The 251,849-nt window shown below is 47.1% G+C and overlaps 7 protein-coding genes, 2 long non-coding RNA genes, 2 other non-coding genes and 1 pseudogene across 22 annotated transcripts; 7 read left to right on the top strand and 5 right to left on the bottom strand.

Annotated features, from left to right (window-relative positions):
• The first annotated feature begins 31,350 nt into the window (after positions 1–31,350).
• On the top strand, positions 31,351–31,469 carry LOC143685432 (small nucleolar RNA SNORA70; annotated as a pseudogene).
• Positions 31,470–32,593: 1,124 nt separating this feature from the next.
• Positions 32,594–32,698, top strand: LOC143685403 (U6 spliceosomal RNA). Its single transcript, XR_013176638.1, has one exon. It is a non-coding gene; the product is annotated as a U6 spliceosomal RNA (small nuclear RNA).
• An 8,782-nt stretch (positions 32,699–41,480) lies between these two features.
• On the top strand, positions 41,481–127,171 carry MED15 (mediator complex subunit 15). Of its 3 annotated transcripts, none has more exons than XM_077160314.1 (18): positions 41,481–41,635; positions 89,883–89,970; positions 97,100–97,151; positions 98,845–98,874; positions 100,326–100,538; positions 106,226–106,431; positions 106,806–107,135; positions 108,276–108,392; positions 116,433–116,552; positions 122,149–122,285; positions 122,367–122,494; positions 122,591–122,725; positions 122,796–122,859; positions 123,722–123,788; positions 124,056–124,216; positions 124,289–124,455; positions 124,837–124,935; positions 125,493–127,171. In XM_077160314.1, the coding sequence occupies exons 1-18, from the start codon at positions 41,568–41,570 to the stop codon at positions 125,627–125,629; spliced, it is 2,319 nt and encodes a 772-aa protein (XP_077016429.1). In that variant the 5' UTR covers positions 41,481–41,567; the 3' UTR covers positions 125,630–127,171. The 3 variants fall into 3 exon arrangements, with proteins under 3 accessions (XP_077016429.1, XP_077016430.1, XP_077016431.1); XM_077160315.1 differs by having other exon boundaries at positions 124,837–124,939; XM_077160316.1 differs by lacking the exon at positions 108,276–108,392.
• On the top strand, positions 101,292–101,425 carry LOC143685447 (small nucleolar RNA SNORA40). Its single transcript, XR_013176671.1, has one exon. It is a non-coding gene; the product is annotated as a small nucleolar RNA SNORA40 (small nucleolar RNA).
• Positions 127,052–131,444, bottom strand: LOC143683881 (coiled-coil domain-containing protein 74B-like). The gene is made up of 8 exons (XM_077160317.1): positions 131,165–131,444; positions 130,316–130,360; positions 129,474–129,533; positions 128,512–128,671; positions 127,779–127,944; positions 127,632–127,711; positions 127,499–127,555; positions 127,052–127,417 (listed from the first exon to the last, which is right to left on the bottom strand). The coding sequence occupies exons 1-8, from the start codon at positions 131,442–131,444 to the stop codon at positions 127,279–127,281; spliced, it is 987 nt and encodes a 328-aa protein (XP_077016432.1). The 3' UTR covers positions 127,052–127,278.
• Positions 131,445–155,246: 23,802 nt separating this feature from the next.
• On the top strand, positions 155,247–158,451 carry LOC143683879 (uncharacterized). Its single transcript, XR_013175694.1, has 2 exons — positions 155,247–157,646; positions 158,195–158,451. It is a non-coding gene; the product is annotated as an uncharacterized LOC143683879 (long non-coding RNA).
• LOC143683877 (sphingomyelin phosphodiesterase 4) lies at positions 155,286–180,098 on the bottom strand. Of its 6 annotated transcripts, XR_013175693.1 has the most exons (22): positions 179,628–180,092; positions 177,465–177,548; positions 176,138–176,224; positions 172,493–172,635; positions 170,876–170,951; positions 170,214–170,322; positions 170,058–170,110; positions 169,229–169,380; positions 167,844–167,973; positions 167,448–167,519; positions 165,019–165,105; positions 163,187–163,332; positions 162,529–162,619; positions 162,105–162,205; positions 161,583–161,746; positions 161,071–161,276; positions 160,611–160,844; positions 160,317–160,448; positions 160,100–160,228; positions 159,575–160,018; positions 159,036–159,109; positions 155,286–155,897 (listed from the first exon to the last, which is right to left on the bottom strand). XR_013175693.1 is itself a non-coding variant. In XM_077160310.1 (20 exons), exons 1-20 carry the CDS (start codon positions 179,685–179,687, stop codon positions 159,689–159,691), a joined length of 2,586 nt encoding a protein of 861 aa, XP_077016425.1. In that variant the 5' UTR covers positions 179,688–180,092; the 3' UTR covers positions 158,994–159,688. The 6 variants fall into 6 exon arrangements, 4 of the variants coding, with proteins under 4 accessions (XP_077016425.1, XP_077016428.1, XP_077016427.1 ...); XR_013175692.1 differs by lacking the exon at positions 155,286–155,897 and having other exon boundaries at positions 158,994–159,109; XM_077160310.1 differs by lacking the exon at positions 155,286–155,897 and having other exon boundaries at positions 158,994–160,018.
• A 131-nt stretch (positions 180,099–180,229) lies between these two features.
• On the top strand, positions 180,230–188,459 carry LOC143683876 (uncharacterized). Of its 4 annotated transcripts, none has more exons than XR_013175688.1 (5): positions 180,230–180,373; positions 180,577–180,725; positions 184,220–186,168; positions 187,036–187,226; positions 187,621–188,459. It is a non-coding gene; the product is annotated as an uncharacterized LOC143683876 (long non-coding RNA). The 4 variants fall into 4 exon arrangements; XR_013175689.1 differs by having other exon boundaries at positions 184,220–185,240; positions 187,621–188,456; XR_013175690.1 differs by lacking the exons at positions 187,036–187,226; positions 187,621–188,459 and having other exon boundaries at positions 184,220–184,447; positions 185,109–186,983.
• An 822-nt stretch (positions 188,460–189,281) lies between these two features.
• LOC143683875 (tubulin alpha-3 chain) lies at positions 189,282–198,933 on the bottom strand. Of its 2 annotated transcripts, none has more exons than XM_077160309.1 (5): positions 198,804–198,933; positions 194,891–195,113; positions 193,703–193,851; positions 192,710–193,390; positions 189,282–189,687 (listed from the first exon to the last, which is right to left on the bottom strand). In XM_077160309.1, exons 1-5 carry the CDS (start codon positions 198,804–198,806, stop codon positions 189,391–189,393), a joined length of 1,353 nt encoding a protein of 450 aa, XP_077016424.1. In that variant the 5' UTR covers positions 198,807–198,933; the 3' UTR covers positions 189,282–189,390. The 2 variants fall into 2 exon arrangements, with proteins under 2 accessions (XP_077016424.1, XP_077016423.1); XM_077160308.1 differs by lacking the exon at positions 198,804–198,933 and adding an exon at positions 196,016–196,129.
• Positions 198,934–206,129: 7,196 nt separating this feature from the next.
• LOC143683002 (uncharacterized) lies at positions 206,130–218,524 on the bottom strand. The gene is given in 8 exon segments (XM_077159334.1): positions 206,130–206,264; positions 209,367–209,445; positions 211,598–211,713; positions 212,603–212,712; positions 216,207–216,413; positions 217,400–217,532; positions 217,848–218,056; positions 218,374–218,524. Coding segments are annotated over 8 exon segments (1,140 nt in total).
• Positions 218,525–219,133: 609 nt separating this feature from the next.
• On the top strand, positions 219,134–228,385 carry LOC143683874 (P2X purinoceptor 6-like). The gene is made up of 12 exons (XM_077160307.1): positions 219,134–219,553; positions 220,274–220,424; positions 221,922–221,993; positions 223,977–224,052; positions 224,138–224,231; positions 224,332–224,412; positions 224,528–224,669; positions 224,785–224,894; positions 226,071–226,164; positions 226,254–226,319; positions 226,410–226,487; positions 226,574–228,385. The coding sequence occupies exons 1-12, from the start codon at positions 219,171–219,173 to the stop codon at positions 226,655–226,657; spliced, it is 1,431 nt and encodes a 476-aa protein (XP_077016422.1). The 5' UTR covers positions 219,134–219,170; the 3' UTR covers positions 226,658–228,385.
• A 38-nt stretch (positions 228,386–228,423) lies between these two features.
• On the bottom strand, positions 228,424–231,654 carry LOC143683873 (cationic amino acid transporter 4-like). The gene is given in 6 exon segments (XM_077160306.1): positions 228,424–228,713; positions 228,807–228,915; positions 229,111–229,694; positions 229,991–230,539; positions 230,542–231,004; positions 231,611–231,654. Coding segments are annotated over 5 exon segments (1,851 nt in total). The 5' UTR covers positions 230,972–231,004; positions 231,611–231,654; the 3' UTR covers positions 228,424–228,534.
• Positions 231,655–251,849: the final 20,195 nt, after the last annotated feature.

Raw genomic sequence — 251,849 nt, 5'->3', positions numbered from 1 at the left:
AAGAGAAAACTCATATATGCCATACCCTGTCCATACCCTGGATAAAAGGAGCATCAGACACAAGGTTTTCACAATCATACAGTCACATTGTAAAAGCCTTATTATTATACAGCATCTTCAAGAAACATGGCTACTGGAACTCAGCTCTACAGTTTCAGGTACTTTGCTCCAGCCACTCAAATACACCATAAACTGAAAAGGGAATATCTATATAATGCGTAAGAATAACCTCCAGGATAACCTCTTGACTCTGTTTGAAATCTCTCAGGCAGATTTTAAATAAAATGTAAAATGCCTCTGCAAACCAACAATTCCACTTCTGCATAATATTCCATCTTATGTAAATGTCACAGTTTGTTTAGCCAACTGTCTGTTGATGGACATTTTGGCTGTTTCCATCTCTTGGTAATTGTTAATAATCCTGCTATAAACATTGGTGTGTAAATGTCTATTTGTGTCCTTGGCCTCATGTCCTTTGAGTAGAGACGGCATATAGATGGGTCCTGTTTTTAATCCTTTCTGCCAGACTATGTCTTTTGATTGGAGGGTTTAATCCATTAACATTCAGTGTTATTACTGCATGGGTAGTACTTTCTTCTACTATTTTGCCTTCTGGATTTTATATGTCCTATCTAATTTTCCTTCTTTTTACCTTTACTCATAGTCTTCCTTTCTACACTCTTCTCCACACCTCGCTCTTCTGTCTTCGTATCTGTCTCTAGTGTTCCCTTTAGTATTTCTTGCAGAACTGGTCTCTTGGTCACAAATTCAGTGATTTTTTTGTCTGAAAATGTTTTAATTTCTCCCTCATTTTTGAAGGACAATTTTGCTGGATATAGAATTCTTGGTTGGCAGTTTTCTCTTTTAATAATTTAAATATATTATCCCACTGTCTTCTGCCTCCATGGTTTCTGCTGAGAGATCTGCACACAGTCTTACTGGGCTTCCCTTGTATGTGATGGATTGCTTTTCTCTTGCTGCTTTCAAGATCCTCTCTTTCTCTTTGACCTCTGACATTCTGATTATTAAATGTCTTGGAGTATGTCTATTTGGATCTATTCTCTTTGGGGTACGCTGCACTTCTTGGATCTGTAATTTTAAGTCTTTCATATGAGTTGGGAAATTTTCAGTGATAATTTCCTCCATTAGTTTTTCTCCTCCTTTTCCCTTCTCTTCTCCTTCTGGGACACCCAGAACACGTATATTCGTGTGCTTCATATTGTCTTTCAATTCCCTGAGTCCCTGCTCATATTTTTCCATTTTTTTCCCTATAGTTTCTGACAAATTCTTGTCGGATTTCAGATGTTCCCTCCTCCAGTTCAGAAATCCTATGTTCTGTCTCTCGAAATCTGCCATTGTAGGTTTCCATTGTTTTTTTCATCTGTTCTCCTGTGTCTTTCATTCCCATAAGTTCTGTGATTTGTTTTTTCAGACTTTCAGTTTCTTCTTTTTGTTCTTTCCTTGCCTTCTTTATATCCTCCCTCAATTCATTGATTTGGTTTTTGATGAGGTTTTCCATGTCTGTTCGTACATTCTGAATTAATTATTTCAGCTCCTGTATGTCATTTGAATTGTTGGTTTGTTCCTTTGACTGGGCCATATCTTCAATTTTCCTAGTGTGATTTGTTATTTTTTGCTGGTGTCTAGGCATTTAATTACCTTAATTAGTTTATTCTGGAGATTGCTTTCACTTCTTTTATCTCGGGTTTTCTTGCTGGATGAATTTGTTGTCTATCTGTTCTTTGACATTCCGTTCAGCTTTATCTGGACCTTTAGCTTAAGTTTTGTTTAACAGAGGAGAATTATTCAGTTCTTGTTTTCTTGTTTCTTGCCCTGCTTGTATGGTGCCTTTCCCCACACACACACACTTAGGAGGGTCTACTTAGATATTAAAGACCCCAGCCAGATTTTCCCAGACCAAACTGGCCTCCTATCAGGAGGAAAGAGTCACCTGCGTCAGTTTTCCCTGAGGGTGAGACCCAGCAGGTTGAAAGACTTTCCTGTGAAGTCTCTGGACTCTGTTTTTCTTATCCTGCCCAGTATGTGGCGCTTGTCTGACTGCAGGTCCCACCAGCATAAGATGATACGGTACCTTTAACTTTGGCAGACTCTCCCTGCTGGGGGCGTGGTGGAGACAGAGGAGAGGTTGTAGGCTGGTTTTAATGGCTTCGAAATACCAAGCCCTGGTGTCTGAATTCCTTGATGGAGGGATTCCACCTGGGTGGGGCTTCACCCATCCCCTGGGGAAGGCACAGGCTCCAGATAAGCCCCCAAAAGAGCTCACTTCTGCCTATGCCTGGGGTAGTTGCAGCCTGAAAAGTCCTGCCGCTGTATCCAGAGGCAGTCAAGCCTTTGTAGATACACAGCGACAAAAACCTCTGTTTCCTTCTTTTTTTTTTATTTCCCCTTTTTTCTGTCAGTCCTGCCCCCTTGGCGCCAGGGCAAAAATGAGCAACCTCCGCTTTGATCAGGTTCACCTAAGCTGGGGGCCTATTTTTAGTAGTCAGAATTTGTAATTAGTTCCACAATTGGCGTTTGATTGTGCCCAGTCCCTGCTGCTGGTAAAGTCCTTTCCTTTTCCCTCTGGGACGCGGCCTGTGGGGGAGGGGTGCTGGCCGCTGCAGCTTTGGAAACTCATGGTTCTGGGGGGTTCTCACAGCCGGTCCAGCTGGTCCAGACTGGGGTACACTGTGTGTCCGGTCACTATCGTGGCTCCGTAGCTGTTCTGTACTGTTTCTGGTTAATAGTTGTTCTGGAGGACAAACTAAAATGCACACGGTGTTAAGCCGCCATCTTGACCTGGAATGCAATTCCACTTCTGGATATCTATATTGGAGATATACACCCAGAGGGAAGCTAGGCATAAGTGGATATGTATTGTGGCATATTTTTTAAAAACATTTTTATTATGAAATATAACATATAAACAAAAAGCAGTAAATTTCAGAGTACATTAACAAGTAGTTACAGAACAGATTTCAGAATTTGGTGTGGGGTACAATTCCACCATTTCAGGTTTTTCCTTCTAGCTGCTCCAAGACATTGGAGACTAAAAGAAATATCAATGTAATGATTCAGCAGTCATACTAATTTGTTAAATCCTATCTTCTCTGTTATAACTCCTTCTTCTCCTTTGATCCATCTCCCAATCCTTAGGCATATTTACGCTCTGCCCATTCTAACTTTTTCACGTTGGAAAGCGCTATTGATAATATGTGCATTAGCTAGGGTTCTCTAGAGAAACAGAATCAGCAAGAAATATCTATAAATATAAAATTTATAAAAGTGTCTCATGTAACCGTGGGAACATACAGTCCAAAATCCGTAGGGCAGGCTGTGAAGCTGATGACTCCAGTGGAGGGTCTAGATGAACTCTGCAGGAGCGGCTCACTGGCCAACGTAAGAAGAGAGCCTGTCTCTTCTGAATCCTCCTTAAAAGGCTTCTGGTGACCAGAGACCATCAGAAGATAGAAATAGGGTAAGATATTGCATAATTTGACCTGAAGGGATAGAGACTGTGCAACAGGATTGTTCTAGTTTGCTAGCTGCCGGAATGCAACACACCAGAGACGGATTGGCTTTTAATAAAAGGGGATTTATTTTGTTGGTTCTTCAGAGGAAAGTCAGCTAACTTTCCACTGAGGTTCTTTCTTACGTGGAAGGCACAGGATGGTCTCTGCTGGTCTTCTCTCCAGGCCCCTGGGTTCCGACAACTTTCCCCGGGGTGACTTTTTTCTGCATCTCCAAAGGCCTGGGCTGAGCTGCAAGTGCTGAGATGAGGAATGCCGAGCTGCTTAGCTGTGTAACATTGCATTCTCTCATTTAAGCACCAGCCAATTAAGTCAAACGTCACTCATTGCAGCAGACACGCCTCCTAGCTGACTGCAGATATAATTAGCAACAGATGAGGTTCACGTACCATTGGCTTATGTCTGCAGCAACAGAATTAGGTATGCCTACCTGGCCAAGTTGGCAACTGAATCTAACTAACACATGTCCACCCCTTGTCAACTTGGCAACTTCAAGCATCACTTTAAACGGGTGCAAAAACTTCTCTTCTTGCTGTGGGCCTGTGAATCTCAAAACAAATTATCTGATGCCAATATGCAAAGGAGGATAAACACAGAATCCATAGGGAGAAACTAGAAGGAAAACCTGCAGGCAAACACCATTGGATTTCAAAGTCTGAAAGTCATTTATCCTTTGGCTATAGAAAGTGGCAATCTCACCCCTTCCAAGGGCCTATGCAGTGGCCGGCCTCTTTCCAAATCGACCTCGGGGAACATCGAGGAGACCACCTCTGGGCTGCACTCTCTCCAGGCATCAGGGCCACCCCTGGGCTCTCTGCCATTTCTGGGGCACACGCTCAACCCCTCCACATGCTGGCAGCCAGGCTCTCCCAGTCCCCCAAGGAGCATGCTATGCCTTTTCCAAGGCCCGAGGCTCCACAACTCTTCCACTGCAATGAGAGGGGAGACTCATCCTCGCCCTTCAGGGTAAACTCACCCTCTCCATGTATATGGGTGGGTCCACTCTCTTGGCCGAGGTTTCTTGGCTTCAGACCCAAGCTTCCATGGTTCTCACTCTGCAAACTCCAATCTCTCCCTTTTGTGTCCTCCTTTGTCAAGATTGGTTGTAGTTCCATTTACACCAACAGTCTCTTCAAACCCTCCAGGACTTCTCCATCATTCTCTTCACAGTTCCTCCAAAATCTTCCCTTTAGCCATCGAAAAACTGTTCCAACATATCTGGTATTTGCAAACCGCAGCAGCACCCCACTCTCCAGTACCAAATCTGTTCTCGTTTGCTAGCTGCTAGAATGCAACACACCAGAGACAGATTGGCTTTTAATAAAAGGGGATTTATTTTGTTGGTTCTTCAGAGGAAAGGCAGCTAACTTTCCACTGAGGTTCTTTCTTACGTGGAAGGCACAGGATGGTCTCTGCTGGTCTTCTCTCCAGGCCCCTGGGTTCCAAAAACTTTCCCCAGGGTGACTTCTTTCTGCATCTCCAAAGGCCTGGACTGAGCTGCAAGTGCTGAGATGAGGAATGCTGAGCTGCTTAGCTGTGCTACCTTGCATTCTCTCATTTAAGCACCAGCCAATTAAGTCAAACGTCACTCATTGCAGCAGACACGCCTCCTAGCTGACTGCAGATATAATCAGCAACAGATGAGGTTCACGTATCATTGGCTTATGTCCGCAGCAACAGAACTAAGTATGCTCACCTGGCCAAGTTGGCAACTGAATCTAACTAACACGAATACTGAATACAAAAACTCAGAAATGGACAGCACAATACTACCTAACTGTAATACAATTATGTTAAAACACTAAATGAAGCTGAATGTGAGAATGATAGAGGGAGGAGGACTGGGGACATAAACGAAATCAGAAAGAAAGATAGATGTTAAAGATTGAGATGGTATAATCTAGGAATGCCTAGAGTGTATAATAATAGTGACTAAATGTACAAATTTTAAAAATGTTTTTGCATGAGGGGGAACAAAGGAGTGTCATTATTGCAGGGTGCTGAAAATAGATGGTAATTAATATTTTTAAATGTCGGCCTATGTGTGAAACTGAAGCAAAAAATATTTGTTACAAAATTTATATTTTGACTAGTGCATTCCCTAATATAACTTATGTAGATAGTTTGACTGAACACCATAAGTACTTGGAATCTCAGGTAGGACGTGAGATTTTGTTGGTTTGTCCAGAGTGGTGACCCAATGAATCCCAGAGTGATTTGATCAGTGAGTGGAAAAGTATTTGCAAAGCCCCCTACGGGGATGTTGAGAAGGGGGAGAAATGCAATTTCCCCAAGTTGAATTCTTGATATTCTCACAAGCAGTGTGGACAACCAAAGCTACATCCTGAGCCCCCAGTCTTGGGGTTTGTTCATATGAAACTTAACCCCACAAAGGACAGGTCAAGCCTACTTAAAATTTAGGCATGAGGATCAATAAAGAAATAGAGAATCTGAATATTACTATAAAGGAGCTAGACTTAACAGACATTTATAGGACATTAAATCCCACAACAGCAGGATACACCTTTTTTTCAAGTGCTCATGGATCATTCTCAAAGATAGACCATATGCTGGGTCACAAAGCAAGTCTTAACAAATTTAAAAAGATTGAAATCATACACAACACTTTCTCGGATCATAAAGGAATGAAGTTGGAAATCAATAATAGGCGGAGTGCCAGAAAATTCACAAATACATGGAGGCTCAACAACACACTCTTAAACAACAAGTGGGTCAAAGAAGAAATTGCAAGAGAAATTAGTAAATACCTAGAGGCGAATGAAAATGAAAACACAACATATCAAAACTTATGGGATGCAGCAAAGGCAGTGCTAAGAGGGAAATTTATTGCCCTAAATGCCTATATCAGAAAAGAAGAAAAGGCAAAAATGCAGGAATTAACTGTCCACTTGGAAGAACTGGAGAAACAACAGCAAACTAATCCCAAAGCAAGCAAAAGGAAAGAAATAACAAAGATCAGAGCAGAAATAAATGAAATTGAAAACATGAAAACAATAGAGAAAATCAATAAGACCAGAAGTTGGTTCTATGAGAAAATCAATAAGATTGATGGGCCCTTAGCAAGATTGACAAAAAGAAGAAGAGCGAGGATGCAAACAAATAAGATCAGAAATGGAAGAGGAGACATAACTACTGACCTCAGAAAAAAAGGAGGTAATAACAGGATACTATGAACAACTTTACGCTAATAAATACAACAATTTAGATGAAATGGACGGGTTCCTGGAAAGACATGAACAACCAACTTTGACTCAAGAAGAAATAGATGACCTCAACAAACCAATCATAAGTAAAGAGATTGAATTAGTCATTCAAAAGCTCCCTAAAAAGAAAAGTCCAGGACCAGACGGCTTCACATGTGAATTCTATCAAACATTCCAGAAAGAATTAGTACCAACTCTCCTCAAACTCTTCAAAATAATCGAAGTGGAGGGAAAACTACCTAATTCATTCTATGAAGCCAACATCACCCTCATACCAAAACCAGGCAAAGATATTACAAAAAAAGAAAACTACAGACCAATATCTCTGATGAATATGGATGCAAAAATCCTCAATAAAATTCTAGCAAATCGTATCCAACAACATATTAAAAGAATTATACATCATGACCAAGTAGGATTCATCCCAGGTATGCAAGGATGGTTCAACATAAGAAAATCAATTAATGTAGTACACCACATCAACAAATCAAAGCAGAAAAATCACATGATCATCTCAATTGATGCAGAGAAGGCATTTGACAAGATTCAACATCCTTTCCTGTTGAAAACACTTCAAAAGATAGGAATACAAGGGAACTTCCTTAAAATGATAGAGGGAATATATGAAAAACCCACAGCTAATATCATCCTCAATGGGGAAAAATTGAAAACTTTCCCCCTAAGATCAGGAACAAGACAAGGATGTCCACTATCACCACTATTATTCAACATTGTGTTGGAAGTTCTAGCCAAAGCAATTAGACAAGAAAAAGAAATACAAGGCATCAAAATTGGAAAGGAAGAAGTAAAACTATCACTGTTTGCAGACGATATGCTACTATACGTCGAAAACCCGGAAAAATCCACAACAAAACTACTAGAGCTAATAAATGAGTACAGCAAAGTAGCAGGCTACAAGATCAACATTCAAAAATCTGTAGCTTTTCTATACACTATTAATGAACAAGCTGAGGGGGAAATCAAGAAACGAATCCCATTTACAATTGCAACTAAAAGAATAAAATACCTAGGAATAAATTTAACTAAAGAGACAAAAGACCTATACAAAGAAAACTACAAAAAAAACTGTTAAAAGAAATCACAGAAGACCTAAATAGATGGAAGGGCATACCGTGTTCATTGACTGGAAGACTAAATATAGTTAAGATGTCAGTTCTGCCTAAATTGATTTACAGATTCAACGCAATACCAATCAAAATCCCAACAACTTATTTTTCAGAAATAGAAAAACCAATAAGCAAATTTATCTGGAAGGGCAGGGTGCCCCGAATCGCTAAAAGTATCTTGAGGAAAAAAAACGAAGCTGGAGGTCTCACGCTGCCTGACTTTAAGGCATATTATGAAGCCACAGTGGTCAAAACAGCATGGTATTGGCATAAAGATAGATATATCGACCAATGGAATTGAATAGAGTGCTCAGATATAGACCCTCTTATCTATGGACATTTGATCTTTGATAAGGCAGTCAAGCCAACTCACCTGGGACAGAACAGTCTCTTCAATAAATGGTGCCTAGAGAACTGGATATCCATATGCAAAAGAATGAAAGAGGACCCGTATCTCACACCCTACACAAAAGTTAACTCAAAATGGATCAAAGATCTAAACATTAGGTCTAAGACCATAAAACAGTTAGAGGAAAATGTAGGGAGATATCTTATGAATTTTACAATTGGAGGCGGTTTTATGGACCTTAAACCTAAAGCAGGAGCACTGAAGAAATAAATAAATAAATGGGAGCTCCTCAAAATTAAACACTTTTGTGCATCAAAGAACTTCATCAAGAAAGTAGAAAGACAGCCTACACAATGGGAGACAATATTTGGAAACGACATATCAGATAAAGGTCTAGTATCCAGAATTTATAAAGAGATTGTTCAACTCAACAACAAAAAGACAGCCAACCCAATTACAAAATGGGAAAAAGACTTGAACAGACACCTCTCAGAAGAGGAAACACAAATGGCCAAAAGGCACATGAAGAGATGCTCAATGTCCCTGGCCATTAGAGAAATGCAAATCAAAACCACAATGAGATATCACCTCACACCCACCAGAATGGCCATTATCAACCAAACAGAAAATGACAAGTGCTGGAGAGGATGCGGAGAAAGAGGCACACTTATCCACTGTTGGTGGGAATGTCAAATGGTGCAACCACTGTGGAAGGCAGTTTGGCGGTTCCTCAAAAAGCTGAATATAGAATTGCCATACGACCCAGCAATACCATTGCTAGGTATCTACTCAGAGGACTTAAGGGCAAAGACACAAACGGACATTTGCACACCAATGTTTATAGCAGCGTTATTTACAATTGCAAAGAGATGGAAACAGCCGAAATCTCCATCGACAGAAGAATGGCTAAATAAACTGTGGTATATACATACAATGGAATATTATGCAGTTTTAAGACAAGATAAACTTATGAAGCATGTAATAACATGGATGGACCCAGAGAACTTTATGCTGAGTGAGTCCAGCCAAAAACTAAAGGACAAATACTGTATGGTCCCACTGATGTGAACGGACATTCGAGAATAAACTTGAAATATGTCATTGGTAACAGAGTCCAGCATGAGTTAGAAACAGGGTAAGATAATGGGTAATTGGAGTTGAAGGGATACAGACTGTGCAACAGGACTAGATACAAAAACTCAAAAATGGACAGCACAATAATACCTAATTGTAAAGTAATCATGTTAAAACACTGAATGAAGCTGCATCTGAGCTATAGGGGTTTTTTTTGTTGTTGTTTTTTACTACTATTACTACTTTTATTTCTTTTCTCTATATTAACATTTTATATCTTTTTCTGTTCGGTTGCTAGTTCCTCTAAATCGATGCAAATGTACTAAGAAACGATGATCATGCATCTATGTGATGATGTTAAGAATTACTGAGTGCATATGTAGAACGGTATGATTTCTAAATGTTGTGTTAATTTCTTTTTTTCCGTTAATAAAAAAAAAAAATTTAGGCCTAAGAGTCACCCCCAAGAGAGCCTCTTTTGTTGCTCAGATGTGGCCTCTCTCTCCAGCCAACACAACAAGCAATCTCAACACCCTCCCCTTGTCTACGTGGGACATGACTCCCAGGGGTGTGGACCTTCCTGGCAACGTGGGACAGAAATCCTGGAATGAGCTGAGACTCAGCATCAAGGGATTGAGAAAAACCCTAGAATGAGCTGAGATTTAGCATCAAGGGATTGAGAAAACCTTCTCGACCAAAATGGGAAAGAGTGAAATGAGACAAAGTCTCAATGGCTGAGAGATTCCAAACAGAGTCGAGAGGTTGTCCTGGAGGTTATTCTTATGCATTAAGTAGATATCATCTTGTTATTCAAGATGTAATGGAGAGGCTGGAGGGAATTGCCTGAAAATGTAGAGCTGTGTTCCAATAGCTATGTTTCTTGAGGATGATTGAAAATGATATAGCTGTCACAATGTGACTGTGTGATTGTGAAAACCTTGTGTCTGATGCTCCTTTTATCTACCTTGTCAAGAAATGAGTAGAACAAATGGAATAAAAATAAATAATGGGGGAACAAATGTTAACATAAATTTAGTTTGAAATGCTAGTGATAAATGAAAGTGAGGGGTAGGGGGTATGGTATGTATAATCTTTTTTTTCTGTTATTGTTTATTGTTTTATTTATTTTTCTGTTGTCTTTTTATTTCGTTTTCTGAATTGATGCAAATGTTCTAAGAAATGATGAATATGCAACTATGTGATGATATTGAGAATTACTGAATATATATGTAGAATGGAATTATATGTTAATGTTTTTGTTTGTTCTTAATTTGTTTAAATTAATAAATAAATTTTTTTAAAAGGCTTCTTGTGGTTAGATTAAGCATTAAACATTGCAGAAAACACTCCCCTTGGTTGATTACAAATGGAATCAGCTATGGATGCAGCTGACGTGATCATGATCTAATTCTATGAAATGTCCTCATAGTAACAGACAGGCCAGCACTTGCCCAACCAGACAAACGAGTACCACCGCCTGGCCAAGTTCACACATTAACCTGACCATAACAGTCCACTCCTTGTCAACTTGGCAGCTATATGCATTACCTTAAACCATACTTAGTTACTAAATAGAAAACAATAAAAGACACATTTTTTCCTCACCCAACAATACTCAACTGTCCTGCATACAGCTGAAAACACATTAAATCTCCCCAGAATAGGGTGCAAGTCCTTGGGTAATATTCATTCTTAAACTTGATATCTTATAACTTAAATACTATAACATGAACAAAAAGCAGCATTACAGTCCTCATTTCTTAAACTGATCATGTGGTCGTAGTTCATATTTATCACTACCTTCTTCCACTACCCATTCCATGTACCCTTTACCCTCAGCAAGTACTTCAGCTGGCCGTGGTTCTTTTCCCGGTGGGGTGACCTAAACCTTCATTCCTGAAGTTTCAGAGCCATTGGTAGTTCTGCCTGGATTGAGTTGTTGCAGTTTTCCATTGATTTTAATCACAGGACGTGGTAGTACTAAAAGATGCCTTAGGGGGTCTCCTATATTCCAGGAAAACTCTTCTTTACCTCCATTGTGTAGTTGCAGTCCTATTTACCCCAACAGTCAGGGTCGATCACCCCAACCAGTAATATAATCCCCTTCTTGGCTTGTTGATCCAGGGGCATGAGTAGCCCAAAGTGACCAGGTAGCAGTCTTAGATTCCAGTTCAATGGAATCATTGTTTCTCCTGATGGAAGCACTCCTGCTTTTGGAACTAAAACCTGTAGACCAGCAGAGCTCAAGGTCGCAGGGACAGGAAGCAAAAATTTTCCTAGTGGATCACTAGGGGTAATAGTGGTATCATTCCCATTCCCACCCCTTGGTTCCTGGACCCATGGATCCTGGCTATGGGAGAAACAGCTTCATACGGTGGATGTTGATTCAGAGCATACACAGCTTCCTGGAGAACATTACCCCAGCCCTTTAAGGTATTGCCACCTAGTTGGCACCATAATTGAGTTTTCAAAAGGGCATTCCATCATTCTGTTAATCCGGCTGCCTCTGGATGATGGGGAACATGATAAGACCAGAGAATTCCATGAGCATGTGCCCATTCCCGCACTTCATTTGCTGTGAAGTGTGTTCCTTAATCAGAAGCAATGCTGTGTGAAATACCATGACGATGGATAAGGCATTCTGTAAGTTCACAGACAGTGGTTTTGGCAGAAGCGTTGCATGAAGGGAAAGCAAACCTGTATCCAGAGTGTGTCTATTCAAATTAGAACAAATTGCTGCCCTTTCCATGAAGGGAGTGGTCCAATGTAATCAACCTGCCACCCTGAAGCAGGTTGGTCACCTCAGGAAGTGTTGCCATATCGGGGGCTGAGTGTGGGTCTCTGCTGCTGGCAGATTGGGCACTCAGCAGTGGCTATAGCCAGGTCAGCCTCGGTGAATGGAAATCCATGTTGTTGAGCCCATGCATAACCTCCATCCCTACCACCATAGCCACTTTGCTCATGAGCCCACTGGGCAATGACAGGAATTGCTGGTGAAAGAGGCTGACTGTGGGAACTGCTGTCACTGAGCTGGAATCCTTAAACACAATGGGGATAACCAGATCCTGAGTTGGCAGAAGCCAGGTGGAAGCACTTAATCACCAAAGACAAGGTGGATGTGGCTATCATAATAGATGACAGACTCAAAGCAGGAGTCAAGATAATCGGACTCACAGAGACTTGTGGCATTGGCTAGTAAATCATGGGGTACCTTGAAGTACAATAAAGGGACAGTCTATTAAATACTTGTTTGAGCTGTATAAACAAAAGAGTTCTAGGTCAAGTGAACAGAAGTCTAACTTGAATTACAAAATGTAGAGTCATGGCCTTTTTTTTTCTTTTTTTTTTTATTAATTAAAAAAAGAATTAACAAAACAATTAGAAATCATTCCATTCTACTTGTACAATCAGTAATTCTTAACATCATCACGTAGTTGCATGTTCATCATTTCTTAGTACATTTGCATCGATTTAGAAAAAGAAATAAAAAGACAACAGGATAAGAATTAAAACGATAATAGAAAGAGAAAAAAAAAAACCTATACCTCACATGCAGCTTCATTCAGTGTTTTAACATAATTGCATTACAATTAGGTAGTATCGTGCTGTCCATTTCTGAGTTTTTATATCCAGTCCCGTTGTACAGTCTGTATCCCTTCAGCTCCAATTACCCCTTCTCTTTTTTTTTTTTTTAATTAACGGAAAAAAAGAAATTAACCCAACATTTAGAAATCATACCATTCTATATATGCAATCAGTAATTCTTAACATCATCACATAGATGCATGATCATCATTTCTTAGTACATTTGCTTCGGTTTAGAAGAACTAGCAACATAACCGAAAAAGATATAGAATGGTAATATAGAGAAAAAAATAAAAGTAATAATAGTAAAATCAAAACAAAACAAAACAAAAACCTATAGCTCAGATGCAGCTTCATTCAGTGTTTTAACATGATTACTTTACAATTAGGTATTATTGTGCTGTCCATTTTTGAGTTTTTGTATCTAGTCCTGTTACACCGTCTGTATCCCTTCAACTCCAATTGCCCATTATCTTACCCTGTTTCTACCTCCTGCTGGACTCTGTTACCAATGACATATTCCAAATTTATTCTCGAATGTCTGTTCACATCAGTGGGACCATACAGTATTTGTCCTTTAGTTTTTGGCTAGACTCACTCAGCATAATGTTCTCTAGGTCCATCCATGTTATTACATGCTTCATAAGTTTATCCTGTCTTAAAGCTGCATAGTATTCCATCGTATGTATATACCACAGTTTGTTTAGCCACTCTTCTGTTGATAGAGATTTCGGCTGTTTCCATCTCTTTGCAATTGTAAATAACGCTGCTATAAACATTGGTGTGCAAATGTCCATTTGTGTCTTTGCCCTTAAGTCCTTTGAGTATATTCCCAGCAATGGTATTGCTGGGTCGTATGGCAATTCTATATTCAGCTTTTTGAGGAACCGCCAAACTGCCTTCCACAGTGGTTGCACCATTTGACATTCCCACCAACAGTGGATAAGTGTGCCTCTTTCTCCGCATCCTCTCCAGCACTTGTCATTTTCTGTTTTGTTGATAATGGCCATTCTGGTGGGAGTGAGATGATATCTCATTGTGGTTTTGGTTTGCATTTCTCTAATGGCCAGGGACATTGAGCATCTCTTCATGTGCCTTTTGGCCATTTGTGTTTCCTCTTCTGAGAGGTGTCTGTTCAAGTCTTTTTCCCATTTTGTAATTGGGTTGGCTGTCTTTTTGTTGTTGAGATGAACAATCTCTTTATAAATTCTGGATACTAGACCTTTATCTGATATATCATTTCCAAATATTGTTTCCCATTGTGTAGGCTGTCTTTCTACTTTCTTGATGAAGTTCTTTGATGCACAAAAGTGTTTAATTTTGAGGAGCTCCCATTTATTTATTTCCTTCTTCAGTGTTCTTGATTTAGGTTTAAGGTCCATAAAACCGCCTCCAGTTGTAAGATCCATAAGATATCTCCCTACATTTTCCTCTAACTGTTTTATGGTCTTAGACCTAATGTTTAGATCTTTGATCCATTTTGAGTTAACTTTTGTATAGGGTGTGAGAGATGGGTCTTCTTTCATTCTTTTGCATATGGATATTCAGTTCTCTAGGCACCATTTATTGAAGAGACTGTTCTTTCCCAGGTGAGTTGGCTTGACTGCCTTATCAAAGATCAAATGTCTATAGATGAGAGGGTCTATATCTGAGCACTCTATTCAATTCCATTGGTTGATATATCTATCTTTATGCCAATACCATGCTGTTTTGACCACTGTGGCTTCATAATATGCCTTAAAGTCAGGCAGCGCGAGACCTCCAGCTTTGTTTTTTTTCCTCAAGATGTTTTTAGCAATTTGGGGCACCCTGCCCTTCCAGATAAATTTGCTTATTGGTTTTTCTATTTCTGAAAAATACGTTGTTGGGATTTTGATTGGTATTGCATTGAGTCTGTAAATCAATTTAGGTAGGATTGACATCTTAACTATATTTAGTCTTCCAATCCATGAACACGGTATGCCCTTCCATCTATTTAGGTCTTCTATGATTTCTTTTAACAGTTTTTTGTAGTTTTCTTTATATAGGTTTTTTGTCTCTTTAGTTAAATTTATTCCTAGGTATTTTATTCTTTTAGTTGCAATTGTAAATGGGATTCGTTTCTTGATTTCCCCCTCAGCTTGTTCATTACTAGTGTATAGAAATGCTACAGATTTTTGAATGTTGATCTTGTAACCTGCTACTTTGCTGTACTCATTTATTAGCTCTAGTAGTTTTGTTGTGGATTTTTCTGGGTTTTCGACGTATAGTATCATATCGTCTGCAAACAGTGATAGTTTTACTTCTTCCTTTCCAATTTTGATGCCTTGTATTTCTTTTTCTTGTCTAATTGCTCTGGCTAGAACCTCCAACACAATGTTGAATAATAGTGGTGATAATGGACATCCTTGTCTTGTTCCTGATCTTAGGGGGAAAGTTTTCAATTTTTCCCCATTGAGGATGATATTAGCTGTGGGTTTTTCATATATTCCCTCTATCATTTTAAGGAAGTTCCCTTGTATTCCTATCTTTTGAAGTGTTTTCAACAGGAAAGGATGTTGAATCTTGTCAAATGCCTTCTCTGCATCAATTGAGATGATCATGTGATTTTTCTGCTTTGATTTGTTGATATGATGTATTACATTAATTGATTTTGTTATGTTGAACCATCCTTGCATACCTGGGATGAATCCTACTTGGTCATGATGTATAATTCTTTTAATGTGTTGTTGGATACGATTTGCTAGAATTTTATTGAGGGTTTTTGCATCTATATTCATTAGAGAGATTGGTCTGTAGTTTTCTTTTTTCGTAATATCTTTGCCTGGTTTTGGTATGAGGGTGATGTTGGCTTCATAGAATGAATTAGGTAGTTTTCCCTCCACTTCGATTTTTTTGAAGAGTTTGAGGAGAATTGGTACTAATTCTTTCTGGAACGTTTGGTAGAATTCACATGTGAAGCCATCTGGTCCTGGACTTTTCTTTTTAGGAAGATTTTGAATGACTAATTCAATTTCTTTACTTGTGATTGGTTTGTTGAGGTCATCTATGTCTTCTTGAGTCAAAGTTGGTTGTTCATGTCTTTCCAGGAACCCGTCCATTTCATCTAAATTGTTGTATTTATTAGCGTAAAGTTGTTCATAGTATCCTGTTATTACCTCCTTTATTTCTGTGAGGTCAGTAGTTATATCTCCTCTTCCATTTCTGATCTTATTTATTTGCATCCTCTCTCTTCTTCTTTTTGTCAATCTTGCTAAGGGTCCATCAAAATTATTGATTTTCTCATAGAACCAACTTCTGGTCTTATTGATTTTCTCTATTGTTTTCATGTTTTCAATTTCATTTATTTCTGCTCTGATCTTTGTTATTTCTTTCCTTTTGCTTGCTTTGGGATTAGTTTGCTGTTGTTTCTCCCGTTCTTCCAAGTGAACAGTTAATTCCTGCATTTTTGCCTTTTCTTCTTTTCTGAGATAGGCATTTAGGGCAATAAATTTCCCTCTTAGCACTGCCTTTGCTGCATCCCATAAGTTTTGATATGTTGTGTTTTCATTTTCATTCGCCTCGAGGTATTTACTAATTTCTCTTGCAATTTCTTCTTTGACTCACTCGTTGTTTAAGAGTGTGTTGTTGAGCCTCCACGTATTTGTGAATTTTCTGGCATTCCGCCTATTATTGATTTCCAACTTCATTCCTTTATGATCCGAGAAAGTGTTGTGTATGATTTCAATCTTTTTAAATTTGTTAAGACTTGCTTTGTGACCCAGCATATGGTCTATCTTTGAGAATGATCCATGAGCCCTTGAGAAAAAGGTGTATCCTGCTGTTGTGGGATGTAATGTCCTATAAATGTCTGTTAAGTCTAGCTCATTTATAGTAATATTCAGATTCTCTATTTCTTTATTGATCCTCTGTCTAGATGTTCTGTCCATTGATGAGAGTGGTGAATTGAAGTCTCCAACTATTATGGTATATGTGTCTATTTCCCTTTTCAGTGTTTGCAGTGTATTCCTCACGTATTTTGGGGCATTCTGGTTCGGTGCGTAAATATTTATGATTGTTATGTCTTCTTGTTTAATTGTTCCTTTTATTAGTAGATAGTGTCCTTCTTTGTCTCTTTTAACTGTTTTACATTTGAAGTCTAACTTGTTGGATATTAGTATAGCCACTCCTGCTCTTTTCTGGTTGTTATTTGCATGAAATATCTTTTCCCAACCTTTCACTTTCAACCTATGTTTATCTTTGGGTCTAAGATGTGTTTCCTGTAGACAGCATATAGAAGGATCCTGTTTTTTAATCCATTCTGCCAGTCTATGTGTTTTGATTGGGGAATTCAGTCCATTAACATTTAGTGTTATTACTGTTTGGATAATATTTTCCTCTACCATTTTGCCTTTTGTATTATATATATCATATCTGACTTTCCTTCTTTCTACACTCTTCTCCATACCTCTCTCTTCTGCCTTTTCAGTTCTGACTGTAGTGCTCCCTTTAGTATTTCTTGCAGAGCTGGTCTCTTGGTCACAAATTCTCTCAGTGACTTTTTGTCTGAGAATGTTTTAATTTCTCCCTCATTTTTGAAGGACAATTTTGCTGGATATAGGAGTCTTGGTTGGCAGTTTTTCTATTTTAGTAATTTAAGTATATCATCCCACTGTCTTCTAGCCTCCATGGTTTCTGCTGAGAAATCTACACATAGTCTTATTGGGTTTCCCTTGTATGTGATGGATTGTTTTTCTCTTGCTGCTTTCAAGATCCTCTCTTTCTCTCTGACCTCTGACATTCTCACTAGTAAGTGTCTTGGAGAATGCCTATTTGGGTCTAATCTCTTTGGGGTGCGCTGCACTCTTGGATCTGTAATTTTAGGTCTTTCATAAGAGTTGGGAAATTTTCAGTGATAATTTCTTCCATTAGTTTTTCTCCTCCTTTTCCCTTCTCTTCTCCTTCTGGGACACCCACAACACGTATATTTGTGCGCTTCATATTGTCCTTGAGTTCCCTGATACCCTGTTCAAATTTTTCCATTCTTTTCCCGATAGTTTCTGTTTGTTTTTGGAATTCAGATGTTCCATCCTCCAAATCACTAATTCTATCTTCTGTCTCTTTGACTCTATCATTGTAGGTATCCATTGTTTTTTCTATCTTTTCTACTTTGTCCTCCACTTCCATAAGTTCTGTGATTTGTTTTTTCAGTTTTTCTATTTCTTCTTTATGTTCAGCCCATGTCTTCTTCATGTCCTCCCTCAATTTATCGATTTCGTTTTTGAAGAGGTTTTCCATTTCTGTTCGTATATTCAGCATTAGTTGTCTCAGCTCCTGTATCTCATTTGAACTATTGGTTTGTTCCTTTGACTGGGCCATAGTTTCAATTATTTGAGCGTGATCCATTATCTTCTGTTGGCGTCTGCGCATTTAGACAGATTTCCCTGGGTATTTGGATCCAAAAGTTTGGAAGATTTTTCTGTGAAATCTCTGGGTTCTGTTTTTCTTATCCTGCCCAGTAGGTGGCGCTTGTGGCACACGTTTGTCTGCGGGCCCCACCATTAAAAGGTGCTGTGGGACCTTTAACTTTGGAAAACTCTCGCTGTCCGGGAGGTTCGCTAGCCGAAGCGGCTTGGAAGAGTGCGAGCCAGCCCGGGGTCCGAACGCGGGGAGGGTCGCTGGCCGCCGCAGCCCGGGAAAGCGCCCGTCCGAATTTCCTAGTCGGCCCAGGGCGACAAGTGTGGCGGGAGGGCACCAGCAGCAGCGGCCCGCCCGGGAGAGTGCACGTTCCCGGGGAGTCACGGGTTTGGAAGGGGCCTCCCCCACCCGTCACCGTTCTCCGCGGCCTGGGGATTTCCGATCCAATTCTCTCAGTTGGTCTGGGGGCCGTGCGTGGTGTGGGTGCCAGCCGCCGCGGTTTGAGGGGACCGCCTGTCCAATTCTCCCAGCTGGCCCGGTAAGGGGGAAGGGAGTGACTCCGGCCGCTTGCCACCCCGCCCAGTGAAGCCCGCGCCCCTGGGTGATCTCACCTGAGCAGCTTCTCTCAGCCAGCCAGCCGTTCCAGGATGGGGTACGCTGTCTTTTTTATCTCTGTTGTGGCTTTGGGAGCTGTTCTGTATCGTTTCTACTCCCCTAGTAGCTGTCCTGGAGAAGAAACTAAGATCCGCGCGTCTTACTAAGCCGCCATATTCTCCAGAAGTCCGAGTCATGGCCTTTTAACCAATTTCCAGACTTGAGACAGTTTACAGATCCAGAGCCCTTTGAATGAAGGAGAGGCCAGGTCCCTTTGGGGGAGGACTCTGTTACACTACCACAAATTTATACTGTTACTCTTCCTCTGAGCCTTCCCCAAGGAGACCAATGGCCTTTTACCAGGGTTACTGTGCACTGGGGAAAACGAAATGATCAGATATTTGGGGGATTATTAGACACTGGTTCAGAAGTGGCATTAATTCTAGGGGACCCAAAACGTCACTCTGGTCCACCAGTCAGAATGGGGGCATATGGAGGTCAGGTGATCGATAGAGTTTTCAGGTGCATCAGATTCCTGGAGGGGTTGCAGAGACTACTACCACTCTTAAAGGACTTGAAAGATGCGGGGGTGGTGATTCCCACCACATCCCCCATTCAACTCTCCTATTTGGCCTGTGCAGAAAGCAGATGGGTCTTGGAGGATGACAGTGGATTATTGTAAGCTCAACCAGGTGGTAACTCCAATTGCAGCTGCTGTTCAGGATGTGGTATCATTGCTTGAGCAAATCAATACATTAATTCCATCACAATATCAGAAATCCTTAATCCATTTCAGTAGCAATACAAGTGAAATACAAAGTTAGAAACAGTACAAACTCCTATCAAAGTTAGTTACAGGCATGGTCTGTTCTAAGAAAAAATTCTCCTCTGGCTCTGCACCTGTAGAAACTCAAAACAAGTTATTTGCTGTCAACATAAAAAGGAGAGACAGTCATAGGATACCTATGCCTATTTCCATAGGGAGGCAGGAACGCAGGGGTCACAGGACCCATACAGTTTCTAAAACCTACAGGGCAAAGTCCATGAGATTTCAATGTCTGAGAGTCATTTATCTTCAGGGCTTCAGGAACAGCAGTCCCACCCTTTCCAAGGGCCTATGCAGAGGCCTGCCTCTCTCTGAACACAACCTTGGGGGATGGTGGGGAGACCACCTTTTTCTCAGCTCCACCCTCTCCAAGGATTGGGGCTGCACCCAGGCTCTCTGCCATCTCCAGGGAACACGCTCAACCCTACCATGTGGTGGCAGCCAGGCTCTCTCCAAACCCCAAGGAATATGCTTTACCTCTCCAAGGCCTGAGGTGGAGGTGGCATGACTCTGCAGTGAGGTGGAAGGCCCATCCTCTGCCTTCAAGGCAAACTCACCCTTTCCACATGCTTGGGTTGGTCCACTCTCCTGGCCCAAGCCTTCTTGACTTTAGACCCCAGTCTCCTTGGCTTTGCCTCTGAAGTTATTTTTCCTCCAATTTGTCCCTTCTCTGTCCCTCTCAGTCCCGACTGGAAGTGGTTGTTTTTATACAGATCCTGCAACACTCTCATTGGCTTTCTATGCAGTAGCCTCAGATCATGCCCATCAGACATAAGGAGTTTCCACAAATCCTTCCTGGATAACTCCATGTCCAATCCTTGCTTTCTCTGAAATGGCTGACTGGTTTCACATTTGGCCAAAACCCCATGTGGGGCACCACTCTCTGGGGTCTCCCCCTCCTGGAAGCCCAGAATTTTCCAGAACATCAGTTTCTGGTTTCTTTGTACCCAAGAGTTCAGTTCTCAGCTTACCTCTTTCCTGTCGCATTTCACTATAAACTGCGAGGTGAAACCAGGATGCACCTTCCACATTTAATTTGGAAATCTCTTTTGCTAACTATCCTAGTCCATGGCTTTTAAAATCTGCTTTCCAGCCAAAGTTTTTAGTCAATTTTGCCAGGTTAGCTGCTATTTTTAAACAAGGATCACCTACCTTCCAGTTTTCAAAAACACATGCCTCATTTCTGTCTAGAGCTTCATCACAAGTATCTTTAGAGCCCACATTTCTACCTACAATCTCTTCAGAGCATTCCGAGACTTCTCCATCAAGCTCCTCACAACTCCTCCAAAATCTTCCCCTTATCCATTTAAAAAGCTGTTCCAACATATACGATATTTGCGAGCCATAGCAGCATCCACTCTTGGTCCCAAAATCTGTTTTACTTTGCTAGCTACCAGAATGCAATATACCAGAAACAACGGCTTTTAGAAAGGGGGATTTGATAAGTTGCAAGTTAACAGTTTTTAGGCCATGGAAATATCCCAGTTGAAGCAAGTCTATAGAAATGTCCAATCTAAATCATCCAGAGAAAGATACCTTGATTCAAGAAGGCTGATGAAGTTCAGGGTTTCTCTCTCAAGCGGAAAGACCCATGGCAAACATGGTCAGGGTTTCTCTCTCAGCTGGAAGGGCATGTGGCAAGCACAGTGTCATCAGTTAGCTTCTTCACCAGCTCCCCTTGAGACGTTTTCGTTCATTTCCAAAAGTCACTGGCCAATTGACTTTCTGCTTTGTGATTCTGGGGCATTCTGTTATCCTTCTCTGCTCTCTCTGAATCTCTCTTTTATAGGATTCCAGTAAAGCAATCAAGACCCACCTAGAATGGGTGGAGACATGTCTCCACCTAATCCATCTTAACAACCACTCTTGATTGAGTCACATCTCCAGGGAGATAATCTAACTAAAGTTTCAAACATACAGTACTGAAGAGGGATTATAAGAAATGGCTGCCTTTACAAAATGGGATTAGAATTTGTTCTAGTTTGCTAGCTGCAGAATATGATATACCAGAAATGGAGTGGCTTTTAAAAAGGGGAGTTTAATAAGTTGCTAGTTTACAGTTGTAAGGCCGAGAAAATGTCCCAATTTAAACAAGTCTATAGAAATGTCTAAATGAAGGCATCCAGGTAAAGATACCTTGGTTCAAGAAGGCCGATAAGGTTCAGTGTTTCTCTCTCAAGTGAGAAGGCACATGGAAAACACAATCAGGGCTTCTCTCTCATCTGGAAGGGCATATGGCGAACACAGCGTCATCTAATAGCTTTCTCTCCTGGCTTCCTGTTTCATGAAGCTCCCCAGGAGATGTCTTCCTTCTTCATCTCTAAAGCACTTGCTGATGGACTCTCTGCTTAATGGTGCTGCAGCATTCTCTGCTTTCTCTGAATCTCCTTCATCCTCCAAAATGTTTCCTCTTTTATAGGACTCCAGAAATTTATCAAGACCCACCCAAATGGGTGGAGACATGTCATCGCCTAATCCAATTTAACAACCACTCATCATTAAATCACATCTCCAGGGAGATGATCTGATTACAGTTTCAAACATACAGTATTGAACAGGGATTTTTTGCCATTATGAAATGGGATTTAGATTAAAATGTGGCTTTTTCTAGGGGACATACATCCTTTCAAACTGGCATAATATGGAATGTTGAATGGAACTGTTTGATATTCTAGAGAGACTGGCCCCTCTGGCTTTCAAAATTTATCTGGTCCAGGAATCCATCTGGATATTGTAGGTTTCTGAAAAGTAATCAGTGCATGAAACTTTTGTAGAATCTCAGATAAAGCCCTAGATGTTCTTTAGGGTTAACAGGAAAGGTTTTGCCTGGGGTTTGGCAAACCATGGTAATTAGCAATATCTAGCTGAAGCATGTGTAAGAATAACCTCCAGAATAGCCTTTTGACTCTATTTGACCTCTCTCATCCACTGGCACCTTATTTTGTTACAATTCCTCCCCCCACCCCCATTTTGATCAGGAAGGCTTTGTTGATCCCACGGTGCCAGGGCTGGGCTCTTTCCTTGGATGTCATGTTCACATAGTGGGGTGGGTGATGATTATGGCAGATTTTAAATCATGCAAAAGTGGGGCCAAAGTGAATATATAAAAGTGTCCATAAACTATCTATGATGCTTTAGTCCTTTGGAATGACCTGCAGCTGGCAGATCTGTGGACTCTGATGTAGAAATAACTCGACAAAATACAAAGTGGAAAGAACAAATTTATGTTTAGAAGACAACAACAAGAGCTTTGAAGAGTGAAGCCATCATAGCTTTCAACTCACCAGAGTCTCCATGGAGATGAAATCATTATTTCAAGCTGTGTGAACAGGACTCGACTATTATGGAAAGATAAAGTTGCAAATAATTGTATTGCGTATGTGTAGGTTTTTTTAGGGAACTTCCTGCAAATCCATTTAACTGAACAACAGGCTATTCAACCATCCCTTATCAGGGAGAATAGTCCCATCCTCAGAACAATGATGGTTCAGCTGGCCCCTCCAAAAACTATTTACTCTTCAGGGTTTTTTCAAAATCCTCCTCCAGCTGTGTCCACCACTCCTGAACTTCTCATGCAAGTCCATCCTCACACAAGATAATTTCTTTTTATCTTGAAATACTTTCAAATTTGCAAGACAATTTTAAAAGAATACGAACCCATACAGAGAACTCCAATATACCCTATCCCCCCCAGATACTCAGCTACACCAATTTTCACACCACCTTTCCATAGCATTTTAGCTATCTATCCATGATTCTATCAATCCATCTGTCCATCTGTCTGTGTATTATCAGTCCATTTTCTGAACACTTAAGTGTAAAGTAATTTCTTAATCTTGTCAAATACTCAGTGATCACATTGTACAAATATCCCATACATGTCTTTCCTTATATTTGCTTTTCCTAAAAAACTTCATTTTTAGAGCAATTTAAGTTTCTCTGACTCAAGATCCACTGAGGTTCTCACAATGGGACACTTGGGATCCCTCTTAAATCTCTTTCAATCTTTAGATTCCTCTCTAATAAAAGAAAAACTTCATACCATTCAGGATCTCACAGCATTATTGAGCAATTCATGAATGGGGCAACATCCATTCAGAAATAGAAAGGAGTTCCACCAAGAAAGTGGAAAGGGGAAGTTCACAGAAGACAAATGCAGAAGCAAGGGAGGAAATGTTTTGATAGGCTGACGTTGTTTCCATTTTATTTAGGGGGCTCTGAGAAAGTGGGGAGCACATATTCCTTGATTAGTATGGCATGCTTGTCCACTCTGATGAAGCCCTCTCTACTGGACAGAAATTAGTTTTATCACCTGTAATTGCCTATCAGCAACCCTGTAGGGCATGTTCCCTTTTCTCAGAAAACTCCCACAGGTCAATTGTTTTTGTCTTCTGGAAAAGTCTCAGAAAGAGAGCTTGTCCCAGCAATGCCCTATATAATGCCCAAAATAATTTATTTTGTATCGAAGAAACTGGCCTCTCTGTTGAGCAGTGCTGCCCAGGGCCTTGTGAGACCACTGTGTGCCATACCACTGGTGGGTATGCAAAAGCAACCCTCTTGAAAAAGAAACTAAAATTTTCATAAAATTTTTGCATAGTAGAACTTACGTCATTTATAACATACACCTAGGGAAAACTTTGTGCTTCAGTGGAGAACTATTCATTGCCCAGAATGTACTTTGCTGACTTAGAAGATTCTAAGCTTTCATTGCCCTTGAGTTAGTCAACAAATCTGTAAACTGTCATAATTAATGGCAATACAAAATAATTATTGTCTACGGAGAAGTGAACTAACTCTCTGAAGTGGAGATTCTACTGACTTCCCTCCACAACTGTGAAAGAGGCCAATTAGTCTCCATTTGCATATTAATTTCAATGTTCCTGAGTACTGGAAATCTGGTAAGACATTACCAGTTTGCTCATTAATGAGTCATCTGTAGGCATTTTATACCTGTATGAGAGTTACTATTTTACCCATTTTTGAAAATTATACTTTAATATACATAATGTAAGAACTTATGTAAAATATAAGAGCCTTTTAAATGTTTGTCCCTGAAATCCAGCTCCATTTCTAGAGCCTAGGCTGATAAAATTTCTGAAAACTAACCCCAGAGATCAGTATGTGAAGATGTTTGTGCCAGTTTGAAAGGATTTATGTACCCTAGAAAAGCCAGGTTTTAATCTTAATCAATCTTGTGGGAGCAATGGTTTCTTCTAATTGTTCTTCAGTACTATAGTTTGGAAACTTGATTAGGTTATCTCCACGGAGAAATGACTCTATCAATTATGGGTATTAAACTTGATTACATGGAGATGTGTCTCCACCCATTCTACATGAGTCTTGATTATTTCACTGGGATCCTATATAGAAAAGACTTTTTTTTTTGAGAGAATGCCTTTTGAGAACAATGAGCAAGCCACAGCAGTGCCAAGCAGAGTCACAAGGTTGAGAGAACTGCAGGGTCCACCAGCCAGCGACCTTTGGAGATGAAGGAGAATGCCTCTGGGGGAGCTTCATGAAGCGAGAGGCCTGGAGAGGAAGCTAGCAGATGACACCATGTGCCGCTCCACTTCAGAGAGAAACCCTGAACTTCATCGGCCTTCTTGAATCAAGATACCTTTACCTGGATGTCTTAGATCGGCCATTTCTATAGCCTTGCTTTATTTGGGACATTTTCATGGTCTTAGAACTGTAAACTTGTTACTTATTAAATTCCCCTTTTTAGAAAGCCTTTCCATTTCTGGTAGATTGCATTCCGGCAGCTAGCAAACTAGAACAATGTTCATCACCTATTTTTTCAAATAGGAAAAAAAAAAACAATGACCATTTAAACTTTCAAGAGGAGGATTATGAATGAGACATGACAACAGATCTGGAAAATGCAGTAGGAAATTACTATTCAAATGACATTTTACAAGGATTGTTGGATGAGTCAGAGCACGCAGCTCTGGGAATTGGTTCCTCCACTGAAACAACTGTTGAGCTGACAACAACTGTCTGAATCAACTATTTTGGAACTCTGGCATGTGGTGGAACACCTGCAGCATCCAGGGAAGGGTTGGATGAAGTAGTTGCTAAACTGTGGTAAGTACCAATGCATTTCATCCTCTCTGCAGTGGCTACCACACACACCCCATCTTCCAACTCCATGACAGCTGGGGGGCTGCAGGTTGCATTCCTAGCCATGGTGGTCTATAAGGACCTGGTCCTCCAATATCAGGGTGGGGGTGTGGTCTAATGGCTAACCACTGTTTTTGATCAGCTACTTCAGATCACTGAGGGGTCAGCACTGAGGGCAGCCAAGACAGGCTAAAGCAGGAGGAGAGTCTTAAAGAGGAAGTACATTTTTTTTAACTTCTCATTTCTCTTCCCATTCCCTGTATGGAAACAAAAATGGTTTGGAAAAATGAAAAAATAGATGCCTCTAGCCACAAACAAGAATCTCAAGAAGAAGGAGAGCTACATTTGCAGAGTTATGACAAGATAATACTCAAAATGTCCAATTGTGAAGTAAAAAACTACCAAACACCCAAGAGATAGGAAAGTATGACCCATTCATAGAAGAAAAGAATTTACCAGAAACCATTCCTGAGGAATGTCATACATTGGAACTATCAGTCAAAGACTTTGTCATGACAAATACATTGTTTTAAATATATTCAATGAGCTAAAGGAATTCATATCCAAAGACCTAGGGGAAATTTGTCTGGACAAAATGAAGAGATAGAAAATTATAAAAAGGAATCAAATGTTGACACTGTAAAATAGAGTCATTAAAGTGAAAAATAAACCAGAGAGATCCAAAAGCAAATTTGAACAGGCAGAAGAAAGACCCAGCAAACATGAAGATAAGAAAACTAAAATTATCCAGCATGAGGAACACAAGAAAAAAAGAATGAAGAAAAATGAGGGACTTGTGGGACACATCAAGTGTACCAACACACACTTCACTGGAGTCCCAGGAGGACAAGAGAGAGAAAAGGGGGGGGGAAGTACTTAAAGAAATAGTGGCTAAAAACTTCCCATGTCTTAGGAAAGACATAAATATACACATGGAGGAAGCTCAATCAAGTTCAAGCAGGAGCGACTCAAAGAGATATACACCCAAACACATTATAGTAAAGCTGTGAAAATCCAAATACAAAGAATTTTGGAGGCAGTGAGAGAAACAACTTGTCACATACAAGTTTAATTTAAAAATTAAGTGTTTTTGTCTGCTCCACAAGTTTAACGATAGGTTATTAGAAATCAAATTTAACAGTCTATACAGTGATCCAAAATTCATATTTATAACTAATCAACTTTAACTGCATGATTTACAAAAGTTAGTGATTTGGGCTTTTTATTTCAAGTTTTGCAGAAAGTATGTGAGTGAGTGTGTGTATGAGTGGGGGGGCAGGGTAAGGAGGAAGAAAGCAAATAGAAGGAACCCCTGGGACATTTTCACTGGAATAATTTCTTATCCTCTTTTTAATTGTTTTCCAATGTTAGATGTAAAAATAGTGAAAAAAATTTTCAAGAAACAGAAACCAGAACATACAATACAACAATTTGGCAGCTGCCCCTGTATATTTTGAAAATGTCAATTTTCTCTTTGTGTGTACAGATTATTCTAATACTTGGAATTTTATGCTCAGACTTTCAGAATAGAACATTCTTTGGAGCATGAAAGTTGACTTGAAGGGAGGAAAGTCATGGTGGTTTGAAACTTCATGTACCCCCAGAAAATCATGTTTTCAAAGCTATTCCATTCCTGTGTGTAAACCCAATTGTAAGAAGGACCTTTTAAGAAGGCTACTTCAGTTAAGGTATGACCCACCCCATTCAGGATGGACCTTAATCCTCTTATTGGAGAATTACATGGGACATTCTCCAGGAAAAAAACACATATTAGGCCACAATGAAATGTTAATACATTTTAAAATATTGAGATCACACACAGTATCTTCTCACCACAATGGAATAAATAGAAATCAATAACAAAAGGGAAACTGGAAAATTTACGAACATGTGGAAGTTAAACTACACACTGTTAGACAACCAATGCATCAAACAAGAAATCATAATGGAAATTAGCAAATTATTCAGGCAAATAATGAAAACACAACACACCAAATCCTATGGGATGCAGCAATGGCAGTGCTCAGAGGTAAACTTATTACTTGAAATGCCTACATTAAAAAAAGAACAAGTGTCTCAAATCAGTAACCTAACTTCATACTTAAGGAAACAAGAACAAAAAAAAGCAAACTAAACCTGGAATTCTTATAGGAAGCTACAGAATATATTACAGAAAAGATAGATGAAAGAGAGAATATAAAAAGAATAGAACCAACAAAACAAAAGTTGTTTTTTTAAAAAAAAGATCAATAAGATGACAAACCTCTGAACAAACTGACAAAGAAAAAGAGAGTGGAGGCAAATAACTAAAATCAGGAACATAAGTGGACATTTTATTTCTGACCTTACAGAAATAAAATGGATTTTAAGAGGGAAGTACAAATAATTATATGCCAACAAATTAGAAAACATGGGTTTAATTGACAAATTCCTAGAGACATTTAAATTAACTAATCTGATGCAAGAAGAAATAGAATATCTCAAAAGACCTATGACAAGTAAAGAGATTGAATCAGTATCAAAAAACCTCCCAACAAAGAAGAGTCTATGATCACTTGCTTCATTGTTGTTCTACCAAACATTTAAAATTAAAACCACTCTTTTTCAAACTCTTCCAAGCAACAGAAGAGAAGACCCTTCCTTAGCTCATTCTATGAGGCCAGCATTACCCTGATACCAAAGCCAAAATATCAAGATAACACACACACACACACACACACACACACACACACACAAGACCACTATCCCCCTATGAATATAGATATAGGAATCCTCAACAAAATACTGGCAAACCAAATTCAACAGCACATTAAAAGTACTTTACAGCATAATTGAGAGGAATTTATCTCAGGAGTGCAAGGATGGTTCAACATAAGGAAGTCAAGTAATATGATACACCATATTAATAGAACACAGGACAAAAAAACACATAATGGGTGATGCAATGGTGATTGCATGGCAGATTTCTTGCCTGCCATGCTGGAGACCTGGGTTCGATTAAGATGCCCATGTTAAAAACAAAAACAAAAACAAAAACACATAATCATCTCCTTTGATGTGGAGGACATTTTACAAAATCCAGCACCCCTTCTTTTTTTTCTTAACATTTTTGCTTGTGAAATAGAACATATATGCCCCAAAAAAGTAATAAATTTCAAACTACATTTTAACAAGTAGTTATAGAACTGATTTCAAGGTTTGGTGTGGGTTACAGTTCCACAATTTCAGGTTTTCCTTCTAGCTACTCCAAGACATTGGAGGCTAAAATTATTCAGTAGTTTTCCCCACTTATTAAATCCTAATCTCTCTGTTATAACTCCTCCCTTTCCTTTGATCCTTCTCCCAATCTTCAGGGGTATTTAGGTTATGCCCATTCTAATTTTTTTTCATGTTGAAAAGGGGCAGCACCCCTTCGTGATAAAAATACTCAGAAAACTAGGAACAGAAGGAAACGTCCTCAATATAATAAAAAGCATATTATGAAAAAAAGAACAGGTAACATCATGCTCAATGGTGAAAGACTGAAAGCTTTCCCCCTATGATGAGGAACAAAATAAGGATGTCTGCTGTTATCAGTATTTCAGTATTGTACTGGAAGTACTAGTTAGAGCAAATAGACAAGAGAAAGAAATAACAGGCATCCAAATTGGAAAAGAACAAGTAAAACATTCCCTATTTGCAGATGACATGATCTTATATGAAGAAAATCCTGGAAATTCAACAAAAAAGCTACTAGAGCTGATAAACAAATTCAGCAAAGTGGTATGACACAAGATGAACACACAAAAATTATTGGTGTTTCTATATCCTAGTAATCAACAATCTGAAGAGGAAATCAAGAAAAAAATTGCAGTTATAAAACTAAGGGAATCAAATATATAGGAATAAACTTAACCAAGAATGTAAAGGACTTGTCTGTAAAACATTGCTGAAAGAAATGAGAGAAGCCCTAAATAAATTGAAGGGCATCCTCGGTTCATGGATTGGAAGACTAAATATTGTCAAGATGCCAATTCTACACAGAGCAATTTACAGATTCAGTGCAATCTCCCAATCAAAATTCCAAAGGCTTTCTTTGCAGAAATGAAAAAGCCAGTCATCAAATTCATTTGGAAGAGTGAGGGATCCCAAATAACCAAAATCATCATAAATAAGAAGCATAAAGTTGGAGGACTCACAGTTTCTGACTTTAATACTTATTACAAAGCTATGGTAATAAAAAACAGCATGGTACTGGCACATAGACAAGTCCAATCATCATCACTGGGGCTCATCCTTATGGAACTTATTCCTGCAAAGGAGAAGGTAAGCCTGCTTATAATTATGTCTAAGAGTCACCTGCAGAGGATCTCTTTTGGGCTTGGATGTGGCCTCTCTCTCTCTCTAAGCCAATTTGGCAAGTAAACTCACTGCCCTCCCCCCCACCCCCAACTATGTGGGATATGACTTCCAGGGTGTAAATCTCCCTGGCATTGTGGGACCCGACTCCTGGGGATGAGTCAGGGACCTGGCATCAAGAGATAGAGAAAGACTTCTCGACCAAAAGGGAGAACAGAGAAATGAGACAGAATAAAGTTTCAGCAGGTGAGAGATTTCAAACAGAGTCGAGAGGTTATCCTGGAGGTTATTCTTACACATTTTATAGGTATCTCTTTTTAGTTTACAGTGTATTGGAGTGGCTGGTGGGAAGTAACTCAAACTGTTGAACTGTATTCCAGAAGCTTTGATTCTTGAAGATGATTGTATAACTATTTAGCTTTTACAATGTGACTGTGTGACTATGCAAACCTTGGGTTTGATGTTCCTTTTATCCAGGATATGGACAGATGAATAAAAAATAGGGACAAAAAATAAATAATGGGGGGATAAGGGGTTAAAAAATTGGGTAGATTGCAATACTAGTGGTCAATGAGAGGTAGGGTCAAGGGTATGGGATGAATGGGTTTTTTCTTTTATCTTTCCATTTCTTTTCCTGGAGTGATGCAAATGTGCTAAAAATGATCATGATGATGAATAGACAACTATGTGATGATATTATGAGACATTGATTGTATACTTTTGATGGACTGTATGGTGCATGAAGATATCTCAGTGAAAAAAAATATATATATATATTTTTAAAAAGACCATATTCTGAAACTGTTCCTTTCATGTAGCAATGACGGCTGAAATAAAAGAAGCTCCACTGAACAGAGGAGAGCATTCTGTGTTTGGACATTTTTCATGGCCTCGGAACTATATACCTGTATGTTAATAAATCTCTGTTGTATAAGCCAAAAAAAAAAAAAAAAGCATCAACAGATGATATCTGGACTCCTCTGAAGCATGTCGAGGCACATCATGGTGTCTGCTGGTCCTTGTCTCTGGGGGTTTGTTGCTTTCAGCTTTTGGCTGCTCCATCTGTGACTTTCTTTCACAGCTTCTGTGTCTTTTTCACTCTGTCCTGTCTGGATTTTCTCTCCCAGCTTCTCTGTGTCTGTCTGAATTGCATTTCTTATAAATCCAGTAAGAAGATTGAGACACACCTGAATGATGCGGGCCACATGTGAAGTTAAGTCCCTACTCACCAGCCTGGTGTGCAGTGGCTGCAGACAGCAGCCTCCCCGGTACTATTACACAGCCTGCTGCTTGTACAGGTTGCCCTAAAGGACGTTGGAGACAGCCCTTTCCTGTTCGTATCATGTCTGACCTGGTGCCATACTCAACCTAGGTTCTAGGCAGGTAAGCACAGTGCCTTTGGAAAGCCTCAGGCTGCGGCAGTCAGAGTCCACATCAGCCAAGGCATCATGTGCATCTGCACCAAGCTTCAAAACAAGGAACATGTGATCGAGGAGATGCACAGGGTCAAGTTTAAGTTCCCTGGTCACTGTAAAATCCACATCTCCAAGAAGTGGGGTTCTACCAAGTTCAATGCTGATGAATTTGAAGACATGGTGGCTGAGAAGCTCCTCATCCCAGATGGTTATGAGGTCAAATATACCCCAGATCATGGTTCCTTGGACAAGTTGGCGAGTCCTGCATTCATGAAGGCTTTGCCAGCAATGGCCTCACTCAATCTGTGCTCACCAATGAACTACTTCCTGAAAGGAAAAAAAAAAAAAAGGATCCTACTCACCAAAAGATACTACTTAACTGGGTCTACACCCACAGGAATGGGTTAACTTTAAGAACATGACCTTTTCTGGAGTACACAACAACTTCAAGCTATCATTGGTGCCAGATCGACTCAGTGGGGCAAAGAATAATCTCTTTCTTCAGCAATTGGTGCTGGAAGAATTGGGTCGTCATTTTCAAAAAAGTGAAGATGGATCCCTACCTCACAACATATTCAAAAGTTAATTAAAACTGGATCAAATATAAGAACTCAAACCATTAAAATTCTAGAAGAAAATAGAGGCAGACATCTTCAGGAGCTTGTGTTAGACAATGGTTTCTTAGATGTTACACCAAAGTACAAGCAACCAAAGGAAAAAAAATAGATAAATGGAACTTAATCAAAATTAAAAGCCTCTGTACATCAACCAACTTTGTAAAGAAAATAAAAACACAACCCACAGAATGGGAGAAAATGTTTGGAAACCATGTAGTTGATTAGAGTATAACAACCAGAATATATAAAGAACGCCTACAACTCAACAACAGAAGGAGAAACAATCCAATTAGAATGAGAAAAAAATACTTGCACAGACAGTTCTTCAAAGAAGATTTGCAAATGTCCAATAAACACATGAAAAGATGTTCAAGGTCATTAGCCATGAACGAAATGCAAATCAAAACCACAGTGAGGCATTTGCTTCAGCCGCATATATACTAAAATTAAAGTGATCCAGAGGGGATTAGCATCGCCTCTGCACAAGTATGACATGCAAATTTTTAAAGCATTCCACATTTTTGTGCATTGTGGGTGATTGGGTTAGTTTTCAAAAAATACAATACCCAAAACCTCAGTGTTGATCTCACTTATGATATTCAGTCTTTCACAGATACAGTGTATGGGTAAGCAATAAGCAGGAAGATGTTCAAGGTGGAAATGAAAATTGCAGCAAGGCGTGCAACAAGAAAACAACTCCATCAACCATTACCATTCATGTGCTTTCAGGAAAAGAAAAAGCATTCAACAGAAGGTGTCAGTTTGACAACCCTGAATGACAGCAGCTATGGGCAATGATAGTTTCCTGAAGATAAGTCCATTGCATAGTTCTGGCTGCTCTCAGGGCAGAAACAGTCCTGCCCTAGCAATAACAGCAGCATCTGTTTCCAACATACAGGCCGCTGACATTTCCGTGTTACAAGTAAATTCCAGTGAAAGTTCAAAGGGTACATTGAGTGAAAGCATTTCCCAAACTGCCACCCAAGCAGCCATTTCTCCACCACCAAAGCCCATGGTCCCCAGTATTGTTTCTTCAACCCATCTGGTAAAAGAAGTATTTGAATTCTTTAGAGAAACAGAACCGACAGGAGAAATCTGTAAATATGAGATTTATAAAGATGTCTCATGTAACCGTGGGAATGGAAGACTCCAAAATCTGCAGGGCAGACTGTGAAGCTAGCAGCTCCAGTGAAGGGTCTGGATGAACTTCACAGGAGAGGCTTGCTGTATGAAAAGGCAGTGAAAAGTCTCTTTTCTCCCTTAAAAGTCTTCAACTGATTGGAGTGTTTCGTTGGTGGGAGACACACCTTAGTTGAGCGCAGATGTGATCAGCCACAGATGCAATCAACTGACTGATGATTTAATTCATCAGCAGATGAATGGGACAAACAAAATTAGATTTATGCCTACAATGGAATATTATTCAAAAAAAAGGAAATGAGTTGCTGGTGCATGTCATGATGGAAGAAGCTTAAAGACATCATGTTGAGTGAAATAAGTCAGGCCCCAAAGCACAAATAATGTATGACTTTTTTTTCTCATATGAAATAGAATTCAGGGAGATAGAAGGCAGAATAGTGGTTACCAGGTGTGCCAATTTGAAAGGATTTATGTACCCTAGAAAGGCCATGTTTTAATCCTAATCAATATTGTGGGAGCAACTGTTTCCTTTAATCTCTATTCAATAATATGGGTTGGAAACTTGATTAGGTTATCTCCATGGAGATGTGACTCACCCACTTGTGGGTATTAAATGTGATTAGATGGAGATGTGACTCCACCCATTCCAGGTGGGTCTTGGTTACTTTACTAGAATCCTCTAAAAGAGGAAGAATTTCGGAAAAGTTTTGAGATTCTGAGAGAACAGAGAATGACAATACAGTGATGAGATAGCCAAGAAGCAGAGAACCTACGCTGCCAGAAACCTTTGGCATGAAGGAGGAATATGCCCCTGGGGGAGCTTCATGAAACAAGAAGCCTGGAGAGAAAGCTAGCAGACATCCCCAGGTTCCTCACGTGCCTTTCCAGTTGAGAGAGAAACCCTGAATTTCTTCAGCTTTTCTTGAGTGAAGGTGACCTCTTGTTGGTTCCTTACTTTGAACATTTTTATAGACTTGCTTTAATTGGGACATTTTCTTGGCCTTAGAACTGTAAGCTAGCAACTTATTAAATTCCCCCTTTTAAAAGTCATTCTGTTTCTGGCATACTGCATTCCGCCCGCTGCCAAACTAGAACACCAGGAGAGAGGAGTTACTGATTGATGTATATGAACTTTGGTTTGGGTTGATGAAAATTGTTTAGAAATAGATAGTAGTTAAAGTTACACAATATTGTCAATGTACTAATGTTACAGAGCTGAACACTTAAAAATGGTTAACATGACTTTTGTGTGATGTATATTTTACCACAATAAAAAATTTAATAGTTGTTTTATTGTAAAAGTTGTTACATCTTTTACAGTTGATTGTGTATAGATTTGCCCTTGATATAATTCTATAATCAATATTATAATTAGATTATAAATAACATTTCAGTTAATGAAGAATCATTACTACTTGGGAAAATGCTGATGCTATAATGCTAGATTTACAAAACAGGAGCCAAATGGCATGCTTATTGCATGACTCCGTTATACTTTTTAACTAAGAGAGAGAGAGGGAAGAGAAATTTCCAAAATACGAACAAGGGCTGGCTCTGCACGATGGGATTTATTACGTCTGGTCCTTTGTCAAGTTTCTTGGATGTATTGCTTTAGAGGCAGTGAACACCCACTGTTCAGAAGGAATTGCAGGCTCCAAGCAAACCCAGCAGAAAGGTCACGACTGGTAGGTGCTGGGATGGAAGGCAGGCAGGGCAGCACCTTCCAGAGAGTGGGCAAGGAGGGGTAATGAAGTGGTCCCCAGGTGAGGCTGGCCGGGAGTTCACTGCCTCAAGGGACATGTGCAAGTCACTCCAGCAGGAAGTTCCCTCCCTCTGGGAAGCTTCCAGCCCCTGTAGGGTCCAGGGTGCCTCCATGAGATATGTGGCCTGCAGGCACCAGCAGTGGAGACTTGGCCACCCAGTGGGCCCACCTCAGACAGAGGTCCTTAGGGCAGGTCTGTCTTCTGCACAGCTTGGAGTCCTCCATCATTTCCTCCTTCAGGGGCTAAACCAATAGCTTTCAAACTGGGGATCCCTGGAAGGTCTCCAGGTATCTGCAATGCAGGTACATTTCCAGATCCACCTTCTCATGATCTTTCTCACTCCCTGGGGCCTGGAGTGCATGTGTGTGTGTGTGTGTGTGTGTGTGTGTGTGTGTGTGTGTGTGTGTGTTCTGTGCCCATCACCACTTTTCTCCTTCCCCTAGTCACCCATCTACACTCCAACCAGGGATCACCACCCTGGCATTACCACTCTTGGGCTCCAAACACAGGAACAACTAGGAATAGAGCCCAGAACAAATATTGAAGGGAGAAGCACTTAACGTATCTCCATGACCAACTCCTGCCCAAACTCTGGGTCTCTCTGTCTGTCTGCCTGACTACAAGTCTATTTGTCTATGGCCCTAGGAGCCTAGAATCAGAGTGCAGAAGGGGGAGGGTTATCCTCTGGACCCTATTAACCTACTCACTTGAATTGAAGGTGAAGTCCACCTTTTTCTTCTAGGAGCACCAAGGGGGAATCTCATTTCCACATGGGTTTGGCAGTGAGGACTGGCTTTGCCAATGAGGTTAGGAAGCCAGTTTCCTCCCATACATCAAGGAACAGGATCTTCAGGGCAAGGGATCTAACAAAACACCCTTGGAAGTCAAATACACAAGATGATATGCCGGCAATCTCACCCTTCTGATGATTTACAGGAAAAAAGAATTTAAATGTCACCTTCAAAAGATGCAAGAGAGGGGCAGTGGCTGCCAATCTTATGAACTTGGGAATATACCAAAAAACACTGAATCAGACACTTTTTAAAAAAGTGTGACATATGGTATGCAGATTATATCTCCAAAACTATATATGTACATGAGGGGCACAGAATGAGTGACCAACTGTTCTAGTTTGCTAGCTGCTGGAATGCAACACACCAGAGACAGATTGGCTTTTAATACAAGGGGATTTATTTTGTTGGTTCTTCAGAGGAAAGGCAGCTAACTTTCCACTGAGGTTCTTTCTTACGTGGAAGGCACAAGATGGTCTCTGCTGGTCTTCTCTCCAGGCCCCTGGGTTCCAACAACTTTCCCCGGGGTGAGTTCTTTCTGCATCTCCAAAGGCCTGGGCTGAGCTGCTAGTGCTGAGATGAGGAATGCCAAGCTGCTAGGCTGTGCTACATTGCGTTCTCTCATTTAAGTACCAGCCAATTAAGTCAAACGTCACCTATTGCAGCAGACACGCCTCTTAGCCGACTGCAGATGTAATTAGCAACAGACGAGGTTCACGTACCATTGGCTTGTGTCCACAGCAACAGAACTAGGTATGCTCACCTGGCCAAGTTGACAACTGAATCTAACTAACACACCAACCATTTTGGTCTACCTGGGACTGAGGGGACACTGGACGTTCAGTGCTAAACCTGGGAAAGTATGGGGCAAATCAGGACAAATTAGTCACAGAATTAAAAATATATATATTTTTTCAGGAGAATGAGCTAGTCTGAAATGTTTTCACATGGACACAGGGACTGAAACTCTGCCCACAGGAGGGCCACCTTTGGGGAATCTGCTTATTCCCTTAGCTCCCAGCACCTAACCCTACCCCAAACTTCTGCGTGGGGCACAGAAACAAGGGGTGTACAAGGGCCTGGCACTCAGTAAGCATCGGAAGACGTCAGTCTACTCTCTGAGGCCTGTGTCAGAAGTTGTCCACCTTTTGCTTGTGGATTTCTTGGGCTCAGGGATTTAAATATATATATATTTTTATTGATAAATCTTAACACACAAACATTCCATACATGCTATACAATCAATGGCTCACAATATCATCACATGGTTGTGTATTCATCACCATAATCATTTTTTAGAACATTTGCATCACTCCAGAAAAAGAAATAAAAAGAAAAAAGAAAAAAAACTCATATATACCATACCCCTTATCCCTCCCTCTCATTGACCACTAGTATTTCCATCTACCCAATTTCATTTTAACCTTTGTGCCTCCTATTATTTATCTTTTTATCCACATTTTTTACTCATCTGTTCATACCCTGGATAAAAGGAGTATCAGATGCAGGGTTTTCACAAACATACACTCTGTAAAAGCTTTAACATTACACAATCATGTTCAAAAAGCAAGGCTATTGGAACACAGCTCTACACTTCAGGTACTTCCCTCCAGCCACTCCAATACACCATAAAAAGCAATATCTATATGATGCATAAGACTAACCTCTAGGATATCTCGACTCTGTTTGGAATCTCTCAGCCACTGACACTTTATTTTGTCTCATTTCTCTCTTCCCCCTTTTGGTCAAGAAGGTTTTCTCAATTCTTTGATACCAGGTCCCGGCTCATCCAGGAGTTCTGTCCCATGTTGTCAGGGAGATTTACACTCCTGGGAGTCATGTCCTACGTATGGGGTGAGGGTGATTGAGTTCACTTGCCAAGTTGGCTTAGAGAGAGAGGTCTCATCTGAACAACCAAAGAGGTTCTCTGGGGGTGACTCTTAGGCATAATTTTAAGTAGGCTTAGCCTATCCTTTTCAGGAATAAATTTGATGGGTGCTGTGCTGGTTTGAAGGATGTATGCCCCCTAGAAAAGCCATGTTTTAATCTAAATCCCATTTTGTAAAGGTAGAATAATCCCTATTCAATGCTGTATGTTTGAATCTGTAATTAGATCATCTCCCTGGAGATGTAACCCAATCAAGAGTGGTTGTTAAGCTAGATTAGGTGACTACATGTCTCCACCCATTTGGGTGGGTCTTGATAAGTTTCTGGGGTCCTATAAAAGAGGAAACATTTTGTAGAAAAAAAAAAAACAGATTCAGAGAGAGCAGAGCAGAACGACATAGCCACAAGAAGCAGAGTCCACCAGCCAAGGACCTTTGGAGATGAAGAAGGAAAATGCCTCCCAGGGAGCTTCATGAAACAGGAAGCCAAGAGAAGAAGCTAGCAGATGACACTGTGTTCGCCATGTGCCCTTCCAGATAAGAGAGGAACCCTGACCATGTTCATCATGTGCCTTTCCAGATGAGAAAGAAAAACTGTGACTGTGTTCGTCATGTGCCTTCTCACTAGAGAGAAAATTTGAACCTCCTCGGCCTTCTTGAACCAAGGTATCTTTCCCTGGATGCCTTTGATTGGACATGTCTATAGACTTGTTTGGGACATTTTCTTGGCCTTAGAACTGTAAATTAGAAACTTATTAAATTTCCCTTTAGAAAAGTCATTCTGTTTCTGGTATATTGCATTCTGGCAGGTAGCAAACTAGAATAGGCACAAACCCCAAGATTGAGGGCTTAGCCTATTGATTTGGCTGCCCCCACTGCTTGTGAGAATATCAAAAATTCTCCAAATGGGGAAGTTGAATATTTCCTCCTTTCTCCCCACCCCTCCAAGGGGACCTTGCAAATACTTCTTTATTCACAGTCCAAACTATTCTGGGATATATTAGGACATCACACTAACCTGAACAAGACAACAAAGTCTTACACCCTATTCAAGATTCCATGTAATTGTGGTGTTCAACTAAACTGACCAGAAGTTAAATTAGGAAATGTACAGCCGCAAATATAAATTTTGCACCAAATAAACATCTCTCCCTTTGATCTCACACAGAAGTTGAAGTTTTAAAATGTGGATGATATCATCCTTTACTCTGTATTCTGATTTACCTTAGTCCTATCCAGATCAGCTTCATTCATATCTCTACTTGAAGTCAGATCCCTTTTTCAACTTTTTAAACCGTTCCTGTATGGGGTACTGCTGACTTTCATAGCTTCAGAGCTCTAATTCTGAGTCTCAGGTGTTATATAAATAACTGAAGTTTCTGGGAACTACCAGGTAACAATCAAACAGCTCAGTATCTGAGAATTTAGAATTAACATTTACACCTCCTGAAAATATTTGACCGCTGTAAGAGCTTATAATCTAGGACCCTTTACAATAGGCCCCAACCTGATAACCCATGCTCTCGGGTTCAATTCTCAGCATTTGCACTTTATAGTTAGTCCATATTAGTGAAGCATGATAATACTTGTCTTTCTGTTTCTGACATTTCATTCAACATACAGTCCTTAAGATTCATTGAGCTAGTTGCATGCCTCACAACTTCATTCACTCTTGTGGCCACTCAATAGTCTACTGCATGTATACACCGCAGTCCCCCCTTCCATTCCTCAGTCATTGTACCCTTAGGCCACTTCCATTCGTTGTGGATCACAAACATTGCCACCGGAGACACGAGTGTGCACATGTCCATTCGTGTCCCCATACTCAGTTCCTCCAGGTATATACTCTGTGCTTAGGGATTTTGTCACCTGCCTGCCCTCCCTACCTAGGGGCACAGGAAAGGGTCACACAGGTTCAAGCAGCAAATCTTTCACCCTCCTTCAGGGGGCTTCTCTGGTCTTGTTTGTCTCAATCCAGCAGTCTGCATCTGTTATCAAGCTTCTTGGGACAATCTGGGCTGTGACCTCTTTGAAGGAAATATGGCTGTCGACCAAAAAAGAAAGCCCGTGTTTAAAAATTAATAAACGTGGTTTAGTTTCACACATCCCCAACATCTACCAAAATACAGCCACTGGTGGGATATGAGATGCCAAAAGTCTAACCAAGGGAAGCAGCGGTGGAAGTGATACTTTCCAACTACATTAAATTTAGGATCTCACAGCTTGATGGAGCCATTTACAAATCCTAGGGGCATCCCATTCAAAAAGGAGGAAGCTCTACAGATGGGGTGGAAAGGGGAAGCCCACAGTGGGTCAAGTTGGGAGCAAGTGAAAAAATGTTCTAGTTGGCAGATACTAAGTTTCCATTTTACACAGAGAAGGGGGTGTCTTACAAAGCGGGGAGCACATATTCATGTATGTGCCCATATTCAAGAATGCTTGTCCATTCTGATAAGCTACTTGTCCTTGACCAAAACTAATGTCTCACCAGGTGTTGCTTATCTGCAGGTGTGTAGGATTTGTTCTCCATCAACGCCCCCATACGGAAATTGCTTTTGCCTTCTCGGAAAGCCCTTCTGGAGAAGGGGTCCCCTCCCAGCACCCCCCAGTACTGCAACCATTTTATTTTACCTGGCAAAAGTCTACCCGGCCACCCTCTGGCAACGTGGGACAGAAATCCTAGAATGAGCTGGGACTCAGAATCAAGGGATTGAGAAAACCTTCTTGACCAAAAGGGGAAGAGAGAAACGAGACAAAATAATGTGTCAGTGATTGAGAGATTTCAGAGTCGAGAGTTTATCCTGGAGGTTATTCTTATGCGTTCTATAGATATCCCTTTTTAGTTTAAGGTGTATTAGACAGGCTAAAGGGAAGTGCCTGAAACTGTAGAGCTGTGTTCCAATAGCCATGTTTCTTGAAGATGATTGTATAATGATAAAGCTTTCGCAATGTGACCGTGTGATTGTGAAAACCTTGTGTCTGATGCTCCTTTTATCTATGGTATGGACAGATGAGTAAAAAATATGGACAAGAAATAAACAAACAGTAGGGGAACAAAGGTTAAAATAAATTGAGTAGATTGAAATACTAGTGGTCAATGAAAGGGAGGGGTAAGGGGTATGGTATGTATGAGTTTTTACTTTTTTCTTTGTTTTGCTGGAGTGATGCAAATGTTCAAAAAAATGATCACGGTGATGAATACACAACTATGTGATAGTATTGTGAGCCATTGATTGTAACCATGCCAAGAATATTCGCATGTCAAGAATGTTTGTTCGTTGTTTATAATTTAAAAAAAAAGTCTTCCCTACTCGACTTTGTGAGGCACCTGCAGGAAGGCAGGTCTCTTATACTGCGCTGGCACACAGTAGGTGCTTATACATATCTGACAACCTCTCCATAGCATCCTCTGTCTGCAGTTTGCAGCTTCTCCCAGGGACCCTGAAAGGGGCGAAATCTCCCGGACTGGGCGCGGTCTGCACACAAGTAGGGTCGCAGCAAGCCAGAGGCGGACCTAGCGCGAGTCCCAGGAGCGTGGCTCCCCAGCAAGCATCTGGGGGCTCCGGGGACCCGGTGGCTCCCAGAAAGAGCCAAGCGCCAGGCCGGGGTCGGGGACTCGATTTCCCACAGGCCCGCGCGCGCGCCTCTATTTCCCACAGGCCCCCCGCGCGCCTCCATTTCCCACAATGCCGCACCACTTCCGGCGCGGCTGCGGCGCTGCCGAGGACTGAGGTTTGAGGGCTTGGGCCTGTCGCTGCGGTTGAGGCGGCGGCCGCCGAGCTGGGCGCGGGCGGCGGGCGCGGGGGGTTGGCATGGACGTTTCCGGGCAGGAGACCGACTGGCGGAGCACCGCCTTCAGGCAGAAGCTGGTCAGTCAAATGTGAGTCGGGGCCGGGGGTTTGGGGTGGGATCGCTGGACTTCCCCCCTCCCCCCGCAGCCCTCGGTCGCGCAGGCGGGTGAGGCCGGGGCCGCAGCCGTGAGACCCAGGGCGCCTGGAGACCCAGGTCGCGGGGGTGCCCGAGAGACCTAAGGCGGCGAGGACCCGCGTGGGTCTTAGGACTCGGCGGTCCCCCGGCTCCCGCCCGTGTCCTCGGCGGACCCAGACTGCTCGTTAGCGTTCCTGGGGCCCAAAGCTGCAAACCGACGAGCACTGGCTTATGAGTCATCGTCCTGAGCTTTCTGAGTCGTCATTTGTGGGCTTCGGATGCAGTCTTCCCCCCGTTTTGAATCACACTGAATAGAAGAAGGGAGGGGGGCAAGCCCATAGTGGGTTTAGCAGGGTGAGAGTGCTTCGTGGGTCCTCTCTTCCAGAAAAGCGCGTCACGGGGAAGAAGGGGAGCTTAGGGGAGGCTGGATGGAGGATGCGATGGGGAGGGTAGGTGTTGGAGATGTGGGCGGTGGGGACGGAGAATCGTAAGGGTGATCCCGCGACCAGGTGTGGACTTCGCCGAGGGGTGGCAGGAAGCGGCTGTGGGTTCTGGAGAAGGGAGTGAGCAGCTGGGGTTAGAGCCTCCTCCGCACAACCGGAGCGAAACTCCGGAGCCCCTTAGCACCGACTGCTTGTCTCGTTTAGCAGACTTTATTGAGCTCACCGGGCTTCTGTGCTGTCGGCATATTTGCCAGAGACACAGCCTCTGTCTTCAGGGAATACACAGCCGGTAAAGGAACAATTGCAGTGTTGTCTTACCGATGCACCATGAGGCTGTGGGTACTGCGGGCGCTTCCCAGGAAGACGTGGCAGTTAGCTTGGGCAGGCCAAGAGCAGCCTTGTGGAGTAGGTGATGACTAAACTGAATCTTAGAAAGAGGAGCAGGAGTATGAAGGGCCATTAGTGTAAGCTGAGCCGCTGGGAAGAGGGTGTGCTCACTGCCTGGAGGAGTTGTGTGTAGACTGAGTGCTGGGGTTTGAGAAGTAAGGACAGGAGATGATAAGGGAGTGAGGATTAATAGACGCTGGCACTGCTGGCCATCGGGGTGCCCTGATGTGGAGTCCGGCCTGTTTTTGGCATGTGGCCTACTTTGAGAAAATGAAACACCAGATTTGGGAAGATCTTGGAAAGATCCCCAAGTCCCTGGACATAGATCCAGGACACAGGAAAAGAGATGCTTCTGGGAGATCAATTAGGAAGATGTTCTGAGTTTTGAGCTCTTGGGGGGCTGGGAGCTGATTTTTCCCTTCTAGGATTCCCCAGTCTTAGATCAGTACCTGTCACATTGCTTCATACAACGATCCTGAAATGACCTAGTTAGGTGAGAATTGATAAAGGCCTGCGGGAGACAATGCTAGAAACTGAAAGAGGAAGATTCCAGAAAGAGGGGAGAACATCCACCGTCTTTGATGACTAAATGAATGGGGGGAGGTGCAGCAGTGTGGAAGGAAGGAAGTGGGGCTGAATGCTGGGAAACCAATTGAAACAGTGAAAGGAGCATGGACTGAGAGTGACTCCAGGCACTACTGTGGAACAGTGTTTGGGTGACTCTGCACATCTTGCAGAGTCAGCAGGCATAGTTCTCTTGCTGCGCTCAAAGTAGGGTGTGTTGGTTGGGAAGTTGTCTGTAGGTGGAATCAGGAAGGATGGCTCACTTCACCTTTCCCTCAAGAGAAGCTCCCAGGGCAAGGATTCCTCTTTGGAAAAGCCCAGAACAGGAAGTTTACATCATAGGAAACTGGATTGAAAGGTTGGGAGGGTGAATGAAGAGTTTCTGGGTGTTGAGGCTGACTGGATACTTCTTAATCCAGCTTCCTTTTGCCTCCAGGAGAATTGTTTTTGCTAGATCACTGCTTGCATATTAGTGTTCTGTTGTCACTGCAACAAATTACCACAACACTGGCAGTTTAGAAAACACAGATTTATCATCTGACTGTGACTGTTGGCCAGAGATCCAGTAGGCTCAACTGAGCCCTTGGCTTGAGGTCTCAGGAGCCCAAAATCAAGGTGTTGGCCAGGCAGCTTTGCTTACTGGAGGCTGTGGAAGAGTCTACTTGTAGGCTCTTTCTGGTTGGCCCAATTCAGTTCCTTACAGTTGTAGGACTGAAGTCCCCTGTCCTTACTAGCTGTCAGCGAGCAGTCAGTCTTTGTCCTTTGAGATGCTGGCATTCCTTCTCCTTGAGATGGGTACCCTCCGGCAAGGGGGGTGGAGTCCCTCCCAGGCTTCTGCTGTCACATCTCTCTCACTCCAGCCAGAGAAAATCCTCTGTTTTTAAGAGCACATATGATTAGATTGGGCTCACCCAGATAATCCAGGATAATCTCCCTGTTTTAAAGTCCATCACCTTAATTGTAAAGTCCCTTTGCATTGTAGCATTGTCGGAGGTCCCAGGGTGCAGGGCATGGACATCTTTGGGAGGTCATTATGCCCACTGTATGGACAAACAGTATGACTTCCTAAAGCTGTTTGGGTATTTGACTCAAGATTTGTCTCTTTTCTCTCGGGTTTACTTTAAAAGAACATCATACTTCTTAGTGACTTACTTTATGCTATTCATGGGGTTAAAAAAGAGGATTTACATTAGGGTACTTGACATATCTTTAATTCTAACTCCCTCTGGTGCTTTGTGCTGTTTTTCAAATTAGCCAACTTGGGAAATGTTTTGAACCCAGGTGATTTATGGTTGAGAAAAGGAAGTGTAAGAAAGAATAACTGAAACACTCAGGTGGAGGGAAAGCATCAGTTTTAGCTAGGGTTTTCTAGAGAAGAAGAATCAACAGGAGATATCTGTAAACATAGGTTTATAAAGTGTCTCACACAACCATGGGATGTTAGAATCCAAGATCTTAGGGCAGGCTGCGAGCTGGCAGCTCCAATGAAGGTCCTCAATGAACTCTCAGAGGCTGGCTGGATGAAGCAGGAAGAGTGAGTGTTTCTTCTGAATCCTCCTTAAAAACCTTCTGGTGATTAGATTAAGTGTCACTCATTGCAGAGGACTCTCCCCTTAACTGATTGCAATCAGCTGTGGATGCAGCCAAAGTGATCATGATTTAAGTCCATGAAATGTCTTCACAGCAACAGACGGGCCAGTGCTTGCCTGACCAGACAACCAGGCACCAGTACCTGGCCAAGTTGACACATGAACCTATCACAGCATCTGACAGCTCACTGCCTCCACCAGCATCTTGCGAATCTTCCCAGAGCCTATATACTGCTTCAGAGCACAGACACAGCTGTCTCCCAGTTCCCAAAGAGAAAAAACGAGTTGGGGTTGGTTAGCAGAGTTGTGATAGGACAGCCAATGTGGGGACGCTCTTGTCCAGCCTCTTCTTAGCCCTCCACTGTCTCCCCTTTTTCCTGGTCTGTTCTGGACTGTTGCCTCCCATCTCCTTCCTGTCCTCCTCCCCCAGCAGCACAGTGTGAGTGGCTCACACCACTGCCCAGCTGAAAAGTTCATCCGTGAGTTCCTTAGCACTTAGAATGAAACTCCAGCTGTCCCACCCTCCCAGCCGCCCACCTCTTCTGGACCTCTGCCTTATCTAGCATCTCTGCTCTTTTGGTGTCTTGCATATTTCCAGCTCTTATGCTGTTCCCTCTGGCAGGATTGCTCTTTCTTTTTAAAGAGATTCTCAGAAGGTCCTTCTCTACTCTCTGATATGCTGTTATCGCCACCTGTTCTGGGTCCCTCCTTAGGACCCCAGACTTCATGGCATCCCACACATCAAAACTCTCATAAGGACCTCTCGCAGTCGTGGAAATCCCACTTTCTCCACTTGTTAGCTGAGTGACCTTGGACAGGATACTTAACCTTTCTTAATTGGATCCCTCATCCGGAAACTGGACAGACAGTCCAATCTCTCACAGGGATTGTGGGAGGAAAAATAGAGGGACCTCTGTACAGTTCCTTGACCCCTCTGTACCCCTGCAGGAGCTGGAGCTTCAGTAGCCTTGGAAAGTGAAGTTGAGACCCTGCGCCTTATTAGGGAAGTTGTCAACACTTGGAACAGGTTTGCGGGGAAGGCAGTTAGATTTGGTAGGTTCAGATTAGATGCCTTTGGGGACCCCAGGAGAAGCCACCTTTAGAGCCCCCTGAGCTGATCTTTGTGGGCCTTGGGCCTTCCTCGGGTGATTGTTGATCAATGCTGAGCATCTATAGGCTCCCGAGTGCAAGTGTGGGTTTGTAGTGACTGGCTCTGTGCCTGACATAGTCAAGGCACACAGGAAATATTTTATCAGGAATGAATGAAGGGACTTGATCTATCATTTATTCCCAGTTGTTTTAAACTTTTCTGCCACCTTGTTCTTGAGACTTTTATCCTTCCTACCCCTCATTACAGCAGATTGCATGTGTAGTCGTGCCATAAAATGTCTCTTGGGCCAAACAGTGCAGAGGGGAAGGTCCCAGGTGGGGAAGGGCAGCTCCGAGTTGGGGTTCTGGTGAAGTGCCAGGAGCATAGTGGGGAGTGGGCAGCAGACAGGTTCAGCATCTTCTTTGGTGAAGCTCCAGAGGGAGATGTGAGTTCCAGGTCACGATCTCAGGAGACGCAGTGAGTTCGGCCTAGACTGGAAGGCGAAAGCAGAGTGCTTATTTAGCCAGAAACAAAATAAAACAAAACCAAAAATATAAGAAAAGAAAGAACAGACAGAAAAACCATAAACTAAAACAACTTTGCAAAGTCTAGAGAGGCCTCTAGAAGGGCAGGTATGCCCTCACCTTGTAGTCCAGGGCCTCCCTTGGGTGCTGTGCCCTCCCACAGGCACAGGTCAGCCTGTCTCTCCCCGAGTCCTTTCTCAGGACCCCTCTTTTAGGTTGCTGTTGAGGATAACAGGAGAAGAGAGCTCCTCCTGTGCCGGGCTCATGGCTTGTCCCGTTCAGGCCTCGCTCCAGCCTCTGCTCTTTGGGTGCTCTTCTGGCCCTGTTTTTCTGGCGGGGTAGCTGTCAAGCCCTGCTGCTTTTGTCATGGCCAGCCACTGTCTCAGACCACTACACCCACTGGATGTAACCCATTGCTAGACCATCCACTCCCTGAGCAGGAGCCCTGTCCCCAGGTGCCTGTCCTGACAGGTGGCCAGGGGTGCTTGTCGACCCACCGACTTCACCGTCCCAACCCTCGGCCCTGCTGCCTGTAGACTTGTAGTGACCATGACTGAGGGGGCATGAGCCTTCAACCATCTGCCCAGGAGCTTGGGGCCTTCTCAGCAGCAGCAGCTGCCATGGAGTGAGCTTATGCTCGCACTAAGCCCTGTGGCAGGAGTTGGCTTCACATTTGCCCTGTCAGTAGGTGTGCTTGTTACTCCCATTTTTTTTTTCCAAGAAGTTTTACTGAAATATATTCACATACCATACACTCCATCAGAACTGTACAATCAGTGGTTCGCAGTATCACCACAAGGTTGTGTATTCATCACAATCAATCAATTTTAGAACATTTTCATTATTTCACACACAGGAAATAAACATCAAAACATCCCACATCTCTTATCCCCCACTATTATTAACCCTTAGCATTAGTGTGGTACATTTTTTACTGTTTAGGAAAGAATATTAAACTATTACTGTCCATAGTTGGCAGTAGGTACATTTTTTCCCATGTCCCACACTATTGCTAACTTTCTGTAACAGTGATGTACATTTGTTCTAATTTATGAAAGAACACTTTTATATTTGTACTATGAATCACCATCATCGTCCACCACAGGGTTCACTCTGTTATACAGTTCCATGTTTTATCCTCTTTCTTTCTAATGACATACATGACTCTAAACTTCCCCTTTCTACCACAATCACACTCATAATTCAGTGCTGTTAATTAGACTCACCGTGCGCTACCATCATCTCTATCCATTTCCAAACATTAAAGTCCAGCCTAGTTAAACATTCTGCACACATGAAGCCTCAGCTCCCCATTCTCTACCCTCATCCTATCTAGTGGTAACTATGTTCTAGATTTTAATTCTGAGCTTACTTATCACTAACCTGTATTAGTGAGATCATACAATGTTTGTCCTTTTGCATCTGACTTATTTCACTCAATGTAATGTCCTCAGGGTTTGTCCGTGTTGTTGCATGCTTCATGACTTCATTCTTTCTTACTGCTAGATAATATTCCATCGTATGCATATATCATATTTTGTTAATCCATTCATCAGTTGATGGATACTTGGGTTGTTTCCATCTTTTGGCAATTGTGAATAATGCAGCAATGAACATTGGTGTGCAAATGTCTGTGTCCCTGCTTTCAGTTCTGAGTACACACCTAGTAGCAGGATTGCCTTATCATATGGCAATTCTATACTTCGCTTCCTGAGGAAGTGCGAAATTGTTTTCCATGGAGGCTGTGCCATTTTACATTCCTACGAATGGTGAATAAGTGTTCCTATTTCTCCACATCCTCTCCACCACCTGTAATTTTCTATTTAATAGTGGTCATTCTGGTAGGTGTGAAATTATATTTCATTGTGGTTTTGATTTGTGTCTCACTGATAGCTAGTGATGTTGAGCATCTTGTCATGTGCTTTTTAACCGTTTGCATTTCCTCATTGGAGAAATATCTATTCATGTCTTTTGCCCATTTTTTAATTGGGTTGTCTTTTTATGGTTGAGTTGTTGAATTTCTTTATATATACTGGATATTAAACTCTTATCTGTGGTTTTGAAATATTTTCTCCCATTGAGTAGGTTGCCTTTTCACTTTTGATGCACAGAAGTATTCAGTTTTGAGGAGGTCCCATTTATCCTTTTTTGTGGTTGTTTTTGGATTAAAAAAGATCATGTTTTATTATATAAATGCTGATATTCATGAGACTATCATGTTTATATCCAGAAGACAGCCAAGCTATCAAATTAGAAATTCCAAAATTGCAAGATAAGGTAGGAGGCTTCTATTACATTTATTTTTCCTGACGAAAAAATAAATGAATGGATGTATCAGATATAAACATGCTTTTTTTATGGTTCTCAGTAACGAAAATAATAAAAGCACCTATCATTTTAAGTTTTAATGTTTTCTCTTTCTCTTCCATGAACTCTTCATTCTTACAATATTTTTTTCTATTTGTTACAGCTACAAATTTGACTGTAATTTGCTCAAATTTAATGCCAGGAATGTAACTACTAAAAACTTTGGAAATTTGAAATTGGATATAATATTTCAATGTGAACATATAAACTCTGGTTATCTTCAGTGATTTTAATTGAAACTGTTTTGGTACAGAATTGATACAGGCTTGAGGGAAAGACAAGCAAACCTAAACAATATAGAAAATATAGAATTAAAAGCAAATGTGTAGCCCTTCAGTCTCCTTGACAAAATGTTATTACTTATTTTCTGACTTTTTTTTGTTCTGCTTAACAAAAAATGACATATACAAGACATCATGATCTGTATTACAACTTTTTTGTTCATTAGTATTTTTATGGAAATATCCATTTTTTCTCTGATTGCTTGTGCTTTGGGGGTTAAGTCTAAGAAACTTCTTCCCACAAGATCTTTTTTTTTTTGCATATCTTCACACACATACAGTCCATACATGGTAAACAATCAGTGGCTCACGGTATCATCACATAGTTCTATATTCATCACCATGATCATTTTTAGAACATTTGCATCACTCCAGAAAAATAAATAAAAAGAAAAAACTCATACATCCCATTTCCCTTACCCCTCCCTCTCATTGACCACTAGTATTTCAGTCTCCATAATTTATTTTACCCCTTATCCCCCCTATTATTTATTTAATTTTTAACTATATATTTTTTATTCATCTATGCATACCTTGGATAAAATGTTTTCACATAGTCATGTTGTAAAAGCTGTATCATTATACAGTCATCTTTAAGAATCAAGGCTATGGGAACACAGCTCAACAGTTCCAGGTACTTCCTTCCCTCCAGCCACTCCAATATACCATAAACTAAAAAAGGATATCTATATAATGTGTAAGAATAACATCCAGGATAACCTCTAGACTCTGTTTGAAGTGTCTCAGCCGCTGACACTTTATTTTGTCTCATTTCTCTCTTCTCCCTTTTGATCAAGAAGGCTTTCTCAATCTCATGATACTGGGTCGGGTTCCTCCCAGGAGTTCTGTCCCACATTGCCAGGGAGATTTATACTCCTGGGAGTCATGTCCCATGTAGTGGGGAGGACAGTGAGTTCACCTGCTGAGTTGACTTAGGCCACATCTGAACAACAAAAAAGGACTCTGGGGTTGATTCTTAGGCAGAATTATAAGTAAGCTTAGCCTGTCCTTTGCAGGAATAAGTTTCATAGGGGTAAACCCCAAGATGAGGGCTCAGCCTATTGATTTGGTTGCCCCCATTGCTTGTGAGAATATCAGAAATTCTCCAAATGGGGAAGTTGAATATTTCCTCTTTTCTCTCCAGTCCTCAAGGGGATTTTGCAAATATTTCCTTATTCACTGTCCAAATAATTCTGGGATTTATTGGGGCATCACACTAATCTGGACAAACCAAGATCTTATGTCCTATTCAAGATTCCATGTACTTATGCTGTTCAAGTAAACTGACCATACAAGTTAAATTAGGTAATGAATTACCCAAAATATAAACTTTGGACCAAATAGATATCTCCCCCTTTGGTCTCAAACAGAAGTTGAAGTTTTAAAATATGGACAATAACATCCTTTACCCTATATTCTGATCTACCCCTGTCCTATCCAGATCAGCTTCATTTATATCTCTAGTCGAAGTCAGATCCCTTTTTCAACTTTTTAAACAGTTTCTGTATGGGGTGGTGCTGAGTTTCATAGCTTCAGAGCTCTTAACTGTTGTGTCTCAGGTGTCACAAAATACCCGAAGTTTCTGGGAACAACCAAGTTATATAGCTTAGTATCTCAGAATTTAGAAATAACAGTTAGAACTCCTGAATACATATGACTGCTGTAAGAGCTTACAATCTAGGACCCTTTACATAGGCCCCAACCTGATAACCCATGCTCTTGACTTCAGTTCATCAATTTTTTATATTATGGTTAGTCTGTATGTGTGAGGCATGATAATATTTGTCTTTTTGTTTCTGACATTTCAGTCAGCATCCAGTCTTTAAGGTTTATTCAGCTAGTTGCATACCTCATGCCCACAAGATCTTGAAGATGCTCCTCTACATTTTCTTCTAGGAGATTTGTGGTCCTTTCTCTTATATTTAGGTCCTTTGATCCATTTGAGTTAATTTTTGTATAAGGTTTGAGAAAGGGGTCCTTTTTCATTCTTTTGGATATGAGTATCCAGTTCTCCCAGCACCATTTGTTGAAGAGATTATTCTTACCCAGTTGAGTGGATTAGGCTGCCTTGTCAACAATCCATGGACTATAAATGTGTGGGATCAATTCATTTCCATTGATCAATATGTCTATCTTTATGTCAGTGCCAGGCTATTTTAACCACTGTAGCTTTGTAATATGCATTAAAGTCAGGAAGTATGAGTCTTCCAACTTTGTTCTTCTTTTTCAAGATGTTTTTGACTATCGGGTTCCTCTTGCCCATCCAAATAAATTTGGTAATTGGCTTTTCTGTTTCTTCAAAGTAGGCCTTTGGAATTTTGATTGTGATTGCGTTGAATCTGTAAGTCAATTTGGGTAGAATTGACATGTTAATGATATTTATTTAGTCTTCCAATCCATGAACATGGACTGTCCTTTCATGTATTATTTAGGTCTTCTTTGATTTCTTTTAGAAATGTTTTATAGTTTTCTGAATACAGGTTCTTCACATTCTTGGTTAAATTTATTTCTGGATATCTCATTCTTTTGGTTGCTTTTGTAAATGAAATTTTTTTTCTTGTTTACCTCCTCAGATTGCTCTTTACCAGTGTATGGAAACAGTACTGATTTTTGCATGTTAATCTTATATCCTGTTACTTTGCTGAACTTGGTTATTAGCTTTAGCTTTGTGGTAGATTTTTCAGGATTTTCTAAGTATAGGATCATGTCATCTGCAAATAGTGAAAATTTTACTTCTTCCTTTCCTATTTGGATGTCTTTTCTTTCTTTTTCTTGCCTAATTGCTCTGGCTAGAACTTTCAGTATAGTGTAGAATAACAGTGGTTACAGTGGGCATCTTTGTTTTCGATCTTAGAGGAAAAGCTTTCATTCTTTCACCGTTAAGACTGATGTTAGCTGTGGGTTTTTCATATGTGCCCTTTATCATGTTGAGGAAATTTCCTTCTGTTCCTATTTTTTAAGTATATTTATGAAGGAAAGATGCTGGATTTTGTTAATTGCCTTTTTCTTTGTGTCAGTTGCGATGATCATGTGATTTTTTTCCTGTTAGATTTGTTAATATGGTATATTACATTGATTTTCTTGTCTTGAACCACCCTTACATACCTGGAATGAAACTCACTTAATCATGATGTATGATTCTTTTAATGTGCTGTTGGATTTGTTTGCAAGTATTTTGTTGAAAATTTTTACATCTTTATTCATCAGAGAGTTTGGTCTATAATTGTTTTTTCATGTAGCATCTTTACCTAGCTTTGATATTAGAGTGATTCATGTTGGCCTTAGAGAATGAGTTAGGTATCATTCCCTCCTCTTCAATTTTTTTGGAAGAGTTTGAGCAGGATTGGTATTAATTCTTCCTGGAAGTTTTGGTATAAATATCTGTGAAGCCGTTTGGTCCCATGCTTTTCTTTTTGGGGAGGTTTTTTTTTTTCTTTTTTTATTAATTAAAAAAATTAACAACAAACAAAAACATTAACATACCATTCCATTCTACATATATAATCAGTAATTCTTATTATCATCACATAGTTGCATATGCATCGATTTAGTAAAAGAAATAAAACGATAACAGAAAAAAAAAGATTATACATACCATACCCCTTACCCCTCGCTTTCATTTATCACTAGCATTTCAAACTAAATTTATTTTAACATTTGTTCCCCCTATTATTTATTTTTATTCCATATGTTCTACTCGTCTGTTGATATGGTAGATAAAAGGAGCATCAGACACAAGGTTTTCACAATCACAGAGTCACATTGTGGAAGCTATATCATTGTTCAATCATCCTCAAGAAACATGGCTACTGGAACACAGCTCTAAATTTTCAAGCAGTTCCCTCCAGCCTCTCCACTACATCTTGAACAACAAGGTGGTATCTATTTAATGTGTAAGAATAACCTCCAGGATAACCTCTCGACTCTGTTTGGAATCTCTCAGCCATTGACACTTTATTTTGTCTCATTTCACTCTCCCCCCGTTGGTTGAGAAGGTTCTCTCAATCCCTTGATGTTAAGTCTCAGCTCATTCTAGGGTTTTTCTAAAACCCTCGATGCTGAGTCTCAGCTCATTCCAGGATCTCTGTCCCACATTGCCAGGAAGGTCCACACCCCTGGGAGTCATGTCCCACGCAGAGAGGGGAAGGGTGGTGAGACTGCTCATTGTGTTGGCTGGAGAGAGAGGCCATATCTGAGCAACAAAAGAGGCTCTCTTGGGGGTGACTCTTAGGCCTAAATTTTAAGTAGACTTGACCTGTCATTTGTGGGGTAAAGTTTCAAATGAACAAACCCCAAGACTGGGGGCTCAGCCTATAGCTTTGGTTGTCCACAGTGTGAGAATATCAAGAATTCAACTTGGGGAAGTTGAATTTCTCCCCATTCTCACCATTTGGGGAGGTTTTTTTTTTTTTTTTTTTTTAGGGAGGAAGGAAAGGAAAGACAGAAAGAAGGAAGGATGGAAGTGAGGAAGAAAGGGAAACATTTTTAAACATTTTTTCTTGTTTTATTATATTTTGTTTGTTTGTTTGTTTTTTACATGGGCTGGGGCCGGGAATCGAACCGGGGTCCTCCGGCACGGCAGGCAAGCACTCTTGCCCGCTGAGCCACCGCGGCCCGCCCTTTGGGGAGGTTTTTGATGACTAATTCAATCTCTTCTAATTGGCTTCTTGAGGTCTGTTTCTTCTAAAGACATTGTAGGTTGTTTAAGTGTTTCTAGGAAGTTGTCCATTTCATCTAAGTCGTCGAATTTGCTGACATACAGTTGTTTATGTTATCTTCTTAATATCTTTTTTTATTTTGGTGGGGTCAGTAGTAATGTTCCCTCCTCTCATTTCCGATTTTATTTGTGTATACTCTTCATCAGTCTAGCTAAGGATTTGTCAATTTTATTGATCGTCTTGAAGCTTTTGGTTTTGTTGGCTCTCTATTTTTTTGTTCTTGATTTCATGTATTTCTCCTGTAATCTTTCTTTCTTTCCTTCTGCTTGTTTTGGGGTTCGTTTTTGTTCTTTTTCTAGATCCTCTAGATGTACAGTTAGGTCTTTGATTTTAGCTCTTTCTTCCTTGATATTCCCTTTTTTTTTTTTTTTTTTTTTTTAAAGAGAGAGGGAGGAAGGGAAGGAAAGACAGAGAGAAGGAAGGAAGGATGGAAGGAAGGAAGGGAGGAAGAAAGGGAAACATCTTTAAACATTTTCTTGTTTTATTATATTTTGTTTGTTTATTTGTTTTTTACATGGGCTGGGGCCGGGAATCGAACCGGGGTCCTCCGGCATGGCAGGCAAGCACTCTTGCCCGCTGAGCCACCGCGGCCCGCCCGATATTCCCATTTTTAAGATGTAGAAACTGAGGCATAGAGGAGGAATCCCTGTTGCTTAGAGTTATTTTTCATGTTACAAATGAACTGCAGCAGGGCCAGAGAAGCAAACCACTTTTTCAGTGTTTGAAAGAGAAGTAGCACCTTTGTTTTGGGGGGAAGGGAGTGGTTTGAAGTTACTCCAAGCCTTGTGCCCTGGGAGACCCACTTAGAGGAGCCTGCTGTTAGTGGGCATCTTGTTTGCAAATTTAGTAAGTCCCTCTGGGTCGTCATTCTCCAAACAGTGGTGGATGAGACACCTAGCAAGTCCCAGATTACCCTCTGGCCTCCTCTACAAGTGCACAGCAGCCAACCCGCACGCCGCTCAGCTTTTTTGTTTTGTTTTAGGCTCCACCATCACAGAGCTGTCAATGTGGATTCTCTTATTCTGATTCCTGATCAGTAGTCTTTGCACTGTTCTCATCATTTGTGACAGTCTGGCTGTGGCTAGTCAAGGGCCCGCCTCAGGCGTTCCCTGGTTTACCTTTCCTGATACCTGTCAAGGCAGGGCCAGGGAGTACCTGGGTTTGAAGCATTCCTTGAGTCAGTAATTATAGCTAAATACCCACAGGGTAAATTTCCTAAGGAGTTCTGGTGAACTTTTAAAAACGCAGGTGGAAAGTATAAATCGTAAAGCCACGTGGGCCATGTCCCCATCTCTCAGCGTCACCACCTATCAACTTTTGTTTCACCTGGCATTCCCCCGCCCCAATGATTTTGATTGCTCAGAATATCTTAGTTGTCTCCTTCTGGTGTGGGTTCCACTCTGAGCCTTGGTCCCTCCTCTGGGGGCTGCCTGCCTCCCGTCGAGCTCCAGCCTCTGTCCCTTACATGCTGCGTGGTCCTCGGCCTGAAAGGCCGTCCAGTTTTCCTCCCGCAAAGTTCCCAGCTGCCCTCCTAGGTGCTGGGCCTCCTGCCCACTCCCCCTGAGTGAACACCTCTCGGTGTGCCCGTGAACACGTGAGCAGGTCGCACCCAGCTTGTTTGGGTGCCTGTCTCCCCCAGTCTGGACTTCTCAGGGCAGGAGCACCACGAACTCGGGCATGTTTTACATCTTTTAGAGCAGGTGAACGCTTACAAAAAACTCTGGCAGGGAGTGCACCGTCCCCATATACTGCTCCCATACATGGTTTCCTCTATCAATAACATTTTGCATTAGTTACAGTTGATAAACGATATTATTACAGTTTTCTAATTAACTGTAGTCCATTGTTTACATTAGCGTTCATACTTTTTTTTTCGGTAGAGAAGTTGTAGGTTTACAGAAAAATCATACGTATACCACCGTATTTTAACACTTTGAGTTAGTGTGGTACGTTTGTTACAGTTTTTTTTATGATTGTACTATGAACTGTAGTCCATCATTTACAATAGGGCTCACTGTATTGTATAGTCCTGTGTTTAAAAAATTTTAATTCTGGTTACATATATACACCCCAAAATTGCCCTTTTTAACCATATTCAAATATATAATTCGGTGCCGTTAATTGCATTGACAGTGTTGTGTTCCTGTCAGAAACCATCCATTACCAAAACTTTTCCATCACCCCATACAGAAACTGTGTACCCCCTGTTAAGCAGTAACTCCCCATCCCCTACCTGACCCCTGAATTCTGATTTCTGACTCTGAATTTACATGTTCTCATTATTTCATGTAAGTGGCAGTATACAATATTTATATTTATTCTTTTGTGTCTGGCTCCTTCACTCATGATGTCTTCAGGGTTAATTCATGTTATAGCATGTGTGAGAATTTCATTCCTTTTTTATGGCTGAATAATCTACTGTGTGCAAATACCATATTTGTTTATCCATTCCTTGTTGAATACTTGGGTTCCTTACTCCTTTTGGCTTTTGTGAATAATGTTGCCTTGTACATTGGTGTGCAAATATCTGTTCGAGTCCCTGCTTTTAGTTCCTTGGATAAATGCCTAGAAGTATGATTGTGGGACATGGTAATTTTATATATAACTATTTGAAGCCACTAGGCTGTTTCTACTGTGGCTGCACCATTGGACAGTCCCACCTACAATGTATGGGGTTCCTATTTCTTCATTTCCTCTCCAAGCTTATTACTTTCCATTTTGTTACTAATAGACATTTCTACAGGATTTAAAGTGGTGTTAAGCGGTTGTTTTTTTTTTTTTAAAGCAGTTTTATTGAGATGTGGTCACATAACCATGAAGTTCATTCATAGTGTACGATCAGTGACTTTAGTATAATCACAGGAGTTATGCAGTCATTACCAATCAGTTTTAATGCATTTTCATTACTCAAAACAAAACAAAACATACCACCTAGCAGTCACCTCTTGATCCCTCTGTCCTTCCCTAGTCTTATATAGCCATGAATCTACTTCTGTCTCCATAGATTTGTTTATATTTACATTTTACACAAATGGAACCATACCATATATAGTACTGTCTGGTTTCTTTCATTTAGTGTAATTTAAAAAAATATGTTGCTATTTTTTTATCAGAGAAGTTGTAGGTTTACATAAAAGTCATGTAGAAACTGCAACTTTCCCATATACCCCCTACTGTTGACACTTTGCATTGGTATGATACCTTTATTACAGTTGCTGAAAGCATATTAAAATATTACTGCTAACTGTAGTCCATAATTTGCATTAGGTGTATTTTTTCCCTGTATACCACCCTGTTATTAACACGTTGAAATAATGACGTTCATTTGTTATAATTCATGAAAGGACATTCTTTTATTTGTACAATTAACCACAGTCATGTCCACAACAGGGTTTACTGTGTTATACCAACCCCTGTTTTATCTTCTAGCTTTCCTTGTAGTGGCATACATGACCCAAAGCTTTCAAACTTCATTCACAAGCAGAATTCAGGTCTTTAATTAACTCTACAGTAATGTGCTGCTATCACCACTATCCATTTCCAGACATTTACAGTCAGCCTATCGTGGTTTTGATTTTCATTTCCTTAATAGCTAATGATAAGCATCTTTTCTTTTCATGTGGTTATTGGCCAGTTGTATATCTTCTTTGGAGAAAAGTCTGTTCAAGTCCTTTGCCTTGACTGTCATTTTGTTACTGAGTTGTAGTAGTTCTGGATATGTACTGGTTTTATAAACCCTTAACAGATAGATGGCTTCCAAACATTTTTTCCCATTTTGTAGCTTGTCTTTTCAGTTTCTTTGTAACCACAAGTTTTGTTAGAGCTGTTGTAGGTTTATAGATAAGCCATGCAGAAAGTATAGAGTTCCCACATATGCCCCTACGCGCACACAAAGTTTTCACCCTTACTAACATTTTGCATTAGCATGGTACCTTGTCATGGTTGATGATATTATTGTAATTGTACTATTAACTGTAGCCCATGTTATATTAGGGTTCACTGTATTGTACTGTTTTTTTGTTTGTTTGTTTACTTTTAAATTTTGGTGACACCACAAGTGTTTTTGAATCAGAGTCAGGCCTTACCTGGTTGGGGGGGACCTGTGGCATGCAGGACTCACTGATCTATGGGGGTGCAGGCTCCTAGCTTCAGCTGTGCACCCTACCAGCTGATATGGGGTCAGCCTGAAAGGGCGTTCACCTCAGTCAGAAGAAGTAGTAACCCCCACAATGCCACAGGGAATCTTTCATCTTCACCAGCCACTGCTAGTTTTTGGGAAAACAATTGGCAATACTATTTATCCCAGTGGCTTTAAAATGGCCACTTTGTTTGACTCTTAATTCCACTCTAGGAGTTTACTCCAAGGATATAATCAGAGTGCTGAAAGGCTTCTGATGGTGAGACTGCTCATTGCCACATCATCTCGGTAGCAGGAACTTGGAAACCAGCCAGCTCTAGGGGCTTGGTGAGGTTTTTTACCGTAGCTGCAGGTGCCTGGGAACTGTGTGCCGTTGAAAGTGCCACCGCATAGATGTCGATATCGAGAAGAGCACGTGACGAGCAGGATGTATGGTGGGGGCCGAGTTTTGTTAAGTTGATGTTTTTGGTGATCTGAGTGATTGTAGTTTTCTTTGTACTTTTAAAATAAAGGCAGGTTTAACTTTTATATTTCTCACAGTTCCTCATCCACCACTCAGTTTCTCCCATTCCATGGATGTTTTTCTTTTCCCGGGTTACTAATACATCCCCAGTCAGACACAGGGATTTTTGTTTTGTATTTTTAATGATTAAAACAATATATTTCTAAAACCGCAGCTTCTGGAAGAACCACTTGCATTGCTTATATTGTACCTTTCCTCACACTTGACCTTGGCCTCATGTCGGACCTTGCGTTTAAGAGCAGGGCTGCTGAAGACATTCTGTTGATGACAATTTTGTCCGCCAAGTGCCTTGTGGACATGAAACGATTGTTGGCGTACACTTTCACAGAAAACTTGCTCTTTGACCCACTGGCGATTTGATTCTTGCCCCTGGCAGTATCACTTTGCGGGACTAGCAAGCCACTTCAGCCAGTGGTCCCTGGCGCCGTCACCCCAGCATCCCTGTTCTTCCCGGTGAGAGCTTTGTGTCCCAGGTAGCGTCTGGCCATGACCCACACCACCTTCCCTGTTTTCATGAACTTGTACATTTCACCAGCAGCCCCTGGGGCCTACAGCAGAAAGCTCTTTGTCCTTTTCAGTACCTGAGTGTGTATTTTATTAAATAATGAATACCTTGTTCTCTTGTAATCAGAAATCTTTTGAAGAGGTGGGCCCTGTCTGCAGGTGTGGTTTGGCAGTGGCCATCAGGTGGAATGGGCAGTCACCACGTGCCCCAAATTCAGAGCGGACTTCCTCATCTGGGCCCTCCAGGAGGCCCTCACCTTATTACACTGCAGTAGCTGAGCAACCTTCCTAAAATGACTCTGTCCCTTACCTCCTGCTAGGACTCTTGAGGCCCTTTCTCTTTCCACTTGAAACTGTCCTTCCAGGTCACTTCCCTCTCTGCCTCCGCCTTGCCCTCTCTGACCTGTCATGTTGACTCTCCCTCCTCCTCCAGTGGCCATCCTCCCTCGTCCCTGACTGTTGAAGGTTCTCCCATGACTTCATCTCCTCCTGATGCCTCCACCCACGGTGCTTCCTTCTTGCTCGAAGTCCAGAGAGCCATCTTGGCATGAATTGTACAGATGAACTGGTTTTGCTGTTTTTACATTTCCCATTATTATTGTCATTGTCATTGGCCTCCCCAACAGTGTGACTAATTCCTTGGATGTAGGGCCTGGTCTTATCAACCTGGCATATCGTTGACTCCTAGCACAGTGCCATGGCGTAGGCAGGGTGCATGGTAATCGCAGGCAGGCTGTGGGTAATGGTGCTGGCTTCTCACAGCTTAGCAGGGCTTTTTCCAGCAGTGCTTCTTAAACACTGAACCACTTATTTATTATTTTGAGCTTTTTAATTTGAGAATATTTCAAACATACAGAGAAGCTGCAAGGCTACTGGGAAGCCTGTGACCTGTGAGCCCTGGCTTTCCCTTGGCATCCTTGATAGCTAACACTGCCCACTTTGGGGTTTGCACACCTTCCGGGTTGCCATCCTCTGGATCCAGTTTCCTTTTAACCCTTGGCTCCTCCTCTCTTAGCTTTCAGCTTGGGAAGCCAATGGAAGTGTGGGTGGGAAGAGGAGTGAGGTGCTGCTTAGGGCCCAATTGGGGAGAGAGGAACAGTGAGGAGCATCTGGGCTGAGGATGCAGGACCAGGACAGGTCCCTGAGCCTTGGGGGAGGAAGTTTTTTCCAACTGATGCATCCCTGTGCCTTCCTGTGCCTGCCGGCTTGGGGGGAGGGGGAATGGGACGTGCTTGTTGGCTAAGAACTGGCTCATCCCACCTTCCCATCACTGCTCTGCTCTCCCCTCTCGCTGTTGCAACATCCTCCTCACCAGCCTTGATACTAGGGGAAGGTGATCTGGCCACTGAGTGTGGGATGGAAACCCTGTTGCATAGTTGAAAGAGCAGCCCTGGGTAGATAATTGTGCACCCTCCAACGCTGTCTGCACTGACTCATGCTGTGGAGGAATCACACCTATGTGCGTGCAGAGTGAAGCACTGCTGAGCACTCTGTAGGGAATTTGGGCAGGAGGCCTCCGAATCTGAACCAAGGGTGGGGCAGGGTGCTGTTCAGGAACGCTCCCTTATGTCTCTTAGTATTTATGTTGCGGCATAACATAGCAGTAAGTGACCCAGAGCTTCATGTAAACACCACTGTTGCCATGGCCCAGCCCCCAGCAGCCTTCCTGTGTGCCAGCTGTGCAGACTGCTGCGCCCATGGAGACATTTCACCTGTTGCACCATTGGAATCACACACACGAGTCTTGTCTGGCTTCTTGCATTCAACATCAGGCTGTGAAGTTCATCTTCACGGGTGCATTTATGCTATGTATTATTCCACTGTGTGACTCAGGCAGAGACTACTTTTCTGCCTTATGCTTGATGGGCATTTGGGTTAGTCTCAGGTGTTGTCTCTCTGAATACAGTGGCTAGGACTGTCCTGGTGGAAATGTGCACTTACTCTTGGGTGTGTACCCGGGAGAGAAGGGTCTTATGCTTGACGGACATTTGGGTTAGTCTCAGGTGTTGTCTCTCTGAATACAGTGGCTAGGACTGTCCTGGTGGAAATGTGCACTTACTCTGGGGTGTGTACCCGGGAGAGAAGGGGATTGCTGGGTGGGGGGGTGTGGTGGCAGCTTGGGGACATCCTGCCTGTTTCCCTCAGTCAGTGTGCCAGATTACATTCCCACCAGCAGTGTGGAAGCGTTCCACTTGCTGGACACACTTTCCCACACTTGGCACTGTCAAGAACCTGTAGTTACAACAAGCCCCTTTAGTGATTTTGAGACCCACTGAGTGCAGTGACAATTGGAATGGAAAGTCCAATTTCTATGGGAGAGGCCCTGTAGGGAAGGAGGCTGTGTGTGTATGTGTGTGTATACGCATGTTCATGTGCATCCAGACACACACAAGAGGGTGCCAGGGAGTAGAGAGACACAGGTAGGTGAGCCCTCCTCTGGGCTGTCTCTAAGGGTGGGGTGCGAGGTGGGGATGGGTGGGGTTTGTGGGGGTGACAGGGCACCCAAGACAAACATCCAGCAGCCAGGGGAGTTGTGGGAAATGCATTGAAAGGGCCGACAGCTGCACAGGGGAAGTGGGCCCAACCTGGGCACAGGTCAAGGTACAGGCTGTTTCCACTTCCCTGCGGGTGTGAGGGTGAGAGGAGGCAGTGTAGGGGGCCCCAGGGGAGTGCTTTGCAGGGTTGCGGAGCACAGTGGGGCCAAGCTATCCCACAAAGGCAGGCCCTTGTCTCTGGTTCCTACTGTTGCTGTGGATTCAGTGCTCCTGGGTGTAGTACTTCATTCCTTCCCAGGTGACATTGAATAAATTTGAAAACAGGAAAGTGTTTTCCATCATCTCTTTGCCCAGGAATGGCCATTACTGACATTTTGATGTATTTCTTCCAGGCCTATTTCTTTGTGCATATAACTTTCTGTGTACATATGTGTGTGCGAGTTGTTAGAATACAAATATTTATGCATACTATATTCTTAAGTGGAATTAGGCTGTTTAACTATGAGTTCAGTTTTGAATTCTGCATTTCTCATGCTCATTTGTGTTCATCTTCCAGGTGGGCTCTGGCCTCCCCAGGGGCATGTGTCCCTTCCCCAGGTTTGGGTGAGGGGTGGCCTGTACCAGCAGTGTTTGCTGATGAGCCTCTTCAGGATAGCTGGGCCCTGAGTAGCTGTGATCTTGCTGTGAGGGACTGGACCCACTCTGGTTGTGGGAATAGATTTTTCTAAGACTTCTACCAGTTGCTCTCTTCCAGAGGCCAGGTCTCTCCAGCTTTCCCTGTTCTTTCAAAGTCCAGCCGACAGACTGCAGTCCATAACAGAAGCCTGTGTGGTCATCTGCAGTAGCTCAGATGGCAGCATGCCGTTGTAAAGGCAGCACCATTTTCTTTAGGCAGTGTTCTTTCATTGATTTAATTTACTGGGACTTGAGAGATCTTGATCAAACAAATTGAGAGAAATGTGAAGACAGTGTTTTAAGTTTCTTGTGTTTGCTTAAATTTCTTGCAGGAAAAAATAAAAACAGACTGTTACATGTTTCTGGATGGTCAAACTGAAATACTTCTTTAAAATCCTTTTTCATTTCTTTAAAAACTCAGAGAACTGGAATGCAGGAGCTAGCTAACAAAGGCTAGGGAAGATAGCAGTCTGTTTCATTCAGTTTGGCAAAATGTGCTCCCAGCTAGCTACCTGTGAGATTGTGGTGGTCCCCTTTTCAGGTGTTTGCTTTGGCTACTGTTGGTGACTCACCACGCCATTCATTTCATGTCTCAGAGCTGAAGGGACCTGAGGAGGAAGGGCAGGCACTGCTGCTCTCTGAAGCCCCGTAAAGGGCAGAAGACTAAATCGGAAGGCTGGAGCAGAGCTAGTTCTGCTGTTCTAGTTTGCTAAGGCTGCCGGAGTGCAATACACCTGGGATGGATTGGTTTTTATACAGGGGATATATTTAGTTACAAATTTACTAACCTGGGAAGGCAGACAGCGATGGCGACATCTGTTGGACTTCCCTCTGGCTTCTGAGTTCAGACAGCTTTCCCAGGGGTGGTTCTTTTCTGCATCTCCAAATGCCTGTGTCTCGGCTGGCTCTGAGCTCCTCTTTTAGGCCTCACTCATCGTGGAAGGCACTGTGGATATAATCAACCATAGATGAATTTCACATGTGATGAGTTAAGTCCACAGCAGCAGAATAGTGGAGCATCATCACCTGGGCAAGGTGACACCTGAACCTAATCACCACACCTGTGCTGTTGGAGGACAGCCTCCAGGGCAGTGGTTAGTCCTGCTGTGGTGTGGTGGGACAGGGCAGCTCTCTCCGACGTGCCCTGAGGGACTACTCTGCCTCCTGCCCTATACAACCCTGAGAACTAGAATGGGCAGAAGCTATGGACCCCTGGGATCACAACTGCTGAGAAGCTGACGCTCTCTGTTTTCGCCTTAGAAAGGTGAGCGAGTGCTTACTTAATTGTAGCGAGCATTTGAGTATTTCTTTGTGGCAGATTCTGTGGCATGCACTATGCACGCTGTCATTTAACTTTTAATTACTTTTAACTTTATTAGCACAATGCATGTGCATAATTTTTTTTAAATGGTTATTTCAAAAAATTTTTTTATTAATTAAAAAAAATTACAAGAAACACAAACATTCCCAACACATACACTCAGCAGTTCACAATATCATCACATAGTTGCATATTCATCATCATGATCATTTCCCAGAACATTTACATCAATTCAGAAAAAGGAATAAAAAGACAACAGAAAAATAACACAAAAACAGAAAAAAAATTTTACATACCATACACCTTACTCCTCGCTTTCATTGATCACTAGCATTTCAAACTGAATTTATTTTAGCATTTGTTCCCCCTATTATTTATTTTTATTCCATATGTTCTACTCGTTTGTTGACAAGGTAGATAAAAGGAGCATCAGACACAAGGTTTTCACAATTACACAGTCACATTGTGAAAGCTATATCATTATACAATCATCATCAAGAAACATGGCTACTGGAACACAGCTCTACATTTTCAGGCAGTTCCCTCCAGCTTCTCCATTACATCTTGGTTAACAAGGTGATATCTACTTAATGCGTAAGAATAACCTCCAAAATAACCTCTCGACTCTGTTTGGAATCTCTCAGCCATTGACGCTTTGTCTCATTTCACTCGTCCCCCTTTTGGTTGAGAAGGTTTTCTCACTCCCTTGATGCTGGATCTCTGCTCATTCTAGGGCTTTTCTCAATCCCTTGATGCTGAATCTCAGCTCATTCTGGGATTTCTGTCCCACGTTGCCAGGAAGATCCACACCCCTGGGAGTCATGTCCCACATAGACAGGGGGAGGGTGGTGAGTTTGCTTGTTGTATTGGCTGGATTGAGAGGCCACATCTGAGCAACAAAAGAGGTTCTCTTGGGGGTGACTCTTAGGCTTAATTTTAAGCAGGCTTGACCTATCCCCTGTGGGGTTAAGTTTCATATGAACAAACCCCAAGACTGGGGGCTCAGCCTATAGCTTTGGTTGTCCACACTGCTTGTGAGAATATCAAGAATTCAACTTGGGGAAGTTGAGTTTTCCCCCGTTCTCACCATTCAAGACTTTGCAAATACTTTTCCACTCACTGATCAAATCAGTCTGGGATTCATTGGGACATCACCTGAACAAACCAACAAAATATCATGTCCTATACAAAGTTCCATGTACTTAAGGTATTCAACCAACTGTCTACATAAGTTATATTAGGAGATGCACTAGTCAAAGTATAAATTTGTACCAAATAAACATTTTTTTATTTAGTCTCACACATAAGTTGAAATTGTAAAATATTAATTACCATCTATTTTCAGCACACTGCAGTAATGACATTCTTTTGTTCTTCATCATGCATAAATGTTTTTTAAATTTGTACATTTAGTCACTATCATTATATACTCTAGGCATTCCTAGATTATACCATCTCAATCTTTATTGTCTATCTTTCTTTGTGATTTCATTTATGCCCCAGCCCTCCTTCCTCTATCATTCTCATATGCAGCTTCATTCAAGGTTTTAACATAATTGTATTACAGATAGGTAATATTGTGCTGTCCATTTCTGAGTTTTTATATTCAGTCCTGTTGCACAATCTGTATCCCTTCAGCTCCAATTACCCAATATCTTACCCTATTTCTATCTCCTGATGGTCTCTGTTACCAAGGAAATATTCCAAGTTTATTCACTAATGTCAGTTCATATCAGTGATACCATACAGTATTTGTCCTTTTGTTTCTGGCTAATCACACTCAGCATAAAGTCCTTAAGGTCCATTCATGTTGTTACATACTTCATAACTTTATTATGTCTTACAGCTGCATAATATTCCATCTTATGTAAATGTCACAGTTTGTTTAGCCAACTGTCTGTTGATGGACATTTTGGCTGTTTCCATCTCTTGGTAATTGTAAATAATGCTGCTATAAACATTCGTGTGTAAATGTCCATTTGTGTCCTTGGCCTCGTGTCCTTTGAGTAGAGACAGCATATAGATGGGTCCTGTTTTTTAATCCATTCTGCCAGACTATGTCTTTTGATTGGAGAGTTTAATCCATTAACATTCAGTGTTATTACTGCATAGGTAGTACTTTCTTCTATTATTTTGCCTTCTGGATTTTATATGTCATATCTAATTTTCCTTCTTTTTATCTTTACTCATAGTCTTCCTTTCTACACTCTTCTCCACACCTCTCTCTTCTGTCTTCATATCTGTCTCTAGTGCTCCCTTTAGTATTTCTTGCAGAGCTGGTCTCTTGGTCACAAATTCTCTCAGTGATTTTTTTGTCTGAAAATGTTTTAATTTCTCCCTCATTTTTGAAGGATAGTTTTGCTGGATATAGAATTCTTGGTGGACAGTTTTTCTCTTTTAATACTTTAAATATATTATCCCACTGTCTTCTGCCTCCATGGTTTCTGCTGAGAGATCTGCGCATAGTCTTATGGGGCTTCCCTTGAATGTGATGGATTGCTTTTCTCTTGCTCCTTTCAAGATTCTCTCTTTCTCTTTGACCTCTGACATTCTGATTAGTAAATGTCTTGGAGTACATCTATTTGGATCTATTCTCTTTGGGGTACGCTGTACTTCTTGGATCTGTAATTTTAAGTCTTTCCTAAGAGTTGGGAAATTTTCAGTGATAATTTCCTCCATTAGTTTTTCTCCTCCTTTTCCCTTCTCTTCTCCTTCTGGGATACCCACAACACATATATTCGTGCACTTCATATTATCTTTCAGTTCCCTGAGTCCCTGCTCATAATTTTCCATTTTTTCCCTATATTTTCTTTTTTTTTGCTGGATTTCAGATGTTCCATTCTCCAGTTCACTAATCCTATGTTGTGTCTCTCGAAATCTGCCATTGTAGGTTTCCATTGTTTTTTTCATCTCTTCTACCTTGCCTTTCATTCCCATAAGTTCTGTGATTTTTTTCACTTTCGATTTCTTCTTTTTGTTCATTCCTTGCCTTCTTTATATCCTCCCTCAATTCATTGATTTGGTTTTTGATGAGCTTTTCCATGTTTGTTCGTATATTCTGAATTAATTGTTTCAGTTCCTGTATGTCATTTGAATTGTTGGTTTGTTCCTTTGACTGGGCCATATCTTCAATTTTCCTAGTGTGATTTGTTATTTTTTGCTGGCATCTAGGCATTTAATTACCTTAATTAGTTTATTCTGGAGATTGCTTTCACTTCTTTTACCTAGGGTTTTCTTGCTGGATGAAGTTGTTGTCTGTCTGTTCTTTGACATTCAGTTCAGCTTTATCTGGACCTCTAGCTTAAGTTTTCTTTAACAGAGGAGAATTTTTCAGTTCTTGTTTCTTCCCCTGCTTGTATGGTGCCTTCCCCCCCACACACACACTTAGGAGGGTCTATTTAGGTATTATAGACCCCAGCCGGATTTTCACAGACCAAACTGGCCTCCAATCAGGAGCAAAGAGACACCTCAATTGGTTTTCCCTGAGGGCGAGACCCAACAGGTTGAAAGACTTTCCTGTGAAGTCTCTGGACTCGGTTTTTCTTATCCTGCCCAGTATGTGGCGCTTGCCTGCCTGCAGGTCCCACCAGCATAAGATGATGTGGTACCTTTAACTTTGGCAGACTCTCCCTGCTGGGGGCCTGGTGGAGACAGAGGAGAGGTTGTAGGCTGGTTTTAATGGCTTCAAATTACCAAGCCCTGGTGTCTGAATTCCTTGAGGGAGGGATTCCACCTGTGTTGGGCTTCACCCCTCCCCTGGGGAAGGCACAGGTTCCAGACAGGCGCCCAAAAGAGCTTACTTCTGCCTATGCCTGGGACAGTTGCAGCCTGAGAAGTCCTGTCGCTATATCCAAAGGCAGTCAAGTCTTTGTAGAAACACAGCCACAAAAACCTCTATTTACTTTTTGTTTTCCCCCTTTTTCTGTCAGCCCTGCCCCCTTGGAGCCAGGGCAAAAATGAGCAACCTCCACTTTGACCAGGTTCACCTAAGCTGGGGGCCTATTTTTAGTAGTCAGAATCTGTTAATTTATTCCACAATTGGTATTTGATTGTGCTCAGTCCCTGCTGCTGGTAAAGTCTCTTTCCTTTCCCCTCTGGGAAGCAACCTGTGGGGGAGGGGCGCTGGCCGCCGCAGCTTTGGGAACTCACAGTTCTGGGGGGGGTTCCCAGCCGTTCCAGCTGGTCCAGATTGGGGTACGCTGTGTGTTTGGTCACTGACGTGGCCCCAGGAGCTGTTCTGTACTGTTTCTGGTTATTTAGTGGTTGTTCTCATGTGCATAATTTTAAAAGTTAGTCATAGAAGACTTACAAGGAAACAATGATTCCTTGTTCTTCCATCCTCCCGTAGGTGACCATCAGCTACTGCTTCTGCCTGTCCCCACAGCTCTGGCTCCTGTGCACATGCTGCCCTCTCGACTCATCAACTATGAATTACGTGGTGTCTCTGTGGCCCCCTCACACTGCCATCTTCTCTGCTTCTCCTTCCCCATCCCTCCTAGGATCTTACATTTAGGATAGATAGGGAATGAATGTTTTAAGTTTTATACCTCTGCAGATGACGTGCACAGCTGAGCATAGTGGTGTGCTGCCAGTCTTGCCCTTTTTTTTCCTTAGAAGTTAAATGGTTGCTTTTTAAAAAATGTGCTGAGTTTTCTATTTAGCAGTACTAGTTCCTCCCGCATCTGCCTGCCACCTCCCGGCACAGTTAGCCCAGCTCAGAGCTCTCTGGCTGCCTGTCAGTTCCAGTTTCCCCTGGATCTGTCCATCCAGGCTTTCCCAGTACAGTAGCCAAAGCCTGGTGACAACCACTAGGCCCACCTCTCCTGTTCTGCCTGCCCGCTTCCATTCACCCATGTCTCATTCTTTCTGGTTGACTCCCTCCTTCCACTGACTTCCTGAGAAAGGCCTCAAGGGAGTTAAATTTTTGGAGAACAGGCCAACTTGGCTGTGTAATTCTAGGTTAGAAATACTTTCCTTGCAGATTTTGAAGGTGTGCCCCCTGCTTTCTTGGGCCCAGTGTTGTTTTTGTATGGATCCGTGGTGCTTAGCCCACGCAGACAGGCCCCTGCAAGAGCTTCTCCTGCCCACATACAAGTCCTCTGGTCCTCCAGCATTCCTTTGAGTAACTGCCAGTAACCTCGTTCCCTTCCCTTTCTGTGCTCACCCTCTGAAATTCTGATGTCTGTGGGTTGGCCCCTTGGGCCCGCTCCTAACTCTGTCTTTTATCTCCTGTCTTTTAACTCTGCTCTCTGTGAGAGTTCCTCAGTTTCAGTGCTAACAACATGTTTTTGCGTCTGAGAATGCTGTGTGTATGTGCATGTGTGTGCATGTAATCTGACTTTTCATTTTTATAGCATTGGGTTCTGTTAAATGGCTGCAGTGTCTTGTCTCTGGATAATGGTAGTTTTACTTTTTTTTTTTTTTTTAAGTATTCTTCCTTCTGCTTATTTTCTCTTACTCCAGGTTTCTTTTTCCTGTTTGCTTCACCTGGTCTTTACCTTCCATATGAAAGGTATATGGTAACCCTTGGTTCCCACCCTTGGGAGGACCGAAGTGGTATGTGAGATGACAGCTCAACGTGCCACAGGAGGGTGGTCTGGCTCCAGTTTCTTGGAGATTCTCCTCAGAGCATGGGGTTTTGAGTCCCTGCCTATTGGGCACAGGGCAGGGGATTGTAGGAGGTCAGGAGGGTGGACGCAGAGCCCTCAGTGTGGGTGCAGTCCCTTGGGCTTTTCCTGAGAATGAATCTCCAGCCTGTCCTGGTGCAGGGGAGAGGCGAGTGCAGGGATGCCTTTCACCCAGGAACCCTTCCCTTCACCCTCAGCCCAGAAGAACCTTGTGCCATCCTGAGCCTGGTTGGGTCTTCTCCACTGGGTCCCGCTGAGGACGCTGCGTCCTTGGTCCCATTGCTGTCTTAACCACCACTAGGCCCACCTCTCCTGTTCTGCCTGCCTTGGGAGTTTGTCTTCAAGAAAACAAAAACCCTCTTTTCTGTACTATTTTAGCGGGTTTGGGGATGGACTAAATGAGATGTGCAGGCTTGTTCCCTCATTCTAACCTGGAGCTTCAAATCTCTTTTAAAAATGAAGTTGTTGGGGAATAGATTTATTTGAATTACAGTTTAGCCTGGCTTAGTCTAGTCTTTTATCCATTGCACGTCTTTGTTGTTCCTGAATTGGGATTTTCTCTTCAGAGGTGGAGATGCCTCTCTCCGTGTGCAGGGTGCAGGCCCAGCCATGGGTATTAGGGGTGCATGGAGTCAGGGCAGTTCCATTCTGCTGGATGAGCTGTACTGTGTTGATCTGTGCCACCAACACCAAGGGCCCTGGCCCCCCAAACACAAAAGCTGGGCTGACAGAGTCTCGTCCTCATATCAGGGTGGGCTCGCTGGTGGCACAGAACATCAGTGACACCTTTTCCTTACCTTTCTGATAGATGGCTGGTGTTCTAGTTTGCTAGCTGCCGGACTGAGATATACCAGAAATGGAAGGGCTTTTAAAAAGGGGAATTTAGTAAGTTGCTAGTTTATAGTTTTAAGGCCAAGAAAATGTCCCAATTAAAACAAATCAATAGAAATGTCCAATCTAAGGCATCCAGGAAAAGATACCTTGTTTCAAAAAAGGCAGATGGTGTTTAGCATTTCTCTCTTAGCTGGAAGGGCACATGGTGAACATGGTGGCATCTGCTGGCTTTCTTTCTAGGCCTCTTGCTTCAGGAAGCTCCCTAGGATGCGTTTTCCTTCTTCATCTCCAAAAGTCACTGGCTGGTGGACTCTTGCTTCGTGGTTCTGCAGCATTCTGAAGCTTTCTCCAAAATACTTCTTTTATAGGATTCCAGTAAACTAATCAAGACCCACGTAGAATGGGTGGAGACAATCTCCATCTAGTCACAATTAATACCCACTGTTGATCGACTCACATCTCCGTGACGATAACCTAATGAAGTTTCCAGCCTATAGTGCTGAAAAGGGATTAAAAGAAACTGTTGCTCTCACAAGACTGATTAGAATCAAAATATGGCTTTTCTAGGATACATAATCCTAGAGAAATCCATTCAGACTGGCACAGCTGGTAAAAACCTTTTTTTAATCAGGCCCAGTTTCCTCCCCTTTATTGGGTATATTCTTTTTTTAATAAAATTTTTCATTGTATATATGTATTTATTTAAATGTAGGTTTATTCACACACCATTCAGTGCATCCAATGTGTACAGTCAGTGGCATTCAGTATAATCAGTTATACTTTCATCACGACAACCAAGTTTAAAACGTATTCATTAGTCCAAAAAAAGAAAAACCGTACCCCTATATAACCACCTTACCACCACCATTATTGACACTTAGCATTGGTGTGGTACCTTTGTTGTAGTTGTTGGAAGAATATTATAATATTTTTGTTAACTGTAGTCCATGGTTTGCATTAAATATATTTTCCCCCCATATACCACCCTATAATTAACACCTTGTAGTGGTGACATACATTTTTTCTAGTTCATGGAAGAACAACCTTATATTTGTGCTTTCCATCACCTTCATCGTCTTTTAGCAATGTTTTGTAGTTTTCTGAATACAGGTCCTAATTATTCCTAGATATTTGATTCTTTCTGATTTGGATGCCTTTGTTTCTTTTTCTTACCTGATTGCTCTAGCTAGAGCTTCCAGTACAGTGTTGAATAACAGTGGTGACAGTGGGCATCCTTATCTTGTTCCAGATCTTAGCAGAAAATTTTCAGTCTTTCACCACTGAGTCTGATAGTAGCTCTGGGTTTTTTCATAGATGCCTGTTTATTAAACTGCTCAAAACAGATACTATGAAAATGCATTGGTTTTAATTATGGGAATTTATTAACTTACAAGCTTACGGTTTTGAGGCTGAGAAAAATGCCCAAATCAAAGCATCATCGAGGCAATGCTGTCTTCCCAAAGACTGGCTGCCAGTGACCCTGGGCTCCTCTGTCACGGGGCACACAATAGTGTCTGCTGATCTCTCCCTTCTCTTCCAGGTTTTGTTACTTTCAGCTTCTTGCTTCCATGGCTTCCTTTCTTCTTCTGAATTTCATTCTGATAACGGTCTCCAGTAAGAGGATTAAGACTCACCCTGCATGAGGTGGACTGCATCTTAAATTCAAATCCTACTCACCAAAAGATCCTAGTTAAAATACTTCACACCTATAAGAATGGATTAACTTCAAGAACATATTTTTCTGTGATACATACAGCTTCAAGCTACCACACTGCCTTTTTTAGTATTGAGAAAGTTTCCTTCTATTCCTATTTTTCTAAGTGTTTCTATCTAGAAAGGATGCTGAATTTTGTCAGATGTCTTTTCTTTGTCATTGAGATGATCATGTGTTTTTTCCCCTTCATTTTGTTGATGTGGTATATTGCATTAATTGATTTTCTTAGGTTGATCCACCCTTGCATACCTAGAATAAAAACCACTTGGTCATGCTGTATGATTCTTTGATGCACTGTTGGGTCTGGGTTGCAAATTTTTGGGGTTTTTTTTTTTTTTTTTTTTTTTTAAAGGAAAGACAGAGAGAAGGAAGGAAGGATAGAAGGAAGGAAGGAAGGAAGAAAGGGAAACATTTTTAAACATTTTCTTGTTTTATTGTATTCTGTTTCTCCGTTTTTGTTACATGGGCTGGGGCCGGGAATCGAACCGAGGTCCTCCGGCATAGCAGGCAAGCACTTTGCCCGCTGAGCCACCGTGGCCCGCCCTTTTGGGGTTTTTTTGACATGAGCAGGCACTGGGAATCGAATGCGCATTCTGCCGCTGAGCTTCGCACTGCCCAGGTTGCAAGTATTTCGTTGAGGACTTTTGTGTCTATATTCATTCATGTGCTAGTTTGAAAGGATGTCTGTACCCTAGAAAAGCCATGTTTTAATCCTAATCCCATTTTATAAATCCAGCTGTTTCTTCTAATCCCTTTTCAGCACTGTATGCTTGAAACTATAATTAGATTGTCTCCCAGGAGATGTAATTCAGTTGAGAGTGGTTGTTAAACTGTATTAAGTGGAGACGTGTCTCCGCCCATTCGGGTGAATCTTGATTAGTTTACTGAAATACTATAAAAGAGGAAACATTTTGGAGAAAGCTGGAGATTCAGAGAGAGCAGAGAATGCTGCAGCACCACGAAGCAGAGAGTCCACCAGCCAGCGCTTTGAAGATGAAGAAGGAAAACGCCTCCTGGGGAGCTTCATGAAACAGAAAGCCAGGAGAGAAAGCTAGCAGATGATTCCTTGTTCGCCAAGTGCTCTTCCAGCCGAGAGAGAAACCCTGACCATGTTCACCTTGTACCTTTCTACTTGAGAGAGAAACCATGAAGTTCATTGGCCTTCTTGAACCAAGGTATCTTTCCCTGGATGCCTTAGATTGGGCATTTCTATAGACTTGTTTTAATGGGAACATTTTCTCAGCCTTAGAACTGTCAATGAGCAATTTATTAAATCCCCCCTTTTAAAAGCCATTCTATTTCTGGTATATTGCATTCCTGCAGGTAGCAAACCAGAACAATTCATAAGAGAAATTGGTCTGTAATTTTCTTTTCTTGTATTATCTTTATCTGTCTTTGATATTAGAGTGATGTTGGCCTCACAGAATGAGTTAGATAACATTCCCTTTTCAATTTTTTGAAAGCGTTTGATCAGGATTGGTATTAATTCCTCTTGGAATGAAGCCTTCTGGTTCTGGGCTTTCTTCCCTTTGTTGGGAGTTCTTGTTTATTTATTTGTTTTTTAAACAGTTTTATTCACACAGCATGCAGTCCATTCTAAATGTACAATCAGTGGTTCTTGGTATAATCATATAGTTTGCATTCATTACTGCAGTTAATATAAGAACATCCTCAGTTCTTCCAAAGAAAAAAATCCTATGTCCCTTTAATCCCCCCATTATTGACATTTAGCTTTGGTATAGTGCCCTTGTTACCAGTGATGCTAGAATATTGCAAAGTTACTTTTTACTATAGACCTTAGTTTACATTAATTGTTTTTTTCCTCATATGTCACCCTATTATTAACACATTGTACGTGTGTTCTAGTTCATGTAAGAACTTTCTTGTATTTATACAATTTACCACCATCATTGTCTACTCTAGGTTTCGTTAAGTCATACAGTCCCTTTTTTTTTATCCTTTAGCATGCCTTCTGGTGACATACACTACTCTAGTCTTTGTTGGGAAGTTTTTGATGACTTTCAAACTCTGCTTATAATTGGTTTATTGAGATCTTCTATTTCTTCTGGAGTCATGGTAGGTTGTTCGTGTATTTCTAGGAAATTGTCCATTTCATCTGTGCTGTCTAATTTGTTGGCATACATTTGTTCATAATATTCCCTTACATATTTTATTTCTGTGGGGTCAGTAGTAATGTCACCCCTCTCATTTCTGATTTTATTTGTTTGCATTATTATTTTTTTGATAGCTTAAATACCATTCTGTGGGATTATTTTATTTTGTTATTGAGGATTATCAGAACTAGCATAGCAAAGGGTAAGTGGTCTGTAAAGGTGGAGGAACTCTATATTCAGTAGAAAAATAAATTGGTATACTTTAAAAATATATTTCAAAAGATCCTATTCTCTCTTCTGTACAGGGACAAAACCTATCTCCAAACCTATACAATATACACAATTTACCAACATGATAACATCAAAACTTTTATGTAAATAGCACATAAAGCCTTTTGGCTTTAACCTTTAATAAAATCAACATGCTAAATATAAGAGAAGGTAGGTTGAGGAAATAAGACGTAAAAACAAATATCTTCACACAATTTGTACACAGGTATGCACCAATCTTTTTCAAAACTGTACAAAATTAGGATCCTTACCTTGAGTTAAAAATACAATTTACCAGATAATGCATCTGAATATTAAGCTAATATGTAATATAAACACTGAAATAAGGAAGTATTTTAAGATATACCTGATAATCTGATTGCAAAATGATTTTTAAGTGGAATATGATAACTTTTAATCTAATATTGTGGATAAAAAAACATATTTTTCCCAAAACTTTCATAAGGTGGAAATGGCTATTATGTAGAAATCCTATAGTTGAGGCATCTTTTCTTACAGTTTTAATGGAGAGCAGTTTGTCCAAAATAGATATATTAGCATCATTAATATTCTTTTGAGATAAAACATAAATGAAAAAAATACAAGAAAAATGTACAAGATAAATGATTTGAGTTGGCATAATATATAAGCTATCATATGTATGGTTGCTAAAAAATATTTATGAAACTATAATTCATAATCTTGTTTTCACTTTGTAGACATCTGGTGATTCAGTGATAAATTATGCTGGAGGAATGTGATATTGACAAGATCTTACTTTTTGAAAAATGAAGCATAATTTCCTTAGCTAGTTTACTTAAGTATTACTTATTTAATTTTGTATTTTACATTGTATAAACGTAAAAAGATTACCATCTAGGTGATTCATATTTGCAATTTAACAGAGCACTGATAGTTGTTTGGAGGGGGTGAATTAAGGTTAAGAGGAAATGGGAAGATTATAGATTAGTTTAATATTAAAACAGCTAAAAAATATTTTACTGAACTCTATGTTCTAGAAACAGCTCACTCACATATAAAAATATACCAGGAAAGCTATATCAATTTTAAAAACTTAAAAACCCACAATCATATTTACAACTTGTAAATTGTTACAAGTTACAGTTGTAACTCAGTTTTTTTCATTTTAAATATTTGCACAATAAAAAATATACAAATAGTGGGGGGCCAAGATGGCAGCTTAGTAAGGTACGCACGTCTTAGTAAGGTACGCGTGTCTTAGTTCCTCCTCCAGAGCAACTACTAGGTGACCAGAAACAGTGTAGAACAGCTCCCGGGGCCACGGCAGGGAACGGACACAAGGCGTACCCCAGTCTGGACTGGCTAGATCGACTGCGAGACTCTGCTGCAGTGAGATCCCCGAGCAGCGTGCATTTCCCCGGGCCATGGCGGCTGGGGGCCGGAGCTCCTCCCTCCCTCCTTCCCGGGCCGGCTGAGAGTCTCGGAGAGGCAAGTTTCCCAAGCCGCGGCGGCCGGCGCCCCTCTTTTGCGGGCGGCTTCCCGGACCGGCTACGAGTCTCGGATCAGCGAGCTCCCCAGGCCGCGGCGGCCAGCGACCGGTGCCCCTCCCCCACAGGCGGCTTCCCGGTCCGGTGGCGAGTTCCCCGGGCCGCGGCAGCTGGCGACCGGCACCCCTCCCCCATAGGCGGCTGCCCGGAGGGAGAGGAGGGAGTTTCCGACAGTGGCAGGGACTGGATCCAACCAAACACCAATAGTGGCATTAATAAAGAAGCCACAGCATCTTTTGCTGGTGGGACCCACAGACAGACAAGCACCACCTACTGGGCAGGATAAAAAAAACAAAGTCCAGAGACTTCACAGGAAAATCTTTCAACCTGCTGGGTCTCACACTCAGGGAAATCTGATTAAATGTCCAGACGCCAGCAAAAAATAACAAATCACACCAGGCAAATTGAAGATATGGCCCAGTCAAAGGAACAAACCAATAGTTCAAATGAGATACAGGAGCTGAGACAACTAATTCGGAATATACGAACAGAAATGGAAAACCTCTTCAAAAACCAAATCAATAAATTGAGGGAGGACATGAAGAAGGCAAGGGATGAACGAAAAGAAGAAATGAAAAGTCTGAAAAAACAAATCACAGAACTTATGGGAATGAAAGATACAGTACAAGAGATGAAAAAAACAATGGAAACCTACAATGGTAGATTTCAAGAGACAGAGGTTAGAATTAGTGAACTGGAGGATGGAACATCTGAAATCCAAAAAGAAACAGAAAATATCCGGAAAAGAATGGAAAAATTTGAGCAGGGGCTCAGGGAATTGAATGATAATATGAAGCGCACAAATGTACGTGTTGTGGGTGTCCCAGAAGGAGAAGAGAAAGGAAAAGGAGGAGAAAAACTAATGAAGGAAATTATCACTGAACATTTCCCAACTCTTATGAAAGACCTAAAATTACAGATCCAAGAAGTGCAGCGCACCCCAAAGAGAATAGATCCAAATAGGTGTTCTCCAAGACACTTACTAGTTAGACTGTCAGAGGTCAAAGAGAAAGAGAGGATCTTGAAAGCAGCAAGAGAAAAACAATCCATCACATACAAGGGAAACCCAATAAGACTATGCGCAGATCTCTCAGCAGAAACCGTGGAGGCAAGAAGACAGTGGGATGATATATTTAAATTACTAAATGAGAAAAACTGGCAACCAAGACTTCTATATCCAGCAAAATTGTCCTTCAAAAATGAGGGAGAAATTAAAACATTTTCAGACAAAAAGTCACTGAGAGAATTTGTGACCAAGAGACCAGCTCTGCAAGAAATACTAAAGGGAGCACTAGAGTTAGATACAAAAAGACAGAAGAGAGAGGTGTGGAGAAGAGTGGAGAAAGAAGGAAAATTAGATATGATATATATAATACAAAAGGCAAAATGGTAGAGGAAAGTATTATCCAAACAGTAATAACACTAAATGTTAATGGACTGAATTCCCCAATCAAACACATAGACTGGCAGAATGGATTAAAAAACAGGATCCTTCTATATGCTGTCTACAGGAAACACATCTTAGACCCAAAGATAAACATAGGTTGAAAGTGAAAGGTTGGGAAAAGATATTTCATGCAAATAACAACCAGAAAAGAGCAGGAGTAGCTATACTAATATCCAACAAGTTAGACTTCAAATGTAAAACAGTTAAAAGAGACAAAGAAGGATACTATCTACTAATAAAAGGAACAATTAAACAAGAAAACATAACAATCATAAATATCTACGCACCGAATCAGAATGCCCCAAAATACGTGAAGAATACACTACAAATACTGAAAAGGGAAATAGACACATCTACCATTGTAGAAGCCAAGAGTTTAAAGCAAGACCTACAGAATTTGTTGCAAGCTGCTGGCCTCGGGATGGCAGCGGTAAACTGTGGAGATTGTTATGTAGAGCAGTCTGGGAGGAAGAGAATGTTTACCCAAAACAGTTATGTTAAGTATGAAGAACACTGAGATAAGAATCTTGCTCCCTCAGGAAATGCCTGCATATCTATTGACATCCTGTGGTATATAACAAGGATCTGGTTGAGAATAAAGGTGTCTGAAGTCTGTCTGAAGTAAACTCAAGCTTCAGACCCCCTGAGCCCGTCTGTGTCTTTCTTTCTCTCCTTCTTCCTTTCTTTCTTTCTCATCATTCCTTAATATCCTTTGAGGTCCATTTCAACAGGAAGCAACATACCATAATAGTTGGAGACTTCAATTCACCACTCTCATCAATGGACAGAACATCTAGACAGAGGATCATTAAGAAACAGAGAATTTAAATATTACAATAAATGAGCTAGACTTAACAGACATTTATAGGACATTACACCCCACAACAGCAGGATACACCTTTTTCTCAAGTGCTCATGGATCATTCTCAAAGATAGACCATATGCTGTGTCACAAAGCAAGTCTTACCAATTTAAAAAGATTGAAATCATACACAACACTTTCTCAGATCATAAAGGAACGAAGTTGTAAATCAACAATAGGCAGAGTGCCAGAAAATTCACAAATACGTGGAGGCTCAACAACACACTCTTAAACAACCGGTGGGTCAAGGAAGAAATTACAAGAGAAATTAGTAAATATCTCGAGGCGAATGAAAATGAAAACACAACATATCAAAACTTATGGGATGCAGCAAAGGCAGTGCTAAGAGGGAAATTTATTGCCCTAAATGCCTATATCAAAAAAGAAGAAAGGGCACAAATTCGGGAATTAACTGTCCACTTGGAAGAACTGGAGAAAGAACAGCAGACTAACCCCAAAGCAAGCAAAAGGGAAGAAATAACAAAGATTAGAGCAGAAATAAATGAAATTGAGAACATGAAAACAATAGAGAAAATCAATAAGACTGAAAGTTGGTTCTATGAGAAAATCAATAAGATTGATAGGCCCTTAGCAAGACTGACAAAAAGAAGAAGAGAGGACGCAAATAAATAGGATCAGAAATGGAAGAGGAGACATAACCACTGACCTCACAGAAATAAAGGAGGTAATAACAGGATACTGTGAACAACTCTATGCTAATAAATACAACAATGTAGATGAAATGGACAAGTTCCTAGAAAGGCATGAACAACCAACTTTGACTCGAGAAGAAATAGATGACCTCAACAAACCAATCACAAGTAAAGAAATTGAATCAGTCATTCAAAAGCTTCCCAAAAAGAAAAGTCCAGGACCAAACGGCTTCACATGTGATTTCTACCAAACATTTCGGAAAGAATTAGTACCAGCCCTGCTCAAACTCTTCAAAAAAATTGAAGTGGAGAGAAAGCTACCTAATTCATTCTTTGAAGCCAACATGACCCTCATACCAAAACCAGGCAAAGATGTTACAAAAAAAGAAAACTACAGACCAATCTCTCTAATGAATATAGATGCAAAAATCCTCAACAAAATTCTAGCAAATCGTATCCAACAACACATTAAAAGAATTATACATCATGACCAAGTAGGATTCATACCAGGTATGCAAGGATGGTTCAACATAAGAAAATCAATTAATGTAATACACCACATCAACAAATCAAAGCAGAAAAATCACATGATCATCTCAATTGATGCAGAGAAGGCATTTGACAAGATTCAACATCCTTTCCTGTTGAAAACACTTCAAAAGATAGGAATACAAGGGAACTTCCTTAAAATGGTAGAGGGAATATATGAAAAACCCACAGCTAATATCATCCTCAATGGGGAAAAATTGAAAACTTTCCCCCTAAGATCAGGAACAAGACAAGGATGTCCATTATCACCACTATTATTCAACATCGTGTTGGAGGTTCTAGCCAGAGCAATTAGACAAGAAAAAGAAATACAAGGCATCAAAATTGGAAAGGAAGAAGTAAAACTATCACTGTTTGCAGATGATATGATACTATGTGTCAAAAACCCTGAAAAATCCACAGCAAAACTACTAGAGCCAATAAATGAGTACAGCAGAGTAGCAGGTTACAAGATCAACATTCAAAAATCTGTAGTGCCTCTATACACTAGCAATGAACAAGCTGAGGGGGAAATCAAGAAACGGATTCCATTTACAATTGCAACTAAAAGAATAAAATACTTAGGAATAAATTTAACTAAAGAGTCAAAAGACCTATACAAAGAAAACTACAAAAAAACTGTTAAAAGAAATCACAGAAGACCTAAATAGATGGAAGGGCATACCGTGTTCATTGACTGGAAGACTAAATATAGTTAAGATGTCAGTTCTACCTAAATTGATTTACAGATTCAACGCAATACCAATCAAAATCCCAACAACTTATTTTTCAGAAATAGAAAAACCAATAAGCAAATTTATCTGGAAGGGCAGGGTGCCCCGAATCGCTAAAAGTATCTTGAGGAAAAAAAACGAAGCTGGAGGTCTCACGTTGCCTGACTTTAAGGCATATTATGAAGCCACAGTGGTCAAAACAGCATGGTACTGGCATAAAGATAGATATATCGAGCAATGGAATTGAATAGAGTGCTCAGATATAGACCCTCTCATCTATGGACATTTGATCTTTGATAAGGCAGTCAAGCCAACTCACCTGGGACAGAACAGTCTCTTCAAGAAATGGTGCCTAGAGAACTGGATATCCATATGCAAAAGAATGAAAGAAGACCCATCTCTCACACCCTATACAAAAGTTAACTCAAAATGGATCAAAGATCTAAACATTACGTCTAAGACCATAAAACAGTTAGAGGAAAATGTAGGGAGATATCTTATGAATCTTACAATTGGAGGCAGTTTTATGGACCTTAAACCTAAAGCAGGAGCACTGAAGAAAGAAAGAAAGAAATCGGAGCTCCTCAAAATTAAACACTTTTGTGCATCAAAGAACTTCATCAAGAAAGTAGAAAGACAGCCTACACAATGGGAGACAATATTTGGAAATGACATATCAGATAAAGGTCTAGTATCCAGAATTTATAAAGAGATTGTTCAACTCAACAACAAAAAGACAGCCAACCCAATTACAAAATGGAAAAAAGACTTGAACAGACACCTCTCAGAAGAGGAAACACAAATGGCCAAAAGGCACATGAAGAGATGCTCAATGTCCCTGGCCATTAGAGAAATGCAAATCAAAACCACAATGAGATATCACCTCACACCCACCAGAATGGCCATTATCAACCAAACAGAAAATGACAAGTGCTGGAGAGGATGCAGAGAAAGAGGCACACTTATCCACTGTTGGTGGGAATGTCAAATGGTGCAACCACTGTGGAAGGCAGTTTGGCGGTTCCTCAAAAAGCTGAATATAGAATTGCCATACGACCCAGCAATACCATTGCTAGGTATCATCTACTCAGAGGACTTAAGGGCAAAGACACAAACGGACATTAGCACACCAATGTTTATAGCAGCATTATTTACAATTGCAAAGAGATGGAAACAGCCAAAATGTCCATCAACAGATGAGTGGCTAAACAAACTGTGGTATATACATACGATGGAATATTATGCAGCTTTAAGACAGAATAAACTTATGAAGCATGTAATAACATGGATGGACCTAGAGAACTTTATGCTGAGTGAGACTAGCCAAAAACTAAAGGACAAATACTGTATGGTCCCACTGATGTGAACTGACATTAGAGAATAAACTCGGAATATGTCATTGGTAACAGAGACTATCAGGAGATAGAAATAGGGTAAGATAATGGGTAATTGGAGCTGAAGGGATACAGACTGTGCAACAAGACTGGATACAAAAACTCAGAAATGGACAGCACAGTACTACCTAATTGTAATGTAATTAGGTTAAAACACTGAATGAAGCTGCATCTGAGGTATAGTTTTTTTTTTCTTCTTTTTTCTTTTTTATATTTTTTTCTATCTATTATCGTTTTATTTCTTTTTCTGTTGTCTTTCTATTTCTTTTTCTAAATCGATGCAAATGTACTAGGAAACAATGAATATGCATCTATGTGATGATATTAAGAATTACTGATTGTATATGTAGAATGGAATGATTTCTAAATGTTGTGTTAGTTAATTTTTTATTAATAAAAAAATAAAAATAAATAAAAAAATAAAAAATATATATACACAAATAATCTATTTAAAATATACATTAAAGAAAAACAGACTTTTTCGTGAAAATCAACATAATATAAAAAAGCATATTGAGGACCACATAATCTGTACAAATTATTGTTAATGTGGAATATTAAGGGAAGTCAGCTGCCACAGTATTCAGTCTCTTTTGCAATGTCAAGGATGAAGTCCTTCAAACAGGAACCTTGCCGAGGCCGCAACCCTGGTTACTATAGGCAAAAAAAAAGTACAGGAACCTTCTTTTACTTTTTCCTTGTTCTTTTAGCTTCTCAGTCCTAATCTTCTCAGTCGAAGAACTTGCCAAATCTTCCTCTCAGTCAAAGATTTGGCAAGTACTCAGTTATACTAGCTTATCTATTACTTATATTCAGAAGAGATTGACTAGAAAATGCACTTTTAACAAATACTATCCTGTTCCGTGCATTATCTGAATAAGCCGCTGATTGACTGAAGTATACGTTCTTGTGCTGTTGTGAAACACAAAAAGTAAGATTTTTGGCTGGATCTCTTCCCAGTTTCTTGCAGGAATTCAAGGTTTCCCATGCTTTTGAAATAGAAGAAGAAGATCTAGTAGCTAAGAGCTTCTGCAACTGCGTTCAATTCTCCAGAGCTTGAGAATGCCATCTGTCACTACTAGCAAGACTAAACTTATCACAGAGTCCGTTTTTAACCTTTCCATTTGTCCAACCAAAGTCATTTTTACCAAATTCCTTTTGTTTGCTTACATCAAGTTATAAGGGTATCTAAGAAGGAAATGTTAGTGATCAGTGATCTCAGTGAGTGAAGTTAAACAATGACAAACAGGGGCAGAACATTTGTTTTTCTGCTAGCATTTTAGGACGAGCAATAGAATCAAAGTTAGACTCTAAGCATTTGTTTGGTTTCTTTGTCTGTGGTTTGCCCTCTTTGTCTCTGACTTTGCTTTCTTCTGAACTTGAAGAAGTGGGGATTAGGCTAATAAATATAATTAATATCATCAGAAAAGTCCAATCTGGTGTGAAATAAATCACTATCATCTAGTATTTCTTTTTCTGTTGCTTCTTTTTTGTGTGTGATGTTTTCAATCATTGCTTTAGAATGGTTCCTAACAAGATATATCATACTTTTCATTGCTGGATAGGCACTCACAGTTACTGATAAGCTACAAAGGTCTTTTGTTTCTGGAATGATGTCAACTGGTAATGGTAGAACGAACTCAGGATTACTATATAAGAAATCTATGTTCCGTGTTTGGAATTCTGTAAAAAGCTGGATGAGTTTATGCCATTCCTCCTTTGTTGTGGTTTTGTGCTTTAAAAATGAAAATAAATCTGCAGATATGTTCTTAAGACCAAACGAGATCTCGGCACAGCCGGTGTCACATTTTGGAAGGTCTACAGAATTTTTTATAATGTTTTTTTGTATCAGGGCAATCTTTAGAGAAAAATAGTTGATCATTTCTGCTATTTCCTCCTGTTGAAATGTAAAATGTAAGTTCCAGGAAGATGGCAGAGTAGGATAGGTCGAGTTCACCCCTGCTCCAAGGAACAGCTAGAGAACGGACAGGAAGGTGACTGGGATAGTGATTCCAGGGTGTGAGTGACCTGGGAGGGTCTTCTGCACCACATAGGGAGGCTCTGGTTGCAGAAGCTGAAGAATTGAGACACAGGGAACCGGAGACTGTCTACCTAGTGCAAACAGCCTTACATGCCCCTTTCCAAATGGAAGCCTGGAGCCCTCAGGAATCCACGGTCAGGGAGACAGGGACAAGGAAGTAAGCCAAGCAGTGTTCCTAGAACCTTCTACCCTCACCCGTGCCGCCCTGGCCTGCCACTCCCCCCCACCCACCCCCACCTGAACCCCAATTGATTTCTGCTCTAATCTTTCTTTCTTTCCTCTTGCTTGCTTTTGGATTAGTTTTGTTGTTCTTTTTCTAGTTCCTCCAGGTGTGCAGTTCCTTTTCTGAATGTAGACCTTTAGGGCTATAAATTTCTCTCTCAACACTGACTTCACTGCATCCCATAAATTTTGATATGCTGTGTGCTTGTTTTCATTTATCTCGAGATACTTACTGATTTCTCTTGCAAATTTTTCTTTGGACCCACGGACTTAAGAGTGTGTTGTTTAATCTCCATATATTTGTGCATTTTCCAATTCTCTAGTTACTGATTTCTAGCTTCATTCCATTATGATCAGAGAAAGTGCTTTGTATGATTTCATTCCTTTTGAATTTGAGACCTGTTTTGTGACCCAACATTTGCTCTGCCCTTGAGAATGACCCCTGAGCACTTGAGAAGAATCTGTATCCTGCTGTTTTGGAGTACAGTGTTCTGTATATATCTGTTAGGTCTCGTTCATTTATCATATTATTCAAGTTCTCTGTTTTTTTATTGATCCTCTGTCTAGATGTTCCATCTATTGATGAGAGTGGTGTATTCATGCCTCCAGCTGTTGTTGTAGAAATGTCTGTTACTTCCTTCAGTTTTGCTCGTGTTTGCCTCATGGATTTTGGGGTACCCTCGTTAGATATATAAATATTTATGATTGTTATTTCTTCTTGGTGGATTTCCTGTGGGGTCTACTCTTAATGACATGTTGGGAAAACCATCTCATCCTGCCATTGTATCACTGTCCTGTTGTCTTCTGGAACTTTATGATTCGCATTTTACACAGATGAGATGCAGGGTCCCAGGTACAAGTTGTGTGCTCCTGCTGCAGGCAGACGAGTGGCCTCTGTCTGCATGAGGGAGGAGTTCAGCTGGAGTTTCTCCATGAGATGGGGTGGGTCTGACAGAAATGCCTTCAGGTGGTATTTTTTTGGGGGGTGGTAGTGGTGCATGGTCCGGAAATCGAACCTGGGTCTCCTGCCTGGAAGGCAGGTGTTCTAACCACTGAACTACCTGGTCTTCAGGTGATTGATAGTGTTGTGGTTCTTGGAATTACAGGAAGAAAGCCACAGAGGGTGCCTTTGGGCAAATGTCAGACTGTCGCAAATAGATGGGAGGGAGGCATCCCTTCCTTCCCCCATGGTCAGGAGGGTGAGTCTGATCCTGAGTTTGAGGGTGGGGGTGGGTGCTTCCTGCCTTAGACACCAGGAGAGACCGGAGGAGACCACGATCCCAGGGAGATGTATGCCTATTCAGCAATGCAAAGGAAGAAGTTAGACTGGGTGGGTCATGTTAGGAGAGGCTCAGGAGGGGTGATAGGGCACCGGGGGCTGAGCCAGGAGGTTTTAGCATGGAAGGAAGGGTCAGGAAGTTTGGAGGATGAGGAAGGTGGTGAATGCTCATTGTCTGCAGACCCAGGTGGTGTGCTTTCTGCTGGGAGCCTACAGCTTGCTGCATGATGGAGCTGGAGAGGTGGAGACTAGATCCCTTCCCAGTAGGAGTACAGCTCTATCTGAGGGGCTGTATGTGCTCCCTGATGTTGTCTCCTCGGAAGGGGCAACACTAGCGGCCAAGCCCAGTGAAAGTATTTGGGGGTGCTGTCTCACCATGAGCTAGGCAGATGCCTCTGTGATTTTTGGGTGCCACGTGCTTTATAATGTGGACTTATGGAATCCTCAGAACAGCCTCCCTTTGTGGATGAAGGCATGGAGGCCCTGCAAGGTGTAACTTGGGGCTACGGATCGCAGCCTATCTCAGGGTCCCCAGTTCAGCCACTATGGGCCTCCCCTGCAGTAGCACACCTGGAGCTCACGTCTGTGTAAGTTGCCAAGGCCACACATTTTGCAGTTTATGCTTTATCCCGTGCTGTCCAGAGTCCTGGACCTGGACCCTGGTGACAGGCTGTTTCCCCATTTGGCAGGCCCAGGGAGGAGAGGAGGAAGAATACTGGGTGCAGAGCCCATCCCCCTCACCTGGCTCCAGCCTCGGGCACCTCCACGCAGGGGCTGCCCTGGGCCTGCTATTAGCATCTCGCTTCCTGCTGCTACCACTCTTTCAGTCTGAAAGGCCTCTTTAGGGAGAGGACAGCCTCTCCCGAGACCAGTACTGGACAGGAGCCAAATTGGAATTCAAACCCCAGCTTGTGTGGTTCAGAAGCCCAGGCCCTTCTCTGTCATACTTGCTGCCAGGGCAGCCGCCCCAGGGCCTCCATCCAGCCTCAGCCCATGCCTGTCCCTGTCACCCTGGCCGCCACTGCCTGGACACTCATTCGAGGCTGGGTTTTCCCTTGGTGCCCACTGCACCAACTCTCAGTTCTGCCCATCATGCCCAACCAAAAATGCCTGATGTTACCTCTCCTGGTGCTAGAACTATGCAGTGGTTTTATTCAATGCCAGTGGTGGCCTGCTGCGTACGGCAGTGGGGTACACAGTGTCTGTTCTCCATGTTCACTGTTTGCAGAGTCGAGGGAGAGAACCCGGCACTTGGCACCTGAGGGGTGGGGTGCTGGGGTGTGGTGGGGGTGGCCAGAGGCTAGCAGACAGGTGGGGCTGCAGGATGGTTGGCAGGGTGCCAGGCAGCAGGTTACCAGCCACCAGACCACCAAGGCCCTGGGGTGGCAATGCGTCCAGGTGCAGGTTCCTGCTGTCAACCAGCCTCACCATCAGTTCACCCAGTTCAACTGGGGTTGGGCACCTGGACACAGGCTGTGACAAGGGACTGTGCCATTGCTATGAGAGGTGGGCTGAGGACTGGAACTTTAGGGGATAGAAGTGCAAATGGGGGTGGGGTTTGCTGACCAGGCCCTACTGCATGGGGACAGAGCTAAGATTGCAGGGAGAGGACAGGAAGATGCTTTCTTGGTGGGTGGCCTGAGCCTGTTGGGCAGGGGTGGCAGTGTACCGCCTTCCATGATCTGGGTTGGGTTCGTCCTCATACCCCTGGTGGGTAAGCTCAGAGACCTGCATGGATGAGTGGTCTGCAGCCTGCACCTGTGCCTTCCCGTGGGGCCCTGGTCACCCATGGCTGGGATCCTGATGGCCCGCTGCCAGGCGTGTCCATGGCTACCAGGAAGAAGCTTGTAGGCACAGTGCCCAGCGTGGGGCTGCGTCTCCCAGGTCTCTCTTCACACGCCTCGTAGTGCCCATCCTTCTGTGGGTGCTTTGCTGATCTGGGAGCTGGGACAGGAGGGTGTTTCAGGCTCACACCAGTAGTCGACATCGGGCAGGCCTGCCCTTCCCTGCACGTGCTCCTGGGGTGACCTGCATGGGGCAGAGCCCCGGGTGCATCGCCAGAGGTCTCCACTGTTCTTGGCCTCCTCAGTCTGTGCTGTCTCCTTGTGCAGGTAGACAGCCCCAGTTGAGTGACAGTTGTTGGAAAGTCTTGTTTTCAGCAGATGGAGCTCAGGGCCTCTGCTGCTTGCTTGGAGGTGTCTGGGGAAGGTGAGCAGTGCTCTACTCAGAGGAGTGTGGAGTGGCAGCTTTGGGATGCAGTGGCCCCCCACGTCTGATGCTGGCTCACCCTGTGGCAGGGGCGGTTCTGAGGGGGTCCGTGGCTGTCTCCTTCACTCTAACGGCAGCCTCACCTAGCAGGATGGGCCCAGTCCCAGGGTGTGGGCGCAGGAGACCCTGACCAAGCTCCTGGGAGGGCTGCTCTGGCAGGGAGCATAAGTGCCTGAACTTCCAGAAAGACGCCCCAGAGGACAGTGCAGGGCCTCTCCCTTTCTGGGGCAGAATGTAGGCTGGTTTCTTTTTCCCTCTTCTATTTTGTGGAACATGATCTTCAGACTAGAAACAGGAGAAAAACGTTTTTAAAAATAGGTTTGCAGAGCTGAAAATGACATTCAGGATGGTTTATTCACTGCGTGGGCTGGGAGGAAACGTGAGGAAGCTGGTACATGCTGTCCTCGCAGCTGGATGCCTGGCCATATGGGTGCACCCCTGTTCTGTCTCTGCTGTGGACGCAGAGCTCAGGACAGCTAAACATCACCCAGTTCTGTTGCCTGAGGCTGTCAAGATCCACCCGTTTCAGCCCCCAATGTGCTGGTGCCCCCGCAGGCTTCGAGGCCGCATGCTGGCGTAGTCCACCTTGCCATGGACTCACCAGGCACTTTCTTTGTCTTGCCTCTGTGGCTGTGCCAGGATTCCTGCTCCTATCACGGTGCTTTGGGCTATTTGGACCCTGTAAGCATGGTAACTCCGTCTACATGGCTGCCATCAGCTTGGGGTGACCACCATCCCCGAGCCCCATTTAGCCTTGGACATGGCCGCCTCTGGTCTGTCTGCATGTGCAGAGCCCGTTGGTGCCTCAGAGCCTTGGCCTCCTTCATTCCTCTTCCTTGCCTCCACACTGGGGCCCCTGTCTCCACCCATAGCCTTCTGCTTCCCTCCCAGCCAATCTTCCGGCTGTCGCATTGGTAAGTGCCCCCCCCCCCCCCGCCCAGCCCAAATGGCACTGTGGCCCTCGGCCCCTGGCAGGTCTCCCTGAATTGTGGGGTTTGCTTCATGGGCCCCTTTTCATACTGCTCTCAGAAAGGAAGAGGGGCAGGTATGGTCCTAGGTGGGGTGGGGGTAGAAGGCTGCGGGGGAGGTAGGCTTCTGAAAACAGGTCTGCTTGGTCACTTCTAAGTGACATCTGTCTTTTGATGTGGTTCAGCTCTGTCCTGCTTGCTCATGCTTCACTCTGCTGCTCATCTGCTGGCTCCCAAGCTGTCTTGCATCATTCCTCCCATGTCTCTGTGTCCCTGGTCACATTTCCCATGTATATCTTCCCTACCCTGTAGCTACGACCTCACCTTAACACCCAGATTTGGAGGAGACAGGGAAGCCGGAACTCCAGATGTACTCGTCAAATGAATCACTTCACATTTTGTTGGCCAGCAATGCCGTTTTACTTTTTTTTTTTTTAACTTCTTTTATTGTATAGTATAACATATATACAAAGCAAAGAAATAAAAAAGCAGTAGGTTTCAAATCACTCTTCAAAAAGTGGTTACAGGACAGATCCCAGAGTTTGTCATGGGCTACCATACCACCATCTCATATTTTCCCTTCTAGCTGCTCCAGAATATAGGAGGCTAGAGGGCTTAAATACCTTTTCATCATCACGATTGACTTTTTTCCTTCTTTTTTTTGTGAAAAATAATATATATACAAAAAAGCTATAAATTTCCAAGCACAGCACTACAATTAGTTGTAGAACATATTTCAGACTTTGACATGGGTTACAGTTTCTCAGTTTTAGGGTTTTTACTTCTATCTGCTCTAAGATACTGGAGACTAAAAGAGATATCAATTTAATGATTCAGCATTCATATTCATTTGTTCAGTCCTATCTTCTATGTGTAATTCCACCATCACCTTTGATCTTTCTATACCTCTCATTGGGGTTGTTTGGGCTATGGCAATTCTCAATTTTTTATACTGAAAGGGTCTGTCACTGATATGGGGTAGGAGATAAAACTATCTGATGTTCTGGAGAGGCTGGGCTAGATTTCAGGACTTATCTGAACCAGGGACCCATCTGGAGGTTTTAGGTTTCTGGCAAGTTACTCTAGTGCATGGAACCCTTGTGGAATCTTGTAAATTGCCCTAGGTGTTCTTTAGGATTGAAATGCCGTCTTACTTTTATGTTAATACAGATGTGTACCTCTCTGGCTGAAAGTCTGCGTTTTGTGGCTTCTTTAAAGATGACAGAGGTGATTCAGCAGCACCATGTGTGCATTCTTTCAGGGCTCTAGGAGTCCCTTGCTTGAGTTTGGTGTGGTCAGAGTGTTCTGAGCAGCTGTGGGCTTTCCCTCGTGCACTAGCTGGAACGAGTCTATTGACATCACTCAGACGCTGGGTGGCAGAGCCACTTCTCACTGCTCACCTGCTTATTGACCTATAGTAAGGCTGTGAGCAGCCTAAGCAGTGCAGTCCACTCGGAGAGGCGAGGCCAGAGCTGGTGGCCAGGAGCCTTTCTTACAGACACTCGTGCTTGAGGGTAGGGGTACTGGGGAGGGCGGTTACAGTTCACATGACTGTTTATTACTGTGGACTTCAGGGCGATGCAGAACCTTTAGTGGGATCCCACTTCTTCTTGCCCGTGTGTTTATTGCTGGGTGACTGTGTTTTCAGCGGCGTATTGTCTGTCTCCTATTCCCCAGCTAGAAGTCATCGAAGCCCCTTCATTCTCAGGTGAAGAGCCTGCCTGTCCCATATAGGGCTGTCTCGGGGAGAGGCTGAGAGAGAACTTCATGTCACATGGCCCTGTCCTTCTGTGGCAGAGCTTTTTGGGACCCAGCCATTCAGAGGGCAGGAAATAGAAGTGCCTTTACCCAGTGCTCTGGTGCACATGCTGATCTTGTGAAGGCTGTGAGCAGCCCCCAGGCCTGGGCCTCTGCCCTCTCCTGCCAGGGACTCCCTTTTGGCACCATTGTCGTGACCTTCCCTCCCTGCTTTCTCATTCCCTGTGGCTGCCTTCGTCACCGCCTCCCACTCTCAGCCAGGTTGGTGCCAGGGACACGGGGATCCCTGCAGGAGGGAGCTCCCTGGGTTGCAAACACCCTTCTTCTTTTGTGTTTCAGCGAGGATGCCATGAGGAAAGCTGGCGTGGCCCACAGTAAATCCAGCAAAGACATGGAGAGCCACGTGTTCCTGAAGGCCAAGACTCGGGTAAGGCCCTGGAGACTGGGCCCCATGGGGGAGGGGCAGGGGTGCCTCCACCTGCAGTACACAGTCTTCTCCAGAGGCCCCGGTGCTGGGTGAGCACCCAGGACACAGGCCTGGCCTGAGAGCTCATGGTTCGGACCCCTCATCTCTCAGGCACTTGGCCAGCCATGAAAAGGCCGCATGTTCTGAGGGCTGGCATTTCACACGGTAAGAACTGGGTCTGTCTTCTGTCTCAGCCCTCTGGGGGCATTTTGTACCTAACCCCACACCACCCTGGGCACAGGCTGAGAAAGGTTCGTGGCCCTGTTATTAAGTGACAGGACGATGCCTGTTGTGGTGGAGGCCTGGGTGAGGATCCGGGGTGGAAGTCAGAGGTGGGTGGAGGGAGATGTTCTACTTCCCAGCTCGCTGCACCCCAGGATCCACAGGCCTGCACTCCACCTGGGACCGAGCCCATTTTACTGAGGTTGACCCAGCTGGTAAGAGGAGTGCTGACCTTTGGCCTCTTGTTCTGCATCTTCTGCCCTCCGCTGCATTACCTCCTTCCTGAGTGCAGCTGAGGCCTTGAGACCTGCTGTGTGTCAGGAGCAGGTCAACAGGATGATGGTCCTAGATCACATACTGGTTTGGACAGACCAGCTGTCAGGACATGCCAGGTCATTCGGGAATTTACTCTGGGTGTTTAAATGAGATGAGCATTTTTGAAGTGGAAAGGGAGAGTTCATTGGCTGAAGAAAGCAGGTGACGAAACAGAAAACTGTCAATGCAGTCTGGTCTTGGTGAGGGCACATGTGTGCATGTTTGTGAGCACACAGGTATGCAAGGCTGTGCCTCCGGACACACACACTGCAGCGGTGCGGTGGGTTCTGTGCCATGCAGGGGGTGGGAGTGGCATTTCATGAAATGGATATGTGTTGTAATTCTCTTTCTTGTAGACATCTTTATTGAGAGGCAATTCACATACAGTTCAGTGGGGTTTAGTACATGCTCATCACCACGATCTAATTTCAGAACATTTCATCTCCCCTAAATGAAGTCCCATCCCCAGTAGTAGCCACTCTCCTTTCCTCTCAGCCACAGGCAAACTCTGCTCTACTTGCTCTGATTTGCTTGATCTGACCTTTCAGACACCTGCAGTTGTGCCTGGTTTCTTTCACTTAGCCTGTTTCCACGGTTTGTCCTTGGTGCATGCTGTGGCCCGTAGCAGAGCTCCCCTCCTTTTAATGGCTGCGTACTGTTCGCCCATGTGGGGGAGCGCAGTTGATTTGTCCTCAGCAACGCTTTGCTATTGTACAGCCAGCAGCAGTCAGCAGGCCCTGGGCCTTTGTTTCCTCCCCTGCGTGTGAGTGTTCATCAGTGTCACTTGCTTCACTGAGCCCAGCAGGAAGAGGCTTTTACGCCATAGAAAACTTTTGATAGCCAGGTGTGGGCTCTTGTGGCTGGGGGCAGTGGAGGTGGGCAGTGACTGGGGCTGCCTTGTGCCAGAAGCCCCCAGCTTGGTTTCTGATAGTCCCTCCTGGAGCCTGGGGGTCCAGGGGCCAAGGTCACAGGGAGCTGAGAACACCGTGTCCTGACTGTCTGTTCTGGGAACTGATGTATTTGGTACATTTTCGACATGTTGGGAAAACTTTAGAACACACACAGAAGCAGAGAGGCATCCCATACCCATGTTTGCCACTACTGAGGTCTTAGGCCCTTCCCACCCGTCCTCCATGATTCTTTCTCTCGCAGTGCTCATCACAGCTCATCCCTGTACCCTTCCCTGTCTCCCTGCAGCGGGCGTGCCAGGCCCCAGCACAGTCTTCCTCCCCCAGGTAGTATCCTGTGGTTGGTCTGTGCAAGGGACCCTCACTCAGCATTCCACCGTGATGGCTGGTTTACTTGAATCAAGATCCAAACATGGGCCCTTTCTTTCTCCAGGCCACTCCCTGCCATTTCCCACATCCCCGTGACCTGGGTCTGGAGCGAAGCACCAGATTGGGTTGGTGAAGTGGTTTGTCAGCAGGAATGCACCCCAGGGGTTCGGTACCTGCTCTCTGCCTTTCTGGCCTTTACTCAGGCAGCCACCGTGGGTCAGGGGCTCTAGGCCTGGCAGCTCTGTTCTTCTCTTGTCACACTCCTTGTCCACTTCTGTTTTCTACATTTTACTTTTCATTGAAGTATGTTGTACAGGATAATACATAAATTGTAGGTGCACAGCTCAATGAATTTTCACAGCCGGCCACTGTCATGTTGAAACTCCCCAGTGCCAGAAACAAACCCCACCCGATCTCCTTTCTGTCATTTCCCCTCTCCCAGGAAGTAGTTAGCCTGACTTCGATGTCAGAGATGGACCTTTTCATGAACAGAATTGTTCATTACCTACTCTTTGAGTCTGACTTCTTTTGCTCAATACTTTAGTATGTTTGTGAGATTTATCCATATTATCCCTATAGTTGTAGCTCATTTATTCTCATTGTTGTATAGTTTTCTGTTGTGTGACCACACCACAATTTATTTATCCGTGCTCTCAGCAATTGTGAATGTGTCTTTTGCTGCCTGTGAGTGTGCTTTTCTGTGGCTTGTGTATCTGGGAGTGGAATTGCCAGGTCATACCTTCAGCTGCCACCACAGTGTTCCAGAGGGATTCTGCCGGTGTGCTTCCACTAGCAGAGACTCAGGTATGTCTGTCGTTCTCATTTTAGCCACTCTCGTGAGTCTATGGTGTGCAGCAGTGTGGTTTTTACCTTGTATTTCCTTTGTGAATAATGACGTGGGGCATCTTTTCATTGATGAATTTCTTTTTTTTTTTAATTGTGGTAAAATATATAAATGTAAAATTTGCCATTTTAACCATTGTTAAGTGTCCAGTTAAGTGGCATTAATTAACCTTCTCAGTGTGTACTACCGTCACCAGCATCTGTTACCAAAGCTCCACCCCATCCCACCGTCCCCCATGGTAACCACTATTTGGCTTTCTGTCTCTGAATTTGCCTGTTCTAGATATTTTATGTAAGTGGAATTATGTGGTATTTGTCCTTTGGGGTCTGGCTTATTTCACTCATCATCGGGATTTTAGGTTCATCCTCCATTCTGTTTATCCATCCAGTGCTGATGGACACTTAGGTGCCCCCGGCTTTGGCTGTTGTGAAGAATGCCACCGTGACGTTGGCGTGCAGATATCTGAGTGTCTGCTTTCGGCTTTTGGAGTATACATATCCCATCTGCTTTTCATCCAGAGTGCTATCATTTAATCAGTGATTATAAAATGGTAATTCTCCTTAGCTCTATCCTTTCTGCCACCTTTAGTAGATGAAATTTTTCTACAAAGGGTTTTCCTCATCAACTAAGACTTCTTAGCTGCTTGAAACCCACTTGCTCAGGACCGCGGGGGCATGCTGTCCTGCTGTGGCTACTTTCAGCACCTGGAGTCACTGCCCTTGGTGCCTGTGGGGGTTGCCAGGGGTGAGGGTGGGGTCGTGATGTCAGTGAGTGAAATCATGAGCTCAGGGCTGTGGACCTGGTGTATGTCAGCCCATTGCTTTTGGACCGTCTACTGAACAGCTAAGAATTAAGTGTTTTTGAAATAGCAGCAATAACTGCCCCCCCTCAACAAAACAAAAAAAAAACCCACATCATAATTTCACACTATTTCCAATTCAAATTTAACCTTACAGGAATATTACTTCTTTCATTTTAAATATGTACCTTTTTGGTTACTATGACTACCTTGGTTTCTACTATCATTAGTATAATTATTTCTTGCTTTACACTAAAATAGTTTCAGAATAAAAAAATAATTTACCACTAATAATACAATGTGGAATGAAGTTGAAGATTTCTCTGTGGCTCTCTTTGTCCTTAAAATGTATCCATTCCACTAAAGTTGGGCAGTTAAAACAAACAAATAAAAAAGGCCATTCAAAAGAATTTTTCCCCTATGTGATTTTAACCATCAATCTAATATGTGAGTCATTTGTTTCTGTTTTGAGTTTTAGGTAATATCCTTTCTTCTTTTGATTGGTTTTGTCTTTCCCACGGGCAGAGATTTGCATGTTCTCAAAGTGAGAACCATGTAGCACGGCCAGTCCATTCCAGATACTCCCTGGAGGCAGCCGTAACTCTGATTTTGGTTTCGATTTCAGTTTATCCTTCCAGGGTTTCTTTTAGAATGCGTGTGTTCAGACTCCCCTTGTTGTGTACAAAGGTGGCGTAGGGCATGTGGCGTGTGAATGTGGGTGCTTGCCCCCCCCCCAGGTGCCGGGGCTCCCTCCACCCCTCTGGGAAAAGAGCTTCACCGCTGTTGGGCAGTGTGTGCCCAGGTCCAGCAGGCGTTCTTGCTCACCAAAGCCTTTTCTTTAATGTTTTTGTTGTCTGTCCTCTAAAATGGGCGTTCCCATAGGGCCCATTTCATTGGTCGCTGGGATAACTAAATGCATTAATATATGTGCCTCAAAGCTGTGCCTGGCACCTCAGAGTGCTCACGTATCAGCTATCATGGTAATGGTCTGCAGACACCCAACCTTTTATGCCACCTGACACCCAGGTGTTTTTGTTTGTTTTTAAATATTTATATTGACAATCTTCACACACATACAGTCCATACATGGTGACCAGTGAATGGCTCACAGTATCATCACATAGTTGTGTATTCTTCACCATGATCATGTTTAGAACGCTTACATCACACCAGAAAAAGAAATAAAAAGAAAAAACTCATGCATTTTATACCCCTTATCCCTCCCTCTCATTGACCACTAGTATTTCAATCTACACAGCTTATTTTACCCCTTATCCCCCCCTATTATTTATTTATTTTTCTCCATACTTTTTTTACCCATCTGTCCATACCCTGGATAAAAGAAGCATCAGACACAAGGTCACACAGGTCTTTTGTATTTTTTTGTTTTAATAATAATAGTAAACATTTAGTGGGCTAGGAGCATTACATGGTGTTTTAGTTTCCTAGGCTGCTCCAGCAAATGCTGTGAATTGGATTGGATTAAACAATGGGAATTTATTAGCTTACAGTTTTGAGGCCGGGAGAGTGTCCAAATTGAGGCCTCATTAAAGCAGTGCTTTCTTCTGGAAGATGGGCTGCTGGTGATCCTTGGCTCCTTTGCCACATGGCAAGGCGCATGGTGGCAGCTGCTGGTCTCTCCCTTTTCTTCCCGGTGTCTTTGATTTCAGCTCCTCAGTTTCCTGGCTATCTCTTTGAATTTCATTCTCTTCTAAAATAGGCTCCAGTAATAGGATTAAGGTCCTTCCTGCATGAGGTGGGCCACGCTTCAGTTGAAGTAACCTCATCAAAGATCCTATGTGCAGTGGGTTCACACCTACAGGAATGGATTTGCTTTAAGAACATGTTTTCCTGGGGCACATACAGCTTCAAACCTCCATACATGGACAACTTCATTTTTTATTATTTATTTATTTATTTTTAAAAATGTATTCATTAAAAAAATTTAACAGACCAAATAAAACATTAATATATATAATCAGTAATTCACAATATCGTCACTTAGTTGCATTTTCATCATTTCTTAGAACATTTGCATCAATTCAGAAAAAGAAATTAAAAGACAATAGAAAAAGAAATAAAATGAAAACAGAAAAGAAAAAAAAAAGATTATGCCTACCATACCCCTTACCCCTGGCTTTCGTTGATCACTAGCATTTCAAACTAAATTTATTTTAACCTTTGTTCCCCCTATTATTTATTTTTATTCCATATGTTTTACTCATCTGTTGATAAGGTAGATAAAAGGAGTGTCAGACACAAGGTTTTCACAGTCACAGTCACATTGTGAAAGCTGTATCATTGTACAATCATCTTCAAAAAACATGGCTATTGGAACACAGCTCTTAAAGAAATAGCACTTTTTCAACAGATTCCCTTCAATATTGCAGGCATAAAGGCTGGTCCTGGGCCTTGACAAGAGGTCAGGCATTGGCCTGGCTGTCCCCCAGGTCCTCTCCATTGTGCTTGGCCTTGGCCCATGCCATCAGAACTCCCCATTCCTCACTCCCTCAGGATCCAGCTACAGCCAGGGCCTTTTCAGCCCCTGCACATTGTCACAGTGTCCCTCCTACCGGAAATTGGAGGGGGGTGTCGGGAATAGTATTGACAAAAGCTGCGCCTGCCCCCTCTGCCTGTGTTGTCATGGACTTCTCTCTCTTGGGCCTTTCCCCTCTCACGCACTCTCTGCTAATCAGTGGTGTTTGGGTTTTAGTTCCCCTTCCACTTGAGGCTTTCCCCCAGTAGTAGTCCTTGTTTGCCCTGGGTTCCCAGGATGTGTGCCCCAGATGGTGCTACCATGGTGCTGCTGTGGGACTCTCATTCAATAATGCTGTTTGTCCATCTGCTCTCTAGTGGACAGACTCCACAACTTAGAGGGGAAGTCTTGCAAGCAAGGCAGAGAATGAAGGCTTTTTTCCTGTTCAGAGCTGCCTTGCCGGAAGGAAGGGTGTTTCACAGGCACAGGGAAGAGGGTGCAGTGTCTCTGAAGTGAGGTCTTGGCTCAGACAGGCAGACTGACCCAGAACACCCAGCAATGAGTGTCTGGGTGTGAGGAGGACAGTCTGGGGAGCTCTGGGCCCCTAGCAGCCTGGACCAGGAAGGGGCCTCAGCAAGAGGGCCTTCCCTGTACCCTGGAGTGGCGCTGCCCAGGAGGCTCAGATGAGCACACACCCCAGCAAAGACAGTCCAGACTTGCATGTAAATGCGATGCCAGCCATGAAAGAATAACAGGCTGGGTACGAAAAGTGAGAGTACTTGGATACAAATGGTGCAACGACAAGTACAGCCACCCTCATCCACGTCTGATGAGCCCATGACCTCCGGCCCTGCCCCTTCAAGGTCTGGCTGGCCCCTCTGGTAAGGGGGGGTTGCTTCAGGCCTCAGAGTGGAAGGAGCAGCAGCAACATTCCTTTGTTTCTTGCTGCCTTTTCTCAGCCGGCCCAGCTGAGCACTGACTCCCTGTGAGAGCTGGAGTGCAGGGAAGGCCGCCCTGGGCACAGTGTTGCCATGAAATGAGCTGGCTCCAGGCCAGCAGCCCTGCAGGAAGCACCCTCAGCTGGGCAGGGCGGGAGAGATCGTCACATGGCTCACTGCCTCCTTTGGGATTGAAATGCTTCCTGTTCTCATTTTTAGGATGAATACCTCTCTCTCGTGGCCAGGCTCATTATCCATTTTCGAGACATCCGTAAGTAAACATTCTCACTTCTGAGCTGTGATCAGCGCTGCAACAGGAGCTGGCCGGGTCACTGCTGTGGTGGAGGCCCTCTGCTGCATGCTGTGTCCAACGCCAGTACTCATGCCTGTTTTCCGGAAAGTTGTCCGTTGCATCGCATTTGATCCCTCATTCCCGTCCTCCCAAAGCCTCAGCCTCAGAACTGCTGGCTTGGACTTTATGAAAAAGTTGCCCTCCAAGTGGTCTAAACTGGGCTGCTCTTTTGTCTTGTCTATTTAATCTCCTTTTTTTAAAGGACTGCTACTTTTTACCTCTGGGCAGTTCTTAAATAAGTAATGTTTGTAGAACGAAACATTCCTCTCCTCGTGGTTGATTTTATTGACCATGAAGTCCTGACCTAAACGTGCGTCTGGCAGGCTGAGAACTGCTGAGATGGGCTTGCTAAATCCCTGCCTCTGGCTTTCTGTTCTGGAGGGAGGCTGGGGCCTAGCCATGCTCCTCCCGCTCTGGCTTGGAGGCCCTCTCCTCGGTTCTAGCAGACTTCTCAGCAGCAAGCGTATCGTGGTGTCCTGGAGTCTGGAGGGTCTTGGGGTCTTCGTGTGTTACGGATCAGCATGTAGCCAACAAGTAGACACTTAGCATGCCTGGGAGCTGCATTCCCTTGCCCCCAAGAGGAAGCCTGGGATGGCAGATGCCCCATGGTCTGAGCCTCCAGTACCTCCCTCCAGCCCACAACTAGGAACCCGCAGAGACTGGCGTCCTGTCGAGTCCTTAGCTGCTCCCCAAAGCTCAGCCTTAGTCGGGACATTGGTTGTGAAGGCTGTGACAGCTTTAGTTCTAGTACCCTGTGATCAAGGGAACCATGGGTAACTTCCAAGTCACTGTGTGCCATTTGGTTTTGCTTTCCACAATAATTTTTTACCAGAATAGCCAGCAAGGTATATTTCCCTTGATGTCACTTTCTTTGTAGAGTTTGGAAAGGTCCAAACCTTGTAGACAGAGGGGGAGCTAGGAGTCTGGAGAATGAGAGCCCAGATGCTTGCGTCCCAGTTAGTCCTGGCCAGGACTCAAGCCATACTGCTTGTCTGTTGACAAGGTGGCCGTGACTTACCAGCCGAGGGCAGGGGGTGATGTGGAAGGCCTGTTGGTGTGGCAGCTAGTGGCAGACCTGGCTGTGACCAGCTTTGGACGAGTACTTTCTGAGCCTCGGTTTCTTCATCCAGAAAATGGAAGCACCACCTCACAGAGTGATACTCAGCACCATTCTGGGCCCATCTGGAGTCCTGCCCTCCTGGGCTGCGACCTCAGGGAGGGGGGACGGAGGGAAGGAAAGCTGGGGTAGACTCAGAAGGCTTCCTCCAGTAGGCCTCAGCCTTGGAGGGTGCTTCTCTCAGGCCCCAGATTGTCCCTGCAGCAGTTCTGTGCCCTCCCCCCACCCCCAGGTACCCTTGTGATTTCACCGTGGCTGGGAGCAAATGCTCCTCTGCTCCTGCACCCTCCCACCCCACTCCCGAGTTTGCCAGAAACACTGGGAGCTCCTCATGGGTCACAGCTTTGCAGCTTGTGGTGTATCTTGTCTGGCTTCTAGGCAGGCCCAGCACCCTTTTAGCAAACGCCTACAAAAGTGACTCACTCATGGGAATACATGGTTATATAATATCTTGTTGACTGCTTTCTTTTCTTTTCTTTTCTGTTTTTTTAATAGATAACAAGAAATCTCAAGCTTCCGTCAGCGGTGAGTCTTTCTTTGGAATTAAAGCTTTTCCCAACATTATTTTCTGGGCAGCAGGAATAAGGCAGTGGGTGCTTTGTGTGCCAGGGCTCCACCTGTGAAGAGAAGAGGGCGTTTGCAGAAGGGAGCTTGCTGGCAGGAGTGCCCGGCTGACTGTGAGCGTGCCCGGCCTCCTCCGTCCCCCTCCGTCCCCCTCCATCCGTAGCCTGCCTGCCAGGGTTGGGATCAGGCCCACCCTGCTTCGGGAAAACGCTGTCTGCCTTTACCCAGCAAAAAGAGCACAAGCGCTTAGACTGGTTAAGACGTCATCTGGAATGGTGTGCTCTCTGGGGGGGAGCTAGTATGTTCAGTCTGATAATCTCCAGTAGTAGCATTCTGAGATACGAAGTTTCTTCCTTAATTATTTTAGGAAGTCTTTTTTTTTAATTTCAAGGTTGTATCAAACAAGGGAACCACTGTTAATCCAGCTGTGGCCTCTGCCAGCTAAGATGCGAATGAAAGGGTTTACAGTCTAAAATGGCAGCCTAAGTCCTACCCGTCAGGAGGGCCGAGCCTAGCACTGTGGCCTGGAAGCCCTGTCCCCCCGTGGGCAGGGTGTTGCAGCCATGCAGCCACCCCAGGGCCCTTCCGCAGTAGGGGCCTCGGCCTCAACGCAGCCGATTTTTGGCCATTCTGAGCAGCAGGGGCTGGGCTGGGCTCCCTGGTGTTGGAGTATGGGCTCCTTGGGCTCCTCGGTTCGGTGGCGGGGTGGTCCTGCTGATCTGGGCCTGTCCACAGGGAGCTGTGGCCCTGAGTCCCCACTAGCTTTTGGTGAGAGCATCAGGTTCCTTGTCCTTGATCACCGTGTTGCTCACTGAGGGCCCCACTGATGTGGCAGCTGGTGGGGCCCACCTTGTCGCTGTGCCCTGCAGAGCCCTCCCAGGCTGTAGGCTCACATGCAGGGGCTCCAGTGTGCCCTCGCTTGTCCTTGAGGGCTGGTCCTGAAGGCAGAAGTCTGTCCTGAACTACTGCTGAGGAGGAGCCCCACCTATACTTAGCAGCCCAGGTGGGGTTTCTGGCCTCACCCACCCAGCCCTAGTGTGGACACAGATTTATTTCTCTTTTTTTTTCCGGCCATATTTCTGTCTGCTGTGCAAAGCCCAGTGGACTTTCTAGAGTTAAGTCTTTGAATTCCCAGCTGTATGCTCCCTCAGTAGGAGGAGAGTCCAGCCCAGGACACTCCTGCCCCCCAGGCCTCAGCCATCCCCACTGGGCTGCTGGGAGGGAAGGGGTCACTTCCCTCAACATAAGGATCCTGACCCAGGGACAGGCACATCTGGAACTGGGTGGGTATAGCTCCCAGCACCTGGGGGCTCTCCCTGAGGAGGCCTGTGAGGGGTGGAGCCCGCGGGTGGGAGAGCCTTGCTCAGCTTGGTGGGCACCTTTCTGAGGCTCTGTACCCCTTGTTTCTGCAGATCCCATGAATGCCCTCCAGACCCTAACGGGTGGGCCCCCCACGGGAGCAGCCGGCATCGGCATGGCTTCTCGGGGCCCAGGCCAGTCTCTGGGTGGAATGGGCGGCCTCAGCGCCATGGGCCAGCCGATGCCCCTTTCTGGGCAGCCACCCCCTGGAACCTCTGGCATGGCCCCTCATGGCATGGCGGTTGTGTCCACGGCAGCCCCACAGAGTAAGTACCCTGCTTCCAAGAGGACTTGCCATTTGTGCAGCACATTCCATTCCTTTGCTGACACTGAGGACACAGTGTCCTTTGCTGGACACTGGGGTCCAGATAGCTCAGTCTTTATTGTGTATAGACAGTAGATGCTCTGGGTCTTCTCTGAGCTATCAGAATGGATAAGTGACACTGAGGCTCTTCTCTTCCTTCTCGGCAGAGAGACTGCATGGGAGGTGGCGGTGGCCTGGGTCCCTGTCATTAAACAGAAGCAATTATGGTGTTCAGGGTTTCCAGCCTGAAGCAGGGCTGCGGCCAGGGCCCCAGGGCTACTTGTCTGTCCCTCGTCTTGGGAGCTGGCCCTTCAGGTGCTGTCTTTGCCCTCTCCCCCCATCACTCCTGCATTGTGGCTTGCAGCCAGGGCTCTGTCAAACTTCCTGGCCTTGTCCCACTTCCCTGCAGGAGCCAGCCCTTGTCTCCCCACTCATACAGAGGCTGGAGAGGCTGCGGTGCTGGGGCACAGTGGGTCACAGCTTCTCCAGGGGAAAAGAGCCTTCACCTTCCTCTCCCTGGGGCTCGGCTTCATGTCCTTTGAGGCTCATAAATGTCTGTCGAGTACTTTGAATGGGCCGTGCACTCTGCAAAGTGCTTCAGTGATTTTTTTTTCCAATTTTTATAACTTTTGATTTTTGAAATAGTTTAGGACTCAGAAAGTTGCAGAATAGCACCTGGAGTTCCCACATATTCTTTACGCAGCTTCTGGTGGGGGGAAACTGTTAAAAATTCAGGCATTGTTTAATTTGTGAACAAAAACTCATAGACAGGTACAAAAAATAAATCCATTTTTGCAACCCAGAACTCATTATTCAATATGAGTTTTGGTACAGATAAGAAGGGACGTACATGATGCCTAGGACAGCTTAAGGTTTGGTGGTAACAGTAAAGGTTAGCTGCAGGTCTGCAGAATAATCAAAAAACACTAGGTCATAAGGGAAATTGTAGTTATGTTAGTTTTCCATTCTAATAAAACATTTAAATAAAAAAAAACATTCAGGCAGAGACCTTATTCAGACTTAGCAGTTTTTGCCTGCATTTTTATGTGCATGCAGTGTTCTGTGAAACTATCACCTGTAAAACTGAGTAACCATCACCACAGTCAGCCTGTGGAACTGTCCATCCCCCCAAAGGAATTTGTATATTACCCCTTAATAATCCCATCTTCCCCTAACTCTAACTCTTGGCAACTGCAGATCTGTTCTCCATCTCTATAATTTGTCTCTTGGACTGTAATGTAATAGACTCAGTCTCAGACTTTCTGAGACTGGCTTTTTTATTTTTATTATCTCACCACAATGCCCCTGGGATGCAGCCCAGTTGTATCAGTAGTTCTTTTCTGTTCACTTCAGAGTAGTCTCTGTGGTCTGAGTGGACCCCAGTTTGCTGGTCCACTCCCCCTTGAAGGACATTTGGGTTGTTTCCACACTGGGTTAGTACAAATAAAGCTGCTATGACCATTAGTGTGAAAGGTTTTGTGTGTTCAGTATATTTTCATAGTGTTCACCTCACAGTAACCCCATCCAGAGGGCAGTGTCGCCAGCTCAGCCTGAACACAGCCAGGCCCAGTGGAGCTGGAATCGAAACCGGGCCGCTGAACCCATGCACCCCCACGTCCCCTAGCCAGTGTCGGCATGTGAGTGCTTCCAGTGTGAGCACCATTTCACTCCTTTGGAGGTCACGGTGTCCTTGCCCCCCCCCCACTCCTGCTCTGGAACCTTCCTCCATCAGCAGCTACCCCTTCTTCCTCATACCTTCATTCTTTTGTGGACTTCTCGTCATCTGACTCTTAGCACGTTCCAGTCTCCTCCATCCTAAAGTTTTTGCTCACAGGCTCCAGTCTTCTCTCTCAGCATACAGACACGTCTGAAATACACACCAGGTGCAAGAGGAGTACCTGCTTTTGACGTTATCCTCTGCATATTGGCTGAATTTCTTTTTGTCACAAACTCATATTTTATGAGAAATAGCTTAAAAATGTTTGAGTTTAGAATGCTCACACGATTTGCCTTGTCAGGCTCTATATCTCAAAGAGATTATTTGCCAGACGTTGAGTGGTGAGTCTTCGGTATCATGCCCACACCCTCTGCCATCTGACCTTGGCCCACATCCTGTTTTCAGCTTCAAGGGGAGCTGGTCTACTGGGTGGCACTAATTGAAAGTTGAAATTCATTCTGTACTTTCACACCTGCTTCCTCTGTTAGAGACCCTCCTTCCTTCTGACCTCTTGCCTCCTTGATCTACGTGAAATACTTGTTGTCACTCGGTTGGTACATGTTGTCCCTTCCTGAAACCTTCTCCAATGCTTCATGTCTTAACCCAGCACCAGCAGGAGGGCAGGGCCTGTGTCAGGGTTTCCAAAGGGCGGTCCCCCTGGGTTGGTCATATTCAGTGTTGGAACTACTCACTAGATAGGGCTGGTGGCTGGCGGCTGGGTTTAGAAGCAAGGCTGACTTCTCGTTGTCTGTTTTGGTTCCTTAATGAGTATCCTGTGTTTGGAAAGCCTACTACAAAAAATAGTTTCTCCTTCCCACTGTTTGGCAGCCCTCCCTCTTCCTGCTGGATAACTGGGTCCTGGTTAGGGTGCACTTCAGGATTGCTGGGCCTGCAGGGGGTGGGCGCACGCTGTGACCCACTGAGCTTCGGCTGGCACTAAGAGGCAGGAGTCTGGGACTTGATGCTTCTGTCCAGCCTGGTCTGTGCCGGGGCAGGTGGTGTCCCCTGGCTCCCCTAGAATCAGGTGCAGCTTGAGGAAAATGTTCCCAGTTTTGGTCCACAGGAGTCACACACCGTAAGATCAGGCAGTCAGCACATGATCAAAAATCACTAGGCTGGAAAGAAAGCAAAGACATGTGAGGGGAACAGAAATGATGAACAAGTGTGGTCATGCTTGGAGACCACCCACAGGAATTGTCAGGCTCAGAGCATAGGCTCAGCACATGGAAGGAGATGAAGGATGGAATCCAAAAATGAACAAACTATGGGTGCTCTCAGGAGTGATTGAGCAACTTGTAGAATGAACCAAAGGAACTTGTAGAAGTGAAAAAATATAGTTATTGGAACAAGAAATTGTGGATAAGTAAGCAGCAGATTAGATGCAGCTGAAGAAAGGATTTATGAGCTAGAAGCTAGCAGTTAACACTGAAGACACTAAAGAATTGTAGCACAGAGGAGCAGTGGCGTCGAGAAGATTGTGTAATGCTGTCTGAGCATGGAGAATCTAACTGCCAGCCCGATTGTGTGCCAGCAAAACTCTCAAGAACTAGAGGGGAGCAAGGATGTTTTTACATAAGCAAAACCTGGTACCTTGACTATAAGGATTTTGAAAGGCTGTGTTCTTTTATTTGCTCACCATTTCCTCCTGCTGCTCAGATCATCCTTCTAAGTGCAAGGTATGAAATGAAAGAAGAAACATTGACAGATAAGATAGTGAATACATGTGTAAATCTGAACAAGTGATTCAGCCAGGGGTGATATTGTACTCCAGGGGACACTTAACAGTGTGTAGAAACATTTGGGGGTGTCGCAGCTGTGGGAGTGCTACTGGCACCTGGCGGGCGAAGACCAGGGGTGCTCCTGGATATGTACGGGACAGGGTCCCACCACACAGAATTACCTGGCCCTAAGTATCAGTAGTACCGAGTTGAGAAACCTTGTTGTAAACAGAAGTGACCTCTGTAAAGTGATAATGCTCAAAGCTGACTTCATCCTGACATGCCACATGATAAGCACAATTTCCAGTTTTACCTTGGATTAATTTTTCCTCGTCTCTTTTCTTATGATGAGGAAACTAAAGCACAGAGGAGTGAGAGTCAGGATTCGAGTGTAGGCAGTTTAGCTCAGACCTAGTGGTTGTTTTGTCCCACCTCTTAGCATAGCGTTTGCAGGAAGAGAATGGAAGTGGGAGGGCTTTCATTCCAACAAAAATGAAACTTAAAAAGGAGAGGAAAAAAAAGACTTAGAAAAGAGGAGACAAATAGAAATAAATTGAAAAATATGAGTCATCACAATCAATATGAATGCACTAAACTTTCCAGCTAAAAGACAGGAATTGTGAGATTTAATGTAAATGAAAGATAATATAGCTGTATAGTCCTTATAAGAAACATCACTATAAAATTCAAAAAACTTTGAAAACAAAAAATAAACAAAGATATTGGGCAGTTACCTCTCTCATTTATAGTTAAGCAGACAAAAAAAGTGGTTAAGTTACAGAAGATTTGAGTAGCATAATGAACAAGCTTGGTAATGAAGGTGGATAGAACAAATACATTTCAAAATAAACCATAAAGCAAATCGTAACATAAAAGTACTCTCATGCTGATAATGTTTTCTGACTGTAAAACAGTTGGGGTTAGAAGTTAAGTAAAACTCGTTTGATGTATGAGAATGGCAAAAATAAAGCAGTGACAATCTGAATGCTGGGGAGGGTGTGGCTGAGAAATTACATGTGCCCCTCCTGACGGCCTCACACCTGCCCTCCTGGGCATTCCTCCAGAGGAATAGAGACCTGGGTACACACAGAAACCTGTGCACAAATTTATTCCTAACAGCCCCAAACCGGGATCCCCCCAGTTGCTTTTCCACAGGTGAGCAGCTAAATAATCTAGAGCGCCCCAGAACCTCAGAGCCTGCCTCGGCAGCAAAAAGGAACCACGCATTTGTAGGCACAGTCCAGATGGATCTCCAGAGAATAGTCCCAGGCAAAAGCAGCTCATCCCTAAAGTTGTACTGTCTGGCTCCAATTTGGTAACATCAAGACTTCAGGAAGGAGAAACACATGAGTGGTTGCTGCAGGCAGATGGCTGCCCAAGGGCCCTGGGGAGCAGAGATGCTCAGTAGCTGGACGATGGTGGGCACAGGGACCTACTCGGGTGATAAAATCGTGTAGAATCTAAAACACTGCCACATGCACGCACATGTCCTGTCCTGTGTGCCATCACTGTAGTTTTACATGAATGTTACCATTAGGGGAAACTGAGCAAAGTGTTCAAAGGATCCCTGTGTCTGTCTCTGTTGTCTCGTTTGTTCTTACAATAGCTTTATTAAGACGTCATCCACATACCAGGCAGTTCATATATTTAAGTGTCAGGCACTTATCACCACAGTTAATTTTAGAACATTTTCATTGCCCCAAAAAGAAATCCTGCTACATAAAAACTTGTACACAGATGTTCACAGCAGCCAAGAATTGGAAATAACCTAACTGTCCAAATGGATAGATTACAGTGTATCCATACGGTGGGACATTAGCTGGCAATAGAAAGGAATAGAAAGGTTCCGATATATCCCCCATGTGAGCAAGCTTTGAAAACATACAGTGACGCCTGCTTTTAAGAATAACCAGAATAGGCAGAACTCTGGAGATAGAAAGCAGGTTAGTGATTGCTCAGGGTGGGGCCTCTTGTCCATCTGGAAGACATGGTTGGCCCTTTGCTTTCCTCCCTGGTCATGTTAGGGAGAGCCATGATGGTAAGTTCCATAATCGGAGCAAATGCCGGCATATCTGTGTCTGTAGTAGATCGTAGCTGGCAGCAGTCCAGGGACATACTCCTGCCTGCAAGGCATCGGGGCCTCTGCTGCCGGCCACCACCCTGCGTGGCCCTTGGTGTGGAGGGACCGGGCGCTGATGCCTGGCCTGTCTCCAGCCCAGCTGCAGCTCCAGCAGGTGGCGCTGCAGCAGCAGCAGCAGCAGTTCCAGCAACAGCAGCAGGTGGCGCTGCAGCAGCAGCAGCAGTTCCAGCAGCAGCAGCAGGTGGCGCTGCAGCAGCAGCAACAGCAGCAGTTCCAGCAGCAACAGCAGCTCCAGCAGCAGCAGCAGCACCTGATTAAATTGCATCAAAGCCAGCAACAGGTACTGGGTTTTCTGTGTTTGCCCTTCCTCCTAGGGTGTCCAAGTCCTGCATGGGTGGCAGCTATTCTTTATCACCTCTTACCTAACTTTCTAGGTATTTCCCTTTAGCCTTCTTTTGTCCTCAGGGACCTGGAGGTGGACCAGGGCACAGGTGCACATTTTGTGTATCCTTAGGATAGCTGGCATCAGCCTCGGGTGCCCAGACCCTTCTGTGCCAGCCAGGGCCCCCCTTCTCATATGAACAGTCTGACCAGGCAGGCTTCCTCGAAGACCATGACAGTGCCCACCTAGGCTTCCTGAGTGCTGGCCAGGGGAGCCTGTGGTTTCCCAGGTTCCGATAGATGGTGACTGCATGCTATTTGTTCTATCCCTAGATACAGCAGCAGCAACAGCAGTTGCAGCGGATGGCACAGCTGCAGCTGCAGCAGCAGCAGCAGCAGCAGCAGGCTTTGCAGGCCCAGCCACCACTCCAGCAGCCACCAATGCAGCAGCCACAGCCTCCCCCCTCACAGGCCCTGCCCCAGCAGCTACAGCAACTGCATCACCCGCCGCACCATGCACCACCGCCACCACAGCCCCAGCAGCCGCCGGGCGCCCAAAACCAGCCATCACAGCTCCCTCCCCAGTCCCAGCCCCAGCCTTTGGTATCGCAGGCACCAGCCCTGGCTGGACAGATTCTGTACCCACAGCAACAGCTGAAGCTTGTGAGTACCCATGGTGTTCCCTGCCAACAGCTGGGTCAGGTGCTCCTCTTTCCAGCATGGTGTTGGAGCACCTTGCCTGCACTGCCTCCGAGGCCAGTTCCCCTGCATGGACTCAGGGAGAGCACATGCACTCTTGCACAGGTGGCACTCACTGCTTCTGGGGGGAGCAGTTTGCTTTCCAAGCAGCATAGATGTTGTTTGTGGTGGCCATATGCACTTCATGATTTGGGGTGATTATGTTAACAAGCCATGCCTACTTTTACTTTAAGGGAGCACATACCAGCCCCATTAGGTTTTCACACAGATGTGCTAATTGCTCAGAGTTTTGTCCTGAGCAAAGAAAGGCCTTTAGCCCTGTACTTACTATATTTTTGAGGGGGATAGTCATATAAAATGTTGTATACCATCTTGTTATGCCTCTCTGTACAAAACAAATCCAATTGGTGACGTTGGCGTGAAAGACAGAGCGTACAGCTACTGAGACAGGGTTAGCTGGGCCAAGGGCCTGTTGAAGTTTTCCCAGCCCCCTTCCTTGGTCTCCGTGGCCTTATCTAGTTTTAATTCACTGAGCTGTGAGCTGCCCACTGCCCGGCCCTGGGACTGCCGGGACCCATCTGTGTGCTCCTCAGTGGGCAGTATTCTGTTGGAATTGGGTTTAGTGGTCTGGAGGCATCTAAGGGGAGACCCACCTCTTGAGATTTGACCCAGGCCTGACTTGCCCCTTTGGAAGCTTCTCCACCAGTGGTCTACCTTTGCCTAGTACTTTTCCTCCCTGGCTCCATGCCTGGCTCACCTTTCCTGCTGTTCCCACTTCTACCTGGTCTACCCTGGAGACTCCCTCCAGCTGCCCCGGGCTTCACGCATGACCTGGTAGACCGTTGGGGTGCTTGTCCCAGAAGACGAGGACTGGGTCTTGGCTGTGGTGGTAGCCAATGGTGATGGGGTCTGGCCGATGACATGGGAGGCAGCCCTGCTCCCCCAGCCTGGGAGATGGGTTGGGCAGTGCTATGAGATGGGGGCCGTCTGGGACACTGCCGAGCCTGTGGAGTGAGAAGAGGACAGTGAGACAATGTCAGGAAATCCCATCCCCAGCCCGAAGTGTGGGTGGTGCCCACTGAAGCCCTCTCTTCCTCTCTGCAGGTCCGCGCCCCAATGGTGGTGCAGCAGCCTCAGGGCCAGCCAGGGCAGCCACAGGGCCAGCCGCAGACCACTGTGCAGCCGCCTCAGGCCGCCCAGATGGTGGCCTCTGGGGTCCAGGTAAGGGCCTCAGAAGTGCTCTCCACTGGCTCGTAGGGGTGGGTTTCAGGTGACCCTGTGATGGGAGCCCAGGTTGGGTTGAGAGCTAAGTTGGAAGAGCACAGGGCTTCTCTTCCCTCTGTGCCCTGTGGGGCAGGTGCTCCTGAGAGCTGATTCTGTGGTCCTTGGAGAGGCCGCACGGCCTGGCTGTGGTCTGGAACCACACAAGTGCCTGGTGCACAGGATGTCACCTTCCGTTTGCTGGTCAGTGTGGTCTGGGAGCACACCTTCACAGGGGCTGCTGCACGTCTTCCTCGCCTCAGCTCCCACCCCAGTGTCTGAGGGCAGGGCTGCCTGGAGGTTGAGAGTAGCTCTCTAGAAACTAGGAAAAGGATCAGAGAATTGAGCCTGGGTCTCCTGAAAGCAACCTGAATCTTGGGTAGGAAGCAGGAGTGGCACACTGTCTCCATCTCCCTTTAGCTGGTCGCCTCCCTTCCCTCTCGGCTCCAGCTGGTGCCTGCCATGCGTGCCAGATCCTTGGGCAGGTTCAGCTGACTGTGGACACCCTCTGCAGACTGGGTGCAGACAGGACAGAGCAGGATCTCCTTGTCTGGCCTTTCTCGTACAGAAGCTGTATCTTCGTTCACATCCCCTTGGATAGGAAGGTAGGAGACCCACACAGGCCGGGCCTCCGTCCTTCCTATCTCACAGGCAGTGGTGGAAACACTGTAGCCCTCGTTTGGAAGCTGGAGGTGATTTGAGAGACAGACTGTTTCTAGGTCTCTGCTGTGTTGGGCGTGGTGAACATGTGTCCCCGTACACTTCTGGGGTAGGGGTTGGCGCTGCCCCTCATCCCCCAGGGATGTATGTCCTGCAGTGTGCGGGCTCTTGCTCTCAGCTCTTCGTCCTGGGCAGCTGGCTGAGGAAGTGTGTACTAAGGGGTCTGAGTGTGGGGTTTGGCTGAGCTGGCCCAGCGGCCGTAGGACCAAGTTACTGGGCCCAGGGCCCTCGGCCACCAGCTGTGGAGCTACCATAGAGGCCCGCAGGGAAAGTGGGAGGCTTCCCTTGTGGCAAGAGAGTGGAGGGCTCAGTCTGCAAGCCGGTCTGGTCCAGCAATGGCTGGTGTGTTGCCACCTCCCTCCTGGAGCATCGATCCCAGCCAGGGTGGGGAAGTGTGACAGGCACCGTGTGGTGGAGGGAGCGTCTGGACTCGGGGGGCTGGCAGCAGTGTTCCGTAAGTGGACCGGAATGCCAGCGGCGCATTTGTGTTGTGCTCTCAGCTTGGACGTGGCATTCAGCCATATGTGCCTCTTCCCTGGTCGCGTGTCGCTCAGCTTAATGGAGGGTGGCCAGCCCGTCCTCGCAGTGGTGGCAGCAGCAGAGTCCCAAGGTGCGCGGCCTGGTGGCTCAGGTGCCCAAGGAGAGGGTCTTTGGTCCTCAGCCTGCCTTTGAAATCTGGGCTGAAACGAGACTGTGGATACTCAGATGCGAGCATCTTTAAAGTGCATGGTATGGTAGCTGTAGAGTGCTGGAAAGGTGAGAGACGTGTAAGTAAGAGCAGTGTTCCTGCACAGAAATGTTCTGGTGTCCTTTCCTTCTGCTTCCCTTCCATTCTGTGCGTGGACTTTGCCATGCAGCCTTTTTCATATTGGCATTATGGTAGAAGTGAAGTGTTCCTGTGTGGTTAGAAGCTTGGTAACAGGTGTTGTGAACGGCTGGCACTATTCCTCTTATGGATGGGCGCACCATCCTTAGTTACTGTCATTCTAGGTTCCTCAGGTTATTCCTAGTTCTTGCTGTCGCAGGTGGTGCTGGGATGCACATCCTGATGCCTGAGGGAGTTTCGGATTGTTCTCTGCAGTTCCCAGAAGCCAGTTACTAGGAGCTGGGCCACCCACGAGCCTCACTGGCATTCGTTCAGCCAGGAGCTTGGAGGTGCAGAGCAGGCCGTCCCACATTGTATTTCCACACTGCCGACGGGACTCAGCTGCTGCATGCAGCGGTTTGGGGTGGCCCCTGTGAACTGCCGTGGGCTTCAGGAAGGAAATGCCGGTTTTGGGGGATCCCAAACAGACAGCACCTCCCACCTTGTCTTTCAGGAAGGTTGATGGCCGCCATCTCAGAGCAGAAAGGAAGGGCCCCACAAGCCCTCCTCTGGCCTTTTTCCCTCTTTCACTTTGGCAGCTTTGGGACATCTCAGTGCCCCAGCGAAGTCGGCCAGCCGTGGTGTGCGCGTGTGCGCCTCTCTTCTGGGGTAGCTCAGGGAGCTGAGCAAGGCAACGCCCACCGGGGCTGGCAGGAGAGCAGCACCAGCTCCCCTCCTTCCAGCCTTCCCCTTTGGTCACACCCCCAGAAGACCCCCAAGGAGTGGGCCTCACTTCCTACAGGCCCTGCACTGCTGCTTTTCTGTTTGTTTGTTTTTTTTTTTTTTTTGGCAGTTCCCTCCAGCCTCTCCATTACATCTTGACTAACAAGATGATATCTACTTGATGCATAAGAATAACCTCCAGGATAACCTCTCGACTCTGTTTGGAATCTCTCAGCCATTGACACTTTGTCTCAGTTCCCTCTTCCCCCTTTTGGTTGAGAAGGTTTTCTCAATCCCTTGATGCTAAGTCTCAGCTCATTCTAGGGTTTTCGCTGCTGCTTTTCTAACCTTCTTTTCTCTTAGTGTCTGTGGTCTTGGCTATATAGAAACGTCACAACTTACAGAGAATTGTGACTAAAGGCAGGCTTCCCTCAGGGCCCCTGCAAGCGTCGTTGTGGTGGCAGTACTCCCTCCTTTCTCGCGTGGGCCTGCAAGGCTGGGGGCTGGCGTGGGTTGGCGTGGGTTGGCGTGGGTCGAGAATCGTGAGGGAGCCTTCCCCAAGAACCAGTTACCCTTTAGCTGCCTGGCCGCCAACCCCGTCCCTGTCCCTGTCCCTGCTGTGTTTTCAACAAGAAAATGAACTTTCCTTGCCTGGATTTCTTGGTGATAAGAAATCAGTCAGTGGAAATTGAATTTAAGTTTTTTGTTCCATATCTCTTTTGTTTTTCCTTCCTGGAAAAAAAGTTTGCGCCTCTACAGGCCTTGCTCCTCCTTACCTCAGGTACTTGAGGTACTCAGAGCACTTCTTTTTTTTTTAATTTAAAAAAATTTTTTTAAATACCAAAAACACCAAATAAACGCAAATATTCGTAACTTTTGATCATTCCGTTCTACATATATAATCAGTAATTCACAATATCATCACATAGTTGCATATTCATTATCATGATCATTTCTTAGACATTTGCATCAATTCAGAAAAAGAAATAATAAGAAAACAGAAAAAAATTCATACATACCATACCCCCACCCCTCCCCCTCACCTGTCACCAACATTTCACTCTAAATTTATCTTAACATTTGTTCCCCCTATTATTCATCTTTATTCCATATGTTTTACTCATCTGTTGACAAGGTAGATAAAAGGAGCATCAGGCACAAGGTTTTTACAATCACACAGTCACATTGTGAAAGCTGTATCATTATACAATCATCTTCAAGAAACATGGCTACTGGAACACAGCTCTACATTTTCAGGCAGTTCCCTCCAGCCTCTCCACTACATCTTTTTTTGTTTTGTTTTTTTTGTTTTTTTTTAATTTTTTTGTTAATCAAATAAAAGAAAAGAAATTAACACAACATTTAGAAATCATTCCATTCTACATATGCACTCAGTAATTCTTAGTATCATCACATAGATGTATGATCATCATTTCTTAGTACATTTGTATCGATTTAGGAAAAGAACTAGCAAAACAGCAGAAAAAGATATAGAATGTTAATATAGAGAAGAGAATTAAAATAATAATACTAATAAAATATATATATATAAAAAGGAAAAAGAAAAAAAACAAAAACAAAAGATACAAACACACACACAAACAAACAAAAAACCATATTTCAGGTGCAGCTTCATTCAGTGTTCCAACCTAGTTACATTACACTTAGGTATTATTGTGCTGTCCATTTTTGAGTTTTTGTATCTAGTCCTGTTGCACAGTCTATTCCTTCAGCTCCAATTACCCATTATCTTACCCTGTTTCTAACTCCTGCTGGTCTCTGTTACCAATGATATATTCCAAGCTGATTCTCGAATGTCGGTTCACATCAGTGGGACCATACAGTATTTGTCCTTTAGTTTTGGGCTAGACTCACTCAGCATAATGTTCTCTAGGTCCATCCATGTTATTACATGCTTCATAAGTTTAGTCTGTCTTAAAGCTGCATAATATTCCATCGTAGGTATACGCCACAGTTTGTTTAGCCACTCGTCTGTTGATGGACATTTTGGCTGTTTCCATCTCTTTGCAATTATAGATAATGCTGCTATAAACACTGGTGTGCAAATGTCCGTCTGTGTCTTTGCCCTTAAGTCCTTTGAGTAGATACCTAGCAGTGGTATTGCTGGGTCGTAATCCATTCTGCCATTCTATGTCTTTTGATTGGGAAATTCAGTCCATTAACTTTTAGTGTTATTACTATTTGGATAATATTTTCCTCTACCATTTTGACTTTTGTATTATATATATCATATCTGATTTTCCTTCTTTCTACACTTTACTCCATACCTCTCTCTTCTGTCTTTTCGTATCTGACTCTAGTGCTCCCTTTAGTATTTCTTGCAGAGCTGGTCTCTTGGTCACAAATTCTCTCAGTGACTTTTTGTCTATAAATGTTTTAATTTCTCCTTCATTTTTGAAGGACAATTTTGCTGGATATAGGAGTCTTGGCTGGCAGTTTTTCTCTTTTAGTAATTTAAATATATCATCCCACTGTCTTCTAGCTTCCATGGTTTCTGCTGAGAAATCTACACATAGTCTTTTTGGGTTTCCCTTGTATGTGACAGATTGTTTTTCTCTTGCTGCTTTCAAGATCCTCTCTTTCTCTTTGACCTCTGACATTCTAACTAGTAAGTGTCTTGGAGAATGCCTATTTGGGTCTAATCTCTTTGGGGTGCGCTGTACTTCTTGGATCTGTAATTTTAGGTCTTTCATAAGAGTTGGGAAATTTTCAGTGATAATTTCTTCCATTAGTTTTTCTCCTCCTTTTCCCTTCTCTTCTCCTTCTGGGACACCCACAACACGTATATTTGTGCGCTTCATATTGTCATTCAGTTCCCTGATTCCCTGCTCAAGTTTTTCCATTCTTTTCCCTATAGTTTCTGTTTCTTTTTGGAATTCAGATGTTCCATCCTCCAGTTCACTAATTGTAGCTTCTGTCTCTTTAGATCTACCATTGTAGGTATCCATTGTTTTTTCCATTTTTTCTTCTTTGTCCTTCACTCCCACAAGTTCTGTGATTTGTTTTTTCAGATTTTCTATTTCTTCTTTTTGTTCAGCCCATGTCTTCTTCATGTCCTCCCTCAATTTATTGATTTGGTTTTTGAAGAGTTTTTCCATTTCTGTTCGTATATTCAGCATTAGTTGTCTCAGCTCCTGTATCTCATTTGAACTATTGGTTTGTTCCTTTGACTGGGCCATATCTTCAATTTTCCTAGCGTCATCCATTAATTTCTGCTGGTGTCTGGGCATTTGATCAGATTTCCCTGGGTGTGGGACCCAGCTGGTTGAAAGGTTTTTCTGTGGAATCTCTGGGCTCTGTTTTTCTTTTCCTGCCCAGTAGGTGGCGCTCGTGGCGGTCGTTTGTCTGCGGGGCAGTCGGCCCGGGAAACCGTGCATGGAGGCGGGGGTCACTGGCCGCGGCTTGGGGGAGTGCCGGTCCTAATTGCCCAGCTGGCCCGAGACGCCAAGCGTGACGGGAGGTCCCCGCTATCCAGTGTTCCCAGTCAGACCGGGGAGCCACATGCGTGGAGGGGACCCCAGTCGCCAGCCGCCCCGGCCAGGAAAACGTGCGCCCCTCGGGTATCTCACCGCAGCGGATTCTCCCTGCCCGTTCAGCCGTTCCAGAATGGGGTACGCTGTCTTTTTGGTCTCTGTCGTGACTCCGGGAGCTGTTTCGTGTTGTTTCTGTTTCTTTAGTTGCTTTTCTGGAGGAGGAACTAAGACCCGCGCGTCTTACTAAGCCGCCATCTTTTCCGGAAGTCCTTCTCTCCACTACATCTTGACTAACAAGGTGATATCTATTTAATGCTTAAGAATAACCTTCAGGATAGCCTCTCGACTCTGTTTGGAATCTCTCAGACATTGACACTTTATTTTGTCTTATTTCACTCTTCCCCCTTTTGGTCCAGAAGATTTTCTCAGTCCCTTGATGCTGAGTCTTAAATCATTCCAGGATTTCTGTCCCATGCTGCCAGGAAGGTCCACACCCCTGGGAGTCATTCCCCATGTAGACAGGGGGAGGGTGGTGAGTTTACTTGTTGTATTGGCTGGAGAGAGAGGCCACATCTGAGCAACAAAAGAGGTTCTCTGGGGGTGACTCTTAGGCCTAACTTTAAGTAGGCTTGACCTATCCTTTGTGGGGTTAAGTTTCATATGAACAAACCCCAAGATTGGGGGCTCAGCCTATGGCTTTGATTGTCCTCACTGTTTGTGAGAATATCAAGAATTCAACTTGGAGAAGTTGATTTTTCCCCCTTTCTCATCATTCCCCGAAGGGGACTTTGCAAATGTGTTTTTATTCACTGTTCAAATCACTCTGGGATTTATCGAGGCATCACTCTGGACAAACCCACAAAATCTCATGTCCTACTCAAGGTTCCATGTACTTATGATGTTCAATTAAGCTGTCTACATAAGTTATATTAGGAAATGCACTAAAGAAGATATAAAGTTTGTACCAAATAAACATTTTTTGCTTTAGTCTCACAATAAGTTGAAATTTTAAAGTATTAATTACCATCTATTTTCATCACCCTGCAGTAATGACATTCCTTTGTTCTTCCTGAGAGCACTTCTTACCTCCAGGCGTTGTTCCTCGTCTGTCGAGCCGCTGCTGCTCTCTAGGGGCTCCCAGCGCGGTGGCCAGCACAGGCCCCAGCCCGGCAGGACTGCCCAGTCCCCAGAGGCTCGCAGTCCAGGGCCCCCAGTCACAGCTTGCGTCCTTGTACAGTCTGCTCGGTTCTCCTGTGCGCCTCATCGCAGAGTGCTGGGCACTGGGCACTGGGCACTGGGTGGGGGCTCCTCAGCACCCAGGGACACCTGGGGAGTGGCTCCCCAGCCCAGGCCCCTTTGGGTACCTGCCCCCTCCCCCTCTGGAGCCCTGTCATTGGCACTCTTCACCACATGGATCCCTCTACACACCAGGCAGCAGCCTCCAGTCTAGACCTGCTGCTTCCCTCGTTCTGTCCTGCTTTCTCTTGGAGCATGGCAGTGCTGCTCAGATCTAGTTTGGCTTGGTCAGCAGCTCTGAGCACGTGCTACCCCTGCGCTCCAGAGACCAGGCCAGGGCGCCCTTCCACCCACACGCCCCAGAGACTGCACGGGTGCCTGTCGGGTTGGCCTGGGGACGTTATGCTTCAGGAAGATGCATTGATGAAGGGGCTATGGAGTTCCTGCACCTGCAGACTCTGAGTGTGTTTAAGAGCAACCCTGACACATCTGTGAAGGTGAGCTTCCACATGAAGGAAGCCACCCTCCGGGCAGGAGTCCCCTGCCTCTCTCCCTACCTTTCCTCCTGTTAGTTGTAAAAGAAAATTACTTCCTTTCTCAATAGAGGCTAGAGCAGTGGTCTACAAGAGGCCTGGGATACATGAGGGATGGGGCAGAAGTTTCCCCAAGACACCCGAGACAGAGATGGGCAGGTCTCTGTGGGGGGTGACGAGACAGATATTGAGTTTAGTGGTGGACGTTTTCTTCTAGTGAGTGTGGGTGGAGGGTGACTACTGAAAGCGTGTATCCCACCAGCCTCATCTCCCAGAAATACCAGCCCTGGCCCTTGAAGTCCAGCAGCTCCTTGGAGTGTCCTTGTTCAGGGTAGCAAGGAGGGTGTGGCCCATGGCAGGTTCTGGGGCAGCATCTGGCCACTCCTGCAGTGCCTGGGGTTTGCATGGGTGGACCCTCAGGCAAGCGGCCCACTGCCTGCCCCATGCACTGCCTTCTGTGTTGCGATGACCTTCTCTGTTGTCTCCAAAGATGATCACCACGGCCGTGGCCCAAGGTGGGATGCAAGTAAGAGCCCGGTTCCCACCCACCACCGCTGCGCCTGCTGTCCCGCCAAACTCCGTCCCTGTGGGCGCACAGCCCACGGCACAGGTATTTACTGTTCAACACGCCCTGCCTGCTCCTCTCTGCCACGCCTCGGGAACGCACGGTAGCGCTTGCCTTCAGGGTGCCAGGCTGAGCCTCTCCCCCTCATAAAGAATAGCCTCTTGAAGGGAGTGAATAAATAGCTGGGGTTCAGTTTTCAGGGTCACATTTTGCTTCGTTGTAACATTTTCATTTTCTGCAGAAATATCTTTTCTAAAACCTTACTGTTTGGGACAGTTAGGCTGCTGTCATTTTCACAGTCAAACGAAACCAGCTATGCTGGCATCTCCCTTTCTTGCTGTATCGTACTGCAGCCATCAGCCGAGGCAAGTTCAGGTCCTCAGTGGCAGCAGCGGCCTTGCACCTGCTCAGTGGCCACTCGGGAAAGCTAGTGACCCTTGTACCGGACAACACAAGTTACAGAACGTCCTGTTGTGGCGTAAAAGTCTCTTTGGCTGATGCTGCTCCAGAGTCGCAGGTGGCCTTTACTCCTGCGCTCATGCACACACGTGCTTATGTGCTCACACACACCCACATACACACGCACACACGCTCACGCACACGTATATAGACTTCTTTGCATGTTACACTTTTCTAGGGACGTGAGTTCCTGGACCCCCACTGTTGTGTGCACTTTGAATTATTCCATGGTGCATTCGTTTGTTTAACAAGTAGTTATCATACTACTAGCGGTGATAAGATTCCATAGTCTTGACACTGCATTTAAGTGAGAGATTTGCTCTGAAACCTCAGATTGTCTAAACAGACTTTAAAAATCAGTTTCTAGTACAAAGGGTTCCATGTGTGGTCTTAGCAGAAAGTGCTTCCTGCCTGCCCACCCTCAGCTGCCACTTGTGCCAGGTACAGCCATCCCAGCTCCAGGAGGTGGGGCCTACGCAGCCCCCACCCCGCGTGGCCCCTGCGTACCTCACGTGACCCACAGGAGAGCAGGTCGTGGTTGTCAAAATAAAATGACAAGGCCCCCCCACCCCCTGCCCCACCCCGGACTGCTCTCCAGGGGTGCCAATGACAGTTTGCCTTCTTTGGCATTGATGCCCCTTTTGGTGGTTATTGGGTTGTGGAGGGAGGAAGCTGCTGGCCCTGCTGGGTTTAAAGGCCTTGAGAAAGGGCTGTCTGGCGTTGCTGAGGCAGCAGGGCGGGCGGGGTGTTCCCCTTCCCGGTGCTCGTGACCTCTGAGAGGGTCTCCCTGGCTGCCCCTCCACAGTCCCGGCCCCTGGCAGTGGCTGTTCGTTCTCGGCAGTGGCCTCACTCAGCATCCATAGGGGTGAGGGGGCAGTTTGGGGAGGACTCCAGGTGTTATCAGGTGTGGGGAATGGCTTGTGCACCAGCATGGAGGACCGGTGTCTACAAAGCCAGTAAGAATCGCAGCACTTCTGAGCAGGCGGCACATGCTGGACCTGGGGTGGGTGCTGTGTGGGTCTCGCAGATTCCCTGGCAGCCTGAGGACACAGGATAACAGGTGCCCTGGATGGGCCCAGCGGGCCACCTGGAGGGCCTTGCTCTCTGTAGACCCGCTCCTTTAAATAAAGCAAGGAGAGTAGGTGGTGGCGGGGGAGATAGGAAGAAATAAGATGGAGCCAAAATAAAGTTAGTGTTTGAAATAAAGGCCACGGAAAATTCTGCTTCCCTGCATTCTGTGGTGTGGGGGTGAGTAACAGAGGCAGTGCTGGAGGTACCCACAGAGCTGCACAGTTTCCAGCCCATCGTCACTAGGGGTGGGGGCCACGTCCCTCAAGGCTCGGGGGTGCATTTAGGACACGTAATGGCATTGACTCCTTGTTCCAGCTGCCAGAAGCTCCCTGGAAGGAGAGACGAGGCAGCACTGCTCAGGCACGACTGTGGCTGTGTTTGTTTTTTTAAAAGCTGAGAGGGGGCCCTGGACACACTTAGTGAAGGGGAAGGGGCCAGCAGAAAGGAGTGCTTGAGTAGAGGGCTGCCTGCTGCCTATAGCTTTGCTCTGCAGCCCTGACCTGACCCATCCCTCCCTGGGGGTCCTGCCTGCACTCCTTGCTCTTCCTCATGGCCGCCCCTGATTGGTCCTGCACTCTCCGGCTTGGTACTTCAGTACTCAGCCTCTACCTGCCCCTGTGAGCTGACCTCCTTGCCTCTGGCAGACCTCTCCACCAGCAGCTGCCCCCACCCCTCCTGCTACGTCCTGATTGCCTGCTGTGGCTGGGTATGGCTGCATGGGGTGTCTGCTGGCGAGCTGGTCCCAGGAAAGTGTGCAAATGCTTGGATCAGGGTCTGCCTCACCAGCCCCTTCAAAGAAAGGACATGTCCCTGCCGCGGCCACACCACGGAGACCCAGCAGGGTCCTGTGCCCTGTGTTTTCAGGGACTCCTCTGCAGGTGTGTCTTGGCACCACACAACGTCCCGAGAGAACAGAAAAGCAGCTTTTTGGGGGGCTCTTTCGCCTCCTGCCCCGTTCCTGCGTGACCATCACTTGGCTGCATCTTCACCTTGTGGGGGACCCGGCCCCGGTCCCGAGGCAGGGCAACAGTCACTTGTCAGCATGGGTGTACTTTTTAGTACTACTGGTGTGCTCTGTTCATATAAATTCAAACAGATGGTTGCTTTGCTTCATGTTTTTGTTCCTGAGAAAAGAGAGTAAATTAATGTGTGTGTCATGTGTTTGGGACCCAGTTCTCTGCCCTTGCCTGTCCACACCCCTCCCACACACCCTTTCTCTTCCCAGGCCCCCCTGCTTCCTGACCCGACCCTGCCCCCGCTGGCTTCTGTCTCCCGCCCCTCCCTCACCCTGCACACCCCCCGTGCCCCGTGTCTCAGGGTCCCAGCAGGGCACTGGGGGTCAGGGCTGAGACAGCCCCACTTTCCTAGGCTAGTGCTGCTGGCGGGGGAGAGGGGGGCCATAGGCCTCCATGACACTGTGTGCCATGCTGAGTAATAGGGGTGGGCAGCACAGGGACCCCCTCTCAGCCAGGCTCCAGGCTCACATGGGCTTTGCCCTCTGGAAAGGCTTTAGCAGATGGCAACATGGTCTGTGTTCTCTTGTGCTTTGGAGAGGGAACCCCAGGGCCCATAAGTAGAGGCAGAGATGGATGGGGGTGGTGCCCCCACTTTTCCTGGGCCTGGGGTCTCCCCTCTGCCCTTTACCCTGCCTGGTCTGATCCCTCTGTCCCTTTTTATCTTTGATGGCTACTTCTCTTCCTCACTGCATTCACCCCACTTTCAGGGCTTCCCACTCCCCACTGCCTCTTCTGTTGGGGCCACCCCCGTTGCCAGGGCAGGTGCATTCCCATCTTCCCCTGGGCAGGTGGGCTGGGCCATGCAGTGGGCCCCTTTGCAGAAAGCTGTGTTCTGGCTCCCTGGGAAGCAGATTTTGCGGTCGCTGCCAAGGTGTTAAAGTGAGCAAGCCCCTTCTTCCTGTTGTCCACTTTCCCTCTGCTGCTGCCCGCTCAGGCTGCTGGGTGTGGAGCTGGCACAGTAGTGCTGGGGGCGTGCTGTGGGCAGCAGTGGCAGACAGAAGCCTGTGACCCTGGTGGGAGGTGGAAGCCAAGAGTCACAACAGAGCTGGCGGCTTTCCTCGGTGCCTTCACCCTTGCATTGTGGTTCTGTAATATCTCACTGTGCAGAAGCTGTGAGAAGGCCAGCCAGGAGGCAGCTGATACCCTACCCAGCGTGATCGCTTTGGGGAGGCCGCCTTTCCCAGGAACTCACAGGCACAGCTCAGTGGGGTAGAGGTGACAGTGCAAAGGCGGGCACGGGCTGTGTCCTGGGTGCAGGGCCTGCATGCATAGACTTAAGTGGCTTCCAGAAGTAGAGGGCAGGGACCCAGCAACTGCCACACCCCTGCAGGGGTTCTAGTGTGTAAAGGCTGTGTTGCCCCCCACTGGGCCCAGACTCCACACCATCCCTCATCTTTCTCTGGTGTGGGGCCTTTTCAGGGAGAAGCAGGGGTTGAGGCAGGTGCTGAGGGGGCTCACGAGTTGGCCTTAAAGAGAGGCCTCAGTAGAGGCCAGGTCCCCATGCCCAGCACAGGCGACAGGCCCAGCTCGGGAAACCTGGCCCCGGTTCTAACCTGTTGGCATCGGTTTGACCCACTCTGCTCTAATGCCATAGCTTAGGAGCTTATAGCCTGGAGTCCATTGGTCTTCCAGGGAGCCACGTGAGACATGGGGACACTGAGCTCCTGCTCTTCCCGCAGGGGCCTCTGCAGACACCTGGCTGGGTCTGGTCGTGGGTGACGGACCTGACCATTTTGTCCTGTGGTGGCCCCGGGCCCAGCAGCTCTGGTTTGGCACCATGCTGACTTACCTGTTTTGGAAGCACAGGGATGGCAGGGCAGTGTCCTGTGCATCAGGCCTTGAAGCAGTTTCAGGGGAAAGGGTAGGGGTGCCAAAAGGTAGGAGTAGAGCATCCGTTGCCTCCATGAGCCTGGCTGAGGCAGCACAGAAAGAGGCCACAGGAGGGGCCGGGTGGGCTTTGGGGCTTTGGGGCTGGTCCTTCCCTGGGGGCTTTGGGGCTGGTCCCACAGCTCCTTCCTGACTCTGATTCTTAGAGCCAAGAGAGCAGCAGCCCTTCAGGGGTCTCTGACCCAGTGCCCCAGGCATGCTGGGAGAGGCGGGTGCGTGTCCCAACAGATGATTGGCCTTGGTGTCCGCAGTGCTTGTGGGACACTAGCGTCAGCCACAGGGACAGGGGCAGGCCGACCCTCCCCAGGGGTCTCCGTGCGGCCTTGTTGATGCATTCCAGGAGGCACTGCTCCCCGAGGGCTGGGGACACGCAGGGGTTTACTCTTACCATCCGGGTTTCCGGGCAGCCTCAGCGGGGCTCTGTAGATGCGGAGCTGGCCCCAAGAGGGTTCCAGTGGGAACTCCCGAGGGCAGAGCCAGATGGAAGGCCCGACTCTGACTCTGGGCTTCTCAACTCCCCAGAGTGGATCTGTTTTGCCAGACGGTACCAGGCCCCCCTGAAGGCGCTGCCCAGTGGGGGATGTGCACATGGCTGCCCATCACCCCACTTGGATAGAGCCGGTCTGACCGGTGGGGCCACCTGTAGTTGTGGGGACAGGGCAGGGGCCCCTCTTGGCTGAGCACGCTCTGGTGCCATTGAGTTAGGCCTGCCTGTGGCTGAGGAGCTGGTGGAGGGGTGTGGGGGTGCAGGGCGGCCCTACCAGTCCCAGCCTTCCTGCCCATACACACCCTGCCTGTCTGAAAGCAGGAACTGGGCTTCCTGCACCCTGCCTCAGGCTCAGCTTCTTAACTCAGCATCTTAACTCAGAGGCAATATGGATCAGTTTGCTGGAGAACTTCCACTGTGGGCTGGAGGGGCTAGCAGGGGTCCCAGAGTACACACGTGTGCATACATGCTGGAGAGGGGGGCAGGTGAATGGAGTTTGGGAGAAATGTGAGGGGTGTGAGTGCATGCGCACGTGTCCATCATGGGGGCAGGCGAATGCAGAGTTTGGGAGAGACGGCGTGAGATGTGTGCTGTGAAGGAGAAGAGCATGTGGGTGAGGGGATGAGAGAGCGGTGGCCTGAGGGGACCACCAAGGGCAAGGCCACAGGGGGCAGCCCTGAGTGTGGGCAGGTGAGCCAGCTGAGCTGCCCTCTGCCCCCAGGTCAGCCAGAGTGGCCTCACCATGCTGTCCTCGCCGTCACCGGGGCAGCAGGCACAGACCCCGCAGTCGATGCCCCCACCACCCCAGCCTTCCCCGCAGCCCGGCCAGCCCAGCTCGCAGCCCGGCTCCAACGTCAGGTAGGCCTGGCAGGCCCCTGTCCCTCAGGGTGGGTGGCCTGGGCCCCAGCCCACCCAGAGCTACCCTCTGCTCCACTGCAGCTCGGGCCCAGCCCCGTCACCCAGCAGCTTCCTGCCCAGTCCCTCACCTCAGCCTTCCCAGAGCCCCGTGACAGCACGCACCCCGCAGAACTTCAGCGTCCCGTCCCCCGGCCCTCTGAACACGCCTGGTGAGTCGGCCTGAGCCCTGGGGCCGTGGGGGGCAGCCGCTCTGGGCAGCGCCCTGGGGTCGCACGTGCCGCGCTCACCAGGCTGCGTCCCCACAGTGAACCCCAGTGCTGTCATGAGCCCTGCTGGCTCCAGCCAGGCTGAGGAGCAGCAGTACCTAGACAAGCTGAAGCAGCTGTCTAAGTACATCGAGCCCCTGCGCCGCATGATCAACAAGATCGACAAGAACGAAGGTGCGGGCAGGCCTGGGGGCAGGAGGCCAGGTGCCCTGGGCCAGGTGCTAGTGTCCCCTTTTCTGTCCAGACAGAAAAAAGGACCTGAGTAAGATGAAGAGCCTTCTGGATATTCTGACAGACCCCTCCAAGCGGTGAGTCCTAGGGAGGACTGTGCTGTGCCCTAGCTCGGGGGCCACCTGCCCAGAGGCCACGCCAACCTTAGGGTTGGCATGAGGGGCGCTCACAGGCCACGTGGGACTACAGAGTGGGGCCAGGGCAGCTCAGGGCCCACACCAGGGGCTCTCCTTGGGTTTGAGCCCCAGCCGGACTTTGTCAGAGCACATGCCTTGCACACACTACACACACGCTCCATCTCACACTGCCTTCACAGCAGCCCCTCTCCAGGCCCTGAGACAGGCCTCAGTCTGCCCTTGGACCTCAACCTGCTCCTGATTGGGCGGTGACCTTAGGCAAGCAAGTGAGCTTGTCACCCTGTCTCCAAAGGCACGTTGCTGCCTGCACGTGTTGTGAGAGTGAAGCCAGACCTTGCACGTTGGGAGCCAGTTCTCCATGCCCCAGCTGGTCACCTCTCAGGAAACAGGAAGGGGTCACCCTGCCGGCCACCACTGCCCCGAGCACCAGAGTCAGCCAGTGCCACCGACACTGCACATGGATTCCTTCCCCCTGCCTTCATTGAGGCTGTGCTCCCCTTCTCCCCTTCTAGAAGGTTCCCCTGTTCTGCTTCTCTGGGCAGAATGCTGGTCATTGCCACGTGGGGACTGTCTGAACTGGAGGACTCCAGGACCTCACAAATTGAGCCATGGGGCTACAGGGAAGGGAGGGCAGCACCAGCCCAGACCAGTCGCCAACTTTGCAGTCCACACAGCCTCCGTAGGTCTGCTAGCAGCATGTCCTCGGGCTGAGCTTCCCTATGGAGGCTTTGGTGGCTTACAACTGGCTCAGGCCCCCTCCGACCCTGAGGGCTGCCCACGTCACCTCTTCCTGTCTCCACAGGTGTCCCCTGAAAACCCTGCAGAAGTGTGAGATTGCCCTGGAGAAGCTCAAGAACGACATGGCGGTGGTGAGTGCGGTTCCATCTCCAGCCCCAGTGGTCCCTGGGAGGTCAGCAGGGTGCACTCTGCCCGTGGGCTCTTCTTTCAGGGCAGTTTTCGTGAGGTTGGGGTAGGTGCACAATGTGGAAGCAGCTTCCTCCACCTAACAGGCCCCAAGGGGCTTTGTCCCATACGTCCTGTGTCTGCCTGTAGAGAGTGGAGACTGTGGGGCAGCAGCAGAACAGCACCCTCAGGAGGGGCAGGTCACAAGCCTGACACCCCTGTCCTGCCCTCAGCCCACGCCTCCCCCACCCCCGGTGCCACCCACCAAGCAGCAGCACCTGTTCCAGCCCCTCCTGGATGCTGTCTTGGCCAACATCCGCTCACCAGTCTTCAACCACTCCCTGTACCGCACCTTCGTACCAGCCATGACAGCCATCCACGGCCCGCCCATCACGTATGCACAGCGGGGGCTCTGGGAGGCTTGGGGGATGAGGGGGGACCTGGGGCTCATCACACCACCCCCCAGGGCCCCCGCGGTCTGCACCCGGAAGCGCAGGCTTGATGAGGACGAGCGCCAGAGCATCCCCAACGTGCTCCAGGGGGAGGTGGCTAGGCTGAACCCCAAGTTCCTGGTGAGCCTGGACCCCTCGCACTGCAGCAACAGCGGCACTGTCCACCTCGTCTGCAAGCTGGGTGAGGCTGGGGGCTGGGCCCCTACCCCCACGCTGTCCCCACACACACCCGCCTGCCTATCCAGGCCCCTGCCGCTCCTCGTCCCTCCAGCCCCTGCCCTCGCCGCCCTGCATGCTACCCATCTCCTCTCTCCCTGGTCCTCTGAGGCCCCCAGTCCACACCCACACTCAGCTGGAAACAAGCACAGGGTGGACCCCGATGGCCACCCCTCCCTCCAGTCCAGGGGTCTCTGCCTGTCTGAAGGCCTGGGGGCGGTGGCAGGAACTGGAGAGTTAGGGTGGCCTCAGGCCTCGCAGCAAGCCTCCAGAAACCTCTTGGGGCCTATGTCGGGGGCAGGACTCAGGGCACAACCAGGGTCAAGGGCCACCGCCTGTGTTGCAGATGACAAGGATCTCCCCAGCGTCCCACCGCTGGAGCTGAGTGTGCCCGCCGACTACCCTGCCCAGAGCCCACTGTGGATTGACCGGCAGTGGCAGTATGGTGGGTAGGCGAGGGGCAGCTCTGGGTGGCCAGGGCAGCTCTGAGTGGCCAGGGCTTTCTGAGTGGCCAGGGCTTCCCGAGTGCAGGACAGGCCTGTGTACCCTTCCGCTTCCAAGGCTGCGGCCTTTCCCCTTCCAGCTGCTGTCTGCACGTAAGAGTGGGTGGCCCAGCACTTCCCACAGAGAGAAGGGTCCAGTGTCCCTGTTATGTCCAGCGACTCCCCTCCGCTGCTATGCAGCTTGCAGGCAGCTGTTTTGTGGGCAGTTTGGGGGTGAGGCCATGGGGGACAGCCGTGGACCAGCCTGCAGGCACAGAGGTGCTGGCCACAGGAGCTTGGGGGCAGCGGGGTAGGTGGGGACCCGAAGGTGTCTCAGGGAAGCCCTGGGCCCCCGAATGGGGGCCGGATCTAGTTCTTTCACCAGTGGCCCCAGGCACAGCTGGCACCTGAGCAGAGCCTGAGTGGATGGGTGGAGCGGAAAGGACAGGGTGGGCCCATGTCCCGGCTGCCGCTGCCTGGCTTCAGGGCGGGTAACAACAGCCTCTGCTCTCTGTTGCAGACGCCAACCCCTTCCTGCGGTCAGTGCACCAGTGTATGACCTCGCGGCTGCTGCAGCTCCCTGACAAGCACTCGGTCACGGCGCTGCTCCACACCTGGGCACAGAGCATCCACCAGGCCTGCCTCTCCGCTGCCTAGCGGCGCGCGGCCTCACCTGGACGCTCCTACGTGTGGGGTTCTCTAGAGAACCTGGGTTAGATTAGCTCTCCTGCTTCTCTCTTCTGCCTTGGGGACCTGCGGGACGTTCTCCCACACATGTACAGCACGCGGACAGGCGGTGACTGGGCTGGCTGAGCAGGGAGGGGTGCCGGCTTCTCCGAGAAGATTCTCTCGGCACTCCTCGCAGGGCAACAGGCCCTAAGGCCACCCCCCACACTCTGGCCACTCCCTGTAGCCCAGGGTGCCCTCGGCCTCACATCCAGGTCCACTCTGGGAGCCTGGGGGCACTCAGGGTCATGTCAGAATGCAGTCCTGCCCACTCCTATAGGAAACCCTAAACACACAGCAGTCTCTGGTCCTAGGTCAGAGTTCAGATGACCTCACCCCTGGCAGGGGCCACACCATAGGGTGTTCTGGATCCAGGGTGGGCGCTTCACTGGGAGGAGCAGCGCGGCCTGGGCAGGGCTGGGTAGGAGGCCCCCAGCAGCCCTGGCCTGGCACCTGCCTGCCCTGCCATCCCCCAAGGTGCCCAGAGGTGCATGAGGGGCCCCCCCCTCGGCCTCCCTGTGCAGGACCAAGTGATGGCCCCGGCCAAGGCGGGCCTCAGGCCACGGGGGTACCCACTCTGCCACTGCTGGGGGCATGAAACCCCCAAGGACAGGGCAGCCCCCACTCCCCGTGATGGCCTCCACCTTTTGTATGTGCAAACTACATCACCTGTGGTTCTTATAATAAACACCTTGTTCCTGGCTTGGTTACATGTGCATCACCGCGCACCCTGTCCCCCACCTTCCTCCCCCTCCTCCCCAGCCCAGGGCCCACTGCCTGACAGGGTCAGCCCAGCCTTGGAAGTTTGCTTCTCATCCCCACATCCTGCCTGGGGCTCGGCTCACCCACCGGCTCTCCAGGCAGCCGTCCTGCTTCTGAGGATGAGGCTGACCACGAGAAAGGGGAGGCTGGTCTGGGGACAGGGCTGGACCCGAGCTGACTCCTCCACAAGACACAGCAGCTGCCATCCAGGAAAGAGGGGGGTTAGTGGCTAGAGGAGTAGTGTGGGGCCCACATGGAGCCCTGTGTGAGAATCTGGGGAGAATGGGTTCGTGGCTGTGGAGAAGGGTCCTGCAGCGCCGAGCGCAGGGAGGACGCGTTTGTCCCTGGGGGCAGCCAGGCTGGGCAGGAGGAGACCCAGTGATGTGTCAGGAGGCCCACTGATGCTAGGAAGCCTTTTCCTGAGCACCCTGCTCCCAGGGCAGCTGAGGTTCAGGACCGAGACCCTGAGATGGGCTGGGAGTTGGCAGCAAGGGCAGTTTCCACCCAGATTGGCAGGGAGCAGAGCTGGGGACAGAAAGACTGGGGAAGTGACGCCTGGTCGCCAGTCACGACTCGGACAAGCCATTCGGAGAAACAAAAGTTTATTTTCAATCTTTAATGGGCAGGATGAGGCTTATTTCATAATATGCTTTTGTGTAAATGCAGGACAGCAACATTTAAGCAAGAAAATAAACAATTTCTCAATTCTGAGATCAAGGACTTTATCGTGAGCTGTGCTGACATCAGTCTCGAGCTCGCCTGCAGAGGGATGGGCTCTCCAGGAAGGCCCTGGGAAGCCAAGGGCTGTGGGCCGGTCCTCACAGCACAGAGCGGTGCAGCCGCCGGCTGTGCACCACCTGCAGCCTCCTCTGCCGCTCGGCGAAGCTGCTCTTGAGGGTCTGCTTGAGCGCGGGCAGGACGGCCTTCTCAGCCACGGCCACAGGGCTCAGCAGCAGGCTGTGGGGTGGTGCGTCACTGCCGGCACCCACTGCTGAGTCCTGCCCCGCCCCAGCCCGCCACCCTGCCAGCAGGACTCACCATCTCTTGGCAAGGCTCTTGGTTGGGACCTTGGGGAGCTGCCTGGCCTCCTGGTCCCTGGGGAGGGAGGAGCCCATGAGTGCAGGGCCTCGGGCCCCACAGCCTTGCGGGGTGGGTACCGCTGGGTACTCACCGGGGAGAACTGGGCCCCGGCTCCTCGGGGGTGGCCTTGGGCCTGGGGTTCCCTTCCAGGAGGGACTTGAGGTGCTGCAGCTGGAAGGTGAGAGAGGGGTGGAGGGGCCTGCGGGGGCCCCGGCCCCGCCGCCGCCAGGGTGCTCACCTCCTGAGCCTGCAGCAGGTTGGTGTTCCACAGCTGCCGGATGAGCACCTCACACTGCTGCAGTGTGGTGGGCTTGCGCAGGGCCGCGGGCACCCCTGCAGCCTGCCTGCCCCTGGGCTGGCTGCCTGTCGCCAGGGCAGCCCCCACACTGGAGGTCTCGGCTTCTCTGAAACAGTCATTGTAGTAGCCCCGAGATGGCCTGGCCACCTCCCCTCCCCAGGGCAGGACCCACCCAGCACAGACAGGGCGGGCGGTGGCGGGGGGGGAAGAGTCCCAGCCCCCCGGGGCACTGGGCACCAGTGTTTGTGGGGGAGGGGGGTGTCTCAGGCCAGTTGGGTCTAGTGACCCCATACCCCTGGAGCTGCCCCTTGTGGTGGGACTAGTCACCAGAGAAGCTGAAAAATGTGTGCAGGGAACCAAAAGCTGGCCTGCCAATTGCACCATCCAGGAGACGACAGGGTTCCCTATTAAAATGCAAGTCCCAGGAGCTCCAGTGTCACTGAAGCCAGGCTGGGGTAGGGAGCACAGAGGGTGGCAGCTGTTGGAGAGAAGTCAGGGGCCCCAGTGCCTCAGCTTTTTCTAACCAGGTCAAACATCCCCACAATGGTCCTCGGCAGCCCTGCTCCTTGTTCTCTTGCTGAAAAGCAAGCTGAGGCCAAATGGTTTGTTGTGCTGGGCCTGGGGTGGTAAGCCAGGCCCTCGAGAGTGTGGGCCTGGCCCTGGGGAGCCTTACTTAGCCTGCCCCTGCGCTCCAGGGCCTCTGTCCAGCTTGCCGCTGTGAAGCAGAGTAAGGTTTGGCGGGTCCTCCAAGTCTGTTTTCTGGGGGACATCCGCTTTCGAGTCTTGCTTCTTGAAGGAGCCGGGCTGGGGCCTGGCCTTGCCCTGAGAGTTGGCTGCAGGTCAGACCCCAAAAGAGGTAGTCACTGCGGTGGTCCGCAGCTGCCACCCACGCCACCCAGCATTGGCTGTGTGTGCCCAAGGAGTCTCTGCCCTGGCCTCAAGCTTCCACTTTGGAAAGGAAGGCTGCCAGAGGAGCGGATGGGGGTCCGAGGGTGAAGCCCGTTGAGCGGCGCCCGTGCCGGATATTCTAAAAGTACAGCCATCCAGCGGGAACTGAGCTGTATCCGTGCCAGTGTGTGTGCCCTGCCATGGTCTGAGCACAGAAAGCAGCCCCTCCTCCTGTGTGGGTCAGTCGCATGGGCTCCGGGGAGGTGTGGAGTGGGGTGGCCCCTGCAAGCTGTACCCGGGCTCTGGAAGCAGCAGCCCACCTTTGGGCAAAATGCAGCTTGAGTGAGAGGCCTGAGGATGCACAGGTGACCTTCACCTGCCATGAGCCCCATCTCCCTAGGCAGAGCGTCCCACCTGCATCCTGCATGCTCGGCGGGTGGACACAGGCAAGAGGGCTCCAGCCAGCACCGGCTCCACTCTGCCCAGGACATGCATCCTCCGTGGACGGTCCCTGGGAGGCTCGGGCCCTTTGCACTCCCAGCCACCTGCCCTCCCAGTGGTCTCAGCTCACAGGGCCCCTTGGCAACTCCCCACCCTGGCTCCCTGCCCCGAGTCCCTGGGCACAGCACAGACAAGGGGGTTCCATTGAGGTGTGCCCACCAGAGCACCACAGCCAGGCTCTGGGCTCCCTGCTCGGCCCACCAGGGGAGCCCCAGCCCAGAGCATTCAGCATGGGGGCACACGTACCTGACACTGTGGAATTGGAGACAGACTTGTTGGAATGGATGCTGGAAGTGGACAGGCTGCCTGGTGGGTGAGCATGTGGGCGTTACCCCAAGGCAGGGGCAGCCACAGGTGCTCCCTTCTCTTTGCACTGACCCTAGCCCTCCCTGCTCCACCCCCACCCCACCCCCACTCAGTGAGGCAGCCCCTGACTCAGCAAATGCCTGGGACACAAGAGGCCACAGGGAAGTTTCTGTTTCCTGAAAGGCCATCCAAAAAAGACTGGGGACACTGGGGACATGGCAGAACACTGAGGCGCCCCCTCCCGCTGTCCCCAGGGACAAGGCCACTCTCTCGGGCCATGCTTCTTGCCCAGCATGGCTGACAGCTGGAGTTGCTCCACCCACCACGGCAGGGTCTTTCCCCAACTCCTTTCTCTTGTGTCCACCAGGAAGGGACACCGGCCGGATCAGGGCACTCCCGGCTGGCAGTACCCACCATCCAGGCCGGCAGGCAAGCCCCCCAAATCCCATGTTCTGAGGTTGACCCTGGCCGGGTCCCAAAGGTAAGGGGGCAGCAAGAGCCCAAGAACTAAATAAACCTGAGCGTCCCTGGGCGGGGCAGTGGGACCAGCCCGGAGAGTGGGCCACAGGCAGGTCCAGGAGGGGCCAGGGCCGGGCACACCCAGGAGCCACTTCGCCTTGGACAAGTCTCGGCCCCCACCATCATCAAATGGGGAGAAGGCTCCTCAGCGCCCAGGGGTGTTGCCAGGGGGCCGGCAGTGTCCACACCAGGAGTGTGCCCAGAGCCCCCTCCCCAGGGTGGCAGGGGCTGGGAGGCTGCCCCCGAGGCAGGCCTGCTCTCACCTTTCTTCTGTGGCCTCTGATTCATAACTAGCCTGTAGTGGAGATCTGAAAGCAAGCACAGGTTCTCCTCACCTTCTGAAGCCTCAAACACTTCGAGAGCAGCTTGGCTTCCTCCTCCCTGCTTCTCTAGCTGCCTTCTGCCTTGCACCCCGGCCCCTGAGCCCTGGAGGGCCCAGCCCACGACCCTGTCCCCGTGACCATGCCAGCCTCTTTCCACCAAGCCTTTGCCTGGGCATTAGCGGCCAGAAAGAAGACTTCTGGCTGTTTCCCAAAGCAGACCCCTGCAGACACTCAGCCGTCCTCCCTCAGCTGCCAGGTGGGGGCTGGGGCTTCAGCCCTCCAGAAGCCCCTGGCCCGTGGATGACAGATAGCCCCTGGCAACGATCAGATCCAGCCTGGGGCATCGGGCTGTCCCCTACTGGCTGGGTCCAGGCAAGACCCAAAAGACACCCCATGCTGCAGGACTTAGCACAGCATGGGGCTGGGGGGCGAGAAATGGGGGCAGGCCCAGGCAGGTGGGCAGGGAGAGGGCCAGAGAAGGCCTGGGGTTCTCAGGAAGGGTTTCTGCGGGGGAGGGCGGGGGGGGCAACCAGGCCTGGGCACTGGCCAGGGCAGAGGCAGGAGGCAGGTCTGGTGTGTGCAGTTGCTGAAATTCTGGGAGGTGTGCGCTCCCCTTTGGGTTATGTTTCATTTCTACACAAGTTTTGCTGCACTGTTTAAACCAGGCGGAGGTGGGGGGTCGGCCTGGCCCCGCCGAGGGCCCCAGGCTGGGGCTCGCTGTCGGGGTCCGCCCCTCCCCCGCGCCCCGCACCCCTAGGGCCCTGGGAGGCCGGGTCCCGGGTCACTCACCTTTGTTCTCACGCTTCAGGTGCTCGATCTCGTCGTGGAGCTTGACTAGCGTCTCTGAGTGCTGCTGCTGCAGGAACTGCAGACTCTTCTCCAGGTCCAGGACCCGCTTCTGCGCCTCGCAGGGCCCCGGGCGCGGGCTGGCCGGGGCGGGGTACGGGCCGGGGTACGGGCCGGGGGGTGGGGGTCCCGGGGGCGCGCGCGGGCGCAGGCGCGAGGTGCCTCGGGAGCCCGTGGTCCCCGAGCTGTGGGGCCGCAGCCCGGGCACCGCCGCCGCGCTCATATCGCCGCCGCCGCCGCCCCTGCGCGCCCTTCGGTGGCCGCACTGGCCCGGCCCGACGCCGCGTCACCAAGGAAACGGCCGCGCCCCAGGGGGGCCGGCTGAGCGGTTGAGGGGCGGGGCGGGGGGCGGGGCGTAGTCTTGTGGCCGAGGGGCGTGGCCGAGGACTGGGGCGGGGCGGAAAGCTGGGGCGGGGCTTAGTCAGCCCAGCGGCCGCGGAAAACTGGGGGCAGGGCCTGCGCGCCCGGGGGGCGGGGGCCTGCACTGCTGGGGCGGGGCTTGCACTGCTGGGGGCGGGGCCTGCACCGCTGGGGGCGGGGCAGAGGGCTGCGGCGGGGCGTGGGCAGGGTTCTGCAGGCTGTGGCCCAGCAAACCTAAGGCGTCCACTGACAAGAGACCCCTCCGCCTTTCCAGTAGATTTTCCTGTTTATTTTTACTTGTATTTCAGTAGTTCATTTTTTTCAGTAGGTAATTCAGTTTATACATTCAGAAATCAAAATGTACAGTGTCCACTTGCAATAACTGCAGAACCTTCGTGCATTAAAACTTTGGACAAAATGTGAAAAACGACTTTCCGAAGGCACTGGAGAGCATTGACAGCAGGCAGAAACTGAGGGGGGGAGGGGAGGAGGTGTGTGCAGCTCCTGAGGGCAGAGCAGCTTCTGCCCCAAGGAAAGGGCAGCCAGACTTCCCCTGGTCACCTGGAACTTGGACTGGAACCGAGGCACAGCGTGCGGTCTGGGACGGCCACAGCAGCGCAAAATTCGGACGCTGCTACAAGTCTCCTCAATATCCGTGGCCGGCATCCCCCTGTCTATGTGGGACATGACTCCCAGGGGTGTGGACTTTCCTGGCAACGTGGGACCGAACTCCCAGATGAGCTGGACCTGGCCTCAAGGGATTGAGAAAACCTTCTTGACCAAAAGGGGGAAGAGAGAAATGAGACAAAATTAACTGTCAGTTGACTCAGAGATTTCAGAGTCAAGAGGTTATCCTGAAGGTTATTCTTACCCATTGTATAAATACCACCTTTTTAGTTTAGTTTAGTTCATTTGAGGGGCTAAAGGGAAGTATCTGAAACTGTAGCGCTGTGTTCCAGTAGCCTTATTTCTTGAAGATGATTGTATGAAGCTATAATGTTCACAATTGTGACCGTGTGGTTGTGAAAATCTCGTGTCTGATGGTCCCTTTATCTAGGGCATGGACAAATGAGTAAAAAATATGGATAAAAAATGCATAAAATAATAGGGGGAATAGAGGTTAAATTGGGGAGATGTAAATACTCATGGTCAATGAGAGAGAGACGTAAGGGGTATGGTATGTACGAGTTTTTTCTTTCACTTTTGATTTCTTTTTCTGGAGTGATGCAAATGTCCTAAGAAATGACCATGATGATGAATATACAACTATGTGATGATATTGTAAGCCATTGATTGTACACCATATATGGAATGTTTGTATGTTAAAAGTGTTTGCATTTCTATGTTGTTTATCGATAAAAAATAAATTAATTAAAAAAAAAGAGATCCATGACCGGATCTGAGCTGTGCATGTGAGGGACAAGATTCCAAGGACCCCAAAGACAGACAGCAGCTGGAAGGGTGAAAGAGCTGAGTGAAGAGTCACATGCCATGGAGTTTGGAGTTTGAAACCTTGCAGGCCTTGGCAATCACATCTGTTTCCCCTATCATCACAGGAGGGCCATGTGCTGGGATTAAAGTGTCCTAGGATTAAGGCAATATCAGTTTGTACCTGCCATAACAAAGCTTCAACCCAGCCTCCACTAGCTCACGGGGAGCTTCCAGAAATTCAAGTGTCTACCAGTCAAAACGCAACACTTAGTCTCAAGACATGACCCAAAGTCTCCACAAAACACATACACTAACACTAGACATGCAAAGAAGCAGACAAATGTGATGTACAGTCAAGAGGAAGAAGCAGTCAAAAGAGCCACAAAGAATTCTAGATACTGGAATTAACAGAAAAGGATTTTACGGTGAATATGTTAAAGAATCACACACACACAAAAAATGGATATGGTAGTTGAAATCATGTATAGAATTCCAAAAGGGATTTGGAAATTGTAAAAAGCAAACCATGGAAATCCTAGGACTGAAAAACATGTGAGTTTATAAATTCATCAGATGGAAAGAATAGCAAATTGGTACAACAGAAGAAGGCTCAGTAGATATCATAAGCTGAAGCACAGAGAGGAAAAAAAAAACACTCATTAAAAGTAACAAACAGAGATCCAATGTCCAGTGGGACAGTATTAAATGGTTTAATATACATGTACATGGACTCTCGGGAAGACAAGAAAAAATACCTAAGGAGAGGACTGTGGGAAGATGGCAGAATAGCAACCTCCAGGAATCATTGCAAGAAGACATGCCCTGAGATCCCATGCAGCCAGAGACCTTTGGAGATGAAGAGGGAAAATGCCTATGGGGGAGCTTCATGAAACAAGAAGCCTGGAGAGAAAGCTAGCAGATGTTGTTGTGTTCCCTTCCAGCTGAGAGAGAACCCCTGAACTTCATCAGCCTTTCTTGAGTGAAGTAAAAAAAAAAAAAGTATCATTTTGGTGCCAAAACCCAGGACCGGGAAAAAAGATGAAACTTCTGTAAGAGGGGACAAAGCCCCCTTGCCTACTTCAGCACCAACACTGGCAAATAATCTCAAGAAGGATCCCAGGCTTTGACCTTCCAGAACTCCTGGGACTAGCAGGCAAGGCCCCACCAATGATCACCCACGTGGAACCCCAGGTAACTCTCTTAGTCACAGCCAAACTATGCAGACTGGCTCCCTGGTTCCACACTTCCAAACTTAAGAAAGCACCACCTGGCCACCAATACCAGAGCACCCCAGTTGTGCCCCAGAAATTAAAGCTGTCACATGTCCCAGAAGAAAGGGAATCACACATGCTGGACCCCTGAGCCCCACCCTTCTCCCATGGCCATTGACTGAGACACCTGGCCATATATATGTCCTTGCTTTACTTTTCACTTCAATCATCTTCATGATTTATTATACTCTTATGCAACTCTGTGTCCTCCCAAAAGGGTGGAATCACTTTTTATGCTCTCCCTAATAACTCCAGACTCTTCTACTCTTTGATCCTTAATCTCATAGCTCAAGCCTCTCCTGTGCCATGCACAGAAACTGACCTCCTACTCTTTCTCCTGGAAGCAGACCTGCAGGGACATCTAAGAGATTTCACCTGGGAGCCAATTACTGAGTGGCTAGAAAAATGAAATCACTCAATAATCAATAATAAGCCTCCTCATTACATTATCTGATACCACACCCTGTTGCCCTTTAACCCCTGCTATCTAACACGTCACCAAAATAACTGTACAAACCAACCATTGTATCTATCCAAATTCCCCTCACACCACCTCACAGTCTCTCTTAAATCCAGAAACACTTATCTCCATAATACTTCAATACCATGGATTTAGAATCAGTTTCAGTAATAAAACACTCCCAGAAAGAAACTGCCCTCTTCTAGGAGCTGAAGACTTTCAAATATAATTTTTTTTCTGGAAACTCCCAAACCAATAGAGACTGCCACCAACCTGATGGATAAAGCCTATCTCTACTTCTTACATTTTTCTCAGCATCCCCAAGCTACTCTTTTAGGATACCTAGATATGTCATATTACAATCACACTTACCTCTTCAATACAGCATCCGTACAATGGATTTCCTGTGGATCTCCAAATACTTTTACAGATTATTATATCAACACTGCTCTACCCTGGGGAGGTAGCTTTCAATATGCCTCAAAAAATTACACTGAAGAAGTTCTGTTATTTAATGGCTCTCAATACAGAACTAAGCTCTTTGGTTAGGAACATGCTTAGGCCAGCTCTTCAATATTTCAGATAGTACAACAAAAAAAGATATTCCCTATTCTAGGCCCCCAAAATAACCTCTCTCAACTCATTGTTTGCAAACTCCTCTGTCAAGGTGCACAGCACTCACACAATAAGTTAGAATCAGCCAACTCCCCCCTTGTGTGTGGATGAATTCTTCCCAGGTATGCAAGTCACAGATTCTAAGGACCTGTTTATCCAAAGCCCCTTTAAATATTTCCAACCCAAGGACCCTCAGTGACCCACTTCCACATGGGAACTGGATACTATTTTTTATGTGGAGAGACAGCATAACTTCAGCTCCCAAAGCGATGGCCCAGTACCTGTTGCAAACGTCCTAGACACCAAAGACATGGCTTCCTCTGGACAAATCCCAAACCTTGGGTCTTTCTTCAAAGCTCCATCCTTCCCCATAAACCCACATGACACAAAAGAGGAGACCCGTACTCCACAAATCCTGCTTTTGGATATCATGTACACCATAACCCAACCCTAGAAAAGCCTGGAATAGGGCACACAATCTTTCAAAGTCTCTTGGTTCACTGGTATCCCACTGCTGGAGGCATCTACACTCAACATATCCATCATGATGCAACAATCGTGGAACACCACAGAACAAACTGTAGACAACGAACAAAAGCAAATCGATAGGTCAGCCTCTATGGTCTTACAAAACAGAAGAGGACTAGGTGTCTGTGCTGGTCTCAATCTGTGGTAGACCTCAGAAAAGCCATGCCCTTTAATCCTCATTCAAAATTGCTGGGTGAGAGCATTTTGATTGTTTCTATGAAGATGTGACCCACTCCATTGTGGGTGGTAACTTCTGATTAGATCATTTCCATGGAGGTGTGTCTCCACCCACTGAAGGTGGAGTTGCTTGCTGGAATCCTTTAAAAGAGGAAGCATTTTGGAGAGAGTCCCCTTTTGGTAGACCCAGGTGAAAGCCAGCAGGCGCTGCCATGTTCGCCATGTGCCCTTCCAGCTGAGAGAGAAACACTGAACATCGTCGGCCTTCTTGAACCAAGGTATCTTTCCCCGGGTGCCTTAAATTGGACATTTCTATAGACTTGTTTTAATTGGGACATTTTCTTGGCCTTAGAACTGTAAACTAGCAACTCATTAAATTCCCCTTGTTAAAAGCCATTCTGTTTCTAGTATATTGCATTCTGGCAGCTAGCAAACTAGAACAGTGTCCTAACTGCAGTAGCAGGAGGTACCTGTGCAATATTAAATGTTGCTTTTACATTAACACGTCAGGATAAGTAGAAGAAAACCTAAAAGTCCTAAAAGATCACAGAGATAATAGAGGACACAAGAAAGTGTTGCATATACCTCATCATAGCTAGGATCTGTTCTATCTTATTCTCTCCTCTAAAAGCAATTTTAATTCCACTTCTAACATCCCTTCTCATAAATATACTATTCCTCATTTTGGGGTCCTGTCGCTCTTTAAAAAAATTTATTTATTAAGAACAAATAAAACATTAAAATATATTTCCATTCTACATGTATATCCAGTAATTCTCAATATCATCACATAGTTGCATATTCATCATTTCTTAGAACATTTGCATCAATTCAGAAAAAGAAATAAAAATACAACAGAAAAAGAAATAAAACAATAACAGAAAAAAAAAGATTATACATACCATACCCCTTACCCCTCACTTTCATTTATCACTAGCATTTCAAACTAAATTTATTTTAACATTTGTTCCCCCTATTCATTATTTTTTGTTTTTGTTTTCTTAATTATTTATTAATTTAAAAAATTAACAAACCAAATAAAACATCAACATATATAATCAGTAATTCACAATATCATCACTTAGTTGCATATTCATCATTTCTTAGAACATTTGCATCAATTCAGAAAAAGAAATAAAAAGACAATAGAAAAAGAAATAAAACGAACACAGGAAAGAAAAAAAAAATTATACCTACCAAACCCCTTACCCCTCGCTTTCATTGATCACTAGCATTTCAAACTAAATTTATTTTAGCATTTGTTCCCCCTATTATTTATTTTTATTCCATATGTTCTATTCGTTTGTTGACAAGGTAGATAAAAGGAGCATCAGACACAAGGTTTTCACAATCACACAGTCACATTGTGACAGCTATATCATTATACAATCATCATCAAGAAACACGGCTACTGGAACACAGCTCTACATTTTCAGGCAGTTCCCTCCAGCCTCTCCACTACATCTTGTATAACAAGGTACTATCTACTTAATGCATAAGAATAACCTCCAGGATAACCTCTCAACTCTGTCTGGAATCTCTCAGCCATTGCCACTTCATCTCATTTCACTCTTTCCCCTTTTGGTCGAGAAGGTTTTCTCAGATTGTAGTATTTTTGCAACTGTCCTGCGAGTTTGAAAATTATTTCCACATGAAACTTATTTTTTTAAGAACGTGAAATGAAAACATTGTAGAGTTCCCTGGAGAACTGTACAAACAAGAAACACTAAAGGAAGTTGTTCTGGCTGAAAGGAAACGATATCAGATAGTAACTCAATTCTGTAGCAAGGAATGAAGAGCTCCAGAACTAGTAAAGCATATGAGAACTGTAAAGGACTAGATACACTTGAGTTTAAAAGCCCAGTGAGCTGTGGGCTGTTTGTTTCCCTCATGAGGTGACCAGAGAATGTCAAGTGTGGCAAGTGGCTATGTTTGGGTGGAGAGAGGTTTGGGTTGTAGCTGGGAGTTTATCTCGAGAAGATGGGCAGAAGCTGGAAGCTTGCTTTGACATTGGATCACATGAGTTTATTTTACAATTAGAAATCCCTGTGTGGCTTATGGGAGATGGTCAGGTTTGGTGGTTAAGAGCCTGGAATCTGGAGATGGATCCTGGCTAAGTCTGAAGCGGAGCTCAGGCATTTACCACCCCTGCAGACACAGGCTATGGACTTATATTCTATGTATAGTTTTTCATCTTTCAAAATAATGATGATAAAGAAACTGATATGATTATAAAACAAGTGAACAATAGACTCGGTTTCTCTGGGGCCGTCCGTGCTCTCCGCAGCATTCACCCCAGTCTTTCCCATTTCTGTCCACTCCCATGTGTGAGAGGTTTTGTACCATGTCCTGGTACCTTTGTCAAAGTCACACGAACGCCATACTTAGAACCGGCACATTTTATGGTACATAAGCCACGGCACACTGTAAAAGTGATTGAAAACCTATTTGATGGATCCAAAAATAACTTCGATTAATAACTTACTGACATAAAAGAGATTTCGGTTTGAGCAGAAAATGGGAACTCTGGTGGAAGGAAAATGATCCCAATAGTATTTTCCTGACTTTTAACATCACAGAAGGAAAGAACTCACTAGATGGGTTGACGACAAGATTAGACATGGTCCTGGAAAGAGTTAGCCGGCTGGGATATAGGACGTCAACCTCAGAAGAAAGTATGGATACAACATATGAAAAGAGATGAAGAGCAAGTACCAGCATGAGCCACACAGTATTTCAGCAGAACATGTGTGGAACTGGGGTTCTGGAGGGGAAGGACAGAGACGGGGTAACTAAGGCAAGATTTGGAGATGCCAAACTGAGATGACACTGAGCCACTCTTTAGTAACAAGGAAAACCATCACTAGATGACAAGAGGAAACCTGCCAGTGGCCAAAAGAGAAAACTTAGAAGCTTGCAAAGAAAGAAACAAACAAAATGACTTGTAAAGGAACAGCAGTTACAATGAGGAATGTCTTCTCAATTCAAGGGAGTAGAAGCCAAAAGAGAGAGGGCTGGTAGGAAAAACCAAAGAGCCCAACTCAAGTTTGATATCCTTCAAGAATAAAAAAGAGAAAAATGGTAATTTTCCAGAAGAAATCATTAATTTAAGTGGGATTCCTGAGAGTAGCCAAGGCTGGCTGTGGCTCATTGAAAGGAAATCCTACCAAGATAGAATTAGACATTGAAACAAAAATATAGCTTGTATGTAGAAAAATGTGTGATAATACCATGTGCCCAAAAACAAAGAAAGACTGTCAATAAGTAAAGAAAACTCAAATGGTAAAAAAACAAAAAAGTAAAAGCCTATATCTATTTCTATTCTTTTAATTACTTAATTGTTTGGATTTGTAATATTTATGGATATAAAAACTCTGACAGCAATAGCACAAAAAATGTGGCAAATTGAGCTATACAGTTTCAAGATTCCCATATTATATCTGCAGTAATTCAATATTTACTCTAAGTAGATTGTGATCATTAAAGATACACATTTCAGGGCAGGCCACAGTGGCTCAGCAGGCAGAGTTCTCGCCTGCCATGCCAGAGACCCAGGTTCAACTCCTGGTGCCTGCCCATGCGAAAAAAAAAAAAAAGCAAAAAGTATGCATTTAATTCCCTCTAGCAACTACTTTAAAAATGATGAACAAGATACAGATGAAAAGCTAAAAAGAGCTTCCAATTTCTGCCTAACGATGTAGAAACCTGGACAGTGTTGCTCTTTCTCTTACAACAACCACGAATCCAGATCATCTGAAAATTCATAATTTTCACTGCACCCATTTGAGTGCAAGTTGTGGGTCAACTAGCTAATCTGAAATCTAAGGAAATACTGGTTTCCCCCAGGAGAGGTAGGACACTAGCAGATGTTCAACTCCTTACAAGCCAGTACAAATTTAACTAAACCTTTTAAATCTCCAAAGCCCAGTTGTGGGTTATTGTGAGAATACAGAACATCCAAGAGCAGCAGAGAAAAGAATTATTCACATCCACTCACAGGCTTTAGTGTACAGACACCATCAGCCACCCCAGGGGAAGCTTGGGGACTGGAAGGAGAAATTTCCCTCGTGGTGCAAGCATGTGGGAGAGGAGAGACTGCTGTGCCTGCTCTTAGTTGTTACCATAAGTTGATTTGCTTTATTGATTTCCTTTTTTGCATTGTTAATTGCTGGTATGTTGGAACACTACTGATTTTCTGTATTGTTCTTATACCCCACCACTCTGCTGAATTTTCTTATTAGTCTATGTATTAGTCAGGGTTCTCTAAGGAACAGAACCAAGAGGAGATCTGTAAATATGAGATTTTATAAAAATGTCTCATGCAACTTTGGGGATTCATGTGTCCAAATTCTGTAGGACAGGACCTAAGCTGGCAACTCCAATGAAAGGTCCTTGATGAATTCCCAGGAGAGGCTGGCTGGCTGAAATAGAGACTGTTGAAATTGTCATCTCTCCCTTAAAAGTCTTCAACCAATTGGATTACACCCAATTCATGGATTAGCCACAACTGGTTGATTCTCTCATTGTGGAATCCAATGAGATTGGACTGAATAGTTGATTGTAAAAATAATTAGTTGATTGTAGATGTAATTAGCCATAGATTCAATCAACTGACTAATAATTTAAGTATATGAAATGTCCTCATAGTAATGGTTTGGCCAGTGCTTACCTGACAAAACAATTGGGCAGTATCACCTGGCCATGAACCCAACCACCAAAGTCTAATAGCTTTCTTATCTAGATTCTCCTAGATTTTCTATATAAAGTATCATGTCATCTGTGAAGTAGGATAATTTTACTTCCTCCATTTACAATTTTGATGCCTTTTATTTCTTTTTCTTGCCTAGTTGCTTTGTCTAGTATCGTACAACATTAAATAACAATACAGATAATGGGCATTGTTGCCTTGTTCCTGATCTTAGGGGGAAAGCTTTCACTGTGCCACCATTTAGTATGTAGGTTTTTCATATATGCCCTTGATTCTATTGAGGAAATTCCCTTCTATCCTTAGTTTCCTGAGTTTTTTTTTAAAGGATGCTGGTTTTTGCCAGATGAGTTTTCTGCATCAATTGAGGTGATCATGTATTTTTTCCTTCACTCTATTAATGTGGTAAATAATATTGATTTTCTTATATCAAATCACCCTTACATACTTGAGATAAATCCGACTTGCTCATGGTGTATAACCTTTTGATGTGCTGCTGGATTTGGTTTACTAGCATTTTGTTGAGGATATTGGCCTGCAATTTTCTTGTGACATCTCCAACTGGCTTTGGTATATTCGAGTAATGCTGACCTCATTGAATGAGTTGAGGTGTGTTCCCTCCACTTCAATTTTTGGCAGAGTTTGAGAAGGATTGGTGTTAATTCTCTGAATGTTGGTTAAAACACGCTAGTGTTTTTTTCTGTTTTCTTTTTATTTCTTTTTCTGAATAGATGCAAATGTTCCAAGAAATGATCATGATGATGAATATGCAACTATATGATGATATTGTGAATTGCTGATTATATATGTAGAATGGAATGATCAAAAGTTAAGAATGTTTGCGTTTGTTTGGTGTTTTTTGGTATTTAAAAAAAAATTAAAAAAAAAAAACCACACCAGTGAAACCATCTTGTCCTGAACTTTCCTTTGTTGGGAGGATTTTGCCTACTGGGACACTCTCTTTGCTTGTTACTGGCCCATTGAGACCTTCTATTTCTTCTTGAGTGAGTTTACGTAGTGTCTAAAGTGTAATTGTTCACAATATCCTCTTATAATCCTTTTTATTTCTAGGGTTGATACCAGTGTCCCCACTTTCATTTCCAATTTTTGTTATTAGCATCCTTTCTCTTTTTTCCTTTGTTAGTCTAGCTAAAGCTTTGTCAATTTATCGATCTTTTCAAAGAACTGTCTTTTAGTTTTGCAGATTCTTTCTGTTCTTTTTCTAGTTCTTTATTTCATTAATCTATGCTCTGATATCTATTATTTCCTTCCTTCTGCTGATTTTGTGTTTGATTCATTCTTTTTCTAGTTCCTCCAGATGTGCAGTTAGGTTTCTGATTTGAGAACACTTCTTTTTTAATGTAAGCATTTTAGAGCTATAAGTTTCCCTCTGAGCACTGCATTTGATACATCCATAAGTTTTGATATGGTATATGTTCTTTTTTTGTTTAATATTAACAAATCTTTATGCACATACAGTCTATACATGGTGTACCATCAATGGCTCACAACATCACATAGTTGTGTATTCATCACCATGATCATTTACAGAACATTTGCATCACTCTAGAAAAAGAAATAAAAAGAAAAAAGAAAAACTCACACATACCATACCCCTTACCCCAACCTCTCATTGACCACTGGTATTTCCATCTACCCAGTTTATTTTAGCCCTTCCTTCCCCCCTATTATTCCCCCCATTTATTTATTTATTTATTTATTTTACTCATCTGTCCATTCCCTGGATAAAAGGAGCATCAGACACAAGGTTTTCACAATCACACAGTCATGCTGTAAAAGTTATGTCTTTATAAAGTTGTCTTCAGAAATCAAGGCTACCGGCCTCCCAATAAAGCTCATGATCAGGTGGCTTCACAGGTGAGTTTTACCAAGCATTCCAAGAATAGTTAATACTAATCCTGCTCAAACTCTCCCCAAAAAATTGAAAAGGAAGGAACACTTAAGGCATTCTATGAAGTCAATATCATCCTGAAACCAAGACAGATGAAGAAATTACAAGGAAGTAATAAAAAAAAAATACAAGTAAATAAAACTAAAGTCCATTCTCTCTAATGACTATAGATGCAAAAATACTTGCAAATCGAATCTAGAAACACAGTAAAAGAAATATACACTATGACCGAGTATACAGCAAGTGCAACTTTGAAATATGCAAAAGTGGTTCAACCCAAGGAAATCAACAGATGTCATATACCACATTAAGAAATCATAAGATAAAAGCCTCATGATCATCTCGATTGAGGTAGAAAAGGCAAAGTGGCAAAATTCAGCAAACTTTCTTTATAAGACACTTCAAAACATAGGAGTTGAAGGAAAATTCCTCGAGACAAAAAAGCTCATATATGAAAAGAACACAGATAACATTGTATTCAATGTAAAATGAAAGTTTTCCCTCTAACTTCGGAGAGGAGACAAGTATTCTGAGTCACTACTCTTATTTACTATTGTGCTAGAAACTCTAGCTCAAACAATTAGTCAAGAAGAGGTAATAAAAGCTATCGAAATTGGAAAGGAATAAGTAACATTTCACTATTTGTAGATTACATGATCATATATTTAGAAAGTCCAAAAATAACTATGATAAAGCTACCAGAGCAAATAAACTAGTTTAGCAAAGAGGCAGGATACAAGATCAACATGCATAAATCATTGGTGTGTCTATACACTAGTAATGAGGCAACCAAGGAGGTAATCAAGAAAAAAATTCAATTTATAACAGCAAATGAAACAATCAAATATCTAGGAATAAACATAACCAAGGATGTAACTGACCTGTACACAGAAAACTACAAAACATTGCTAAAAATAAGCAAAGAAGACCTAAATAAGTGGAAAGACATTCCATATTCATGGATTGGGAGGCTAAATGTCATTAAGACATCGATTATACCTAAATTTATCTACAGACTCAATGCAATACCAATCAAAATGTTAACAGCCTATTCTGCATAAATGGAAAAGCTAATTATCAAATTTACTTGGAAGGATAAGGGTCATGAATAGCCAAAATATATCTTTAAAAAGCAGAATGAAGTGGGAAGACTCATGCTTCCTGACTTTAACACATATTATAAAGCCACAGTGGTCAAGCAGTATGATACTGGCCAAAGGTAGACATATTGATCAATGGCAATAAATTGAGAGTTCAGAAATGGATACTCCAATCCATGGTCAATTCATTTTGGACAAGGCTCCCAAGCCCACTCAATTGTGACAGAACCTTCTCTTCAATAAATTGTGCTGAGAGAACTGAATATCCATAACCCAAACAATGGAAAAGGACCCCTATCTCACACCCTTCATGAAAATTAATTTTAAAATGAACCAAAGATCTAAGTATGAGAGCCAGAATGGCTCTTCTGGGAATAGCCAGAATAACAGAATGGCTGTTATTAAGCAAATGGGATACTACAAGTATTGGAGAGGATGTGGAGAAATGGAAACACCTATTCAATGCTGCTGGGAACGTAAAATGTTACAGTCACTGTGGAAGACAGTTAGGCAGTTCTTTGGAAATCTGAGTATGTATTTTTGTTATGTTCTAGCAATCCTGCAACTTGTATATACCCAGAAGATCTGGAAGCAGGGAGGCAAGCAGACACTTGCACACCTATGCTCATAGCAGCATAATTCACAATTGCCGAAAGATGGAAACAACCCATGTCCATCAACCAATTAATGGATACATAAAAATTTGGTATAGACATATGATGGAATATTATTAAGCAGTGAAAAGGAATGAAATCCTGAGGCATGCACTTACATGGAAGAACACTGAGGACATTATATTAATGAATGTCAGAGGCAAAGAGTCAAATATTATATGTTCTCACTAATATGAACTAATTATAATATGTGAATTTATAGACATAAAATCTAGAACATAGGCTACCGGGAAATACAATGAGGCTAGAGAATGAGAAGTGGTTGCTTCGCATATGCAGAATACTTAACTAGGTAGAACTTAATTGTTTGGAAATATATACAAGGTCTGGGTAGCATGTCATTCGAGTTTAATTAACAGAGCTGACCTGTGTGTAAATGTGGTTGAAAAGGAAGCTTAGGCTCACGTATATCACCAGAAGGGAAGCTGAATGTTAGGACATGGGAACATATAACACTGTGAATCTTGTGGTGGATGATAACTGTGATTACGTGTACAAATGTAAAAATGTTCTTTCATGAAGTAGAACAAATTTATAACACTATGACAAGGAGTTAATAATAAAGGGGTGTTCTAGTTTGCAAGCTGCCAGAATGCGGTATATCAGAAATGGAATGGCTTTTAAATGGGGGAGTTTATTAACTTGCAAGTTTCTAGTTCTAATGTCAGGAAAATGTCCAAATTAAGGCAAGGGTATGAAAATGTCCGAATTAAGGCACCAACAAGAGGTTACCTTCACTCAAGAAAAGCCAATGAAGTTCAGGGTTTCTCTCCCAACTGGAAAGGCACATGATGAACATGGCAATGTCCTCTAGCTTTCTCTCCAGACTTCTTGTTTCATGAAGTTCCCCAGTGACATTTTCCTTCTTCATCTCCAAAGGTCTCTGGTTGTCTGGGCTCTTGGCTCTTGTGGCTCTGAAGGTTTTTCCAAAATGTTTGCCTCTTAAAAGGCTCCAGTAAGCAACCCCACCCTGAATGGGTGGAGACACATCCCCATGGAAGCCATCTAATCAAAAGTTACCACCCACATAAGTGGAGCTGAAGGAATATAGATTGTGCAGCAGGATTGTTCTAGTTTGCTAGCTGCTGGAATGCATTATACCAGAAACAGAATGGTTTTTCCCATGTTTTGTTTTTTTTTTTAACATGGGCAGGCACCAGGAATCGAACCCGGGTCCTCTGGCATGGCAGGCAAACATTCTTGCCTGCTGAGCCACCGTGGCCCGCCCCAGAATGGCTTTTAAAAAAGAGAATTTAATAAGTTGCTAGCTTACAGTATTAAGGCCGAGAAAATGCCCCAATTAAAATGAGTCTATGGAAATGTCCACTCAAAGGCATCCAGGGAAAGATACCTTGGTTCAAGAAGGCTGATGACGTTCATGTTTCTCTCTTAGCTGGAAGGGCACATGGCAAACATGGCGGCGACTGCTGGCTTTCTCGTGGCTCTACAAAATGGATTCTCTCCAGAATGTGTCCTCTTTTTAAGGATTCCAGTAAGCAACTCCACCTTCAATGGATGGAGGCTTACCTCCATGGAAATCATCTAATCAAAAGTTACCACCCACAATTGGGTGGGTCACATCTCCATGGGAACAATCAAAATGCTCCCACCCAGCAATATTGAATAAGGATTCAAGGACATGTCTTTTTGGGGTCCACCACAGATTCAAACTGGCACGAGGACTGATTGTAAAGACTTGGAAATGGACAGCACAATACTACCTAACTGTACTACAATAATGTTATTACACTGAATGAAGCTGAATGTGAGAATGATAAAGGGAGGAGGGCTGGGGGCACAAATGAAATCATAAGGAAAGGTAGACAATAAAGACTGAGATGGTTTAATCTAGGAATGCCTAGAGTATATAATGATAGTGACTAAATGTACAAATTTAAAAATGTTTTTGCATGAGGAAGAACTAAGTAATGTCAATGCTGCAGGGTGTCACAAATAAATGGTAATTCATATTTTAAAACTTTAACTTATGCGTGAGACTAAAGCAAATAATGTTTATTTGGTACAAAATTTGTGTTTTAACTAGTACATTTTCTAATATAACTTATGTGGACAGCTTAATGGAACACTACATGGAAACTTGAGTAGGGCATGAGATTTTATATGTTTGTCCAGAGTGGTGCCCTGATAAATCCCAGAGTGATTTGAACAGTGGATAAAAAAGTATTTGCAAAGTCCCCTTGGAAGAATGGCGAGAAAGGGAGAAAATTCAACTTCCCCAAGTGGAGAATTCCTGATATTCTCACAAGCAGTGGAGACAACCAACTCAATAGGCTGAATCCTCAATCTTGGGGTTTGTTCATATGAAACTTAACCCCACAAAGGATAGGTCAAGCCTACTTAAAATTAGGCCTAAGAGTCACCCCCAGAGAACCTCTTTTGTTGCTCAGTTGTGGCTTCTCTCTCCAGCCAACACAACAAGAAACTCACTGCCCTCCCCTTGTCTACGTGGGACACGACTCCCAGGGGTGTGGACCTTCCTGGCAGAAATCCTAGAATTAGCTGGGGCTCAGCAGCAAGGGATCGAGAAAACCTTCTTGACTGAAAGGGGGAAGAGTGAAATGAGACAAAATAAAGTATAAATGGCTGACAGATTCCAAACAGAGTCGAGAAGTTATCCTGGAGGTTATTCTTGCACATTAACTAGATATCACCTTGTTAATCAAGATGTAATGTAGAGGCCCTTCCAGCCGAAAGAGAAGCCCTGACTGTGTTCGCCATGTGCCTTCTCACTTGAGAGAGAAACCCTGAACTTCATCGGCCTTCTTGAACCAAGGTTTAAGCCGTTTTTTCCATTCCAAACTTTGCAAGGATTTGAAGAAGATGAAGAGGAGCATATCCATACACAACAGTGGGCACTTACTGAAGGCCGTCTTAAAGTTACATTATTAGAATGTAGCAGAATATTTTCATCACCTCAAAAAGAAACCCCACCGGCTGGGAGATTAGGATCGGCACTCCCCCAAGCCGCTTCGGCTGGCGACCCTCCCCCACAGCGAGAGCTTTCCAAAGTTAAAGGAGCCACGGCATCTTTTACTGGTGGGACCCGCAGACAGACGAGCGCCACGCGTGCCACCTACTGGGCAGGATAAGAAAAACAGAGCCCAGAGATTTCACAGAAAAATCTTTCAACCTGCGGGGTCCCACACCCAGGGAAATCTGATTAAATGCCCAGACGCCAGCAGAAAATAACGGATCATGCTCGGAAAACTGAAGATATGGCCCAGTCAAAGGAACAAACCAATAGTTCAAATGAGATACAGGAGCTGAGACAACTAATGCTGAATATACGAACAGAAATGGAAAACCTCTTCAAAAACCAAATCAATAAATTGAGGGAGGACATGAAGAAGACATGGGCTGAACAAAAAGAAGAAATAGAAAATCTGAAAAAACAAATCACAGAACTTATGGGAGTGAAGGACAAAGTAGAAAAGATGGAAAAAACAATGGATACCTACAATGATAGATTTAAAGAGACAGAAGCTAGAATTAGTGAACTGGAGGATGGAACATCTGAATTCCAAAAAGAAACAGTAACTGTAGGGAAAAGAATGGAAAAATTTGAGCAGGGGATCTGGGAACTGAATGACAATATGAAGCGCACAAATATACGCGTTGTGGGTGTCCCAGAAGGAGAAGAGAAGGGAAAAGGAGGAGAAAAACTAATGGAAGAAATTATCACTGAAAATTTCCCAACTCTTAGGAAAGACCTAAAATTACAGATCCAAGAAGTACAGCGCACCCCAAAGAGAATAGACCCAAATAGGCGTTTACCAAGACACTTACTAGTTAGAATGTCAGAGGTCAAAGAGAAAGAGAGGACCTTGAAAGCAGCAAGAGAAAGACAATCCATCACATACAAGGGAAACCCAATAAGACTATGTGTAGATTTCTCAGCAGAAACCATGGAAGCTAGAAGACAGTGGGATGATATATTTAAATTACTAAAAGAGAAAAACTGCCAACCAAGACTTCTATATCCAGCAAAATTGTCCTTCAAAAATGAGGGAGAAATTAAAACATTCTCAGACAAAAAGTCACTGAAAGAATTTGTGACCAAGAGACCAGCTCTGCAAGAAATACTAAAGGGAGCACTAGAGTCAGATACGAAAAGACAGAAGAGAGAGGTATGGAGAAGAGTGTAGAAAGAAGGAAAATCAGATATGATATATATAATACAAAAGGCAAAATGGTAGAGGAAAATATTATCCAAACAGTAATAACACTAAATGTTAAAGGACTGAATTCCCCAATCAAAAGACATAGACTGGCAGAATGGATTAAAAAACAGGATCCTTCTATATGCTGTCTACAGGAAACACATCTTAGACCCAAAGATAAACATAGGTTGAAAGTGAAAGGTTGGGAAAAGATATTTCATGCAAATAACAACCAGAAAAGAGCAGGAGTAGCTATACTAATATCCAACAAATTAGACTTCAAATGTAAAACAGTTAAAAGAGACAAAGAAGGACACTATCTACTAATAAAAGGAACAATTAAACAAGAAGACATAACAATCATAAATATTTATGCACCAAACCAGAATGCCCCAAAATACGTGAGGAATACACTGCAAACACTGAAAAGGGAAATAGACACATATACCATAATAGTTGGAGACTTCAATTCACCACTCTCATAAATGGACAGAACATCTAGACAGAGGATCAATAAAGAAATAGAGAATTTGAATATTACAATAAATGAGCTAGACTTAACAGACATTTATAGGACATTACATCCCACAACAGCAGGATACACCTTTTTCTCAAGGGCTCATGGATCATTCTCAAAGATAGACCATATGCTGGGTCAAAAAGCAAGTCTTAACAAATTTAAAAAGATTGAAATCATACACAACACTTTCTCGAATCATAAAGGAATGAAGTTGGAAATCAATAACAGGCGGAGTGCCAGAAAATCCACAAATATGTGGAGGCTCAACAACACACTCTTAAACAACGAGTGGGTCAAGAAAGAAATTGCAAGAGAAATTAGTAAATATCTCGAGGCAAATGAAAATGAAAACACAACATATCAAAACCTATGGGACGCAGCAAAGGCAGTGCTAAGAGGGAAATTTATTGCCCTAAATGCCTATATCAGAAAAGAAGAAAAGGAAAAAATGCAGGAATTAACTGTCCACTTGGAAGAACTGGAGAAACAACAGCAAACTAACACCAAAGCAAGCAAAAGGAAAGAAATAACAAAGATTAGAGCAGAAATAAATGAAATTGAAAACATGAAAACAATAGAGAAAATCAATAAGACCAGAAGTTGGTTCTATGAGAAAATCAATAAGATCGATGGGCCCTTAGCAAGATTGACAAAAAGAAGAAGAGAGAGGACGCAAATAAATAAGATCAGAAATGGAAGAGGAGACATAACCACTGACCTCACAGAAATAAAGGAGGTAATAACAGGATACTATGAACAACTTTACGCTAATAAATACAACAATTTAGATGAAATGGACGGGTTCCTGGAAAGACATGAACAACCAACTTTGACTCAAGAAGAAATAGATGACCTCAACAAACCAATCACAAGTAAAGAAATTGAATCAGTCATTCAAAAGCTTCCTAAAAAGAAAAGTCCAGGACCAGACGGCTTCACATGTGAATTCTGCCAAACATTCCAGAAAGAATTAGTACCAACTCTCCTCAAACTCTTCAAAAAAATCGAAGTGGAGGGAAAGCTACCTAATTCATTCTATGAAGCCAACATTACCCTCATACCAAAACCAGGCAAAGATATTACAAAAAAAGAAAACTACAGACCAATTTCTCTAACGAATATAGATGCAAAAATCCTCAACAAAATTCTAGCAAATCGAATCGAACAACACATTAAAAGAATTATACATCATGACCAAGTAGGATTCATCCCAGGTATGCAAGGATGGTTCAACATAAGAAAATCAATTAATGTAATACACCATATCAACAAATCAAAGCAGAAAAATCACATGATCATCTCAATTGATGCAGAGAAGGCATTTGACAAGATTCAACATCCTTTCCTGTTGAAAACACTTCAAAGGATAGGAATACAAGGGAACTTCCTTAAAATGATAGAGGGAATATATGAAAAACCCACAGCTAATATCATCCTCAATGGGGAAAAATTGAAAACTTTCCCCCTAAGATCAGGAACAAGACAAGGATGTCCATTATCACCACTATTATTCAACATCGTGTTGGAGGTTCTAGCCAGAGCAATTAGACAAGAAAAAGAAATACAAGGCATCAAAATTGGAAAGGAAGAAGTAAAACTATCACTGTTTGCAGACGATATGATACTATACGTCGAAAACCCGGAAAAATCCACAACAAAACTACTAGAGCTAATAAATGAGTACAGCAAGGAGCAGGTTACAAGATCAACATTCAAAAATCTGTAGCATTTCTATACAGTAGCAATGAACAAGCGGAGGGGGAAATCAAGAAACGAATCCCATTTACAATTGCAACTAAAAGAATAAAATACCTAGGAATAAATTTAATTAAAGAGAAAAAAAACCTATATAAGGAAAACTACAAAAAACTGTTAAAAGAAATCACAGAAGACCTAAATAGATGGAAGGGCATACTGTGTTCAAGGATTGGAAGACTAAATATAGTTAAGATGTCAATCCTACCTAAATTGATTTACAGATTCAATGCAATACCAATCAAAATCCCAACAACTTATTTTTCAGAAATAGAAAAACCAATAAGCAAATTTATCTGGAAGGGCAGGGTGCCCCGAATTGCTAAAAGTATCTTGAAGAAAAAAAACAAAGCTGGAGGTCTCACGCTGCCGGACTTTAAGGCATATTATGAAGCCACAGTGGTCAAAACAGCATGGTATTGGCATAAAGATAGATATATCGACCAATGGAATTGAATAGAGTGCTCAGATATAGACCCTTTCATCTATGGACATTTGATCTTTGATAAGGCAGTCAAGCCAACTCACCTGGGACAGAACAGTCTCTTCAATAAATGGTGCCTAGAGAATTCGATATCCATATGCAAAAGAATGAAAGAGGACCCTATCTCACACCCTATACAAAAGTTAACTCAAAATGGATCAAAGATCTAAACATTAGATCTAAGACCATAAAACAGTTAGAGGAAAATGTAGGGAGATATCTTATGAAACTTATAATTGGAGGCGGTTTTATGGACCTTAAACCTAAAGCAAGAGCACTGAAGAAAGAAAGAAAGAAATGGGAGCTCCTCAAAATTAAACACTTTTGTGCATCAAAGAACTTCATCAAGAAAGTAGAAAGGCAGCCTACACAATGGGAGACAATATTTGGAAACGACATATTAGATAAAGGTCTAGTATCCAGAATTTATAAAGAGATTGTTCAACTCAACAACAAAAAGACAGCCAACCCAATTACAAAATGGGAAAAAGATTTGAACAGACACCTCTCAGAAGAGGAAATACAAATGGCCAAAAGGCACATGAAGAGATGCTCAATGTCCCTGGCCATTAGAGAAATGCAAATCAAAACCACAATGAGATATCACCTCACACCCACCAGAATGGCCATTATCAACAAAACAGAAAATGACAAGTGCTGGAGAGGATGCGGAGAAAGAGGCACACTTATCCACTGTTGGGGGGAATGTCAAATGGTGCAACCACTGTGGAAGGCAGTTTGGCGGTTCCTCAAAAAACTGAATATAGAATTGCCATACGACCCAGCAATACCATTGCTGGGAATCTACTCAAAGGAATTAAGGGCAAAGACACAAACGGACATTTGCACACCAATATTTATAGCAGCGTTATTTACAATTGCAAAGAGATGGAAACAGCCAAAATGTCCATCAACAGACGAGTGGCTAAACAAACTGTGGTATATACATACGATGGGATATTATGCAGCTTTAAGACAGAATAAACTTATGAAGCATGTAATAACATGGATGAACCTAGAGAACATTATGCTGAGTGAGTCTAGCCAAAAACTAAAGAACAAATACTGTATGGCCCCACTGATGTGAACCGACATTCGACAATAAACTTGGAATATGTCATTGGTAACAGAGACCAGCAGGAGTTAGAAACAGGGTAAGATAATGGGTAATTGGAGCTGAAGGGATACAGACTGTGCAATAGGACTAGATACAAAAACTCAAAAATGGACAGCACAATAATACCTAATTGTAATGTAATTATGTTAAAACACTGACTGAAGCTGCATCTGAGCTATAGTTTTGTTTATTTGTGTCTTTTGTTTTTTTCCTTTTTTTAATATATATTTTTTATTTTTTATTATTTTAATTTTTTCTCTATATTAACATTCTATATCTTTTTCTGTTGTTTTGCTAGTTCTTTTCCTAAATCGATGCAAATGTACTAAGAAATGATGTTCATACATCTATGTGATGATATTGGGAATTACTGATTGCATGTGTAGAATGGAATGATTTCTAAATGTTGTGTTAATTTCTTTTTTTTTTAATAATAAAAAAAAAGAAACCCCATGCCCTTTAGCAGTCACTCCTCATCCCCCTTCCCTGTAAACTCTAACAATAATCTATTTTCTTTTTCTCTGTATTTTCTTATTCTGGATAATTCATATAAAAGGAATCATAAAATTAAAAAAATGAAAAAAAGATGTAACAGAGAGGCTGGAGGGAAGTGCCTGAAAATGTAGAGCTGTGTTCCAGTAGCCATGTTTCTTGAAGATAATTGTATAATGATATAGCTTTCACAATGTGACTGTGTGATTGTGAAAACCTCATGTCTGATGCTCCTTTTATATACTTTATCAACAGATGAATAAAACATATGGATTAAAATAAATATTCGAAAAAAGTGTCAAAAGTAATTACCTAAAATATAGCTCATTAAATACTGTAAAGCGAAAAAAAAATTCGATTCCCAGTGCCTGCCCATGCAAAAAATAAATAAATAACAAATAATAGGGGGAAAAATGTTAACATAAATTTAGTAGATTGAAATCCTAGTGATCAATGAACGTGAGGGGTAAAGTGTATGGTATATATGAATTTTTTTTTTTGTTTTCTTTTTATTTCTTTTTCTGAATTGATGCAAATGTTCTAAGAAATGATCATGATGATGAATATACAACTATGTGATGATATTGTGAGTTATTGATTATATATCAAGAATGGAATGAAAAAAAAACTTATGTACTTTTCAGTATATGTTATATATATATTTTTTCCTAACCACCCCCACGGCATCAGACACCATTTTTTAACCTAAAAAACTGGTGAAGATACTAAAAATAATTCACTGTTTTGGCTAAGGGTGTATGAAAATAGGCCCTTCAACACATTAATAGAGGGAATGCAGATTGGAGTAATTTCTGCAGAAGTTAACTTGGCAACAAGTTTAAAAATTAAAAAAGTACCTATCTTTTGACCAGCAATCCTACCTCTAGAAATTTATCCTTGGAAATATTTACATTTATATAAAATAAAGTAATGCAGCATTTTTTCCTTTTTTAAGTAACTCCGGTACATTTTGAAAAAGTTTTATTTTCTTATCTGAAGGCAGGGGTACATGCTCCTTTAAATTTTTCATAAATTGACTTTAATTATTGTATGTAACATAAGAAATTGATTTTTTTTAAAAATCAAGAGGCTTGGATTAACTTCCATGGTTTATAACAACTGCAGTCAGTTTGAACTGTGGTTTGGGCTGCTGGTTGATTCTTTTTTTATTTTTTTAAATTTCTAGTGCAAATCTTCACACATATAGTCTATACATGGTGTGCAATCAGTGGCTCACTATATCATCACATAGTTGTGTATTCTTCACCATGATTATTTTTAGAACATTTGCATCACTCCAGAAAAAGAAATAAAAAAAGACATACATCCCAGACCCCTCAGTCCTCCCTCTCATCGACCACATCTCCCAATCCACCTTATTTTACCCCTTATCCTCATTATCCATATTTTTTTACTCATCTGCTCATACCTTGGACAAAAGGAGTATCAGGCACAAGGTTTTCACAATCAGTATGGTATATGTTTTTGTTTTTATTCATCTCAAAATATTTCCTAATTTTCTTTGTGATTTCTTTGGCTTTGGTTCGTTGAGTCTATTGTTTAATTTCCACTCATTAATTTTTGCAGTTTTTTCTCTGTCATTGATTTCTAGCTTCATTTCTTAGTAGTTGGAGAAGATACTTTTAAATTATTTCTATCCTTTTCAATTTCTTGAGACTTGTTTTGTGCCCTAGTATATGGTCTATTCTAGAGAATAATCTCCGTGTACTTGTGGAATAATCTCTTGACTATTGAATGCATGGAATATTTCTGTGCTTTCACTTTTAACCTACTTGTGTCTTTTAATTTAACAAGTGTCTCTTGGAAAGAGATTATGGTTGGGCCATACTTTTTTTTAAATCCATTTCACCAATTTCCGCCTTTGGACTGGAGAGTTTAACCCATTTATATTTAAAGTCCTACTGATAATGCAGGACTTTCTTCTGGTATTTTAGTCTTTAGTTTTTGTAAGTCTTATACTTTTTGTGTCCCTCAGTTCTTCCATTAGTCTCTACTTTCGGATTTCATTGACTGCTTGTAGTGAAACTTTTAGAATTCCTTATTTCCTTCTGGCCATACATTCCCGATACTTTCTTTGTGGTTACAATGGGGCTTAAATTTAACATCCTAAATCTAGTTTGGTTAATTTCAAGAACTAACACAGTCTGTGTTCCTATAACCCTCCACCCCCCCATTTTTTTTTTACTTTTTAATTAAAAAAAATATATATCAACAAACAAACGCAAACATTCTTATGATCATTCCGTTCTACATATATAATGAGTAATTCACAATATCATCACATAGTTGCATATTTATCATCATGATCATTTCTTGGAACATTTGCATCTATTCAGAAAAAGAAATAAAAAGAAAACAGAAAAAAATTCATACATACCATACCCCTTACCCCTCACTTTCATTGATCACTAGCACCTCAATCTAAATTTATTTAACATTTGTTCCCCAAACTATTTTTATTTCTTATGTTTTACTCATCTGTTGATAAGGTAGATAAAAGGAGCATCAGACACAAGGTTTTCACAATCACACAGTCACACTGTGAAAGCTATATCATATAATAATCTTCAAGAAACATGGCTACCAGAACACAGCTCTCTCTCCATTACATCTTGACTAACAAGGTGATATCTATTTAATGTGTAAGAATAACCTCCATGATAACCTCTCGACTCTGGAATCTCTCAGCCATTGACACTTTATTTTGTCTCATTTCACTTTTCCCCCTTTTGGTCAAGGTTTTCTCAATCCCTTGATGCTGAGTCTCAGCTCATTCTAGGATTTCTGTCCCACGTTGCCAGGAAGGTCCACACCCCTAGGAGTCATGTCCCACGTAGAGAGGGGTAGGGTGGTGAGACTGTTCGTTGTGTTGGCTGGAGAGAGAGGCCACATCTGAGCAACAAAAGAGGTTCTCTTGGGTTCCCCCCCATCTTTATGTAGTTCTTATCACACATTACATAGTTACGGATTATGTGCTCAAAATCATCAATCTTTCATTACTTTTTAATGCATTTGCATTTTAGATCCTGTTAGAAATACAAAGTGGATTTACAATCCAGGAGGACAATAGCACTTGCATTTATATTTATCCACATTATTACTTTTATCAGAGAACTTCATCTATTCATGTGGGTTAAGTCTACTATCTCGTGTCCTTTCCTTTCCACCCACAGAACTCCTTTTAGTTGTTGGGCCAATTAAAGATCCCCTCCTCTTTGGTTTATTGGGGCATGGCTTAGTCTTTCCCTCACTTTTGAAAGTTTGGCCAGATAAAGAATTCTTATCATTTCTTTTTCCTTTCAGAACTTCAAATATATCACCACACTGCTGTTTTAATGGGTGATTAGGGACACAATCTTATTGAGGTTCCTTGTATATTTCTTAGTGGTTAGAAAAGATACTTATGACTTTTTAAAAATTTTCTGAGACTTGTTTTGTGACCTAGTATATGGCCTATTCTAGAGAATAACCTGTGTGTACATGAGAGGAACGTGTGCTCTGCTGTGTTGGATGAAGTTCTATAGTCTACCAGGACTAATTGGTTCATAACATTGCCCAAGACCTCTGTTTCCTTATTGATCTTCTGGCAATATGTTCAGTCAATTGTTAAAAGTGGTGTACTGAAGTCTCCTACTGTTAATGTAGAACTGCTTTTCTCTTGTGACTTTGAGAATCCCCTTTATAGTTGGCATTCCATAGCATGGTTATAATATGTCTCGGTGTGTGTCTATTTCGGTTTATCCTATTTATAGTTTCTTGAGCTTCTTGCATATATCTATGTATCCTTCATTACATTGTGAATACTTTCAGCCATTATTTCCTCAAATACTCTCTCCACCCTTCTTTTTCTCCTACTAGGACTCCCTTACTCTTAAAATGCGTCTATAGGCACCCTGCTATCTAAAAGGTCTTTATGTTCTGTTCACTTTTCTTTATTCTTTTAGCTCTCTACATATCAAACTGAATGATTTCAACAGTCTCATTTTCAAGTTCACTGATTCTTTCTTGTCAGCTCTAATCTGCTACTGAACCTCTGTAGGGAATTTTTTGTTACTGTGATTGTCAGCTCTGTCTGATTCCCTTTCACGATTTCTGTTTATTTATAGTCTGTGGCACAGAGAACCCAGCGCCCATGCCAGACACTGCCAGAAAGAAGGCACGGGGCACAGGGTCTGAGAAATGTCTGGGCTTTGTAGTGAGACGGCTTCAGAGGCAGCTGGATGGCCAAAAGTCAAGGGGGAAGAGGGAGTTGAGGAGGTGGTGGCAGTTGGCATAACTCACCCCAGACGCATCCAGGTGAGTAGAGAAAGGCACCTGGGGAAGGAAGAGCCCCTAGCTGGCTCTTCTCAAAGGACCCCCCCCCCCCAGCCCCAGCCACTTGGACCACAACCCCAAGACCCGGTTGCAGGGTGACCGGCACCTGGTTGCTTTCTCCAACTTGCTGACCCTTCCTGGACCCTCACAGGACCTCCCACATGTATTTGAGCTTCTGCTCTCACCCCAGCCCCCAGCTTTCAGACTTGGCCTCAAGCTCTCTGGGAACAGCAGCTGTTTTTTGGTCATCAGTGACCCCAGCACAGCTGTGGAGGGTAGCCTCAGGGCGGCTGTTTTGCAGTGAACAGGTGAGTGGATGAAATGGAGCGCCGTGTTTGCTTTTGTTCTTGAAGGTGCCAGAGCTCTGAGCACATTTTCAGGTGAAAGGAAAAGAGCAGGAGAGGTGCTGGTGAGCAGGTGGGCCGTGTGGGAGGGGGAGAAGCCGTGGAGGGCTACAGAGGCTGTGAAGGGGTCATCAGTGCCTGACCCTAGAACATCTAGCCAACCGCATTTATTCCTGCTCTTGACTTGACACAAATGCCGGTCATCTGTTAATCTGGAACTTGTAGAAACTATCATCTCCCATTTCCAGTAAATGTCACTAAAAGCAATTGACCTATATCGAGAGAGGGGTAGGCATGGGTGGGTGGGGGGCACTTAACACTCAACAACTATTTGTGGGCAGGCTGCCTGTGTTTGGGAGCTGTAGTGATTAGGTTCAGGTGTCACCTTGCCCAGGTGATGGTGCCCCGCTGTGGACATCACTCATCACATATGAAATACATCTATGGCTGATTATATCTGCAGTCAGCTACGGGCAGTCACTTCCACAATGAGTGACATTTAATTTAATTAGCTGGAAGCTTAAAAGAGAGAGGCCAGAAGAGAGCTCAGTACAGACTGCCCAAGCAGCTCGGAGCTGACACAGACCCAGACACTGGAGATGCAGAAAGGATTGCTGCAGGTAAAGCTGTTTGAACCCAGAAGCCAGGAGAAAAGTCAGCAGACATCGCCGTGTGCCTTCCCTTGTGACAGAGAACCCCGGAGGAAAGCCAGCTGCCTTTCCTCCGAGGAGCTGTAACTTGTAACCCAAAAAAACCTCCCTTCATAAAAGCTGGTCCATCTCTGGTGTGTTGTGTTCCGGCAGCTCAGCAAACCCAAACAGGACCCCAGCAACGAGTCTTGTCATAAACTAGAATGAGGATGTACAAGGTGACAGAAGGCAACATGTTCCAGGGTTGTCAGGTGAGGGCAATTTCTGGCCTGCATGGGACAGGGTGCAGAATTCACATGCTTGCCAAGCCCCCAAGGGACCCCTGCCATCCCCTTACAGGGCTCCCACTGCACCTGCCTTTCGTCTCTGCTGTAATACAAACTCCCAACACTTCGGGTGAGGAGGGTCGACAAGGACCAGGCAAGGTGATAACCAGTTCGTTAACTGGGGCACAGGGCAGTAGGGCCTTCTGCAGCTCCTGCATTCTCAGGGGTGACCCCATGCAGGTGGATATACTGCCAAGTCCTGCAACCAGAAGATGCACGGAGCCAGGCCAGGGTTTATTCAGACCCATGGCTGGTCAGAAGATTGGCTGGATTTTTGGTCACCAGGCCCCAAAATGCCACCATTCTAAGTTTATATCAAAATACAAAACCCAACATTTATCTTTTAAAGAGCTTTTTTAAAAACCCACCACACATACCAAACCCCAAGGCTGGTGGCGATGGCTGTGGACTGTTCTCTCTGGGGCGATGAAGGGCACAGGACCCGCTGTCACTGGAGGGTGAACATATCATTGTTGCATTCTGGGTGTTTCTTGAGTTCTGACAGAGGTGACTCTCTGAGCACTTGATTTTATTGAAGGGACATGGGGTGTGGGCCTGGCTCTACTCACAGAGCGGCAGGTGGGAGGCTGGCCCGGCCTGTGGAGGCGTGGGTGACAACATGGGCCTTTAAAACTAGGACCCGGGGGAGGGCTGCCACCTGCTTTTCTCAGAACCTGTTTTAGAAACTGTGATCCGTCCCTGGCCTGCACCGCTGGCCTGCTAGCACGAGGGGGAAGGCTAGGGGCAGGCCAAGTTGTTGTGGGCACATGGGCACCTGAGGGTCCCACAATGGCTAGGAAGAAACCATTTGGGGCCGCGAGAGCGATTTGGTTGTGAGTTTGCAGGCAGAGGGGGCACCGGCAGCAGGGTGGGGGCCCCGGGGGAGCCCGTGCGGGCCCCGTGCTGCTCCTCCCACCTGGCTCAGGGACCGGGCTGTGTCCTTCTGTGCAGGCTGCTGCCAGCTGTGCCAGGCGTGGGGGTGGCAGAGGTGACAGTGCACAGTGGTCCCCTGCCCATCCAGTATTGGCCGTCAGGGCTGGTGCAGCTTCGCCCGCTCGGTGAGCAGCGTCATGGCCACGGCGTAGAGCAGATACCCCGCGGTGAGGAGGAGCGTGCAGGGCAGCGGCCCAACGCAGAGCAGGGAGGCCACGAAGAAGGTGAACAGGAGCGAGAGCAGCGTGGGGTAGCTGCCCAGGAAGCGCAGGCTGATCCGGGGGCCCCGGGCCTGGGGAGCCGCCCGGCCTGGCCCTGCGGGACTCAGTAGGCGCCGGCCAGCCTGTGTGGACTCAGTGAGGTGGTAGCGGCAGAAGCTGCCCAGGAAGTCAGCCCGGGAGCACAGGGCTGCCATCTGGCCTGCAAACTGGATCCAAGAGACACAGTGGGAGCCCCCGGCTGGCAGAGCCCACCCTCCGGCACCGGCCCCGCGGCACCCCCCACTCACCCTGCGGTTGATGGCAGACGACAGCTGGAAGAGCACGCGGACCAGGCTCGCATTCTCGTAGCTACGGATGGGCTGCAGCTCTGCGTCCCCCTGGTACTCGATCTCAAACCTGCGCAGGCCGTTGATGATCTAGAGGCCGCAGAGAGAGAGCCACACAGGGCTCAGCAGGTGCCCTCCCCTCATAGGCTGGGGGGATGGGAGTCTGGTGGGGCCATACCTGGTAGCGGCCCAGGGGCGTGAGGACAAGCCCGGCCTCACCCACGATGCAGTCCGGCAGCTGCTTCTTGCTGCCCTCGTCTGGAGCCGCCCCCAGCGCCAGCATGAGGTGGGCGAGCTGGGCCTCGCTAAGCTGCCGGGGAGACACCCCAATGAGCTGGGACCTTCTCACCAGGTGCTGATACCATGCCAGAGGTGAGGAGAGGAACCCGGCCTCGGCACCCCTGCCCCGGCAGTGACCCCAGGGCCCGAGGCAGAGGCAGGCAGGCCAGCCGGCGCGGGGCCCAGGCCATACCCGGAAGATCTGGCACAGGTACTCCAGGGCCTTCTCCAGGTGCTCGTCTGTCTTCCGGATGCTGTCCTGGCCCCCTTCGTCCAGGTCGTTGGCCGAGCTGGAGCTGTTGGGGTCCACGGGACAGAGGCGCAGCCAGGCCAGGAAGGAGCGGCCGGCTGTGCTGTCACCCACCTGGTCGGAGCAGGCCTTGGCGGTCTGCTGGGCCTGAGCGATAAGCTGGGCTAGGCGCAAGACCTGTGGGCAAGGGCAGGTGCATCAGCAGCCCCGGTGACCCAGTCTGGCAGAGAGCCTCCACGAGGGAAGGACAGTACAGGTGCTGGGATGCACCGTCTCGATTTAAGCGTTTCCTTAAAAGTGAGACTTCATAGGGGAAGGGAGGGCGCCTCCCCCTTGTGACCCTGAATCCCTGTGCTGTTTCCTCAGGCCCAGGGTTTTGGGGTGGCCCGGCTGCCTCACTCACCAGGGAGCGGGCCTCGGGCCCGAACAGTGGGGTGTACTTGCAGTCCTGGCCCTCCAGGCTGTACACGTGGCTCTTCACCCTGAAGGAGGCGTCGGTGACAGCCGGCGGCCAGGACGACAGGGAGCCCCCAGTGAAGGTGGGGGCCGCAAAGGCGCGGTGCTGCCGGTGGGGGAGCACAAGCTCTGGCTCCAGGAACAGCTGCTCCCCTGCAAGGGGGACACGGGCCTGTTGTCCATCTCAAAGGGCACAAGACAGCGGCCACCAGTAGCTCCCCCAAGGGCTTCCTGACAGCCCTGGAGACCGAGCCCCATTCGACAGGGGCGTCCTGCTTGAAGCCAGCCACAGGGCAGGCCTCGAGGGGCCACCCCACCCCTCAAAGCCCATGATGACAAACAGCTCCCACCGGGTCCCAAGGAAGGCACAGCTCCTCCGGGGGGGCAGCCCTCATCTGCCACGCCCCAGCTCAGCGGCCAGGGGAAGAGGGGACTTGCTTTGCAGGGCCCTGGGCTCACCCTTTTGGATCATCTCCGCCAGGTTGGGCTGGGCGAAGACCTTGGCTACCCGGAAGACCATGAGCGCGTTCTTGGGGCTGACCAGGTCGGTGCGCAGTGCGCGGTTCAGGAAGCCCACGAACAGCTTGGTGTACATCAGCAGGTTCTCCTGCACGAAGGGCGCCCTGGGCGCGAATGGCGGCTCAGAGTCAGGCCTCGCACCCCCAGCCCCAGGGCACCAAGGCCTTTGGGGGGCCTGTGGGTGGGCAGGCGGGGGGTGGCGACAGGGGCAGGTGAGGCGCAGGCCTCTGGCACCAGCAGAATCAGTGACAAGAGCCTGCCCCATCCATGAGGCCGGGGCGATGGCACATGGGGAGGGTGGCCCGGGGGGCAGCTGCCCAGGAGAGGGATGGAGGAGCAGCCAGCAAAGGCACCAACGGCTGGCAGACGGGTGACTGGGGGTGGAGGAACCTTGGCTGTCCTTGAGCCAAGAGGCTGTGGGGACGGGTGTGGGACGGTAAGGGCCGCCCAGCAGGGGCTCACCATTTCTCCGACACGTAGCGGGGCTGGGCGTCGGCACCCGGGGCCTGCTTCTCAGGCGCATACCTCCAGGGCTGCAGGTAGCTCAGCCACATCTCCAGCACCTAGGGAGAGAGATGTTCTGGCTTCTTCTACAACCTCCACACACAAGCCATCAGCTCTCCCCTGAAGAGAGCTCCAGAGGGACCTGGACAACCCCCACAGAGTCTGATTAACTGATTAACCCACCACTCACCCTTCAGAAGCTGAGGATCAGCCCTGGGCACCCAGCTCGGGCTTAAAGGGGCAGGGACATGACTGCCCCAGGCCTCAGCCTCTGCACTAACCTGACCTCCTCCTTGCCCCGCCCCAAGCCCTCAGTTGGCACACAGCCAAGGGGAGCCTACCCCACCCAGGCTACCAAGGCCAGGCACTGGCCACCACTCACAGCTCTGAAGGACGCATCCAGGGGCCAGTGGCCGAAGCAGTGCTGCAGGAAGAGGTAGAGCTTCTGCTGGACAAACCGTGGGATGGCGGCCCTGCGGGAGAGCCAGAACGGGTCATACTCAGCACCCCCTAGAGGCCAACAGACAGCCCCATTCGCTGGAGAAAGAATCAAGGTTCAGAGAGGTCAGGGTCAGGGACCGTCCTGAGGACACACAGCAGCCGCTGAGCCAACCTGGCTCCTGGGTGTATCCTGGCATGACTCACCCCACAAAGCTCACCAGGGAGAGGCCAGTTCCTAGACCCGGGGTGGGGGAGGAGGAGAAGGAGGGGGCAGCAGCACAACCCAGCCCCCATGAGCCACTGCCATGAAGGTGCTCGAGGGTCAGTGGACATGCTCAGACAGAGCACAGATGTCCCTCGCCTGTCAGTTTTCCGGGCTGTTCCATGGGAATGTGTCAATACAGAGCTCCTACTTCAGCCCCAGCACTGGGGGAAGGGACAACAGGGAGCTGCAAGAGGGAGTCTCTTCAGGCTGCCTGCGGGGAGAGGCCGCACAGTGGAGAAGCAGCCAGGCGCCCACCCAGGCAGGGGGACGGCAGGGCCACCCATAGGGAGGAGGGGTCGGGGTGGGTTGCACCCGCCCCTCACCATGCACCCACCGCTTAAACTCTTCCAGGGGGCTGGTGGCGTGGGAGTGGGCTGAGGGCGAGGCTTGCTCAGACTTCAGGCTGCTGGCGAAGGCATGCAGGTGCTTCAGCAGCAGCCGCACCACCAGCACGTGCTCCTCGGAGGGCATGAACGACTCCTGAGGCCGAGGAGACGCGAGTCAGCAACCAGAGGCACTCGGAGGGGCCCAGAGCCCACGGGCCACCCTGCTGCTCGGAGCCCCATCTGCGGTTCGCACACCAGCTAGTGGAGAGCTGCTCAGCCCCAGTGCCTGCCTGGCCTGCCCTGACTTGTGAAAATGACGATCCCGAAAGGAGCCTGGCTCAGACTCAGTGGTGCTGCCCCTCCTGGAAGGGGGATGGGGCACTCACGGGAGGGACACGGGGGATGTGGCCTCGCCTGCTCATACCTGTGGCCAGCTAAAACCCCCACACTGGAGCACCTCAAGCTGGGGAGAAGGTGCTGGGCGCACAAGGTGAGTGGAGGAGCTCGAAGGCTGGACCCTTGGGTAAGGCTGCTGTGCAGGCCTCTGGGGGGTTGAGCTCCACCCGCCTCACCCACCACCAGCCTCTGGGGATGCGGTGAGTCCGAGGAGGGAGCTTTCAGCAGCTTCTCCCAAATCACCAACACAGCTGCCTGCCCTTCAGGAGCCCAAGATTGGAAAAAGCCAGCCTGGGGGCAGGTCGCCCCCATATCCACTGCCTCCGCCCACACCAGGACCCACTCGGGTATCCCTGGCATGAAAATGCTCCCACCAGCCATTGGCCACATCCAGGCAGGGAGGGAGGGTATCTCCCTTTGCTGAGCTGTATTTTTAAATCTGTGCACTGAGCACACATTGTTTCTAAAACAGGGAAAGCAGTGGGGGATGTTTCAGAAATCATCTCAATGCAAGACCAAAATCGTACAGGGTGTCAGCGCTAGGCTGCATCCCACCAGGACTTCCTTCCCTGTTCAAGCTCATTTCCGGCCCCGTGGCTGGCCCATCCCTTTGGCCCTCGGGACACTGAGCCCTGGTCCCTGCTGCACGCCCCCACAGCTACATGTGGCAACCTCCACTGCACCTCTTCAAGGCCTGTCCACAGAGCGCTCCCCTCCCCAGGTCCCTTTCCCTAGTCCAGGGCAAGGGGCAGCAGCCCCCACCCCTCCCAGACCAGGCTGTCAGTCGAGCAAGGCCAGCCTGAGGCCCGAGTCGGTGCCGCGGCTCTGCCCAGGAATCCCAGCTGGGTGCTGCCAGCCCGGCCCCTCCCAATCCCTCAGCGCACTGGACTGCAAATCTGTGAGTACATCCATCAAGCACTCCCCAGCGGGGGCTGGCCCAGTGCTCCTGCCCCCTCGACACTGACTGCCCCCCCCCCACGCCTGACCTCTGGGACTCACCACCCCAGCCTCAAATCCTTCCCTGGTACCTGCGTGGCCTCCAAGAGACACAGCCTGACCCGCCCGCTCCTCAGGGCTCTGGCTCTATCCCTAGAGCACCACACACCACAGAGGCAGCGTGGAACACTGCGAAGACGTGCTCTGGGACTCCCTCAACCCAGGGCGATGGCTGGAGGTGCCCCTTGAGCCCTCACCACACCTCAGCCGCGTGCGGCTTGTGGGTAGAGGGGGCAGCGGGCAGGTACAGCGCAGGGCGGAGGCTGCAGGACAGGGCATGGGGACTGCCAGACAGGGCGGAAGCTGCAGGACAGCCCTTGCTCTGCTCAGACCTAGTCTCAGCACTGCCTTGACCTGCAGCCCCCAGCCACACGCTACCACCACTCCACTGTGCACACTGGGGGGACCCAAGAGGCAGGACAAAAACACGGGCGCCAGGCACAGGTACTTGATAGGCGTGCAGGGTTGGGCAGCCAGGGTGGGCAGGGCTGTGGAGAGCGCTGGAGACGCTGAGGCGGTAGTGTAGGACCTCCAGCTGAGATGACAAAATGGGGAAGGGCGGGGGGGCCAAGAGACAGAAGGGAGGGGAGACAAAGAAAAAGCGAGCATGAGCCCAGAAGGAGGTAAAACAAAATAACAAAACAAAAGCAGTCAGTGAGACCCCAAACCATTTCTGACCCACAGTCTCACGCCAGTGGGGTGCCTCCCCTCAGCAGCCTGAAGCAGGGGGACACCAATTGGAGCCGAGCCTGGCTGGGTGACCAGCAGAGACCTGTGGAGTGCTGAGGCTCGTCCAGCTTCCTCCATGGGCCCAACGTGCTTTCCTTCCAGAAGGAGCTGCCTACCCACCTGACCCCGAGCACAGAGCAGGGCAGGGGTCAGACTGCAGCAGCAACAGCTCAGCTGCCAGCCACTGAGGCCCTGAAAGCCACAGGGCTTGGCAAGGACAGTACCGAGGGCCAGCTGCACATGGAGTCCCCACCCACAAAGGAAAACATGATTCGGTGGACTTCTAGGGTTGTTGTGAGAATTTCCCAAATTGGTATCTACATTAATTCTCATCTGTCTAAAGGCCGACCCGTGACCCCTCCTTGAACAGTGCTTTCCCTGAGGACCGAGTGGACAGGGACTGGTCCCCAGAGACAGCTCGGAGATAAGCTCTGGCTTCGCCCCCCAAAGCTTCTCCCTACACTGCCTGGTTTGGAGAATGTAGGGAGCTCGCTCCAAGAGCACTAATCTGGGCGGCCCTCAAGCCTCCCCAACCCCACCAGGAGCACCCTCCAAGCCCTGCATAAGGAGGGGTGCTCCCCAGGCCCAAGGGCAGGACCTCGAGAACCCGGCCACAGCCCACCTCTCAGAAGCAGCAGGGACATGGGCTGGTCAGCCCGGGTGCCAAGAGGCAGGCGCCTGCCCGCAGTGGGAGCTCTGCCTGCCCTGCTGACCCAAGACCGCTGGAGCAGCTCGCCACCAAGCACAGCCCAAGGCTGCCCCGCCACCCCGGGGACAGGCCCTGCCCAGGCCAGGAGGAGTAGGGAGGGGTGTGGCAGGGCAGCAGCAGCCCCACAGCCTTCCTCCATAGAGCCAGGAGGGGTGGGCGTGGGGCAGCTTCTGTCGTCCTCTCTGCCTCAACGGGAGGGGGAGGCGCAGGAGCCTCCCTGGGGACTGCTAGGGACATCTGCACATAACTGGGGCATCCAGCAGGTAGGCCCAACCCTGGGCTGGCCAGGAGGAAGCACACAGGGGGAAGAGAGGAAGGAGGGATGCCCATGGCCCTTCCAAGTTCCCCCAAGGAATCAAGCCCTTGCAGGGACTCTTGGAGGGGCCATGTTGGCTGGTGGCCCTCGTGCCGAAAGGTGGCATAAAGCGGCTCCTACCACCTGCCCGGAGGAGGGTGGCTCACGTGGTGAGGTGTCCCGGCCCTGGGCCCCACTGTGAGCTCCTTGGGGTGCAGGGAACAGCCAGCAGATGGGTGTTTGGAGGCAACAAGGCGCTGCAGCCCGTGGCAGCTCAAGACCCCACGCAGATCCCCTCGCTTTTACTTCCGCTCTCCTTGGGATGTTGGGGATTTGGAGTCCTCGGTGCTCCCTGCCCCTGAGAGGGCAGCAGGGAGGGCCACAGTCCAGCCCTCCCTACAGCAGCTCGAGGGCTCCAGGAAGTGCCTGGAGGCTGGCTCTGCAGCAGGACAAGGCAACTGCCACCAGGATTGGAGGACAAGCAAGTGACAGGACCCAGTTCTCAATTCCAACCCCACTGCCCATAAGCTGAGTCCCTGAGGAAGCCCAGAGAGTCACGTCCGTTAGTGGCGAAAGCGTGTGCGGAGCCACGGCAGCTGGATGGGAGGGGCCGGGCATGACTCAAGTGCCTCCCGGAGAACCACCCACCCCTGCTGCTTGACCTACTGAATAGGACCCTCCACCCGACAGACCCCACGGGGCTGCAGGGTCCCCACACCCCTGCTGCACGGCCCGGAAGGAGGGGGAAGGGCAGACACGGAGAGGAGAAGCCGGGCGCAGGCAAGAGGCCTCAGGCCCACCCACTACCACAGCCACTTGGGGCGCTATGAGGTGAGAGGGCAGGGTGGGCAGGCAGAGGGGCTTGGGCCAGTCAAAGTGGTGGTTCTGCCCGGGCCGCCCCGCACCGCGGAAGGACCAGGAGCTGATGATGACACAGAGATACCAGCACGCCTCCCAGGTGAGGCCGCAGACTCTGCCCCCAGAGCCGGAGCAGCAGGCCCTCCTGGGGCCTCTCCGCCCTCCTGCCCTCCCCTGGCATCTGACTTGGGGCTGATAGTGGCTGTCTGCTGCCCCGGCTCAAGGACACGCGGTGGCAGATGGGCAGGCACCCCAGGGCCAGGTAGGGGGTGGAGAGGACACGCACCTTGGCATGAGGGGACTGCAACTTCTGATACATCTCCAGCGAGTAATGGTGCAGCCACATCTCAACGAAAACCTGTGAGAGCCTTAGCGTTGGTTTTCGCTCCAAGAATCAGAGCCGCGGTTCCACGGCAGAAGCCCGCGCTCCAGTCCTGTCCTCAGGGTGGCCAAGCAGAGCCTGCGTCAGCCGGGTGCCACCCGAGCCCGCAAAGCCCACTCCGTGGGAAGCAACAACCACGGACAAGGAAAAATAATTGGAATGCAAAAACAGGGCCCAGCACACAGAGGTTCTTGAGATCTCAGGGCAGGGAATCTACTCTCCTCTAGGCCAGGATGGCAGGGAGGGGCGGACTGGCACTGCCAGGGAAGTGGAGGCAGAAAACCGCCTCGGGAGGCTCACCTGCAGCAGGGTCTCGGACCTCCAGATCTCGTGGGAGGCGGGGTCAGCGTTCACAGGTGCCTGGTGGGCCAGGTGCCACTTGAGGAGGCTCGTGTGCAGGCCGTAGGAGGCGAAGGGCACGGCCGCCGTCCTGGGGGCAGGGACACAGGCTACGTGGGGCGTCCGGGGACGGCCAGTGGGGGAACTGCTGCGGACAGGCCGGGGACACTGGGGCATCAAAATAACCGAGGGCAGTCACTGACGGCGCCTGCTGAACCACACAACAGCCCACACGCCCACACTGGTGTGAGAGAGTAGATCCAGTGGGAAAAGGTCTTCCTTACTGTGGAGGGCAGCTACAGACGGGGAGGGCAGTGCTAAGACGCGACCACAGGTGACCATCCTGGTGAGAACTGCCTTGGCCAGGCCATCGACGATGCCAACAATACTGGCAGCTGCCCGAGCTCACAACGGCAGCCCAGCACCCTCGTGACTAACGTAGGTGTGAAGATCGAACGTGACAGTGGGGCCAGAGGGCCAGTGGGACTGGCACTGCATGGCTGTCACCAGCCCCCACACCCAGCCCAGGGGTGCGGGCAGCACAGCAGTACCAGGGAGGGTGCAGGCCAGCCAGGCAGCTAGGACAGAACTGAGGCAGGGAGGCCCAGCCCGGGTGCAGTGGATCCCTATTTGGGCCCAGGGTTCACACGGTCACTACATACCTGGTCCCGTGGTCCACACTGCCCATACGGACCTGGTCCCGGGGTCCACGTGGTCCCTACAGACCTGGTCCCGGGGGTCACACTGCCCCTATAGACCTGGCCTGGGGGCCACACTGTCCCTACAGACCTGGCCTGGGGGCCACACTGTCCCTACAGACCTGGCCTAGTGGCCACACTGTCCCTACAGACCTGGCCTGGGGGCCAGTCCCCCCAGAACTTGTCCTGGCAACCCACGTGCACCCTTCCATGGCCTGCCCTACAGGCCGTCTCTCTCTAGTACTGATACCCAGAGCCTACAATCAATGCCCATGGTGCAGCTTTGTGCCACTCCCCATATTGCTCATGGTCTCACAGTGTGGGTTCGAGGGCAAACATGGGGCGGGCTGCTGAGAGCAGAGTCCAATCCTGCCCCATCCCAGACCAAGGCATGGTCGAGGCAGCCAGAGGACCCAGCACCTAAATGTCACATACGACCAAAAGCAAGCACAGAAACCCTCCTGACCCACCCACCTTGCAGCTGTGCCACAGCTGTGGTTCTGAGAAGTCTGAAGCACAGAGAAAACTGAGCCGCGGACAAGGGTGGCACCACGGTCCCAGCAGGCAATGCATCTGACGGGGGCGAGGCCCCGCACCCGCCTACCACCTGTGGGTGGCCGAGAACCGGGGCAGGGGAGGGGGCCTTACCTGGGAGTGGGCGAGGGGCTGGCACCCCCGGGGCTGGAGGCCAATGGAGGGAGCACGCTGCCTTCTGTGGGCAGGAACCACGACAGGTACCTGTCCACGAGGATGAAGTAGGCGCAGTCCGAAGTACGGATGTGGAGGGACCCAGGAAATGGCTAGAAACCAAACAGGTCATCAGCGAGGGGCTCAAGGCCATTCAGGCCACAGAGCCCAGCAGCACAGGGCTCTATTCCGCATGTCCGGGAGACCCAGGATATACACCACGCCCCGGAGCTGCTCCCAGCACACAGGGCCTGAGCAGATAGATCCTCTAATCTGGCCACCACATTCTGCCATGTGAGCCCACAGGGGAACGTGCCCCAGAGGCTTCACCTTATAGCTTTACAATGCTACACAAATATCTTTTCCACCAGACTTTCAAAGAAAAAACTGAGCAAAAGTTGTGGTTGGGAGAAAATGTAGAAATGACAGGTAAAGGGGTATGAAGAGTAAAGAGGAAAAAGGAAAAGGAGGATTAGGAAAATGGGAAAAGAGGCAGTGCCTGTGCTGCCACTGGACCCAGCCCCAGGCAGCTCCTCCTCCAGGAAGCCTCCCTGACCACCTCTTGGGTGCCCGGATTGCCCTCACTCTCTGTCGCACCTGCCCCCAAATCCACTGTCCTCGCGAACAGACAGTGGCCTGCGGGCCAGGAGCAACGCACTGCGAAGGCTAGAGGAAGGAGCCACAGGGGAAATGAGGGAGGATGGAAGGGAAGCGGAGTGACGGGCAACACAGGAAGGTGGACGCCCCACCCCACCCACCTCACCCTGCACAGGAGGCTTTGCTCAGGTACCTTTTGAGTGATGAGGCTCAAGGCAAAGAAGAAAATGTAATACTCAAACGGATCTGACGGTAGTGTCAAGGAGCAGCGGCATGAGGCTACTGGGCCGACCTTGTCCCTGAGAGCTAGGCCAACCCGGTCCCCGCCACCCCAGGACACCAAGGATACTGAGGGCCAGGTTCAGGCCAAGGCCCCCGGTGGGGGGGAACTGGAGCTTGTTGTGGTAGAGAGGGCTGTCGGGGAGAACGCACTCCTGGATGGAAGCCTTCACAGGGCCCTGCGGAGAGACGGAGGTGGGAATCCCGAATGGGCGCCAGGCACAGCGCCCCCACCCATGGGTGCAGCTGTTTGGGAAGGCTGCCGAGGCAGGGACCAGCACGCACAGCCATGGCCATCCCCCGAGTAGCGCTCAAGCAAAAGAGCCTCTCTTAGACTCTCTCCATCCTCCCTATAAAAACCTGCCCACAGCAAGGGCAGCAGCTGTGCCCATTCCGAGCCTAGCCAGGCCCTCAATGAGCCCCGTCACCTCTGCTTCTCACACCCATAGAGAGGTCATCCCTCGACATACCCCAAAAGGACTAGAGACTCAGAAGAACAAAACAACCAGGTCACGCAGCCCAGCCTGCCACTGAGCAGCAAGCCAGGCAAAGGGACGCCTTCTACACCGGCAGAGTCTGGAATGTCTTTAAATTATGGTGTGACCTGCCCACTTTCTGAGCACCCCACCACCACCACCAGAGTCCAGCCCCGGCACGCCCACCTCCTCACAGCGGCCGTGCAGGGCCCTCACCACCCCAGGCCCCCCCAACCCCCACAACTAGCTGACTCACAGGCAGGTAGGAGACGGGAAAGTCAAATTTATAGTCTTCAGCTTGAAGCTTATAAACCAACTTCATCATCGGGCCACTGAACACAAAATTAAACAGACAAGCAAAAACAGGGAAGTGAATTGCAAACCATTTTGTTTTGATCGTTTCTTAACGTTAAGGAATAGTGTGATTTCAAGCAGTGCGGATAACCAAAGCAATAGGCTGAGCCCCCAATCTTGGGGTTTGTTCATATGAAACTTAACCCCACAAAGGATAGGTCAAGCCTACTTAAAGTTAGGCCTAAGAGTCACCCCCAAGAGAGCCTCTTTCATTGCTCAGATGTGGCCTCTCTCTCCAGCCAACACAACAAGCAAACTCACCACCCTCCCCCTGTCTATGACTCCTAGGGGTCATGACTCCTAGGGTTGTGGACCTTCCTGGCAACGTGGTACAGAAATCGTAGAATGAGCTGGGACTCAGCATCAAGGGACTGAGAAAACCTTCTCGACCAAAAGGGGGAAGAGAAATGAGACAAAATAAAGTGTCAATGGCTGAGAGATTCCAAACAGAGTCGAGAGGTTATCCTGCAGGTTATTCTTAAGCACAACATAGATATCACCTTTTTAAGTTAAGGTGTAATGGAGAGGCTGGAGGGAACTGCCTGAAAATGTAGAGCTGTGTTCCAGTAGCCATGTTTCTTGGAGATGATTGTATAATGATACAGCTTTCACGATGTGACTGTGTGATTGTGAAAACCTTGTGTCTGATGCTCCCTTTATTTACCTTACTGACAGATGAGTAAAACATACGGATTAAAAATAAACAAATAACAAGGGGAAACAAATGATAAAATAGAAGAGATTGAAATGTCAGTGATCAATGAAAGGGAGGGGTAAGGGGTATAGAATGTATGAATTTTTTGTTTTCTTTTTCTGAATTGATGCAAATGTATAAGAAATGATCATGATGTTGAATATGCAACTATGTGATGATATTGTGAATTACTGATTATATATGTAGAATGGAATGATCACATGGGAAGAATGTTTGTGCTTGTATGTTCGAAATGTTTAATGAAAAAATAAAAAATAGTGTGATTTAAAAATGGGGTCACAAGACAACCATTCAAGCCAACTGACACAGCGGACTCTGCTTTGCTGGCGTCACCAGCTTCTGCCCTAACATGCCCAGGGACTTAACAACAGAAAAGTTAACGGAAGCTTCCCGTGCAGCCTCTTACGGAAACAGAACCGTCTGTCCTCTGCTCTCCTGTCGGATCGGTGGCAGGTTTTACTGGCATATAGCCAGCAGAACGTCTTAGAGGGATGAACTTCTTTGCATACTAAAAATTTATGCTAGTAGCAACTTAATTATTTGAAAGCAATTCATCAAGTATTACTGCTAAGAAGTGGGAAGAAAAGGTTTCTGGAAATCTTGCTTATGTCCTGTAAGATTTCTGGCAGCATGGGTTAGGAGGAAGTGGAATAGGAATTCGGAAAGTTAAATGGAAGAGCTTTCGTGTTAATTTATCTACCTCAACTTAATAATAAAAAAGACTCCAACCCATGGGGGGCGGCGGGGTGCAAACACCCCGAGGAAATACGGAGCGCCTCTCGGAAGACAAACCCACCCACCTACCCAGGGTCTAGAAACTCCATCACGATGCTGAATTCAACAGGGTTCACGCGCCCCTGTAAGCAGCGAAGATTCCAGCCAATGAGGACCCCATCCAGGCTGCCGAAGATGCTCTCCACCAGCCACGGGAAGACGGTGTGCAGCTCCTGGAACAACGAGTGGGGGAGGGTGCAGGCCGGCTCGGTGAGGCCCAGCTCGGTGAGGCCCAGGCCCACTGCCAGGCCGGGTGCCACACGGGACCCGCCCACCCCAGCCACCGCTGAGACCCACAGGCCAGCCCCGCCCTGCAGGAACCACCCAACAGGAGGAGAAGTCTCCGATCCTTTCACTGTGGCCACAGGGCACAGAAAACAGCAGTACTTCATGATTGGGCCAGTCAAATTATCAGCCTAGGGATTAGGTTTCTGAAAATATCTAACTTGTGCCAAAGAGAGTTCTATTAAAAAGAATGGCACCCTAGATTGTAAGCTCTTACACTAGCCACGTTTAGACTGGAGCTGTAAATCTTAATTCTAGATTTTGAGAGGCTATGCTATAAATGTATAATCTGAAATTTCCCTGGGACTGTGGGTACCTGTGTGACACCTAAGACCCAGAGGAGTTCTGCAGCTCTGAAAGTGAGCATTGCTACCTACTGCCACTGTTAAAGAAACCAAAAGAGATCAGGCTTCAAGCAGAGGTAAGAACAGAGCCGATCAGGCTGTAAGTAAAGCAAATCAGAATACAAAGGGTAAGAAGGACACTGTCTGTATTTTACAACTTCACCTACTCTATGACACCAAAGAAAGAGAGGTGTATTTTGTTCAAAACCTAAATTTTCTGGAGCACGTAATCTAACTCAATCTCTCTGGATAGATGATTTAAATAACCCAAACACATGAAGCCCATACTGGGAACAAGGGCTTATAATTCTGTATAGCTTAATGTAATACCCAGATACATCCCAGAGAAGGCTGGGACGATAAAAAGTATTGGCAAAGTCCCCTGAGGGACGGGAGAAAAAAATATGCAATTATTAAGCTTTGCCACCAAGGAAACTCCTGGTACTGTCTCAAACATTAGGAACTCCCAATCAAGCCCCTGATCTTGAGGCTTGCTCTCATGAAGCTTATTTCTGTAGTGGAGATGCTAAGCCTACATATATGCTAAGAGTTATTTCCAGAGGACCTCTTTTACTGCTCAGATGTGGCCTCTTTCTCTAAGCCAAACTCTGCAAGGAAAATCATTACCCTCTCTCCTAAGTGGGATATGACATCTAGGGGTGAAAGTTTCTCTGGCACTGTGGGACTGACACCTTTTTGACCAAAAAGGGGAAAAGAAACATAACAAAAGAAAGTTTCCGTGGCTTAGAGAGTTCAAATTGAGTCAAGAGGCTACTCTTATGTATGCTTCAGCTACAGATTCCTAATTACCACGGTTTGCCAAACCCCAATCAAAACCACTCCTGTCAACCCTAAAGAACACACAGGGCTTTATCTGAGATTCTACAGAAGTTTCACGCCCTAAGATTACTTTCCGGAATCCTATAACCTCCAGATGATTCTTTGGCCAGATAAGTCCTGAAACCTAGAGGGGCCAGCCTCTCCAGAACATCAACTAGTTCCACTCCCCTATCGCATATTACCGACAGCCTTTTCCAACATGAAAAACTTAGAATGGGCATAGCTTCAGTATCCCTAAAGACTGGGAGAAGGATCCAAGGAGGAGGAGTTATTACAGAGGAAAACAGGATTTAACAAATGAGTATGATTGCTGAATCATTACACTGATATTTCTTTTAGTCTCCAGTGTTTTGGAGCAGCTACAAGGAAAAACCTGAAATTGTGGAACAGGAGCCATACCAAACTCTGAAATTTCTTCTGTCACTACTTGTTACAATGTATTTTGAAATGTATTTTTTTTTGTACACGTTATAGTCCACAATTAAAAAAAAAAAAGAGTCGCAATGGCCTTGGCGTAATGGGATTGCAAAAACCTTCTTGACCAAAATGGGGAAAATAAATGAAACAAACAAACAAAAGCGGGGAGGGGAGGGTGGCCTTGTTCTCCTCCTTTTCCTTCTTATTGCACTGATGCCACCCCGCTCTCTTTAGCTTCCGGCCCCCCATCTCCTTGAGACCCAACACCAGGCCTTCAATTAAACCACAGAGTTCCGATGGAGAGAGATCTGAGGGTGAGCTGCCAAATAATCTGTAACTATGAACACCGTGCTGGAAGATGTGGGAACAGAGGATGAAGCGAGGGTGGCCCAGCTCCTCTACCAGATGTTACGCAGCCACTGGAAAAGGTCATCCCGCAGGGCGCCTGCCACACACATGACCCTTCTCCCCCTGAGGCTGGGAACAAAGGAAAGCAAACAGACCAGACCGTTGTTTGGGACCAAGAATTCTTGAGAGCTGACTAGGGAACACTTTTTGAACTTACCGTGGATGCAAAACACTTGTTACATTCAAGACGATGCCAATAGGGTCAAGTGGAAAACTACTGGGGAGAGTTACAAGACCTTCACTATAAAAAAATGGCTTCACGGAAGAGGAGGAAGCCCAGGTGGCAGAGAACCCGCGGCGAGAAAAGGAGTGAAGCGCTGTGCCTGACAGTGTAACACTAAAAGGATGGTTCCAAGTATCACTTGTACGGCTCTGTCTACACCTGCGAATATTAGACAACAAGTAGACAAATGCAGCAGCCATCGACTGCATTAGCAGAATACTGTCCTCACTGCATGGGTGGTTTACAGATTCCAAACCTATGGCTGAGTTTTCCAGCTGCCTACAGTTACAAGGGCCACTGGGATTGATTAGACTGCAGAGAGGGCTCCCTCAAATGGATCTGAGGGCGTGCGTTTGTATTTTTAATCCTCTGAACGCTGGCTAGGGATTCAGTTACCAGTTTCTGGGTTTTTTAATTTTAGAAATAAAACTAGGCAATCTGTAGCTTTTCAACTGAAAAAACACATTTAACTCATGTACTATGCCATCCTTTTATAATAATCATTTCCATGTAGGGAGAAAACGATTCACACCACATGCATATAAAAAATAATTTAACCTTTAACATTTAAACACACAGCAAAACCTGGAAAGCACCCAACACGGATGCGAGATACTTTAAATACAAAGTTTTATATATATATATATATAATATAAAGTGGCAAGATTCTTTTCCAGAGTGAGCTCCAGAAACATAACTATGACTTATTGCCACTCGGCATTAATTACTCGTCCAGGCTGGCATCCTGAGCTTAGTTACACTAATTATTGGACAATCCCAGGTTTAAGCATTTACATATGGGTTTCTCAGCCACAACACAACTGACACTTGCTTCTTTAGGGCTACCTGGTACGGGTGGCCGTTCTGTGTACTGTGCGGTGTTTTGCTCCACCCCTGGCCTCCACTCACTAGATGCCCATAGCAACTGCTCCCCCACCCCGCCCCTCCAACTTTTGACAACCAAAGATTTCTTCAGATGCTGCCAGGTGTCCCCTGCAGGGTACAGCACCCATGATCAAGAACGCCTGGTGCTCACGTTCACATGTGCCTATAAACGTGACAAACACTAGGACAGGCCTCTGCCAGGCAGTGCTCGGACATGGGAATCAAGGGCCGCAATTAAGCTTTCCAAGAGAAGAGATGCTAGCAAAGCTGTACCTTAGCTGGAAAATCCTCAATGATTTTAACTAAGTCTTGGCACCGCTGTGCAAAGGGCTTATTTACAGAGTCGGCTTTCAGATTAGCCTAGAAGACAGAACAAACCAAAAAACATTATAAGTACCTTCATTTTGCAGCTTCTGCTGCTCTTCTGGCTCAAATCAAAACAGAAATCTAAGTGGCAGAAACCACTGGCCTGATTCTAGCCCCTACAGGCATCAGGTCATGCTGGCAGTGGCCAAAGAAATATGCCACTAGACTTGCAACTGCTAGGCTTGAAATCAGCACCCTCCGACCCCCAGGCATCAGCAGTCATCTCAGAGCACGGTCTATTATCAAAATAAAACTGACTTCTGCAGGACACATGAGGGGAGAGAAAGGGTCGGTGCCAGGGTCAGTTTCAACATCAGGAGAGGACCCCTCACAAACCACGGAGTAGCCTGTGAGCATAAGCTGGTAATTTCCCATGTGACTGATCACCTATGAATTTACACAACTACAGGTGTTGGTGTGAATGTCCCACAAAATGTGCTGTATTAAATACAGTACATAACAAGCCTACCAGATTCGTTAGCCAAAGAAACAAAGCTAGGTAAAACTACAGCTTCAGCCACATGTCAGCACCAGCCTCATGGAAACAGGGTGGCCACAAAGCATTCAGGATGGGAACTCAGGAAATATATACAAGGTCACGGGACATGGGGAAAGCCATGTGTGGGTGAAGATCAGAGGAAATGGCAGCACTTTAACCCAGAGTGCTTTTGCCCAAGGGTATCTAAGGCTGTGTACACCTCCAAATGATGGCATACTCCCCAGGGTCTGTCAGGGATAGAGTCCTGGGCTGTGTAGGCCATGGGCTGGGCCTGCTGACACTGAAGAATGTCCTTTCAAATAAAGGCTTATAAAAAGCATCATCTGAGAACTGAAGCTAGGACCCTTTGTTGTCAATGTCTGGACCACACCAAACTCCCTGGCATTAGGTTCAATACTCAAAACACAGTCCTGGCTGACCCTCCATGCTTTACTGATGACAGTCACAATTATGAGTGACTCACACTATGAAATGACTTACAGGGCATGCAAATTCCCATGCACCCCTCTCACTTGCCCCTCCACACACTCTTGATGCAGGAAGGATGGGCATCTGGACTAACCTGCCCTGTAGATGAGAAAACCAGACTGATGGGAGGCCCGTGTTATTTCATCATTTATCCCTTAGAGAACCATCACCACAGAGTTCCACAAGTCAATGGAAAGAACTCATAAGTTCTCAGCTTGTGAGTTCAGTGTCATGATACTGACACCCACACAGGCAACTGATACTTACCAGCAAGTAGCCGGGCTGATGGAAATGAGGGAAAGCCATAGCAGCCTCTAGTGGAAAATCCAAGTTGGCTGTCTTAAGAAACCACTGTGGAAAAACAAAGATAGGACCTCAACACACACCATGCAAAAGAATTAGATGGAGTTTCACGATACCCAGGAGAACATCTGTGTAATTCCACCCACACACTACACTGTCAAATCCTGTTTTTTAGAGAAATGCCACTATTGTGTGGCCTAGACGTACGTGGCCAGCTACAGACTTGAGTTTGTGCTGGAGAATCTTTGGTAACACTTGGGTACACTCACTATGTACAAAATCCAGTTCTCAAGGATCTCCCCGTACCTCCTCTTTAAATCCTCTTGGTAGCAGAATTCTGAAACAGCCCCCTAAGATTCCTGTTCCTGGGCTACTCAATCAAACACTAATCTAGGCACTGCTGTGAAGGGATTTTGCAGATGTACTTAAAGTCCCAAGTCAGCTGACCTTAACTACAGAGTATCCAGGTGGGCCTATTTGAATCACACAAGTCTTTCAGAAGCAAAACATTCTCTCTGGCTGGTAAGTGAAGGGGAAGTCAGAGAAATTCACAGTGTAACAAGAACTGGAAAAACACTTGCTACTCTGAAGATGTAGGAGGCAATGCAAGAAGGAATGCAGGTGGCTCTAGAAGCAGAAAGTAGCTCCTGGCTAGCAGCCAACAAAGAAAGAGGCTCTTAGCTCTCCAGTTCCAAGGAAGTGGATTCTGCCTACAACCTGAATGAACTTGAGAGGAGTTTCTTCCCCAGAGCCTTGAGATTAAGAGTAAAGTTGGCGGACACCTTGATTTCAGCTTTATGACTACATAACAGTGAAATAAATGGGTGCTATTCTAAGCTTCTCAGTTTGTTACACAGTTATAGGACATACACCTTTGCATCAACTCTACCAGGTCAGTTACAGCTGAAGAATTAGAGTCACTTGCCCTTGCCTAATAAAGGGCAGAGTCAAGATTCAAATACAAAGACCTCCTCGCAAATCTGAGACAGGTGTGTAAATGCTCTCCCCTATACCTGTGCTCTATAGGAATGAATGGAGGGGTGGGGCAAGTTCTGCCAAGGTAGCCTTTGAACTGGCCACTGGAAAAACATGAGCTGCCGGCCAGATTCCTGCTGACCCAGGACAGAAACAGATAATACCCATACTTGGACTGAGTAAAGAAGAAGCTTGCCCGAGTCCTGCCAATGGGTTAGTGATGCTTTTCCTGGCACAGCTCTGTTCGCTGTATATGAGTACAGATGCCCAGTAAAGATATCCTGCAGCAACTGGCAGGATATGTGGAAGGACAGGAGTTAGTGTGCAAGAAGGCTGTGTAAGGGGTGTTGAGGAGACACCCCATCTCTGCCAATTGGCAGCAGGAACACCACCCAGTTTTTTTCAATTGTCAGTTTAAACAGGCTACCAATTTCAGTTTTAAGGAAGGCTTAAGACAAAATGCCTTAGGCCTGAACCATCTGGTCAAGAGTAGTGTGTATTACTCTGAAAGGTTCAAAGCAACATAAAATCCTGGACAGTCTGAAAAGGGCAGAACCTTAGAGATGATAAAGTGACAGCACCTCCTGGCTCAGAGATAGCTTTCATGGAACCACGCATGTCTCCTAGGACGGTTGTTTTCTGACAAGGCCGAGGCCATGCTCGACCCAGCTACACCTCAGTGTTGCGCACCAAGCGTTCTACCCACTTTTCTTCTGGAGCGCTTCACTTTGCTTTTTCTTCTGAAGCCGGCAGCCCTCCGTTAACGTCAATACGCTGCTGCTAAAACCTCCCTAAGGCGGCACATCTCTCTCTCTGAGAAGCATCAGCACGCCCCCCCAATCGTTCCTCACAAGCATCCTATGAAGTGGGCAGTGGGACCCCCAGGTTGCTCAACTTTTATTCGCAGTTCACTTTTCTCCAGCTTCTTCAACGTTCGTTAACCGAGCACGTACCGGGACAGGGTTGCTGGCCGCGTCGGGAGAGTGCCATAAGGGCGCAGACGGGGCCTTCGTCTCCACCGCAGGCCCGTCCCAGCCCGGGCAAAGACGCCGGGGCCTGGCCCGAAGACGGCCGGTTGGCCTCCCACCCGGCCAGGGCTCAGGGAGACCGCCAAAACGCGGGATCGACTCGCGCGCTGCTCCCGCCACTCACCTGCGGTAACCTGAGAGCGGGGGGCCGCCATTCAGCCACCCGGAGCCGGAACGTCGTCATCAAACTGCGCGCTGCGCCACACCCCCTAGCCTGGCGGGAAAAGCGCCACTATCTCTTGGAGCTGCAAGCTCAAATTACGCGTGCGCAAAGCCAAGACCCGCCGGGATGGGTGGGGGTGGGGCTCCTCTTGTTGCGCGTGCGCAGTGGGTCCATCTGCGCTCCCTCTTCAGCCCGCGCGGGGTCTGCGGCAAGAAGTGCGCGTGCGTGTCAGAGGCGGCCGTTTCTTACCGCGCTGGAGGAGCGCCGCCTAGTGGGGAACATGGCTCGCGGGGGCGCAACGACTGGCTCCGCGTCCCCGAGGCATTTATTGAGCTCCTACTGTATGCCAGGTACTGCGCTGCTTGCGGAAACCTTAGCAAGCGCGTCTCGGGCGGCCTAGGAGGGAAGGCTGCAGTCGCCCCAGAGCGGGTCTGCGCGGCCCGCCACGGCATCCCAGCTAGGGCCGCCGAGAAGAAGACCGGGGCGGCCAGGGTGGCCGGGGCCGCGGGCTGCCGGCACCGTCTTGAGCCCGGGCCGCCAGGGGGCGCTGCGGGCGGGGCGGGCCGAGCGGTCGGCGGCGACGGGCCCGGGTGAGGCGGCCCTGCAAAAGCTGGCGCTGCGGCAGAAGAAGGTGCTGAGCGCCGAGGAGATGGAGCTGTACGAGCTGGGGCAGGCTGCGGGCGGCGCCATCGACCCGACGTGTTCAAGTGAGCCCCGGTTGGGGGTTCGCGCGCTTTCTGGGTCCCTCGGGCGCCCCAGCTCTCCCCGGCCCCCGGCGTGCCCCCGTGGCGGGGTGTGCCCAGCGTAGACCCCGGGTCTTGCGCGAGGAGGCCCCCGTGGCCGCGCCCACCCCGCGCGCGCAGGCCCTGCCCGGAGCGCGGAGGACTCACTGCGCTTTTGTTCTCGCCAGGATCCTGGTGGACCTGCTGAAGCTGAATGTGGCCCCCCTCGCCATCTTCCAGATGCTCAAGTCCATGTGTGCCGGGCAGAGGCTGGCGAGTGAGACCCCAGACCCCGCGGCCATGCCTATGCCCGCATCCAGTATGCCAGAGATGCGAGGTCAGAGCCGGGCTCGGTGCACCCCGGCCGGGTTTCAGGGTCCGGAAGGGGGTTGGGGGTGGCACCGGCGGCTCCGTCAGGGGATGGCCAGGACCTCTCTGTCTTATTGGCCCGAGCAGTCCCAGGGTCCCGGCTTGGCTGCTGCCCTGTAAGTAGGGGGTGGGGTGGCACCTCCAGATCTTGGGGACACAACGAGACCCCAGGGTAGCTCAAGGAGGCTGGGGCGCACCGGGATTTTTGCTGCCCCAGCTTTCTCTCCATCTCCGCCTTCCACCCCTCCTTCGAAAACACGGGAGCAGAATGATGTTGGTCCTCGAGGAGGTGCTCCTCCCTGCAGTCCCCTGGTCTGGGTCCTCTATTCCTGCTGCCCCTGCACCTGCAGAGCTCCCAGGGCATGGGCCCTGAGGGGAGAGCTTTGGGCTCCAGTTTAAAGGGCTTTCCCTTTTGGGGGTGACGACTGGGGAATAAAGGTACTAGGTCCTGCTCTGTCTCGGCCTCAATATGCAAGTCACTTCTGCTCCCCACGGCTATTGGGGATCCCCTGAATCACAGCCGAACCTCCCAAGTGAACCAAAGGGGGTCCAGGCTGTATCCTGGTCCAGAAGCCTGGGGGCCCCACAGGCATCCCAGGAAGGGGTTGACATTTGGGTGGCAGGTGAGCCAGGCCCCTGGGCGGGAGTGAGTGACCCCGGGTTTCTGCCCCTGTCCCGAGAGGCCCGGCGCCTCACTGACGCGTGCCCTGTCTGCTGTCTTTGTGTTTCTTTCCGACTTCCAGAGGCCTCCTTTCTCTCTGCCAAGAATAGTAGTTCCCCTGCCAGGCCCTCCTTTTTCTCTGCCCCGCAGCCCACGGCCTCTCCGGTTCTGCTCCACGGCCCAGCTGCCACGTACTTGCCTCTCTCTCCAGGGCCCCCTGGTTCCCTTCGGTTCTCTTGCTGCCTGTTCTCTCCTTTTACAGGTCGCATTTATTGACTTATCTCTGGGGGTTGGTGCTCACTTTCATTTTCGTTGGAACCTGTTCTGGGCTCCGACTGCCCAGTGTAGAGGCAGGGGGTGCAATTTCATGGCTCAGAGTCCTTAGAGGCATCCCGCAGTGCTTTTAGAGCACGTGGTCAGACTGGTGTCAGGGGACAGGACAGCCCCTAGAGGCAAGTTGGCTCTGCAGAAATGCCCCTACCCCAGTGAGAGGACAGCAGGCCAAGGGCCAGGGAGGAGGCAGCTGGTGTGCTGTGGCAAACACAGCCTTAGGCCTGAGAAGCACCACACAATGGCCTTTTCGAGGCTGTCACCGAGACAGGGTGCAGTGGAGATGTTACTACCTTCCCAGGCCAACATAATCATCACTCAGAGACCGTGAGGCCCTGTTCCTGCAGGGTCCTGGGCTCGGGGCACCTTGCAGGTGGGGTGAGACGGGGGTCCCCGAGCCAGGAACTGTTCCTAAGACCCCACATTAGCCACCTTGCTATTGGGGGTACATGGTCTTTCTCTGTAGGCCCTTTGTGTCCCCAGCTGTGGAACAGGAGCCTCCTTGGATAGCTCAGACCCTGGGGCAGGGTGGGCTGGGACTGGCTACAAGACAAAAAGGAGGCATCGTGGGTGAGTTTCCAGACAGAGAGGGATGGCTGTAGAAACCAATAGTGATAGAGACGGGCATATGGGGGGAGGCCAGTGCAGCCTGTCCAGTCACACAGGAGCTTCTAGAACCTCAATAGTCCTAGCCTTGCTGTAGCAACAGAAGTGAAGCAGGGTGGGAAGGCCAGCTGGCACATTGGGTTGTCACCCTGTGGCCCTTGAAGGGGCTCTCCCCAACTGGAATGGGGCGAGCTGAGGCATTGGTGAATAGAGGCACGTGTCCAGCCTTGGGTGGGAGCCAGGCCTGGCCTACGGTAGTGAAAGGAGGGCAAAGAATTAAAAGGTATGTTGGGGGTTAAGTAGGTAGGCCTTGGTGACGGACTAGAGTTTGGGGTGTCAGCAAAGAGGAGGGACCAGGAGGGTCAGCAGGGCCAAGGGGGGTACCCACAGGTTTTAGGGGAGGGATGTCCTGAAGTGGGGGGAGAAGGGAGGTGGAGTAGGGATGGGCCGGGGCTGCCTTGGTGTGGCACAGGAGCACAGGCAGACAGATGGAAGGAACAGGGAGCACCTGAGCAGAAGAGGGGTTCTGAGGGTGAGGACAGGAGTAGATGGAGGGCTGGTCCCACAGAAACAATTTCTGCATGAGGAAGCAGACTTCCAGCCTCGGGTTCTGCTGGGCTGTACAGCAGGGTGCCGGGGGGTACAGGGCACAGAGGCTCCTGGGTGAGCATAATCCCAGAGAGGCCCAGTGCGGGCAGAAGGGAGTCTGAGGAAACCTGGCAGGGATCAGGGCCTATAGAGGGGTGCGCTGGAGTGGGCTGCGGCCAAGAGGCAGAGCCCATCAGGCAAGAGCCGAGATCTCAGGCCATTGTATCACAGCAGCTGTTCACCGACCTGGCTGCCCTGTAAATGGCAGATCTGGGCTGGCGAAAATGCGTGAGCTGTCAGAGGGATGTGATGGAAGCTAACAGGTTTGGCCTGGCATGAGTACTGGGGTTGGGGTCATTGGGGCTAACTGGCCATAGGTTTCTCACAGAACTCAGGGTGTGTGGAGTTGCTTTGGGCCACAAACCAGGAGCTGGAGACCCACAAAGTTTACAGGCAGCAGGGGCTGAACACTGAGCTGCAGCACAGTGGGTTTGCCTGCAGGACTGTCAGCTCGCTCATGCCTGGCAATAACAGGGGAGATAGGAACCTAAAAGCACAGTGGGGTGATGGTTGTCATGGCAAAGGTGTCTGGGGAAAACTCAATCCAGTTGAATGTTCTCTAAGTTATTAAAGAAGCTATAAGCGCTTTTAAGAGATGGCCACCTGTGAGGTGTAAGAGGAAACTCGGGATATAGGGACCACTTTGGAGCCACGAGCCACACCTGGCTGATCTGAAGCGAGATGTGCTGTGCACGTAAGATATATGGCAGATGTCCGAGAATTGGCCCTGAGAAAACTATGTAACATGTCATACCCGTCACATCTCGAGATGATAATATATTGGGTAACTGGACAATTAAAATATACTACTTCTTTTAGTTTTACCAGTCTCTCCTCTCCCTTGAGTGTGGCTACTAGAAAACTTAAATTACAGGTGTGGCTCACACTTGTTCTGTGGGGCAGGCTGTTCTGGAACATTCCCAGCAACACCAAGGAAGAGCTGAGGTGGAGGTACAGGGAACACCCCCACACAAAAACATCGTTCCAATGTGGGGGTGGGGAAGGGGAGTCAGTGCTTAAATGGGGACAGTTCCTGTTTGGGGAGAGGGAAGGGTTTTCTTGATGGTAGGCCAACCTCGTGAACGCCATTACCACCACTGAACTGTGCATTTCACAATGACTAAAATGGGGAATTTTGTGGCCAGAACACGACGTGGCATCACACAGTGTTTGTCCTCTTGCATCTGGCTTATTTCAGTCAACGCTATGTCTTCAAGGTGCATCCCTGTTCCTTCTTACGGCTGAGTAACATTCCACTGCGTGCGTACAGCAATTTGTTCATCCCCTCCCTGTCGGCAGACCTCGGCTGTGCCCACCTTCCAGGTGTTGGGAATAACGCTGCTGCAGACATTGGTGCAGAGGACCTGTTCGAGCCGCTGCTCCATTCCTTTGGGCGCACACTGAGAAGTAGGACTGCTGGGTCCTATGGTCCTAAAGCCGAAATTGTAAGCCTGACTTTCTGACAAGCCAGCCCGTGTTTAACACCAGTCAGTCGCGGCTGTCTTTGACACACATAAGGAGGTGGTGAGGACCCTGGCCTGTGAGCCACAGTCACCCCAGTTTAATGCCTCGTTCGGCTCCCAGGCCCTGGGAGGGGAGTGGCCGAGGTGGGCTTAGTGCTGCAGGGCCCTACCCTGACCTCTGCGTCCTTCCTCCTCGTCCCAGCCTCAGGGAGGGTGCAAGCCTGCGATGGGGGTGCTGGTGGCAAGCCCACAGGAGACGGGGTCCTTGCCCCCCTGTAGAAGCCAAGAGTTTAAAGCAAGACCTACAGAATTTGTTGCAAGCTGCTGGCCTCGGGATGGCAGGGGTAAACTGTGGAGATTGTTATGTAGAGCAGTCTGGGAGGAAGAGAATGTTTACCCAAAACAGTTATGTTAAGTATGAGGAACACTGTGAGATAAGAATCTTGCTCCCTCAGGAAATGCCTGCATATCTATTGACATCCTGTGGTATATAACAAGGATCTGGTTGAGAATAAAGTTGTCTGAAGTCTGTCTGAGGTAAACTCAAGCTTCAGACCCCCTGAGCCCGTCTGTGTCTTTCTTTCTTTCTTCCTTTCTTTTTTTCTCATCATTCCTTAATATCCTTCGAGCTCCGTTTCAATAGGAAGCAACATTTGGCGCCCAACGTGGGGCTCAAAGAAGAAGACTCCAAATCAATATTAAGGAACCAAGGAAAAGTCTCATTAGAGGCACGTGTGTCCAGCCGATAGAAGAGGACTCGAGTCATATTGGTAAAGTAAGCATTTTCCTTGGATCATCAGGGTAACGGGTAATCATAATAGGCGGCTGGAGGAGTATGTGTGTGTGTGAAAGCTACTGGGGTGCCTGTTAAAACATCTGAATTAGTAAGCTTATTTGAACTCATTCAAAAACGTTGTTGGTTTCAGCCTTAAGGCCATAATGTTTTAAATCTTAAGTAATGGAAATTCGTTATGAAGGCTTTGCAGTAAATATAAAACGGGGAAAATATTCCTGTTTCTATTTGGTTATTGTGTTTAGTCAGGCAATGAACTACCTGGCTCATGCTTTGTCTTAAACTCTAAGTTGTGTTTCTTCTCAATCTCCCACTACCACTTCTTACCCTGTTTCGACAGTTGCTTGAGCCAGACTCGGCACCCCCCCAGCAGCTGGTAAGGATCAGAATGCTGGCGCTTTGTTCCCCACACTTCGGGAACGTTCTCTGCTTTGTCTCTGTTCGCCATGGTCAGCTGGCTTAGCCCACCTTCACCCCCCACAGGTCCTGTCTGCTCTCCCGCCTCGGCTCTGGATAGCCGTCACTGTTTCTTAGTTGAATCAAATGAATACTTCAGTATGAAGCCCAGAGAAGCGAGGCATGGGAAAATCAAGACAGGAAGGTGGGGAGGAGCTGTCAGGTCTCACGGTAGACCTCTGTAGCCCTCTCACCCCACCAGGTAGCAAGGAGCCTCTAGTTCCCCCAGAATGACTTCCCAGAAATTCTCCTCAGGGCTATCACAGCCCTGCACGAATCCTGTGAAGAACTTACCTGTATTAGAGGCTGTGGCGAGCGAGTTTCAAATCCTGAAGGAACCAGAGTCTGCAGTGCCTCAAAGCTAGTGCCGCCTCTTGCTCAAGACAGTAACAAATTGTGAAATGGAAATGGCTTATCAGACCTATAGGACACTTAGTTGCATCCTCCTGCCCAGGTAGGCACAAGTTGCCAGGGCAGGCTATTTGACTAAACTTGAGATAGAGGCCTGTGGAGGGATGAGGATTACCGGGGTAGGGGACACGCTCTGGTTAAAGCTGAGTGGAGGAGATCCCTAAGGAGGTCACTCTGGGGGAGCGGAGGGGACTTGTGACCAAGCAGGCATTCCTGCTACTGGGCAGATTTTGTTCCCCTCTCAGTCTGGCGGATGTGGTTGACACCGGGGAAGCCACAGTGGCCCAAGGAAGATGACAGGTCTTCCTGGCTGTTCACAGCAGCCCAAAGGGCGTGGCAAAGAGGAGGAGAGTTAAAGTAAGCAAGTCACAACTCAGGTATAGCTGAGCCAGTGATATTTATCTGAGTTGTGACCACCTAGTATTCAGAGGGAAAATGCCAGGTGTTCAAGCCTCTCCAGGAACTGATCACGGAACCCTGTAGAGCTGTGTACATTTGCAAATATTCTGAGGCCCAAATGTGATTTCTTACTTGCAAAAGAACTAGAGCCACTGATTTTCCTAGACACTTTATAAAGTGCCTAGAGTGTGGAGCCAAAGATGTCTTCCTGTGAAATGGGCTTTAATTTGGGCATTGCTCCAAATTAGAGAGCGTGCCTATGAGCAGAGTGCAGCCCATAAAACTTGTGGAGCCCCAGGCAGAGCTGAACAACCCACACTACGCCTATGTAGTCTTGATAGTAGAGCATGGAGGACAGAAATAACTGAAAACTATTTGAATTTTGAAATTAATTTTAAGAGAATTGGGTAGTCATAATGTTCAAACTTAAAATAATTATAGAGTTGTTGATTTCTAATTATTAACAGAATGGAACTTAGGAGAGATCACTGATCACAGAATATCCTAACAGACTCTTCATATGACAAAAGATGGCCAAGAGTACCTGAAGAGTTTGATAGGAAAAAGTGTGTGCAAAAGAGCTTCCAAAAGCAGAACCAAAAATCTGACTTAAATTGGCGATAACCATTGTACTTCCTCCTTCATCATGAGTGTATCCAGTGCAGCTCAGTCAGCTAATTCAGGTGGACTGTTCCCAAGGAGGTACGAGCACCAGGGGAGGTGGGGAGGTGGGTGGCTGAGTGCCAGAGGGTCCCGTGCAGCCCCTCCGGTGGACCCTTCCTCTTTTGGTACAGTAATGACAGGCAGGTGAAGTCTTTCTAGGGCAAGAGTAAATGAGTTGAACTGTTAGCTGAATTGGCCCATGGCTTTTGCTCCTTCAAGATTTTCTCTGCTTGCACTGCTGTCCTTTCCAAGGGCTTCTGCTGGATGACTGACTTGAGGCAGCCCTGAGCTGCAAGACTCCACGCAGATGTAAGGTCCCTGGCTGAAAATGTACTGGACAGAAATGCACTCTAAACGTTGCTCAGGGAGTGCAGGTGGCGCAGGCATGCTGACCGGGGTATGCCGGGCTCCTAATGATGTATTGTTTCCCCAGGGAGAAATAAGGGCAGCGCTGCTGTCGGCAGAGCCCCAGTTCTGGCAGAGCGGAGCAGCCGGGAAGGATCAAGCCAGAGGAGGCCCCGCCAGCCCAGTGCCACCCAGCTGCCCAAGGGTGGAGGGCCTGGGAAAGGCCCCACTCGGGGCAGCACCTAAACAGGGTACATCGTCCAGGGGCTGCCCTCACACTGACTGCTGGGCCCCACCATCCACATACGAGAGGGGATATGTCATCTCCTTCCGGGGGAAATAAACCTTTTTGAAAACCTGATGGTCCAGTTCAAGATGTTTTCTTTCACCTTCTGAATAAAGTTCATCTTATTGCAAATAGGTATTTATAATGAGGCCAAAAAATTTAGAATTGGGGGTGCTGTGTGCTGGTCCTGGGTGCACTCACCTTTTGCTTAAGTTGAAAGGTGCAGCGACTCCCAGCGAGGGCTGAGGTACAGTGGTGGTATCAGCTTCACCGTGGAGGGGAGAAAGCAGTTTTTCAAACAGTCCTGGGACAATCAGGTCAAAAGAGGAACTGCTTCTGTTGTAACCCAGAGATTCTAATCTGTGGGTCATTCATGCCATGGAAAATTCACTAAAACCTGTAGTTTTTCCCCAGGAAAAATCTGACCCACCGTTTTGGGAATTTTGTGGCTACGCCCGGCTTCAGGACTGCTGTGACACCGGAAAGCCCTCACATAATTCCCACATAATTACCTGCAGTTAGGCCAGACTCTAGCCATGAGCTCAAGGGTCTCCAGGGCCACCCTCACCTCATCAACTGGCTACGAGTTCAGGAGTTCCCAGCACCCCAGCAGGTGCAGTAAGCCAGAACCACATGCACAACCCAGGAAAGCATAGCTACAGTTACAGCTTTTGTAGCCAAAAGGGATGCAAATGAGAAGCCAAGAGCAGAGACCTGTAAGGGCAATGTGGGGGGCAGGGGAGCGGGTCTCAAAGGCCAAGTTCCCATGCCCTCTGCACATGGGGCTACAACACGCCCCCTTCTTGCCCAGATGTGTCGATCATGGCAGCTCTCTGGGCCTCAGGTGTCTGGTTGTTACTGGGGTCTCATTATATGATTGTTGACATCAATGCCCACATGCCCTGCTCCTCTCCTTAGAGAGATCCCATTGATGCGATTTGGTTCCAACCCCCCCCCCCCCAAATCCACTCTGGCGTACCTAGACAAGACCCTGCTATCATAGGAAATTTCAAAGATTTAGAGAATATCTCCCAAGAGCCTGGCCAAAGGCAGCCAAGTTCTTTATTCTGCCACAGTCCCCACACACACACCTAGGCCTACCCATAGACCTCCAGTTTGAATGGCCCAGTTCTAAGCTTTTGTGATACCTTCATAAGCATGTCCCATCGTGGAGGCCAAAAATGGCTAATCTGATTGAGAAACCTAACAGTTTTCCTAGAATTTAGTAAATCCATTTTGAAACCTTAGATGTGAAATGCTGAGCTATTTCTCCTGGATCTTGTCATGTGACGTGGCTTCTTCAAATGGGGTGGTGGTGTTGGCAGTATCCCACACCCACCCGGAGGGCAGAGCCCTGGAACCCAAGCAGCCTTCCCTCCACTTGGCATGGGTATGGAGACCTTGTCCATGCCCCTGTGGGAGAGAAGGCAGGTATGTCCCAGTGCAGCATCAAGACAGACAGGTAGAATAGAGCAACTTTAATTGTAAACAGCTTTTGAAAGCAGCCGTGACAGGAGTGGCTGGAAAGGTGTGGGATGAAGGGGATGGAAGAAAAGGATGCCTCCGGCTCACTTAGTACTCCTCCCCTTCTTCAGCCTCGGCCTCCACGGAATCCACGCCTACCTCCTCATAATCCTTCTCCAGGGCAGCCAGATCCTCCCGGGCCTCCGAGAACTCCCCCTCCTCCATGCCTTCCCCCACGTACCAGTGCACGAAGGCACGCTTGGCGTACATGAGGTCGAACTTGTGGTCGAGGCGCGCCCAGGCCTCGGCGATGGCCGTGGTGTTGCTCAGCATGCACACGGCCCGCTGCACCTTGGCCAAGTCCCCCCCGGGGACCACGGTGGGGGGCTGGTAGTTAATGCCCACCTGTGGGAGAAGGGGAGACGACAGGGAAGTCAAATCGGCTCTTGGAAGTGGCAGCTGCTTTTACTCACACAGAAGACAGGCTGAAAGTGCCGTGTGGCCACCAGGGAGAAACTCGGTTCGCCCACACACCTTCACTGTTCCCTTCTTTGGGCCAGGCAGGCTGCCAGAGCCGGGCAATGGTCTCCAAAGACAAGGAAATAGCCAGGAAAGAGAAGCCGGATTCAGCCACCCTGGCTCGCTTCCAAGCTGCCTGAAGACTCTGGGTCCCAAGTAACTGACATGTCATACGAGTTCAAGGGAAGGGACTGTCTGCCCTCTGGAATGGACTGCTTTGTGTTTCTTAGAGATTATTTCCCCCCATGCTTCTACAAGATGATGATGAATTTTGTAGCTGGAACTGTTTAGCTGAGACAGATTCAGAGAACACAACTGGGATAAGGGAAGCTCATCCCAACCCCACCCCCACCCCCTTGTCCCCACAGGCATGGGCTTATGCAAGACAACCAAGGAGATACAAGTTAGGAATCATTCTCATGACCAGAGCACAAACGAAGGGTCTGAACCTGACCAGGTGGTGTGAATAGCCTGGCACAAGGAATCAGAGGGCCAAGAAAAGGAGAATGGACTGGGTTTAGGAATCAAGGGCTCCCAGAGCTGGAAGCCACAGGAAGGATGCATCATGCGTCACATGAAGGTTCAGAAAAATGCTGTGTCTGAAACAGACACAGGCCAGGATGAGGAGCTAACCAAGGAGAAACAGAGATGTTCCGTTTTCTTCACGAGACGATTGTGATAGTTTTTATGTGATCTAAAATTATACAGGATGTTTTCTAACAATGGAACGAAAGTAAGATTTGGTGAGAGCAGTTTGTGGAACATCCCAATTTCAAATATATCCACTATCCACACAAATCACAAAACCATCCTGAAAATTCCATCATGGTTATGTTCAACCTACATTTCCTATACCAATTTTACCCAAAAAAGAATAAAAATCCCTTCAGAGAGAGGCCAGAAGTCAGCAGGAACCCAGAAGAGAAAAGAGAGGACACCGCCATGTAATGAAAAAACCAAGGCACTCTGAGGCCTGTCAGCTTGCCAGAACACTACCATCCACCAGAGGAAGCAAGACTTTTGGTCTCTGACACCCTGAGACGGTCAGTGTATATAACTTTCAGCAACTGTGAGCATGTGGGGACTATCTGCTTTTTGGTACAAGCTGCCTGCAGAAATCTTAGTCAATACCCCAGACAATGCCAGCTTCTGTATACCTAAAGGAAACTGCCTGGGCTCAGGAGCCTTGAATGTCAGCATCTGCAAGAATGGTTGTGCTGGTTTGAAGTTATTATGTACCCCAGGAAAGCCATGACCTTTAATCTTCATTCACTATTGCTGGGTAGAATCATTTTTATTGTTTCCACAGAGATAAGACTCACCCAAGTGTGGGTGGCAACTTTTAATTAGATGGTTTCCATGGAGACATATCTCCACCCATTCAAGGTGGGGTTGCTTACTGGAGCCCTTTAAAAGGGAACCATTTTGGAAAAAGCTTTAGAGCCACCAGAACAGAGTCCCAAGGAAGCCATTAAAGAATCTTGGGGAGTAAGTTAGCAAACGTTGCCATGTGCCTTTCCAGCTGAGAAAGAAACCCTGAATTTGATTAGTCTTGAACCAAGCTATCTTTCCCTGGATGCCTTAATTTGGACATTGTTTATAGACTTGCCTTAATTTGGACATTTCCATGGCCTTAGAACTATAAACTTTCAAATTAATAAATTCCTCTTTCTGAAAGCCATACCACTTTTGGTATATCACATCCTGACAGCTTGCAAACTAGAACAGATGTTGGAACCAGAGAAATGGGGTGCTGCTATGTTTGCAAATAGTAAAAAAGGTTGGAACAGATTTTAAATGGATAAGGGGAAGATTCGGGGTGAACTGTGATTCACTTGATAGAGAAGGCCTAGAATACTCTGAACAGACTGTTGGTAGAAATGTGGACTCTAAAGATACCTCTGATGTGGCTTTATACAGAAATGATGAATGTATCATTATAAACTGGAAGAAAGGCATTCTTTGTAGATGGAAGGCAGAACTTGAGAGTGATAAACTTGGATGTTTAGCAGAAGAAATTCCCAAACTAAATGTGGAAAATGCAGTCTGGCTTCTCCTTGCAGCTTATAGTTAAATGTGAGAGAAAAAGAGATAAGTTGAGAACTGAAATCTTGGGTACAAAGAACACAGAAATTGGTGTTTTGGAAAAGTGTGGGCCTCCAGAAAGAGAGGCCCCAGAGAATAGTGTCCCACGTGAGAATTTAATGAAACATGGAACCGGTCAGACATTTCAGAAAAAGCCAGGATTAGGGATGGAGTTATCCAGGAAGGATTTGTGGAAAGTCTTTTTGTGTAATGAGCATGATCCCAGCATATTTCACAGGAAATCAACAAGAGTGCTGCGGGATCTGTATAAATGGAACGACTGCCACTCTGGAGTAAAAGGGAGAGAAAAACGACAAAATGAAGGAAAATAACTTCAGAGGCAGAACAACGGAAACTAAGGTCTGAAGTCAAGAATCCTTGGGCCAGGGGTATAGACCCAACCCATACACTTGGAGAGGGGAGACCAAAAGAAATATCAATGTGTTGATTCAGCAGTCATATTACTTATTTCAATCCTATCTTCTCTATTATACCCTCCTCTTCTTTTCTTTAATGAGAAGAATAATACACAAGCAAAAAATCAATAAATTTCAAAGTACATTGCAAAAAAAATTCTTTTCAGAATACTTCCTATTTTCTGCAATTAAATGCTCACCACAGACATATATACACTGTGATGATTCAGGAAGGAAACTCAGAATACAAACTTGGATAAGTGATCACTTCTGGCTCACTCATGTATGACCAGGAACCTGAGAGGATGGGGCAGACTTCTCCCCAAGGCCTTGGCCTTGGGGGCCGGCATGATTATGCAGGTGTCCCGCGCCCTCCCAAGCACAGCAAGGCTCCTCCACACTCCTACCTTGAACCCGGTCGGGCACCAATCCACAAACTGGATGGTGCGCTTAGTCTTGATGGTGGCGATGGCTGCGTTGACGTCCTTCGGGACCACGTCCCCCCGGTACAGCATGCAGCAGGCCATGTACTTCCCGTGGCGAGGGTCGCACTTGACCATCTGATTGGCCGGCTCGAAGCAGGCGTTGGTGATCTCGGCCACGGACAACTGCTCGTGGTAGGCCTTCTCGGCGGAAATGACCGGCGCGTAGGTGGCCAGGGGAAAGTGGATGCGGGGGTATGGGACCAGGTTGGTCTGGAACTCCGTCAGGTCCACATTGAGGGCCCCGTCGAAGCGCAGGGAGGCAGTGATGGAGGACACGATCTGCCCGATCAGACGGTTGAGGTTGGTGTAGGTGGGCCGCTCGATGTCGAGGTTGCGCCGGCAGATGTCATAGATGGCCTCATTGTCCACCATGAAGGCACAGTCGGAATGCTCCAGGGTCGTGTGGGTGGTCAGGATGGAGTTGTAGGGCTCCACCACAGCTGTGGAGACCTGGGGCGCCGGGTAGATGGCAAATTCTAGCTTGGACTTCTTGCCGTAGTCCACCGAGAGCCGCTCCATGAGCAGGGACGCAAAGCCGGAGCCGGTGCCGCCCCCGAAGCTGTGGAAGATGAGGAAGCCCTGCAGTCCCGTACACAGATCTGCCTGCAGAGACAGAAGCGCGTGAGTCGCTGCCCACAGGAGCCACAACCCTGTCTGATAGTGAGCCAGGGCCTGTCCTACTCTGCTCGGCACATACATGCAGGTCCGGGCCTCCCACGGCGAGCGTGCAGCACACTCAGCACCAAACAGGAGGGATATGAGAGGTACATGGATATGTTTCAACACACACCTCGGCAACCCACCTGAACTCATGATTCTGGCCCAGGTTTTGCCCTAATGCCCTCCTGATGGCAAATGAAGGCCCACCGCCCGTCCACTACCATTTCTGCACAACGCCCTCTCGGCACTTCTCACCAGTTTGCGGATCCGGTCCAGGACCAGGTCGACGATCTCCTTGCCGATGGTGTAATGGCCTCTGGCATAGTTATTGGCGGCATCTTCCTTCCCGGTGATCAGTTGCTCCGGGTGGAAGAGCTGCCTATAGGTCCCCGTGCGCACTTCGTCTGCAGACACAGAGTAGCCCGTGAGCCCTGCAGGCTTGCCACACGCACCAGGACCCACACACTGGGGTGCCACTCAGCTCTACAAAGCCGATCCGGTCCTTGTAGGATCAGAATGTAAAGACCTCATAGAAAACATGGGAGTCAAATACATGAACCACGATGCCGTTTAAGGCTTTGGGAAGGAAAAGTCAACTTGCAGGAAAATGCCAGCAGAACCAGTCCCCAAGGAAGGGAGAGCAAGCCCGCACGTGCACACACAGGTCATTCTACACTTTCTTTCATACTCAGAGCTACATCAAAGGGCCTGAAAAAAGAAACCCTAAGCACCAGACAATCACCCATGACTCTGCCGGGCAGTCCCCTCAGCACTGTGTGTGGCCTGGGACTTACGGGCCATAAAGTGATATCCTGTCCCTCCTGGGCAGCCACTGAAAAGTGCTCTCAGCAGCTATGTTGGAAACAGGGAGCCCTTAAAAGGGAACCATTTTGGAAAAAGCTTTAGAGCCACCAGAACAGAGTCCCAAGGAAGCCATTAAAGAATCTTGGGGAGTAAGTTAGCAAACGTTGCCATGTGCCTTTCCAGCTGAGAAAGAAACCTTGAATTTGATCAGTCTTGAACCAAGCTATCTTTCCCTGGATGCCTTAATTTGGCACCTAATCTGGAAGAATCAAAGGGACGCGCTACACCTACCTTGTTTTCGTGACGCAGGTCAGAACAGTTGCTCGAGACTGTGCACAGCATGAAGGATAGGGGTAGCCACCACTGCCTCCGATGGGCGCCATGAAAAGAGCCCAAGTGGATCCTTTGCCAGCCCACCCTACTGCTGCCAGAGCAGCCCGCCCTCAGTGGGTCAGGTTTCCTAAATTAGGAGACTGCTTCCCACAGGCTCCTCAACCACTAACGTTTGCGTTTCTCACCTAAAATCACTAGGCTTCTAAGTCCTGCCCTGTCTGCAGAGGGGTTCAGGGGGCATGCGTGAGGCCCTGTTAGGGGTCTTCCCCCATCCCAGGAAGGCGCTGCCAGGGCCCGAACACCTACCCACCACAGTGGGCTCCAGGTCCACGAAGACTGCCCTTGGTACGTGCTTGCCTGCTCCGGTCTCACTGAAGAACGTGTTGAAGGAGTCGTCCCCTCCACCGATGGTCTTGTCGCTTGGCATCTGGCCGTCGGGCTGGATCCCATGTTCGAGGCAGTACAGCTCCCAGCAGGCATTGCCAATCTGGACGCCTGCCTGCCCGACGTGGATGGAGATGCACTCGCGCTAGGGGCACAACAGAGAGGGAAGGCTGTTCATCACCAGGCACTTCCAGACTTTAAGTTAACATTCTGTAATGCTTCAGCATGTCTAGACTTTTCTCACACTTATTTCCAGTGAGGTTCATGTGACTATCCCCATGAAGAGACCTGCTCTAGTCCAAACTAGCTAAGTACCAGAATTATTCCCAGAATCTAGATGTTTGCCACCACACAAGAATTGGATTATTTTAAAACTTGGAAGGCAAGGAATGTGAACAATTATGTCCACATTATGCCTGCTGTCACATTAATTCTTGAAAGACACAAACATTTTTGTTGTGTCCTGATGAAAAAATCAGGGAATAGGATGGGGAAAGAAAAAGTGGACTAAGCATAGTTCCCCGGGTTCATGTCCAGCTGATCGCTGTGTGGGTCCTTTGCCTGCCCTCTAGGTCCACTTCCCATTTTCCTACACCTGGCGGGCCAACCTAGGTCCACCACCCCAAAGGCTTCCCTGTCCTCTGGGTTCTGACAGGGCTGGCCAATGGCAGCCCCAGCAGGAGAACATGCTCCGCGTGCTTGGCCCTGCCTCCCTTCGTGCTGGGAGCTGGCCGAGTCCCTTTAACAAGACCACAGCCTCTTCCTCCAACTACCCGCAAACCCAGCCTTGACTGTTCCTTCCCCTGACCCGTCAGCCTGCACACATGGAGGGCTCCCAGACATCACAAGGACTGGGATACTGTCCTGTCCTTTGCAGATACCTGCCCAAAGCTTTATAAATCATGTTTTCAGAGTCTTAAAGTACCTATTTTGAATGTACCATCTCTTCCGTGCCACATGTCTAACTACTCATTTGTTTGACTTTAGACAAGTCTTCCTCAGAAATACATAGGAAAGAGCAAATAAAATTTGAGATCCTGTACCCACTCTAACATTCTTTTGTATGATCCCAAGAATGTGGTGACCTGGCTCCTCTGATATAAGCAGCACCTGTTGGCAAGGGCATGCGAGATTAGTAAGTGCCATGGTCCCCTCACATCTTCCAAAAGGGACCCATTCTATTCCAGCCCAAACTTCTCCAATCCTGAGGAGGGGGAATTCATCAAAGCTCCTTGAAAAGTCCTTTGGAACTCATTCAACCACACTATTTTCAAATCCATATTACTTGTTTTGCTTTAATTAAATACACTATTTCACAGGATGCCTGATTTGGCATTCTACTCACCTGTACAACCATTAACTAGCTCTGTAACCTGGGGGATTCGAGCCCAATTTCTTCATTTGCAAAACAGAGGTGGGAAACTGAGTGGTCTGTAAAGCCACTTCTACCCCCCCACCCCACCCCACCCCCGATGATCAATGAAACAATCCAAGTCATCAGTCAGGACTATCACTATCTTGCAACAGAAAGCCACTATAAATTCATCCTTGCCAAACTCCCTTGGATTCTAACCTTTTACCTCTTTTCTCAAAAGAAAATTATTTGCAACTTCCTCTATTCTTTTCAAGGTTCGGACCAATTCCTCTCTTTCTATTCCTGGCAGATTTTACCTTTTACCCCACTTACCCAAAAGCTACAACTTGGTGCCACCCAATGTGCAAACAGACCTCCATGCTCTTCTTCCTTTCCCTGACAGTAAAGCTGTGCCTCTTCCTTTCCACGACTCATTCTTTTTTGTTTGTTTTTAACATTTTTATTGTGAAATATAACATATACAAAAAGTAAAAAAGGAAAAGAAATAAAAAGCAATAATTTTCAAAGTACACTTCAAGAATCAGCTACTGAACAGATGTCACAGTTTGGCATGGGCTAACATTCCACCACAGTTTCTAGTTTTCGCTTCTAGTGGCTCCAAAACACTGGAGGCCAAAAGAAATATCAACATAATGATTCAGCAGTCATGGTCATTTGTTAAATCCTATCCTCTCTGTTACAATTCCTCCTTCTCCTTTGATCTTTTCCCAAATCCTTAAGGGTATTTAGGCTATGCCCATTCTAACCTTTTCGGGTTGGAAAGGACTGTCGATAATATGGGATAGGGGGATAGAACTGGTTGATGCTCTTGGAGAGGCTGGCCCTCTGGGTTTCAGGACTTATCTGGCCTAGGAATCCAATGGAGGTTTTAGGTTTTAGGAAAGTAAACTTAGTGCATGAAACTTTTACAGAGTCTCAGTTAGAGCCCTAGGTGTTTTTAGGATTAACAGGAGTGCTGTTGGTTCCACCATTCTTTCTACCTACTCCCTTTCCAGCAACAGTCCTCAAAGAATTCAGCGGCATTCTTAATCCCCTGAGGCGCAGAAGACCTTTATAGGGGCACATGGGGAGAAAACCAATTTCACACTACCATTACAACATCTAGAGCCCTTTGCACTGTTGGCATTTGCACTGGCTGTGCAAAAGCAAAGGTGGGCAAAACTGCTGGCGTCTCAGCACACATCAAGTCCATGGCCCCAAATTGCACATGACCTCTGGATTCTTCAATCCTATTTACTCAGTCTTGTTTTAGTTAGTTTCATTTCAGACTGTCTTTGATGGGGCAATAAAAATTACTAAGTTTATTAAATCTCTACCCTTGAGTTTTGTGAAAAAAGCTGCAGTTCTGTCGTCTCCAGGAAAAGACCCAGCACATGTTTGAGTGACGAGCTGAATTAGGAACCTTTTTTTTCTTTTTCACGGTACGCCAAAGAACGACCGACAAACTGTTGGATATATCCTAATTTTGGATGTCCCATTTTCAGATATGTGTCATCTTTAAGCACAGTCGTGATCACTGTTTTTTAACCCCACAGCTTTAATTTCCAGTATGACTTACAGCAATGCAGATATTTGTAAGAACTTTCTGCTTGATATTTTGAGAACATTCGCAGTTTTGACAGCTGACTGAATGATATCTAAGTTAGTGTTGAATACTTAGAATTTAAGAACTTTGCTTTCTGAATATGTAAATTTCTTTTCCTTGTAGCCTCAATTTTGAATTGGTTTATGAAACTTACTACGGAAACACATTTTACAGTGACTACATGGATACTTTATTTAAATATGCCTTATAATTAACCTGAGATATCCATTTATGGTGGTCCTGAAAAAAAAATTCCTTATGGGTCAGTCTCAAATATATGTATCTTCATGTCTTCAGGACAAAGTTTTACACAATTTAAGGATAAGCCAAAGAAAATTAAGACGACCAAATTTAAAGCAATAAAGCCTATTTTTTTCTTCTTTAAGTTTTAAATCCTTATCTGCTTCTCCGTGTCCCACCCAATAAAAAAGCAAGTTGCATTAGTGAAGAGTGCTTTGAAAATTTTTTAAAAAGTTTCCAATTCGACTAACATGGAGCCGGGAACCCACATGGACAGTGGGGTCTCCAGTCATTTCTCATGGTGGGGGTGTGTTTGGGGGGGTGCCCGAGGCCCGCCCTGCCCCCACCCCATGACCACCCACACCTGGGGGCCCACGTGCGTCACCCCGGTTACAAATCCTTCCCCAACAGCTCGGTTCCCGCCCCAGCTCTTCAGGGCACAGATTCCCGGGACTTCTCCGGAGTCACTACCGCCCTCGAGCTCGCGGACCCCGCGCCCATCCACGTGCGTCCACCCAGCTTCCGGACGCCCCCTCCAGCCCCGCTCCCAACGGGCCCGCCCAGGTCACCCCGGCCCCTCCACCGCCCCTTGGGCCCAGCCTCCGCCACACATGCCGCCTCCGGGGGGGCCTCACCATAGTAAGCTGCTCCGCCGCCGCTGCTCACCCGCCGCCGCCGCTCTTCTCCCTCAACGGTTGCAGCCGCGCGCCCAACTCCTAACGCCCACTGCGCGCGCGCCGCCTTTTGGCCCTCTGCCACCCGTGCGCCCATTGGTCCGCGGCCCCGACGGGCGGGGCCGAGGACGGTTCGCCTGCCCTCGATTGGCCATGTCCCGGCGCACGCGCGAGGCGGAAACGCTTTCTGATTGCAAGTGGGTTTGGCGGGAAGACCGCCGGGCCGTCCATGGCGGCGCGGTTCCAGGCGGGCAGCTCCCGGGGCTCCGGCGCCGCGCGGGCTGTTGCAGAGCTTTTCTGTTCCCGGGAGCTCCCGGCCTGCGGAGGGCTTGAGGGTACGTTGAGCTGTCGTCCCCCTCCCTGGGCGTCACAGGCCTGCTGGACTCTGCGCCGCTTATTCAGGTCTCTGCAAACATGGCCGCCTCAGAGGCCTCACCCTCCCACTCCCGCCTCTGCCCCCCAAATCCTGCCTCCCGCTCTCTCTTCTGCCCCTTTCCCGGGGCCTTTCCCAACCAGAACTCAGGAAGAGTGCAGGATTTGATAACTTATGTGGTGTGAGGAGTGGGGTTTCCAGGGACCAGGGAGGGCCGGGTACACCCCCAGTCCCCACTCGGGAAGGCCCAGGCCGTGGCCAAGGGGAGGCCGTGAAGCAGGTGGGTTGGGACACAGCACCCATTTTGGAGGACTCTGCAAAAATCACTTGATTCTTCTTTTCAGTAAAAAAGAAAACCTTAACTTTTCTTAGGATCCAGTGTGTATTCACTTCTGGGGAAAAGGACAAAGGAGGCACCCAATGTAAGGGGTGGATCCGTCCCAGTCAAAGAAGTATGGAAACCCCTTTGTTTAACTCTCCACCTCCTAACCTGGCCCACATTCACCCCAATTACGTCAGTATATGATGGATTGAGTTTACTAGAACGAAATAGGTGCTTAGGGCATCAAGCTTATTCACTTGATCCCCTCCAAATAAGGTCAGTTGGATATGCAAATTAAGTATTCAACCTACCTTAATCTGTGATTGGTTGAAAACTAAATGAGTAATTATGATAATATAGTGTAGAAAGCTCAGCTGTTACTTTGCTACTTTCTGAGACTAGCTTGAAAGTCCTAAGGAGCCACCCAATGGTGAACGGTGGGGGTGCGGGGGAGGGGGACTCCTTTGGGTTAGGGACTAATATAAAAGGAGCCTATGGGCTTCCATATTCTGCACTCACTTGCAGCTTGTTCCTGTGAGCACCCTTTCTCACGGGAAAGAAATAAAAGAGTTTCTACCATACTGTGTGAGTGTCCGAAAAACTTACTTGAGCTGGTAACACTGCTCTGTACACCAAGCATGGGCCAGCTCATCACCCGAAGGCAGCATCCTGCTCTGGCATCTGCCTAGATGGTAGATGAGGCACTTTTAGCTTGTCCTCCTTAGAGAGCTGGAAACTTCCCCAGTGTCCAGTGTGGTAGACATACCTGATCAAGCTGTTGGGATTTTCCCCTAGGCCTTGGGCAGCCTCTGGCCAGTGCCACCAAGTCTGCCCTTACAAAGATCGTTTTGGCAGCAGGGAGGAGGAGAATGGAAGGGCAAACCAGCTAACAGCCAGGGAAACCAGGTGGGGCCCCTGCTCTCCCCTCTTCTTCCCAGGTGAGTGAATCCCTGCTTCCTCTGGGCCTCAACCACACCATACACCTCTCATGTTGTATCGTAAAAATATATTTATTTTTCTGGTCATAAAATTAATGTGTACGCTGAGTAGAAAGTTTGGAAAATGCCAGAGAAGTACAAAGAAAACAAAAATCATTCATAAGCCCACAATCCAGAGATAAAGCATTATTAATATTTCAGTGCCCATTTTCTCTTTTCGCTTCGTGTGTGTGTGTATATATTTATCTACTTTAAATATACACTTGCGGGGGCAGGCAGACAATGGTGGCTCAGTGGCAGAGTTCTCACCTGCCTTGCCGGAGACCCGGGTTTGATTCCCTGTGCCTGCCCATACAAAAAGAAAATAAGTATGTATATATATATACACATATATATATATGTGTGTATACATATATATATATATATATGTATATATACACACACACACACACACACACACAAACAATTGGGTTCAACTGGGATCAATCCATATGATTTTTTTTTTATTTCTGTTCCAAAGTAGGTATTGACCACATATGAAATGGCAGCACTGGCTTTCCCCCCCCCCACCCCCGCATGGACAGGCACTGGGAAACGAACCCAGGTCTCTGGCGTGGCAGGTGAGAACTCTGCCTGCTGAGCCACTGTGGCCTGCCCCCATGTGATTTTTTTGCTAACAGTGTCTTGGAGATATGTCACATACTATACACTTTACCCACTTAAAACATACAATTCAGTGGGTCTCCTTATATTCACAGAGTTGTGCAACCATCACTACAATGGATTTTAGAACATTTGCATCATCCCAAACCTCATTTCTTTTTATTGGTGAATAATATTCCGTGGTATGGGTGTGCCACATTAATTTATACATTCATCAGTTGATGGACATTTGGGTTGTTCCCGCTTTTTGGCAATTATGAAGAATGCTGCCATGAGCATTTGCGTCTAAGTTTTCGTGTGGACACGTGTTTTCAGTTTTATTGGGTATGTAGCTGGGGGTGGAATTCCCAGGTCCTAGGGTGATCCTGTGTTTAACTCTTTGATTGAGGAACTGCCAGACAAACCCTGTGATTTTTTTATCCTGGTTTTCTCATTTAACAATCACGTGCATTTTCCCACTAGTTAAATGTTCTTCAAAAACGTGGCTCTCGGTGATTGCCAAGTTCGAAATCTTAATCACACAATCCCTAGTGACTGGGCATTGAGGAGATTTCCATTTTTCATCATTATAAATAGCATTGTAGTGAACACCTTTGGGCATCAAGCTTTTGTCATTTCTGTAGAGCAAATTAATCAAACAATTGGATTAAAAGGGCACAGACAGTTTCAAGCCTCTCAGGGCATAATGATAAACCGCCTTCAAAAAGGCGTCAGTTTGCACTCTCACAGGTCGGGTTTAGGAATGCTGATTGCGTATTTTATTTTATTTTATTTTATTTTATTTTTTATTTTTTTTATCAAGGCAGTCATGTGTCATTTATTTTGACAAAAAATGAATTATAATTAGAGGAGGTCTTTTAGTGGTTAGTTATCAAAAGGAATAAAAGAAAATAAATTAATATCATTTCCAGTGGTAATGTCTTTCCTAAGATTTTCTCCTAAATCCAAGACCAATGCCCGTGTAGTCAAAATTTCTTGTTCCTTTATTTATGATCCTACTTTCAACTAATTTCTTTTCTGATGTGCTCAGGTGAAGCTGTTGTTTCCTGGCACTCACTGTCTATGATGGTGCTCCACTGTATAGAACTCAGCTTGAATGAGGCATTGAATCCTCTACTGTTTCATTAATAGCAAATTTGTCTCCTCAGGTCTCATATTCCAAGATTAGACAGCTCTGTCAGAAAGTTCTTCTTTCTTAAGTTGAGCTATAAATTGTCATCAGCATGATCACCCATAAGAGATTTAAAGAAAAAAGTCACATTCACATATAGCTTTCTCTTTCCTAAGTTCTTTTTTTTAATGCTTTGTAAAATCTGTTTGAATTTATAAAAATAGTACATACTTGTTTTTTTTATCTTTTATTTTTTTTTATTTTTTTTATTTTTTATTAACGGAAAGAAAAAAAAAAAGAAATTAACACAACATTTAGAAATCATACCATTCTACATATGCACTCAGTAATTCTTAACATCATCACATAGATGCATGATCATTGTTGCTTAGTACATTTGCATCGGTTTAGAGGAACTAGCAACACAACAGAAAAAGATATAAAATGTTAATATAAAGAAAAGAAATAAAAGTAGTAGTAATAGTAAAAAACAACAACAACAAACAAACCAACAAGCAAACAAAAACAAAAAAAACCCTATAGCTCAGATGCAGCTTCATTCAGTATTTTAACATGATTACTTTACAATTAGGTATTATTGTGCTGTCCATTTTTGAGTTTTTGTATCTAGTCCTGTTGCACAGTCTGTATCCCTTCAGCTTCAATTACCCATTGTCTTACCCTGTTTCTAACTCCTGCTGAACTCTGTTACCAATGACATATTTCAAGTTTATTCTCGAATGTCCGTTCACATCAGTGGGACCATACAGTATTTGTCCTTTAGTTTTTGGCTGGATTCACTCACCATAATATTCTCTAGGTCCATCCATGTTATTACATGGTTCATAAGTTTATCTTGTCTTAAAGCTGCATAATATTCCATCGTATGTATATACCACAGTTTGTTTAGCCACTCTTCTGTTGATGGAGATTTTGGCTGTTTCCATCTCTTTGCAATTGTAAATAACGCTGCTATAAACATTGGTGTGCAAATGTCCGTTTGTGTCTTTGCCCTTAAGTCCTTTGAGTAGATACCTAGCAATGGTATTGCTGGGTCGTGTGGCAATTCTATATTCAGCTTTTTGAGGAACCGCCAAACTGCCTTCCACAGTGGTTGCACCCTTTGACATTCCCACCAACAGTGGATAAGTGTGCCTCTTTCTCCGCATCCTCTCCAGCACTTGTCATTTTCTGTTTGGTTGATAATGGCCATTCTGGTGGGTGTGAGGTGATATCTCATTGTGGTTTTGATTTGCATTTCTCTAATGGCCAGGGACATTGAGCATCTCTTCATGTGCCTTTTGGCCATTTGTGTTTCCTCTTCTGAAAGGTGTCTGTTCAAGTCTTTTTCCCATTTTGTAATTGGGTTGGCTGTCTTTTTGTTGTTGAGTTGAACAATCTCTTTATAAATTCTGGATACTAGACCTTTATCTGATATGTCGTTTCCAAATATTGTCTCCCATTGTGTAGGCTGTCTTTCTACTTTCTTGATGAAGTTCTCTGATGCACAAAAGTGTTTAATTTTGAGGAGCTCCCATTTATTTATTTCCTTCTTCAGTGTTCTTGCTTTAGGTTTAAGGTCCATAAAACCACCTCCAGTTGTAAGATCCATAAGATATCTCCCAACATTTTCCTCTAACTGTTTTATGGTCTTAGACCTAATGTTTAGATCTTTGATCCATTTTGAGTTAACTTTTGTATAGGGTGTGAGAGATGGGTCTTCTTTCATTCTTTTGCATATGGATATCCAGTTCTCTAGGCACCATTTATTGAAGAGACTGTTCACTTCCATAAGTTCTGTGATTTGTTTTTTCAGTTTTTCTATTTCTTCTTTATGTTCAGCCCATGTCTTCTTCATGTCCTCCCTCAATTTATCGATTTCGTTTTTGAAGAGGTTTTCCATTTCTGTTCGTATATTCAGCATTAGTTGTTTCAGCTCCTGTATCTCATTTGAACTATTGGTTTCTTCGTTTGACTGGGCCATATGTTCAATTTTCTGAGCGTGATCCGTTATCTTCTGCTGGCGTCTGGGCATTTAGTCAGATTTCCCCGGGTGTTCGACCCCACAGGTTGAAAGATTTTTCTGTGCAATCTCTGGGTTCTGTTCTTCCTATCCTGCCCAGTAGGTAGCGCTCGTGGCACACGCCTGTCTGTGGGTTCCACCAGCGAAAGTTGCTGTGGGTCCCTCAACTCTGGAAAACTCTCGCCGTAGGGGAGGTTCGGCAGCCGAAGCGTCTTGGAAGAATGCCAGCCGGCCCGGGGTTCCAAACGCGGGGAGGGTCGCCGGCCGTCGCAGCACCGGAGAGCGTCCGGCCAAATTAGCCAGTCGGCCCGGGGCACCAAGCGTGGCGGGAGGGCGCCACCTGTCGCAGCCAGGGAGAGTGCACTGTTCCCAGCCGACGGGGGAGTCACGTGTTTGGAAGGGATCCCCCGGTCACTGTTCTCCGCAATCTGGGGATTTCCGACCCAACTATCTCAGTTGTTCCGGGGGGCCTCGTGTGGTGGGGGCACCAGCCGCCACGGCCTAAGGGGACCGCCTGTCCAATTCTACCAGCTGGCCCGGGAAGGTGGAAGGGAGGGACTCCGGTCGCTTGCCGTCCCACCCAGGAAAGCCCGTGCCCCTTGGTGATCTCACCGGAGCTGGTTCTCCCAGATAGTCAGCCGTTCCAGGATGGGGTACGCTGTCCCTTTGATCTCCCTCGTGGCTCCGGGAGCTGCTCTGTATTATCTCCACTCCCCCAGTAGCTGTTCTGGAGGAGGAAAGGTGAGGGCGGCAAGGCTGTCGAGGCTGGTGGCGGAGGAGCACGGTGAAGGCAGGTGAAGAGGGCACCGTGGTGGTTGGAGAGCAGCCGGAGCAGGAGGGGGAGGAGGGGGGAGAAGGAGGGCGGGCGGCTCGGCTGCTGCGGGGCGTGGGCGCCGCGCGGCGGGCCGGCGGAGAAAGAGAGGGGAGAAGGAGGGCGGGCGGCTCGGCTGCTGCGGGGCGTGGGCGCCGCGCGGCGGGCCGGCGGAGAAAGAGAGGGGAGAAGGAGGGCGGGCGGCTCGGCTGCTGCGGGGTGTGGGCGCCGCGCGGCGGGCCGGCGGAGAAAAGGCATATTTTATTTTAATTGTGTTTTTTAGCTCATCAAAGCCCAAACTTCTGGAGTCAAGGACTTTTTTGGGGCATCCCCAAGCAGCACATAACAAGGGCTCAATAAATGTTACCTAAAGGAGTGAGAGAAAATGAAGGACCAGATCATGCATTTGGGGCACAGAGGAGGGCATGGGTCTGAGTCATTGTGGGAGTTTGGAGCTGTTATGTACCCCAGAAAATGTTGTGCTCTTTAAATTCATTCTTGTTGGGGCAGACCTGTTTTACTGGAGTCCTTTGTGAAACAATAAAAGGCATAAAAAGCACAGAGAGCTCGAGAAGTCCCAGAGAAGCTGAGAGACAAGAACATACCCACAGAAGTTGAGAGGAAGCCATTGAAGCCAGAAGCTGAAAGCAATGAAATCTGGGAGAGAAGGATCAGCAGTCACTGACCAGGTGCTTTTCCATGTGACACAGGTGTCCCAGATGCTGGCAGTCTGTTTTCAGAGTCCAGGTATCATCCTGTTGGTGCCTTAGTTGGACATTTTCATGGCCTCAGAACTGTAAATTTGTAAGCTAATGAATCCCCATTGTAAAAGCCAATCCTTTTCTGATATATTGCATTCCAGCAGCTTTGGCAAACCGAAACAGTCATTTTGAAGGTCAGCTCAGCAGGACCCACCACCTGGCTGGTGAAGGGACTCAGTTGCAGACACAGGTGGCAAGTGATGTGAGGCCAAGAACCCCCAAGGTGGAAGGTTAAGTGGCTGATGGGAAAAGGTAAGGAAGCCCCCACTCCCAGATCATTTAGAGTTAGGTGCTGGTAGAGGCTGGCGGCAATGCTTTTTTGTATTCCACCCTTGAAGCCCCAGTCTTGATGCGAAGCTCTGGAAGGATTGTCTTCACTGAGCTAGCAAGGTCTATAAATTCTCTGTTCACCTGGATATCCTACGGAAAAAACACATTATAAGGTGATATAGTCTCACCTTCTGAGAATGTGACTATTTGTAGTTTCACAAGAACTGACACCCACACATAACTCCTATCCTGTGCATGATAATCTCACTCCTCAAATCATTAAAACAGATGGGAAGGGACTTGAGGTGCTTCTAAGGCACATGCACTCCTTCTTGGGCTGGAGGCTGGTTAGGCAGCTGTATGCTGTTTGTGGAAATCCATCCAGCTCTACACTTAATCTAGGTGCCCCTTTCAATACAGACATTGAACCTCAATTAACAATGAAAAGCAAAGAGGGTGGGGAGAACTAGGATTGAGCCAGAACTTCTCCATGCAGGCCCTTTCCTACAGGGGCTGTCACCTCACCCTGTCTTCATGATAAGTTTTGATATGCTCTGTTCTCATTTTCATTGGCCTCAGGATGTTTTCTGATTACATCTGAATCATTCTGAAGGCCGGTTCAGCTAAACCCAGCACCTGGTTGATGAGGGGACTGGTGCAGACACAGATGGCAGGTGATGTGTGGCCAGAACCCCGGAGGTGGAAGGTTAAGTGTCTGATGGAAGGAGGTAAGGAAACCCCCTCTCGGGTCATTATGCCAGGCAGGCCTGGGCATAAACCCCATTTTACATAGAGACCAAGTTGAGGCTGAGCCCTGGGAAAAGTTTTACTTCAACTTTATAGCTTATACACATCTCCCTCAAAACTGAAGATAAAATCTGGGTTTGTCAAATTTGACTAATAATAACAGTTAAGGAATCAGAAGACAGGACACTGGCTCTAGACTCGTGTTGGTCTTTAATTCAGAATCTTGTCCAAGATCCCACATTAGATGCATCCAGAACTTGGATCTGATTCTAAAGCCCGAGCTATTTCCACTCTACTATAAGCCTCATACGTTATAACGAACAAATGGGCATTTTTTGAGAGAACGACATCACATAAACTTCATCTCATTTAGGACGATAGGGTTCAGAACTGATGAATTCCTAGAGCAGAAGGCATGCTATCCCCTGGCTTTGCACCCACAGAGACCAGGCAGTTGTTAGCGGGAAGCAGTGAGGGTTGTCCCAAACCCTGAAGTCACATCTCTGGAAAGGCTTTTGACTCAACCCTGTGTTGAAATAAATCAGGGCTAGGAAGTTGTAGCTAGGCTTTCTTTTAGTAATTTGCATTGTGGGATTCTCTCTTTCCATCTTTAACGTTTGACTGCCTAATATAGAAAAGACTGACATTTTGTATACAAAACAAAGCAAAATTGAATGAAAAGGAGGCCTAATCTCCTTCACAGCCAGGCATGGGACTCTTGTAGGGCCATCCATCACCTGCAGCCAGTACAGGCCAAGTGGAGGGGCCAGCAGCCTTGGCAGTACAGAATCTGCAAATCTAAACAAACGTCAGTGAACAGAACATCACGCCTCTTGTCATGGTCAGGTTCATGTGTCATCTTGGCCAGGTGATGGTGCCTGGTTGTCTGCTCAGGCAAGTGCTGGCCTGTCTGTTTCTATCAGGACATTTCACGGACTTAAATGATGACCACGTTGGCTGTATCCACAGCTGATTGCATTTGTAGTCACCTATGGGGAGTGTCTTCTGCAATGAGTGACGCTTAATCTAACCACCAGAAGTCTTTTAAGGATTCAGAAGAGACGCTCTTCCTGCTTCAGCCAGCAAGCCTCTCCTGAGAGTTCGTTAGGACCTTCTTCATTGGAGCTGTTAGCTCGTGGCCTGCTCTACAGACTTTGGAATCTACATCCCCACGGTTACTTGAGACACTTTTATAAATTTTATATTTACAGATATCTCCTGCTGATTCTGTTTCTCTAGAGAACCCTAGCTAATACAACCCTCAACCAACCAGCTGTTCTCTTCTAGCCAATGCAGAAATCAGGCAGGGGTCACGAAGGTGAGCCCAGGCTGCTGCCACCAGGTAGGAGCCGGGATTAGGCACCTCATGTCTTAGATTGAGGCCGGGTTCACACCCCGACGCAGCACCACCTCCCTGGGCAGAGTGCTTTATTTCCACGCTCCCCACTTTTTCTGATGTAAAGTGGAGGCAATGTCACCTCACTGGGCTGTTGGGAGGCCCAGAGACGAGGTTTATCAAAAGCCCTTACGGAGAAATCCAGCAGTTCCAGGGCTGATACTGGATTATTCCGGACAGCCTCGAGAACCGCCAGGCAGCCTTCATTTCGCATGGGGTTCCTGGACATCTAAGAGACACGCCTGCACAAAACCAGAGGCGCTGAGCGCCAGGCCCACGGCTCTGGGTGGACTGAGCACCCACCCAGTGCCCAGCTCCACGCTGGACCCCCTGTCGTTGTCGAGTTTGCTGCTCTCAGTGGAAGGAATAAAAGGAGACAGATCACAAAAATGCAGTGTGGGAAGTGCAAGGAGAGGGTGGATGTCAAGTTTGCCGGGAAGGTTCTGGAAGGCTGGTGGGAAGGATGGGGTGCAGGCAACGCCTGAGCTGAGCTTTACAGATGAGCCGGGCAGAGCTGGGCCTTGCGGCAGGAGAAGAAGGAGCACACACACAGGTGCGGAGGAGCACCTGGTGTGGCGAGTCCCGTGAGCTGGGAGTGAGCGATACATGCTCAGGGCAGGAGGGGAGGGGCGCGTGTGGGAGGGCCTGGAGTTCAGCTGTGGGCACAGGGTCCCCCCCTGTGGACCTGCCCCATGCCCGCCCTGCTAACTGCCCTCTCTGCCTGCTCCTCAGCTCCCTCCCCTGGAGGAAGGAAAGTCCTCAGGGAGTTCTCAGCTATAGCCCCTATTTTACCTGGCCGAATTCTGGGTGCCAGCAAGGCCAGAGGAAGAGCTGAGGGGGAAGTAAGGGGTGTCTGCATGATGAAATACGAAAGAGGAAGGGCAGTGGTGGGTAGGGGAGCAGCTGGGATGGAAGGATCAACGGGAGGGGTCTGAAAACGTGCACAGGCCAGGTCAGAGGAGACCCTTTCCTCTAGGCCCGCACATGTGGTTCTGGAATGTTCCTGCATCTCTGCCACCGGGCCGGGCAGATGTGGTGGGGAGATCGCTGAGTGGACAGGCATGGGGGCAGGTCCGTTTTGGAGCCTCCCCCATCAGGCCAGCACTCACGACAAGAATCTTCAGTGTTTGGTTGACTCGGAGGCCCAGGCCCAGGCTCAAAGCTCCCATTGCTGAGATGCGGTTGTAACTGCAAGAGAAAGAAGTGGGGTGCGTCCCAACAGCCATGCAGAGCCTGCGCTGCCCAGGGTCCCGCCCCTGCCTGCTGTCTCGGTCCCAAGGAGCTTCCGTGGCATACACATTGCAAGCCTCTCTCACCTGAGGATCGTGAGGAGGTCAGTGAAACAGGGAGAGAATGCAGCCAACACACTTAAGGGACACACAGACCCGAGCACCCCTCCTGGCAGAGAAGGTCAGTGCCTCCCCTGCCTGCTGAGCTAGGAAGATGCTCCCACAGGTTCTGCCCCAGCTGGTACCCCAAACTTATCTGTGCTGATTTGGAAGGATTACGTACCCCAGGAAACCATGTTTTAACCCTGATTCAATATTGCAGCAAGGGAATTCATGACTAGATTATCTCCAAGGAGATGGGGCACGCCCAATTGTGGGCATGGCCTTTGATTAGTTGGAGATGTGACCCTACCCATTCCAGCTGGATCTTGATTAGTTTGCCAGAGTCTTTAAAAGGGGAGACATTTTAGAGAAAGCTCAGAAGTGAGAGTCGACAGAGAGAGCTGACAGAAACTTCAGAGCAGAGCTGACACAGATGCTGACACTTGGAGAACAGAGACATCTCCAAACCTCTGTTTGGAGATGCTTGGAGCCCAGCAGATGTTGCCATGAGATGTTAAGCAAGTTAGAACCTGGAGAGAGCCAAGGGAAACCAAGAGATGAAAGCCAGTCCTGGGGAAGCCAAATGAGGAGCCCCCACAGGAACAGAGGCTGAAAGCAACAGAGCCCAGGAGCAAGGGACCAACAGATGCCAGCCATGTGCCTTCCCAGCTGACAGAGGTGTGCCTGACCCATCGGACTTTCTGGAATGAAGGTACCTCTCCCTAGATGCCTTAGTTTGGACATTTTTGTAGACATAGAATTGCAAACTTGTAGCTTCTTGGATTCCCCTTTTTAAAAGCCATTCCATTTTGAGTTAACTTTTGTATAGGGTGTGAGAGATGGGTCTTCTTTCATTCTTTTGCATATGGATATCCAGTTCTCTAGGCACCATTTATTGAAGAGACTGTTCTGTCCCAGGTGAGTTGGCTTGACTGCCTTATCAAAGATCAAATGTCCATAGATGAGAGGGTCTATATCTGAGCACTCTATTCGATTCCATTGGTCGATATATCTATCTTTAGCTGCATCTGAGCTATAGGGTTTTTTTTTGTTTTTGTTTGCTTGTTGGTTTGTTTGTTGTTGTTGTTTTTTACTATTATTACTACTTTTATTTCTTTTCTTTATATTAACATTTTATATCTTTTTCTGTTGTGTTGCTAGTTCCTCTAAACCGATACAAATGTACTAAGAAACAATGATCATGCATCTATGTGATGATGTTAAGAATTACTGAGTGCATATGTAGAATGGTATGATTTCTAAATGTTGTGTTAATTTCTTTTTTTTTTCTTTCCGTTAATAAAAAAATAAAAAAAATAAAAAAAAAAAAAGCCATTCCAGTTTTGGGATAGTGCATTCTGGCAGCTTGCGAACTAATACACTATCACGGAGACAGGGCCTGTGCCAGCCAGTGACCCAGCTCCCTCCCTGTGTCCCTTCCTCTGTCCTGCTCAGCTGCTGGGTAACTGCTGAGCCATGTTACCCTGGCTCGGCTTGCCTTGCCTTGATTTCAGCATCTTCCGGCTCCTTCCATGGAAGAGGAAATGTGGGCAAGATCGAGTAGCAACCCAGCACCCAAGCCAAGGGAGGACTCAGCCAGGCAACTACGACTGCCCTAACCTCTGCCTTTCTACTCCCCTCCGTGCTGACGGCCCTAGAAGAGTGCGTCACACAGGGCAGGCCCCTGGGAACCAGCTGCTGCACAGAGCATGCCCGTGCACCCACAGGTCAGGGTCCTGCTGCTTCTGAAAGGGAGAGAAACTCTCATGGAGCACCCATTCCACATCAGGCCTTTGCAGATATTTGCTATTCCCGCCCACCTGCCCTGTCAGTGGAAGTCATGGGTCCCAACGTAGAAATGGCGAACTAGAGTGAGAAGGACAGAGCTGAGTGCTCCTGGGTGTGGCTCGAGGCCCATCACGGGTGGGTGGTGGCAGGTAAGTTAAGGTGGAGACAGAGCAGGATCCCAGAGCCCCGTGCTCTGGGGCCAGCACCCCCATGCTCCTTACCCAATGTTGAGTTCCTCCAACACGTTGTTGGCTCTCAGGGCCTCACCCACTGCAGAGGCACCTGGATCACCAAAACCATTGTAGGAAATATCCAGGATTTTCAGGAAGATGTTGGCCTAGGACACAGAAGAGCCAAGCTGTGGGCCCTGACGGTAGGGGAAGCCTTGCGGGGTGGGGGGGTGCAGGCCGTAGCCCTGGAATGCAGGAGACCCAAAGTGCACAGAGCAGGGAGAAGCTCCAGGGTAGAGGGTGGCATCTGGGGAAAGTGCCACACAGGCCCCGTTAGTTGTGGGCAGCAGGAGAGGGCGGCAGGTACACATGTCCCCCAGAGGCCACTGGAGCCTGGGAGTCTGCCATGCCGCAGCAGGACCCAGAAACATGATGATCAGTTGCCAAGTCCAGTCAGGAGCCTTTCAAGGACAGGGACCCCATGGCATAGGGCAGGTGGATGAAACATGCCGGAGGACTGTGATGGGATGAAGGGCGGGAGTTTGTGTGTGCCGTAACCCCCAGATCAGGTCCTGGAGGAGGGTGAGGCAGCAGCTGCTGGTGTCTGAAGAGGACCCCCCCAAGGCAGCCAGCACTGCAGGCCGCTCATGCCGCCTGGCCAGAGGCTCGTGCCACCTGTTCCTGGAACCCGCAACATCTGAGGGAGCGGGTGTCAGAATGGCTGCTGCCACCCAAGAGTGCAAAGGTGTTGTTTCAGGTCAGCATCAATAGCTGGGATGACTGCAAGGATGTCCCCTTCCATCTGAATACCTGTGATGTCTGGAAAAGGTGTGGGACATTCACCTGTGGGAGTTCTCAGTAACTGACAGGAATGGGCATGGCACATGGGCCCATTGTTGAATGCATTAAATGCATTCAGCACACCAATGCAGTGTATTTTATGAATGATCATTCTGTATTCCCACAGCTTCTCTAATAATAATAAAAAAGATTGAAGAATCATTTCTGAAGAGCTGCAAAGTCAGCCCAAGGGGGATTGGGAGGGGGAACTCCTACCTCCAGACCCCAGGCAAAGGCTAGAGCTCCTAAACCTCGGAGGTGATTCCAGCTTATGTTGAGCTCCGTGAGTCCTGTGTTTTCTGCCAGAGCTTGGCCAAGTATTGTTCCTTTAGAGACACCAAGAGAGACCTTTTCATTCACACTGTTTATTGATTCAAAAAGCAATGCCAATGCCTCCTGTGTGCCAGGGTCTCTACTGGGCATGTGGGTCTAGGGGAAAAACCCAACATGGGCTCTGCCCTGTTCTCAAGGAGCTCACACCAAGAGAGGAGATATAAATACAAATGAATGGAGTTTGAGCTATTATAGGCTACAGATGGGGAGATGTGCAAAAAGAGTGGGGTGAACCCTGCTGTGCTGGTTTGAAGCTGTTGTGTACCCCAGAAAAGCCATGTTCTTAATCCTCATTCAATGTTGTTGTGTGAGGTCCTTTTGAATAAGTTGTATCTGTGGAGATGTGGCCCATAAAATTTTGGGTGGGACCTTTTGATGAAGTGGTTTTCATGGAAATAAGTCTTCACCCATTCAAAGTGGGGTCATTTACTGTAGTCCTTTATGAGGGAACCATTTTGGAAAAAGCTGCAGAACCCACACAGGCAGAGATGTTTGGAAATGAAGAAAGAAAATGCCCTCGGGGAAGCTGTTTGAAACAAGAAGCCAAAGACCCTAGCAGTTGCCAGCCATGTGCCTTCCCAGTTGACAGAGTTGTTCCAGACCCATCGGCCTTTCTTGAGTGAAGGTATCTTTCCCTCAATGCCTTCATTTGGACGTTGTTATAGCCTTAGAACTGTAAACTTGCAATTTAATCAATTCTCTTTATAAAAGCCAACCCATTTCTATTATATTGCATTCTGGTAGCTTCAGCAAACCAAAACACCTGCCTTAGGGTGTCAGGGAAGTAAGGAGACAGGAGATAATCCTGAACACTGAGGAACTCATCATGCCTGGGAAAGTGTGAGGTTGAAAGCTCTGGGAGCATGCAGCACTTGTGGAAATGCACACATGGAGCTGGGGTGCGGAAGAGGGAGAAGCTGGGGGTGGGGGTGAGGGTGGAATTAGGGAGTTGTGATGGGCACTGGGGAGATGCTAAGAGGCCTTGAATGCTAAGCCAAGGGACTCAGGCACCACCCTATAGATTCAAGGAGCCACAGGAGGGTTTTAAGTAAAGAAGTGACAAGGCTGAGTTGTTATTTCAGCAAGAGCTTTAGAGGCTCTTTAAAGGGTGGACTCGGGGGGTGGCAGAGGCAGAGACGAGAGCAGGGGGACCAGTCGAAAGGCTCATGCTATAGACTGAGCAAGAGGTAGCTCTGGTGGGGAGGGGCAGTGACACTAGAGAAAGGGGCATGTGTTTGTGTATATGTAAAACAAAACAAAACAAACAAACAAAAAAACCACCTGAAATATTTCACATGTTAAAGGAGTAGAAACCCCTGCTTCTACTCTCCCCTGCCCCTGGGACTTTGCACAGCCTCTTCCCCACATTGGAACTGCTGACTCCCACTTGACCTGGCTAAGAGCGCCTCCTTTTAACCTGGGTTCGTAGCATCAGGAAGCTTTGCCTGCCTGTCAGGGTTAAGCTAAACCTCCTCGGATGTCCACCTCTACTTGGGCTCCCACCCTTCCAAGGCTCTGGCCTGTCCGATCTTCTCCCACCAGCCTGGAGCTCCGTAGAGGGACTGAACCTTGACCCCTGTCCACGGGCCAATCAAGCACAGAGGAGAGAAGGAAAGAAACAACCAGTGAGCCCAGCCGGCCCGGACCCTGGAAACATTTTCAGCACCGCGGAGAGCTCCATGCGCAGGCGCGAGAGATCAGCCTTTGGCGCCCAGCACTGGGGTTTGCTCCTGCCCCTCCCTCCCAGGATCCCAGATAAGGGGTGCTTCCCCCTGTCCTCAGACACTTCTAGCCCTGCTAGCGAAGGGTACTGGTTCCTCACTCTTTGGGGAAGCCCCTTCTCGGCTGAACCGCTCCACCTTTGTAACTTGCCAAAGCTTGGCACCTGCAGCCCCCCGCCCCCGGGGACCAAGACAGGAAACTGAGACCCAAACTCCTTCACCCCTTTATTGCACAAGGGAGTCGGGCCCACCCACGGTTCCCAGTTGGGAAAGCAAAAGTGTCCGTGTCCTCTGTGCTTCTTGCCCTCCAACTGTGCAGGTCCAGAGGGACACCTATGGTTAATCCGCTGAAAGTCTGAAATTAGCCTTTCTTTTAATTTGATTGACTTCCCCACAACAATCTTCTCAAACTAGCCCTCTGGAAAGGCCAGTTCTCACAGGCTGAAATTGGCACCCCCGCCCCGCACTCTAAGCAGCTGGAGACAGATCCAAACTTTCCAAATCAGACAAATCTTCTGGGGGGGCACCCTTTACAAGACTGATATCCCCCAAGGGTTGGGCTCAGCAGGTGCAGGGTACAGAAATCTGTATTCCTAACCTAGAGTGCCAGGCAATTCATACAGCTAATTGGAGCATTTGGGGAGAGGCAGGCAGAGATGTAAAGGAGACAACCCGTGCAAAGGTCCTGGGGCCCCAGAGCGAAGCGAAATCAAGGAATCCCACTTGTCATAAAACACTCAACTCTCTGACATGACCTGCAGCCACACAGGCCCCCTGCTGCCTCTCCACCCCACACCATAGGCAGTCTCCCCTGGCTCGATAGCAAATTCAGACTGCTATCAGTCTGGGAAGAGGACACGCATGCTCTCCCTCTGGTCTTTCTGGCTGGCTCCTTCTCACCGTGTGCACTTCAACTTAAATGGAACTTCTTTACAGAGTTCTCCCCGGCAACCCCCCACGTCAGTTTGAAGCTATTATGTACCCCAGAAAAGCCATGTCCTTTAATCCTCATTCAATATTGCTTGGTGGGAACATTTTCATTGTTTCCAAGGAGATGTGACCCACCCAATTGTGGGTGGTAACTTTTGATTAGGTGGTTTCCATGGAGATGTGTCCCCACCCATTCAAGGTGGGGTTGCTCACTGGAGCCCTTTAAGAGAGAAGCATTTTGGAAAAATCCTAGAGCCAACAGAGCCCGCCCATACAGCCTTTGGAGATGCAAAAGAAAAGTGCCCCCAGGGAAGCTGTTCGAAATGAGAAGCCAGAGATCCCAGCACATGCCAGGCACCTGTCTTCCCTACTGACAGCCTTTCTTGTATCATGGTATCTTTCCCTGGATGCCTTAGTTTGGACATTTTCATGGCCTTAGAATTGTAAACTCGCAACTTAATAAATCCCCCCACCCTTTTAAAAGCCATTCCGTTTTTGGTGTGTTGCATTCCAGCAGCTTTTACAAACTAACACACCCCCTATAGCAGGGTCCTGGCTTTTCCCTAGAAATCTGCCCTGTTTGTTGTTTTCCTAGCACCGACAATTATGGAGAATTGTTTTGGTCACTTGTGTTTCTTGAAGCCAGGGACTTTCTTTTGTGGATGGCTGGCCCCCTAGCTGTTACATCAGTGGCCAGCACATAGAGGAAGAGGTCACTCCGAGATGTCTGGGTGGCTGGGGTGGGCGTGAAGCAGACCAAGGTGACGACGGAGGTTCGACTCCCCCGACAGGTGCTGTCCAGCAGGTGCCCAGGTGTGGATGGGCTCGCGGGGTACCTGCTTGGCCATTCAGCTGGTTGTAGCTCAGGTCCAGGGATTGCAGGCTCGTGTTGAGCAGCAGGAGCTCCACCAGGCACTTGGCCGCCTGCATCTCCAGGCCATTTCCCACCAGCTGCACCCTCTGCACGGCCGGATTCGCCACGAGGGCAGCACAGAGGGCCCGGGCCCCCACCACTCCCAGCTGGTTCTCCGACAGGTCCACATCTGCAGGTGATACCACCACCCGGTCAGTGGGACCCAAAGCTGGGGTGGGATGGGGAGAAGGCAGCAGGGCGGCCAGGAACCATGGGCCCCACCCTCCTCCATCCTGCAACTTTCCAGGCCTCAGGCAGCGGCGGGAGCTTTGCAGATGGGTTGTTCTGGGGTAGTGTGGGCGCGGCCCCTCGGGGCTTGCCCCCCCTTCCTCTCAAGGGGTTAGGACTACCCAGCTTGCTGTGGTGTGCAGCCCCCCGTGGGTTACTGACACAGGCAGCAACCTAACCCACCCACGGAAGCCCTCGCTGCCCCCTTATAGGGCCTGACAATGCCAGCCCAGGTGGCTGTGTGTGCCTATCCCATGCAGGTGACCTCACTGGGTAATAGGGTCACTGAAGACATGATTGAGTTAATAAGAGGCAGGAACCGGATTAGGGTGGCTCTAACCCAATACGAGTTGGGTCCTTATAAGAAGAAATAAATATGGACACAGCCAGAGGGGAGAGAATGCCATGTAATGATGCAGACAGAGACCAGTGTACTGTTTAGGAAGAGGCAAGGAAGGCTCCTCCCCTACAGGTTTCAGAGGGAGCAGGGCCCTGCCGAGCCCTTGATTTTGGAATTCTAGTGTCCAGAACCGAGAGACAATACATTCCTGTTGTTTGCAGCCGCATGGTTTGTGAAACTGAGACCACACACCCCCTGGGGCCCGCTCATCCCTTCCCCTTCTCCAAGTATTGCATCCAGGCACTGCACCCTGGGGATCCACCACGTTGAGGGAGGGAGGTGGGACGGGTCAGGAGGATCGGGGAGTGGTGACCCGCAGTGGGTGCACGACAGAGGGTCTGACTCCCTCCCCCTCCCCAGCCCACCCTGTGATGAGGCCCCTTCTCTATCTCCACCAGTTGGGGGAAGGGTCGCTTTGCACCCTAGAGGACAGGGAGGAATCAGGGAGGACTCAGGATCTGCCCACGTGCCCCAGGCCCAGCACCTACCACAGATGCAGCTGCTTCTGCTCAGGGCAGCTGCCAGGGCCTCAGCCCCTGCCGCACAGAGCCCGTTGTCCCACAGATTTAGCCGTTTGATGATCGGATGGGAGCTCAATGCGGAAGCCAGAGCCCGGGCCCCCTGGGACAGGGCAGAGGGTCCAGGCACAGCTGGCTGCTCATGCTCGCAGGGCTCAGCCCACTCTGTGCTTCCCCACTGGAGACTCTCCCCTTCACATAGGCGCCGGGGGGACACCACCCCCCTGGCTGGAAGCTCCCCAGCCCTATGCTTTCACCCTCATCTGTCTCCCAAATGTGGGGATGGAAATTGCAAGGCACAGAAGGGGTCTGGAGAAGTGTGCCATGGACACAGCACTCAGACCGGGAATAGATAATCCTATGCATGTTTGGACCCCACCCCCACCCCATCCGGCCCCCAGAGTCTCTTCAGGGTTACCTAGGGCCCCAGGCCACGGTGCTGCAGGTTCAGTTCTGGGGCGCTCCCTTGGCGCAGAAAGCAAGAGGCAGGCACGACACCATGGGCCAGGCAAGACCCGAGATAGAGGGCGTCCCTGCCCAGGTCTCCAAGGCCACGGGTGCCTGGGAGAAGACAAGGGAAGAGTGTGGGTGGACCCCTCCTGGGGGTAGCACAGGCTGCCTCCTCACCTGCCCTCTCCCTCCGGGCTCAGGTGCTTCTCCCTGCCTGATGCCAAAATTCATGCTTAGTTTTTCCTCTGAGTTGGGAAAAACCCAGCCCTGGGTCCATTTCGGGGTGGGGCACCCCTCCTTACACTGTCGGGCAGGGTTTGGTTTTTCCATTTTAACGACTTCCAGTGGTGAGGCACTGCGGGGGGTGGGGGCACCGGGCACCCACAAAAGGGTGTGCACCCTGCTCGACAGGGGTCCTCTGCCCACTTCGAGCCCAGCCCGCCTCCCACCACCCCCGATGGTTGAACCCCCAAGGCAAGATAGGCTTGGCCCACCCCTCCCCGGGGGGGCCTCTTCCGTCTCCAGGTCGAAGTCCGAATCCGAGTCCGAACCCTCCTCGGCCTCCGGGACCCCCGCTGCCGCCGCTTCCTGCTCCCCCTCTTTCTTCCCAGACCTCTCGTGGGGACCCTTCACCGTCTCGGCCATCTCGCAGCGCCGGGCACCGAGGCCGTGACCGCAGCGCAGCCACTTTCGAGCGCGACCCGGGCATGGGGGCGGGCTCTCAGGCTAAACTGGCCAATCAAACGCGGCGCCCGGCAAACGGGCGCCCGGCCAAGCCAATAGAGATGCGCGTCCCCGGGCAGCGGTCGCCCGGACAACCAGTAGTTGTCGGTTGCCGCGGCAACCGACGGCGACCCACGTGGTAGACTTGTCTGGCAGCGCCCGGATTTCGCGGATTGCAAAAAAAAAACAACCCAACACGTCTGTGCATTAGTCACTGCGCCGTTCGCCCCTTGGGGCTGGGGGCCCAGAGCTGCGGAGGCGTCGCACAGGAGGGCCTGGGGACCCTTGCAGAGGCGGGTCACTCACCCCACTGCAGCCCTCTCTGAGCACCCTTGCTCAGGACCCTACTTGGCTCCCAGTTCATCTCCCATGCTTCTCAGCTTTTCCATACACTCCTTCCTTCGTCCCTCCCCAGCCTTGTCGCTTGTTGAACTTCAGAATCTGCGTGTCAGCTCAGAGGTCACCTCTTCCTGAAGCTCTCCTTGGGCCCTCCTCCAGGCTCCTGCTGTCCCCATGCCGCCCTCTCGCGGCACTTGTCATTCCTCCACCCCGCTCCATCCCTGAGGAAATGAACCCCAGAGGGCACAGACAGGGCTTGCTTGGGGAAACCTATGCCCAGCCCAAGGAGTCTGCAGAGGAGGGGAGGCCCAGGGCCGCTGGGGCTGGGGTTCACCTCTCGCCTGGTGGGGGTGGGGGCAGTGCCCCTTTAACAGCTGCTGGCCTGGCCCAGTTTGGAATCCTGCCTTGCCTCCGTCTGGCTGGGACAGCAGCTGCTGTGCTGACTCATGCAGCCCAGCAGCCAGCAGGAGCTGGGAGCATGGGCTCCCGGGGGGCCACAACAAGCTGGGGGCTTCTGGATTACAAGACCGAGAAGTATGTGATGACAAGGAACCGGAGGGTGGGCACCTTACAGAGGCTGCTGCAGTTGGGGGTCGTGGTCTACGTGCTGGGGTAAGAGACGAGTCCCCAGCAGGCTGGCCATGGGGTGGTGGCCAAGCTCACTTGGCCTGAGGGTTGAGAGTTTGGTTCCTTCAAGGGCTGGGCAGAAGGAGGGACCTCCGTCAGTCCAGAGGCCAGCGGGATGCAAAAGCAAGCTGTGAGCTGTGCCCGGCTGTGTGTCCCTTGCCTCCCTTCCAGGGCTTTGTCTCAGGCCCATGTCGGGCTCTGAGGCACAGAGTAGGGTTGGTGGCCACCCCTCTGTTGCAGGAAATGCCCTAGCCAGGGAGGAAGCCATTTCCAATAATGGTGAAAGCTGGAGTGCTAAAGCCCCCGAAAAGAGATCATGGGTTCTAACTGGGGGTCTGGAGGGCTTTAAGAACTGGGAGGAAGGGACTCGGTGGGCAAAGGTGGAGTTGATTAGGACAGTGGGGTAAATTAGGCTGAGGACGGTGGCTCTCCAATGTCTGGCTGGGGCTTCTGGCCTGTGCAAGAGTCTTGGGCAGGAAACGAGGCTGGAGAGCAGTCAGGTGGCTCTTGAAGCATTGAGTGCTACACAGGGAGCCCCAGGGCTTGTGAGTGTGATGGGACTGCAAGGTTGGGGGTGGACAGTGTCCCCACACAGGCCCACCACACATGAGCGTCTCGGGAGAGTGGTGCACAAATGGGAACCAGCTCTGGCCCTGCTCCCGTGTACCGGGGACATCCCACACTGCCGGCCTTCCTCTCCCCTAGGTGGGCCCTCCTGGCCAAAAAAGACTACCAAGAGCGAGACCTGGACCCCCAGATTTCCGTCATCACTAAACTCAAAGGGGTTTCTGTGACCCAGATCAAGGAACTCGGGAACCGGCTATGGGACGTGGCCGACTTTGTGAAGCCGCCACAGGTGGGTTTCCCGGTGCTGGGCGCGAATGGGGTGTGTGGGGTGGGGGCTCCCACCTCTGACACCAACCCTCCAGGCTCTTGCAGTGGATGTCTATGAGAGAGAGGCATGTGGTGCCAGAGGAGGGGTGGAGGGACTCTTGCTGACTGCAGGGCAGGCTGGGAAGGGTTTCCAGGGATGTATGGGAGGTTTCACAGGGTGAGAGAACGGGTCCCGAAGCTAGGTTGCAAAGGTTGCATCTGAAAAGACATGGGGTGTCTGAGAACTCAAGACTTGAGCCTAAGGGTGGGGTTGAGGCACATGAGAGTGGGGGAGGCCTGGAGCTTCTTAATACTCTTCTTCCTAACCTGGAGCACCAGCCAGTTGCTCTCAGTCCCTCTCGAGCCACATTGCCCATCCCCCTCTCCTCTACCCAGCTCTTCTGTAACCTTAGCTACACCTTCCATTCTACTGATTCCCAAACTGAAGTCCCAACGACCACCTGCCCTGAGCCTCAGCTACCTCCTGCATGCACACTCCCTGTGTCCAAAGAGAAATCCTCCCTCTCTCTGCACCAACACAGCCTCTCCTCATCCAGTGAGAGCCATGATGGCCAGACTTGGCACCTACCTATTCTTCTCTCTTGTAGATGCTGCCTCCTAATTTTCTTCACTCCTGCCCCAGAAGGAGTGAAGGAAACCTCCTACACATCTGAAAGCCCTTCCCAGCCTGCCCTGCAGAGGGCACCTATCCTTCCCTCCTGTCGATGCCACCTCCTAACATTCTTCACTCCTCCCAGGCTCCTTGTCCATGCCTGGCTGAGGCTCTGGTCCTCTGTGACCCTCTGACTTCTCCTCTCACCCACTCCCTACTGCCCAGGTGCACACCATGCAGCAGACAGATTGAGCTTTCACACATGGCATCATCAGGTCCCACAGGCTGCTGCTGGCAACCCCGCCAAGGCTCCCCTTCCTTGATGGTGGGACCAAAAGTCCTTCCATATTGTAACCTCTGCTGCACCTTTCCCTGCCCTCCACCAGCCCTTGACCCCCTTCCTGGTCATGGACCCCACAAACACACAGCGCTCACATGCATAGCACTGAGGGGCCAGCCATCCTTCTGGTACTTGGCCACCTCAGACCCGAGCAGAGCTCACCACCTGCTCCCCTGGCCAGCCAAGGATCCACCGCCCCCACTAGCCTGTGTGGGACCCCAGCCCCACTCACCTCTGATCCTCAGTGCCTAGGAGCAGGAAACTCTTGGAAAATTCTGGTTGAGCAAATGCAGGTGAAATGAGAGAAATAAACTTGTCCCCAAGAGGTGGGCATCGAGTGAAGTTCCCATGGCTCGGAATTGTCTGGAAGCTCAGCCAAATCCCCTCTCCGCCCCAACCACCCTCACTGGGGGTGTCTTTGGGGGTTGATGACCAGATAGAACCGGTTCCCTTCCTTCTCACTGCCCACCTGTGGCCTCCTAGTCAAGGGAGTCAAGCAGGGGCCAACTCCGGGACTTACCTCCTAGGGAGAAAATGTCTTCTTTTTGGTGACCAGTTTCCATGTGACACCAACCCAAGTTCAAGGCAGATGCCCCGAGGTAAGGCTGCCTGAGAGCCTCCCTGCCTGGGAGGATCTCTTGGGTCCCCACCAGCCCTGGGCCCACCGACCACGCTTGTCTTCTTTCTTCTCCTTCCCAAGTAAATGAAGTTTCCCCATGTGCCTGCCGTATCCCAGGGATAAAATCTTTCTTTGATCCATTCTACTCAATTTTCGGAAAGACCATGATAGAAATGACTATGATCCTTGTTTAAGAAGAGAAGACCGAGGGTCAGAGGGGTTGGTTGGGATTCAGGCTTGGGTCTATGGACCCTAGCCCCGCCAGCTCCGGGCCTTCACGGCTCTCCATTGTCCCTCCCCATGAAGGGCCCAGCTCCCTACCCTGTCCTGTCTTGGGGCCCTCGCCAGGTGCTCAGCCTGATACCCAGAGTTGGGCACAGAAGTCTGAGCAAACCTGGAATTTCACCTCCCCTTTCTCTAGGCCCAGCCTCCATTAATATGTCCCGAGGCAGCTTCCGTTTTTGTTCCTGCTTTGTTCAGGATCACTTATGATCTCTAGATGTTTTTCACGACAGCTGCAGTCGAGCCAGGTTTGCCCACCTTGTCCTTGTCCATTTCTCACCTCCAGATGCAGAGTCCCTCCTCCCCCCATCCCCGCCCCTGAAACCCCATTGCCTGGGGCAGTTCTAGCATCTCCTACAGAGATCACTCCCTCTCCTTTCCCAACTTGTGCATTCTCTGTGAACACTGGGGACGTGGGACAGAGGCTTCAAGAACTTCTTTCCTTAAGCAAGTCCAGACATTGAATCACTTGTTGGACGGTGACAGCTTAGTCACCTGTGCCCCTAACCCCAACAACTGGTCCCACCAGAGTCGCTGGGAAAACGTGGCCGTGGTTGGTGCCCATTCACCATGGAGGTGGCATATGTCTGCAAGGATGAGCTTAGGCTTAGTGAAACCAAATGTCCTTCCCTTTCCAAAACGATCAGATGTCCAGGTAATGTTCAGTTTGCACGCCGACCTGGAACTTTGTGGGGCACTGTGAGTCAGTGCTTTCTGGACTCCATATGATTCTGCTTTCCCTGTGTCGGGGCCCCGCCTCTCCCCTCTTGTCCACGGTTCCCAGGGAGGCTTGCGGTCGTGAGGCCACAAGCCTGCCAGGCGATTCATCCAAACGGACAGACCTGGCTTCCTGACTTGCGAGAGTCCCCCAGCTGTGCTCTAGTGGATCCGATAGCCTCCTAACAGGCACAGATGGTGTCAGGTCCTTCAACCTGGGCCACCAAACTCGACTTGCCATGCCTCCAGGGACCCCTGTACAGATAGACACAAGTCGCGGTAGCGGAGCTCCGTGACGGGGCTGGGTGGGCAGAGGCTGAAGGCTGGGAGAACCAGGGGAGGTTTCCCACATCGGGGAACTGGTGGAACCAGCTGGTGTGAGACAGCTGGGCACAGGGCTGAGTCAGAGCCATGGGAGATGAAGCACTGCTGAGTGAGGCCGGAGTTGGCCTGGGGCGGGAGTCCCCAACTTAAGGCCTCGTGAACCCCACTAAGGAGCTGGGCTTGTTTGCCGTGGTGGGAAAAGCAGTGGGGAGCCATGCTTGGGTTCTGGGAAGAGGTGGGCGCTTTTCTGAACATCAGGAGGGACCACCCAGGCTGCGGGGTGGGAGCTGGGGAGGCCACGCACTGGTTACTACTGGGTCGTGTTGAAGGAGACGGCCATCTGGTGCTGTGACTCTGGGCAGCATGCTTCCACCAGGGCCTCGGAACAAAGCCCCGGCAGCTCACACCTTCCTGGGAGCCTGTCCCCTTTCCGGCTCTGTCTGCCCAAATGTCCCCAGATATCCCCACTGGGGACAGAACTGCAGGAGGGAAAGCAGGGCTCCTCGCCCTCCCACTTCTGACACCTCCTTTTCTTTGCACCCCTCCCAAAAACAAAACTCAGGGTGTCCTGTGGGGACATGGGGAAGCTCAGGTTCCACCAGCTGCTTGGTGACTCTGCACTCTCGTCTCCCCTCCCCAGCACCCTTCGGTCCCACTCGCGAGCTGCTGGGTCCACAATGACTGCCCAGAAGGGGAGACAGGGACACACAGCCACGGTAATTTTGGGTTCTGCCCTCCAGGGCCTCCAGGCCGGGGTTGGGGTCCTGAGATTTGAGGGCCTGGAGTCTGTCTGTTTTCAAGGCATAAAAACGGGCCAGTGCGTGACCTTCAACGGGACCCACAGGACGTGTGAGATCTTTGGCTGGTGCCCGGTGGAAAGTGGCCCCATGCCAGCGTGAGTTGTCCCCGCTCCCCCCTCGGCCCCATGCAGGGTCCCCTTGGGGTGGGGTGTCAGGGCGGTGCAGGGACCTTCTCTCACCTTCCTCTACCCTCAGGAAGCCCCTTCTGGTCCAGGCTGAGAACTTCACGCTTTTCATTAAGAACACCGTCACCTTTAGCAAGTTCAACTTCTCCAAGTAAGCCCCATGAGGGGAGGGGAGAGGTGGGGTGGTGACCTGGCTGTCCCCACCTCCCCCCCCACACCCACCCAGGGACACCCTTCCACCCCCATATCCTGCCCTCCTCTTCCAGATCCAACGCCCTGGAGACCTGGGACGCCGCCTATTTCAAGCACTGCCGCTATGACCCTCACTCCAGCCCCTATTGCCCCGTGTTCCGCGTTGGGGACCTCGTGGAGGCAGCCGGGGTGGGTTTCCAGGACCTGGCACTGCTGGTGAGTCCACCCCCAGCAGGCCTGGGAAGGGGTGGGGGCTGCTGGGAGGGGGCCGGAGAGTCCCCCCCCCACTCCTCCAATGCCCCAGTGGAGCAGTGCCACACGCGGCCTGCAGGGCGGCGCTGTCGGTATCCGCGTGCACTGGGACTGTGACCTGGACACCGGGGACCCCGAGTGCTGGCCTCACTACGCCTTCCAGCTGCAGGAGAGGACCTACAACTTCAGGTGTGGCCCCTGCTGTACCTGGTGCTCCTCGCAGGATTCCTTCTCCATCTGCTCCCAGGCCCTGCTCTCTGGGTGCCCCCTGTGGGGTGGGGGTGAGGTGGGGTGGGGACAGAGGTGGGGAGGGTGCTGCCCGCAGGCACCCCCTCTCTCGGCACAGACTCCATCCCACCTCCTTCCCAAACCCCACTTCCTCCCTCTAGTATCTCATCCCCAAGCCACAGGACCCACCGCCCCTCCCCCCAACCCCACCTCCAAAATTTTATCTAAACTGCTCCAAAGACACCATAGAAAAGTTGGCTCCTTCCAGAAGCACCCCCCTGATGGATACTTCCTCTGGGGTTGCCAGGCGGCTACCATTTTGCCAGTCTCGTTCTCTCTCCCTGCCAGACTGATGTGGATTTATTTACATAGATTGAGTGGAAGCAAGGGGCAGTCCTCCAGACCCAGCCCACTCGACACTGTCTGGCATTTTCCGGGGACAAGGACTCGGTCCCTGGGATCCATCGTGCCAAGGACATACCCAAGAAATCGGGCAAAAGCAGAATGGATCCAATATCAGAATCTTCCCAACCGTCCCAATAACAGTCCTAATCGTTTTTCCCCCTTCCTCTCAATCAAGGGCCTTGCGTGACATTTATTGTCATCATTTATTGTTTGAGTAACCTGAACAGCCCTTCCCACCCCAATCTGGGGGCCTGCTGTCATTCCCCCATGTTTGATTCGCACTTGCCCACACGGCCTCTGGGCCTGGGGACAGAGCCCTAAATGCCGGTGGCCAGGCCCTGTGCTCAGAGCACCTCTTTTCCAGTCCCCAGAAACTTCCAGTGCTTTCTTCCAGGCCCAGCCTACACATGCCCCCTCCATCAGGGAGTCTTCCCGGCTCCCAGGCAATAGTCGGCTGTGGAGTCTCCAGCTCTGGGTCTGCCCCCTGCCCCTCCCCATACCCACTGCTGGTGTGTCTGTTAAGGGACCCTCCTGTCCCCCCACCTCCGCCACGTCCCCACCTTCGTCTGAGCAGGCAGACGAGCTTCCAAGAGGCAGGCCCGTTTGCTTCTCCCGGCCTCAGCATCCTCACAGAGCCGAGGCCCAGGCTTTCTGGGATGGGATGGGATGGAAGGGACAGGCTGCAGTGGACAGAGGAGCTGATCCCCAGGGCGCCGTGTCTCTTACCCGCAGGACGGCCACTCACTGGTGGGAGAGCCCCGGTGTGGAGGCTCGGAGCCTGCTCAAGCTCTATGGCATCCGTTTTGATATCCTGGTCACTGGGCAGGTAGGGGCTGGAGGGGAGGACGGGCCTGATGGCGTGGGGTCCCACTCGTGTCAGGGGAGACTGGCTCAGCCCAAGTCTCACTCTCGCAGGCCGGGAAGTTCGGCCTTATCCCCACCACCATCACTCTGGGCACTGGAGCGGCCTGGCTGGGCGTGGTGAGTGTCACCCCGGCGGTGCCTGCCTGCCCCTTGCTTGCAGGTTGGTCTGGGGTGGCCGAGACCCGAACGTGCCATGCCCTCTCCCAGGTCACCTTCCTTTGTGACCTCCTGCTGCTGTATGTGGACGGAGAAGCCCATTTCTACTGGAGGACGAAGTACGAGGAGGTGAGCCGCCGAGCTCAGACACCCCCAGACAGACGGTGGCCGGTGGCCAGGAGCCCTGACCCCACCCACATTCCTTTGTCCTGCAGGTGAAGGCCCCAAAGGTGACAACCAAGCCCGCGTGGACCGAGCTGGCTCTCGCAACCGCACAGCAGGCTGCCGAGGGGCTTTAGATGCAGCCCACCCCAGAGCCGGGGGGACACCCACTGGTGACCCACCCTGGAGGCCTGAGGCAGCTGTGGGGTCCCCGCAGGCCCAGGGGGCTCTCCTTCCCCTCGCCCCCTGCCTCTAATCTTGGCAGGTGGCCCCCTGCAGCTGCTGTGCCATCTGTATCTTAGAGCCCTGCAAGGTAACCATGGTGATGGGAGAGCCAGGTGTGCAGGTGGCTGGGCCACTGGTTTCTACCAGCTGCTGTGGGCTCCCGGCCCCCCTCCCCCATTTGTCCTGAGTGGGAGGCCCCGTGCAGAAATTGGCTGCCTGGGGCCCCCACCCAGTGGGCTGTGGTGCTGCATTGCCTGGGGCAGGCCTCACCCAGCTTTGCGTTTCTCCAGCAGAATGGGAGTGGGGTGGGGGAGGAGTGATTCCCCAGCCCAGCTCCCTCCTCTGGCCCACCCACGAGCCCTGAACACAGAACCTATCTGGCATCTGCCTACCCCAGCCTCGGGCACTGCACGTGGGAGGCCCTGACCGCAGGCGGGAGGCGTTTCTGGAAAGAATGATGCAAGGAGGAGGGCCTGGACCCCCAGCCGCCTGGTCACTTTCCAGCTCTAGAGCTCCTTCCCCCAGCCCCAGTGCAACCTGCTGGACAATCTCCCCAGGCCCTGGGGCCCACGGTCAAGACCTGGCTGCAGGGACCAGGGCCCCTCTGGGTCCCAGGGCAGGTGGGCGGGCAGGGGGTCAGGGGTGACCCCTCCAGGGTGGCAAAAGGGACGACATTCCCCTGGTGGCCAGAGCTGGCCATCTGGCATCAGCCAATCCCAAGAGCCTCAATCCCCAGAGCCTGCTGTCCCTCAATCCTCAGAGGCTGTTTGTGGCAGGGGAGTCCGTAGGCCCAGAGAAAGCTCATGTCACAGCTGGAGAAGGCTGGAGAGTAAAACCTGAAGAAGCCACCAGCTTCCCGTGTGGTCTTTACAGGGTGGGAACAGGCAGGGGAAGGGGACAGGGCACAGCCAGGGGTGGGCCTCACGCTTTCACTGGGAGCCCTCATACCTGGGCGCCACACACAACCCCACCTCGAAACCCCTGAGTGGGCAGGCAGAGAGCGAGCCGTGGCGGCCAAGAGCTGCAGCCTGGGAGAATGGAAACACACGTATGGATTTGGAAAGAGGTATTGTCTCGGTCTGCAGACTGCAGGAAATGCACCTGTGTGCATGCCACGGTGGGCAGGGGCCACGTAAGGCATGTGCCCGCAGGGGAATGCGGGCGTCACCGTCCCCGGGCAGGCTGCAGGGCATACGCCACACTCTCTTGGAGCCCTGGGAAGCCAAGCGCTCTCTGGAAATCACAGCTCTTTCCAAGCGGCTTCTTTAGGGCCTCTGCCTCTTGGATCTGCTATCAGGGGACATGTCGGGAGTTTGTCACGGGCCCTGTTGGCACTTGGAGACATGGCCTGTGCCCAGGAAATGTAAGTGTGTGTTGGTAAGTGTGTGTGTGTGTGTGTGTGTGTGTGTGACTCCCTGCTGAGCTGGGCAGAAGGCACTGGCCCAGCCTGTCCCCAGTCACCCCTTTGCAGAGCCTTGATGTCCCTGCTGTGGCCTGGGGACCGTCACCTGGTTCCCAGGGATAGGTGGGGACTCGGTGCCACAAAGAAAGCCACCGCAGACACAGCAGCAGGCCACACGTGGACGGCCGAGCAGATATTATTGTGGATCTGCCCTCCCACACCCCGTCTGCAGCTGGAGTTTGTCGCAGGGGCTGGGCAAAGAGGCTACTGCTCCGGAGCCAGCCTGGGACCGCCCTCTGAAGATGTAGAGCTCGGCATTGGGGTCCTGGGGACTCCCCAACCCAAGCGGCCTGCCCAGGACAGAAGGGGTAAGCCACTGGGCGGCCTTCAGGACTCGGCGGGTGGCTCCGTGCTGCCAGGCTCCTGGCTCGGGGGCTGCACGGGCTGCACCGTCTCCATCAGGCTGCCGCTGGGGAACACCACGTAGCGGGCGGTGGCCAGCCCCGAGGAGCCCTGCAGGTTCTGCTTGCTGTGCCAGATGCCGTAGCCGAAATACACGGCGAGTCCTGCCGGGACAGGGTGCAGAAGGGGGCTGAGGGGCAGGTCCCAGCCTGCCTTGCCCGCTCAGCAAACCCGGCCTCTTCTTGCCCGCTACTCACCGATCAGCAGCCAGATAAAGAAACGCAGCCAGGTCAGGAAGCTGAGCTTCAGCATGAGACAGATGTTGAGAAGCATGCTCAGGGCTGGCAGCAGGGGCACCAGGGGCATCTAAGAAGGGGGCAACGGCAGGACAGGGCTGGGCCTCCTTTCTCTGCCTCTCCGAGACTCAGGAAGCAGCAGGTGCCCAGGCGCCATGCCAGGAGAAAGGGGGCGGGGCAGACTTGGTGGCCTCCCCAGCCACACCCCCTTCTCCCCCCCACCCCCGAGTTCTCCTTATTCATTCTGATGGGTTGGGGGGGGTACCTGGAAGGTGTCCTGCCGACATTGTTGCTGATGAGCCCCAAGTACGGTGAGACTGAGCAGAAAGACGATGCCACTGGACAGGAGCAGCAGGATGTAGCCCCAGCGTGGGAGGTGCAGGCCCGAGTCCCCGAAGATGAGCACGCAGCCCAGGGTGACGGCCGAGCCCAGCAGGAGGCCCAGGGCCGGCCGCAATGTTCCGGGTTGGGGGGCCCCAGCCTGCCCGTCCTCGTCCACCAGCCGGAGGTGGTCGGCGAAGGAGCTGGGCTCCTTGGTCCCGGGGCTGGGGCTGGCGGGGCCCGGGGAGCCGGGCGGAGAGGTGTCCTGGAAGCGCAGTGCAGTTACGCTGGCCGCCACGAAGGTGTAGGCGAGCAGCATCCCGATGGACAGGAACTGCACCAGTGCCTCGAGGTCCAGCAGCACCGCCAGGGCAGCCATGAGGGTGCCGAACACCAGGATGCCCACCACGGGGATCTGCGTGTGGGGATGGACGTGGGCAAAGGCCTGGAAGAACAGCCCATCGACCGCCATGGCGTAGACAATGTGCGGCAGGGAGAAGAGGTTGCTGAGCAGGACGGTGTTCATGGCTGCGGCAGAGCAGGGACGGGGGTGGGGACGCCGGTCAGGACTGCGGACAGCTGTCCTGAACCCGAGGACACAAGCAGGCTCCCACGACGAGCTTGGGGGGGCTGCCGGGACTGTCACCTCCCACCCAGGAACGGGCTCCCAGGGAGAATCCGATGGGAGGAGTCGAGTGCCCTGGGCAGGCATGTGGCAGGCTGGGAGGTCTCTAAGGTTAGAGCCCGTTGTAGTGCAGGTGTGTGTCCTTCCCCGACCCCCCCACCCCGCCTCCTTCCCCATCTGCCACGGGCCTGCCCCTCACCGCAGATGGAACCAACGGCCACAATGAAGCCGGCCCAGCTGTAGCCGCGCCAGTAGAAGGCGTCAGCCAGCGCCGAGTCCGGGTCCAGGCTGTGCCAGGGGACCATGAGGGTCAGCACGGTGGACACCAGGATATAGGCGGTGGCTGCTATTCCCAGCGAGATGGCGATGGCCATGGGCACGGCTCGCCGGGGGTCCCGGGCCTCCTCACTGGACGTGGCGATGATGTCGAAGCCGATGAAGGCGTAGAAGCAGGTGGCGGTGCCGGCCAGGATGCCTGAGAAGCCAAAGGGTGCAAAGCCACCCTCCTGGGCGCTCCAGTTCTGCGGGCGGGCCAGGGTGAACCCCAGGACAGTGGTGAAGACGATGACACCCAGGCTGATGGCCGAGAAGGTATGGTTGAGCCAGGAGGAGACACGGGCGCCACAGGAGATGAAGACGGAGGCCAGGAGGAGGATGCCAGCGGCCAGGAAGTCGGGGTAGCGGGCCAGGAAGGGCACCTGCCAGACGCCCACATGGCTCTCAGTCAAGTTGCGGATGCGGTGGCTGACATGGCGTCCAGGTAGCCGCTCCAGACTCGGGCCACGGCAGCACCACCGATGAGGTACTCGAGCAGCACGTTCCAGCCGATGAGAAAGGCCCAGAGCTCGCCCATGGACACGTAGGTGAAGAGGTAGGCAGAGCCCGTGCGGGGCACGCGGGCGCCGAACTCCGCATAGCATAGGGCGGCCAGCAGGGAGGCCACGGCGGCCACCCCGAAGGACACCAGCACGGCAGGGCCAGCCAGCTCCTTGGCCACGGCACCTGTGAGCACGTAGAGGCCCAAGCCGACCATGCCACTCACGCCCAGCAGGGTCAGGTCCAGGGTGGACAGGCAGCGACGCAGTGACGTCTCCATGCTGGACTCCTCCAAGGGCTTCCGCCGGGTCAGCTTCCCGCAGAAGTGTGCCAGGCTGGCGGCGCTGGGCAGTCCCCGGGCCATGGCAGGCAGCAGAGAGGAGGCAGCCACCACCACCTGCCAGGGTCCCAGGGGAGTGAGTGACCGGCTGCCCAGCTTGGGCTCTGGCAGTCTCCAGTGCCTCCCTGATAGCCCGGCCACAGCCCATCCCTGTCTCTGGCTCTGTCCCTGGGCAGGGGTTTCTGGCACACAAGCACTGGGGACGCGGTGGGGGTGCGGCTGGGATTGGGAAGGGAGGGGTCAGGGCTTGATGGAGGGGGTAGCTGGGGTCCCAGGGAAGCACAGAGGGTCTGTCTGCCACCCCCCTCCCCAGGGGGATCTGGTGGATCCAGACCTGGGGGTGAGTCACGCCCCATGGAGCCTGACGTGGGAAATCCTCCCTGCCAGGGATCTGAGAGCTAGGTGGAGACCCGCGGTTTCCCGGGAGCAGAGCCAGGTCGCCAGGATCCGGAATAGGAGGGGCTCTATCTCCCGGGGCGGGGCCCAGACCGGCCACCCTAGCCGCAGCCAGCGCCGGGCCCTGGCCCGAGCGCGCGCCGAGACCCAAGCGTCAGAGGGGATGTCCGGCTCACCTCTCGGAGCCAACGGCCCAGCTGCGACCCTGTCCCCAGGCAGCCGAGCCTCCACCCGGCTAGGGCCGCTGCCTGTCCCCCAGTGACCCACCTGCTGCTGCTGCCATCACCGCCACCACTCTGCGCCCTCCGGCCCCGCCCGCCCTGCGCGCGCCGCCTGTGCGCACGGCCCGCCCCCAGCCCCGAGCCCATCCTGCCGCCGGCTCGCCTTCTCCGGGCCGCGCCCGCTCCTCCTCCCCGGGGTCCGCACCAGCGCACAGCCCCCCTCCCCCTCCCCGGGCCCGCACCCGCACACACCCCTCCCCCTCCCCAGGGCCCGCCCGCACCCGTGCACAGCCCCGCCCCGCGGTCACCCACGCATCCCCTCTCCCCATACACGCACCTATCCCTCTTTACATGAACAAAAGCAGCACTCAACAGGGTCCTGGGCAGCTCTGTCATCTTCACAGATAAGCAAGGCCAGGCCACCACGTAGGTTAAGTAAGTGCCTTCCCCTGTACCACAGGGCAGGATTAAGGTGCAGACGTGGGGGGCCTTATAGCCCACCCACTCCCCACCTCATGCCAGTAGTCCTGCTGGGCATCATCCAGTCCCAGGGTTGGGGTGGGTTCCCAAGGCCACAGCAGGCCCTGGTGAATTGAGCCCCGGAGTCGGGGGTGGGGGGCGGATTGGTGAATGAATGACCCTGGGCCAGGGGCAGGGTGCCTGGGAGAGCCCAGAACAAATGCTGCCTGTTCCCACTCTACAGCTGCAGCCAGGACCTCCTGGGATAAGCTGCAGTCCCTCCAGCGTGGGGCACCCCAGACCCCTGGGAGGCCAACGGAGCCCCTAGTCAGGCATGGAGGACCCTGAGGGACCCCAACACAGCTCCCCCCACTAGCTGCTTTCCCTGCCATTAGGATGATTTTTTCCCTGCTGCTCTTCTTGCGTAGCTGCAAAGGAGAAAGGTGATGTGATGGGGTGAAACTTGTTCACAGCAAAATGACCATCCAACCAAGCAAAGCAAAACCAAACCGAAACAGGCATCCTCACTTTTTATTCATGTGTTTTCAAGTTTCTAGGTGGCTCTTGGGCCTGGATCTTAGGGCACCTGCAGCCTGGCTGACTCAACCGCTGGCGATGGAAAAGTGGAGCAGTCCAGACAGGATGGTGCTCCATGGAACCCTGTCCCTTAGCCAGCTTCCTCAGCCCCTTCGTGTATTTGCCTGATATCGTCTTGAGGAACTTCTCAGATGGGTGTCCGTTTCCTGCAGGGATGACATCTTCCCCATGCCCTGCCCCTGGCTTGCCTAAACATAATGCAGCAGATATCCTGTGCCAGCTGGAAAGGATGTATGGACCCTAGAAAAGTCATGTTTTTAATCCTCATCCCATTTTGTAAAAGCAGCCATTTCTTCTAATCCCTATTCGGTACTGTATGTTTGAAACCTTAATTAGATCGTCTTTCTGGAGATGTGGCTCAATCAAGAGTGGTTGTTAAGCTGGATTAGGTGGAGATGTGTCTCCACCCATTCCAGGTGGGTCTTGATTAGTTTACTGGAATCCTATAAAAGAGAAAACATTTTGGAGAAAGTTTGAGAATTTGAGAGAGCAGAGACTGCCACAGCACCATGAAGCAGAGAGTCCACCAGCCAGTGACTTTTGGAGATGAAGAAGGAAAATGTCTCCTGGGGAGCTGGAGAGGAAGCTAGCACATGACACCATGTCTGCCATGTGCCCTTCCACTTGAGAGAGAAACCCTGATCTTCATTGGCCTTCTTGAACCAAGGTATCTTTCCCTGGATGCCTTAGATTGGACATTTCTATAAACTTGCTTTAATTGGGACATTTTCTCAGCCGTAGAACTGTAAACTTGCAACTTATTAATTTCCCCCCTTTAAAAAGCCATTCCATTTCTGGCATATTGCATTCCGGCAGCTAGCAAACTAGAACATATCCCTTGTCCTAAAATGCCTCAAAAAAATATAATCCAGCACCCTTTCTTTTTCCTTTTATTTCCTTTCTTTATTATACAAAAGGTAGCATACTACACATATTCGTTTGTACTTTTTTTTCTTCTTAATATGGCCTGGAAATCATACCATTCTTTTTCACAACTGCATAGTACTCCTTTGGGAGATGCCCCCCAGGGATTATTTTGCTTCTTTACTATGCATGGACATTTGGATTTCTTCTAATATTTTGCAATTTACAACAGCACTTGAATGGATAGCCTTTTGCACCTTTAGTTTTGTATGGTTAGACCTGTATTTCCAGGGAAAATCCTAGAAGGTGGGTCTTCTGTAACATGGGCATATTGGAAAAATTGAAAAAGGTATAGAGTACATAAATACCTTCACCCAGGAGGCAGGTAATTCATGGTGGAAGATCACTTTGGGACAGCTCCATCTCCAATTAGGCTGACCTCTGCTCTCCCATGGCTTTAAGAAATAAACATTTATTTTTCATGGCAGTAAAATATGCATAACATAAATGTAATTTTAACCATTTCAAGTGGACAATTCTCTGACATTAAGTACATTGACAATTCTGTGTGTCTCTTACTACTATCCATTTCCAAACTATTTTCATTATCCAAAACCAAAACTCATACTCAATTAGCAAAATCCCTAATCCCCTCTTCCCTCAACCATGGTAACCACATAGTCTGCCTTCTCATCTATAAATTTGCTTATTCTAAGGATTTCATGTAAGAGAAATCATGTAATAATTTATCCTTGTGTGTCTGGCGTATTTCATTCAACACCTCTTCAAGGTTCTTCCATGTTGTAGCACGAACCAGCACTTCATTTCTTTTTTATGGCTGGATAATATTCCATTGCCTGGTAGATCATATTTTGTGTATTCATTTATCTTTGGATGGATGCTTTGGGTTGCTTCTACCTTTCGGCTGTTGTGAATAATGCTACGATGAACACTGGTGTACAATTATCTGTCTGAGTTCCTGCTTTCAGTTCTTGTGGGTATATACCTAGGAGTGGAATTGCTGGCTCAGCAATATCATGATGTGCTTAGTGATCTTCTGCTATCTTTACAGCATGTAAGTATCTTGATTGGTTTACGCTGGAAGTGGATTTCCTTCAGTAGTCTAAAGCCTTGTATTTGCGGGATGGATGTGAGTTAGGGCACAGCAGCGTGGTGATGTGTTGCAGCTCAGGTTGGGGATGCTACCCTGGTGTTTGTGAGCGTGGGGGCCCAGTGACCGAGAGGATGTGGCTGTGCGGGTACACAGGTCTTGGGGAGGGCCCTTGTATGCACTGGATAGGATGCAGGGCTCTTTGTGTGCGTGCGCAGAGGTCAGAGCAGCGGGTTGGCATTGGTCTGCATGGGCTGGGGGCAGATGTAGACCAGCTGCTCAGGTAAGTGCTTGCCCAGAGCTGGGGGGCGTGACTGGTGTCTGTGTGCATGGGTAGATCTGGGAGGGCCATAAACTTATATACACGTGGGCAGAGCTGGGGGGGGCAGGGTGGGGTTGCCCAACTTAATGAACTGGGGATGGGAGTTGCCTGGGTGTCAGGGTAAGTGCCATCAACCTTTATGTGCTTGTGACCATCTGCAGGTGGCAGGGAAGGGGAGGTAGGGCTTGGGAGGGGCAGTTTAAGACTGTACTTTTGCGTGAGAGGTGAGTTGGGCTGGGGCAAATGTGGGCATGCTTGAGGGGTGTGTGTGGGGTGTGTACATGCAAAGGTGGGTGGTGGGGCAGGGGTGCTTGGAGTGTGGGGAGTGGGGCAGGTGACGGTTTCAGGTGCATTGGGTGTGGGGTCGGTCACAGATTGCTGGGCTGCGCTGGTGAGGGTAGCACTTTCAAGAAATGCGATTTGGCCTATTTCCTAGTCCCTGTCTCCCTGTCCATGCACTCCTGAGGGCTCCGGGCTTCTCCATTAGGCTGTTTGCACCAGCCGGACAGTCTCTAGTTCTCTGCTTCTCATTTTCTCAGCTTTTGCAACCAGGGTTTCCCCACGTGATTCAGAAGACTCTCCCACACCACTTACACCCTGGAATCACAGTCTCAGTTGCCCTCCAGTCCTTTCTCTAGCTGTTCCTTGGAGCAGGGTTGAACTCAACCTATCATATTCCGCCATCTTCCCAGAACCTAAATGTGATTTTAAAACTTCTTATTACTTGGTCGAACCAACTTAATTAGGAAGTTTTCCTGGTCTGGAGGGGGGGATGTGGGACTTTGTTGTTCAGAGTCTCACATGCCCCCTTCACAAAAGGAAGCTGAAATAACTGGCACTGGTCTTTTCTCCAAGCAAATGTTGGCCATTTGGGTGCTTTTCCTTTGTGTTGAAGGGTTAACATCTTGAGATGAATTTATTGGTAATCCCCAGAGCAAAAGTTGTGTTTAAATCCTACTTTAAAATGCATCCATTGCCCCAATACATCTCAGAGTAATTTGTGCAGAGAATAAAAAAATATTTGCAAAGTCCCTGTTCTAGTTTGCTAGCTGCTAGAATGCAATATACCAGAAACAGAATGACTTTTTTTTCTTTTAACATTTTTTATTGTGAAATATATACACAAAAAAGCAATAAATTGTGACGTACATTGTAATAAATAATTTTAGAATAGGTTTCAAAGTTTGGTATGGGTTATAGTTTCACAATTTCAGGTTTTTCCTTCTAGCTGTTCCAAGATACTGGAGACTAAAAGAAATATCAGTATAATGAGTCATCAGTCATACTCATTTACTAAATCCTATTCTCTCTGTTATAACTCCTCCTTCTCCTCTGATCCTTATCCCAGTCTTTAGGGGTATTGGGGCTATGCTGTTTTAACTTTTTCATGTTGGAAAGGGGTGCCGACAACATGGGATAGCAGGATGTAACTAGTTGATGTTCTTGGAGAGGGAGGCCCCTCTGGGTTTCAGAATTTATCTGGCCTAGGAATCATAACAGAATGGCTTTTAAATTTTTTTAATTTAATTTAATACATTGTTAGTTTACAGTTCTAAGGCTGACAAATGTCCCAATTAAACAAGTCTATAGAAATGTCCAATCACAGGCATCCAGGGAAAGATACCTGGTTCAAGAATGCCGATGAAGTACAGGGTTTCTCTCTCAAGTGAGAAGGCACATGGTGAACACAGTCACAGTTTCTCATCTAGAAAGGCACATGGTGAACACAGTCAGGGTTTCTGTCTCTGGAAGGGGCACATGGCAAACACGGCGTCATCTGCTTGCTTCTTCTCCTGGCTTCCTGTTTCATGAAGCTCCTCTGGAGTTATTTTCCTTCTTGATCTTCAGAGGTTGCTGGCTGGTGGACTCTGCTTCTTGTGGCTATGTCATTCTGCTCTGCTCTCTCTGAATGTCCTTCATTCTCCAAAATGTTTCCTCTTTTACAGGACTCCAGAAACTTACAAAGACCCACCCAAATGGGTGGAGACATGTCATCACCTAATCCAGCTTAAGAACCACTCTTGATTAAATCACATTTCCAGGGAGATGATCTGATTACAGTTTCAAACATACAGTATTGAATAGGGATTATTCTACCGTAATGAAATGGGATTTTGATTAGAACTTGCTTTTCTAGGTCCATACATCCTTTCAAACCAGCACAGTCCTCTTGGGGGACTGGGGAGAAAGAAGGAAATATTAAACTTCCTCATCTGGGGAGAAAGAAGGAAATATTAAACTTCCTCGCAAGCAGTTGGGACAACCAATTCAATAGGCTGAGCCTTCGATCTTGGGGTTTGCCCCTGTGAAACTTACTCCTGCAGAGGAGAAGCTGAGCCTACTCATAATTATGCCTAGGAGTCTCCCCCAGAGAACCTCTTTTGTTGCTCAGATGTGGCCTCTCTCTCTGAGCTGACACTGCAAGTGAACTCACTGCCCTCTCTCCCTACATGGGACGTGACTCCCAGTGGTGTAAATCTTCCTGGCAATGTGGGACAGAAATCCCGGGATGAGCTGGGACCTGGCATCAAGGGACTGAGCAAAGCTTCTTGATCAAAAGGAGGAGGAGAGAAATGAAACAAAGTAAAGTTTCAGTGGCTGAGAGGTTTCAAACAGTGGACAGATTATCCCGGAGGTTATTTTGCATTATATAGGTATCCTTTTTTTAGTTTGTGGTATATTAGAGTGGCTAGAGGGGAGTGAAACTCTGAAACTCTTAAGCTGTGTTCCAGTAGCCTTGATTCTTTTTTTTTAATGTTTTTATTGACAGAACAACATACAAACACAAATCTTCTTAATATACAAACATTCCATGCATGTTGTAGAATCAGTGCTCACACTATCATTACATAGTTGTATATTCATCACCATGATCATTTTTTAGAGCATTTGCATCACTTCAAAAGAGAAATAAAAAGAAAAAAAAAGTTATACATACCCTGTCCCTTACCCTTCCCTCTTATTGACTGCTAGAATTCCCATCTACCCAATATATTTTAACCTTTGTTGCCCCTATTATTTATTTATTTATTTATTTTGTCCATACTTTTACTCATCTGTCCATACCCTAGATAAGGGAAACATCAGACACAAGGTTTTCACAATCACACAGTCACATTGTAAAAGCTTTATCTTCATACCATCACCTCCAGTAAACAAGGGTACTGGAGCACAGCTCTGCAGTTTCAGGTACTTCCCTTTAGCCACTCAAATACACCATAAATTGAAAAGGGATATCTATATAATGTGTAAGAATAACCTCCGGGATAACCTCTTGAGTCGGTTTGAAATCTCTTAGGCACTGACAGTTTGTCTCATTTCTCTCTTCCCCCTTTTGGTCAAGGAGGCTTTCTCAGTCCCTTGATGCCAGGTCCCTGCTCATCCTGGGATTTTTGTCCTATATTACCAGGGAGATTCATACTCCTGGGAGTCATGTCCCACGTAGGAGGAAAGGGCAGTGGGTTCCGTTGCCATGTTGGCTTAGAAAGAGAGGCCACGTCTGAGCAACAAAAGTTCTCTGGGGGTGACTCAGGCTTAATTTTAAGTAAGCTTAGCCTATCCTTAGTAGGAATAAGGTTCATAGGGGTGGACCCCAAGATCGGGGGCTCGTCCTATTGATTTGGTTGTCCCCACTGTTTGCCAGAGTATCAGAAATTCTCCAAATGTGGAAGTTGATTATTTCCCCCTTTTGCCCCATTCCCCTAAGGGGACCCTGCAAATATTTCTTTATTCACTGTCCAAATCACTCTGAGATTTATCGGGGCAACACTCTAACCTGGACAAACCAAAATCTCAGACCCTTTTCAAGATTCCCTGTAGTTATGATGTTCAACTAAACTGATCATATAAGTTAAATTAGGAAATGCACTACCCAAAATATTAATTTTGCACCAAATAAATATCTCTCCCTTTAGTCTCACACAGAAGTTTAGGTTAAAAAAACAGATGATATCACCCTTTATCCTGTCTTCTGATATACGTTAGTTTTATCCAGATCAGCTTCATTCATATCTCTACTCGATGTCTGATCACTTTCCCAACTTTTTAAACTGTTCCTGTATGGGGTCCTGCTGACTTTCATAGCTTCTGAGCTCTGACTTCTGAGTCTCAGGTGTCACATAAGTAGCTGAAGTTTCTGGGAAAGACCTGATATATACAAACAGCGCATTATCTCAGAATGTAGAATTAATTACATCTCCTGAATATATGTGATTGCTGTAAGTGCTTACAACCTAGGACCCTTTGCAATAAACCCCAGCCTGATCTGAGTTAGCCTTGATTCTTGAAGGCTCTTGTGTAAGGATACAGCTTTTACAGTGTGACCATGTGATTGTGAAAATCTCGTGTCTGATGCTTCTTTTATCACAGGGTGTGGACAGATGAGTAAAAATAAAATAAGGATAAAAATTAATAAATAATGGGGGAGAGGAATAAGGTGTAAAAAAATTGGGTAGATTAAAAAAAAAGTACCTGTGAGCCTTATCATAAAGTCAGTTGCCTTCTGGAGAATTTGTCCCTGAAGGCACCCTATGCTGTAAACTAAGGGTCCTTTTTTTTTTCCCTGGCTCAGTATTCCAGTTTGTTTAGAACCCAGAATTAGATTGTCAGCCTTAACTTAGCCACTTTTCTCAGACCTGTTATGGCCAAGGCCTGCACAGCATTTCTAGACTTCCAGACCATTCCTCTTAAGAGCTAGGAGGTTATTACAAAGCTAGTTTAGGAGTTTACAAACAACTGGATGTAGCCTGAGATTGCAGAATCGTAATGTGATTATAATTATATGGTAGAAAAATAACATCCTCACTTGAAATTATCTGGATCATGCTATGGCCATTTTGATTGCCTGTTTTATTTTTATTCTAGTTCTCTATTTTTCAGTGTGCTTTGATCATTTGTTCAAGTAGAGCTCTTAATACTCCCCTGTTATCATTTTAACACTTGTAGAATTAGTATTAATATCCTCTTTCTCCTTCCTGATAATAGCAATTTGTGTCTTCTTTTTCTTCATCAATTTGACTAGAAGTTTATCACTTTCATTGTTCTTCTCAAAAGAACCAGCTTTTGGTTTCATTGATTTTCTCTCTTTTTTAATGTTTCCTATTTAGTTACTGTCTGCTCTTATCTTTATTATTATTATTATTATTATTATTACCACCTTTCTTCTGCTGAATTTGGATTTTATTTGTTTTTGTTTTTCTAGTTTCTTAAGGCAGAAGTTTAGGTCATTGATTTTGATATTTTCGTAAGATTTTTTTTGTGTCTGGGTTGATAAGGGATATTTGTCTGTTCTCATAATGCCTTATGAAACCAGTTGGAAAGAGTTCCTTTCTCTTATGTTTTCTGGAAGAGTTTGTATATAAGATCATTGATTTTAGACCTTTCTACTTTTTCTGATACTAGAGGTTTGTATTACAAATATCCCTCAAAACACTGCTTTAGCTACATCACATAAATTTTGATATGTTGTGTTTTCATTTTTATCCCTTTCAGAGTATTTTCTAATTTCCCTTATTATTAGTTTTCAAGAATTTGGGTGTTTTTCCAGATATCTGTTAATTATTTCTAATTTAATTCAAACAGTCAGCAAGTAAACTTTGTATTATCTGAAATCCTTTTAAATTTATGGAAACTTCTTTTATGGTTGAAAATCTGGCTTATTTTGTGAATGTTCCCTGCATACTTGAGAAGAATATGTCATATGCTGCTGTTGGGTGGAGCATTTTATAAATGTCACTTAGGTCAGTGCCCTTGATAAGGTGTCCAGGTCTTCTGGCTCCTTACTGATACTGTATTTCCTTGTACTGTCAGTCACTGAATTGCCCACTCTGATTGTGAATGATCTATTTCTCCTTTCCATTTTATCAGTTTTTGGTCTGTATATGTTGACACTCTTATTAAATGCAGAAACATTAAGGATTGTTGTGTGTTCTTCATGAATAGACCTTTTTATCATTCCAAAAGTGATTCTAACTGTGATAACATTCTTTGCTTTAAAAATGACATTTTTAGTATGTCATTCTAACTTTCTTTTGATTTAGTGTTAATGTGGTGTGGTGGTTTGAAGCTGTGTGTATCCCAGAAGAACACGTTCTGAAATCTAATCCATTTCTGTGGGTATAAACCAGTTGTAAATAGGGTCTTTTAATGAGACTCCTTCAGTTAAGGTGCGACCCAGCTCATTCGGCATGGGACTTAATCTGTTACTGGAGTCCTTTATAAAGGGAATGAGTACAGAGAGAGGGGGACAGGGAGGGAGGAAGCCACTGAAATAAGAAGCTGAAAGCAGCAAAACCCAGAATAGAGGGGAAAGACCATCAGGCACTGCCATGTGCCTTGCCATATGGCAGAACAATCAAGGATTGCCAGCAGCCAGGTCTTTGGGAAGAAAACTTCACCTTGATGATGCCTTGAGGCCTCCAACTGTAAACTAATAACTTCCCATTGTTTAAGTCCGCCCATTTCATGGTACCTGCTTAAGGCAGCCTAGGAAACTAAAACATCAAGTATTTTTCCATCCTTTACTTTTTTCCTTTTTTAAGATTTCAGTTATTCAGTGTTCTCAGTTTTACAGTGAGGGATACAGAAATATACACCAGGGCCCCTTCCCACAAAAAGCTTACAATCTTTATAGCGGCAAGAGGGACACCATTTAACATGGACAAGTGATTCCAGGAGATAATATACATGAATGTTCTGCAAGGTACAAATTCTTAAATAAATGTGTAACTAAGTATGGTTTTCATGGTGTTTTGATTATATTTGAAAGGGCTCTGAGAAATAAATAATGCTGTTACTGGATAAAACTAGTGGTCCATCTGACTAAAGCTCTTTTCCAGTAGTCCCAAAGGAAGTTTTATGGGAGATCAGAGGTAACTGTTAGATAATTTTTTAATCTGTCAATTTATCTAAAGCTTGAAAATACCACGGGGAATCTTAGGGATCCATATATCCATAGCATTCACAGGCTAATTATGCATCTTCTCAGAATTCTTCAAATGGAACCATGTGAGAAGTTAATGTTAAAGACATCATCTTGTATCTTCAACCACGTACGTGTACTGCCTGACGCAGAGAACTAGTTGAGAATGCTAAACTCTGACTGTAAGACGAAGTCAGAGTTAAAGACAAGTGTTTAACAAGTCACGTTCAAATATAAACTAATGAATGAGAGTTTTTGAGTCAGAGTCAAATATTCTGCCTCCTGTGAAATCTCAATTTGTTTCTCATCTGACAGATATTTTCATATTGTACTTTGCTGCCACAGAAGCTTAGTGGGTGTACATTCTTGCATGTTGATTTATAACTGAAAGCTTTTGAGTTAGGAAACTGAAAGCAGTATGTATCGATATATTGAAACATATATGTTCACGAAAAGGAGCCAGGTGTAAGTTTCCAAAGGGGGAAACGTTCTCATGGATGTCCCGTAAGGCTAAGCCTGTCCATTTCTTGTTCTTTGACAGATTCTTTGGAGCCACCACTGTCTTGTTTGGGTTCTGGAAGCTCATTCAGTGGTATGGTGGCATCCTCCCAGCCCAGCTTCATCAGTCAAAGCCTGGGTTCTGTCATTTCTCTGGCCCTCACTGACCATTCTCCTGCATTCCTGATCTTATTAAGTAGGGCATCTGTTTTTGCAACCTGCCCTTTACTTTTTTTTGGATTTTTTATTAACTAAAAAAAATTACAAGAAACACAAACGTTCCCAACACATACACTCAGCAATTCACAATATCATCACATAGTTGCATATTCATCATCATGGCCATTTCCCAGAACATTAGGATCAATTCAGAAAGAGAAATAAAAAGACAACAGAAAAATATAACAAACAGAAAAAAAAAATTTACAGGCCATACCCATTACTGATCCCTTTCATTGATCACTAGCATTTCAAACTAAATCTATTTTAACATTTGTTCCCCCTATTATTTATTTTTATTGCATATGTTCCTCTCATCTGTTGACAAGGTAGATAAAAGGAGCATCAGACACAAGGTTTTCACAATCACACAGTCACATTGTGAAAGCTGTATCATTATACAGTCATCATCAAGAAACATGGCTACTGGAACACAGCTCTACGTTTTCAGGCAGTTCCCTCCAGCCTCTCCATTACATCTTGGATAGCAAGGTGATATCTGCTTAATGCATAAGAATAACCTCCAGGATAACCTCTCGACTCTATTTGGAACCTCTCAGCCATTGACACTTTGTCTCATTTCACTCTTCCCCCTTTCGGGCGAGAAGGTTTTCTCAATCCCTTGATGCTGAATCTCAGCTCATTCTGGGATTCTGTCCCACGCTGCCAGGAAGATCCACACCCCTGGGAGTCATGTCCCACGTAGACAGGGGGAGGGTGGTGAGTCTGCTTGCTGTGTTGGCTGGACAGAGAGGCCACATCTGAGCAACAAAAGAGGTTCTCTTGGGGGTGACTCTAAGGCTTAATTTTAACTAGGCTTGACCTATGCCCTGTGGGGTTTAGTTTCATATGAACAAACCCCAAGACTGGGGGCTCAGCGTATAGCTTTTGTTGTCCACACTGCTTGTCAGAATATCGAGAATTCAACTTGGGGAAGTTGAGTTTTCCCCCATTCTCACCATTCCCCGAAGGGGACTTTGTAAATGCTTTTCCACTCACTGATCAAATCACTCTGGGATTCATCAGGGCATCACCTGGACAAACCAACAAAATCTCATGTCGTATACAAAGTTCCATGTACTTAAGGTGTTCAATCAACTATCTACTTAAGTTATATTAGGAGATGCACTAGTCAAACTATAGATTTGTACCAAGTAAACATTTTTTGCTTTAGTCTCACACATTGGTTGAAATTTTAAAATATTAAGTATCATCTATTTTCAGCACACTGCAGTAATGACTTTCTTTTGTTCTTCCTCATGCAAAAACATTTTTTAAATTTGTACATTTAGTCACTATCATTATACACTCTAGGCATTCCTAGATTACAGCATCTCAATCTTTATTGTCTATCTTTCTTTGTGATTTCATTTATGCCCCAGCCCTCCTCCCTCTATCATTCTCATATGCAGCTTCATTCAGTGTTTTAACATAATTGTATTACAGTTAGGTAATATTGTGCTGTCTATTTCTGAGTTTTTATATTCAGTCCTGTTGCACAATCTGTATCCCTTCAGTTCCAATTACCCAATATCTTACCCTATTTCTATCTCCTGATGGTCTCTGTTAGCAAGGAAATATTCCAAGTTTATTCACTAATGTCAGTTCATATTAGTGAGACCATTCAATATTTGTCCTTTTGTTTCTGGCTAATCACACTCAGCATAATGTCCTTACGGTCCATTCATGTTGTTACATACTTCATAACTTTATTCTGTCTTACAGCTGCATGATATTCCATCTTATGTAAATGTCACAGTTTGTTTAGCCAACTGTCTGTTGATGGACATTTTGGCTGTTTCCATTTCTTGGTAATTGTTAATAATGCTGCTATAAACATTGATGTGTAAATGTCCATTTGTGTCCTTGGCCTCGTGTCCTTTGAGTAGAGACAGCATATAGATGGGTCCTGTTTTTTAATCCATTCTGCCAGACTATGTCTTTTGATTGGAGAGTATAATCCATTAACATTCAGTGTTATTACTGCGTGGATAGTACTTTCTTCTACTATTTTGCCTTCTGAATTTTATATATCATATCTAATTTTCCTTCTTTTTACCTTTACTCATAGTCTTCCTTTCTACACTCTTCACACCTGTCTCTTCTGTCTTTGTATCTGTCTCTAGTGTTCCCTTTAGTATTTCTTGCAGAGCTGGTCTCTTGGTCACAAATTCTCTCAGTGATTTTTTGTCTGAAAATGTTTTAATTTCTCCCTCATTTTTGAAGGACAATTTTGCTGGATATAGAATTCTTGGTTGGCAGTTTTTCTCTTTTAATAATTTAAATATATTATCCCACTGTCTTCTTGCCTCCATGGTTTCTGCTGAGAGATCTGTGCATAGTCTTATTGGGCTTCCCTTGTATGTGATGGATTGCTTTTCTCTTGCTGCTTTCAGGATCCTCTCTTTCTCTTTGACCTCTGACATTCTGATTATTAAATGTCTTGGAGTATGTCTGTTTGGATCTATTCTCTTTGGGGTACGCTGCACTTCTTGGATCTGTAATTTTAAGACTTTCATAAGAGTTAGGAAATTTTCAGTGATAATTTCCTCCGTTAGTTTTTCTCCTCCTTTTCCCTTCTCTTCTCCTTCTGGGACACCCACAACACGTATATTCATGCACTTCATATTGTCTTTCAATTCCCTGAGTTCCTGCTCATATTTTTCCATTTTTTTCCTATAGTTTCTGTTTCTTGTCGGATTTCAGATGTTTCGTCCTCCAGTTCAGAAATCCTATGTTCTGTCTCTCGAAATCTACCACTGAAGTTTTCCATTGTTTTTTTCATCTCTTCTACTGTGTCTTTCATTCCCATAAGTTTTGTGATTTGTTTTTTCAGACTTTCAGTTTCTTCTTTTTGGTCTTTCCTTGCCTTCTTTATATCCTCCCTCAATTCATTGATTTGGTTTTTGATGAGGTTTTCCATGTTTGTTCGTATATTCTGAATTAGTTGTTTCAGCTCCTGTATGTCATTTGAATTGTTGGTTTGTTCCTTTGACTGGGCCATATCTTCAATTTTCCTAGTGTGATTTGTTATTTTTTGCTGATGTCTAGGCATTTAATTACCTTAATTAGTTTATTCTGGATATTGCTTTCACTTCTTTCATCTAGGGTTTTCTTGCTGGATGAATTTGTTGTCTATCTGTTCTTTGACATTCTGTTCAGTTTTACCTGGACCTTTAGCTTAAGTTTTGTTTAACAGGGGAGAATTTTTCAGTTCTTGTTTTCTTGTTTCTTGCCCTCCTTGTGTGGTGCCTTCCCCCACACACACACTTAGGAGGGTCTACTTAGATATTATAGATGCCAGCCAGATTTTCCCAGACCAAACTGGCCTCCTATCAGGAGGAAAGAGTCACCTGCGTCGGTTTTCCCTGAGGGTGAGACCCAGCAGGTTGAAAGACTTTCCTGTGAAGTCTCTGGACTCTGTTTTTCTTATCCTGCCCAGTATGTGGCGCTTGTCTGACTGCAGGTCCCACCAGCATAAGATGATGCGGTACCTTTAACTCTGGCAGACTCTCTCTGCTGGGGGCATGGTGGAGACAGAGGAGAGGTTGTAGGCTGGTTTTAGTGGCTTCGAATTACCAAGCCCTGGTGTCTGAATTCCTTGATGGAGGGATTCCACCTGGGTGGGGCTTCACCCCTCCCCTGGGGAAGGCACAGGTTCCGGATAAGCCCCCCAAAGAGCTCACTTCTGCCTATGCCTGTGGCAGTTGCAGCCTGAAAAGTCTTGCCACTGTATCCAGAGGCAGTCAAGCCTTTGTAGATACACAGTCACAAAAACCTCTGTTTCCTTCTCTTTTTTCCCCCTCTTTTCTGTCAGTCCTGCCCCCTTGGCGCCCGGGCAAAAATGAGCAACCTCCGCTTTGATCAGGTTCACCTAAGCTGGGGGCCTATTTTTAGTAATCAGAATTTTTTAATTAGTTCCACAATTGGCGTTTGGTTGTGCCCAGTCCTTTTCTTTCCCCTCTGGGAAGCGGCCTGTGGCGGAGGGGCGCTGGCCACCGCAGCTTTGGGAGCTCATGGTTCTGGGGGTTGCTCACAGCTGGTCCAGCTGGTCCAGACTGGGGTACGCTGTGTGCCTGGTCACTGACATGGCCCCAGGAGCTGTTCTGTACTGTTTCTGGTTATTCAGTAGTTGTTCTGGAGGACAAACTAAAATGCGCATGTTGTTAATCCGCCATCTTGACCCGGAAGTCTCGCCCTTTACTTTTTAATCTGTCTGTGCATTTCTTGTAGTCAGCACACCATTTTATCTAGGTATTTATCTTATTTGTAATGACATTTAACATGCTTGCTGATGCAGTCAGGTTTAAATTTACCAGCTTGCTATTTGTTTTCTCACATCTGTTGTTTGTTCCCTTTTCCACCTTCCTTTGTATTATCTGATTATTTTTGTGCCTCCATCTTATGTCCTCTATTCTTCTATATACCTCTTCATTTTATTTCATTTTTACGGGTTGTTTCAGGGATTATAGCATGCTTCTCTAACTTATCTCAGTTAACGTCAAGTGATATTCACAACAAAATACTTGCATTTCCCACCTCTGGGCCTCTGTGCTTTTGTCTGTCATAGTTTATTTCTTTATGTGCCTGGGCCTTTGTGCTGTTGTCTGTCATATTTTATTGCTATATGTGTTCTTAGCTCCACAATATGCAATTATTTATACTTTAAACATCAATTATATTTTAAAGAGATTTATAAATTTTTATTATAAAGTTTTATATTTACCCATGTCGTTAACATTTTTGTGTTCTTTACCTGGTAATTCCACATTTCCGTCTAGTATTATTTTTCTTCCGTGTAAAGGAATTCCTTTGGCATTTCTGGTAGGAGTGATCTGCTAATGATTATTTTTCCCAGCTTTTGAATGTCTGTAAAAGTCTGTTTTTCCTCCTTTTTTTTGAAAGACAACTTTGTTTAGGGATAATTGACATAAAAATGAAGTACACATGTAAAGTGTACAGTATAATGAGCTTGAACGTATATTAACCTATTTATGTTCATAATCCATGAAACCATTACCACAGTCAAGATAATGAACAGATCCTTCACTCCCACATGTTTCCTTGTGCTTTGTTGTCCCTCCCTCCTCCTGCACCCCTCCCCCAGGCAGTTACTAATTGGTTTTTCTAGAATTTTACTTAAATGAATTATAGAGTATGAACTCTTTTTTTTTGTTCATTTGTTTGGATTCTTTCAATTACTGTAATTATTTTGAGAGTCTTCCATGTTGCATATATCAGTAGTTCCTTTTTGTTGGTGAGAATGATTTTCCTTTTCGAAAGATCTTTTCATTGAGTATAAATTTTTAGGTTACAAGTCTTTAAATTTGTTGCTTACAGATGGGATCTTTTGAATAGATTATTTCCATGGAGACGTGGCCCCACCAATTCAAAATGGGTCTTAATTAGTTTACTGGAGTCCCTAAAAGAGCTGACGTGGGGTGCACAGGTAGTTCAATGGTTAGAATACCCACCTTTCATGCAGGAGACCTCGGTTCAATTCCTGGACCATGCACCGCCCCCCCCCCCCAAAAAAAAGAGTTGACATGGAGAGCAGAGAGTTGAAATCAGACATAGATGTTTGAAGACAAACAAGCTCAGAGAGGAGCCCACTGGAACTAGGAGCTGAGAGCAGCAGAACCTGGGAGTAGCAGGCCAGCAGACGTCACTATGTGACAGAGAAACCCCAGCTTTTCTTAGTGAAGGTATCCTCTTACTGATGCCTTACTTTAGACATTTTCATGGCTCAGAACTGTAACATTTTTGGTGGTGAGGACGCATAGGGTGGGAATCCAACCTGGGTCTCCTGCATGGCAGGTGAGTATTCTACCACTGAACCACCCATGCACCTAGAATTGTAACTTGTAACCTAATAAACCCCCTTTGTAAAAGCCAACCAACCTATTTCTGACATATTGCGTTCTGGCAGGTTTGGCAAACCAAACAGATTTTGGTACCAGAAGTGGGGTGCTGTGATTTGCAAATACCAAAAATACTGACACAGCTTTGTAAGTGGATAAGGGGAAGGTTCTGGAAGAACTGTGATATGCTTGATAGAAAAGCCCTGAATTGCTTTGAACAGACTTTTGGTAGAGATGGGGACTCTAAAGATACCTCCAGTGAGGGTTTAGGCAGGAATGATGTATTTGGTGTTGCAAACTGGAAGAAAGGCTACCTTTGTTTTAAAGTGGCAGAAAATTTGGCAAAATTGACTCCTGGTGTTGGATGGAAGGTAGAATTTGAAAATGACAATCTGGGATACTTAGCTGAAGAGATTTCCAAACTAAATGCGGAAAATGCAGCCTGGCTGCTCCTTGCAGCTTATAGTAAAATGCAAGAGGAAAGGGATAAGCTGAAAATTGATCTCTTGCATACAAGGAAACCAGAAATTGATAGTCTGGAAAACTGTGGACTTCCAGAAAATGAGACTCCAGAGGTTAGTGTCCCATGTGAGGATTTAATCAAACATGGAAGCAGTCAGCCATTACAGGACGAGTGAGGATTGGAGATAGAGTTTTCCAGAAAGGATTTGTGAAGAGTCCTATTGTCTAATGAATCTGACCCTGTATGCTGCATGTTAAAGCAACAATTTTTTTTCCAGATCTGTATAAAGTGAACCACTGCCAGGCTGGACTAAAAGGTACAGTTTGAAAGAAAAACTACTTCATAGGCATAAGCTAAGGTCTGGAGCCAGGAAATCTCAGGCCAGGAGAGTGGATCCATCCATGCATGTGGAGAGGGAGGGTGAGTTTGGTACAGGCAGAGGGTGGGCTTCCACTTTGTCGTTGGTGAAAAGTGTTACCCCCCTCAGGCTTTAGAGGGGGTGGAGCACATTCCTTGAGGATTGAGGAGAGCCTGCTGGCTGCCACCCCACTGTCTGAAGGGGCTGAGTTTGTGCACCAAAGATGGCAGAGACTCTGAGTCCCCCCAGATGTTTGGAGAAGGTGGGGCTGATAAGTTGGTCTTCCCAATTCCCCAGTGTTGCATCCCTCATCCCAGTGTTAGGAGAGAACAGGGGCTGCTGTGTAGGTCCTTGGAAAGGGTGAGACTGCCACTCTCTGCGACCTCAAGAATTTAAGGGATTCTCTGACCTTAAAATGTAATGTAGTTTGTCCTGCTGGTTTTCAGAACTGCTGGGTCTGGTGACCCCTGTTTTCTTCCCAATTTCTTCCTATGGAAATGGGAATATTTATGTTGTGACTGTTCCTCCTTTGTATACTGACAGCAGTTAACTTGTGAGTTTCACAGTCAGAGGAGGATTTTGCCTTAGGGCAGTCCTTGCTTGTACCTAATTTGATAAGATTTTGTACTGTTTTGACATGGTATCGTATTTGTAAGGTTGCTGAAATGATTTAAGGCTTTTGTGATATTGTGATGGAATTAGTGTATTTACATTTGGAAAGAACATGTCTTTTTGGAGAGGGTAAAATGTACTGGTTTGAAACTGTGATGTGTTCTAGAAAAGCCATGCTTTTTTAAAAAAATTATTTAAAAATATATATACAAAGCAAAGAAAGAAAACGCAATAATTTTCAAAGCACCGTTCAACAAGTAGTTACAGGACAGATCCCAGAGTTTGTCATGGGCTCCCATTCCTCCATCTCAGATTTTTCCTTCTAGCTGCTTCAGAACACTGGAAGGAATATCAATATAATGATTCAGCAGCCATACCCGTTTGTCAAATCCCATTTTTTCTGTTATACCTACTCGTCCTCCTCTGATCCTTCTTCCAACCCATATGGATCTTTAGGCAATGTTTATTTTGACTTTTTCATGTTGAGAAAGGGTGTTGATACTAAAGGATAGGGGGATGTAATTAATTGATAATATTAGAGGGCTGGTCCCTTTGGGTTTCAGGTTTTATCTGACTTAGGAACCCCTTGGGAATGATATGTTCTGTGGAGGTAAACTTAGTACATGAGACGTTTATAGATTCTCAGTTTGAACCCTACATGTTCTTATGAGTTAACAAGAGGATGTTGGTTGGAGTTTAGTAAACCAAAGCCATGTTCTTTTAATCCATTCTTATGGGTACAGTCTTTTAATAGATAGGATCTTTTTGATTAGTTTCTTTCCATGGAGATGTGACTCTCCCCATCAAGGTGGGTCTTAATTAGTTTGCTGGAGTCCTTAAAGAGTGGACACAGAGAACAGAGAGTTGAAACCAGACAGAGATGTTTGGAGATGCTTGGAGACAGAAGCTCAGAGAGGAGGCCTCTGGGATAAAGCCTGGGAGCAAAGGGCCAGCAGACAGCCCCATGTACCTTCCATATGTGATGGAGAACCCCCGATTCAGTCGGTCTTTCTTGAGTGAAGGTATCTTCTAATTGATGCCTTAATTTAGACATTTCTACAGCCCTAGCATTGTAACTTATAATTTAGTAAATCCCCTTTATAAAAGCCAGTCCGTTTCTGGTATATTGCCTTCTGGCTGTTTCAGCAAACCAAAACAGGCAGTTTGATTGTCACGTGTCTGTCTCAGTGTCATTTTCTTCATGGTTCTTCTACTTGGAGTTTATTGAGCTTCTTGGATCAGTGACTTCATAGTTTTCATGAAAGTTAGAAAATTTTCATCTGTTCTTAAAACATTTTTTTCTGTCCCTCTCTCCTAGTCCTTCTGAGACTCCCAATTACACACGCAAGAGGCTGCTTAAAGTTGCTCCACAGATCACTGATATGCTGTTCAGTTTTTTTCCTGTCTTTTCCCCTCATGTTTCATTTTGGAGAGTTTCTGTTGTTATGTCTCCAAGTCCTCAAATGTTTTCTTCTGCACTAATCTGTGTTCATAGTGCTCAATGGATTTTTCATTTTAGATATTGTATTGCTTTTTTTTTTTTTTTTACTTTTAGGAGTTAGATTTAGGCCTTTTTTATATTTTCCACATCTCTCAGTATCATGTTCAATCTCTCCTCTATGCTCTTGAACATATGACTATATATGATAGTTATTGTAATTTCCCTGTCTCCTAATTCTATCATCTGCCATTTTTGAGTCTGTTTTTATTGCTTTCTTTTTCTCTTCATATGACCTCATATTTTCCTGCCTTTTTGTTTTTAATACCTGGTTGGATTTGATACATTATGGATTCCAAACATACATTTTACATTTTTGGATGTTAGAGGTTTTCATATTCCTTTAAACACCTTTTTTTTTTCTGCACTTAAGTTACTTGGAAACAGTTTGATCCTTTTGAAGCTTGTTTTAAACCTTTTTTTAGGTGGGTTCCAAACAGCCTTTAGCTTAGGCCTCATTTGGCCAAGCTTCTGAGGCTGTGCCATTCTGAGGCCTCCCTACAG

The sequence above is a fragment of the Tamandua tetradactyla genome, chromosome 5 (genome assembly GCF_023851605.1).
Source record: "Tamandua tetradactyla isolate mTamTet1 chromosome 5, mTamTet1.pri, whole genome shotgun sequence".
Taxonomy (NCBI): domain Eukaryota; kingdom Metazoa; phylum Chordata; class Mammalia; order Pilosa; family Myrmecophagidae; genus Tamandua; species Tamandua tetradactyla.
Note: the sequence above shows the minus strand (reverse complement) of the source record. Positions and strands in the feature narration are given on the sequence as shown.

Excerpts from the sequence above, each read along its gene's own strand:
- MED15 (XM_077160314.1), top strand. The coding sequence starts at position 41,568 with ATGGACGTTTCCGGGCAGGAGACCGACTGGCGGAGCACCGCCTTCAGG. Across the intron at positions 122,726-122,795 it reads CAAGATCGACAAGAACGAAG|ACAGAAAAAAGGACCTGAGT; the intron begins GTGCGGGCAGGC and ends TTTTCTGTCCAG. Across the intron at positions 124,217-124,288 it reads ATCCACGGCCCGCCCATCAC|GGCCCCCGCGGTCTGCACCC; the intron begins GTATGCACAGCG and ends ACCACCCCCCAG.
- LOC143683881 (XM_077160317.1), bottom strand. The coding sequence starts at position 131,444 with ATGAGCGCGGCGGCGGTGCCCGGGCTGCGGCCCCACAGCTCGGGGACC. Across the intron at positions 130,361-131,164 it reads CCTGAAGCGTGAGAACAAAG|ATCTCCACTACAGGCTAGTT; the intron begins GTGAGTGACCCG and ends GCTTGCTTTCAG. Across the intron at positions 127,945-128,511 it reads GGAGCGCAGGGGCAGGCTAA|AGAAGCCGAGACCTCCAGTG; the intron begins GTAAGGCTCCCC and ends TGACTGTTTCAG.
- LOC143683877 (XM_077160310.1), bottom strand. The coding sequence starts at position 179,687 with ATGACGACGTTCCGGCTCCGGGTGGCTGAATGGCGGCCCCCCGCTCTC. Across the intron at positions 162,206-162,528 it reads TGGATGCGTCCTTCAGAGCT|GTGCTGGAGATGTGGCTGAG; the intron begins GTGAGTGGTGGC and ends CTCTCTCCCTAG. Across the intron at positions 160,229-160,316 it reads CGCCCCTGGGCCGCTACCAG|ATCATCAACGGCCTGCGCAG; the intron begins GTATGGCCCCAC and ends TGCGGCCTCTAG.
- LOC143683875 (XM_077160308.1), bottom strand. The coding sequence starts at position 196,114 with ATGGCACTTACTAATCTCGCATGCCCTTGCCAACAGGTGCTGCTTATA. Across the intron at positions 193,852-194,890 it reads CCTGGAGCCCACTGTGGTGG|ACGAAGTGCGCACGGGGACC; the intron begins GTAGGTGTTCGG and ends CTGTGTCTGCAG. Across the intron at positions 189,688-192,709 it reads GGTGCCCGACCGGGTTCAAG|GTGGGCATTAACTACCAGCC; the intron begins GTAGGAGTGTGG and ends CTTCTCCCACAG.
- LOC143683874 (XM_077160307.1), top strand. The coding sequence starts at position 219,171 with ATGAACCCCAGAGGGCACAGACAGGGCTTGCTTGGGGAAACCTATGCC. Across the intron at positions 220,425-221,921 it reads ACTTTGTGAAGCCGCCACAG|GGAGAAAATGTCTTCTTTTT; the intron begins GTGGGTTTCCCG and ends CTTACCTCCTAG. Across the intron at positions 226,165-226,253 it reads ATATCCTGGTCACTGGGCAG|GCCGGGAAGTTCGGCCTTAT; the intron begins GTAGGGGCTGGA and ends TCACTCTCGCAG.